The sequence below is a fragment of the Trachypithecus francoisi genome, unplaced genomic scaffold (assembly GCF_009764315.1).
Source record: "Trachypithecus francoisi isolate TF-2019V2 unplaced genomic scaffold, Tfra_2.0 Lachesis_group0, whole genome shotgun sequence".
Classification (NCBI taxonomy): domain Eukaryota; kingdom Metazoa; phylum Chordata; class Mammalia; order Primates; family Cercopithecidae; genus Trachypithecus; species Trachypithecus francoisi.
Genome location: NW_022681453.1, coordinates 13,447,946 through 13,736,303, shown reverse-complemented (window position 1 = coordinate 13,736,303; position 288,358 = coordinate 13,447,946). Strand labels below are relative to the sequence as shown.

Sequence of the window (288,358 nt, the reverse complement as noted above, 5' to 3'; positions counted from 1 at the left end):
GCAGGGTCAGCTTCCCTTGGAGCACATAAGCCATTTGGGCAGGGTGAATACCTGAACAAAATCACCCTGTTGGAAGAAAGAAGGGGGGTGATTCCGGTGAGGCAACCATCAGAGTTCCCCAAGGGCAGGCTGGAGCAAAGGGGGCAGGAGCCTGGGATTCTCCGTGAGGCTGTGCCTCTAGCCAGCTAGGTAAACTGGGCAAGTCATTTCAACTTGAGAGCTCAGCGTTTTTCATCTTACAATCCAATGACTAAACGAGAGCATCTTCAAGTTCTATCAAACTCTGAATCGTCTTTGACCCTTTGGAATGAGATTAATTAATTTAGATAATAAAATATTCAATCACGACTCAATACAGGCCTTCAAATATGGGAGATGACTCTGGTCCTTTATGAGAGATTGTATTTTCCAAAAATGACCACAGCAACTTCTCCTGTCCCACATGCCCATCTACAATGGAACCTTGCCACTCTCCCATCAGGAAGACCTCTGAGCTGCCAAACTTCACAGCTGACTGTCCCCATGTTCCTCAACGGAGCTTCTTCTCATGTCTGCGGGTTCCAGCCCCAGAAGCCCCTTTGCCAGCTGTTTTTAGCAGATGCTGCCTTGACTCTTCACAGATGCATCCTCTGGGTGCTGGTTTTCCTTGCTGTGGGTATGCAAACAAAACGTCTCAATGGTTCTGTAAGATGGGCAGGGCAGACATTAACAACTCCACTGTGCTAGCCAGCCTCAGATGGCCCACAGTGGTTTGCACCATCCTTGAATAGGATTGACTTTTGTGACAAATAGGATAGTGCAGAAATGACAGAACTTGACTTCAAAGCCTAGTCATAAAAGACAGCGTGGGCCGGGCGCGGTGGCTCAAGCCTGTAATCCCAGCACTTTGGGAGGCCGAGACGGGCGGATCACGAGGTCAGGAGATCGAGACCATCCTGGCTAACGCAGTGAAACCCTGTCTCTACTAAAAAAATACAAAAAACTAGCCGGGCGAGGTAGCGGGCGCCTGTAGTCCCAGCTACTCAGGAGGCTGAGGCAGGAGAATGGCGGGAACCCGGGAGGCGGAGCTTGCAGTGAGCTGATATCCGGCCACTGCACTCCAACCCGGGCAACAGAGCGAGACTCCGTCTCAAAAAAAAAAAAAAAAGATCGCGTGAATTCTGTCTTGCTGTCTTAGAATGCTCACTCTGGAGGAAGCCAGGTACCATGTCAAAGGAACTCAGTACCTGAAAGACCCTAAGCCGAAACCACCCTGTGTAGTCACCCCCAAATTCCTGACCCACAGAAACTGTATAAGAAATGTTTATTGTTTAAGCCACGAAGTGTTGATTTTTTTATATAGCAAAGTATAACTAACATTAATATACCTATTACATAAATAAGAAATCGAGCCTCAAAGACATATAGTGACTAGCTCAAAGCCACACAGCTAGAGCTGTGGAAGAAGTGGGAAGAGAACCTTCACCTTGTGACTGCTGATCCACACAACATGGGTTTCCTCATAGCCTCATAAGTCTGCAGTTCTCTGATTTGGCTTTAGGAGAGATGAGACTGCAGGCATGGGGCAGTGATTGCTCAAGCAACACTGGCACACTCAGGGCCTGGGCCAACACACCTCCTCCGACAGGAAACAGAGTCAGGGACGAGGGTAGAGATTCTTGGTTCCCACTTGCTTGTGTTCTCTACAACCCAGAGAAACAATTCGTGGAGACCTCTTAGGCCCATACATGCACATGCATCTTGGGCCTCCACTCATGCTATACACGGAACTACGGCTGGCCCACAGTGCTGCAACTCCTCTGGGCTGTGATGGAAGCCTGTGATGCAGGGGCTTTTGCTTAGGGTCCCTGACTGACTGCAAGTCAGGGTCAGCCCTTGCTTTCCAGCACCCCACACTGCTGATTCATGGGGCTACTTTAGAGAAGTTGCCCCACCGAAGGGAGCTTTCAGTTCCCATGTGAGTCACTGGCCACGTGGATACCAGTCATCCATGCACAAGACAGGCCTGGGCTATGTGAGCGCTCAGCAGTGAGCTGAGTGTTGTGGTCATGGGGTCAGCGAGTGACAAGGCCAAGCTGGCTCTGTTTTCTCATCCTTCCAACTAGATTGGACTTATTCCAGCAAGAGTTACTATGGTCCTGTGAGCAGGACTGGGATTGGGCAAGTCAAAAGGGTAGTTTAAGACAAGAGGGCAAGAAGGGCTGAGCAGTCACTGTCTCCAGGGTCTCCAGCCAAGAGAGACTTGAGATGGTGAAGCTTTCTGATGAAGGACCTAAAAGGCCCAGCAGAGTGGCTTGTGCCTACATCCTCCTATGGTATTCAAGGACCTCCAGGATAGGAAAGAAAAAAACAAACAGGGCATAGAACATCTGGGTTTTCATGTAAACTCAAGATTCCGCCACCTGGATAGCCATGAACAAGTTGTTGGCCAATTCCAGCCTCAGTTTCCTCATGAGTCAAATCAAGCTAATGGTTTTCAGCCTGGGTTCCTTGGAGTCTTAGGGTTCTTCAGAGTTACCTTGGAGTTTGCCGTAAGGAGGCATCCCCTATACCAGTGTTGTCCAATAGAAATATAAAGTGAGTCACATACGCAATTTTCAATTTTTGGTAGGCTGGGCTCGGTGACTCACGCCTGTAATCCCAACACTTTGGGAGGTCGAAGGGGGCAGATCACGAGGTCAGGAGTTTGAGCCCAGCCTGACCAGTATGGTAAAACCCCATCTCTACTAAAGATACGAAAATTAGCGGGGCATGGTGGCACACGCCTGTAATCCCAGCTACTCAGGAGGCTGAGGCAGGGGAGTCACTTGAACCCGGTAGACGGAGGCAGATGTTGCAGTGAGCCGAGATCATGCCATTGCACTCCAGCCTGGGCAACAGAGTGAGACTCCATCTCAAAAAAAAAAAAAACTTGGTAGCTACATTTTTTAAAATCTAAAAATAAATAGGTAATTAGCCAGGTGTGACGGTGGGCATCTGGAGTCCAAGCTACTCAAGAGGCTGAGGTGGGAAGATTGCTAGAGCTCAGGAGTTTGAGGCTGCAGTAAGTCAGATCATGCCACTGCATTCTAGTCTGGGTGACAGAGTAAGACCGAGTTGGTAATAAGTAAATAAATAAATGTGAAATTAATTTTAATATTCTTTTATTTATTGAATATATCTAAAATATCATTTCACATGTAATCAACCGATTGCACATATTAATAAGATGTTTTACATTCTCTTTATTGTACTAAGTCTTCAATATCGGGCATATGGTTTGCATGTAAGCACATCTCAATTCAGACTAACCACATTTCCACAGCGCAGTGGCTGCTACGTTGTGAAGCAGAAGGAGGAATTGTCTTTAAGAAGAGAAGACCTCTCTCTAGTGGACAAAACAGAAAAATACATGAGAGACCAATGGATTAAATGAGCAAAACACTGGAAAGCACAGGCATATTTGGGAGTGCAAAGGGGTCGGTTCAGCTAGAGTGTGATGGCGAGAGTGATAGGGAAAGGAGGGAGTATGAGAGAAGAAACCATGAGATCATTGGGCCTCTCCTGAACCCTGTGGTTTTGATGCAATCAGTTTCTCTGAAAAGTGCCTTTGGATTGTGAACTATCACACAAAAGAGTTCTGTCTTTATAGCTGAGACTTAGTGAGGCATAGGGGATACAATGAAAGTAGAACACAACTCTACAGCTTAAAGCATAGACCATAGAACCCAACAGCCTGGGTTCTAGTCCTCACTCTGCCTCTTGTTGGCTGGGATAAATAGACACAGTTTCCACATCTATTAAATGGGAATGTGGCCATCAACAGTTCTTACCATCCTTCTACATGTATGCCTGCTGTCTTCCCATCAAGATCTGGAGTTTACTTCCCTTCCTTTGAATCTAGGGTTACCTTGTGATTTACTTGGACCAATACAATGTGGCAGAAGTGAGGCTGGTGGCCTCTGGGAAGCCAGCTGCCAACTGTAAAGTTTGGGCTAGACAAGTAAATGATGAGAAACCACATGAAGAAAAAAAGTCCACATGGAGGAACCTGAAGCACTAGAGATGACTGAATTCTTCCTGAACCTTCCAGCTGAGCCCAGCCACAGGAAGAATGAACAGAAGAACTACCTAGCTGAGCCTCACCTGAAATTCCAGACCAAAGAATCATGAGAAATCATACACTGTTATTGTTTTAAGCCACTAAGTTTTGAGGGGTTCTTTAGATACTAACAGATAACTGAAACAAATATGATATTTGCTATACTTATCTCATAGCGCTGTGTGAAGATCAAATGAGATAAAGCATGTACCATGCAGTGCCTATGATAAACACTCAAAAATTGTAAATATTATTGTAATAGTAGTCATATGAGTATGGTCCATGATAACTGTTGTCATTTTGATATTAGCACATGCCTAAGTAATACAAGCCAGACTCACCTACTAGTACTTTTGAAAATGAAAATCTATTTCTTTGAGTGATCATTTGGTTCCAAAAATATCTTAAGCTGAAGTATGGGCACTGGAAGTAGGGGGCAGATGTGACTGTCCAGACATCAAGAATGTGCTCATAAAATAACGTATTTTTAAAGTTATCAAATGACAATGGACAATAAAAAAATTTTCCCAGATGACTTGAGGACTGTACAGAGTACAATCCCATTTTAGGAAACACTACTGTGCATGCCAGGCAGACACTGGGGACTTCAGGCAGGAGCAACATGACAAGACATTGTATCCTCCAGGCCAGCATGTGCAGAATGGGCAGGTGTGGGAGGATGGAGGAGGATGACAGCAGCCCCCATGTCATGGCCCATGCTACAAATGTGTGAAATCCAAAGTAGGGGAGAACAGGGGACAGAGAGTCTAAGGGTGTGGAAAACAGTGTCAGCCACTTTCAGATCAGAGGATGAGAAGGGGAGTGGCACAGGAGGAAGAGAAGGCACAGGGGAAAGATTTGAGTTCAATTTGGGGTTAGTTGAGTCTGGGGTGGTGCTATCCTTGTGTCTTGGGTTGGATTTCTGAAAGCAGAGCCTAAGAAGGAGATTCTTGTGCAAAGTAAGGCATGGAGAAGGGCTCTCAGGAGAAATGTGTAGGAGTGAGGGAAGCAGGATAAAGCAGAGGACAGGGTGGGCAGAAGTCTGGCCTCAGCCTGGCCACGCCTAGGGCTGGAGTAAGGTAAGGCACTGCAGAGGCGTTCCTTGCTACGACAGGTGGCTGAGCTTCTATGGCCCAGCATCAGTCAGCTGCTAGTCACAGGCAGCTGGGAGGAGTATGAGAAAACTCCAGAATCTCTAAGCACGGCAGCACCCCATCAGCTATGGTAGTGAGTCCCAAACATGTCTGTCTAAGGGCAACTCTTGGGCTTCAGAAATGCTGATGTCGGATCCTACCCTCAGAGACTGTGATTCGCTTGGCCTGTGGTGTGGCCTGGCTTTGGACATTTTACTATATACCCAGGTGACTGGAATGTGCAGACAAGCTTGAGCTAAGGGCCATCCTCCAGACAAGGGTGCAGGTGTGAAAAGTTAGCAGCCAGGACTCTTAGCACCTAAGGCATGGGTGCATCAGCAGGTAGAGCCATGGAATAGCATCACAGCAACTGCTACGTCACAAGACATCACACTGCTCAGACTCTGTTGTGCCCAAGAATCTGCTAGGTCAGAGGAGTGTCCTACTAAAATGCAGTCTGATTCAGCAGGTCTGGGGTTAGGCCTTCTAACTTGCATTTCTAACAAGTTCCCAGATGATGCTGTCACACCAAAGACCACACTAAGTAAGGAGGTCTTACACCAAGGTTGACCACTGTAGATCTGTAGTTCAAGAGGGAGGTTTGGACTGAATGTATGGAGCTGGGGGTGCCAGCATTATGCATGATTATTGAGACATGGAAGTGAGTGGGAGTATTGGGGGACAGTGCACAGGCAGATCAGTGAGTCAGGCCAAGGCCAGACTCCTGACCTTGGGAGTGAAAACTGATGGCAGGCTTGCTGCTGTAAGGAGAGTGAATGTGGTCTATGCTTTCAAGAAATTTGCTGTGAAGGGGAGGGGCAGACAGGATGGAGCACAAACTCAAAAGTGTTTAAAATGGAGAAAAAAATACTTGGACCACAATACAGGCTGCAGAACAATTGTCATGATAAGATCAAAAGCATCAGAGGCAGTCAAGAGGCTGGTTAGGAATAAAGACTGGAGCCAGCTTTGCTGCTCCCTGGCAACATGACTTTGGCCAAGTTACTTGCCTCCTTGTGCCTCAGTTCCCTGGTCTGTATAGATGTAGATCACATTAGTACCTACCTCTTGTGTTTGCAGTGTGATGAGTTGTGTTTGTGGTGATGGAACCTTTTTTTTTTTTTTCAAAATAATATATGTCAAATGCTTAGAGCAGACACAGGCTGCTCCATGTGTTAGCTATCATGATTACAAGAACTCCTGAAGAGGGGCAAGGTTTTCTGCAAGTGCTGTCAACCTAAAATGAAGAAGCTGAGCACAAAATATAATTTTAAAGACTTTACCTGAGCCAATGTGAGGCCAGCTGCCCAGGACACCCTTCCAAGTTGCCTTGGGGAGTACTCCATCCGGCTTTTGTTGCATTCAGGCTTTTTAAAAAAAATAATTTCAACTTTTATTTTAGCTACAGGAGGTACATGTGCACACTTGTTACATGGGTATATTGCATGTTGCTGAGGTTTGGGGTACGACTGATGCCATCAGCCAGGTAGTGAGCATAGTACCCAATAAAATACTTGTTCAGTTCTTACCCCACTCCTTTCTTCCACCCTCTAGTAGCCCCCAGTGTCTGTTGTTTCCATCTTTATGTCTTTGTGTGCCCAGTGTTTATCTCTTAGCTCTCGCTTATAAGTGAGTACATTCAGTATTTGGTTTTCTGTTCCTGCATTAATTCGCCTAGGATAATGGCCTCCAGCTGCATCTGTACAAGCGGTTTTTTAAAGATACAAAGAATGCAAGGAATGAGCTGATAAAAAGTTGGCAGGAATTCTCATTGGTTTACAGAAATAACATTGATTGGGGATTGGCTTTACATTGTTGAGCTGGAGGATATGAGAAATGGCATCCAGTGCATGGCATTTTACAGTTACTTAGCATCAGTTAGTCTAGAGTCCACATAGCAAGTGGCTTCCACAGTAATTACTTAGCTCAAGGGAGGCATGAGATGTGATGGCTTTTCATTCCAATGCCTTTCTGGGACTGATAATTTAAAAGGGCTCACATTCCTATGATTAAAAGTTTCTTTTTGCTCTCATTTCCTTCCTTTTGATCACAAATTTTTCTCCTCAAAAGCACTGATGATATAAATCTGAGTGTCAGCTTGTCCCCTGTCACTGGGAAGGCTCGTTCCTGGGTAGTCCTGTCCCACATGGCGGAGTGGAGACATCTCAGGGAGGAATTTTAAGAGCACCAAAAAGCTGAATCAGGATGATATTAAGGAATGGCAAAAGTGAGTCCTCAGTCAAAGCATTGACTCACATAGCTGCCGTCGCTTGCTCCATCATCACCAGTCTCTGGAATACTGTGATTTTCTTTTTCTCAGAAGAAATAAAACAATGAAAGATATCTAGCATTAATTTGAACAATAGAAATATATAATGCACATAGGATTATAATCAAAAAGAGAATTTTTATGCCAGAATGAAAAAGGAATCTAGTCCGTCAAGAGTCAACTAAAAACATCATGAAGAAAATTAAATCCCAGCTTTTCTTTGGAGACTGTAGCCAAGTAGCTTCTTCTCCGATTTTTCCTAGGTGAGTTTCTGCTTCATGGGAAATACTTATGTATACACAACAAGAGGTATTTGCCACCACATATCCACCTCCTTTTTCAGCTAATGTAGAACCTAAAACAATATGATTGTCTAGCACAACCTTAGTCAGTAAATCCATAGCTTTTTGTTGAGCTGTGATGGAGAGAGCAGTTTCATCAGCAATGTTTCCTAGAGTTTTAGAAAGATTTTAGATCATGTGTTCATGGGAAGTTACAGCCAACAAAGGCAAAACTAGTCTCAAAAAAAAAAAAAAAAAAAAAGCATGGAGCTATCTTCTTGATGGCTAGCCAGATAATTAGCACATTTTCTCTAAATAGAATCTCCATCTAACGTAGATCTGCAGTCATGCCTAGAGAAAAGTATGAGGGAACTAGTCCAGTGCTGAGTTTCTTCAGAGCTGTACATAGAGAAGGGTAATGAAATATCCTAAGACACATTGCCCTTTAACATTCCATGCTCTTAGATACTTATTTTTAAAAAAGAAAAGAAAAGGAATAGTTGCAAATCACTCTAGTGGGAAATTCACAAAGGGCAAAAACGCTTGGAATGCCAAAACTGCTTCACTGGCCTGTGAAATATTAGACATCAGAGACCTTAAAAAACAAAAAAAACTCCAGTTATAGGCCATGATTTTTGATGACTTCATCTCCTCAGAGCTCTCTGCAGGAGGAACTCTTGATTAATTTTGAGTATTCTGAGACCATGGCAGGAATGGAGGAGATCACCTTTAAAAAATGCAAGTTCATAAGTTCCTTCATCTAGTCACTTGGGCCTTCCTATTATTATTTGGAAGAGAGAGAGCTGGTGTTTTCCAAATGGTGTGGATCACAGGTTGAGCAGAACTAATGAGACAGCCTTTGGCCAGGAGAGGTTAAAAACTTCAATTAGTTTGGCTAATTGAGTTTTTATTATACCATTGGTGTGTTTCACCAGTCCAGAGGATTGGGGGTTAAAAGCACAATGGAAATATTGGAATATAGGCCAAATGTTGCAAATGGATTGAATTACTTGACCAGTAAAATGTGTTCCTTGGCCGTTCTGGAGCTCAGATGAAACTCCCCATGAAGGAATTATCTTTTCTAATAACAATTTTCTTACTTCTTGGACCATGGCTTATTGGCATGGGCAGGTTTCATCCCAATGAGAAAACACACAAATTAGCACCAGAACATATCTATAACTCTGAGATAGGGGCAGTTGGATAAAGTCCAATTGCCATATATCAAAGGGTCCTAAAGGACCTAAAGGTAAAGGAAAATGTCCCTGTAGCCTATGAAGGAGTTTTCCAGGATTATGTTTGGGACAAACCATACAGCAAGAATAAACAAGAGGGGATGGTTTCCAATCATATTGCTTTCCCCAAGCTGTCATTTCATCTGGATTCCAATGAGTCAGCTCATAAACACATCATTTAAAGGGTAACTGAAGCCCTAAGGGAAAGATTGGTCTACCATTAAATCCATATCATAAGCCTGCTTCTGGGGAAAACTTGGTTCCTTCATCTTTCCCGAGGTCGATTTCCTTCTTGAGAGTTCCTGTTTGTGCTGCTTCTAATAAAGTTTTTGTTTGTTTGTTTGACAGGGGGGCTGGTGTTTTTTCTTGTTTTTTTTTTGTTGTTTTTTTTTTTTTTTGAGACAGGGTCTTGCTTTGTCACTCAGGCTGGAGTGCAGTGGCGCAATCTCAGCTCACTGCAACCTCCGTTCAAGAGATTCTCATGCCTCAGCCTCCCAAGTAGCTGGGATTACAGACGTGAGCCACCACGCCTGGCCAAAGTTTTAAATGGGTAATAAGTCTGTAAGGACATTTCAGGGTATCTATTGTCTGATGTAACCTTCAGGGCTGCATTCTTAGTGGCATTGTCAGTGAAATGATTGCCGTTGCTCTCTGGAGTATCTAATTTGGCATGGCCAGGAATTTTTATATTTTTATGAGATTTCAGTTGGGGGCTGCTTCCAAGAGGTCAGAGACTTGTTAGCTTGTTTTTGTTTTTGTTTTGAGACAGGGACTTGTTCTGTTACCTAGGCCAGAGTGCAGTGGCACGATCACAGGTGATCTTGGAGGCTAGCGTCAGGCATCCCATTCCAGAATATTGTTAAAAGGTTGGTTTTTTTTTTTTTTTTTTGAGACAGAGTCTTGCTCTGTCACCCAGGCTGGAGTGCAGTGGCCGGATCTCGGCTCACTGCAAGCTCCGCCTCCCGGGTTCACGCCATTCTCCTGCCTCAGCCTCCCAAGTAGCTGGGACTACAGGCGCCCGCCACCTCGCCCGGCTAGTTTTTTGTATTTTTTAGTAGAGACGGGGTTTCACCGGGTTAGCCAGGATGGTCTCGATCTCCTAACCTGGTGATGTGCCCGTCTCGGCCTCCCAAAGTGCTGAGACTACAGGCTTAAGCCACTGCGCCCAGCCAGGTTTTTTTTTTTTTAACTGTTCAGAATAATTAAGCACAAATTCATCTGGTCTTTGAGTATATTGTCGAATTATCTTCCAGTCTACTTTTGAGGAAAGACCCAGGAAATGGCATCACGGAGAGACTTGGCTAAAGTGTGGATCCTCTCATGGTCAGCTTCCCTTTGTTTTTCCAAATCCTCTAAGGGATTGCCTTTTTCAGCCATTCAGTGGCCCTGCCCTTTCATACCAGCATGTGAACTAATTGATAAAGGTCAGAATATCTGGGCTCATAAGTCTGGACAGTGAAAGCAGATTGTTCTGCACACCCTATGGGATCTCGGAGTAGGTCAGGGAAGTCTTTTATAATATTCTTCAGTTCAGTTTTTGTCCAAGGGGTATACATAATAGTGGTCTCACCTCTTGCTGTGGTTTTACCTGAAAAGGGGCTGCCAAAATGGGGTTTCAGGGAGGGGGTTCAAGTTCTAGGGAATTTCCTAAGGTAGTAGTGGGAGGGAAGGAAGGTCAGGACAGGGGACTTGAGATAAGAGAGGATATACCTGTAGTCCCAGCTACTCAGGAGGCTGAGGCAGGAGAATGGCGGGAACCCGGGAGGTGGAGCTTGCAGTGAGCCGAGATCCGGCCACTGCACTCCAGCCTGGGCGACAGAGCGAGACTCTGTCTCAAAAAAAAGAAAAGAAAAGAAAAAAAAGAGAGAGGATATAAAGGTGCAGGGGTAGAATGAGGAGAAACAGCTGAAAGTGGAAGGGAGGAGGCCTTCAAAGTCTTTTTAAATTCAGAAATAGATTTAGGATCTTTTTGTTTACCTCCTGGATTGAGGCAATTTTCTCAGAATTTATCTTTAAAAACTCTAGGTGCCATTGGAAGTAATTATCCTATTTCATGTTCTAAAACCAGCTTTTTTCTCTATTGTGCACAGAAATGAATCATTTTGGGCATTTCAAAAGACCCACATTTTGGCCATTGTTGTTGATGATCATCCAGGGCTATGTAGGTCCATTTTCCTAGATATTTATAAGAGGATGTCTCATAAGTGTCGTACATAAAACCAGATGGCGTTTCTAACAGTGGTTGTCCCTTAAAAGAGCGTTCAGATTTTGAAGGTTGATTTTCCATAATAAAGGAACTTCTCAAAAAGATGTGTTTGGGTGGAAGTGTGGTGCTTATGAGCACCACTCCTCTGGGGGTCACCCAAAAGTCATGAGTTGCTCTCTTACGGGTCTCAGAATGCCTCTAACCACCAGGTGGCACCAGAGTGCTAAAGGTATGAGCAATCAGTACCCTATTTTATGCACATGCAGATGAGAGTCCCTAAAACATGTTCTTGTGGTGAGGACTTCCCTACGAGGCTCCTTTATGTCCTAGACTACAGTCTTTGACACCTCTGCAAAGTCTCCAGTCACCTAGAGCACTTGAATTGGTCAAAGTGAGCAATTACCCCTTCTTCATAGCAAGAGAACTCACTCTCATGCACTTTTCAGTTTAGAATCAATAGGAGTTGGTCACAGATAAAACATCCAAGTCTGAATTTCAAACAATAGGAAGTAGCTGCAATTTAAAAAGCGTGCTATGTAAAGCAAAACCACCAATGTTAAACTGCCAGTGCCTGGACCCAGACCTCCCTGCCCCAAGGCAGAGGTGAAAAAACGCTGTTCCCCCTACCCTTTTCCTTTTCTGAAACCCAAATCTCCTGCCCATCAGGCACAGATGGAAAACTTCCATTCTAGTAAGGGAGGATTGGAAAACGTAGCTCAGGCAAAATCTAGACCTTCAACCAAAAAAATGGGAAAGGCCCAGATCTCAGCAGGACTCATACCTTACATTCAACAATTTCTCTCAAAGTCAGAATACAAAGGGTTCCCGGAGCTGGCCAGGTGCTGAGTCTGGGAGGTAAGTCAGGTGGTAGAGCCAAGGGGTTTATTCTGAATCCTTCTCATGGCACCAAAAATGCTGACCTCAAAGGAAGAAGATGAGGCACAAAATATATTCATAATTTTGAAGACTTTACTTGAGCCAACATGAGGCCAGCTGCTCAGGACACACTTCCAAGTTGCTTTGGGGAGTGCTCCATCCAGCCTTTGCTGCAAGCAGGCATTTTAAAAAATAACTTCAACTTTTATTTTAGATTCAGGGGGTTACATGTGCATGTTTGTTACATGGCTATATTGCATGATGCTGAAGTTTGGGGTACAACTGATCCCATCACCCGGGTAGTGACCATAGTACCCAAAAGGTAGTTTTTCAATCTTTGCCCCTTTCTTTATCTCCCCATTCTAATAGTCCCCAGTGTCTGTTGTTCCCAGCTTTAAGTCCCTGTGTGCCCAGTGTTAGCTCTCACTTATAAGTGAGAACGTGCGGTATTTGGTATTCTGTTCCTGTGTTAATTCACTTAGAATAATTGCCTCCAGCTGCATCCATACAGGCAGGATTTTAAAGACAAAAAGTGAGCAAGGAGTGGACTGATACAAAGTTATTTGACAGGAATTCTCATTGGTTTGCAGAAATAACATTGATTAGTGATTGGCTTTATGTTGTTGAACTACAGCAGTGGTCCCCAAACTTTTTGGCACCCGGGACCAGTTTCGTGGAAGACAATTTTTCCACAGACCTGGGAGGAGTAGGGGAGATGGTTTGGGGATGAAGCCAGTGCGTTACATTTATTGTGTGCTTTATTTCTATTATTATTACATTGTAATATATAATGAAACACATGACTCACCATAATATAGAATCAGTAGGAGCCCTGAGCTTGTTTTCCTGCAACTAGATGGTCCCATCTGGAGGTGATGGGAGACAGTGACAGATCATCAGGCATTAGATTTTCGTAAGGAGCATGCAGCCTAGGTCCCTCGCATGCACAGTTCACAATAGGGTTCACAGTCCTGATAGTCTAATGCTGCTGCTAATCTGACAGGAGGAGGATCTCAGGTGGTAATACTAGCAATGGGTAGCAGCTATCAATACAGATAAAGTTTTGCTCGCTTGCCTGCCCACCACTTACCCTCTGCTGTGCAGCCTGGTCCCTAACTGGTCTGTGTCCCAGAGGTTGAGGACCCCTGAACTAGAGGATATGAGTTGTGGCATCCATGATTATGGTATATGACATTTTATAGCTACTTGACATCAGTTAGTCTAGAACCCACAGCAAGTGGCTTCAAGAGGTAATTACTTGGCTCAAGCAGGGACTGAGACGTGATGGCTTTTTACTCCAATGCCTTTCTGGACTGGATAAATTAAAGGGGTTTGTATTCCTCACATTAAAAGTTTCTTTTCTTTCTCAGTGCTCACACAGGGGTCAGCTTTTTCCCCACTGAATTGAAATCCAAGTGCACTCCTTGACTTCTCCTATGGCAAGTCCAAGTATTCTTTCCTCAGAAGTGACAATATTACTTCAATAAAGGGCAGTGGCCCACAGCAAATTTCTCTACCACCTTGAAACTGAAACTATCAAGAAGGCCAACCTGATGAGGACAGTTTGGGACCACTGAGGTACAGCCCCTTGTTTTCTATGCCCTAGCATAGAAACTTTCCTCCTTCCAGGGAAATACGTGAACTAAACAGGAGTCACAATTCTGTCTTTTAACTTTGCTGCTGATGATTTCAATGATTTCCTTTTTTTTTTTTTTTCAAAATAATGGCTACCATTTGTTAAGTTCCTACAAAATGGCAATCACTGACCAACATCACATCTAAAGCACTCAACTCTGCAAGATGAGTGCCTTTCTCATTTTACAGCTGAGGCAGCTAAGGCACAAAATATATTAATAATTTTGAAGACTTGAGCCAACGTGAGGCCAGCTCAGACAAAATCTTCAGCCAAGAAGTGGGAAAGGCCCAGATTTCAGCAGGACTCATACCTTACACTCAACAAGTTCTCTCAAAGCCAGAAGAATGCAAAGGGTTCCCAGAGCTGGCCAAGTGCTGAGTGTGGGTGGTACGTCAGATGGTAGAGGCAAAGGTATCTTTCAAATGTCCCTAAATTGTAGGATCACGTGGAGTAATTGTTTTGCATACAAAATCCAAGTCTCCCCTGGGGAGTGGTTCTTAATCTTAGCTGCACATGGAATCACTTGGGGCAGGGTTGGAGGGTGGCTGTTAAAAAATCTTGGTGGCCCAAGCCAACACTATGTATCTGTTGGCTGTTTTTCCTGGAGAACCCTCACTAACACATATGGCACATGCTTGGTTTTTTTAAGAGACTGCTTAAAAGCCATTCTTTTCAGAGTGGCTATGCCATGTTACATTCCCCAAAACTAGATAGTAAAGTATGAGATACCTAGATTTTCCACATCCTTGTCAGAATTTGGCATTGCCACTATTTTTTCCATTTTAACTATTATGATACGTATGTGATAATATCTTATCATGGTCTTAATTTGCCTTTCCCTTGTAGCTAGTGACATTGAATACATTTTCTTGTGCTCATTTGCCATTTGAAAAATCCTCTTCATGAAATGTCTCTTCAAGTCCTTTGACTATTTTGCCTATTTTTAACTGAATTAGTTTTTGGTTTTTTTTTTTTTTTTTTTTTTTTTTTACTGTTGAATTTTGAGGATTGTATATATATTCTAGACTTGAGTTATTTGTCTGATAGGTGGTTGGCAAATGTTTTCTCCCATTCTGGAGCTGTTCTTAATAGGGCCTTTTGCAGAGCAAAAGTTTTTCATTTTCATAGTTTATCTATTCTTTCTTTTATGCATTATATTTTTGGTGTTATGTCCAAGAACTCTTCACCAAGGTTTAGGTCTCAAAGATTTTCTCTTATGTTTTCTTCTTAAAGTTTTATACTTAATCCATTACATTTATATCAATGATCCAATTTGAGTTAATTTGTGTATAAGGTCAAAGGTTTAGATTGAGGTTTCTTGGTTTTGATTTTTGCTTGTTTGTTTTGTTTTGGTTTTTATTTTTGTTTTTCTTTTTGGTCTGTGAACATCCAGTTGCTCTAGCACCATTTGTTGAAAAGACTATCCTTCCCTCATTGAATTGCTTTGGTGCCGTTGTCAAAAATCAGTGGGCCATACTTGTGTGGGGCTACTTCTGGTTTTTTTAATTCTCTTCCATTAATCTTTGTGTCTATGCCCCTGCCAATGTCATATATTTTTTATTACTATAGCTATGAAATAAGTCTTAACATTGGGTAAAGTGATTCTTCCCATTTCATTCCTTTTCAAAGTGCTAATTATTCTTTAAATATTTGAAATAGTTTCCAATAAAACTCTCTGGGCCTGGAAATTTTTTTCTTGGGAGATTTTAATTGTGAATTCAATGCCTTTAGTGGTTACAGGGCAATTCAAATTACCTGTTTCATAGATGAGTTATAGTAGTCTGTGCTTTTTGAGGAGTTGGTTTATCTCATCTAAGTTGACAAGTTTTATGTGTGTAGAGTTGTTCATAGTACAGTTGATTCTTGAACAACATGGGTTTAAACTGGGAAAGTCCACTTACATCCAAAATTTCCTCCACATTTGCCACCCCTGAAACAGTAAGACCAACCCCTCCTCTTCCTCTTCCTCCTTTAGCCTACTCAGTGTGAAGACAATGAGGATGAAAGCCTTTTTGATAACCTGCTTCCACATAATGAATAGTAAATACATTTTTCTTCCTTATGATTTTCTTTTTCAAAATATAAATTTAAGTGGTACAATGGCATTGTTACACGGATATATTACATAATTGTGATGTCTTGGCTTCTAGTATATCTATCACCCAAATAGTGTACATCGTACCCATTACATAATTTCTCGTAATTCACCCCCCTTCCACCACCTCCCATTTTTCTGAGTCTCCAGTGTATATTATTCCACATTCTATGTCCATGTGTATACATTATTTAGCTCCCACTTACAAGGGAGAATATGTGGTATTTGACTTTCTGTTTCTGAGTTGTTTTACTTAAGATAATGACCTCTATCACTTGAGCCTTGGGGGTGCAGGCTGCAATGAGTCATGACTGTGCCATTGCATGCCAGCCTGGGCAACAGATAAGAGACCCTGTCTCAAAAAAAACAAACAAAACAAACAAACAAACAACAACAACAACAAAAAAATGGCCTTCAGTTCCATTCGTGTTGCTGCTTTATGGCTGAATAATAATTCCATTGCATATATAGTGCGAATTGTGCTGTGATAAACATGCATGTGCAAGGTATTTTTGATACAATGATTTCCTTTTCCTTTGAGTAGATACCCAGTAGTGGGATTGCTGGATTCAATGGTAGTTCTATTTTTAGTTATTTGAGAAATCTCCATACTATTTTCCAAAGAGGTTGTACTAATTTACATTCCCACCAACAATGTATACGAATTCCTTTTCTTCACATCCTCACCAGTATCTGTTGGGTTTTTTTACCTTTTAATAATAGCCATTCTGATTGGTGTAAGATGATATCACGTTGTGGTTTCCATCTGCATTTCTCTGATCATTAGTAATAATGAGCATTTTTTCATATGCTTTTTGGTCATTTGTATGTCTTCTTTTAAAGTGTCTATTCATGTCCTTTGCCCACTTTTTAATGGGGTTATTTGTATTTTGTTGTTGTTGTTGAGTTGTTTGAATTCCTTGTAAATTCTGGATATTAGTCCCCTGTCAGATGCGTAAGTTGCAAATATTTTCTCCCATTCTGCAGGCTCTCTGTTCACTCTGTTGTTTATTTCTGTTGTTTTTGTTTTTTGTTTGTTTGAGAAAGAATCTCACTCTGTCTCTCAGGATGAAGTACAGTGGCATGATCTCAGCTCACTGCAACCTCTGGCTCTCAGGCTTCAAGCGATTCTCATGCCTCAGCCTCCCAAGTAGCTGGCACTACAGGTGTGTGCCACCATGCCCAGCTAATATTTTAGTAGAGATGGGATTTTGCCATGTTGGCTAAGCTGGTCTCAAACTCCAGGCCTCAAGTGATCTGCCCGCCTCAGCCTCCCAAAGTGCTGGGATTACAGATGTGAACCACTGCACCCAGCATCTGTTATTTATTTCTTTTGGTGTGCAGAAGAGTTTAACTAAGTCCCACTTGTCTATTTTTGTCTTTGTTGTATGTGCTTTTGAGATCTTAGTCATTAATTCTTTGCCTAGACCAATGTCTGGTTTTTCCTAGGTTTCCTTCTAGTATGTTTATAGTTTTGAGTCTTACATTTAAATCTTGAATCTATCTTGAGTTGATTTTTTTATGTGGTGAGAGATATGGGTCCAGTTTCATTCTTCTGCATGTCACAATTCGATTTTTCCAGCACCATTTATTGAGCAGGGTATCTTTTCCCCAGTGTGTGTTTTTGTCAACTCTGTCAATGATTAATTGTCCCTAAATATGTGGTTTTATTTCTGTGTTCTCTATTCTATTATGCTGATCTATGTGTCTACTTTTATACTACTACCATGCAGTTTTGGTTACTATAGCCTTGTAGTGTAATTTGAACTCAGGTAATGTGATGCCTCCAGCTTTGTTCATTTTGCTTAAGAATACTTTCAGGCTCTTTTTTGTTACATACAAATTTTAGAATTTTTTTCTAATTCTGTGAAAAATGATGTTGATAATTTGATAGGAATTGCATTGAATCTGCAGATTTCTTTGGGCAGTATGGTCATTTTGACAATATTAATTCTTCTGATCCATGAACATGAGATATTTGTCCTTTTATTTGGGTCATCTATAATTTCTTTCATCAGTGTTTTGCTGCTTTTCTTGTAGAGCTCTTTCACCTCCTTGGTTAAATTTATTTCCAGGATTTTTTGTTTTGTTTTGTTTTGTTTTGTTTTGTTTTCATTGAGACAAGGTCTTTCTCTGCCACCCTAGCTGGAGTACACTGGCACGATCTCTGCCTCCCAGACTCAAGTAATCCTTCCACATCAGCCTCCCAAGTAACTGGGACTCTAGGTGTGCACCATCATGCCTGGCTACTTTTTTGTATTTTTTGTAGAAATGGGATTTCACCTTGTTTCCCAGGCTGGTCTTGAACTCCTGGGCTCAAGCGATCTGCCCACCTCAGCCTCCCAAAATGCTGAGGTTACAGGTGTGAGCCACCATCCCCAGCCTAAGGTGTTGTTGTTGTTTTTTTTAATTTTAGTTATTGTAAATGGGACTGCTGTCTTGATTTGGTTCTCAGTTTGATCATTATTGGTTTATAGAAATGCTACTGATTTTTGTCTGTTGATTTTGTATCCTGATACTTTACTGAATTCATTTACTAAATCTAAAATGATTTAGTATTTTCTAGATATAAGATCATAACCTCAGCAAGCAGAAACAATTTTACTATCTCTTTTCCAAGGTGGATTTTTTTTTTATTTGTTTCTCTTGCCTCATTGCTCTGGCTAGGACTTCCAGTATTATGTTAAATAGGAGTGGTAAATGTGGACATTCTTGTCTTGTTCCAGTTCTTAGAGGGAATGCTTTCAACTTTTCACCATTCAGTATGAGGTTGGTTATGGGTTTGTCATATATGAGCTTTATTATTTCATGGCATGTTCCTTCTGTGCCTAGTTTATTGAGTGTTTTTATCATGAGGGGATGCTGAATTTTATCAGATGGTTTTTCTATATCTATTGAGATGATCATATGGCTTATGTCCTTAGTTCTGTTTATGTGATGAATCACATGTATTGATTTGCATATATTGAACCATCCTTGTATCCTTGGAATAAAACCCAGTTGATCATGCTGTATTATCTTTTGGATATGCTCTTGGATTCTATTTGCTAGTATTTTGTTGAGGATTTTTGTATCTATGTTTGTGGGGAATGTTGCTCTGTAGTTTTCTTTTCTTCTTGTATCCTTGTCTTCAGTATCAGGGTGATACTGGCTTTGTGGAATGAGTTAGGGTGAATTCCCTCCTCCTCAATTTTTTTGGAACAGTTTCAGGAAGATGGGTACACCTCTTCTTTGTACATTTGGCAGACTTCCTCTGTGAATCCATCTGGTGCTGGCCTTTTTTGAAACTAAAAAAAAGTCACCTGGGCCTGGGATTTTTTGGAATAAAAAAGTCTGGCAATTTTTTTATTATTGATGCATTCTCACTACTTGTTATTGGTATGTTCAGAATTTCTATTTCTTCCTTGTTTAATATCAGTAGTCTGTATAATTCCAGGAATTTATCCATTTCCTCTAGGTTTCTAGTTTATGACTATATAGTTGTTCATAATAGTCTCTAATGATCTTTTGTATTTCTGTGGTATCAGTTGCAATGTCTCATTTTCATTTCTAAGTACGTTTATTTGCATCTGCTCTCTTCTTTTTTACAAGACATGCTCAAAGGAATACTAAAGATGGAAACAAAAGGTTGGTATTCACCATCATAAAACTACGAGAGTATACAAACTCACAGGTTTTATAAAACAATTACACAAAGGAGGAACAGGAAGGAATCAAATGGCAACGTGACAGAATTCTACCAAACCACAAAGACAACAGACAAAGGAAAAAAAAAAGCCAAGAATTGATAAAACAACTAGGTAACAATTAACAATATGACAGGAACAAAACGTCATATATCAATATTAACCTTGAATGTAAGCGGATTAAATGTTCCACTTAAAAGATAAAGATTGACACACTGGATTTAAAAAAAATGATCAAACTATATGTTGCTTACAAGAAACTCAACTTATTGGTAGACACATATATACTGAAAGTAAAGGGGTGGAAAAAGATATTCCACACAAACAGAAACCAAAAGCAAGCAGGAGTAGCTATACTTATATCAGATAAGACACACTTTAAAAAAAAAAGGGTCATTATATATAATGATAAAGGGATCAATTCAACAAAATAATATAACAATGCTAAATATATATGCACTCAACACCACAGCACTCAGATTAATAAAACAAATATTACTAGATATAAAGAAAGAGATGGACAATAGCACAATAATAGTGAGGGACTTCAACAAACCACCTGCAGCATTAGATAGATCATTGAGACAGAAAATTAACAAAGAAACATTGGACTTAAATTGGACTTTAGACCAAATGGACCTAATAGACATTTACAGAACGTTCCACTGAAAACTACAGAATATACCTTCTTCTCATCAGCATATGGAACATTCTCCAAGATAGATCATCTGTGAGGCTGCAAACCAAGTCTCAATGTATTTTTAAATATCAAAATCATATCAAGTATATTCTCAGACCATAGTAGAATAAAACTAGAAATCAGTAACAAGAGGAACTCTGGAAACTATAAAAATACATGAAATTAAGTAACATGCTCCTGAACAATCTTTGGATCAATGATGAAAATTTAAAAATTTTTTGAGATGAACGAAAATGGAAACACAACATACCAAAACCTGTGGGATACAACAAAAGCAGTGCTAAGAGGCAAGTTTATAGCATTAAATGCCTACATCCAAAAAAAAATAGATCACAAATTAACAACCTAACATCACACCTCAAGGAACTAGAAAAAGAAGAAAAAATCAAACCCAAAGCTAGCAGAAGAAAAGAAATAAAGATCAGAGCAGAACTAAATGAAATTAAAACTAAAGAAAACAATACAAATGACCAACAACACAGAAAGTTGGTTATTTGAAAAAATAAAATTAATAAATTGCTAGCTAAACTTACTGAGAGGTGATTTTCTTAATATTTTCTTTTCTCTAGCTTACTTTATTGCAAGAATACAGCATGTAATACATATAACATACAAAATACGTAATACTCCACTATTTATGTTATGATAAAGCTTTGGTCAACAGTAGGCTATTAATAGTTTAGTTTTGGGAGAGTCAAGTGTTATGTGCAGATTTTCAACTGCATGGAAGTAGAGGAGGTTACCACCTCTAACCCCCTTGTTTTACAAGGGTTAGCTGTCAACTGTATTTGATTATTATACTTTGATGTCTGCAGGGTCTGTAGTGATACTCCCTGTTTCATTCCTGATGTTGCTAATTTGTGTCTTTCTTTTTTTGGGGCGGGGGGGTGGGTCTTTCTAAAGGTTTATCACTTTCATTGATCTTTCCAAAGAACAATTTTTTTGTTTCATTTCTTTTTTATGTTTCCAGTTTTATTAATTTTGCTCTGTATTTTCCCTTTTTTCTACTTACTTTGGGTTTATTTTGCTCTTCTTTTTGTAGATTCTTGAGATAAGAGCTTAGATTATTTATGTGAGACATTTTCTCTTTTCTAATGTAAGCATTTAGTGCTATAAATTTTTTTCTCAGCACTACTTTAGCTTTGTCTCACAAAGTTTGATATTTTGTATTTTCATTTTTATTTCATTTCATGTATATTTTTATTGCCCTTGAGACTTCTTTGACTTTTGGATTATTTAAACATATGATATTAATTTTTCAATAACTCACTTGGTATAGATTTTCAGCATGGTACATTGGTTTAGTATTTTTACTATACTCTTCTTTTCAGCTGTTGATTTCATGCCGGAAGGAAAACCACAGCTTTGTTATTGAAAGAGCCTAGAATTTTGTCAGCTAAATTGTGTTGACAAGAAAACATATAAGAAACCATACACACACACACACACACACGTCCATGATATGTTTATACCCGCAGCTAACAGCAGAGAACAAATTCTCACTTTGAAAAAACAAGGCTGATGGCAGATAGCATGGTAAACAAGAAAAAGGAAACGGAAGCTGTTTAGGGAGAAAAAATACCAGGTCAGCTTGGCATCATTAAAAGAATCAGGTCAAACCAGAAGACTCCAGCAGAAATATCAGAGACAATATTTCAATGTCTGGGTTGACTGCAGACAAACTGCATTTATTGTAAGTTGACAACACTTCCCCAACTTTCCACCATCACTGCTCTATCATAATAACAAGATCAATCGAAGTAATTCTCCTTTGAAAAACTGAAAGGGAAAAAAGACACTGCATTTAACATAACAATGGCAAGAAAAGTCCAGGAACTAAAGATATATCAAGAAGAAAGCAAGCAAGCCTACACTTACTAGATGTTAGCAGCTGCCCCCAAGTTGTGATAACCAAAAATGCTTTCAGACATCACAAAATTGCACCCAATGAGAGCCACTTGTATAGATATGTGTGTCCTTGTTTCCTGTTTTGCATGCTGTAATAAAGCCATGATGCTTGGAGCCACAGCAGCTACCTTGTAATTATGAGGAATGATGCCACAGAGGTGCTGAGGCTGGTAGAATTTGCTGCATCAGCCCTAGAACTAGCTTCCTAACAGAAATTATCAGCCTCCCACTATGTAAGTCACTTTAATGATGTGCTCTGTTACTTGCAGCCAAGAGCATCCTAGTGAATCCACCAATGACCTTATTCCTCTGCTTAAAATCTTTCATTATTTCTGCATTCAGTATAATTTCAAACTCTATAGCTTAACACACAAAGACCTTTGCCTCTTCTGCCTCTCCCACCACCCATCTTAGCACACACTTTCCCCTCTTGAGCCAGAGTCCCTTGAATCAGACCTGAGATTTTCTGCCTCCTGAGTTTCTCGTGTGCTGGCCCCTCCAGATGTCCTCTTTCCTCTTCTCTCCCTGTTCTCACCCCTATGCACTTTTCAAAACTTAGCCATGCCACTTCTTCCAGGAAGTTTTCCCTAAATTTCCATGTGACAGTTTTAAAATGTGGTTCCCAAGTTAGTCAACAGTCCTCTAATTGGAAGTGATCATGTGTTTCCTGGGGCAGGAATTTGGGCCTCTGTGACCTTTCATAGCTCTGGGCACCAAAGCAGTGTGTAATTGACTAATCCAGGGAGGAGTGTTATTCAAGGACACACAGGTGACCTTTGTGGTAAGAACGTGCTATGGGTGACATAAGCTGGCCAGAACTGAAGGCATGGAACCCAATTTAGCCCAACTCATCTCAACCCAATCAGCTAATGCCGCTCATCTTTCCAGCCTCAAACTTGACGTTCCTGCCCCTTGCACCATGCAACTCGCCCACACTGAACCCCTTGATGGCCCAGAATGTCCACTAGTGCATGAGTGTTCCCCTAGATCTAGTATTCAGCCCCCTCTCCCTGGATAACTCCTACTTGTCCTTCTGATCCCCCTTTGACATCACCTCCTCCAGGAAGCCTACCCTGCCTCTTCAAAGCTGGTATGCTCAGAGCCTGCCCCTCACATAGAACTTACCACACTGCCTTCTAATCATCCATTTCCATATCTGTAACCTCAAAAATATCCTCACAAGTATTCCTTTTTGAACTCCCAGCACCTAGAGGTATGCTATGCTCAGCTGTGAAAACAAATGTTCATAGCATGATTGTGCCAGTGGCCTGGCTGAATATGCTATGCTCCCGTCCTCCCTTCAGCAAGCATGTACTGAGGTCTGACTCTGTACTGCAGGGACATGGCTTCCTCATTGCACTACTGTCATCATTCAGGTTGCTGGGAAAATCGGCTGTTGAGGACCCATCATCTATGTACTAAGTATCTACCTCATGTTAATTTATTTAATCCTCACACCAACTCGGTAAAGTTGGTGTTATAAATATCTGCAATTCAGATAAGGAAAATGAGGTGCCAAAATTGCATAGCACTGAATGCTAGAGTCTAGGCTTAAACCCCTGTGGCCTAACTCCAGACCCATGGAATTAACCTCTACACTGCCTGCCTTCCTTCTTCATAACTGCTTAGCCACTTGTTACAAATGCAGAGGCCTGGGCCCCATCCAAAGAGCTTCTGTTTCTATAGGTCTGGGTGGAGCCTGGGAACCTATATATGCCACGAGCCTCACCTAGTGTAGTCCACTAAGAAATGATGACTGTGACTGGGCGGGATGGCTCATGCCTATAATCCCAGCACTTTGGAAGGCCCAAGCGGGCGGATCACGAGGTCAAGAGATCGAGACCATCCTGGCCAACATGGCAAAACCGCATCTCTACTAAAAATACAAAAATTAGCTGGGCGTGGTGGTGCATGCCTGTAGTCTCAGCTACTTGGGAGGCTGAAGCAGGAGAATCGCTTGAACCCAGGAGGCGGAGGTTGCAGTGAGCCAAGTCAGCACTGCTGCACTCCTGTCTGGTGACAGAGTGAGATCCCATCAGAAAGAAAAGAAAGAAAGAGAGAGAGGAAAGGAAAGGAAAGGAAGAGAGAAAAGAAAAGAGAAAGAAAGGAAAGAAAGAAAGAGAGAGAGAAAGAGAGAGAGAGAGAAAGAAGAAAGAAAGAAAGAAAGAAAGAAAGAGGGAGAGAGAGAAGAAGGAAGGAAGGAAGGAGAAGAAAGGGAAGAAAGGGAAGAAAAAGGGGAAAAGGGAAGAAAGGAAGGAAGGAAAGAGAGAGAGAGAGAAAGAGAGAGAAGTGGAGGGGAGGGGAAGGGAGGGGAGGGGCAGGAAGGCAGGCTGTGCCCAAGAGCACCAAGGAGTGTGTCCGAGACTCTACATGGTCTGGCCCTGGTGAGCCGGTCTTGTTGCATCATAACACACCCTGTGCTCACTACCCTCACTCCCTCTACGGGAATGCTGTCGCTGGCCTCCCTCCTTCCACCCACCCATGTGTGCTTGAGCAGCAAAGGAGTGAGATGAGGGTGGATCTTCCTCTGAGAATGAGTTAGCAAATGCCCCAGGGACATCCCCACGTAGCCTCTTCCAGAGGCCCTGGAGCAGGCAAAGACGCCTCAGGTTTCTCAAATGCCTGTTTAGTCTTTGGTGCTACCAGAAATATCCAAAAGGCTTCATCTAGGACCCTACACACATTTAGAGCACACCGCCCAGGGTTCAGTCCTCTAACTGCTAACCTTGGTCATCCTCTGAAGCTCCTCACAGCCCTGGTGATTCCAGCAGTAGTTTGCTCGGCTTGAGACAGATCTGACCCAGAGGGCAAGGCAGCAGTGGAGCTTGGCGTAGCCTGGGGCCACCACCCGCATTTCCCCAACTCTAATTGGTGATGCCACCTAAGTGGGCTGTGTGTGGTTGGGTGAGCAGAGCTGGCTTCAAAGAAAAGGGCCTCCACCCAGGAGTCGGTGAATTTTACTGTCACCCAACATCAAGGGGGTATCATATGAGATTTGGCAGATGGCCCAGAACAGCTCAGCTGTCGGAGCTTGTTGTAGAGTGGGCAGGTTAGCATTTGGGGGATTCCCCAGCAGTGTGGCAAATGGAAGCTGAGCTGATAGAAGGCACCTCTCTTAAAGCCACATCAAAGATAAGTTGCTGGAAAGTTAGCAAGACTCCTGAAGGTAACAGTCCCTAAGGGGAGCCTGAGAGTGTGGGATGGGTGAAGGTGGGAAGGAAAAGCAGGTTGGGCATTTTCCCCTAACCAATATTACTTGTTTTGACTATTGCTACATAAAGAAGTGCCCCAAAATGTACGGGCTTAAAAGAAGAACCATTTTATTAGATCTTATAATTTTGTGACCCAGAAAGTTAAGTAGAGCTTGGCTGGATAACTCTTTTTTTCTTTTTTCTTTATTTTTTTGAGATGGAGTTTTTCCCTTGTTGCCCAGGCTGGAGTGCAATGGCAGGATCTCCACTCACCGCACCTCCACCTTAAGCGTTCAAGCAATTCTCCTGCCTCAACCTCCCAAGTAGCTGGGGATTACAGGCATGCACCACCACACCCGGCTAATTTTGTAATTTAGTAGAGACAGGGTTTCTCCATGTTGGTCAGACTGGTCTTGAACTTCCAACCTCAGGTGATCTGCCCGCCTCAGCCTCCCATAGTACTGGGATTACAGGCATGAGCCACATGCCCATCCTGGGTAACTCTTCCAAGTGGCATCAGTGGGGGTCCCTTGGTGCTGTTGAGCTGGTGGATACCTGGGGCTGAGCAGAGAAGGCTGGAGAGCTAGGCTCAGCTGGAACCATCTACCATTCCTGCATGTGGCCTCACCAGCATGGTGGCTTCATGTGTCGCACTTCGAAAGCGGTGGTTCAGAGCACCAAACGAAAATGTTCCAAGAGACCCAGGTGGAAGCTGCAAGGCTTCTTATGAGCTACGAGTCCAAGAATGTCACTCCAGCCACATTCTATCAGCCAAGCAAGTCACTGAGACCAGCTCAGATTCAAGGGAGTGGAATTGGACTTCATCTCTCAGTGGGAGGAGCAGTAAAAAATTTGCAGCCATATTTAACCTCCCATGATACAAGAGAGCTAGGAAAAACTTGCAAGGCTCATTGTGGAATTTTTTACTCCATATACGTTTGTTGAGGTCCTGGTATGTGTCAGCTACTGCCCTAGGCACTGGAGAGACAGACCAATGAACAATACAGAGACACGATCCCTGCCCTTATGGAGACTGTATTCTAAGAGAGTCTAACAAATAATTACGCAGTGCCTGGCACACGATATGTGTTCAATCAATGTTGAATACTAGTATTATTATTGTTAAATAATCATTAGAGGCCAGACACATTGGCTCACACCTGTAATCCCAGCACTTTGGGAGGCCAAGGCAGGAGAATCACTTGAGGCCAGGAGTTTGAGACCAGGATGGGCAACATAGCGAGACTTTGTCTCTACTAAAAATAAAAAAATTATCCTTGCATGGTAGCATCCACCTTTAGTCCCAGCTACTAGCAAGGCTGAGGTGGGGAGGATTGCTCAGGCATTGGAGGAGGTCAAGGCTGTAGTGAGCCATAATTGCACCACTGCACTCCAGCCTGGGTGGCAAAGTGAGGCCCTGTCTCAAAAAATATTAATAATAACCATTGGGAAAAAGATTTGCCATAAGCAGATAAACAACAGGGTGCAAAACAGTACAATCAACAAAGAGGCTTACATGTTCAGGAGGTTAACATTTTAGCCAAGGATGAGAAGTAATGAACTAGGGGAAGGGGGAAGTGAGAGAGTTTTCAGGCAGAGGAAACAGTGTGTGCCCCACAGGGCAGTGGTCATCGAGTGAGGCTGGGCAGGTGGCACAAGGACAGATCACCCAAGGTTCTGCCCTTATGTGTTCATGTAGATCCACCTTCCACCTTTTCCACCTGCCTTGTGCTTCTGACGACTGATGTGTATGAGCTGCACCCACAGTTCCCTTTTCTCCTGGTTGGTGACAGTGGAGGCACCAGCAGAAGTTTGGACAGGGGAACTCAGGGGTTGAGGGGGAAAGAAAGTGGAGTATGTATTTTTCCAGCTTCCTCTCTGCTGCACTGGGGTTAAAGTAACCATGTTCCTTTGCCCAAGGCTGTGTGCCCTGCCAAGCAGCCGTCTCCTAAGGCTTTAGGTCTCACTAGGTTCTCCAATGGCTCTTTCTTCTGTGTACTCAGGCCTAGGATTAGTAGCAGCTTCCCACTATTGTTAGATCAGGGATACTTTACCATCCCTTCTTGCATTCCCTATATCCTGCCCACACCTTTGTAAATGGTCTCTTCCTTTTCAATTCAATTACAAGGTAATTGAATTGTCATCAATAACCTTTTTGAGAGAGCCACTTGATTCCTACTGGGACCCTGAATGATACAGCTATAGCAGCTAGAATAATAATTTGGAACTTTATCCCAAGAGCAATTCTAAGAAAATGATAATTTTCCATTCAGTGGCGTGCTGGTAAATATTAACAACCAGGTCTCTAAAGAGAAAAGCTCTGATTTGCAGTATTTGTCTTGAGGTCCAAATACTTCCACCTTGGCTGATTTCAAGCTATCAATATGACATCAACAGCTTGTAGCAGTCCTAAAAATAGAATACAAGCTGGTGTGAGCCAGCTCCTTCATACTTCTGCCCAGATCCAAAACCAACTCTCCTATTCTCCACCACTAGAGCCACCCCAGCCCAGAGATAGGCTAGGAATTCCATCGAAGATGACAGGCCCTCTGGATGCTGCCAACCTCCTTTCTGCTCCTTCCCACAAGGCCCTGTTGCCTCCTGGGAAAAGGATGGCCTATGTTAGGCTTGAGAAGCCAGAATGGCCCTGAGCCCCTGTTCTGTTGGAATTTCAAAAGTGAACCCCAAGAGGGAATTAGAGATACAAGAGATCTATTGGAGAAAATTCCCAGAAGAGTAACAGGAGAAGCAGCAGAAGTAGGCAGGGAGAGCCTTTGATAGAGATGCAAATCCAACACCTATAAAAGGAAGGGGGAAGGAAAAAGGATCCAGGAAGTTGAATCTTAGGCCATAGCATAGAAAGTTCTGAGGAAGTCTTGGCGAGGCCAATGGGGAGACCCAGGGCAAAAGTTGCCTGTAGAGGAGTTCTGCTTCAGGCAAGAATGGGTGGGCTCCAAGTTCAATCATTATCCAGAAGTAGTGGGGGGTGTTGGGGAGAGTGGCATGTGGCCTCAGTGTTCATGGTGGAAGTAGCTGAGGCCATCATTCCACCATGCATCCTGCAGCAGGGTCTCCTGAAGGAGAGCTGAGCAGGCGTGTCCACAGCTGCTGCAGGAACTCACATCCACTGGTCCTGCTTCCAGGAGGCCTGCATCTCCCCAAGGAGTTCAGAAACCATCTATTTTCTCCATCTATAACCACTACTGAAAAAGTTCAGAAGTCCCAGAGGTGCCCTGGGCCCAATCCTGCTGACTCAACAGCTTCTGTATGTAATGGGCACTGTCCAAATCGACCTCTGGCTGTGACCTCCAAAAGCTTATGCCACTCTCTTCATGATCCTTTGCCCCACAAAACCCTTCCCTTAGGGGTTCTGGGGATGGAATCCATCCCAGAGAAGTTACCTTCTATGCCAGACTCTCCAAATCCAGCTTTGCCCCCAGTGCTGGACCCAGCTGGGCCTCTGAATTCAAGTCCCCATTCCAATGCCTTACACTCACCTGGGGCTTCTTGCTCGCCATGCCCAGACACCCAGGAGACCAGGGAGAGAAGCCCATGCCTGGCACCTCCATGACTTCTTCTGGCATCAGCCACCTAACCCCCATCCTCTGTACCTCTAACTCCCCATATTCCTTTCCCCTGGCAGGACCCCAGGCTCCAGCTTCACTGAGATATGGTTGTATCTTCTGATTTTAAGAGGACTGTCCTAAGGAGTCCTTGGAAGCCGTGCTTCAGCCCAAAGGTTCTCAGCAAGGAAGTTGAGCAACATCCCATAAGAGAGAAGGGAATGCAGGGAAATGTCCCACGTGAATGTTCACCAAAGGGTGAAAGCAGTAGGGGAGACTTTTAATAATCAAGTGGTTTGGATGATCTACTCTGTGAGTCAGTTAGCTTCCTTCTCCAGATTCTCCTGTCATCTCCCAACAGATTCATGGACAAAGTGGCCATGGTGGCAGGAATTGAAGTTATGCATGGGCTCAGCAACGTGGGCTTACACTTACCAAGGCTGACCTGGCTGCAGCCTCTGCTGAGCAACCAGCTGGCCAGGAGCAAAGATCAACATTGAGTCTCTAACAGGGACAATTCCCCAGAGTGATCAGCCACCTTATTTAGTGGTAAGTTGACTACACTGGACTGTTTCCATCATGGAAGAGGCAGTGTTTTGTTCTTAACTGGAATAGACACTTACTCTGAACACAGATTTGCTTCCCCCCCATTCTCCCCATCAAAAAGGATTTGCTTTTTCTGAATGCAATGCTTCTGCAAAAAATAAAAAATAAAATAATAATAATACCATCTGTGGACTTGAAGAATACTTTTTCCACCATCATGGTATTCCCACATAACATTACTTCTGAGTAAGGAACTCACTTCATGCCAAATGAAGTGTGGCAGTGGGCTTCTGCCTATGCAATTTACTGGATTAACCATATTCCCCATCATCCTGAAGCAGCAGGCTTTATAGAACAGTGGAATGGCCTTGTGAAGACTCAATTATGGTGGCAGCCAGGTGGCAATATCTTGCAGTACTGGGGAAGCGTCCTCTAGGAGGATGTGTGCCCTGTAAATCAGCATCCAATATACATACTGTTTCTCCCATAGCCAGGAGTCACCGGTCCCGGAATCAGGGGATAGAAATGGGAGTGGCACCACTCACTACTACCATAGGTAATCCACTAGCAAAATGTTTGCTTCTGTTCCTGTGACCTTATGCTCAGCTGATCTAGAGGTCCTAGTTACAAAAGGAGGAATGCTTCCACCAGGAGATTCAACAATGATTCCATTGAATTACAAGTTAAAACTGCCACCCTGCCACTTTGGGCTCCTCTTACCTCTGAATTAACAGGCAAATAAGGTAGTGCTGTACTGATTGGGATGATGGATCCTGATTACCAAAGGGAAATTGGGCTGCTACTCCACATTAGAAGAAGACAAAGTATATTTGGAATACAAGAGATTCCTTAGGGCACCTATTAGTACTACCATGTCCTGTGATTAAAGTCAATGGAGAACTACAACGCAGTTCAGGAAGAACTGCTAATGGCCCGGGTTTCAGAAATGAAGATTGGGGTCACCCACCAAGCAAAGAACCATGGCCAGCTTAGGTGCTTGCTGAGGGCAAAAGGAATAAGTCACAGGTAGTGGAAGAAGGTAGCTATAAATACCAGCTATGACCATGTAACCAGATGTAGAAATGAGAACTATATATGAGTATTTCTTTCTATTTTGTTATATGTTTGTATGAATAGATATGCATTAAGCAAATATTTTTGAGTTTTTCCCTCTTTATACTCTTATCATCTAACATAAGATGTATTAACAGTGATTGACTTTACATCCTAGTATTTAAGTTACAAAGTATCTAGGGAAAGAATGACTATCACTCAAGGACATTGCAACCTGTTCCAAGGAAAATGTTAGCACATTTTCAGTTGTATCATGTTAGTAGAAAGTATGACTTTCTTATTGTAAAGATAGATATAGATATAGATATAGATGATAGCTGTAGATATCCATTCTTCTGGTTCTGTTTCTTTGGTGAAAACTGTACTTACATATGCCTCAATAAAGTTGTATACACAAATGCAAAAACCTTCTCAGGGACATTGGTCATGAGTATTCAGTCCTCAGCCAAGTGGAAGTGAAAAGTAGCCAGGCACCCTTTCCTCTTTTTTGTTAAAAGTGGGAAATGGAATGTGTATACTGCATGTTATATACAAGTAACAGTGAAAGTTTTTTTTCAACATCATTGTCGCTGAAACTAGAAATTGGGAACTAAGATTTTCTTTCTGAAATCAACTAGCAAATTCAAGTGTGCACAGGCTGCAATTTGTGGGACTGAACTCTGAGACTATCTATAAATTATGTGATTGATAGTTTAGGTACCTATTTTTCCTTCCAAGCAAAATGAACAACCAAGTGCAATGCTCAAAGTTCTGCCTACTGGGAGTATTTCTTCTTATCACTGTCCTTTAGGAATGACCCAGAGAGAAGCTGTACTGCTACATCTGAACATCTTGGGTGATGCCTGCATATTGTGCACAACCATCTGTAAGCAAACACGAGTTTTTCTCTTCCTCATTCAGCTAATCACAGGGAATTCTTCATGAGGTCATAAGTACAGGCTGAGACAAAGAAGGCAGTATAGGAAGAATCAGGTCTATAGGTATGTGGACCACTTCCTCAGCTAACTTTCTTGTGCCTTCAAGGCCTGCTCGGGCCTGTCTCATATTTACCATTTCCATTTGATGATAGGTGTTTGTTTAACTTTTAAAGAAACTGCCAGCCAGGTGCAGGGGCTCCAAGCCTGTAATCCCACCACTTTGGGAAGCCAAGGTGGGAAGATCGCTTGAGCTCAGGAGTTGGAGACAGCCTGGACAAGATGGCAAAACCCCATCTCTACCAAAAAAAAAAATAATAAATACAAAAATTAGCCAGGTGTGGTGGCGTGTGCCTGTAGTCCCAGTCATTTGAGGGGCTGAGGCAGGAGAATCGCTTGAGTCCAGGAGGTTGAGGCTGCAGCGAGCTGTGATTGCATCACTGCACTCTAGCCTGGGCAACAGTGTGAGACCCTGTCTCAAAAAAAATAAAAGAAAGAAACACTGCCAAACTGCTTTCTAGAAAAATTGTACCATCCCCCCAAGTTTTAAATTTGTCACCCAAAAGTCCTTTGATTTGTATGTGGGTCATAAATTTTGTGTTAAAAGAAGTATTGAAATGAAATCTTGAGGCTAGGTGCAGTGGCTCACACCTGTAATCCCAGCATTTTGGGAGGCTGAGGCAGGTGGATCACCTGAGGTCAGGAGTTTGAGGCCAGCCTAGCCAACATGGTGAAACCCCATCTCTACTAAAAAGAAAAAGAAAAAAAATGAACTCTTGAAATGCTAGTCAAGCACTGCACGTACACCAGACATTTCTGAGAGCGGTAGGAAGAAGAGTGGAGGAAGACAGTCCCAGCCAGCCTAAGGAGTCAAGAGACTGCTTAACAACCAATCCCAACCCCAAGCCCAATCTTGAAAACAAGTGTGGCTCCCCTTAAATCAAGTCCTAGAAACCTGAGACTTTGGAGCCAGACGAGTTGGACTGAATCCCACTCAACCACCATTTTCTTGCTGTTTAACTGTGAGTGACTTTAACCTCTGAGCACCTCTGCTGGCTTATCTGCAAAATTCAAATATTGATTGTCTCTTCTTCACAGTGTCGTTAAGAAGTCTGATTAAGTTGATGCTTGGCAGAGTGGTGGTAGCTCCCTAACTCCATGTTTCCACGTGGGCCCTACTGCTGGACAAGTAGGGATCCTTCAAGGTACCCTGAAGTTACGGAATCCAGGTCTCCAGAGGACCCTCTGAGGTACTGTAACTGTAATAGGTTCATTGCCTGATGCACAGAGCAAGTCAGTACACCAAGACACTGGGTTGCAGCAGAGAAAGAGGTTTAATCATAGAGCTACTGAATGAGGAGATGGGAAGAAACCGCAAATCTGTGTCACTGAGAAGTTTGAGACTAGGGTTTTTTTTTTGTTTTTTTTTTTTTGAGACGGAGTCTGGCTCTGCCGCCCAGGCTGGAGTGCAGTGGCCGGGTCTCAGCTCACTGCAAGCTCCGCCTCCTGGGTTTACGCCATTCTCCTGCCTCAGCCTCCCAAGCAGCTGGGACTACAGGCGCCCGCCATGTCGCCCGGCTAGTTTTTGTATTTTTTTTAGTAGAGACGGGGTTTCACCATGTTAGCCAGGATGGTCTCGATCTCCTGACCTCGTGATCCGCCCGTCTCGGCCTCCCAAAGTGCTGGATTACAGGCTTGAGCCACCGCGCCCGGCCGAGACTAGGGTTTTTAAGGGTTTTGAAGTGAGCCAAAGTGTGGAGATCGTTAACTGGTCAAAGAGTGCAGGGTGAAGTCATGAGACAAGAGGATGAAGAAACTGTATTTTCATTATGATCCGTTCATCTGGAGGGGTCTTCAAACTAGTTGGCAACAGCTTTTTGGCTGGAATTTGGGATCTGGAAAACATCTTAGAAATTCTTAAAAACCTTATGATTTTGTTTATGATTCTTTTGTTTATGTACATGACTCAGATCTTTTCTATCTTAAATAAATGCCTTATGATTCTAACATCAGAAATCGTATCTATAGGAACAACAGGGATGCCAATGGTCAGTATCAAGTGCTACATGACTTTTGGTTACAAAGAAGTGAGTGGAAGTGCACTCTGATTAATGCTTCATTATATGTATTTCTGTCCAAAATTCTTGTTAACTGCAAGGACGACTTAAGCACTCTGTCTACTCCTTCCGGGCCTGAACTCAATACTTTTCAGAGGGCAACAAGGGATATAACTTAAGAGAAACATTCTTCCTCCCACCCTGAGTTACATATGCCTTTTCTGCTAAGGATTCCACCAGTAATCGATTTCCTTAGGTCAGTTTTTCCTGATCTTGGCTGACCATTGGCTCCCAGGTGCATTTGATTGATCATCCATGTCTGTGGACCACTTCTTATTCAGGTGCAATGCTTCCCGGGACGAACCAATGAGATGCCTGACCCCCTCATTCATCATGATTGCTTCCTTGCCCCTCCCTAGTTCCTGTTTTTTCACACATTATTACATTTCTTTCCTGCTATATAAACCCCTAGTTTTAGTTGGTCAGGGAGATGGATTTGAGACTGAGCTCCCATCTCCTCAGTTGCAGCACCCGATTAAAGCCTTCTTCCTTGGCAATACTTGTCGTCTCAGTCATTGGTTTTCTGTGCAGCCAGCAGCAGTACCTACACCAAACCCCTGGTGCTTTGGTAACAATAATCCATCACACTCTCATCCCCTCATCCTTTGGAGTCTCCGTTGTCTATCATTCCACACTCTATGCTCTTATGTACACATTATTTAGTTCCCACTCTGCAGGGAGCTGAAGGCCCATGGGACATGACCAATTCAGCATTCCACTGGATGCTATATGATCAAACAGCAAACTGTTTATCATGAATGCAGGATGTGGGCAAATTCATGACTGCTCCCGCTGCCAGAAGGTTTGCTGAGGGAAATCGCTTCCTGGCGTGGAGCTCCTTGAGGTTATCTACTGGGACATCTAGAGAATGCAGTCTTGTAAGCCTATTCTGGACCGAGCAGCTGACCCCTTCTTCCACGCCACCCTTCTCACTATCTCTTTTGCCTAATAAATACAGAGGGCTGTGTAAAGCTCAGGGCCCTTGTCCACTAGAGGCAAGGTACCCCCAACCCCTTCTTCCAAATATACTCTTTTGTCTTTGTCTTTTATTCCTGCATTCACCCCCCTTTGTTCAGTCCCCCGAGGTCTGTGCAGGTTACATAGTGGCGCACCAGAACAGGCACTTTGAGGACGTGAACAAAGAAGGTCTGCTGGAGCAGAGGAACTGAAATTAACAAGGCAAATGGGGAGCCCAGGACGAGTCCACTGGCAGAGGATATAATTATGGTCAGTGCCCTACAGAGGTGCTGATCAGTGCCCTAAAAAGGTACTGGGAGCAGTGCTTTAAAGAAGTACTGGGAATGGGAAGTTTTCTGAATCAGGGTAACATGGGGCAGAATTTGTCTGTTGAAGAAAAACATTATGTGAAGTTGCTTAAAGTTTTGTTGAAACAAACTGGTGCTCAGGTTAGTTCTCACATTAACTAAGATGCTACAGGAGGTTATTATGCATAACCCATGGTTTCCACAGGCAGGCACTCTTGATGTGGAAAATTGGGACAGAGCAGGAGAAAGATTAAAACAGACTCATCATAAAGGTTTTAAAGTTGATTCTTCAGTTTTCTCCATTTGGAGTTAGTTCGTACTGTACTTCTGCCATTATCTCCTTATTATTCTGCGGGACAGCAGGCTGAATCTAAAAATCTGAAAGAATCTGTTGTCCCACCCACAGCTCTAATTGAAAATGAAAAACAGGAAAGGGAGGATAAAAATTGACCTATACCGCCCCCTCCAGTTGCAGAAACATCTGTACCACCTCCTTCATTGGCAGAAATAAGAGATTCCAATACAAAGAATTTTACACTCTGCTGCCACGGCCGGAGAGCCCTTAGGACCTTGCGCTTTTCCTATTTCCAAATAATCCACTGCAGCTTAATCATGAACACACTCCACTAGAGTTTAAGTTGTTAAAGGAATTAAAAGCGAATGTGGTAAATAATGGCGAACAGAGCCCATTCACTTTGGGATTGCTAGAATCTGTTTGTGATGCCATGTGCCCTTTAATGTGAAACACTTGGTGCAAACTTGCTTGTCGACTAGTGCATGTCTGACATGGAACTTAACTTGGCAAGAACTGGGTGCAGACCAGGCTAGACAGAACCGTGCTGCTGGAAATGGAGACATTACGGAGGATATGCTATTGGGTAATGGCCCTTATTCAGACCTGGAACATCAAATGGCACTCCCAAATGCTGCTTATCAGCAGTGCACACAGGCTGCTAAATGTGCCTGGGCCACAATTCCTGAAGAGGGAGTCCCACTACAATCCTTTTTACATATCATGCAAGGGTCACAGGAACCCTATGCATAATTTCTTGCAAGATTACAAGAGGCAGTGAAGCGTCAGATTCCTCATACCACAGCTGCAGAAATGCTAACCTTAACTCTAGCTTTTGAGAATGCAAACGTGGATTGTAAATGTGCACTGGCACTGGTGAGGTGTACAAAAAAACTTGGGAAATTTTCTCAGAGCTTGTCAGGATGTAAAAACTGAACTTCACTGCTCTTCAATGTTAGCTGAAGTAATGGCTAACTTAGTAGTTGACAAATCTAAAAGGAGCCAAGGGTCAGGCCCTAAAATGGGAAAATGTTGTAATTGTGGAAAAACTGGATATTTTAAAAAGGAATGTTGCCAGATCTCAGGACAGAAAGGACCTTACAATGCAGTGCCCCACCCAGCCGAGAAAACACCAGGACTTTGTCCTCCCTATAACAAAGGAAATCACTGGGCTAATCAGTGCTGCTCAAAATTTCATCAGAATGGCACCCCCCTGTCAGGAAACGAGACAGGGGCTTGAACCGGGGTCCCACAAACAATCAGGGCATTCCCAGCCCAGACCTCAACCCCGTTTCAGGCATGGGTTCCCAGAGGAACATTAATTCCCTCACCCCAGGAACAGCAGGAAGTGCAGGATTAGATCTCCCAGCCAGAGAAAGGGTTACGTTAGTTGGGGAAGACAAACCCACCAAGATTCCCACTGGCATTTGGGGACTTTGACCAGCAGGATATATGGGACTAATTTTAGGCAAAAGCTGCCTTAACTTGCAAGGCATTACTTGCAGTCCCAGGAGTTGTTGACTGATTATGAAGGAGAAATTCAAGTAGTTTTAATGTCACAAGACCTTTGGGTTTTTGAACAGAGAGAATACATAGTGCAATTATTACTTATTCCCTGAAAATTACAACCTTCTCCATGAAAGGAGAAACAAGAAAACAAAAGGTTTGGGAGCACAACTACATGGGAAATCTATCTATCCCAACCCATAGCCTCTAATAGACCCACTTGTGTGGTACAAATTAAAGGAAAGAAATATTATGGGCTTATGGATATGGAAGCTCATGTGTCAGTAATATCTAAAGACAATTGGCCCCAATCCTGGCCCTTGCAATTGACTTCTACGTCCTTAGTGGGAGTAGGAACAGCTCAAAGTGTTCAGCAGAGGACTCAGCCTGCCTGCACCCAGGTGAAATAAACAGCCATGTTGCTCATACATAGCCTGTTTGGTGGTCTCTTCACACAGATGCGCATGACATTTTGGTGCCGTGACTCGGATCAGGGGACTTCCCTTGGGAGATCAATCCCCTGTCCTTCTGCTCTTTGTTCCGTGAGAAAGATCCACCTATGACCTCTGGTCCTCAGACCAACCAGCCCAAGGAACATCTCACCAATTTTAAATCAGATATACGCCCAGATGGCCTGAAGTAACTGAAGAATCACAAAAGAAGTGCAAATGCCCTGCCTCGCCTTAGCCTTAACCGATGACATTCCACCACAAAAGAAGTGAAAATGGCGGTCCTTGCCTTAAGCGATGATATTATCTTGTGAAAATCCTTTTCCTGGCTCATCCTGGCTCAAAAACCTCCCCACTGAGCACCTTGTGATCCCCACTCCTGTCTGCCAGAGAACAACCCCCTTTGACTGTAATTTTCCTTTACCTACCTAAATCCTATAAAACGGCCCCACCCTTATCTCCCTTCACTGACTCTCTTTTCGGACTCAGCCCGCCCGCACCCAGGTGAAATAAACAGCCATGTTGCTCACACACACACAAAAAAAAAAAAAAAAAAAAAAACAAAGTGTTCAGCAGAGTGCTGAGATTTACATTGTCTTGATCCGGATGGACAGTCATGTACTTTTCAGCTTATGTTGCAAATACAGCTATCAATTTATAGGGTCAAGACTTACTTACAGCATGGGATATGAGACTTACAAATGAAAACTTTGATAACCCAGGACTTAAAATGTTGAAAAACATGGGATATCAGAGTGAAAAAGGTTTGGGGAGGTTTCTACAAGAAAACCCTAACCCGATATCAGTAACTGGAAAAACAGATAGAAAAGCAGCTAGGATGTCAGGATTTCTGACAGGGGTCATTAATATTTCTCCTCCGCCCACGGACATACCATTAGAATGGCTTAGTGACAAACCTGTGTGGGTGGATCAATGGCCCCTAACACAGGAGAAGTTAGATCAACTTCATCTGTTGGTAAAAGAGCAATTGAAAGCAGGACGTATAGAAAAGTCAGTTAGCCCCTGGAATTCACCAGTATTTGTTATTCCAAAAAAGTCTGGAAGATGGCAATTGCTGCATGATTTGAGAGCTATTAATGTACAAATTAGACCAATGGGCACATTACAGCAAGGTTTACCTTCCCCGGCGGCCATTCCAAGAGACTGGTCTCTTGTAGTAATAGATATTAAGGATTGTTTCTTTTTGATCTCGGCTCACTGCAAGCTCTGCCTCCTGGGTTCACACCATTCTCCTGCCTCAGCCTCCTGAGTAGCTGGGATGACAGGCACCCGCCACCACGCCCAGCTAATTTTTTGTATTTTTATTAGAGACCTGGTTTCACCGTGTTAGCCAGGATGGTCTCAATCTCCTGACCTCGTGATCCGCCTGCCTTGGCCTCCCAAAGTGCTGGGATTACAGGCATTAGCCACCGCGCTCGGCCAGGATTGTTGCTTCAATATACCCTTACACAAAAAAGAGGAGAAGATGGCCGAATAGGAACAGCTCCAGTCTCCAACTCCCAGCGCGAGCGACACAGAAGCCCGGTGATTGCTGCATTTTCAACTGAGGTACTGGGGTCATCTCACTAGGGAGTGCCGGACAATCGGTGCTGGTCAGCTGCTGCAGCCTGACCAGCGAGAGCTGAAGCAGGGCGAGGCATCGCCTCACCTGGAAGCGCAAGGGGGAAGGGAATCCGTTTCCCTAGCCAGGGGAACTGAGACACACTACACCTGGAAAATCGGGTAACTCCCACCCCAATACTGCGCTTTAAGCAAACAGGCACACCAGGAGAATATATCCCACACCTGGCCGGGAGGGTCCCACGCCCACGGAGCCTCCCTCACTGCTAACACAGCCGTCTGCGGCGATCTATCCGCAAGGCAGCAGCGAGGCTGGGGGAGGGGCGCCCGCCATTGCTGAGGCTTAAGTAGGTAAACAAAGCCGCTGGGAAGCTCGAACTGGGTGGAGCTCACAGCAGCTCAAGGAAGCCTGCCTGTCTGGGTAGACTAGACCTCTGGGGACCGCACACAGCTGAAGACCAATAGGGGAAGCAGCGGGGGCCGGTGCAGATGCGAACAACTCTGTCTGACAGCTTTGGGGAGAGCCGTGGATCTCCCAACGCAGAGGTTGAGATCTGAGAACGGACAGACTGCCTGCTCAGGTGGGTCCCTGACCCCTGAGTAGCCTAGCTGGGAGACATCCCCTACTAGGGGCAGTCTGACACCCCACACCTCACAGGGTGGAGTACACCCCTGAGAGGAAGCTTCCAAAGGAAGAATCAGACAGGTACACTCGCTGTTCAGCAATATTCTATGGTCAGCAACCTCTGCTGCTGATACCCAGGCAAACAGGGTCTGGAGTGGACCTCAAGCAATCTCCAACAGACCAACAGACAGTCCTTCTGACTGTCAGAAGGAAAACTATCAAACAGGAAGGACACCTATACCAAAACCCCATCAGTACGTCACCATCATCAAAGACCAGAGACAGATAAAACCACAAAGATGGGGAAGAAGCAGGGCAAAACAGCTGGAAATTCAAAAAATAAGAGTGCATCTCCCCCTGCAAAGGAGCGCAGCCCATCGCCAGCAACGGATCAAAGCTGGTCAGAGAATGACTTTGACGAGATGAGAGAAGAAGGCTTCAGTCCATCAAACTTCTCAGAGCTAAAGGAGGAATTACGTACCAAGCGCAAAGAAACTAAAAATCTTGAAAAAAGAGTGGAAGAATTGACAGCTAGACTAATTAATGCAGAGAAGATCATAAACGAAATGACAGAGATGAAAACCATGACACGAGAAATACGTGACAAATGCACAAGCTTCAGTACCGACTCGATCAACTGGAAGAAAGAGTATCAGCGATTGAGGATCAAATGAATGAAATGAAGCGAGAAGACAAACCTAAAGAAAAAAGAAGAAAAAAAATGAACAAAGCCTGCAAGAAGTATGGGATTATGTAAAAAGACCAAATCTACATCTGATTGTGATGCCTGAAAGTGAGGGGGAAAATGGAACCAAGTTGGAAAACACTCTGCAGGATATCATCCAGGAGAACTTCCCCAACCTAGTAGGGCAGGCCAACATTCAAATTCAGGAATTACAGAGAACGCCACAAGATACTCCTCCAGAAGAGCAACTCCAAGACACATAATTGCCAGATTCACCAAAGTTGAAATGAAGGAAAAAATCTTAAGGGCAGCCAGAGAGAAAGGTCGGGTTACCCACAAAGGGAAGCCCATCAGACTAACGGCAGATCTCTCGGCAGAAACTCTACAAGCCAGAAGAGAGTGGGGGCCAATATTCAACATTCTTAAAGAAAAGAATTTTCAACCCAGAATTTCATATCCAGCCAAACTAATTTCATAAGTGAAGGAGAAATAAAATCCTTTACAGATAAGCAAATGCTTAGAGATTTTGTCAGCACCAGGCCTGCCTTACAAGAGACCCTGAAGGAAGTCCTAAACATGGAAAGGAACAACCGGTACCAGCCATTGCAAACACATGCCAAAATGCAAAGACCATCGAGGCTAGGAAGAAACTGCATCAACTAACGAGCAAAATAACCAGTTAATATCATAATGGCCGGATCAAGTTCACACATAACAATATTAACCTTAAATGTAAATGGACTAAATGCTCCAATTAAAAGACACAGACTGGCAAACTGGATAAAGAGTCAAGACCCATCAGTCTGCTGTATTCAGGAGACCCATCTCACATGCAGAGACATACATAGGCTCAAAATAAAGGGATGGAGGAAGATCTACCAAGCAAATGGAGAACAAAAAAAAGCAGAGGTTGCAATCCTAGTCTCTGATAAAACAGACTTTAAACCATCAAAGATCAAAAGAGACAAAGAAGGCCATCACATAATGGTAAAGGGATCCATTCAACAGGAAGAGCTAACTCTCCTAAACATATATGCACCCAATATAGGAGCACCCAGATTCATAAAGCAAGTCCTTAGAGACTTACAAAGAGACTTAGACTCCCATACAATAATAATGGGAGACTTGAACACTCCACTGTCAACATTAGACAGATCAACGAGACAGAAAGTTTACAAGGATATCCAGGAATTGAACTCATCTCTGCACCAAGCGGACCTAATAGACATCTATAGAACTCTCCACCCCAAATCAACAGAATATACATTCTTCTCAGCAACACATCGCACTTATTCCAAAATTGACCACATAATTGGAAGTAAAGCACTCCTCAGCAAATGTCAAAGAACAGAAATTATAACAAACTGTCTCTCAGACCACAGTGCAATCAAACTAGAACTCAGGACTAAGAAACTCAATCAAAACCGCTCAACTATATGGAAACTGAACAACCTGCTCCTGAATGACTACTGGGTACATAACGAAATGAAAGCAGAAATAAAGATGTTCTTTGAAACCAATGAGAACAAAGATACAACATACCAGAATCTCTGGGACACATTTAAAGCAGTGTGTAGAGGGAATTTATAGCACTAAATGCCCACAAGAGAAAGCTGGAAAGATCTAAAATTGACACTCTAACATCACAATTAAAAGAACTAGAGAGGGAAGAGCAAACACATTCAAAAGCTAGCAGAAGGCAAGAAATGACTAAGATCAGAGCAGAACTGAAGGAGATAGAGACACAAAAAACCCTCCAAAAAATCAATGAATCCAGGAGTTGGTTTTTTGAAAAGATCAACAAAATTGACAGACCGCTAGCAAGACTAATAAAGAAGAAAAGAGAGAGGAATCAAATAGACGCAATAAAAAATGATAAAGGGGATATCACCACTGACCCCACAGAAATACAAACAACCATCAGAGAATACTATAAACGCCTCTATGCAAATCAACTAGAAAATCTAGAAGAAATGGATAATTTCCTGGACACTTACACTCTTCCAAGACTAAACCAGGAAGAAGTTGAATCCCTGAATAGACCAATAGCAGGCTCTGAAATTGAGGCAACAATTAATAGCCTACCCACCAAAAAAAGTCCAGGACCAGATGGATTCACAGCTGAATTCTACCAGAGGTACAAGGAGGAGCTGGTACCAGTCCTTCTGAAACTACTCCCATCAATAGAAAAAGAGGGAATCCTCCCTAACTCATTTTATGAGGCCAACATCATCCTGATACCAAAGCCTGGCAGAGACACAACAAAAAAAGAAAATTTTAGACCAATATCCCTGATGAACATCGATGCAAAAATTCTCAATAAAATACTGGCAAACCGGATTCAACAGCACATCAAAAAGCTTATCCACCACGATCAAGTGGGCTTCAGCCCTGGGATGCAAGGCTGGTTCAACATTCGCAAATCAATAAATATAATCGAGCATATAAACAGAACCAAAGACAAGAACCACATGATTATCTCAATAGATGCAGAAAAGGCTTTTGACAAAATTCAACAGCCCTTCATGCTAAAAACGCTCAATAAATTCGGTATTGATGGAACGTACCTCAAAATAATAAGAGCTATTTATGACAAACCCACAGCTAATATCATACTGAATGGCCAAAACTGGAAAAATTCCCTTTGAAAACTGGCACAAGACAGGGATGCCCTCTCTCACCACTCCTATTCAACATAGTGTTGGAAGTTCTGGCTAGGGCAATCAGGCAAGAGAAAGAAATCAAGGGTATCCAGTTAGGAAAAGAAGAAGTCAAATTGTCCTTGTTTGCAGATGACATGATTGTATATTTAGAAAACCCCATCGTCTCAGCCCAAAATCTCCTTAAGCTGATAAGCAACTTCAGCAAAGTCTCAGGAGACAAAATTAATGTGCAAAAATCACAAGCATTCTTATACACCAGTAACAGACAAGCAGAGAGCCAAATCAGGAATGAACTTCCATTCACAATTGCTTCAAAGAGAATAAAATACCTAGGAATCCAGCTTACAAGGGATGTAAAGGACCTCTTCAAGGAGAACTACAAACCACTGCTCAGTGAAATCAAAGAGGACACAAACAAATGGAAGAACATACCATGCTCATGGATAGGAAGAATCAATATCGTGAAAATGGCCATACTGCCCAAGGTTATTTATAGATTCAATGCCATCCCCATCAAGCTACCAATGACTTTCTTCACAGAATTGGAAAAAACGGCTTTAAAGTTCATATGGAACCAAAAAGAGCCCGCATTGCCAAGACAATCCTAAGTCAAAAGGACAAAGCTGGAGGCGTCACGCTACCTGACTTCAAACTATACTATAAGGCTACTGTAACCAAAACAGCATGGTACTGGTACCACAACAGAGATATAGACCAATGGAACAGAACAGAGTCCTCAGAAATAATACCACACATCTACAGCCATCTGATCTTTGACAAACCTGAGAGAAACAAGAAATGGGGAAAGGATTCCCTATTTAATAAATGGTGCTGGGAAAATTGGCTAGCCATACGTAGAAAGCTGAAACTGGATCCTTTCCTTACCCCTTATACGAAGATTAATTCAAGATGGATTAGAGACTTAAATGTTAGACCTAATACCATAAAAACCCTAGAAGAAAATCTAGGTAGTACCATTCAGGACATAGGCATGGGCAAGGACTTCATGTCTAAAACACCAAAAGCAACGGCAGCAAAAGCCAAAATTGACAAATGGGATCTCATTAAACTAAGGAGCTTTTGCACAGCAAAAGAAACTACCATCAGAGTGAACAGGCAACCTACAGAATGGGGAAAATTTTTGCAACCTACTCATCTGACAAAGGCTAATATCCAGAACCTACAAAGAACTCAAACAAATATACAAGAAAAAAACAACCCCATCAAAAAGTGGGGAAAGGATATGAACAGACATTTCTCAAAAGAAGACATTCATACAGCCAACAGACACATGAAAAAATGCTCATCATCACTCGCCATCAGAGAAATGCAAATCAAAACCACAATGAGATACCATCTCACACCAGTTAGAATGGCAATCATTAAGAAGTCAGGAGTCAGGAAACAACAGGTGTTGGAGAGGATGTGGAGAAATAGGAACACTTTTACACTGTTGGTGGGATTGTAAACTAGTTCAACCATTATGGAAAACAGTATGGCAATTCCTCAAGGATCTAGAACTAGATGTACCATATGACCCAGCCATCCCACTACTGGGTATATACCCAAAGGATTAAAATTACTCTACTACAAAGACACATGCACACGTATGTTTATTGCGGCACTATTCACAATAGCAAAGACTTGGAATCAACCCAATGTCCATCTGTGACAGACTGGATTAAGAAAATGTGGCACATATACACCATGCAATACTATGCAGCCATAAAAAAGGATGAGTTTGCGTCCTTTGTAGGGACATGGATGCAGCTGGAAACCATCATTCTTAGCAAACTATCACAAGAGAGAAAAACCAACACCGCATGTTCTCACTCATAGGTGGGAACTGAACAATGAGATCACTCGGACTCGGAAGGGGAACATCACACACTGGGGCCTATCATGGGGAGGGAGGAGGAGGGAGGGATTGCATTGGGGAGGTATACATGATATAAATGATGAATTAATGGGTGCTGACGAGTTGATGGGTGCAGCACACCAACATGGCATAAGTATACATATGTAACAAACCTGCACGTTATGCACATGTACCCTAGAACTTAAAGTATAATAATAAAAAAAAGAAATAAAAAAAGAAAAATAAAATAAAAAATAAAGTAAAAAAATATATATATATATATATATATACCCTTACACGAGAAGGATAAGCCTGGATTTGCCTTCTCTGTGACTTCTATTAATTAAAGAGAATGGTTCTCACTATCAATGGAAAGATTTACCTCAAGGCATGCTTAGCGGTCCCACATTACCTCAGCATTTTGTGGGAAGAGCATTAAAGGAGCCTCGAAATATGCTTCCCACTATGTATATCATTCATTTTATGGCTGATATTCTTTTGGCCACTCCTACAGATCAAATTTTACATCAATTATTCAGAGAAGTAAAGCGAGCTCTTGTCAAATGAAATCTCAAAATTGCTCCAGAGAAAGTGCAAACAACCTCCTAATACTAATACTTAGGAACTATTGTTACAGAGAGGAGTGTACGGCTTCAGAAAGTAGTTCTCCATAAAGACAGGTTACAGACTTTAAATGATTTTCAGCAATTAGGAGATATTAATTGGCTACGACTGATGTTAAGTATTGCTACTGATCAACTTACATATCTTTATCAAACCCTGCAAGGAGACTCTTCTTTAAATTCCCTGTGGCAATTAACTGAAGAGGCAGAAGCCAATTATAGCTTGTAGAGCAAATGTTACAGCAGAGACATGCCTCACGGCTACAACCACAAAAACCTTTGCTTTTGTTTCTTCTTCCTACCCCCCACTCTCCAACAGGACTTTTGGGTCAGTTCATGGACAAGTCTGTAACAGTAATAGAACCCCCCACTCTCCAACAGGACTTTTGGGTCACTTCATAGACAAGTCTGTAACAGTAATAGAATGGCTCTTTCTCTCTAATCAAACAGTCAAAACCTTGCAACTTTATCTTTCTTTAATTACACAAATTGTGACTATGGGCAGGCATAGGTCAAAAATGCGTATGGGATATGACCCTGACAAAATTATTGTTCCTGTAGACTCCCAGCGACAAGCCACAGCTTGGGAAATGTCAACTGCCTGGCAAACTACTTTTGCAGACTTCATGGGTGCTACAGATAACCACTACCCTTCAGACAAAATTTTACAGTTTCATAAAATCCCATTCTTTCATTCTTCCTGTGATTACTCATCACAAGCCTATTCCAGGTGGACAGACTTATTTTACTGATGGCTCTTCCAAAGGTCATGCAGCTATATATGGACGAAAACATACTCAAACAATAATGACCTCTGGGGTTTCAGCTCTACGCTCAGAGCTAATTGCAGTCGTTCAGGTTTTACAGCTCACAGCTTCCGATCCTATCAAAGTTGCCTGTGATTCAGCTTATGTTGTAAATGTAGCCAGTCACATAGAAACTGCTACAATTAAAAATTCACTAGACCCAGAACTGCTTAATTTATTTTTAAGACTTCAACAAGTTATTCGCTCTTGTGCAGCTTCTGATCATATCTCTCATATTCATTCTCACACACAACTTCCTGGGCCACTCTCTCTAGGTAATGAGAAAGCAGACAAACTGATTGGTTCTGTGTTTCAGCAAGCTCAAGCACCTCATGCGCTTCTGCACTAAAATACTTCCCCCCTCACTCGCATGTTCCATTTGTCTCCCAGCCAAGCTAGGGCTATAATACAAGCCTGTCCTACTTGCCAGCATGTCCCTGGAGCCACACCTGTAGAAGGATGTAATCCACGAGGTTTGGCTCCAAATGAAATTTGGCAAATGGATGTTACACACATAGCTACCTTTGGTAAGATTAGCTGTGTTCATGTGACTACAGACATTTATTCTCATACGCTGCATGCTACATGCCCAACAGGTGAGACAGCTGGTCATGTACAGTGACATTGTCTGTCATCATTTGCTCATATGTGGATACCTAAACAATTAAAAACTGACAATGGACCCGCTTATACTAGCCACACTTTCAAAAATTTCTTAAGCTTTGGGCTATAACCCATAAAACAGGAATTCCTTATAATCTTAGAGGACAAGGCATTATAGAGCAGGCACAGCAAATATTACAATGCATATTGAAAAGACAAAAAGGGGGTATAGGAGGCCAACTACCACCTCAATCAAAACTACATTTAGCCTTATTTACTTAAAAATTTTTTGACTCCTGGTACGGATGGTAAGACTTTCGCAAAAAGACATTGGCAAGTGTTAGAGGAAAAGAGCAAAGTTTATCGAAAAGTGTTATGGAAATTCCCGGAAGAAGGACAATGGAAAGGTCTGGTGGATTTACTGACATGGGGAAGAGGGTATGCTTGTATTTTCACAGGAGATGGACAAGCCACGTGGGTGCCCTCAAGGTGCGTGCGACCATGGAATGGGAGACTGGAGGAACCCAGGGTGGCCAACCATGGGCCTGGTGCCTCCAGTACGAGCCATGAGCCAGCTGAGCCTGAGTGCAAAGACGGAGAGAAGGCTGACCAGAGTCGCAATGACATCAACCCCCATAACCTGGGGACAACTCAAGAAAGCCATACAGGAAGCTGAGAAACTACTGGAGTGTCAGGAACAGGCAAAAACCCCTGTTTCCATGTTCTTGGCCATGTTAGCCATAACGTCCTGTGTGGTATGTTTTCCCTATGCAGAGGCAAAAACATATTAGGCATATGTTCCCAATCCCCCAGCAGTACAACCTATACTTTGGAGTGACACTCCTCCTGAGATTTATCATGATCAGGGAGCGTGGGCTCCAGAACTCCTAACTCCCCCTGACATAGAACAGTTAGACTCTCAGAATAATGTCATTAATTATATCACTCCACTGGAAGGGCTTCCTTTGTGTATCACCACAAAGATGTCATTCAGCCATAGCTCTCTTACAATTCAAGCTCAAACATGGTTGAGTCACTATGGTAAAATCATGTACTTATTACGTCTTGGTTCTATTAATGTAACGGGTGTGCTAACCAACCATTCCCGGCCCAATCACCCTAATTGTGCTGACTATACAGAATAGATTCCTTTCAATAGTTCCTACACACCTCCATGGATCCCCTGTCTTGGCCCACTGGCTAGAAAATAATCTATGTTAACTGGAGACATTGTGGATTGGGGACCTAAAGGTCAATTAGATGGAAAAGACGAAAATCAGAAATCATGGCACAAACTTCGCTGGCATTGGTGGCAAGCTTTTAATTCTTCTTCTTTATACAACACCGGGATGCAATCCCAGTCTGCCACCCAGACTGCTTGGCATGGAGCAGACTTTAGCCTGCCTCTTCCTCAGTAGCATTATGTAGGAAGAAAAGGACCAATTCAAGATACAGTATGGAAGGCAGCACTCCCATTTATGAACGACAACATCTGGGTTGGAATTCTATCCAATAATAGCAATAGTAAGCTACACAGTCTTAATGTTACATTTGTAAAGAATATCACCACTCAATTTACAGTTTGTGCTTTTAATTTTTATGTCTTTTTGGCAGCTAAGAAGGACCAGCTCCAGGTAAACAGTACCCAATCGACCTGTAAATCTTGCCAGTTATATCACTGCATTAATCATAGCACATTCCAAACACATAATATCTCTACTTTGATGATTTTAGGTTGCATCCCTGGGCTATGGATTCCTGTTAATTGGTCCAAGCCTTGGACTGCCACACCTGCTTTGCATTTTGTGAAACTTCTTCTAACTCAGCTTACTCATTGTGTCTGTAGAGCCTTGGGCATGATAATTTTTGCTATTGTTTCCTTGGTCACACTAATAACTTCTGTTGTGATGTCCTCTGTAGCTTTGCATAATTCTATTCAAACAGCTCAGTACGTGGAGAACTGGACACACACAGCCAACCAAGTGTGACTACTTCAGAATAAAATTAACACTGAGTTACAAACTGAAATGGCAGTGTTAAAATCCATGGTTCTGTAGTTAGGGGAACAAGTACAAAACTTGCAATTCCAGCAGCAATTGCGTTGCCATTTTAATCACACTGATATTTGTGTAACCAACTTACAATATAACCAAAGTGAGTATCCCTGGGACCTTGTGAAAGCCCATTTGCAGGGAGCTTTCACATCCAACATCACCTTTGAAATTGGTGAATTATAAAACAAAATTATTGATTTAAACAGGCAAACTCAAGAGTTTCAGCCTTCTTTAGAAGACTGGACCGAATTCCAGCAAGGCCTGGAGAACCTCAACCCTTGGACCTATCTAAAACACCACACTAACATCTTATATGTAGTTCTTGGAATACTGTGGTTTTGTCTCTGTCTTCCGCTTATAGTCTGTAAACTCAGATGGACTGCCAATAAAAAAATGAGAGCCGCTCAGCCTGGTCTTACATTCTTTCAATTAATATGTAAACAGAAAGGGGGATATGAAGGGAGCCGAAGGTCCATGGGACATGACCAACTCAGCATTCCACTGGAGGCTATATGAGCAAACAGCCAACTGTTTATCATGAATGCAGGATGTGGGCAAACTCACGACTGCTCCCACTGCCAGAAGGTTTGCTGAAGGCAGTCACTGCGTGGCGCCGAGCTCCTTGAGGTTATCTACTGGGACATCTAGAGAATGCAGTCTTGCAAGCCTCCTCTGGACCAAGCAGCTGACCCCTTCTTCCATGCCACGCTTCTAGCTATCTCTTTTGCCTAATAATACAGAGGGCTGTGTAAAGCTCAGGGCCCTTGACCACTAGAGGCAAGGTGCCCCGACCCCTTCTTCCAAATAAACTCTTTTGTCTTTGTCTTTTCTTCCCACGTTTGCCCCCTTTGTTCAGTCCCCCTAGGTCCATGCAGGTTACACCACTTATAAGTGAGAACGTGCAATATTTATCTTTTTGTGTCTCACTTGTTTCACTTAAGATAATGGCCTCCAATTCTCTCCATGTTGCTGCAAAAGACATGATTTTATTCTTTTTAACAGCTGAATAGCATTCTGTTGTGATTATATACTACATTTTCTTTATCTGATCACCTGTTGATGGACACTTAAGTTGATTCCGTATCTTTGCCTTTGTGAATAGTACTGCATTAAACATGTCAGTTCAGGTGCTTTTTGATATAATAATTTCTTTCCTTTTGGGTACATACCTAGTAGTGGGATTGCACGATCCAATGGTAGCTTTATTTTCAGTTCTTTAAGAAATCTCCATACTATTTTCTATAGAGGTTGTACTAATTTACATTCCCATCAACAGTGTTTATGATTTCCCTTTTCCCCACATCCTCACCAACATCTGTTATTTTTAACCTTTTAACTAATAGCCATTCTGACTGGTGTAAGATGATATTTTATTGTGGCTTTAGGTTTTTAAAAAAATGTTTTTTTTTATCATGTTGAGGAAGTTCTCATATATTTCTAGTTTGCTGAGAGTGTTTATCACGAGTGAGTATTGAATTTTGTTGAATGCTTTTCTCTGTATCTAAATTGATATGATCATATGATTTTTCTCCTTTACTCTCCTGATGTGATGGATTACATTAATTAATTTTCAAATTTTCAACCAGACTTGTATATCTGAAATGTGTCCCAGTTGGTGGTGGTATTTAATTCTTTCTTTCTTTTTTTTTCTTCCAAGATGGAGTCTCACTGGTACAATCTCGGCTCACTGCAACCTCTGCCTCCCAGGTTCAAGCCATTCTCTGCCTCAGCCTCCCGAGTAGCTGGGATTACAGGCACCCGCCACCGCACCTGGCCAATTTTTTTTGTATTTTTGGTAGAGACGGGGTTTCACCATCTGGGCCAGGCTGATATTGAACTCCTGACCTCATGATCCACCCAACTCAGCCTCCCAAAGTGCTGGGATTATAGGTGTGAGCCTATATGCAATATGTGCATGTGACAAAACTATATACTTGTACCCATATATTTATATAATTTTTTAAAGAAAACCTAAAACTAACATTCTTAAGGGTAAGAAACTGGATGCGTTTCCCCTAAGAATAGGAGCACATCAAGGATGTCCTCTGTCACCATTCCTATTCAACATTGTACTGAACATCCAGCTGTTGCAATAAAACAAACAAACAAAAAAAGGGAAATGAAAGGTATAAAGACTGGGAAAGAAGAGATAAAAATATCTTTGTTTGCAGATGACATGGTTCTCACAGTATAAAATCTCAAAGAATGCACAAAAAAAACTCCTGAAATTTATATACCAAGCCTACAGAAGGCAAAGCTAATATACAAAAGACGTTTGCTCTTCTAAATACCAGCAATGGCCAGGTGCAGTGGCTCACAACTGTAATCCCAGCACTTTGGGAGGCCAAGGGGGGGGGGGTGGATCACCCAAAGTCAGGAGTTCGAGACCATCCTGACCAACATGGTGAAACCCTGTCTACCAAAAATACAAAAAAATTAGCTGGGCATGGGGGCAAGCACGTGAAATCTCAGGTACTCCAGAGGCTGAAGCAGGAGAATCGCTTGAACCCAGGAGGCGGAGGTTGCAGTGAGCCAGGATCACACTACTGCACTCCAGCCTGGCAACAAACAGAGTGAGACTCTGTCAAAAAAAAGAAAAAGAAAAAACAGCAATGAACACTTGAAATTTGAAATTGAAAACAAAACCATTTACATTAGCACCAAAGAATTTTAAATGCCTAGGCATCAATTTAATATAATAGATACAGAATTTATCTAAGGAAAATTATAAAACTGTATAAAAGAAATCAATGAAGACCTAAATAAATGGAGCAATATTCCGCATTTAAGGATAAGAAGACTCAATATTGTCAAGATGGCAATTCTTAACTTGATCTATAGATATAATGCAATCCCCATCAAAACCCAGCAATTTATTTTGTGAATATCAACAAACTGATTGTAAAGCTTATTTAGAAAGACAAAAGACCTAGAACAATCAACAAAAAACTGAAGAAGAACAAAGTCAGGGGCCTAGCACTACCAAACTTTGAGACTTTATATAAAGTTATAGTAATCAAGATAGTGTGACGCTGGTGAAAGAATACTGGAAGAACATAACAGACAGCCCAGAAATAGACTTGCACTAATATAGTCAACTGATTTTTGTCAAAGGGTCATAGGTAATTAAATGGATAAAGGATATTTTCAACAAGTGGTGCTAGAACAATTGTACATGTGCATGCAAAAGAGGAATCTACACACAGATCTTACACCTTTCACAAAAAACTCAAAATGCATCTTAAATCTAAATGCAAAATGCAAATGTACAAAACTTCTAGCAAGTAACACTGGAGTAAATCTAGATGAACTTGGATTTTTTATGAGTTTTTATTATTTTTGTTTTTCTTTAATTTTTATCTTCTTTTTCTGATACCTAGGTAGGACCCCAAATTGATGAGTTTTTGATACAATACTGTAAAAGAAAAGTAATAAATTAGACTTTATTACAATTTAAAACTTTTGCACTACAAAAAAAAACTTGTTAAAAGAATGAATAGACAAGCCAGATACTGGGAGAAAATATTTGAAAAAATTTTGGATATAGGACTTATATCCAAAATATACAAATAACTCTTAGAACTCAATGATAAGAAAACAATCCAATTTAGAAAAAGGACAAAATATCTAAACAGACACTTCACCACAGATAATAGACAGATTCGAAATTGCATATGAAAAGATGCTCAACATCATATGTCATTATAGAATTACAAATTAAAATGGCAATGAGATACCCCTATACACGTATTAGAATGGATAAATTTTTTAGAACCTGACATCAAATGCTAACGTGAATGTGGGTGTCTAGCAATGAGAATGCTCATTCATTGCTGATGGAAATGCAAAATGATCCAGCCACTTTGGAAGACAGTTTTATAGTTTATTACAAAGCTAAACATAGTCTTATTGTTACAAGAACTTTGGGGGGTCTCTTTTCTGGCTGGAAACCTGTGGCCAGTGGTGCCTTTGCCCAAGTTTTCCTCAGGCCCACTGGACTCGTCCTGCCTGGCATGCTGCACTCAGCTCACACTACCAGCCTGTATCCTATACCTCCAAGGGAGACTGGGAGTCAGGCATGAAGCAGCAAGGGCTGTGTGAGCAAGTGTGGGGCCCAGCATTGCATAGTCAGACACGCCAGCTATGCTGTGGGGCAGGCAGCTCTAGGTGCCAGCCTGGGTTCTGGCTCTCTGTGAAGCTGTGACTGGACCAGATGCATCACAAGCAGCTTCCCCCGCTAGCATAAGGGACTGCAGTGGTGCGTGGAAGCTTGGAGATGCCAGGAACCACAAGGTCCCAAAGAGGAAGTCACAGTCCTGGCTTGGGGAGCACCCAGGTCTGGGATCCCCAAAGGACCACAGCTTTTCTCTCTTCTTTGCCCATGTGGCAAGCAGGGGGCATGTTTCAGCCCTGTTTGTGTTCTTTTAGCCTCGCCATTTGGTGGGTCCCAAGTTCTTGTCCTGCGAACCAGAAGAATGAAGTATGCAGAGAAGTGGAGCATGAACAAGATGAAGAGCTTTGTCAAGCAATAGAACAGCTCAGAGAAGACCCACAGTGCCTAGCTCTTTTCTGCAGCCAGGGTGTTGCAATGAGTGTTCAGCTCCTACCAGAGAGGAGACACTGGAGTGGGAAGCTCCTCTCTGCTGGCAGGTTATCCCATTGTCTCTGCAGCTCTCCGCAGAGAGGAGGCCCTAGAGTGGGTAGCCTCTCTTAGGCAGGTCATCCCATCATCTCTTTGTCATCTCTCCATCCTCTTCCCAAATCTGGTTGAGTACAGGGTTTTCATGGGCAGCAGAGGGGAGAAAGTACATGCTGATTGGTCCATGGGCGGCCATGGCCGGCACAGGGAAAGGCTCCAAAAGGTCGCCCTGTGGTTCATAGGACTGTCAGCTCAGCCACCTGGCTTCAGGCCTTCCCCAGCTTGAAGGTGGGGCTTTACCAGGGACCTGGCTGCCCAGGAGCTTGTTGGCCTCCCACCACTGTTTATGGCACTCAATCTGTTCATGCCAAGGATTGCCTGCAGGCCAGCAATGAGCTGCCCTCGGCGCCCCCCCTCCTCAGCCTCCCTCCTGTGCTTATCAGTGCCCAAAGTCCCGAGGGGGCCAAGGTGACAGGGCCTGGCATGTCAGCACTGCCCCAAGCATGCACACACCCGGCCACGTTGCAACAGCACCCGAGCTTGGCCCCAACCTTACTCCAAGATCAGAGCAGGCAGTGACAGCAGGGAGAAGCCAAGCAGCAGGAGCAGGTACTTCCAAGCCTGTGGGCGGGGGGGAACTTCCCAAGCCCCTGCGAGCGCAGAGATGCCTGGATCCATAGCCACAGCAGGGTGGCTGTAGCAGTGCCTTGGAGGGCGGGGTTCCTGCCTGTTCCTAGTTCCCAAGAGCACAGGGGTGCCCAAGTCACAGCCATTGCTTTGGCAGCTGCAGTTGTGCCTGGGGAGTTCCATGTCCCACCAACTTCAAAGGGGCAGGGCTCCCATTTGTCCCCAGCTCCTGCTGGCTCTGTGGAGCATGCAGCCCCAGCGACACCTCCTCTCCGCATTTTCCCCACAGTGGTTCTGGGCAAGGTGCAGGTGGCATGGTGGCCCTGGCCAACCCCACACATATGAACCTGACACTCCCAGGGCTAGCCCTGCAAGTCCCAGCTACGCTTTTGGCCAGGTACTCACAGGCTCCCAGAACATGGCAGGGAGTGAGGTTGAGGCTGTGGCAGAGGCTTCAGGCCTAACAGCAGGTCCTGCCTGGCCATGCAAGGGTGGGGTGGTGCAGTAAGCTGCCTCAGGGATGCAGAGTATGGGGACACAGAGCACAGAGATCCCACCACCCCCTCTGCCGCTCCTGCCGCTGCTCCTGCCACCACTGCTAATGCCTCCCCACTGCAGCTGGCATGATGGTAGCAGCTGCTCTGGATGGCCCACCACTGCCATGATTATCATATAATCCAATCACACTCCCAGTTATAATTGAGCTCAAAACCATGTGTAAACAAAAACCTGCATTCAAATACATATAGTGTATGAAATACTTTTTATACTTAGTGTATAGTGTATAAAGTATTTTTCATAATTTCCAAGAAATAGGATTAACCAAGATGTCCTTCAATAGGTGAAGGAATAAAAAAAACTGTGGCATTTCCATACAATAAACTCAAGAGATGCAAAACAAGCATTTAACAAAACCCAATACCATTTCATGATAAAAACACTCAACAAATTAGAAACAGAGGGGAATTTCCTTAATCTGATAAAAGGCATGTATTAAAAACCCACAACTGACATCATACTTGTAGTGAAAGACTAGAAGTTTTTCTCCTAAGATCAGAAACAAGACAATGATGTCCATTGTCCTCTCCTATTTGACATTGCACTGGCAGTTCCAGCCAGGACAACTAAACGTGGTAGGGGGGAAAAGTACCCAGATTGGAAAGGAAGAAGTGAAACTATTTCTATATACAGATATCATGACTTTATAGTACATAGAAAACTGAAAGAATCCACCAAAAAAACCCGAAAAACTATTAAAGCTAATAAATAAGCTCAGGGTACAAGATCAATATATAAAAATCAGTTGTATTTTTATACACTAGCAATGAACAATCTGAAAATGAAATTAAGAAAACAATTCCCATTTACAATAGCATAAAAATACTTAGGAATAAATTTAACCAAGAGTGCACAAAATCTACTCACTGAAAACCACAAAATAATGTGGAAAAAAAAACTAAAGAAGACCTGTGTAAATGGAAAGACTTTCAGTGTTCCCGGATTGGAAGACTCAATATTGTTAAAGTGGCAACACTCCCCAAATTGATCTATAAATTCAATGCAATTTCCATCAAAATTATTTTTAAATTTCTTGATAGTGTCCTTTGATACACAAAAGTGTTACAGGTTTTTTAGTCCTTGCATTTGACTCTTTAATCCATTTTGAGTTAATTTTTGTATATGATGTGAGGTAAGAGTACAACTTTTTCTTGTATATGACTATCTAGTTTTCCTGGCACCATTTGTTTTTTTTTTTTTTGAGATGGAGTCTCGTTATGTCGCCCAGGCTGGAGTGCGGTGGCTGGATCTCAGCTCACTGCAAGCTCCGCCTCCCGAGTTTACGCCATTCTCCTGCCTCAGCCTCCCGAGTAGCTGGGACTACAGGCGCCCGCCACCTCGCCCGGCTAGCTTTTTTGTATTTTTTAGTAGAGACGGGGTTTCACCATGTTAGCCAGGATGGTCTCGATCTCCTGACCTTGTGATCCGCCCGCCTCGGCCTCCCAAAGTGCTGGGATTACAGGCTTGAGCCACCGCGCCCGGCACCATTTGTTGAGAAGAATATTCTTTTAACACTGAATGGCCTTGTAAATGGTCTTGATTTTTGACCCTTGTCAAAAATCAGTTGACAGTCCCAGCACTTTGGGAGGCTGAGGGAAGCAGATCACTTGAGCCCAGGAGTTGAAGACCAGCCTGGGAAATATGGTGAAACTCTGTCTCTACAAAAATTAGCCAGGCATGTTGGCGTGCACTTGTAGTCCCAGCTACTCGGGAGGCTGAAGTAGGAGAATCACTTAGGCCTGGGAGATGGAGGCTGCAGTGAGCCATGATCACACCACTACACTCCAGACTGGGCAACAAAGTGAGAACCTGTCTCAAAACAAAAAAAATCAATTGACCATAGATATATGGCTTTCCCCATTGTATTTCATTGATCTATATGTCTCCAATCTTGAATAGAAGAAAGAACAAAGTTGGAGGATTAAAAAGGAACCCACAGAATGAGATAAATTATTTTTAAATCATACCTCTGATAAAGATCCAGTATCCAAGAAATAACTCTTACAATTTAATAAAAAGACTAATAACTCAAATTTTTAAAAGGCAAAGGTTCTGAATAGACACTTCTACAAAGAGATACACAAATGACCAATACACATACAAAAAGATGCTCAAAATCTTTACTCATTAAGGATGTGGAAAAACTGTTTCCTACTGTTATGGCTTTTTCACTCCTGTTGTTTGGTGAGTGGCAGTGAGTGTTACAGCTCTTTTATTCCCCCACTGGTGAGCTCCAGGTTCTTGTCCCAAGACCAAGAAAAATAAGGCACACAGACACTGGAGAGTGAATAAGGCAGAGTTGGATTTATAAGCCATAGAAAAGCTCTCAGCAAAGAGAGGGGACCCAAAAGAGGGTTGATAGCTATAAGGCTGAGTCACAGGTTTTTACAGGCTTAGAATAAGGAAATACATGCTGATTGGTTTATGGGTAGGCTTGGACAAAGCACTACTCAGGAAGAGGTACAATAGTGTAAAGAACCAATTGGGGGTTGAAGTGAAGGCTTGGCCTGAGACCTTGGCCCAGGACCAATCAGGGGCTGATGTGACATTACACTTTATGCAAATGAAAATTTGGCCAGCAGCTAATCACAAAAAGATAGGTATATGTAAAATAGGTAAAAGGTAAGGACCAGTCGGGAGGAAGCGTGTGAAATGAGACAAAGGCACGCCAAGGAGAGGGATATGTGTTCAAAAAAGGAGTGGGATTTGTTCATCTAGATTCACAGAGTAGGAGTTTCTATTCAAACATGCAAGCTCTTTCCTTTATCTGGGGCTTGCATCTTGATTTTCAGGCTGTTCTTGGTTTGAAGGAGTTCCACCAAGGATACAACCTAACTGCCTGCCTGACTGGCTTCTTTGTTCCTCTTTTCTTACTACCTGTCTCTCTCTGGCTCTCTGGTTCCCTCTGGGACTCCTCCCATCCTCCTCCTCTAGCCTTCTGGGCAGGACAGGTGTTTCAGTTTCTTTAAGTGAAATATGAAACAGAAGCACCACTTCTGCCTCAAGACGCATGTAAAGAGGTATAGATTCAGGTGAGTTCCTTTACAAACATTTTAAATGTACGTTTTCCTTTAATTGTAATAGCCTGTATCAGGAGTTCTTAAGCTTTGCTGCACATCAGAACCACCTGGAGGCCTAGTAAATATGCTGATTCCTGAGCTACCTCTGGAGGCTCTGATTCCTTTGGTGTGGGGATTTCCCAAGAATCTGCATTCTCTTCAGAAAAGCTGATCTGGGTTGGGTGCAGTAGCTCATGCCTGTAATTCCAGCATTTTGGGAGGCCAAGATGGGCAGATTGCTTAAGTCCAGGAGTTCCTCACCTAACATGATGAGACCCTATCTCTGCAAAAAATACCCGCTAAAAATTAGCTAGGTGTGGTAGCACACGTCTGTACTACCAGCTACTCAGGAGGCTAAGGTGAGAGGATCACTTGAGCTCAGGAGGTTGAGATGTGATCACACCACTGCATTCCAGCATAGGTGACAGGGCAACACCCTGTGTCAAAAAAAAAAAAAAAATCAAAGAAAAATTGGCTGGGCGCAGTGGCTCACACCTGTAATCCTAGCACTTTGGGAGGCAGAGGCAGGTGAATCATGAGGTCAGGAGATTGAGACCATCCTGGCTAACACGGTGAAACCCGGTCTCTACTAAAAATACAAAAAATTAGCCAGGTATGGTGGTGGGCACCTGTAGTCCTAGCTACTGGGGAGGCTGAGGTAGGAAAATGGCATGAATCCAGGAGACAGAGCTTGCAGTGCCAAGAGTGCACCACTGCACTCCAGCCTGGGGGACAGAGCAAGACTCCATCTCAAAAAAAAAAAAAAGAAAAGAAAAGAAAAGAAAATGGATCTGGGAACCATACTTGGAGTAGACCTAACATATAAATAATATTTTTCTTATGTTGAAAGAAGTAGAGAGGTTTATTTGGCTACATATCTTTACTTAAGGCCTTGTTATTACTGGTGGTTGTATAATTTAGAGCTGTCTTTCTCAATCTAATTTGTATTGTACTCCAGAAAGCTAAATTCACTCCCTTAGAGTTCAGGTGGGCCACGGAGATGGGGAGGGGGAGAGACAACCAGCAAAAGGGAGCCAGGCCACTGAATGTAACTTGGAGAGGTTTGAGATTTGACATCATTTTCCTTTTTATCCCCAAAGCCTTCCAGGCCCAGAACATGACTGCCTCTGAAATTTTTGAGTAAATGAATTAAAAACCAGCAAAAAAATGAATGATTTTTAAGGATGTACAATATCCCTTTTATTTCTAATTTGCTGAGACTTTATATCATCAAAGGGTGTTGAGCTTTGTCAAATGCTTTTCTACATTTATCAGAAAAGATCATATAGTTTTTGTCTTTATTCTATTGATATAGTGACTTAAATTGATTTTCATGTATTAAAACAATCTCGTATTTCTGGGATAAACTCAACTTGGTCATGTTATATTATTCTTTTAAAATATTGCTGGATTTGATCTGCCAATATTTTGTTAAGAATTTTTCTATGTTCTTGAGGAATATTGTTCTGTAGTTTTCTCTTGTTGTAATTTGTTGGTCTAATTTTGGTATCAGGGTTATTCTGGCCTCATAAAAGGAGTTAGAAAATATTCCATCCTTTATTTCTGATAGTTTGTGTAAAACTGGTGTTATTTCTTCCCCAAATGTTTTTAAAAAATCACTAGAAAAATCCTCTAGTTCTAACGTTTTCTTTGTGGTAAGGATTTATAGTTAATTATATTTCTGTAACAAATGTAGGGTTATTCACATTTGCCATATCATCCCATGTCGGTTTAGATATGTTGGATATTAAAAGAAATTCATCCATTTCACTTAAGTTGTTGGATTTTTTAACACACAATTGATCATAATATTTATTTGTTATTCTTGTAAAGTCTATAGGATCTGTAACATATTTCCTCTTTGTTCTCAACCTAGATAAGGCTTCATCAATTTTTTGGTTCTCTCTCTCTCTCTCTCTCTCTCTCTCTCTCTCTCTCTCTCTCTCTCTCTCTCGAGACAGGGTCTTGCTCTGACACCCAGACTGGAATGCAGTGGTACCATTATATCTCACTGCAGCCTGATTTTATCAACGTATTAAAATGTTGTTAAACAACCAATTTTGATCTTGGTCATTTTCTATTTTATTTCTTTTATTTTTATTAATGCCTTCCTTCCACTTACTTTTGAGTTTAATTAGCTTTTCTAATTCTAGCTTATGTCACTGATTTAAGTCTTAGATTGTAGACATTTATTCTTTCTAATACAAACATTTAAAGCTATAAATTTCTCTCCAAGTACTGCTTCAGTTGCATTTCATGAGTTTTGATATGTGGTATTTTCATTATTATCAGTTCAAAATATTTTATACTTTGCCTTTTGATTTCTTCTTTGACTCAGATTCTTTAGAAGTCAGTTGGGTTTTTATCAATAAAACACAATTACTTTATTGATTTCTTACAATCAAATACTGCCAACTAGCATTACTTCCACTCATGCATCATCAAAAACAAAGGATATTTCCTCCTTGATATTTTCAAATGATGAATTATACAATAAAGTTAGAACTTAAAATGCACCCTAATTATGTAAACTAGTCATTTGCTTAAAAAAGCATAACTAACAAAGTGTATATCTTACAACTAACAAATAAGGTGTGTAAGATACACACCTTAAACAAACAAAATAGGCATTAACAAAACGCATACAGTCAATACATGATATAAAGCATGTTTCAAATACAAGGCAACCCCTCAGGCCACCATATTATTTAGGTTTTGCATTATCATTTATGGCATTATAGATTACACATAACATATTTTATACATTTTAACCCTGAAGATAAGAAAAATAATTGTTGCTTAAAAAAAATTATTCCAGGTAGCCATCTGATTTGTTATCAGGAGAAACTGAACCTCCATGAGTTTAGTGTCTGTCAAATTGGAATCATTAGCTCAAGTCAGTGAATGAGATATGCAACAACACATTTCACAGTGGCTGTTTCCCAAGTCCTAGCAATGCCTCTTCTCCCACAGTTCACCAGAAGATTAAGCATTTCCGGGACCAGGATGCCCCTTCTATGTGGTTCCCTTTTCATTTTTTTTTTTCCGGATTAACTATTACTGTTTTATTTCGTCTTCTCCCCTCTTCTGTGGCCTTCCATTTTACTTATTAATAAATCCTTTCAGAATATTCTCAGGAAGTTCCATAAGGGGAAGTTCCATAAGGGGAAAATCCAAGGGAGGAAAATTGGGGATTGGAATGTCCTTGGCTTTCCTGGCATTTACTGCAAACTTCTGCCAGGTTGAGGAGGCTGTAGCAGTTTCTGAATGTGGCCGCAAGCTCCGTAACACTGACATTTCTACAAAATTAGCACCTACATCCAGCTCCTTTTCTACTGGACCTTTTTAGAAGTCTGACCTTTTCAGCCTTTGGTTATTTTCTTTCCTTAATCTTTCATTCTCAGCCACAAGAAATTCCACATGCCTCTTCAAATCTGCAATTTTGGTTGCCTGCTCCTCTATAATTGATTTATCATCTTCTGGGGCTTTTCTTCCAATACATAGCTCTGCTGGCTCACTCTTTTGCTGAAGTAAATATAGTAGTGTGTCTGGATCCTTGCCAAAGATCCGCTGAATCTCAGGCAAGCGTTTCTCTGAGGAAGTGCTGTACTGAGAAATGGGGCTCTGGCCCTCCGCATCCTCGGCAGAGGGTTTGTGAGATGCCTGAATATGGGTAGCCACATCCTTGTCTATGTTCTGCTAGGCTTTCAATCTTTCCTCACGCTGGGCCCTTTTCCATCTCTCTTGGATGAGGAGGAGCTGTTTCATGTGGCTATCCTTTTGCAATTCCAGTGAAAGATAAGCCTGCTCAGACTGTGTCAGCTTCATGGCTTCAGAAAGATATGCCGCAGCCTTTTTGTGACAAGAAATAGCCTCTTCGTATTTGCCTGCAGCTAATAAACGGTCTACTCGTCTGCTCTGTTGATGAGCCAGGTTAAGGGGTCCTTCCATTACTTCCATAGACAGCAGCGGCCTTAGGAAGGGGAGCAGTGGCGCCAGGGAACATGGAGGGCACTGTAGGCCAGCGCGACGCAGCCGCAGAGACTGCAGCCTCTCTCCGCCCCTAGAACCAGCAGTGGCCGCAGAGGGAGCAACAATCTCACCACTTCCTCCTCAGGCCCCCGCGACGCGGGCCCGCCCCCTGAGCCGCAGCCGAGGCCACGCACGGCGCCATGACGTCACAAGCGCTGTTTTTTTTTTTTTTTTTTAATTATTTCCAAATTATTGAAGCTTTTCTAGATATCTTGTTGATTTCCAATTCCTTTTGGGTCTTTTATATAACTTTTCTTTCTCTGCTGAGATTTTCTATCTCTCCATTCATTATGAATATAGTTTCCTTTACTTCCTTGAGAACAGGTATAATGGTTACATTTTGATACATATTTACAAATTCCAACACGTGGCTCCTCTCACAGGCAGCTGCTTGGTTGTCTTTTCTTTTGAGTGTGGGTCACGTTTTCCTATTTCTTTACATGCTGAGTAATTCTGGATTGTGTCCTAAACATTGTTATGATGTGTAGACTCTGGATTTTGTTTCATTTTTCTGAAAAGTGTTGATTGGTTATTTGTTGTTTGTCTTAACAGGCATTTAAGTTGTATAAATTAAAAATATAATTCTAAGCCCCACAACTAACAGAATGGACTCCTCTGCCAAGGAAGGGCATTCTAAAGAAACACTAGTTCAGGCCATGATGGGAATAGGTGGTCAGACATGCCTCATTATACGCTCCTCTTTTTGTAATTCAGCACAGCTGACCAACATTAACGTTAAAGCAGTCCTTAAGCCTGATAAAATAGACTCTTTGTAGCAATAAGATACCAACATGACAAATAGACATATTTTGAAATGGTCCTGCAAAGCTATCTCTTGTGGGGAAAACACATTCTGCAGAGAATCCCCTTCCCATTCCAGGTCTTTTCTCTGATCCAGAAGAGAATTAACTAAGAATCTGGCATCTTTTTTGGGTTTTTTTGTTTGTTTGTTTTTGAAACGGTTTTTCTCTGTCACCTAGGTTGGAGTGCAGTGGCCTGATCACAGCTCTCTGCAGTCTTGCCCTCCTGGGCTCAGGCAATCTTTCCACACCCCTCAGTTTCCTGAGTAGCTGGGACTATAGGCATGTGCCACCATACCCAGGTAATTTTTAAATTTTTTGTAGAGACAGAGGTGTCACTATATTGCCTGGGATGGTCTCAAACTCCTGGGCTCAAGCAATCCTCTCCCTTTGGCCTTTCCAAAGTGATAGGATTGCAGGTGTTAGCCACTGTACCCAGCCACCACATAGCTTTAAACTCCATGTCTCTATCATTTCAGATGCTCTAAACGTCCCTGCCATCTGGTCCAGATGGAGTCCTCAGGCAACCCAGAGACCACCACCTTTTTTTACTATGACCTTCAGAGCCAGCTGTGTGAGAACCAGGCCTGGGCCTTTGCTACCCTGGCCACCACCATCCTGTACTGCCTGGTGTTTCTCCTCAGCCTAGTGGGCAACAGCCTGGTGCTGTGGGTCCTGGTGAAGTATGAGAGCCTGGAGTCCCTCACCAACATCTTCATCCTCAACCTGTGCCTCTCAGACCTGGTGTTCGCCTGCCTGTTGCCTGTGTGGATCTCCCCATACCACTGGGGCTGGGTGCTGGGAGACTTCCTCTGCAAGCTCCTCAATATGATCTTCTCCATCAGCCTCTACAGCAGCATCTTCTTCCTGACCATCATGACCATCCACCGCTACCTGTCGGTAGTGAGCCCCCTCTCCACCCTGCGCGTCCCCACCCTCCGCTGCCGGGTGCTGGTGACCACGGCTGTGTGGGTAGCCAGCATCCTGTCCTCCATCCTCGACGCCGTCTTCCACAAGGTGCTTTCTTCAGGCTGTGATTATTCCGAACTCACGTGGTACCTCACCTCTGTCTACCAGCACAACCTCTTCTTCCTGCTCTCGCTGGGGATTATCCTGTTCTGCTACGTGGAGATCCTCAGGACCCTGTTCCGCTCACGCTCCAAGCGGCGCCACCGCACAGTCAAGCTCATCTTCGCCATCGTGGTGGCCTACTTCCTCAGCTGGGGTCCCTACAACTTCACCCTGTTTCTGCAGACACTGTTTCGCACCCAGATCATCCGGAGCTGCGAGGCCAAACATCAGCTGGAATACGCCCTGCTCATCTGCCGCAACCTCGCCTTCTCCCACTGCTGCTTTAACCCGGTGCTCTATGTCTTCGTGGGGGTCAAGTTCCGCACACACCTGAAACAGGTCCTCCGGCAGTTCTGGTTCTGCCGGCTGCAGGCACCCAGCCCAGCCCCAATCCCCCACTCCCCTGGTGCCTTCGCCTATGAGGGTGCCTCCTTCTACTGAGGGGCCTGTGGCGCTGCAGGAGCAGGTGGACAGGGGACTGGAATTGGGGTCATGGAGAAGCGGGCCTGGAAGGAGCATTGCAGAACACATCAGGTTGGGGACGTCACCTCCACTGCAGGCGTGCAGTGAAGATGATTCATTACACCGTCGGTCCTGCCAGCCTCTTATCTGCGGGAAAGTGGCTTCCTACCTGGGAATTTTATATTGCCATCCAGAAAAACATTTCTTGAACTCTGAGTTCATCTTGCACGCTCCTTCATTTAGAAGTGTGTTTCTAATCAATGCTTGGTTCAGAAGGTTCTAAGACATGAAAGGATTCTGGGAAAGGTGCTTCCTTGAAGACTTTACAGGGTCTAAAGCTCAATGTGTGTGATAACTGCATGATGCTGACAACACAGTGCCTCCCTTGCCTGACTGTAGGGTTGTCCCAACTGGTTTATTCACTCTGGAGGCGCCTGGCTCTGTTTTCCTCAGGTACTGCTGGATGAGGCTGTCTGGAAGACAAAAGTCACCATACCCTGAGATAAGCAAGGTCATGTTGAAATCTGGATTCTAAAAATCCACAACTAGACTGGAGAAATGTTCTGTATCCTGGATCCAAGTCCTAGCCCATGAATTGGCTCTTAAAAATTTAGCTCATAAATATTTGATTGAAGGAATGAATATAATCAGTGCTGCCTTCTGCACTAAGATAATACAAAGATAAATGAGATACAGTTGCTACCCTCCAGGGGCCAACAACCCAACCCCAAAGGCTCACCTACCTTGATGAACACCCACCTTGGTGAAGGCATCTAGGGTGGACTCTTCCAACATCTCATCCTTCCCAGGTGGATAGTGAGCTGATTTCAGATGTATCACTTTGCACCTAAAGTGTCCTCCTCCTATTTGGTAGATGGTGCTAGCTTCCCCCTACCCACCCACACTCCAAACCTCAAGTCCTCTTGGAGGCCTGTGTTTTCTTTCCCTCAACTTCCACAGCCAGGTCCAAAGGACTACGCCTGTCTAGTGGCTTTCAGAGCTGACTCATTCTTGCTATTGCACGCCCATGGTTTCATCCCTGAAACAGGGCCGCACTTCCTTGGCATCTCCCCACTGCTCCTCTCTTTCCCCACCAGGCTGTCCTCTGCCCTTACGCCAGGTGCTTCAAAACCCTTAGTGACTCCTCATTACTTACAAATAAAGTCCATACACTTTAGCAAGGCTTTCAAGGCCTCCACAATCTGATGCCAGCCAACTGTTTCATTCTTATTTCACTCTAAGCCTCCTCCCCACAGCAGCTTGGGATCCAGCCCCAAAACACCACTGGCCTTCTTCCAGACACCTATCTCCCCAATACCCTACCTCTAGGCATTTGTCATGCTGTCACCTGGGCCTGGAACATGTTCTAGCTGACAGGCCAGCTTCTCCAGGACACCCTCCCCAATCTGCAAAAATTAGGACACTCTCTGGGTTGTCATGGGATTCTGCTTGTCCCCTCTAAAATAAAACAACCTTGTGTTGTAGTTACACACATGCAATGTCTTATCTCCCTGCCCCATCAGGCCGCAAGCTGCTTGAGGGCAGGAACCTGGTGTTGAACCCCAGTGTTCTATCACTGTGTGCTCAGTGGGAGCAAAGAATCAACAGCTGATATTATCCTTCAGATTTATGCTTCTTGGGGAGCACACCTTACCTTCTTTGTCCCAAGATGCTTCTCTATAAATATTTACCTTTCTTTCCTAGTCTACACTCTCAGAGAGTAGTAGAAAGAGAGTTGGGTGTAGTAGTAGAGAGATTGCTTATCTCTCTCTCTGGCGATGGCTATGCTTGGCCTTGCCTTCTAGTTCATGGTACATCTGCCTGCCTCTCACACTGGCCCATTGCTTCACACCCAAGGACATAAATAAAAGCCCCACTCTAAACTGTGCCATGCCATAAAGACCTGGGCCCAATCTGTGAACCTGATTCAGCTCTGGCGTGGGGATTTCGAAAAGCTTCCCATGTGATGCTGACATGCACCTCCTCCATTAGGTACATTTGGCTGCAAGTGTTTTTTTTGGTTTTTTTTTTTGGGTTTTGTTTTGTTTTTGAGACAGAGTCTCGCTGTGTCGCCCAGGCTGGAGTGCAGTGACGCAATCTCAGCTCACTGCAAGCTCCGCCTCCTGGGTTCACGCTATTCTCTTGCCTTAGCCTCCCGAGTAGCTGGGATTACAGGCGCCCGCCACCACACCTAGCTAATTTTTTTGTATTTTTAGTAGACATGGGGTTTCACCATGTTAGCCAGGATGGTCCCGATCTCCTGACCTCATGATCCGCCTGCCTTGGCCTCCCAAAGTGCTGGGATTACAGGCGTGAGCCACTGCACCTGGACAACTTTTTTAAAAAATGAGTCCAGAGTCTTCTACCGTCCCTTGAGCAGGGATTTGCACACAGAAGGCACTCAATATCTTGTTATTGAATAAAGTAGATATCAATATAGCCCTTAGTAGATACCAATATAGCCCTATGGCCAACCTGGAGAGAGCTTGTAACCCCTTCAGTTCCAGATGCAACTTCAATGATCTATTTGCCAATGGGGGGAGTAGATTTGGAGGAGTTTGATTGGTCTAGGGAAGAGCCAGGGCCTAGTTTTAATAATGAGGCCAGTAGCAACTGCTGGACAGGGCTGGATGGCATACCAGTGAAGGGAAGGGGCTCCCATGGACCTGCCAGCCTACAGGTGGGGCCACTACTCACCACTGATGGGAGAAACAGGATAAGGAAGAGATAATTAGGTAGTTTGTGGAATCAGAGCTAAGCCTATGGGTTTCTAGTTGGCCTAATCTTTCAAACACACTTTCACACTGATTCTTAATGTTTTGTTCAGCTTTATTCAGAGGGCAGGCTGAGCCAGGGAGCAAAAAGGCAAAGGACTCCTACTCACATATCCACTTGGCAAAACCAAAGCACCTTGGGCTTTGAACCCACCCTTCTTAGAAGGCAGGTTTGGGGGTTGAGGCCCCTTGAGAGGCTCACTTCACCCTCTCCCCATGCCATCCCATTCCTACCTATCCCAAGATGCTTATCTTGTATTTCTTTCAGCACATCCAGCCATCTCCCTGGGAGCGTTTCATATCTGACTCTTTATACTTCCGGTGATATTTTGGCATCTCTAATAGACTGGCTCCCAGGGCAGTCTTTAATCAGGAGTCTTCCCCTAATCTAGCTCCTCAAGAATCCAAGGGAAGAGGCACAAAGAGAAGTATGAATGGGAAGATAGAAGGATAACCCAGTCAGCGAGGGAGTGGCGGATGAGACTGCTGAAAAGGAGCTGCCAGAGAGTTGCATGCCACGAGCCATGCTGTCTGTCCCTGACCACAGCCTCCACTAGTCACCACCTCCTGGGCTTCCCCTCCCTCCACCCATGGAAACCACTGCTCAGTCTCAACTAGACTCTTGCAGGCCTATCTCTCCCTCCAAACAGAGGTGTCCTGGACACAGGGCTGCAGACCTCTAACCATGCCTGGAACACAAAAAACCCACAGTGGTTCTACAGCATTTGCACCTCCACATTCCCTCAGACAGAATCTAGAAGAGAGGAATCTCGCTGATCTCTGAGTGGAGCATGTCTCCAAGCTCAGGCCAGCCCCAGACCTCGAATGGCCTCAACTGAAGTGGAAATCCCTCAAAAGCACAAACCCAGTTCCTGCCATCTCCCTCGGTGCCTGGCAATGTTTGTGGTTGGTTGAGTGAGTTAACAGGAGACCATCTTTTGGCTTTTTTCTACTTCTGTTTCTTCTTACTATACTTGCGTACATCTCATCTTTTGGTCAACACCAGGTACTCACCCCATGAGCTTCCTGTCAACTTGTCTAGGGCCCACTGGCCCAAACATCATCTGTTTTGTTTAGAATTAAGCTTTGTTGAACTTTTCACAGCTTTCATTTGTGCAACCATCTGTGATGGGACAAAGAAGTCCACAAACATGGAAACCTGGTCTAAAGATGTCCAAAGTAAACTGTCTGTGGAGTCGAATGGCATTTGAGCCCTGGACCTAAACTCCAAGTCCAAGCTCTTTCCCACTGTGACCTTGGGCCTCTCAAGGCTCAGTTTCCTCATCTATAAACTGTAGAGAAGCCAATAACAGACTCACTCACACTATGAGGGTGTGCATGAAGTCATGTATGTAAAAGTACTTACTTTGTAGATCATTCTGTCCTAGATAAGTATGAATTATTATGCATCATTTCATTTAAAAAGAAAGCTTCACTGTGTTATATGCATAAGCATGTATTGTCTTACCTTTGGCTAGCTGTCTTAGTCATTTTGGGCTGCTATGATAAATACCATAAACTGGGTGGCAAACACTCAGCCCATAGCATTGATTATGTCCCCTCATTTCTGCCAAGAGCGTATAGGTTCTTAAAAGTCTTCTACTTATGGAGGATCTGGGTTAGGGATTCGGGATTGGAGAACAAAGTGTGGAAAAAAGGCCTGTGTGAGTCAGGGTGGTGGGAAACTGGCTCAATTTAGACCTTGTGACTTTCCAGGAGACCAAGTCTATCTTGAATGCTCTGTGGCTCAGTTTCCTGTCCCCATCTCTCCCCTGGCTTGACACCCAAGTCTTCTGTCTCCAAGTCCAAGGCTTTTTTTTTTTTTCTGTATTATAAAATATTTGGGTCTGAACAAGGACCTTTCAGAAATACAGTCCTACAGTCAGAAAGTATGATACTATCATTGGCTGGAAATTTCAGGCATGCTGAAAAGTTGGTGGGAGATATTTGGGGGTTTCAGGGAAGTTTGGGAAGGGTAAGAGGGATTATCCTAACACTTCACCAACTTATTCTGAGCACAGAGCTTTGCTCTCTACCTTGAGGTCAGCCCAGATCATAGATGTGGGGTTGCTGCAACCCCTCCCACACCTCCACTGGCCCCTCCACAAAAGGTTACAGGTTGAATTGTGTCATCCTCTGCTCCCAGATTCATATGTTCAACTCCTAACCCACAGTCTCTCTGAATATGACCTTATTTGGAAATAGGATTATTGCAGTTCATATAAAATGAGATTATGCTGAGGGAAGCTGAGTTTATAATTCAATATGGCTGGTGTCCTCGCAGAAAGGGTAAATTTGGACACAGACACAGGAGAATGTCATGTGAAGACTAGAGTTTTATGCTGCCACAAGCCAAAAAACACCAAAGACTGCCAGCAGACCAGAAACAAGGAGAAAGGCATGGAACAGATTCTCCCTTACAGCCCCAGAAGGAACCAACCTGACACCTCAATCTCAGACTTCCAGTCTCCAGAACTGTGAGACAGTATATTTCTCTCATTCAAGCCACCCAGTCATGGAACTTGGTTAATGGCAGCCAAAGCAGACTAATACAGGACACAAATTTCGGTGGGTGGGAGGGGAATCCCAGTGCACCTCCAAACCTTCCATGATGTTTCAGTGTCTCCTGCACCTACACAGAAGGCTACACCTAACTGAAGACATGCAGAGGAGATTGGAAGCTGGTGTTTACTGAGACCTACTATGTATTAGGTCTTTTCACATCTCACAGCTACCTTATGAGTTTTCTGTTTTCTCCTGTTTGACTAAGGAGGACACAAGGGACCAGAACAGGTCACACTCCAACATCCAAGGCTACATGTTAGATCACACGGGGAGCTTAACAAATACTAATGTTGGCCAGGCTCCATGGCTTGTGCCTCTAATCCCAGCACTTTGGGAGGCCGAGGCAGGTGAATCATGAGATCAACAGATCGAGACCATCCTGACCAACATGGTGAAACCCCGTCTCTACTAAAAATACAAAAATTAGTTGGGTGTGGTGGCGTGCACCTGTAGTCCCAGCTACTAGGGAGGCTGAGGCAGAGGTTGCAATGAACTGAGATTGTGCCACTGCATTCCAGCCTGGTAACAGAGCAAGACTCCATCTAAAAAAAAAAAAACAAAACTATTGTCTGAGTTTGTACCCCACAGGTTCTGATGCAATTGTTCTAGGGTGCAGGCTGGCCTCAGGATGTTTTTAACCTGGTGGTTCTAATGTACAGCCACATTTGACAACCACTGACCTAGTGTCTTTATTCATTCAATCATTCACTCAATGAATATTTACTGAGCAACTACTGGGTGCTAGATACTATGCTATGTCCCTTGCACACATTATGCCACATTTTCACAATTTTACAAGGTAGGCATTGTGTCTGTCCAGATGAGAAAAGGGGGCTTGGAGAGATAAATGACTTTGTAAAGTTAAAGCCATACTAGAGATTTTCGACTCAGGTCTGTATTGTACCCAAACACCTACTCTTTCCATCACATCTTGCCAATTTCCCAAATGATATGTCCATCAGGACTCTTAACTAGAAATTGCCTCTAGTTACCATGGCAGAAGAAAATGTGTGGAAAAGATACTGGACATGATTTCATTGTAATTGCATCAGAGATGCATCAGGGTACAGTGTCATGATGACTGCAGCTACATCACAAATGATTCGGCAAAAAATTAAAAAAAGAAAAATGTGTATAATTATACATTAAAATTCGGGAGAAATGACATATAAGAAAAGGTTATACTCAAAGAAAGAGAAAAGCTGTTGGGTAGCTCACAAAACTGGTGGGAAGGCAAGAGAAACAGCTAGGACAAAGGGAGGTGGTCTCTGGCACAACATCCCCAGAAGCTAGAGGTTACAGTGACTCTAGAAAGACTGCTCCCACCTACATTACAAAAAACAGGTACACGAGGCTCACAGAGTGAGCGAAGGCCACACGCCCACACTCTGGCCTCAAGGGAGCTGGGAAAGGGCGCCCAGGCTTCCTTAGCTCCTACAGAAGTGGGCTCTGCCTCCCACCAAGACTCATGTGGTGAGGAATCCCCCCAAGCTGGGAGAGCTCAGCCACAGGATCAGCTGATGGCCACCAGAAGTGTGAAAATGGTTACTGGGTTTTCTACTGCTCAGCCTTGTAGAGTCTAAGCCACTAAGATAGGAGGTCAGAGGTGTGAAACCACTAGGCACACCAAAAACATTTTAGGATAAGCCTTTGACAAGTGACAGGATCAAACCCCACCCCAAATTGCTCCCATCAGTAGTACTGCTCCCTGCCCACATCAACAGAACTACTCAAGAGACAGTGAAGCACTTGGAAAATGGTGGGCTCAATTTTCTACAATAGTACTATTGAGAATTTCCTTCTTAGCGCCATTTACTTAAAGGTTATCTCTTGGTAGCAAAGCTGAGTTTTTCCAAAGAGCCTTTTTCAGTTTCTTCTCATGTCTTAGATGGAGTTGATTTCCTTTATTCTGAGTGTCAAGAGCCAGTTTGAAAATAAAAGAACTTAGGCTGGGTGCAGTGGCTCACACCTGTCATCCCAGCACTTTGGGAAGCTGAGGCAGGTAGATCACGAGGTCAAGAGTTCAAGACCGGCTTGGCCAACATGGTGAAACCCCATCTCTACTAAAAATACAAAAATTAGCTGGGTGTGGTGGCGGGCACCTGTAATCCCAGCTACTCGGGAGGCTGAGGCAGGAGAATCACTTGAACCTGGGAAGCGGAGGTGCAGTGAGCTAAGTCACACCACTGCACTCCAGCCTGGGTGGCAGAGCAAGACTCCATCCCCGCCCCCACGGCCAAAAAAAAAAAAAAGGAAAGAAATAAGAAAATAAGAGAAATTTATTTTTCCACTCAGAAAAAAAAAGACTTTGTTACACAGTCTTGGCCAAGGAAACACTTGTTTGTGTTGAGAATTTAGAAGCTTCAGTAGTGGAAAGGTCACTGAATTTGGAGTCTGAAGACCAAAATTGTAGTCCCAGCTCTGCCACTAGCTGACTGGGGGGCACTTTTGGAAATAGTAATGATGAAAATGATGATGATGGTGGGGGTGGGGTGGTGATAGTGACAATAATGATGACAGTGGTTGTGGTGGTGATAATGACGATGCTGCTGCTGATGATGATATGACAATGTAGCCAGTAATTATTTAGCAGAAACTTTACATCAGGCACCATGGTAGAAGGCTTGGATTGCCTTAGCTCATTTAATGCTCACAAAACCATTTGGAATTGCTGTTCTTCCCCCTTCTTCTAGATAAGGATGGTGAAGCATGGAGGGATTAAACAAATTATCCAAAGTCACATAGTCAGGACTCAAACCTAAGCTTTCAACTAGCACTGTGCCTCCTTTCATAACCCTATTGACATTTCTAGACCTTGGTTTCTTCATGTGTAATACAAGGAATTAGATTAGAGGGTTTCTACCGAGAGTGCATGACAGTATCACGTGAGAAGGTACTTAAAACTACAGATGCCCTGACCCTGTCTAGACCTACTAAATCAGAATGCTGCAGAGGGTAAGGCTCCAGGATGTGTATTTTTTGTTAAGTCTGGATGGGCCCAGGCAACTATATTTTTAAGTACCTTCCCAAGTGATTCTGATGACCCCAGTGAGAACCAGTGAACCAACATACTGACACTGGTCCCTTCTATCTCCTCTGGTTTTTATCTGCATGTGCCAGCGTGTTTCCTGGAACACTAATCCTTAACATGATTCATGATCAGAGGTTCCTGGGGTGATTCAGTTGTAGAAATGGCATCTGCCTTTTCTCCATTGTGGAGATTCCCAGCACTGCCTGAGGCTACTTCATGAGGAGGGGTGACCAGAGAGTGGTGATGCCAAGCCCCACCTGCTACTCTGCTTGACTCAGCCTCTCACAGAGATGCTGTCAATGTGAGCTGAGGACCATGGATGCTGAGCTCTTCCACCCAGTCCTCTCATGAAGTCACCTCTCCACTGTCCCTCTTCCAGGCCACTGCAATGAGTTTTCTCCAGTCTCCTCCTGCAACTCCAGCTTATGCTGCCTCCCTCAGGCCACTGCCTCCTTCCACCAGTGTGGCTTGGAGGAACTGGGACAAGGATGAAGGAAGAGGGATTCATCCTTCTCGTTGCCACTCTATCCCAAGCCCAACCTCTATTTTTTTTTTTTTTTTTTTTTTTTTTTTTAGACAAAGTCTCACTCTGTCTCCCAGGCTGAAGTGCAATGGCATGATCTCAGCTCACTGCACCTCCACCTCCCAGGTTCAAGTGATTCTCATGCCTCAGCCTCCCAAGTAGCTAGGATTACAGGCACCAGCCACCACACCCAGCTAATTTTTGTGTTTTTAGTAGAGATGGGGTTTTACCACATTGGCCAGGCTGGTCTCAAACTCCGGACCTCAAGTCGTCCACCCACCTCAGCCTCCCAAAGTGCTGGGATTATAGGTGTGAACCACAGCGCCCGGCCCCAACCTCTTAATTCTCAAATTTTACTGAAGCATTTCGGGTTAACCACAGTAAAGAATCATACAGAGAAGGCATCTGGTAGTGTCTAAGGCCTAGACTCCAGACTCATTGCCAGGAACCTTTTTTTTTTTTAACTGGAGACAGGGTATCTGGCTAATTATTTGTGGGGTTGTTGTTGTTGTTGTTGTTGTTGTTTTGGTAGAGATGGGGTTTCACCATGTTGCCCAGGCTGGTCTTGAACTACTAGGCTCAGGCAACTCACTGGCCTCAGCCTCCCAAAAAACTAGAATTACAGGATTACATGGCCCCTATGCTTGGGGGCTTAGATTTGTGTTTCTGGTTTATACATATGATCCAGCAATCCCACTCCTGAATATATAACCAAAAATAATCAAAGCAGTATTTCAAAAAGATATTTGTACCTGTTTATCTCAGCATTATTCACAATAACCCAGAGGTGCAGGCAACCCAGATGTCTGTCAATGGATGTATGAAGAAAATGTGGCATATGCACATGAGGGAATATTATGCAGCCTTGAAAAAGAAGAAAATTCTGTCACATGCAACATCTGAATGAACCTCAAGGACATCAGGCATTATACTAAGAAAAATAAGTCATAGTCACAAAAGGTCAAATACTATGTGAATCTACTCATATTGTAACAAAGCAGCTTAGCAGCTTAGCCTCAAACTGTTTTAAAACTTTTTTTTCTTTTCTCCTTTCCTTCTCCCCTACCAGTCTCAAGATACAATTTTGAGACAAACTGCATATGTGTTTCCTTTCTTCTTGAAATACAGCCTTGGGATGTGCTGTGACTCTCTAATTTTTTTGTTGTTGTTGTTGCTGTTTTTCCCATACTGTGCTCCCATGCCTTGTGCACATTTATTTACCTAGATGCTTGTTGCTTAACACCATACTCACACTGTACTCACTTATCTGGTCATATATTTCCTTAGAATCTTCAGGGGTCAGATCCTTATAGGGATCAGACATCTCCTGAATTATCTCTCCAACAAAAGGTTGCTTTAAGGCACCCACTCACAGCTAAAAAAATGACTACAGGATTGACTGCAGTTAATTTGTAACCTGGTAGGATCCACAATGACACCAGCTCCTTCGCCAAATGGAATAATAATTCAAGGTGATCCATTGGAGTAAGTTGCACCACCTGACACCTCCTAGTATCCACCCCCTGCATGCCTCTTGTGCATTCTAAGCCCTTTCTTTAAAAACTCCTACATTCCCCCCACAAACTGAAGAGTGAAATTGCTTTCTGCTCTTTCCCTTGCTAGCACATAAAAATCTTGCTCTCTCTCTCTCTTTTTTTTTTTTATCACAACTTATTATTACTTCAACTTATTTCTGCAAGTGGTGGGCAAGTGAACCCTTTTACTGATTACAATATAAATTATATTGTGGGGACAATAGGCTTCTGGCTCCTTAAAGGTTCACTAGAAATCACTGACATGAGGCATATTGATTAATAAGCGGAAAGGTATACAGATTTATTTAACACACATACACAGGAGCCTTAAGAATGAAGATCCAACTTCCCAGTGAGTTACAGAAACTTTTATACTATTTTTGAGGTTACAGAAAAATGAGAGCTTAGATTCTGGTAAAACAGGCTATTGGAGGGAACGAAGAGGCTTGGCTAGCAAAGGTGGCCTTGTTATATAAGTGAAACCTCCCTCAGAAAGAATAGATAGTATATTAGTCTGTTCTCACTCTGCTATGAAAAAATATCCAACACTGTGATTTATAAAAGAAGATTAATTGACTCACAGTTCAGCATGGTGGGGGAAGCCTCTGGAAATTTACAACATGGTGGAAGCCATCTCTTCACAGGGCAGCAGGATAGAGAATGAGTGCCAGCAGAGAAAATGACAGATGCTTATAAAACCATCAGATCTCATGAGAACTCACTCACTATCAGAAGAACAGCATGGGGGAAACTGCCCCCATGATTCAATTACCTCCCACCAGGTCCTTCCCATGACACATGGAGATTACGGGAACTACAATTCAAGATGAGATTTGGGTAAGGAGTCAAACCACATCATTCCATCCTGGCACCTCCCAAATCTCATGTCCTCACATTTCAAAACACAATCATGCCTTTCCAACATTACCCCAAAGTCTTAGTTCATTCCAGCATTAACCCAAAAGTTTAAGTCCAAAGTCTCATCTGAGACAAGAAAAGTGCCTTCTGCCCATGAGCCTGTAAAACTGAAAACAAGTTAGTTACGTCTTAGATACAACGGGGATACAGGCATTGGGTAAATGCACCCATTTGAAATGGGAGAAATTGGCCCAAACAAAGGGGCTATAGGCCCCATGCAAGTCCAAAATCCAATAAGGCACTCATTAAACCTTAAAGTTCCAAAAGGATCTCCTTTGACTCCATGTCTTATATCCAGGTCATGCTGATGCAACAAGTAGGCTCCCATGGCCTTGGACAGCGCCACCTCTGTGGCTTTGCTGGGTACAGCCCCTCTCCCAGGTGCTTTCACTGGCTGGCTTTGAGTGTCTGCAGCTTTTCCAGGTGCAAAATGCCTCTAATAGACTTAACTTCAGTATACTCTGTGATTCGCCCTGAATTGTTTCCTGTGCAAGATCCAAGGACCACTCTTGGGGTCTGGGACAAGACCCCTTTTCTGGTGATAACTTCTGCCTGCCGGACACCTCCACTTGGATGTCTAATCAGCATCTGAAATCTATGTCTAAAACCCAGCTCTTGACCTACCCCCTACATACAACCCCACATCTGCTTCTACAGTCTTCACCATTTCTGATTTTGCTAATTCAATTCTTCCATTGGCCAAAAAGCTAGGAATCATCTTTGGTTCCTTTGTTTCTCTCAATGTTTATGACCAGTTCATGACCAAGTCTTCTCAGCTCTGCCTTTTAATCCAACCACTTCTCACCCCCATCTCTTCTGTGACCAACCACACTGACTCACCTACACTCTCATAGCTGGCTGCCTGCTTCTTCCCTTGTCCCTACAGTCTATTCTCCTCTGGCCACACTGGCCTCCTTTGGCTCCTCAAACACACTAGGCCCAGGTCTTGACTCAGAGCCTTTGCGCTGGTTGTTCTTTTTGCCTAAAATTATTTCTCCAGTTATCCCCAAGGCTTGCTCCATATCCACCTCACCATGTGGCCTTCCTCGTGGCATGACTGCCTCAGGGTATTCAGACTTCTTATGTGAAAGTTCAAAGCTCCAACTACATCATTTTTCGTGACTCAGCCTGGGAAAACACACAGTGTCGCTTCTGCATTCTGTATTGGTGGAAGCAGTCGCCAGCGACTCAGAATCAAGGCGAGGGGAGTTAGACTCTGCCTCTTGATGGGGGAGTGGCATGGTCACATTGTGGAAAAACACATGGGATGGGAAATCGTATTGTGACCATCTTTGGAAAATACAATCTGACACAGTTTACTCTTCCCAGTCTGCTTTTTGTAGCAGATTTCTATTTCAGATACCATTTCTGCCTAACAAATTATCCTGAAACTTACCAGCTTAAAGCTATTATTTTATTTGTGTATTGCTCATGGATTTTGTGGGTCAGGAATACAGGAAGAGCTCAGCAGGGCAGTTCCCACCTAGGATCACTCACATAGTTGCAGTCAGATGTCAGCTGAAGCTGCCATCATCTCATGGCTTGACTGGGCAGGACGTCCAAGATGGTGCAATCCCACAGCTGGCAGATGACACTAGTGTCGGCTGGGAGCTCTACTGGGCTATAGATGTGGACTCTCCAGCAGGAAGTTCTCAGTGAATCAGATTTCTTACATGGCATCTGGCTCCCACAGAGAACAATCCCAAGGGAACCAGGTGGAGACTGCACTGTCTATTCCCACTCAGCCTCAGAAGTTCCATAGCATCACTTTTGCTGCATTCTTTAGGTTACAAGCAATTCACAAAGGTCAGCCAGGATTCAAGGAGAGAAGACATAGAATCCTCCCACTCACCACCACTACCTCTGGGTGAGAGTAACATCAAAGACATGCTTGTGAACATGTTTTAAAATTGCCATACTCACCTCCTTCAAGTTTGCTAAAATGTCACCTTCTCTCTCGCTGTTTTTTTTTTTTTTTAGTTTTTGAACATTAAAAAAAAAAAAACAAACAGAGACAGGGTCTTGCTATGTTTCCTAGGCTGGTCTTGAACCCCTGAACTCAAATGATCCTCCCACTGAGGCCTCCCAAAATGCTAGGATTACAGGTGTGAGCCACCACGCTCAGCCAAAATGTCACATTCTAAGAGAGACTTTTTCTTCCCACCCAACCCCCAATCCCAGCCTTGCAATTCCTTTTCTATGGTTTCTTTTTCCCCCATAGTATCTGTCACCTTCTAACTTAACATTTAAATTATCTCTTTATCATGCTTATTATCTCCCTCCTCTAGAATGTAAGTTCCATGAGAACAAAGATTTTTGTCCATTCAGTCCACTGCTGCAGCCCAGGCATCTAAGCCAGGAGTCAGCAAATGGCCATATCTGGCTGCTGGTTTTTGTAAATAAAGTTATGTTGAAACATGGCCATGTCCATTACCTATGTATTGTCTATGGCTGCTTTTGCACCATAATGACAGATGTCAGCAGTTGCAACTGAGACCATATGAGCCACAAAGTTTAAAATATTTACCTCTGGCTCTTTATATGTAAATTTTGTCAACCCCTAATCTAGAATAATACCTGGAGTGCTCCATAAATATTTATTGAATGAATAAATAGCTGTGATTTAGCCAAATACAACTGTTCTATCACCAAACAGTTTCTATTACCAAACTCTGTTTTTAAGTATGAAACAGAGAATGGGCACAAAGAGGCCCATTTCAGTGCTTTTTTCCAAGATAAAGAAACATTTTGCCCAAAGGTGAATTGAAGTCCCCATCCCTTACTATCTTGTAACTGCCTCAAAACTGTGAAATGGCAAATCTCCAGCTGCAATTGCTTCCTGGACTTCCTGGAAAAGGTTGCAACCAGGAGCTCATTTTTAAACATTTGGAGGTTCCCCAGAGTCCTGTGGTATAGGACTTCGTTTTTTGTCTTCATCTAGTCCTGTTTTCAAAACTTATTTGACCACAGGGTCTAATATTGTTCATGAAACAGTCTTCACTATCCCAGGGAACTACTTGACTTACAGAGAGAGTGACTGTGACATTATGCAATAGATATTTGGTATTCATCCCCATTTCCTGGCATACGACTCCTAAAATTCTTGGAATCTTCCAAGTGCTATGCTTTTTGTATGCTAATGTTGACTTGTTAGTAGTGCCGAATCTGTATGGGTCTGCAGCTACTCAATTCTGGCCTCCTCAAAGGAAAAAATTCAACTGAGGGGCATAAGGCAGAGGGTGAAACAGAGGCAAGTTTTAGAGCAGGAGTGAAAGGAAGTAAAATACACTTGGAAAAGGGCCAAGTGGGTGACCTGAGAGATCCAAGTGCCCCATCCGGCCCTTGACTTGGGGTTTTATACCTTGGCACACGTCTGGGGTTTTGCATCTCTCTTCCTTTGATTTTTCCTTCGGGGCAGCCTGTGCTCAGTGCACTGGTCTGCCAGCACTTGGGAGGGGCCGTATGTGCAGTGTGTTAGGAGGTTGTACATGGGCTCACTTGAGACATTTTTCCCATTTTCCCTTACCAGCTGAGTGTTCCCAGGTGAAGGTCATATACCAGTTAAGCTCCACCATTTTGCCGCTTAGTGTGCATGCTTGAGCCCGTTTGCCCCAATTCCTGAGATCTTACTGGGAAGCCGCTGATCACCAGCTTCAGGTGTTTTCTATCTATTGGGGGCCTGTCTAGTTGCCAGCTGCAACTAATTACTATTTTAGAGCGACAGTTTGACAATTGCCTGACCATCACCGGATAGTTGCCTGACATTCCTGGTGGGGAGGAGGGACCCTTGTGCCCTGCTCATGTCTGCCTACTCTAACATTTCCCCGCTCAAGAGTGCAAGACCCAATTCTTTGGGAAAATGGACGAAGATCAGTCTTCTGTAACTGCTTCCTGCTGCCAGAGGGGCAGTGGTGGTTGTTCTGTGGGTCTTGGCCTCTTGCTAACTGTTAGGGCAGGGTGGCTCCATGGGCTGGAGTTGAGTTTCACTCAGCTCCTGCAGCATTTGGGAAGCTGAGTGAAGTCCATCTGCCAGTCCTCCCCAGGGTATGTGCCTCTCCTTGGGATTGCACTTATTAATGGAGGGGGCTTCTCTGTCAGGGGATTATTTATGGTGCACAAGGTGCAGGCTTGACAAATCTGTTGAATAGTTTTATTTAGTCCCTTCCTGCTAAATACCCATTTACAAATTAGCCGTAGTCTGTCCTTTCCAAAGCGACAGGAGTTGTGGAAACTCTTGATGATTTTCTTTGGGAGGCTTTAGGTAGAGAAACCCTCCCAACCTGTACCAACCACTGATTTCTTCTTTATACCCACATTGGGTGGCCCAATCTATTTCTTCCTTAGTGTACTGGAGAGGGGGCAGTTCATTGGTGGGAGAGGGGAGCAAGGCCCCCAAGAAGTATTTTTTGAGACAGCTGCCTCTTTAGCTTTTTGGTCAGCTAACCGTTTTCTTCATGCAGTTTCATCAGAACCCTTCTGGTGTCCTTTACAGTGCACTACTGCCACTTCCCAGGGCAAATGAACAGCCTCTAGGAGCTCTAAGATTTGAGGCCCATACTTAATAGGAGTATCCCAAGTTGTTAGGTACCCCCCTTTCCATTCAGATAGCCAAGTGGACATGAGACACCAGAGAGGCATATTTAAAACCTGTATACACAGTTATTCTTTTTCTTTCCCTAGTTTTAGGGCTCTGGTTAGTGCAATGAGTTTGGCTAGTTGCACTGAGCTCCCCAGGAACAGAGCTTTAGCCTCCAGAACTGGGTGAAGGGACACTATAGTGTACCCTGCATATCTAGTTCCATTCCAGACCAAACTACTTTCATCTGAAAACCATATTTCGTCCAGATTATCTAGGGGCTTATTCTTTGGGTCTTCCTAGCTGGCATAAATTTGGTTAAGTATCTCAAAACATGAATGTGTTGAGTTATAGTCTCCTCGTAGTGGCAGTAAGGAGGTTGGGTTAAGGGGGGAATACCACTCAACTGTTACCTGTGGATTTTCTAACAAGACTTGGTACTTTAGCAGTCTATTATCAGTGTGCCATTATGACACTTTTATGTTCAATAAGGGGCCTACTTGCCGGGATGTCAGGAGCCAGACTGACAGTCCCATGGCGATTTTAAGTGCCTCCTCAAGTAGGATGGCCACTGCAACAAGTGTGACCACACTTGCACTACTGGGTCTAGGTTGTTTAAAAAACAACCTACCAGACATTTGATAGGCTCTATGGTTTGAATTAGAACTCCTAGGGCCATACCTTGCCTTTCAGTGACAAAAAGTTGAAATGGATTGGTTAGTGTGAGTCGCCCAAGGTCTGGGGCTTGTGAGAGGGCAGTTTTTAGCTGTGTAAAGTCTTGCTCCTGATCCTTTACCCAAAGAAGTGGGTCCCTATCAGTCCCTTCTTTTAGAGCCTGATGTAAGTCCCGCCATGTCCCAGTATCCAAAGTCTGCAGTATCTTGTGATACCTAGAAAGGCCTGATGCTGCTTTTGGGTGGCTGGGATAGGTATTTTAAGGATGGCCTGTATCCGTTCTGGGGAGAACTTACGTTCTCCAGTGGTCAGGATTATCCCCAAGTATTGGGCCTCTTGTCTTAGAAGCTGTGTCTTGGCCTTGGACACCTTGTACCATCTGTCTGCCAGTAAATTTAGTGTCTGGACTAGATGTTGGATTCCCAGCTGTCTTGCAGGGGAGCAGATTAACAGGTCATCCATATGCTGTAGGAGCCATGAGCCCGCCTCAAGAGTCAGGTCCTGCAAATCTCCAGCCAAGGCTTTCCCAAACAAGTGGGAAGTATCTGTGAAACCTCGTGGAAGCACTGTCCAGGTGAGCTGTTGATGCCTTGCTTTCTCATTCTCCCACTCAAATGCAAATAAAATTGGGAGGATGAGTCTAGGGAGATACAAAAGAAAGTGTCTTTGAGATCTAAGACTGAAAACAACTGAGATCTGGAGGTACTTCTCCTAGAATTATTAATACATATGGGTTGGGGACCATTGGGACTACTGCCTCATTTATGATTTGCAGGTCCTGGACTAGCCTGTATTTGTCATTGCTCTTTTTTTTTTTTTTTTGAGACGGAGTTTTGCTCTTGTTGCCGAGGCTGGAGTGCAATGGTGCAATCTTGGCTCACTGCAACCTCTGCCTCCCCGGTTCAAGTGATTCTCCTGCCTCAGCCTCCCGAGTAGCTGGGATTATAGGCATACATCACCATGCCTGACTATTTTCTTTTTTTTTGTATTTTTAGTAGAAACGGGGTTTTTCCACATTGGCCAGGTTGGTCTCAAACTCCTGATCTCAAGTGATCTGCCTGGCTCAGCCTCCCAAAGTGCTAGGATTATAGGTGTGAACCACTGCATCTGGCCTCATTGCTCTTCTCAACAGGTAAGATGCAGGTGTTACAGGGCAAGTTATCAGGTATTAATAATTCATGTTACAGAAATTTTTCAATTAGGAGCCAAAGTCCCTCTTTGGCCAGCTGCCTTCTACAAGAATAGCAAGAAAGGTCCTTGAGGTGAATTACTATGGGCATTGCCGTTATGGCCTTTCCATATATTCCTGTGGCCCAGACCTCTGGATTAACGGAAAGGTCTGTCAGCAGTTCATCCTGTGTGTGGTTTCCTTGAGGCATAAGATTGCATTTGGAAAAGGAGGTGTTGCCTTGGAGGAAAGTTTAACTAAGCCCCTAGTCTAAATAAACTATCTCTACCCAAAAGGGGCATAGGACATTCTGGCATCACTAAAAATGAATGAGAAAAGACAGTCTCCCCCACAGGCACCACAGAGGAGGAGTAAATCTTCAGGTTATAGGCACCCCATTTAGCCCCAGCACCAGGGAGGATTTGGAGGATAATTGCCCAGGAAAAGAGGTAAGCACTGAGCAGGTTGCTCCCATGTCCAAAAGAAAACTTATAGTCCTACCTGCCATTACCAAAGCAGCCCTTGGGTCTGTCCCTTCAACAGTGATGTTCAGTCTGGGAAATGGCTGCTGTGTAGGGCTCCTTCAGCTCAAGGCCATCAGGGGTTGGGATTCTGTCCCAGAGTCCCTTCGGTCCTCAGGGCAGTTTCGTTTCCAGTGGCCAAACTTGTGGCAGTAGCAGCAAGCCATGCGGGGCTTTTTTCCATCAGTCTTATTGGGGCAGTTTGCCTTCCAGTGGCCTGCCCTCCTGCGCTGATGGCAGTTACCTGCGAGGGTAATCTGAGGGCAACCTGGAGGGGTCTGGCAGACTTGTAGTGCAGCCAAGAGTTGGAGCTGCCACTTTTCCTTTTGCCTCCCTTTTCCTGAGCTATTTCCTCTTTCTCCTGGTTTTGGTTGTAAAAGACTGAGGAAGCTATATTGAAAATGTCAGGCCTGGAGTGTTGGGTACCAATGCTAGCTTTTGGAGTTTCCTCTGAATATCTGGGGCTGCCTGAGTTAGGAAATGGTCCTTTAGGGTCAGTTGTCTTTCTGGTGTGTCTGGGTCTAGGTTAGTATGTTTCATTAGGGCCTCTTGTAGCCTCTCTAGGGGTTTTCAAGAGGGCCTTGATCTATTAAGGCCAATTTATTATAGTTCATAGGCTTTGTTTTGCTAGCTTTCATTCCTTCTACCAGACAGAGAAACATGTGGTTCCTTGCCCCTATACCCCCCTGGGTACGGTAACCCCAATTAGGGTCAACCTAGGGAACTGTGGTGGCCCCCACAGTGCTGCCACCAGAGTCAGTCATGTGCATTGCACTTATAAATTGCTGGGTCACCTCTGTAATGGAGTCACATTCTCCCTTAGACAGTTTGCCATAGTATGACTGAGAGGGCCCTCTAGGTGAGTTCCAATGTTTAGCCCAGTTTACAGAACTCTTCGGTGTATTTTTCAGGGTCTTCCATAAACTTCCTACTTCCATCTTAATCTGGCTCAGGTCTTGCATAGTGAATGGAGTCTGGACTCTAGTGGGTCCACTGGGGCTGCCAACCTCTTAAAGGGGGCATAACTTAAGGGGGTGGTGTCCAGAGGGTGGCCCTGGATAGAAAGAGGAAGGCTCCAGGGCTGGGAGACTTAGATATAAAGTGTAGAAGGGGCAGTGGGGTTTGACCCAACCTCTGCCCTTGGTTTCTCCGGGGCTTGAGCCCTGGGTAAACCCAATAAGAGGCCTCCCAAACCAACTGGAGGGAGCTGCCTGACAGTGGCCGCTATCATCACTGGATCCATTTTACAGGCCTGACAAAGGCCATGGTTGTTTTTTAGGGCCACGAAGGCCTGTACATAAAGGATTTCTGTTCATTTTCCCTGTTGATAGCAAAACAAATCTAGTTGATGGATTGTATTAAAATTTATGCTTCTGTTTTCTGGCCAACATTACTGGTCCTGGAGCTTTTATTCAACCCAGGCTGTGTTACAGAAAAATATTAGCCTTTTCCTTTTTAGGGTTTGGGGTTCAAACTTTTCTCACTTCTTGAGGATGCATCCAAGGGGCATGTCCCATGGTATGAATACATGATTATTCATCTGTGAAGAGAAAATAGAGGAGGAAAAAAAAGGGAAAAAGAAGGTGTCCTCTCTTATTTCCCTATTATCCTTTCCTGAACAGGGTATCTCCCATTCATCCTTGGGGCTCCAGAGTGAACTGGTCTTACCTGGTACCCTTAACCTCGCTCCCATCTCATCATGATTATCCATTCGAGAAGAGAGGAGATACTGGAGTGAATAGGGGGCCCCTTATTCATCCTTGGAGTTTCAGAATGAATTGATCTTATGGGTACCCCTAACCTTGCCTTCATCTCTGCTCTAGGGTAATCTATTCTGTGCCTGTAGCCTGGGACCAGCCTTCATTTCTGTCCTGTGGGTACTCTTGTCTCTTGAGCCTGTGGCCTTGGGCCAGCCTATATCCTTGTATCCATGAACTTACAGTGACTCTCTCAGAGCATTCTAGCAACAAAGTGAGTATCTCTTTTTTTATCATCTCATTTCCCATTTTTCTTTTTCTTTTTTTTTTTTTTGAGATGGAGTCTCACTCTGTCGCCCAGGCTGGAGTGCAGTGGTGCTATCTCGGCTCACTGCAAGCTCCGCCTCCCGGGTTCACACCATTCTCCTGCCTCAGACTCTCCAGTAGCTGGGACTACAGGCGCCCGCCACCACGCCCGGCTAATTTTTTGTACTTTTAGTAGAGACGGGGTTTCACCGTGGTCTCGATCTCCTGACCTTGTGATCCGCCTGCCTCCGCCTCCCAAAGTGCTGGGATTACAGGCATGAGCCACCATGCCCGGCCTCATTTTTCTTAAAGTAGATGAGAAGCCTGTGTCTGTACCAGTTTGGCCAACTGCCACAGTGGAATGGACTTCTTTCCCTTCAAATATGACCTTAAAGGTCTGGATGCATATTGGCAAGGGCATGGAAGTGATTTGAGAAATGGAGGAAAATTTGTATATAGATTCTTCGTCCTCCTCCCTAACCATCACCTGATGGTTGCCTGACATTCCTTGGCAGGGGTGACGGGGTCTCCTGCCCTGCTCATGTCTGTCTAGCTACCTGCACTAACAGACTGACAGCTTTAGGGTGGGGCTGGTCACCACAGACAGAGGCATGATTAGAGGGTTGGGACTTAGCTCCACCACCAACCTCCTGAGAGGGGAGAGAAGCTGAAGGTTAAGTTGATCACCAATGGCCAATTACTTAATCAACTATGCTTATATAATGAAGCCTCCATAAAAACCCAAGTGGCCTGGGTTCGTAGAGTTTCCATACCACGTGAAGGCTCGTGGGAGGTGGCATGTCCAGGGAGAGCATGGAAGCGCTGGCGCCTCTTCCCCCATACCTCGCCCTATGTATCATCTCTTCATCTGTATACTTTGTAATATCCTTTTAATACACCGGTAAACGTGTTTCCCTGAGTTCTGTGAGGTGCTTCAGTAAACCAATCAAATCTAAAGAGGAAGTCTGGGGAACCCCAACTCAAAGCTGGTCAGTCAGAAGTTCTGGAGGGCCGGACTTGTGACTGGTATCTAAGGAGGGAAGCATGATTCTTGGGTTCTGGGTCCCAAAATGGCAGGATCTGACACCATCTTCAGGTAGACAGTGACAGAATTGAATTGGAGGACACCCAGTTGGTATCTGCTGCAGAAGTGATTGCTTGCTTGCTGGTGGAAAGGAATCCTCAGGAAATACAGAAGTCTTCTGTGTTGATTGTTGTGGTGTGACAACAGAGGAAAACCGGTTTGAGAGTTTTTCCCGAACAGTAACTATAATGTATTGAGAAAATGGGACACCACTGGGAGTGAACAGAAGTGCTATGAATATTCATGCTGGGATAACGGGCTCTCTTGGGTGAACCAGGAAGAATAGTGCCCTTATTCTGTGGAAAATGCTATTTTCTATTACTATCACTCAAAATGGAAAAAGTCTAAATCTGTATTATCAAGAGCTTATTTTAAAATTTCAAAAGTTTTCAGTTGATGAAGGGTTGAGGAGAAAAGTCAATAGTAGAGTCATGAAGAAAAAATTCTGGAAAATACACATGTCAGAATTCAAAACAAATTCCGGAGCCCTGAGGTCCACATCCTTCTGCATTGTCTATGAGTCATTACTGAAAATCTGTGTTCTGTAGGGGAAGATAGCTCAACCAGCTGAGAGCTGTTGATTCTGCAATCAACTTCTGATTCCTTCTGTGGGTCTTACACTTGAATCTTCCAGCAGAGAGATTAATTGACCAGTGACTATCAAGAGGAGGCTGACTCTTTTGAGCTGCCACCCCAGGCCACTGGCATGGCTGGCATCCACTTCTGGCCTGACTAGCAGGGGCCACAATGGTAGGGTCCTTGGCAGAGCACATGGCTGCCCCACGGAAGGAGCTGCCATCACAGTGGTTAAAGGCTTAAACTCTAATTGGACAGACCTGAGCTCAAAATTTGTCTCTACCACTATAAGGTTTGGGCTTTAGGCAAATTAGCTAACTTCTCTAAGGCTGTTTGTTTATCTGCTTAATGGGGATAATTATGTATCATAAGACTGATATAAGGATAAAATTAAACCAGGTGTGGAATACACATAACATGGCACCTAGAACATACAAAGCCCTTGACAATCACTCCAAGAGCCTCATCCCTCATCAGGGCTGTGGGTATGGTCAGCTTCCAGTGAGGAATAGTCTCCTCTTCTGCTGCTTGTTAAGGCTATAAGGAGAGGATGTGGGGATTTGGTGATTTTGAATCTGATCTCTTAATGTGTATTCACATCAGAACACAAGAATATGCCGCATTTGTTTGTATGTTTGTTTGAAAGATTATAGTTTGAAATACTCAGCTCTATCTGTAAAGGAAATCCATGTTAAACTACCTGAACAGTAGTGATTTTGTTAACCTTCCCTGTATCTGACAGTGTGCTGGGTGACGGAAGACCCCTCAGGAGCCCCCAGCTCTACCCCAGCCTCCACCACTCTCCACCACTTATTAGGTGGGTGGACAAGGACAGTCATTTAACCTCTCTGAGCTTGGTCTCCTCATCTTCAAAGTAGGATAATGAATATTAATTATGTCGCAGAGTGGCTGCAATTTTAAATATAATGCTGTATGGGTTTCTGTTGTTGTTTTTGTTTTTTGGGGGCGGGGGCTAGGGACTGGCATATAGGTCCTCAATAAATACTAGGTTTGCTTTCCTCGTCTTTTCAAACTGCTTTTGGGTCTAAGTTTCTGTGGTATTATGGTATCTATCTATCTATCCACCTACCTACCTACCTATCTATTTATATTGGTTTTCATCCATGGTTCCTGGCTCATAACTGCCATAGCCCTTGTTACAGTCTTTTGTTATGTTAGGCATGTTAGGCTTCAGGGAACCGAGTCTCTCTGGCCTTCTGCCCTCCTTTCACCTGCTCTACGGCAGGACTCTACCCCTGACTTTTTGATTGTAGGTCTTAAGACCCTCCCAAGAGAGGATCCTGCCCTATACCCTGGGGGAAGCAATGCTGACATCACGAAGCTTCCATAAAAGCCCAAGAAGACTGGATTCAGGGAGCTTCTGGATAGCTGAACACGGAACACGTGGAGGTTACTGAAGCGTGGTGCACCCAGGGAAGTCACGGAAGCCCCACGCCCCTTCCCCCACACTTCATCTACATATCTCTTTATCTGCATCCATTGCAGTATCCTTTATAATAGACCAGTAAATGTGTTTCTCTGAGTTCTGTGAACTTCCAATTCTAGCAAATTAGCTGAACCCAAAGAGGGTGTCATGGGAACCCAACTTGAAGTCAGTCATTCAGAAGTTCTGGAGGCCCAGACTTACAACTGGTGTTTAAAGGTGAGGAGGCAGTCTTGGGGACTGAGCCCTCCACCTGTGAGATCTGATACTCCAGGTGTAGATAGTGTCAGAATTGAACTGGAGGACACCCAGGTGTGGTCCGCTGCTCAGTGTGTGGGGAAAACCCCATACACATCTGGTCACCAAAGTATTCTCCTGTGTTCATGATTGTTGTTGTTGTGTAAGAGTAGAGGAAAAACACGGTTTGAGGGAGGGTTTTCCCCCTTCCGCCCCCCAACAGTTTCAAACAAAGATATTGGACCAGGTGACCAACATTAAAATCTCTCTCATCCTTAATATTGCATGAAGCTGTTGAGACAGTGGTTGGAGCAATGATTTCTCTTAGACCACTACATTGATTACTTTTCTCTTTGTCATCTTCTCACTCTCTTTTTCTTTCTGTTTTCCTTTCTGTTAACAAGAGTGGAAATCACTTGTACTCATGGACCTCCTTCCACCCCCACCCCCAAACTGACAACTCTATCCATCTAACTCATTGTTTTAGCTACATCTAATTTATAAAATTAGATGGCTAATGAGATGTCATATCCTAAAATCAACTAAGAAATTGATTTTCTTTCTGTATTATTCTACCCAGACAACACCCTGCTTCCTCAATTTAGAAGGGTGTTGGGCCACCACAGTTACTGACTGGATACCACGAACTAGGTCCTACGAGGGAGAGAGGTGTTTCTGGCTTAAATGATGAGAACTAGGGCAGACAGTAAAGGATAGCCAACCACAGCTAAGGAATGCAGTCAGTTACAGGCCAAAGTTCCAGTTTAGCATTCCTCTTTTCTACTGTCCACATAACAGACATTGATTGAATGCATTTTGTTCTATCGTATTCAGTTCCAGAGTGCTTTGCAACACCCATCTTATAAACAGAAGTTGGGCTGAGGCTGGGGCCAAAGTTAGGGGTGGTAGTTCATAAACACGTAGTTTTTGAGCACTAATTTTAGGTAAGACCCTGATATTAAGAAGTAAGGGGGATTAAAAGATGGGAAATTCGGCCCACCAATACATGTTTTCCTATTTCCCAATATATCAAAATATTATCATTTTAACATGCAATCACTAAAAATTTATGAGCTAGTTAACATTCTTCGAACTCTTTGGTACGTAGGTGTATTTCACACGTAGAGGACGTGCACAATTCAACTCGAACTAGCTACATTTGGAGTGCTCCTTAGCCACACAAGAACAGCCTTGTTGTCAAGATGCCAGACATTTGATTTGTGGCCCTCTGGGATTGCAAGGGTTAACCCGGGGCAGCTTGGGTCGCGGGGTGGGACGGGCGCTCCGGGGACTGGGCGGTGGGAGCAATTAACTCCCGCCCTGCGGAGTCGCCGGGAGTTGTAGTCTGAGCCGCGGGTGGGTCTGATGGGAGTTGTAGGCCTCAGCCCCAGGGAGCACGCCGGGAGTTGTAGTCCGCCCCCGCCAGCCGCCGGGTGTGCGTGTCATGGCGGTCGGCGCCGCGGTCCCGTCCTCTTCCGCTTGGCCCCAGAAAGTTTCGGTTCTGCCCCGCGGAGGACCCACGAGCGCGTAAGTGCCGCGGGAGACCGTCTGGACTCTGGGGGCACCTGGGTCGCTCACGATCCCGGAGCCAAGAGCTTCGCTCGGGACGCGGCTTGTCACCTGCTGCCCTTACAGTCCCCGCCCATCCCAGGTCTCCTTCAGACCCTGCCCGAGCTCCCCAGTCCTTGCCCAGCGGGCGGGGAAGCACTTCGGGCCCGTGGAAGCCGGCCCAGGCACCCAGCCTGCCTCTGTTGGTCGGTTAGAAAGACAGACCCCAAACACCAGTTCCAAGACCCCGGACGGCCGAGGGGCCGCAAAGGAAAGGAGCCCACCGTGCGGCGTCTCAGAACAAGCCTGGATCCTTTAGCACAGAATGGGGCAGGCCCCCGAGTTCCTGCCTGCGTGGTCTTTAGGAAGTTTAGTTTCTGGCCCTCTGGGGCCGGGACAGCCCAGACCTTCACTTTGCAAGGCTCCGCTGGTGCGCGGATCTCTCCCCTCTTCCCAGGAGGGGATACTTCTTTCTTCCCGGCCCATCCTTTGGCCAAGGCCTATTCACTATCCACTGCCCCTTGTGCCCTTGTGCAGGGTCTGGAGATAGCCCCCAGATCTTTTCCCGAAACACCTGTTGTCTCTGGCGCGGCGGCACTGCACTCACTGCACTCACTGGACTGGAGTCCTTGCTGTTGAAACCTGGCGGGGTGTGGTGCGGAGCGGGGAGGATGGCGGAATTTTATTTTTTGTAAGAAAAGCACATGTGGTTGACACGTTAACCGCGTGGCCCCCTGTTAAAGCACATGTATTCTCTGATGTCCCTGTCACTCTTCACCGTTCCCATTGGGTGTCCCCTCCAGAAAAAAAAATATATATAGAATACTTGTTGAAACTGCGTGTGTTGGCCAGAGCCTCTCAGCCCCTCCGCTTGTCTTACCACAGCAGTTTCCTTTCCCAACAGAGAAATGGGTCAGGGGCTTTTGGGGGACAGAGGATCCAGGGCTTAATCTGCTCACTGTACGCCCCTGCAGGACTTGTGGGGCTGTGGCAGCAAGCTTAATTCCCCCGCCATCTGCCTAATGCGGCTGGAGGGTGTTGGGGGCTGGTGTAGGGGAGGGGTGGGGAGCTGGAGCTATCACGCCAAGGTTTTCTGCTTTCTGTAGTTCCCACCTTCTGAAGTGGACCCCTGTTGAGTGAGCTCTACTTGACCCTCCCTTCTGTGACAACCACTGTTCTGAAAGCATTGAATGCCCCATACTAGTTGTGCACCGTGGTTATTATCACCCTGGAAATAAGAGCTAATTGTTACAGTGATGGATCTCAGCCTCCTCTGATTAATAGGATCTCTCCTAAAGGCTCTTACTTTAGGAAATAGAGTTTATCTGTTTATGTTCAAAGTGTCTATCTTTGTGTAGCACTTCGTTTACTTTTTAAATTGTTTTTAATATTTTATTAGAAAAATAAACATACAGAATCACTGAAAGGATTGTATGGTGAATATCCATATACTCAATTCTTAATATTTTACTTGGATTTTTTTTTTTTTTTTGCAGTTACTTTAGAGATTGGTAGCAGTCTCAGGCAGTGATCCTTTAGCTGTTGTTTGGATGACCTTTGCCCCTTGGGGCTAGGTTTGGAGCAGCAATATAATTTCAGGAGCCAAGTTTTTAACCTGGTCCTTTTTGAGGGGGATGGCCCCCATAGATGTTTGTGATGAGAGGAATCACCCATAACAGCAAGATCAGAGCAGCTGGTAGCTTTGACCCATGTTGATCACCGAGGCTGTGGGCTGCTGGCTCAAGCATAGGAAGTAGGTATGCAAGAAAAGACAGCCCCCTCACCCCAACCCACCCTGCTTCCCTTTAGGGGAGAAGTTTAGCTGATAGGTTACTTTTGTTTACTGAAGATTCCAAAGACACAGCTTTGGTGACTCAAGACTAGAATGTCTTTAAACATGAGGCAGAGGAAGTGTGTTGTCCAGCTGTGGTCTTATGGTGGAAACCACTGGTAGGCACCCAGAGTTAGGGGCCACGTTCACTGCAAGCAGCCCTAGGCAGCAGGTAAGGGTCATTAACTGGTGCCTGTGATTAGAGAGGCAACTTGTGAGCACAGATGAGTCCATCATGATCAGGGCAACATCTGCTCACGTCATGACTGCTATGTTCTTGTCTTAGTAAAAAGATAAATAGTATTTTGTTTGTGATCTCAATGCCAGTTTCAAGAAAATAAGAACTCTTTATTAGTATAAGAGCCTCTATTCAAGCAATTAAATAAATCAATAGGTGGGAATTGGAATGTTTCTGTGGGTCTACCTATGGAAATATTGTTTACCTTCTTGCTGTTTATTGATACATCACTAAAAATGGCTGAAATAACTGTACTACCCCCATAATAAGAGCCATTGCCTCGGAGCAAATGGGCCCCATGGCTTTGAGAAGAGGAGGGTGGCAGAAGCTGTGCTCAGTTGGGCAAGAGCAGTTTTATCCCTTTTCTCTCACATTGGAGCCAGTCAGCCTGTTGGTTTACTAACCTCCAGTGGTCCTTCATGTTCACTTGGGTCTCTGTGGCATTTGAAAGGCACCAAGGACCTGTTTCCCATTAGGCCGGATGTCATTTGGAGGATGTGTACATCAGTGTGATTCTGATGAAAGACTTAAGGAGAATCTGTGGTTTGGGTATAATATTGTGGCCCTGTGGCTGGGACCCAAGGCTGATCTGGCCAACGACCTCAGCAATCTAGAGTGCTGTACCCTAGGCCAGTCCCAGGAAACCGAGTTAGGGGAAGTCCTTAGCATACAAAAGAAAATCTTGTACCAAAAAAAGCATTCCAAGAAAACCATTAGCATGCAGGGGCCAAGGCCAAGAGAAGAATCCCTATGTGAAGTCCAGGATAGGGCTGGACAACTGAACCAGAAACAGTGGTTTAAAATGGAGCTGGAAGGAATTTCCTGAAGTTGACTCTGCAGCCCCAGATGCTTTTTCCAGGGTATCTGTAGACTTGGTCAGGAGCAGGGAGGGGACACTTAGAAGCCTTGGCCACTGAGAATGTCTGTTACCCCCCCTTTCCCACCTCCTTCAAGGGTAGCGATTCTTAATTAATTCACATGAAGGAAGTTTACCTCTCAACATTGCATCCGAAAAAAGAAAGGTAGGAAGAGGTCAAATGACTTCCCTAGGACGGATAGAGTGCCTAAAAATAATTGAGTAAGCTAAATATACCTTGGGTCTCACCCAACCATGGCATGATCTTTGTTGCATTATTTGTTGCATAATACATAATGGAAAGTTCATGTAACTAGTCTGATTCCAAAATCTAAGTAGGGTCCAATTTGACAAAACTTGGCTACCACTGATAAGAGAGGAGAAAATCTCTTGCTCATTGCTCCAACTCCAGCTTTAGAGCCATCCTGGTTCCTGCTTGCCCCTCCCATCTGTGGCATGGCCCCACTCCCTGCCCTCCGCACCCGGGCTGGCACTGCTGTTGTCATGCTTCTCCCCGAGAAGTGTAACAGAACCCAGGCCCACCAGCACCTCCCCGCCCCAGGTTGCCTTGTTGATGGTGTCAGATGCACACTTTCAGGAATGGAGAGACAAGGGCCTTGAGAGGTGTATTTGTGGTAGGGCTGCCATAACAAAACACCACAGACTGAGTGGCTTAAGCAACAGAAATATACTTTCTCACAGTTCTGGAGGCTGGAAGTCCCAGATCAAGCCATTGGCAGGTTTGGCTTCTCCTGAGGCCTCTCTCCTTGGCTCTCAGACGGCCGCCTTCTTGCCGTGCCCTCACATGGCCTTTCCTCTGTGCTCGTGCATCCCTGGTATCTCTTGTGTGTGTCCAGAATTCCCCTTATAAACTCACCAGTCCGATTGGATTCCGGCCCACTCTCATGGCCTCATTTAATCTTCATTACCTCTTTAAAGGCCCTGTCTTCAAATGCAGTCACATTCTGAGGTGTGAGGGTTAGGGCTTCAACATCGGAATACGGCGGGGTGGGGTGCACAATTCACCCCCTGACAGGAGGTTTGGGTTAGCAGGGTTGTTTGTGAGGGTGGCGGTGCTTTCCATTTTCCAGGATGGGGTGAAGGAGGCTGTGGGTAAGGCTTCCTCAGGAACCGAACTGTGGTTCACACTTCCTCCTGTCCACACCAAACCCAGAGAGTCTGGAGCAGCTGGCCAGAGGAAGGTGTAGGGAGCATGAGCTGGGCAGGGCATGGCCTTGGCAGAGGGAGCAGAGCATCCAAACCCCAGAGGCAGGGCCCAGCCACAGAAGGGCAGCGCAGGGAGGCCCGAACATAGGTTGGGGGGAGGGAGGGAAGGAGGAGGGACAAGAGAGAGGATGGGCCTATCCCTATCGAGGTCAGGCAGACCATCTGTAAAGGGCCTCACAGGCTGAGTTAAGAGATTTGTACCCATGTCTGACAGCAGCCACTTGAGCTTTCAGGACACCAGAGGTCTGTTTATAAAGAGACGCTAGGTAGGCAGTGTGGAGTAGACACACTTCATCTATCCCTGAATTATATTATTCTATTCACTCTGGAAATAATAGCTCACAATATTTTTATAGTAATTAAAACATAATGTTCACAATTTCTTTTTTTTTTTTTTTTTTTTTTTTTGAGACGGAGTCTTGCTCTGCCGCCCAGGCTGGAGTGCAGTGGCCGGATATCAGCTCACTGCAAGCTCCGCCCCCGGGTTTACGCCATTCTCCTGCCTCAGCCTCCCGAGTAGCTGGGACTACAGGCGCCCGCCACCTCGCCCAGCTAGTTTTTTGTATTTTTTTTAGTAGAGACGGGGTTTCACCGTGTTAGCCAGGATGGTCTCGATCTCCTGACCTCGTGATCCACCCGTCTCGGCCTCCCAAAGTGCTGGGATTACAGGCTTGAGCCACCGCGCCCGGCCAATGTTCACAATTTCTACATGGTGTTTTAAGTGAGTTATTTTAGTCAACATACAAATAGTTTATGCTCAATAAGGAAAATTGAAAAATCAGAGAAATAGAATTTTTTTAAAAATGTGCTCATGACGGCCGAGCGCAGTGGCTCATGCCTGTAATCCCAGCACTTTGGGAGGCCGAGGCGGGTGGATCACCTGAGGTCAGGAGATTGAGACCATCCTGGCCAACATAGTGAAACTCCGTCTCTACTAAAATACAAAAAAAAAAAGAAAAGCCAGGCATGGTGGCATGCGCCTGTAGTCCCAGCTACTCAGGAGGCTAAGCCAGGGGAATCACTTGAACCTGGGAGGTGGAGGTTGCAGTGAGCTGAGATTGCATCAATGCACTCCAGCCTGGTGACAGAGCAAGACTCCGTCTCAAAAAAAAAAAAAGTGCTCATGTTGCCACCATTGAAAGATTAGTAGTATTTACATCTTAGTACATTTCTATGCCTCAAAGTTTAGTTTGGTTGGTGGAGCAAGGATCTATGTGTTTTGTTTTGTCTCATTCATTCATTCATTCATTCAGCAGTAATTTATTGAGGGCTCTCCATGTGCCAGAACTGTGCTAGGGGAAATCATGAACAGCAATGAAGTTTACGGACAAGTAGAAAGAACAGAGATTCAACAAAAAATTACCAAACGTCCCCAGAAGCCACAGAAGCATAACGTGAGACTCTGCAGTGAGGGCTGAGAATCATGAGCAGAGTACAATGAGGTACCTTGTATGTTCACTTGTTCTCATGAAAGCACTTACCAGGCCTCTAGTGCTCCTTCTTACTTGTTTGTAAGTTTATTGGGGTATATGTTATCTATTTCTCCCGCTGAGCCTGAGTTCCTTAAAGGTCAGAGCTCCACCCACCGCCCCTTTTCACAGCTGTAGCCCCGGCTCCTGGTTCAGAGTTGCCTCTTCAACGTGCTGCCAAAAAATACCTTTTACCTGGCTGGCGGTTTGTTAGCACACAGAAGTTACCTGCTGCTTCCTCAAGGCCGTGTTTTGTGGCTATGTCATATTCTATCAGATTCAGTTCTTAGCTCATAACTGGCTGGATTGACCCCCTTGACACCTGGGTCAGGAGAGGTCCCAGAGCATATAATTTTGGAGATCTGTAGTTTTTCCCCACCTAGGTTGGGCCTGTATTCTTTGAGGCAGGAGTAGATGTACCACTTGAGTTCTCAATTATTGATGCAGTTGTTCCAGAGACTGTCCACATTCTCATGCCTGTCATTGTCACCTCTTGGATATTTTCTCAGCCCCACAGCTTCAAGTACAGAGGTGTGGCTCCTCCCTTGAGCAACTGCCTACCTCACTAAAAAAAGACTTGACTTCCCCCAGATCCAAAAGCAACCCCTCAGAACCCTCTCAGCCCTGCTCTCTGGGGTCCATGGACTGGAATATTGGCCATTTTGTATGTGTTCTGGGAGAGCAACCAAGGAACCTGCTATTGTTGGTGGAAGGGAGGGGACCAAGAGAAGGTTCAAGAAGCCATGGCAAAACCTCAAGTTCTCATTCCCTTTAAGAAAAAGAGAAGATGACAGGCAAGAAGGAGTGTTTGGGAAAGATGACCCAGGCATGCAGTGGGTTAACACTTTAATCATAGGTCCAAGGGGTTGGGTCACCTAATAAGTCTTTGTTCACGTGTGCTGAAATGCCTGCCTCTGAGCTGCCCTCTGGCAAACTCCGGAGCACTCTCCTAGCTACCCTCTTGAAGCTCTGGGAAGGAGAGTCTGCCTGCCCGCTGATTGTTCCAGCCCCTGTTCCAGCAGGACCTCCAGGTCTTCGAAGTTGCAGGTACCAGCCAAGTGCCTCCCTTTCTGTAGGTGGTAACTAGATAGATGCCGTTGGGTGTGCTGAACCAGGCCTAGGCATTGGACTCTTCCAGAAAGGCTTTTCTGCCTTTTTAACCATCCTTGTCCTTAACATTCTTTCTTGGACAGGGGAGACTTTACAACTGGTAGGCTCCTCCTTCTTTGGGACTGGGGGTGGAATCTAACTGTAAGGTGCCCCCTCTGGGTCAGCCCTTAGCTATTGCGTTGGAAGCAAAATTTTAAAGGCGGAGAAAGGTTGACTTCCACACCTCCAACCTCCTCCTCCCCTGATGATTCTTCTTTCCTTGTATGGCTACTCGGATGCTATTATTGCTGCTGTCTGAGCCAGTTTCTGGGCAATATTATGAGTATTAGTCACTTGCATCGTAGCGTAAATATGTTTACATGAGTCAGTCAGCATCTTTGTATCTTAAGTTGACTAAATTGCTGTTGCTATTGTTTAAGGCATTTAGGGCATCTGGGCAGGTATAGGAAACACTTGGAGGTCAGAGAAGGTCCTTTACCTCTAACATGATATCTAGGTCACTTTAGTTAGGAACTCATACACTAGTACCAAGTGAAAAATAAGAATTTTAAAAAATGCATTGAGTCCCTTTTCCTCTTTATCAGAACATTGGATGTTTTCAGACATTTTGGATAGTCTTAAACATAATTTTGAGTTGTTGGCAAGGAAATTCAATGCTTCCAAAGATTTTATAAAACTCATTTCTCTGATACTTGAAAGAGCCTGTCAGAGACAGCAATGAAGGTTTTTACGTGTTGTGCAACGAGGACTGTGGGTTTATGAGGTGATTGGCACACTGGGGGCCCTGTGAAGTATGTGAGTCCTGGAGTCCTTACCCCAGTGCTGAGGCAGCCATGGTAGTGTGTACAGAGCTTTGAGTGTCTCCTGAGTTAGGAGAGCCATTTGCTAATGGGTTGTAGATGTCAGGATCAGGCTGGTTCATGCCAGGAGTCTGTGATTCCCTCAATGAAAGGGCAAGCTTATCTAGAGATACAAGGAAGTTGGCCATGTTTGGAGAGAGATTGTGCCCATTCTGTGCCTTTTGTTGGTTAGTAATGACCTCAGACCGAGATGGAGGATCTAGCAGGACAACATGCTGAGTTCATGAAAATAGCATCCCCATGGTGACCATGTTCTCTATGGAAGCTCTGATTTACTTCCTGAATCCCTGTAAGGTGATGACCCAGAGCCAGAGTGGGGAAGCCCACCGCACCCCACAGGCCTGGCAGGCAGTTTGTTAGGGCTCATTACGCTGGTGGTGACACAGGCTCTTTGGAAAATCAGCTTGTGTAATCAGTGGCTGGGAACAGCTCACCCCAGGACTTGGGAACTTGACACCAGCCAAGAGCACACTCCCAAGGTCAGACAGGAAGGTCTCCTGCCTTGGGCTGACACAAGGGCAGTGTCACCGAAGCACCAAGAAGTCTTAAAGGAGCGTGTTGCCATCTGTGTTCAGGCTCCTGATGCCAAGATACTGGTTTTGGTTTGCAGACATTGTTTCCCTCTTGCCAGACTCCAGTTTGGGCTGGTTTCCAGAAAATCCAGCTGGTTGTGTGGTTCCTTCATTGTCCTGGACGCAGCCTGGATGAGCTACTCAGGATCTGTTGTTACTATCACCTCCTTCCCAAGCTCCGCCCTCTCCACAGACATGGTCAGAAGTGTACACACAGACCCAGTGGGCTGCATTTAAAGACTCACAGGGTATCACTCCAGTCGTCTTCCTCCAGGATTATTTCTCTCAGAGACTGCAAGCTCCTCTGTGTTGGCAGCAGCCAAATAAGAGGAATGCAGATAGAGAAACAGCCTTTACTCTTGCGTGCCTTTCCTTTCCTTCTTGGCTCTCTCCAGTGACCGCCTGTTCACTTTTTAGGCCTGGCCATCACAGAGTGTCTACCACTTCTCCCTTCCCCAAACTGAATTAAATTTTCCCTTTCTCAGATCCCATTGCATTTTTTTTCACAAATTCATCACAATGCTGCTTTTTTGTGAGATATAATTTACAGTTATATGAGTTGTGACAAGTATATGCTTGTCAAATACATATAGTCATGTAACCATCACCGTAATCAAGGCACTCAACAGAATTGCCCCCCATATTTTCCTGTGCTCCTTTGTAGCCAGACCTTCCCTTCTCCCCTAGACCCTGGCAGCTGCTGATGTGATTTTTCTCCTAGTGATTTGCCTTTGCCAGAATAGCATATAGATGGGATTGCACAGTTGTAGTGGTTTGAGAGGCTTCTTTGACTCAGCACAGGGCATTTCAGATTCCTCCATGTTGTTTTGTTTACCCATAGTTCATATCTTCTCAGTACTGAGTACCCATGCCTTTTTATCCATATCTCTATGTGGGCCTCTTCCACTGTATCTGGATATGTGATATTTTTCCATCTGTCTCCTTCATGGGTAGCCAGGCTCCTCCAGGGATGGACTGTGTCTTGTGTGCCTCTGTATCCCCAGCCTGCACGTAGTAGGCACTTGATGGAATGTGCTGGGGCAGCTGTGTGTTGATAGTGGAGATCCTTATCCTCTCTGGCTCTCTCTAGGGTGCCGGCTGATCCCTGCTCAGGCCCTGTGTTCAGCTGGTGACCTGGAGAGACACCCAGGGATGGGCAGGCAGGCTTCTCATAAAGCACTCCCATCCTCAGTTTGGTGTCCCTGATGGATAGGTGCCAACACTTGTTGGGAGGTTTGGGGGGTTCTCTGTGGCTGCCCTGAAGCTCTTCTCTCTGGGGCTCATGAATTCCTGGGACTGTGGTACAGGCATATGTCTGTTTCCTTCCTCCTAAGCCAGAGAAGTCCTCTTTGGGCCTTGTTTGCACTGAGTCATAGCTACATTGGCTAGTTAGTTAAAAATAGGCTCCAGTTATCTCCACCCTGTGATAGGGCCCTTCTCTCCTCGGGCAGAGGCAGGAATCCTTATGTAAATATTTGGAGGAACTTGTGGCTGGGGTGATTTCCATGCCGGGATCTGCTTGCCTGGACTCCTGGAGCCATGAGGGCAAGGTGGCAGTGGGAGAGTGAGAGGTGGCATGTGTTAGAACACTCAGTATTCACACTGCTTGGGAGACACTGGAGTTCATGGTGGTACCTCGAGCCGGTGGAAGTGGTTGGTCATTTGCTGTAGTGACAATGGCTCAGTCTTAAAAAGTCAGTAGGACTTATTGGAAAAACCAGACTGACCAGAGTTCAAACCTGTGATTCCTCGCCTCACTGGCCCATGGCCTTAAACAAGTTACGTGACTCCTCTGAGCATCATTTTCTCCTTTGTAAACAGGGATGATGTTATCTGCGCCACCAGGGTGATTGTGAGAATTAAAAGTGATCTTGTGTGTAAAGCCCGTAACAGAGCCCTGCACGCAATAGACCCTCATTTAGTGTTGGCTGCTGCCACAGCCAACTCTAGTCTTGCTATCTACTTTGCCAGCAAACATTACAACTTTGCACTGGATATCTGAGGGAAGAATGAGAGGTTCTTAAAGGACGTAGGAATCTCCAGATGCATGTCCAGACCTCTTTCCAGTGTGCTCACATCTCTTTAACTTCTGTTGGCCTTCAGCCCTACGGTTAAATCACTTCAACAGCTGCCCAAGTAGGGCTGATAACTCAGGACTCACTAGCTGGGAGAGGACTGGAACCAAACTTAAAAATAGAGACACATCCATTGCCTGGTACAGGGGCTGTGCAGGCCTCTGGAGAGAAGGCCAGGCAGCATCTGCACACCCAGGCTGAGTTGGACTCTGGGCAGCTGGAGGCTGCAAGCCTCCCAACGAAGGGGACCCTGCCAGGCAAGCCCAGCTTTCCTTGGTTCAGAAGTTCTGAGGGTATGTGTCCTTATCCTCTCCCCCACTAGCACAGACTAGCTAGAGACTGACCGTTCTTCAGAGAAAGAAAGGCTAGAGAATGTGTGGGGGAGATGGGGATCCTTAGGCTTAGCAGAGCTATCTGAAGCTGGGCTGCACTGGTTCCATGTAGCCTTTGGTATGAGGGGATGGAGAGAGCCACTGGGTGGCTTTTTAAAGGAAAGTAAGGCGGTCCTATCTACGGTGAATGGACAGTGAGCTCAGAAGGAATAGGCTGCAATATGATTGATCTAATTTCTTGTTAAGCCCCAAATCAGGTCACTGTGTCTGAATATAAGTGTGTCAGAAACAAACCAGAGAGTGCCCACAGAGCAAGGCCCACACAGAAAGGTCAAGCCCTCCTCTTGAGGGAATACACCGAGATAGGGGGACCTTTCTGCCCAGAGCAGAGTTCTCTAATATTGTCGTTAAATTGTGTCTGTGTCTGCTTCCTCCATGGCCTTCTCTTCCTCTGTGCAGGTGCCACCATGGAGTCTGACCACTGCTAAGCAGACAGCCACAGAGGGCCGAAGTTCTGAGCCTTCCTCCGGACCCGAGCAGGAGACACACAGACAAGAAAGGCAAACTCACCATGGCCTCCACCAATGCAGAGAGTCAGCTCCAGAGAATCATCCGAGACTTGCAAGGTATGCTAGGTTGCTGGGCAGACTGAGTTTGGTTTTGAGGGACTTGTGGCAGGGCTTTTTGCTGTTGCCAGTTGAAATTCAACCCTTTCATTTTTGTTCACACCACGAGTAATTGGAGTCCTCAGGTCACATCACATTGAAATATTTGGGGCTCAAATATCCACCTTGTGTAAGGCTTGGAAAGTTTGCCTGGTTTTCTTTCAGAGGACTGTAAAGCCAGTTTGTAAACAAAATCATACACCCCGCTCCAGGACTGGGTCTGATTTCCATTAGTGCACATATGTGTGTTTTCAAGCTGCCTGTTAAGTCTTTGGCTAAATCCCAAACTTCTGAGCTCTGATGAAGTTGGCTCCTTTGGGAAAGAATGTTCTTTCTCCTACTGAGCAGGAAGGACAGAGACCCACCTGTCTTGTTTTGCTGCCCCACTGGGTCCTGGCTGGCGGACGGCCCATTGCCTGGGATGCACTGTAGGTCCAGGCCTGCTGCCTCCCAGACTTCCCTGAGCTCAGCATTATCCACTGAGAGAGGCTGTGACTTGTATCCCTTATCTCACTGGAGAAAAGCAAGGCAGAGGAAGGTGCAGATAAAGCTTCATAGACTCAGGAGAAACGGACTATTTTCTTTTTGGCTGCAAATTCCAAGTTTCAGTCTTTCAGATGCTGTCCCAGGGGTCAGAATTTTTATGTTTTCCATCCCCACTCATCACCAGTGCTGATCTTTAAGCAATGTGGAGCTCCAGGACACTTGATACTACACAGTCTGAAGCTGACCACTTCCTCCATGCCTGCAGAGTCTGCTGTGACACTTTCTTGACAGACTAAAAGCCCAGGCTCCTAACCGCTTGGACACCACCAGCAGTTATCTCCCATACCAGGAGCCATTGGCCTAGCCCAGCCACAATGCAGTTCTCATTCTGAAGTTCTAAAGTCAACAAGATGAAAAACACTTTCTCAAGTTTTTAATCTTGTGTCTACTGTGCTTTGTGCCTCTGATAGCTAAGAATTACATGGCATTTTGTGTGCACCAGGCACTTTCTATACCAACAGCCTGGCACCAGTCTATGCTCCTAACCACTGTAGTCTACTGTCAGCTAAGACATTAGATGCTTTTTTAAATCTACGCAGAGAGACAGAGAAAGTAAAATGCCAGTCTCTGCAAATCTGAGTTTGCCAGTAGCTTTAAGAGATCTCTCCATAAAGTAGGCAGTCTTTTCTGTGTTTCAATATCTGGTTCTTGAGGATAACTTTGAGACCTAGAGGTCCTTATTGGGAGGGAAGAGGGTGAAATAGGGGACCTCAGGTAAAGCTTCTGATCTAGAACATTGCCTGTCCCATGTACCAGCTGAGTCTGGCCACCCGCAATATCCTGGGTTGGTTTCAACATGCTTTACATAGGCCACAGAGCACTTTGGTGGGAATTCTTGAAAGATGCCACTTTCTCCGTACTCTCCACTTTGATCTGTTGGTAAATGTCTTAATAAGCTTACAAATCTACCGCATCTACCATGAGAGTGGAGTGTCCTTAACTGAGGCGTCTTTGTGTGGTACACAGCCTTCACTCCTCTGCAGGGCAGCCCACTTACCCTCTTGGTGACAGCAGTTTCAAGGACTTTGGAGTCAGGCAGGGGTGTGCTCAGCTTCTGGCTTCTCTTTTAACTCTGGAAAATGTTGGACAATTCCCTTCACCTTTCCAACACACAGTTGCTTCCTTCATGTGCCAGCTGGGTGTGATGATAACACCCACTTCTCAAGATTATTCAAAGAATCAGATAGTAATTCCTGTAAAGCTAATATTATTTAGAGTATCAGAGATTAGAGCTGAACATTTCATATTTCATGTCCAGAGTCTCCTCCTTCAAAGTTTCAGGAGTTCCCAGATCAGGCTGCGAGTGTTTACCTGACCTGAGGAGGAAGGCTCTATGTCTCTCCCAGGCCCTTGGCTCACTGGCTGTCAGTGCCAGCCATTGCAGACACTTCTAGGAAGGTACAGCTGGACAATTGTCACTTGTAAACATCAGTCCCAAGGACCTGTCTCCACCATTTGCTAATCTTTGCCTGAGGGGTCAGTGTTGACTACATTTTCAGCCATCTTAGGCTTGGCTTCAGTCCTGGACAGGTCTGCTTCAAACCATGGTTCTCGGGAGCAGGGGTTAGAAATTTAAGAATTGCCAGAGAAGCAGATTGTTTTGTCAAGCACATCCCAACCATTTCAACTGGGGAAATGTTTTCCGGGATCTAAACCAAATCCAGTGTCTCGATAGTCCCTCTGTCCCACAGCAGAGGCAGTAAGTGAGAGTCAAAGGTGGGTTTTCCTCTTTTCTGCACAGGGAGGTAAATTCTCTTAGAAGTTAAGAGGTGGGCTCTGGAGTTAGGAAGCTCTTGAGAAAACCAGGGATCTTATTCCAGCTCTGCTGTTTGCTACCCGTGTTCTTTGGCCAAGTGCTCTGATTTCTCTGTACACTCCTCATCTGCAAAATGGGGATAATCATAGCAGACTTCATAGATTCTAAACTGTACTTAATTTTTTTTTTTTTTTTGACATTTTAACAGCTCTGGAACTGGGATGTATCTTATAATTAATGGCATCTTAGATTCATCAAAATAAGGCAATCCCTGCCTCTCAATGCCGTATTAAATGAGAAAAATACATGTAAAGGCCTAGCCCCTCAAGGACACTCAGTTAACAGAAGCAGGTGCAGTTGTCATTGTTGGAATTGTGATTATCATTACTATTATTTTTACACACTGGGTATTCTGATCCTGCACTTACCTATAATGAGCAGTAGGGTTATAGTGAAGAACCTGAAATATGGCTAGAATAAACATAAAGCTTTCTGGAAGTCAGTATTCAGGGACTGAATGATTAATCCACACAGCAAACATTTGTTGTCCAGTTACTATATGCAAATTACTAGCCCTGGGTGGTGGACAGACAATGGTAAACAAGAAATGTGCCCAGTCAACAAGCATTGTAAGATATCTGTGGGCTCTCAGGACATTTCAACACTCCCTGACTTGGAGTCATATCTCATGGATACTTATATACCCTTTTATGTTTCAGAGGTGCTTTGTATCACTGACCACATGCTCCTCATGCTTCCTGGGTTATTCCTGCTTCTCTCTCTGAGTTTAGTCACTATCTGGTTACATGTTCCTATTTGTTGTCTTAAAGATGCTGTGACAGAACTAAGCAAAGAATTTCAGGAAGCAGGGGAACCCATCACGGATGACAGCACCAGCTTGCATAAATTTTCTTATAAACTTGAATATCTCCTGCAAGTAAGTGATGCCTGTAATGTGTTGATTTTTGCACTGGTATCTCTTTTCTCCCTCTTGGGTGACTCATCAGCATTCAAGATATGGTTCAGAAAGCCCAAGGGACCAGTAAGCCCTTGTGGTTAGATTGAAGGTCAGAGGAGTCCCCAGCGCAAGCTCAGTCCTCCAAGTGTGATCCTTTGGGGAACTGCAAGGTTGCCCCTTATGATGGCTTTGAGAATCAAAAACATCCTTTAGAGATTTAGGTCATTGTAAGGTAGGTCAGAAGGTTACTGTATGGCAAGGATCTTAACTTTGGGACAGTTACATACCCCTTTGGGAGTTTAGTGAAAGCTATAGAGTCTTCCCAAAAAGACATTCGTGTATGTATACACACAATCACGCATTTTTGCAGGCAGATTCTAAGAGTGTGTGGACCCTCTAAAGATTATCCATGGGCTTCTGTTTTAGAGCTTTGCTACTCAATGTGCAGTCCATAGACCAGCAACATCAGCATCCTCTGGGAGCTTATTCGTAGTATATTCTTGGCTCCCACCCCCACCTACTGAATCAGAAACTCTAGGGTCAGCCCAGGATATTTTCTTTTAACATATTCATGGTATAACTCCTATCCCTGCTTAGCCCAAAAAGTGCTGATGTAACGAACACTGCAGATATGGAAAAATGCATGCAACTAAAACAGACAGGAAGGAAATGATCTAGAAGTTATTTTAGGGTAGTGGTATTAGGTGTTAAATTTTTTTCAATTTTTGTGTTTTGTTTTATCTAGATATCCTAATAACATATGCATATCTTGCTTCTGTAATCAGAAAAAAATGCTATAAAATGTTATAGAAAGGTATACCTGTATCACTGTGAACACCATTATTTTGCAACGTCACATCCCACCAAAGCACGTAGTTTGTGGGCCCACTAGAGGAAAGGCCCCTAACGTGCTGAAGGACTTGCCTCTCTCATGCCATTTCAACTGGCTCTTTAACATTGTAAAAATGTTTTTGAGCCTTTCTTTTTTTCAATTAAGCCCATTTTGGTTTTGAATTTGAAATGACTCAGAGCTGACATTTATTTAAATTTGTTGTAGGTGTATTAAACGATATTGAAACTTAAGAGTTGAGTAAACTGGGATAAAATGTCATTATCTTATTTCCCTAAGTCAAAGCAGAGTTAACACTCTTCATATTGCCCTTAAGATTCTTTTTTTTTTTTTTTTTAAGACAGAGTTTCACTCTTGTTGCCCAGGCTGGAGTGCAATGGTGTAATCTTGGCTCCCTGCAACCTCCGCCTCCCAGGTTCAAGTGATTCTCCTGCCTCAGCCTCCCAAGTAGCTGGGATTACAGGTGTCCGCCACCATGCCCAGCTAATTTTTGTATTTTTAGTAGAGATGGAGTTTCACCATGTTGGCCAGGCTGGTCTTGAACCCCTGACCTCAGGTGATCTGCCCACCTTGGCCTCCCAAAGTGCTGGATTACCGGTGTGAGCCACCACACCTGGCTAAGACTCTTTTCTTATATTTCTTTCTCATCTGTTAATAACAAATTTGGTGGTTTTCCACCCAACTATATGAACAGGGTATTAACACACCTTGATGTGCCAATAAATAAAAATAATGCCAATAAAGGGTCTCACCCAGTGCTGGCACCTAAGAAGCTATCGTTATTATTTATCATTTAAATGCTGGGATGAAGAGCGGTGGGTTTGGACCTCCTCTCCCTGTCCCTTTCCCTACCCAGTTTGATCAGAAAGAGAAGGCCACACTCCTGGGCAACAAGAAGGACTACTGGGATTACTTCTGTGCCTGCCTGGCCAAGGTGAAAGGAGCCAATGATGGGATCCGATTTGTCAAGTCTATCTCGGAGGTAAGCAGAGCAAGCAGCCAACAACTTCGTGTCTTCCTTTTGTCTGCTTAAAGCAGATCTTGCAGAGACCTTTGCTGCAGACAGCTAAATGAGGAAGTGGGAGTTTAAGGGTGGTAAAGAAATCTAGTCCAGGTATACTCAATGCTCATTGTTGCAGTGGCTCAGGCTTCGGAAAACCACTTCAGTGAGTGTTTACCAAGAGGAAGAATGCTGAGTCCTGAATGTACCTCACGCCACAACCCACATGTTACTTAACAGGGTGGCCTGTTCACATACATTGTAAGTCTGGTAATGGTAGCCCTTGAGATGTACAGCATAGGATGGCTCCATCTTTTTAAAAAATTTATTTTCTGAGGTAAAGTTCTTTAGAGTTTGCTAGGCTACTTTCCCTACACTTTGCCTGGGAAACTTAGATTTGAAATGAGAATGATGTGGGATCTCAAGAAACATTTCTTAAAATAGTGATATGTGAACTTTCTACATTCAATTCTGAGCCCCTCAAGAGCAAAATGCCATGGCTTTGCTGTTTTACAAAACTCCAGAACAACAAATACACACACATACTTCACATACACACTCACACTCTACTCTCTGTTTATTTTCCTCCCTCAACCCTCAGAGAATCTTTCTTCTCTCTCGTCAGCCTAGTCCATCCAGGAGTGTAGAACTTTGCATATCAGGGAGCAGGTAAACCCCTAAATTTGAAACAGGAGGTTTGTACATTTGTTCTTTCTTTTCAGTATCTCTTCATTAGAGTGTGAAGTCACTTTAAAGTCAACAGTCCTGCTGCTTGGCTGGCTGCCCACAAATACCACAGCGTTAGGTATTCTGGGAAGGGCTTCTCACCAACCATGCCAGCTGGAGCCGAATAACTTTCTTCTTATAGAGAATGATGGTGTTAGATACGCTGCCATCAACAGCTGGACATTTCCCACCATTTGCACCCTCTGACATCTGAGATGATGAGGAAGGATCCTGGCTCTAAAGGCCTGGTTCTGCGAGTTTCTTTAATGTCCATGTTAGTGTGGATGAGTCTGGTGAGGTCTGGTGGGATACTTGGGTCCATGAAGTAGAGCAGTATTTTAATTTTAATGCATCATAAATGTGAAAGGGGTTCTCTTTGTCACTCTCCTCTCTTCATTCCTCAGCCACTGCATCAGAGCAACTAAAGCCTTTGACTTTATTACTTTGGACAGCTGAAGTCTGGAAATAAATTTAGTTTTAATCCCCATTCCCCAGGATTATGAAATGCTTGCTAAAACACATCTACTTTTTGGCTAGTTTCTTCTTCTTTTCTCATAATGCAGACAGATCTTTAGACAGTCTGAAGCCATGGAAACTGACTTTCTAGAAGCAAAAACATTCCTTGCTTGCATGAATGTTGGTGTTTTAGTGGCTGGCATAGGCTCTACTTCCCATAGGGTCCAGTTGTTTCATCTCTATTGAAGACTGTTCTCTGGGGCATCATGGGTTGGAATGGCTTGGAACATCCCTAGGCTAAGTGAGTTGCTGGATACTTGGTTGATTTTAATAATGAAGTCGCCATCTGGGTATTTAACTGAGAGGGTAAGAGCTAATGGATAAGAAGCATTTGTAGGTCCCCTCTGACCCCTTTGAGGTAGGAGGCAGCTATTTAGGCTAGAACAGGTGAAGGTTCTAAGAAACCATTGCTGGAGGTTCAGTATGGGCTCAGCTTGGACTGTGCTTCACTGTGATGAGGGTGTAGCTCGGCGTCGGGCTCATGGCGCAATGGCCTGGTTTAAAGCAGAATCAGCTCTCACGTACCCTGCAGATTCCCTGTCCTTTGCTGCCATTGTATTGCTTCTCGGGATAGTGTATGTGGGTTCTGATTAGAAGCTAAAAAAAATTAAGGAATTAGGTAATGAAAGCGGATCCATAATCTCAAAACATAAAAAGGCCATGCAGCATTTTGATTTGTAGTACAAAGGACTACAAATCAAAATGCTGCGTGTTCCCTTCCCCCTAAAAATACCTTTTAAAACAAATAGTTCCATATATATATATAATTCAGTTAATGGGCCTGACTAAAAATATAGCCTCAAATGTTTGCCATTAAAAAGTTTTGATGTTCTAAAGGCTGGTATAATGGTAAGTTTGCCAAAAATAAGGACAAGCTCCTGTCTTTGGGAGCTTACAGACCTGGGCTGTGATGTGAGGGTCTTAATGAAATTCTGCAGGGTGTCTGTTTGTATAATTGACACGCTTCACTTCACAGTGCCTTGCTCAGCTCTTTCCAATTGCCTGAATTTCCTGGTTATCACCACTAAACACTTTGTTCTCACCTCAGTCGTCAGTGAAAAAAAAAGTGATTTAGACAGGATATACCATCAAGATTCTCCCCCGCAAATCTGCTGAGATCGTCTGTCTGCAGACATGTCATGGTGGTCTTTGTAAAGCCAATAAACCAGGCTGCTGCCTGCCTTCACTTCCAGGTGTCCTGGCTGCACCCGAAACACACATGGGGAATTGTCTTACAGCTTCTCTAGTTAAAAAGATTTAACACCTTTTTGTTGTTTAAAACTACTTCATATGGTATCATTTCCTTGAGTCAGCAGTAAGAATAAATATAGCTCTGAGCTAAAAGGTGCTATACACCAGGATGTTTACCCCATTGAGTCAGGAAATATGTGGTACAGCCTCAAGCACTGGCATTAAATACAGGGGTCTGGAGTCAGATAGTGACTCAATATAGTGTCGGAATTAAAATCTGAATAGTATGGGTTATAGGAACCCTCTTTGGCAAACCACTGCTCCCCCTTCCCCCATCACATATACACACTGTAAATATTTCTGACCTTTGAAGGGGTCGGGAGGGTATTGGTCCCAACTTACCCTACCCAGAGCCAGAGCCTGAGAGAGCAGGTACATGTGGTAGGTCAGGAGGTTTTGAATTCCTGCCTACTTTCTTGAGCTTCTGGGCTGACCTATCAGGAATATGAATCCTAATTTGCAAACTTGCCCAAGTGTCTTCTGTGGCTGTCCCTTTTATTCCATCTGCCTTGGCCATTGTATGCTCCCAGCTGACAGAGCCCTGCTTTGTGGCCTCACGGCAGAGTCTCTGACCAACATATTCCATCTCCATCACAACAAGCTTTTGAGTGGTGTGAATGTAAGCCTCAAAACAGTTCCAGTCACATCTTCCCCTTCCTCTGAATTGGTTTTTAGGTATAAGCTCTGTGGGGAGAGGTTTTGAAGACAGACCTACACCTGGGCCTTCCTATGCAATCCATGCCAAACTTGTGAGGCAGACCCATATACATTTTATCCTTAGCCCCGTGTGACTGGGCTGCCTAGAGACACCCCTGGTCTCACCCCTGGGCTCCTTCTGATTCAATGTAGTGATTTGGCATATCTGATCAAGAACAGGAAATCCAACCAGGAAAGCGCTGGCAGACTTGTAGATTTTACTGATGGTTTCATGGAACACAAATGAGGTAGTTATATAGCCACACACATGCACCTCTGCCCTTGTCCCTCTCTTCTTCCTTCTGCACATGTTTCTGCCAAGCCTTTGGGCCCTTCCCCTGCACCTGTTCCCCACACACCTTAAAAACAAACCAGCATTAGCTGAGCTGAGACCATCTCTTCTTCCTCCTCAAGCTGACTTGTGGTGTGAGAAGTCCTTCATTTACTTACCTCCAGGTTTGACTCTAACATAAAACTGAGTTTTATTTGGTTTCCTATGGCTCCAAACCCAGAGATTCTGATAGAGCAGAGGAGGGAAAGTGACATTCCAATAGAATCCACAGATGTCTGGAAGCCTCTTGTTAATATCTCTTCCATGATATGTTTGCTGGAGTCTGCAGATTATTCTCAGATGAAGGCCTGCAAGTAGTTTGCCCACTTCCAGCCTTACTCTCGGCAGTGATAGTATCAAGTGTGTTGTGTCCTTTGAAGGACGGCGTGTAGGGTAAAATTGGGTGACATTTTTTGCCCTGTGTCTGTGTTTCACAAGCCATCTATGAGACCAGGTCTGTATTTGGAGTTAGGCTAACAGCTCTTTGGCTCTATGTAATCTGCTTTCTCCAGCTCCGAACATCCTTGGGGAAAGGAAGAGCATTTATTCGCTACTCCTTGGTGCACCAGAGGTTGGCAGACACCTTACAGCAGTGCTTCATGAACACCAAAGTGACCAGGTAAATGCAGGACAGGGCTGGGGTTTAGCACCATCCCATGCAGAAATGAACTAAAGTTCATTAATAATAATGACAACTGCGACATAGTGCTCATTTGTGTCCCTCGTGACACTGCAGACTCCTTCCACATCTATCATTGTCTTCCACCCCTCCTCCCAAAGTCCTTGACACATGTGGGCAGGTAGCACTGAGTTTGTATAGGTTACTGAGGCTTAGAGGGGCTTAATGCTTTTCCCTAGGCCTCAGCCGTTGCTCTCTTAACTCCCGATACCAGACAATTTCCCTGGTGGACGGCATGTCCTTGGTGCCAGCACTACTGGACAGACAGGTTACAGCCTTGGCCTCTCAGCAGAATCACCTGTGGGGTTTTTAACACTATTGAGCCTGGGTCCTCACCTGGCATACTCAGTGAACACACCGGAGACTGTGGTGGGCAGCCAGGACTGGGGGCCACTGCAGAGCTCAGGTCAGGTGTGCAGTCAGCCTTTGTGCAGGTAGTGCTGAAGCTTCAGCAGGGAAGAGAGAAGGGAGGAGAGGGGCAGGGATTGAGTCTATAATGGGGAGAGTGGGTATCAGCTTAGAAGCTACAAATCCGGTACCGGTCCACTAAACCTCTTTGGATTTTCCAGCATCTCTTGCCTGGCCCCTTTCCTTTGGGAGTATTCAAATTTTTTTTTTAATCTAAAAAAACTACAAAGGAAAACCTTTTGTTTCATTATGTCAACTTAAAGATGGATTTGTGTAGAGATGTACTCGTATTTCTCATGCATGTGACAGGCCTTGTGAATGGGTGTGAGTTGAAAAAGTTTGCATATTTGATTTGAAGGTTATTTTGTTTTAGATGTTTGGTGAAGATCGTCATAAACAGCTTGACTTAATCACAGTTCACAGACAATAATGTCCCACTTTTTTGCCCACGCGGGAGTGCAGTGGCACAATCATAGCACACTATAACCTCAAGCTGCTGGGCTCAAGTGATCTTCTTACCTCAGCCTTCGAGTAGCTGGATAGGCATTTACCACTGTGCCTGGCTAATTTTTTACTTTTTGTAGAGACAGGGTCTCACTATATTGCCCAGCCTGGCCTCAAATTCCTGGACTCAAGTGAACCCCCTGCCTAGGCCTCCCAAAGTGCTAGAATTACAGGTGTGAAGCACTATGCCCAGCCATCTTTTTCTTTTTGGGTGGGGGTTGGGGTAGGGGGAATAGGGTCTTAACCTGTCACACAGGCTGGAGTGCAGTGGCACAATCATGGTTCACTGTAGCCTCTACCTCCTGGGTTCAAGCAATCCTCCTGCGAAGCTGGGACTACAGGTGCATGCCACCATGCTCAGCTAATTTTTTATTTTTTTGGTAGAGATGGGATCTTGCCATATTGTCCACCCTGGCCTCGAACTCCTGGGCTCAAGCTATCCTCCTGTCTTAGCTTCCCAAAGTGTTGGGATTATAGGCATGAGTAACTGTGTTCTGATGCATCTTTTTAAATTCTTGTTACTTTGCCTGAAATGAAACAACCATTACCTCAAAATGCAGATAACATTTATTTTATTTTTTCTCACCCTGTCTTATGGTGCTGAAACATTTCTGAATAATTTGTTCCTTGGCTTTTAAATTGGTATCTGGACAGAAATTAGCAGTTGAGTTTAGTGTCCCATATTGAGTTCTGAAAATGGAATAGAAAGTAAAGTTATCTTTCAAAAAATAAGTTTTCTTTCTCCTACAATTGCCCTTTCTTGGCAAATAATTGACATTTAAGGTTCCCATATCCTTTTTGAGAAGTAGATATGATGTATGTAATAAATGAACAAGCAGCCAGATCATTGCAGTAATTTCTTTGAAGAGGAGCAAGCTTATTTGAGAGTTATGTTCTTCTACCATGAAAATGAAATTGGTTTGTATGCCTGTGTCTTTTAATTTAGTAACCTGAGTTGGAATTCGATGAGGCAGAGCCACAGTGGGAGGACTGAATAAATTCACACATTCTTTATCTTTATTACTCTTATAATTGACATGTTTTTCTGCAGTGACTGGTACTACGCAAGAAGCCCCTTTCTGCAGCCAAAGCTGAGCTCGGACATTGTGGGCCAACTCTATGAGCTGACTGAGGTTCAGTTTGACCTGGCGTCGAGGGGCTATGACTTGGATGCTGCCTGGCCAACATTTGCCAGGTACCTTGAAGGATTGCTTGGTTTAAAAGACAGGAAAAGAGACATTTAAAGTTTTGAAGATTGCCACCAGTCTACTTAAAGCAATTTTGCTTGCTCAGTAAATTACATAAAACTGTTCAACTCTTATTCCAGCTCCTTTTACAGACTTTGTTTTTTTTTTTTTTTTTTTTTTTTTTTTTTTTTTTTTTTTTTTTTTTTATTATACTTTAAGTTCTAGGGTACATGTGCATGATGTTTATATCATGTATAACTCCCAATGCAATCCCTCCCTCCTCCCCCTCCCCATGATAGGCCCCAGTGTGTGATGTTCCCCTTCCGAGTCCAAGTGATCTCATTGTTCAGTTCCCACCTATGAGTGAGAACATGCGGTGTTTGGTTTTCTCTTCTTGTGATAGTTTGCTAAGAATGATGGTTTCCAGCTGCATCCATGTCCCTACAAAGGACGCAACTCATCCTTTTGATGGCTGCATAGTATTCCATGGTGTATATGTGCCACATTTTCTTAATCCAGTCTGTCACAGATGGACATTTGGGTGATTCCAAGTCTTTGCTATTGTGAATAGTGCCGCAATAAACATACGTGTGCATGTGTCTTTGTAGTAGAGTAATTTATAATCCTTTGGGTATATACCCAGTAGTGGGATGGCTGGGTCATATGGTACATCTAGTTCTAGATCCTTGAGGAATCGCCATACTGTTTTCCATAATGGTTGAACTAGTTTACAATCCCACCAACAGTGTAAAAGTGTTCCTATTTCTCCACATCCTCTCCAACACCTGTTGTTTCCTGACTTCTTAATGATTGCCATTCTAACTGGTGTGAGATGGTATCTCATTGTGGTTTTGATTTGCATTTCTCTGATGGCCAGTGATGATGAGCATTTTTTCATGTGTCTGTTGGCTGTATGGATGTCTTCTTTTGAGAAATGTCTGTTCTATCCTTTCCCCACTTTTTGATGGGGTTGTTTGCTTTTTTCTTGTATATTTGTTTGAGTTCTGGTAGATTCTGGATATTAGCCCTTTGTCAGATGAGTAGGTTGCAAAAATTTTTTCCCATTCTGTAGGTTGCCTGTTCACTCTGATGGTAGTTTCTTTGCTGTGCAAAAGCTCTTTAGTTTAATTAGATCCCATGTGTCAATTTTGCTTTTGCTGCCGTTGCTTTTGGTGTTTTAGACATGAAGTCCTTGCCGCTGCCTATGTCCTGATGGTACTACCTACAGACTTTGTTAAATCATGACTAACAGTAACATCTGAAGGCTCCAACCTTAAACCAACCTAATTGGCCAGGGCATGAGTCAGTGGAGATGCATACAGCAAAAGCCAAGGCTTTAAAAATTTTTTAAGGCACTTGTTGCTATAGGCATTGGGGGAGGAGTGGGCTTTTTCCCCTGCCTATTCTTATGGAGTTACTACAGAAGGCTCCTAAGCAGTAGGAGAGGAAGTAAAAGCCACAGCTTGTCCACATAAGGGTTGCAGGAAAGGTTGCTGCATTTTTGTTTCTTCTTTCTTTATTTTCTGAGGCCATCAAGCCAGCCATGTCTTATACCAGTGTGGCACTCACATACCACCAGAGTCCTTACATCAGCTCCAGGAAGGAGGTATGAGGTACAGGCTCAGAGGATCAGGGGACTTGACAAAGTCACCCAGCTGGTGGGCAGCAGGCCTGGGACACCTGACTTAGGTTAAAATCAAGTCCAGCGTTCTTTGTTTTGTTTTGCTTTCTGTTCATAAGGCTTTTAAAATTTAACATTCATATTTTTTATTAGGAAATACTTCACATATAGAGAAAAGTGGTGAATGTGATAGTCACATGCAAACCACCAGGATTTAATAGCTTACATTTTGCCATATTGAGGTGTCCTTTTTTTATTTTTATTTTTTGTAGGGACAGAGTCTTGCCATCTTTCCCAGGCTGGTTTGAACTCCTGGGCTCAAACAATCCTGTCTTGGCATTCCAAACTGCTGGGATTATAGGCGTGAGCCACCACGCCTGGCCCAGATATTCTTTTTAAAACTTTTACATTTTGAAATAATTTCAGAATTACAGAAAAGTTGCAAAAATAATACAAAGTACTCATCTATCCTTCACCCTGATTCCCTAGTTATTGATATTTTACTATAATTGTTTATCATTTTTTTCTATTTACATGTTGAATTATTTCCTAAGCCTTTTGAGAGTAAATTTCAGACTTGATCTTCTTTTCTCTTAAGTACTTAATTAGGCATTTCCTAAAATCAAGGACATCCTGTTATATAACTCAGTACAGTGATTAAAATCAGAAAATTAACATTGATACAATACTGCTATCTAATCTACAGATCTCATTTAAATTTTACAAATGATCTCAATAATGTCTCTCATAATCTAAGACCCAATCCCAGATCACACATTGTTAATTCATTAATTGCTATGCCTCTCTCGTCCCCTTTAATTTTGAACAGTTTTTCAGTCTTTGTCTTTCATAACATTGACATTTTTGAAAAATACAGGCCAGTTATTTTGTAAATTGTTCCTTAATTTGAGTTTGTCTGATGTTTCCTCATTATTGGATTATGTTAAGTGTTTTTGGCAGGAACGCCTCAGCTGTTGTCTTGTCAGCACCCTGTATCTGGAGGCGCACAGTGTTGATTTGTTTCATTACTAATGAGGTTAATCCTGGTCATTTGGGTAACATGGGGCTTGCCAAGTTTCTCCAAAAGTTACTATTTCTTCCTTTGTAATGAATATGTATCTTATGGGAAGGCATGTTGAAATTACATTATTATCCTTTTTTCTCTTAAATCTGTCCTGTATTAGTTTTAATACCATTTGATAATTCTTGCCTGAAGCAGTTATTACCATCGTCATTACCAGAGTGATTTTCTAACTCCATGATTAGTTGGCATTCTGCTGTAAGGAAGATCTTTTTCTTTTTCCCCATTTATTCATTCATAGCAGTATTGACTCATGGACTCTTACTTTATTCAATAGGTTACATTCTGTCACTGTCATTATTTATTTTGAAGCTTAAATTATCCCACTTACCCAATTACCCCAGTGGGAGCCCCTGTCAAGCTGGCTCTGATGGGGAGACTTGGTTACATCCGATACTTTTTTTAAGAAATAAAATATTATAGAGCAGCTAAAGCCCAACCCCATTGCCATCCTTTCCCCTTTGTTCCCCTTTCAGAAGTAATCGTGGCCCTATAATCAATGCATTTCATGCCCAGATCTTATGCTTTCATTATTACTTGTGTATTTGTAAATAGTTTATATAGTATATATATATAGTTGTATTTTGTAAATGTTTTAAAATTTTACACATGTTGAATCATGTGATAGCTCTCCTTTTGCAACCTGCTTTTTTCATTCTGCCTTGTTTTTGAGATTTTGTATCTGTTTATACATGGAGTTCTGTAAGTATAGAGTTGGGTTGGCAAACTACAGCCCACAGGGCTGTGTGGAACACAATTTCGCCCATTTATTCACCTGTTGTCCATGGCTGCTTTTATGCTAACAGTGCCAGTTGAGTGACAGAGACCATATAGCCGACAAGACCAAAATATTTACTATCTGGCCCTTTTCAAAAAAAGAAAAAAGAATGCTAACCCATGGTGTAGAGAATTCGTGAATAGCCATGTGTTTGGTTTCCCTTTTTCCAGTTACAGGGCTGCCAAGAGCATCCCAACTGTTTCCTTATGTACCTATGTGACTGTCTTCAGGGAAGATACTGTGAAGGGCAGTTGCTGGGTTGTGGAGACTAAGTTTGAAAACACAATAATTTTAGATTTAGGAGATGATTCTGATGAAGTAAAAATGTGTTGAGGTTCCTGCTAAACAAGGGTTATCACACAAGCCTTTGTATTTCTAAAGCAATGCCATTCAATGGAACTTTCTGCGATGAGGGAAATGTTCTGTATCTGCACTGACCGGCCTGGTTATGTGACCTAGAAGCAGCCTCCCAGCCACACTGTTGCTGTGTCATACAGAGCGGCAGCTGAGCCCTCAAGCACAGTGTGACTCTTATGTACCAAGCTGACTGCTGCTTGTTCCTCACTGGCAGACAAACTGAGGCAGGCACCAAAAGCTCAAGAAAAATTTAAACCAAATATCGGGAAATACATGTTCACATAATTCTTTTTTGGCAGTGGGAGGAAAGCCATGATGGTAAAACTCTAGCCATGGAGTTCATCTGTTACAGACCAGTGTAGCTGTGCTCTTTGGTGGAATCTGTTGGGTTTGACTTCCTTACGTTCTACCTGGGAAGGCAGCCCCCTACCACCACCTGGTTGCCTGGTGACCAGCAAGGCCTCCATGTATGTAGGTTTCCTGCTCTGAATACAGGTATGTCTGCTTTGTGGCCCCACAGGAGGACATTGGCCACTGGCTCTTCTGCTTACCTGTGGAAACCCCCTAGCCGCAGCTCCAGCATGAGCAGTTTGGTGAGCAGCTACCTACAGGTAAGGCCAGGAAGGCTGGGAATTATCTTACTATAGCTTCTACCAGGGTATGTCCTTGCCCCTAGCAACTCAAGGGTGATGTTTTCAGATACCTGTTGTTCCAGCCAGAGCAATAGAACCACTCAGTTATAGCCACTATTCCCTGGAGTCTGGGTTTTTCAACCAAATGGAATCTAGGCTCTCTTAAAATTAAATTCTTTTAAATGATTTTGAAGTAGTTTAAAAGAAGCAGTTTGGCACCATGGTTAAAAGTGACAGAGTCAAATCCTGACTCTCACCTACCAGCTATGACCAAGGGGAAATTACTTAACCTTCAGCTCTCTCATCCACAGGATGGGGATAGTAAAAATCATTCTAGTTCGTAGATGAGGGCTTGACATATGCAAGGGCTCAGTCAGTGTTAGTAGGTAGGGGCAGTTTGTTAATTTTTTTAGAAATGTGAATTTATCACGGCTGTATATAGTTCTGTGAAAACTGATCAGCAATTTAAAAAATTAAAATGATCAATATAAGGAGCATTAAGAGTAGAAAATAGATGAATCTTTTACCTTATTTTGTGGCTTAATCATGCCAGGAATTGCGGGTATGGGTGTGGCACAATGAGTGAACAACAGCTTAGATATAACTGAATTTATCTCAGAGACAACGTCTATTAAAAGCTGAAGAAGGCTGGATGGGAAAAGCAAGTCTGTATCTCAGTGGAGCTCACATAGGTGGCCTCCTGGCTTTGGAATGTGCTGCTGAATGTGTGGCAGATGCTTTGAGCAAAGGGATTCTAGTCTTTTGAATAGCTCTTTAGACTAACCTTAGGGCAAGTAATGCGCGTATTTTTACCTCTGCTCTCATTAAACTCTAAAGCTTTTCTGAGTAGCCCTGTAGCTTCATCCCAAAGCCACTTGTCTTTTGTGTTTTTCTTCCCAGACTCAAGAGATGGTGTCCAACTTTGACCTGAACAGCCCCCTAAACAACGAGGCATTGGAGGGCTTTGATGAGATGCGACTAGAGCTGGACCAGTTGGAGGTGCGGGAGAAGCAGCTACAGGAGCGCATGCAGCAGCTGGACAGAGAGAACCAGGAGCTGAGGGCAGCTGTTAGCCTGCAAGGGGAGCAACTGCAGACAGAGAGGGAGAGGGGGCGCACTGCAGCAGAGGACAACGTTCGCCTCACTTGCTTGGTGGCTGAGCTCCAGAAGCAGTGGGAGGTCACCCAGGCCACCCAGAACACTGTGAAGGAGCTGCAGACATGCCTACAGGCCCTGGAGCTAGGAGCAGCAGAGAAGGAGGAGGACTACCACACAGCCCTGCGGCAGCTGGAGTCCATGCTGCAGCCCTTGGCACAGGAGCTTAAGACCACACGGGACTCACTGGGCACGAAGAACCAGCATTTAGCCAGCATCCCAGACTGGCTAGCCATGGCTCAGCAGAAGGCAGATACAGCACTAGACACAAAAGGCCAGCAAGAACCTATTCCCAGTGATGCGGCCCAGGAGATTCAGGAGCTAGGGGAGAAGCTTCGAGCCCTAGAAAGGGAGAGAACCAAGGTCGAGGAGGTCAACAGACAGCAGAGTGCCCAGCTGGAGCAGCTGGTCAAGGAGCTGCAGCTGAAGGAGGATGCCTGGGCCAGCCTGGAGCGCCTGGTGAAGGAGATGGCCCCACTCCAGGAGGAGTTGTCTGGGAAGGGACAGGAGGCAGACCAGCTCTGGCGACAGCTACAGGAGTTGCTGGTGCACTCGAGCTCCCGGGAGCAGGAGCTAGCAGAGTTGAGGCAGGAGAAAAAACAGCAACAGGAGGAAAAGGAGCTGCTGGAGCAGGAGGTCAGGTCCCTGACCCGGCAGTTGCAGTTCCTAGAGACCCAGCTGGCACAGGTGAGCCAACATGTGAGTGACCTGGAGGAGCAGAAGAAGCAGCTCATCCAGGACAAAGACCACCTCAGCCAGAAGGTCGGTGCACTCGAGCGGCTTGCTGGGCAGCCCGGCCCAGAACTGCCAGTGGCAGGTGGAAAGAATGAGGCCCTGGTCCCTGTGAACTCCAGTCTGCAAGAGGCCTGTGGGAAGCCAGAGGAGGAGCAGAAGGGCCTGCAGGAGGCACAGTTAGACGATACCAAGGTGCAGGAGGGCAGCCAGGAGGAAGAGCTCCGGCAGGCCAACAGGGAACTGGAGAAGGAGCTGCAGAATGTGGTCGAGCGTAACCAGCTCCTGGAGGGCAAGCTGCAAGCCCTGCAGGCCGATTACCAGGCTTTGCAGCAGCGGGAAGCAGCCATCCAGGGCTCCTTGGCCTCCCTGGAGGCTGAGCAGGCCAGCATCCGGCACTTGGGCGACCAGATGGAGGCAAGCTTGCTGGCTGTAAGGAAGGCCAAGGAGGCCATGAAAGCCAAGGTGGCCGAGAAGGAGGCCACTCTGCAGAGCAAGGAGGATGAGTGCCAGCAGCTGCAGGAGGAGGTGGAGCAGTGCCGTCAACTGGCAGAGGCCCGGCACAGAGAGCTTAGGGCTCTTGAAAGCCAGTGCCAGCAGCAGACCCAGCTGATTGAAGTCCTCACCGCAGAGAAAGGCCAACAGGGAGTTGGCCCACCCCCCGACGATGAAGCCCGTGAGCTGGCTGCCCAGCTGGCCCTGTCTCAGGCGCAGCTGGAAGTCCATCAAGGGGAGGCCCAACGGCTGCAGGCTCAGGTGGTGGACCTCCAGGCCAAGATGCGGGCAGCTCTGGATGACCAGGACAAGATGCAGAGCCAGCTAAGCATGGCTGAGGCAGTCCTGAGGGAGCACAAGACCCTTGTGCAGCAGCTGAAGGAGCAGAATGAAGCCCTTAACAGAGCCCATGTCCAGGAGGTGCTGCAGTGCTCAGAGCGTGAAGGGGCACTGCAGGAGGAGAGGACCAGTGAGGCCCAGCAGAGGGAGGAGGAGCTGCGGGCCCTGCAGGAGGAGTTGTCCCAGGCCAAATGCAGCTCCGAGGAAGCACAGCTGGAGCACGCTGAGCTGCAGGAGCAGCTGCACCGGGCCAACACGGACACAGCCGAGCTGGGCATCCAGGTTTGCACACTGACCATGGAAAAGGAGCAAGTGGAGAAGGCACTGGCCTGTGCTGTCCAGGAGCTCCAGGACGCCAAAGAGGCAGCCTCAAGGGAGCGAGAGGGCCTGGAACGCCAAGTAGCTGGACTGCAGCAAGAGAAGGAGAGCTTGCAGGAAAAGCTGAAGGTGGCCAAAGCAGCAGCCGACTCACTGCCTGGCCTGCAGGCCCAGCTCACCCAGGCTGAGCAGCGGGCCCAGAGCCTCCAAGAAGCTGCACGCCAGGAGCTCGACACCCTCAAGTTCCAGCTGAGCGCTGAAATCATGGAGTACCAGAGCAGACTTAAGGTAATCCTAGCTTCAACCACTTGGGCCTACCCATCTCCCTGGGCAGGCCTGGTGGGTCCGTGGGAGGATGCACCTTCAGCCATGAGGCAGATGAGGGCTGGAGAATGTACTGTGGGTGCAAGCAAACACCTTGTGGCCCTGTCCTGCTATCACAGCTCACAGTAGCATCTTTCTCTCTGCAGGAACATGTTAGGGCCAGAACATTTGGAGTGATACCTTAGCCCAGAAGTCTAAACTCAGGACCACTGCAAACAAGATTAGCCCACACAGAAGTTTTTAAAATTAGTAGCCAACATTGAAAGAGCAGGGTGTTTACAAATACAGTTTGAGGGCTTCTTTTGAAACCTCAGAAGATCCGAAAGCCTGCATCCTCACCCTGCCCCCTCCCCGTGGCAGCAGTCAGCAGGAACCTGAGGGTATCTGCCCACTTTAAAGGAGGCACACATCCTCTGAACTTTTCCTTACACTGGTTTTTGTACTTGCCCAGCCCCCCACCCCGCCCTGGGCATGTGAGTGTGAGAACACTGACTTGGCCTCTAAAACCCCTTCTGAGCGCTAGCAGTTCACAGCTGCCTCACGTCCTAGCTCTGGGTTCTTAATGAATAACCAACCCCATCAGGTGCTCTCCTGACAGCAGATACAGGGTAGGGAACCAGCTTATTTCGTTTTTACAAGGCCCTTGGGACAGACAAGTTAATGAGATGAGCAGTTAATATGTCTCTTTGCTAGTGCACAAAGATGAAGGGTTAAGGACTGTTTAGATTGAAGACATGGCAGAATGGCCTGGGGCTTTGATTTCCATGGCTTGCCACTAGTCTGTCTGCATCAAGGTCTGTGCACTCTCAGGCTACTCCTAACACTCCTCTTTGAGGCAGCTCCACTGCACTGCCACAGATGTGCCTCCCCACCCAGTGCCATACCACCCCGTGAAACTCCATGTGGCTCATAGCCAACCTTTTCCCTTGCAGAAATTAAGTTTTAAGTTTGGGGACCAGGCTAAGTCTCTTTTCTTAGTAAGCTTGAAAGTATTTCACTATTAATAAGCCCAAAGCTCATTGAGGAGCCAGTTTGCAGGGAAAAAGAGAAAGGCAGCTTGGTTTTATCTATTTGGGTGATGGGGCTGAGGGATCCTCAGAGCAATGACCCTACATTTATGATCCATTTCTTATCCTCTCTAGAATGCTGGCGAGGAGTCCAGGAGCCTCAGGGGCCAGCTTGAGGAGCAAGGCCGGCAGCTGCAGGCTGCCGAGGAAGCTGTGGGGAAGCTGAAGGTAGGCTCTGGTGATATGGACCTCTCAGGGAGAGGGCATCTGGTGTGGTTTTGACTGGATCATTTAAGAGGGCTCCCTGCATGCCTCCAGATTCCCAAGCTAAAGCCGTCCTCAGTTTACCTTTGTAGACACCCTCAGTTTGTACCCTGACCCCCTCCATCCATTCCCTGGACACCTGGTTGGAGCTGCCAAATGCAGAAAGGAAATAAGGGCCATGGAAATCAAAGCCCCAGGCCATTCTGCCATGTCTTCAATCTAAACAGTCCTTAACCATCTCTATAGGTGATCACCAGCCAATGATTCTAAAATGGGCAGGAGCAGGGGTGGCACTGGTCCCACAGTCTTCAGAGCAGTGACTTGTCCAAGTGAATCCTGCTCCCTGCCATCCTTACCTTCAGTGTCACCCTGGGAATTCTGGTACCTGCCACTTGCCAACCACCTTAACTAGTTGCAGTTGAGGCCCCACAAATATAGAGCAGAGATTCATGGCCTCTTGAACTTAATAGAAAATAACCCTCCATTTAGAAGTGACCCAGCCAGAGGGGGGTGATGGCACACCAGCCACTTTATGGTACGTTGCATGAGCTTCTGCAAGATGGGGTAGATGGCACACCAGCCACTTTATGGTACATTGCATGGGCTTCTGCAAGCTGAGTGTCTTCTCCCTGATGTCCTGTGCCAGGCCACCCAAGCAGACATGGGAGAGAAGCTGAGCTGCACCAGCAACCATCTTGCAGAGTGCCAGGCGGCCATGCTGAGGAAGGACAAGGAGGGGGCTGCCTTACGTGAAGACCTAGAAAGGTTAGTCACAGTCCACCTACGCAGCTGTCGCTAGTCTTCAGGGAAGGAGTGTTTGGTCTTGTCATTTAGAAAGTCAGTCACTCATGTTAGGTTTAGGAAGTCCTTTTGCAAGAAAAGCCACAAACTCAGAAAGTGCTTGGGCTGGAAGCATGCCACAGAGAACCTGGCTGCCTGCCCATCCCAACCTATACACGGCTAAAGCACCTTTCTCCTAACTTGATTTTCTTCTCTCTGGCAGTGCATACTTGAGTAACTGCAAGCTTTGGAAAAACTAAAATGAAATAAAAGTTAGATCATAATAATAATGGTAATAGTAACAGCATATATTTAAATAATGCTGAAAACGTGGCAGGCTCTGTTTTGACTACTTTGCATACATTTACCCATGTAATCCTCCTAACAGTCCTATGAGGAAGGTGTTATCATCTATCCCCATTTTAATGGATGAGGAAGATGAGTGTGCCAAGGACCAGGATCAGCCTGTCTTTGTGCAGACTCTCTGATGCCGTATCTGTGGAGAGCAGATCACGCTGCCATCCCAAGGCCTCCTTGACCCCCTCATTTTCAGACTTGGGGCCATGTGGAGTTGTGAGCCTAGGTCCACCATGCGGTCATGGAACCCAGCTAGTTGAGCCAGGACCTGATTAAGAAAAGGTGTAACAGGGAGGGAGACCTAATTTTTAAAAGGTGTAGCAGAAAGGAGGAGTTGCCAGAATCCAACTGCATGTGTGCCACCAGCAAAGATAAGCACACCGAATTGTCCCAAGTCTCTAACTTCTCTATTTATCTATTACCTCTTCCCAACACCTGCCTTCTAGGCCTGGGCTTCGGCTTAGTGGGACATCCAGGATATCTTTGACATTCAGTAACCTAGACATACATTTCCTTTCATCTTACCCTTCCAGTGTTCAGATCCTATAGGGCACTGGCTGCCCTTAGTTAAGTCATGTTCATGTGACAATTTAAACAGAGCCTGAGTTGGTGGCATGAAAACATGATATAACAGTGGTTATTTGTAACATCTCAGAGGATTTGTTTCAGTTGTTCCAAGCTGCACAGTCTATCTGCCAACTTATTTTATTCAGTGTATGTGTGTGCATGCACACACGTACACCACCTGTGTGTGTGGGTGCACCTATAAGCCCATTTTGGTGGACAGGGTCTAGTAAACAACTTCCTGGCAACTTTATACTAGATGTGGAAGGTATAAATTAATCAGTCTCTCTGCAGAACCCTTTGTTTAATGGAGCTTTTATTATGTCCCACTGGACCATCCTTGGAAAACCACTGCCTTAGGAGATAGCTGCATTAAAAATGGAGTGGGTGGGTGAGGAAGACAGCAAGATTCAGCCAGCTTCCTCTGCTGAAGACTGAGACACACTGCAGCACCCAAAACGGAATTCCTTGGGCCTCAGGGGGGCTATCAGGTAGAACAGCTGGCAGTGCAGATTAAGACTGAGCACCTGCTGTGGGCCCAGCACCATGCCCCATGTGTAGAGTCCCAGGGACATACGGAAGACAGGCCCTCCTCCGTGTGGCCACCTCCAGGAAACTACACCTCAGCTCTGCCTGTCCTGACTCCTTTCTCCTCCTGCTCATCCTCCCCATCACCAGCCCATGAGCCTTGTCTATCAGGCTTCTCTTGCAAGCCCAGCCCCTGTCCAGGAGCCAAGGGGTGCAGAGTACTATTCACTTAGGGTGCTTCTGGCAACCTGGGGTCAGCCTCCTCTCCCTCCAAGGATACCCCTTTGTATGTGGGGGTTCCCCTCAAAAGCTAGGGAACTGCATAACCTGTGAGCAGATACCTGTGAGCAGTACCGAGGGGCTCCTTCATGGCGGGGGCAGTAGCACCCCTCATTAGAGTCCTGGGTGAGCCCAGAGGCCTGGGAAAGCTGGAAGTTCTGGTTAATCAAGAAAACTTACCACTCCTCCCCCAGGACCCAGAAGGAACTCGAAAAAGCCACAACAAAAATCCAAGAGTATTACAACAAACTCTGCCAGGAGGTGACAAACCGCGAGAGGAGTGACCAGAAGATGCTTGCTGACCTGGATGACCTCAACAGAACCAAGAAGTATCTCGAGGAGCGGCTGATAGAGCTGCTCAGGTGAGTGCTGTGTCAAACCAGCAGCTGGGGTTTTCCCCACACTTGGGTTTTCTCTAAAAAAATGCAGCTGTTCTTGAAAGCATACTTCAGAAATTTCCCCATTTTCTTGCCCCTCTCTCAGGAGCCCCTCTCTCCTCCTCCATCTCACTTTCCCCAGTACTAGAGTCCCAAACTCTAGTGCCTGCAGGTACCAGGCAGCTGATATAAGTGGGAGCTGGGTCAGGAGGGGACTGTGAGAAACGGGGGACACAGTTGGGCTCTACTTCTGCCACATCAGGCTTGGCCCAGAACTGCTAGACCACCTTTCTTCTCAAGAGAAGGTGGAAACCTGGATTTTAATGTGAAGTGTCCTGATTTTTTAATCCTGACAAGTCATTCAAAACTTATTTTAACTTTTCCTTATGGAATTTTCAAATATACAAAAATAGAATCATGTAATACACCTCCCAGCTTCAGCAGTGTTCAGCTCAGGGCCAACCTGTCACCCGGCTTCAACAGTGTTCAGTTCAGGGCCAGTCTTGATTGATCTGTAGACCCACCTGTTTACCCACCTTCCCAGATTTTGAAGCAAATCCCACACATATCATTTCATCCATAAATATTTCAGTATGTACCTCTCCAGGGTAAGGACTCTTTTATTTTCTATTTTTTGAATTTTTTTTTTCATTTTTGAGGCAGGATCTCACTCTGTTGCCCAGGCTTGAGTGCAGTGGCGTGATCTTGGCTCACTGCGACCTCTGCCTTCTGGGTTCAAGCGATTCTTGTGCTTCAGCCACCCGAGTAGCTGGGATTACAGGCACACATCACCACTCCCAGCTAATTGTTATATTTTTAGTAGAAACAGGGTTTCACCATGTTGGGCAGGCTGGTCCTGAATTCCTGGCCTCAAGTGATTTGCCTGCCTCAGACTCCCGAGTGCTGGGATTACAGGCCTGAGCCACCAAGCCTGGCCCAGAACCCTCCATTTTAAACAACCACAGTGTCCTTATTATACCTTAAGAAATGAAGTATAGTTTCTTAATATCATCAAGTGTCTAGTCAGTTTCAAATTTTTCCGATTGCCTTAGAATTTTTTCAGGTTGTTCTAATCAGGATCTAAATTAGATTCATCTGTTGCAATTGATTTGTCTCTTACATCCCTTTTAGTCAATGGGTTTCCCTATCATCTCTCTACTTTTGCTGATTGCATCCTCATGGTGTCATTTAACACGATGATCCATCCCTTGCATTTCCTGTGAGTCCATAGATAGAACTATTGCAGTGGTTCTCAATCCTGGCTACATATTAGAATCACTAGGGAAGTAATTTTAAAATGCCCATGTCCAGGCCCCGCCCAGACTAACTGAATTGGAATTTCTGGGAGTGAGACTCAGACACCAGTGAGCCAGAGCTGAGAACCATCATTCTACTGGCAGCTTGCTTAGACTCAGGTTCAAAATTTTGGCAAGAAGCCTTCATAGAATTGGTTTGTAGTTTGGGATCTTTCTTTCAAGAGGCACATACAATCTAATTAGCCCTCTTTTTGTGATGTTAGCAGCACCATGGATCAGCAAAGCCTAGATACGCTAATTCATTAAGTGTTATAAAACGGTGATATTAAAATTACAACCAATTTGAAAGTTTAAAAACTCTGCCTTCTTATCATCAATATACAGAGTTAGAACTCAGGGTATTTGTGACCTGAGGGGTGTGATGGAAAATACCAGCTCCTGGCAGCATTCCACCTTCCCAAAGTGTGGATGGACCAGCCTAGAGAATGAGGCTGCTTCAGAGAATGAGTCTTCCTGCTTCCCAACAATTTCAAGTGGCCTTGAAAAAGCCAGTCAAGCCCATGTTCAAGCTTTTTTATTTAAGGCAAAAGATCTGGGGTTGATTGAGAGTTCCTGGTCAGTGACGGAGCCTGTATCGCTTAGGACCTGAGTGGCTCAGGTGTCACATTACTGGTGGCTGAGGAGCTGTTAGAGCTGCATTAGCCCTGAGGATGCTGACTGGGCTTCATATGAGAAAGAACTAAACTTCCCATGTCAGAAACCATCAAGCCTGAAAATGCTCATTAGTGTCCCTGAGGAAGCCTCTGTTCACATCCCCCACCCCCACTTCATCAGGCACATTCTGACACTGCCAGACCTTTCTGGAAAGCCTCACACTTCTTTCAGTCTGGCTTCCGGAGTGACCTTACCATCTCTCTGAGGGGCAGAGGAGGCTAACATCTGATCAGATTTTTCACGCTAGGAAATCTTTGATCTTCTCCACTGATTCATTGTTACTTGGATCAACCATAGAAACATAAAGGGCCCCAAGCACATTAAGATTCAGGTGGGGAGTACATTCATGGTCCTTGGGCTTACTGCACGTAGACAGTCGGCATGGCGGCACGTTTTAGCTTAAACTCCCAGTGGTCCCCAGCACTGTTGTTTAGGTGCCTGAGTGGTGGCCCTCGTTGGTGCTGGCAGCTCTTTGCAGTTGACATTGCCTTCTGTTGTACATATTTTGCCTCCCGCGTGTTCTCACACATGTGGTGTCAGTTAAGTCTGCATGTCGGGGGAGATGGAGGAGACCTAGCGTGGGCTGGGGCATATTTCCAAGGTGAAAGTGAATTTTCTTTCTATGACTTAGGAAATTTGATACCAGTCTTTTGAAATGAAGCAAGGATCATCCTATTGTTTTCATGGATTCTCTCTTCTTTTCTTCCAATGTGGTTTCGTCCCAGGGACAAGGATGCTCTCTGGCAGAAGTCAGATGCCCTGGAATTCCAGCAGAAGCTCAGTGCTGAGGACAGGTGGCTCGGAGACACGGAGGCAAACCACTGCCTCGACTGCAAGCGGGAGTTCAGCTGGATGATGCGGCGGCACCACTGCAGGTCAGCAGGGGGCTCGTGGGTTGGCACCAACACGCTGGTGGGGCCCAGGACCAGCACAGAGAGCTCCGAAAGAGGACTCTGTGATAGGTGTTGGTACCATGGCTGACTGTTTAGGAAGAGCACATTGCATTTTGGCTTTAAGGGAACCAGGTGAGGAAAGTGTATTAGTTGGGATCCTAACAAGACACTCAGGGCTCCCTGAAAGAAAGAATACAGAGATGTGGATGGAGTTAGGGGTCCCCACAGGGATGGGGCATACCCAGAGACTAACAGTTCTTCTACCATTCCTGTAGGGACCAGAGGGGAGCAGCGTTACTGGAAGCCAGCAAGAGCTGGCCTGAAACCTCACTAGAGGAACACAGGCAGTGCCAGGGACACAAAGGCCAGAGAAGGATGGATAAAGATGAATCTCGGGCTGGGCTGGGGGCAGGTGCAGAATAATCAGCGTAGCTGTGAAGGTCTGTGGTCTCTTAGAGCCTTAGCTTCTGAAATATGGGAGGCATACCTACAGCTTGGTGCCAGGGAAGGTGGGCTCAGCCATACTTTATCTCCCTGCCTCCCAGGACCTTAGGAAATAAACCATGCTTTCACCAAGCTGACAAGAAGGCTTTGTTGGAATCCTGTGAAATGAGCTCATGGCCACATCCTAACGTGGGGGCAGAGCTAGGTCTGATGAGAGTCACATGGCATCCAGAGCCCAGTTTGGGTGCTGAGCAGATCACACAAGATCATAGTGTATCATCCTCACAGCCTGGGCTTGTTTTGTTCCCAGGATATGTGGCCGCATCTTCTGTTACTACTGCTGCAACAACTACGTCCTGAGCAAGCACAGTGGCAAAAAGGAGCGTTGCTGCCGAGCCTGTTTCCAGAAGCTCAGTGAAGGCCCTGGCTCCCCTGATAGCACTGGCTCAGGCACTAGCCAGGGAGAGCCCAGCCCTGCACTGTCACCAGCCTCACCTGGGCCCCAGGCCACAGGAGGCCAAGGTCAGTCTCCTGCTTCTACTACCTACTATGTTCTCTAGATGCCACTCCCACCCTCCATCCCGCTTGTTGTGGCTAGTTAGTGCTAATAAGCTGAATTCAGTGTTTTCTAAACTTAGGTATTAAAGAGGTGCTAAAATATATTACCACCAACTTGAGACTTTCATTTTGATATATTAGGATTGAAAGAGAATTGAAAAAGGAATAACTTTGTCCTGATAAGATTCAGTGTGATTTAACCTGACGTCTACGTACCTCTTAATGCACATCCATGAAATACACTGCACGCTTTGGAGAATGCTGTCTACCAGAGCCGCAGCCTTGGCATCCAGAGTAACTCAAGGCTAGGAGTTGTGTCCAAGGCTAGGAACCATCCATATCCTTCAGTCTCTTCCTGAAGTTGGCTCTTCTTTCATGTCCAAGGAGGGTGTAATCTCCTTTGTGTCCTCCCACTCAGCCCAATGAAGGAAGTAGTTTGAGTTCTGCTGCTTCTGTTTTGAGCACACCCTAACAGACAGGCCTGGGCTGCCCTTCGGGGCACTGGACTTTGGATGTGGAGCACAGGGAGGCAGAGCTGAGATGGCACAGGCAGAAGTGGTCTCAGCTTGTCTCTGCTTGAGCATCATTGCCATCTGCAGTTGGTCCCTGTGAACTCCTCCTTGGCCTCTCTCTGGATGCAGGCCAGCCAGCCTTTAGAAATACTGTTCTTTCCTCTTTTGTTTCAGTGGATTACCAGGTGGTTAGCAGGCCCCATTATGTTGTTGGGTACAAAAAACTGATGAGGATGGGGAGCGTACTTTGCACAGCTATAGTTTTATCTTCTTCAAAGCTTTTGCCCATTTTAAAATGATTTTTAATATTGAATTTGGAGAGTCCTCTGTATATTCTCTACGCAAGTTCTTTGTCAGATATGTATTTTTCAAGTATTTTTTCACAATCTATAGCTTGTCTTTATATTTTCTTTCAAAGAGCAAAAAAGTCTTCAAAGAGCAGAAGTATATCATTTTAATGAGGTCCAATGTATCAGTTTTTTTCTGTTATGTATAAATGTTTTTCTTTTTGTTGTCATGTCTAGCTTTACTTAGCCCAAAGACTCACAGACCTTCTTCTGTTGTCTCTTAGAAGTTTTATAGCTTTAGCTTATACATTTAGGACTGTGATTCATTTTCAGTTATCTTTGTGTGTGGTGCAAGGTGTGAATAGAGATTCATCTTTTTGTATGGTTGTCCAGTTATTTCAACACCATTGATTGAAAGGCTGTTCTTTGTACCTTTGTCAAAAACCGATTTTATTTTTTTTTTTGATGCTGCCATGAGAAAGTAAGCAATTGACCTTATACGTGTGGATTTATATCTGGACTTTTATTCTATTCCATGTATCTATGTGCCTATTCTTTTACCAATACCAAACTGTTATGATGACCATAGTTTTATAAAGCATCTTAACCTCACGTAGAGTGATTCCAGTTTTGTTCTTTATCAAAGTATTGGCTATTCTAGGTTTTTTGTTTTTCTATATAAGTTTTAGAATCAGTTTGTCAATTTCTACAAAAATCCTGGTAATATTTAAATTGAGATTGCATTGAATCTCTAGTTCAGTTTGGGGAGAATTGACATCTTAATAAAATTGACTCAGTCCATGAACATGTTATAACTTTCTATTTATTTAAGTCTTCGGTTTCTGTCAGTGGACATCATTTTAGATCCCTGTTGTCTGCTTTCCCTTCCCTGTGCCAGCCTTGCAAGGCAGGTTCAGGAGTGTGGCTGGGTCTATCGAAAAAAACCAATCCCTGGCCCCTTTTTTCAGCCCATGCCTCAAGCTCTCTATTATACAGACTTGAGACAAGAAGAAGAACTTCACTTCTAAAGCAGGGCCTGTCTTACTGGTCATGTGGCAGGTCTAGCTGGGAACTTTAAGCTCGCATGAACCATTTTTCTTGCTGAACACCCCAGGAACTTTGCATGGGCTTGCCCTGACTCGTTAGTGACCACAGAGTGCTCAGGTCACTTGTTTTGGTTTTTGACATTTCATGTCTGCTCATTTTCAATTTTTGATTTATTATTTATTTATTTATTTATTTTTGAGACAGAGTCTTGCTCTATTTCTCAGGCTGGAGTGCAGTGGTATGATCTTTGCTCACTGCAACCTCTGCCTCCTGGGTTCATGTGATTCTCATGCCTCAGCTTCCTGAGTAGCTGGGATTACAGGTGCCTGCCACCAAACCTGGCTAATTTTTTATTTTTAGTAGAGACAGGTTTTCACCATGTTGTCCAGGCTGGTATTGAACTCCTGGCCTCAAGTGATCCACCCGCCCCGGCCTCCCAAAGTGCTGGGATTACAGGCATGAGCCACCGCACCCAGTCTTTTTTTCTTTTTGCCTCAAACCTGCTCTCACATTTTTCCATGACATGTGCTGGAGAGTGTTTGTGGGCAGATGACTGGTACAGGAACATTCCTACAGTGGCCTTCCTACTAAGTGGCTTACACAGTCGGACACAAGGCCCCTGGCTGGAAACCCAGTGCCTGCTGCAAGTCCTTGAGCACTTGGAGGTTCTTGCCCACACATCAATGGATTAAGGGAAAATGCAGGTCAGACAGACTCCTGCTTTCAAAAATACATGAATAAGTACTGCCTGTGTCTTATGGAGCAAGGATTTAGTGGCATAGAAGTGTGTTTTCTGTTATTAGGTTCTTTCTTAATAAGATTTTTCCTTCTAAATAAGGGACCTCAGAGAATATGCAAGAGGTTGAAACCTCTCTAAGCCTCTGACTTTGAGAAGTCTCTTAGGTTGTACATTCCATTTCATCTGTAAGCCTTCCTCTACTTTTTTGGAATGTCCCAGCAACCAACCATTTCTCTCAACTCTGGACAGAATAGCTGTCAGTTGAGTGACCAATTAAATTGTGCCTCAGCCGCTTGTTCTGCATAGCTGCACTCTCTCACTTTCCCAAAGGCCGTTACCCAGCCTGTGCATAACAGTGTATTATGTCTCTTCTCTCCTGATCTGCCTCTGCTGCCCAGGAGCAAATACAGACTACAGGCCACCGGACGACGCTGTGTTTGATATCATCACAGATGAGGAATTGTGCCAGATACAGGAGTCTGGCTCCTCGTTGCCTGAAACACCCACTGAAACTGATTCTCTTGACCCAAATGTGGCTGAACAGTGAGTAGAGGTCACCCCCATTTCCTGAGTGCTCATTACAGGCCTGGCCCCTGTGCTTTCTTATCAAAGGATGAGGAAAGTGAGACACTGGAAGCAGGACTGACTGTCCTTGCCTAAGGGAAGGTGCCTGAGAACAGTGCTTGTGATGGCCTTGAAGAGCATCAGCGCTCAGAAAGTGGTCAGTGTTGAGCCTTGCAGAGAGCTCCTGGGAGATGTCAGTGGCCCCAGGTTTCAGCATCACCATTAAGGCCTGTCTTTCTTGGCTTGAGCGACTGTATTAGTTTGCTTGGGTGCTGCATAAAATACCACAGACCGGGTGGCTTAAATAACAGAAATTTACCTTCTCACAGCTCTGGAGGCTGGAACTGCAAGGTCAGATGCTGGCAGGGCTGGTTTCCTGTGAGGTGCTTCTCCTTGGCTTGCAAATATTTGCCCCCTTGCTGCCTCTTCGTGTGGCTGTCCCTGTTGCATGTCTGGTGTGTCTCCATGTCTCTCAATCTCCCCTTCTTATAGACACTGGTCCATTGGATTAGGGCCCACCCTAACAGCATCATCTTAACTTAATCATTCCTCTACAGGCCTCATCTCCAAATGCAGTCACAGTCTGAGGTACTGGTGCTTAGGGCTTCAGCATGTGAATAATTTGGGGCATGGGGAGACAATTCAGCCTATAACAGCAACCCTTGCTGGACCACCTTTGGCAGTTGCTCAGAGCAACATGCTGCTCTTTAAAAGCCTTGCTCTCAGGCCCCTGTGCTCTTGGTCTTGCTCACCTTACCACCTACCCACTTGGCTTGCCGAGTGATGAAGGTAGAGTGTGGCTTAGTGCTAATGGAATGAAGCATGCCCTAGGGACCACAGGAATGTAGGGGTTGGGAGAACACTACAGGCTAATACTGTCAGGAAACGCATCAGAGCAGGGGTGTCCATTCTTTTGTCTTCCCTGGGCCACACTAGAAGAATTGTCTTGGGCCACACATAAAATAACACTAACGATAGCTAATGAGCTTAAAAAAATATCGCCCTCCCCCCAGAAAAAATTTCATATCGTTTCAAGAAAGTTTATGAATTTCTGTTGGGCAACATTCAAAGTTCTGGGCTGCATGCAGCCTGTGGGCCATGGGTTGGATAAGCTTGCTTCAGAGGAAGATGTTCCAGGAAGGGAAGGCAAGGCCCAAAGTCACAGAGGAAACACTGAGTAGAGGCTGTCTTGGGTCTTGAGTTTGGTGATTGGCTTCGTCCATGAAGCTCCAGCACAGTGAGTTTAGTTCATCTTTTGGAAACACTAATCAGGCTTGGTAAGGATGCCATGAGAAACGAAGCTCGGATTTAGTTGCAATTGTCTCTGATAGATGAGTCCTCTCAGAGGTCCCTTTAGCTGCAGATAAACTCACCCAAAGCCTCGAAGTCTTAGCAGTAAGAAAAATATGGACAGGCCTATTACTCTATACCCTGTGGAACCCAAGGGACTTTCCACTCACCTAGCCTGCACTTTGCCCTAGCACTGGTATTTTATGCTGCTTTTAATCAGTGGCCTGGATCCACTGAACCTTCCTGACTGCTGCAAGAATGCTGCAGCTTACATAGGCGAGCAGGCTTCCGAGGGCCAAAGCAGCCATGGCAAGGATATCCTTAAGTACTTATTCTCCCTTGGCCTTCTCATTTTTCTAGTGTAGCTATTTGCCAACAAGGTTTTCAAGGAGAGTTTTACAAGGTCAGTTTTTAAAAATATGAATTGTATAAAGTACCACCATATTAAAATGTCAAGAGTTTATGACATGAGACCCATAAGAAAAGGAGGTCCTTGCTTGATGTTTCTCAGCCCCTGTTGTCCGGCTTTAGAGCAGTTTACAAAAAAGCACTGGCTGTTCAGAACCTCAAGAAGGAATTTATGTGGGTCCCAGGTCCCAGACGTTTCTTGACCCATTTTCCCTCTAGTTAAGGACATTCTATGATGCTCCTGCCTCAACATTGAGATCTGCCCAGAATTCAGAGGAAGGCTAAGACTGATCTGTCAGATTGATCATTCAGGATTTCTGCTGCATGTCTTTACTCTTCATGACGCTGCCAGTGCAAGGGACTTTGGGCTTACTTGTATCTCCACAACCCTCTGTTCCCTGACTAGAGAATGACTGAACTCACCATGTTATAGCTTCATGGATAAAGCCAGCCTGATCACCAAACTCACCAGACCCAAGATCATCTCTACTACTGTTGCTTCTGTGACTTGAGGCTTTCCCTTTCCTTCCTGGGACACCCCTCCAACCCCTGACCATGTAAGTCTGCAGCGTTCTCCCAACCCCCATGGCTCAATGGTCTCTGGGGCATGTTCCGTTCCATTAGCACTAAGCCACACTCTGCCTCCATCACCTGGAAAGCCAAGTGGGTAGATGGTAGGAGGTAAAGTGAGCAGGACCGGGAACCTGGGGGCCTGGGAGGACATTCTGGCTTGAAAGTGTCTTGCTGCCTCCTCTAGCCTGAGTAAGAAAGTGACTGTCCTACAGCTCTCTCTCTCTTCTCACCCCTCACCTTCCCCTGCCCAGTAGGAACAAAAACAGAAGGCATTCTGACTGCTGACACATATGTGTGGTTTTGGTCTTGGGAAATCAGGAACTGTTCCAGGGAAAGGAAACTGCCAGTGTGCTGGTCCACGGCCACCAAGGCGGATATGGGACTAACTGATGGGAACCTATAATCCCTGCACTTCTGTTTTGATGAAGACCCACCCTTCCCAGTCAGTTAAAGGCTGCATTGTCAGATACTTTTTTTGTGCATTAGCTAGAGATAAACCTGAGCATTTCTGGAAGCTTTTTCCTACATTCTTTTTCTTCCTAAGTTTTAAGACCTAAACCGAAAACACCAAGAGTCTGAGAAAGTGTGGGAGATCTAGAGCCCTAGATTTGTGTAAGCATCCCTGGCAAGAAACTTCGGGAAAAAATAAGCAAATCCAAGGTAAGAAGGGATCCGGGAGAGATTAAACACTAAGTCCGAATTCGTGAGGAATATCAGGCCACTTGGAAGTAGTGTTGTTGAGAGTGATGCTGTTGAGCGCCTTCCTTGCACCAGCTGCTCTTACCCGTGACCTCACCAGTCCTTGTGCAGCCCATCAGGGAGTGGGAATTATCTCATTTTATAGGCAAAGAAGCTGAAGCCTCAGGAGGCTGGATAACTTCTGCTGTTGGAGGTGCCAGAACTAGGCTTTGGACTCCTCCCTCCGGTCCACTGGCTTAAAATTCATATGGAAGAGTTCAGCTCTCTTCTTTCCATCCCATGGCCCCATTTTGCCCATCTCCCCTGCCTTCATGTTCGCTCTTTCGCACACATACACAGTTTTGGGGCTAAGGAAGTTGTTTGCCTTGCCCCTCTTCCTGGCAGAGGTGGGTCAGAAAGGGGTCCCAAAGTTCAGCCTGCCAGGGAGATGTGGCCAGATGCTGGGACCCCCTAAGCAACCTCCCAGTGGTCCCTGTGCATGGCTCAGAGCTAGAATGGTTGTGCAGAGCAGGAGCACAGTCCCTGACTTCTGCAGAAAAGATGGTATTCATCATAGCCCTCTAGACACACCGGTGCACACCCCCTTTTCAGTCACTCGGGCTCACCCTCCACCATCTCCCTGACCAGGTGTCCAGCTGTTCTCTGGACTGAAGCACAGAAGGAAACCAAGCTCTTGTCAGCTGGTGAACCAGGCCTGTGGGGTAAGGGCTGTCAGGGGCACTGGGCTGTGGCCCCCTCAGCCTTTGCTCAGCCTCTACCCAGTCATGGCCTCCTTGAGGCCCGGCCTCCCCCTCTAGCTACCAGATGAACAGACAGTATGGTGGTGAAGAGCTGGAACTTTAGAATCAAACATGCCTGGTCTGCCACCTCGGGCTCCATGGCTCTAGGCTGTGCAGCCCACGAACTCAGTTTCCTCCCCTATACGGAAGAGACTGGAACAGCACTCAGCCCTAGGGGTGTTAGAAAGATTGCATGAGAACTGTGTGTGGAGCACTGAGCCCAGCCCAGTGCCTAAAGCCTGGGAAGACTTTCATGGAGGTATGTTGCTTTCCTGATGTTGTGTCATCAGGGGCTGAGCTGTGCATGCTACCGCTACCACCTCAGTACCTTGCACTGCGCAGCCCAGAGGTCTCCTCCAAGGAGGATCCTTCAGATACCCAGATGACCCTAAGTGAGCTTAAACTCTCGCACAGAAACAATCTCTGAACCCTCAGAGCGTCTTTGCCAGTAATTGCTTCAGAACAGGCGCTTCATGGTCAGAGTGTTTAGGGGAGCTGTGGTGGATTTGTCACCCACCAGGAGATTTGACGCTTGCTATCTCAGAAACAAAATGAGAACAGGATATGGTGAATGGTTAAGGTTACAAAGCCACCTTGCGCGTGGGCTTCCCCAAGATCTCTGCCTTCAGCTGAATACAGAGGTGGCAGGTACCCTGTGGCTTGTCAGTGGCAGGAAACCTTCCTGGAGCCAACATTTCTGGGCAAAGAAAGGCTGTTCAGTGAGGTTGTAGTCCTAGCTCTGTTGTATGAGCTTTGGCAGGCATTAATCTGTCTGAACTAGTTTTCTCATCTGAAAACGGGGATGATAGTGCCAGGCCTCCTACAAAATGGCATTAGTTACCAGGGACCAACAGGGACTAGGCAGCTGGAAGGAGGTGCTGCTTTGAGAGCCCCTTGGAGGAGGAGGCCAGAGTGACTGCCCTGACCACTCCTGGTCCCCATCCTCTTTGTTTTGCCTCCACCCCTCCAGTAGGGGTAGCTCCAGGCTTTTCTCTTCTGTGGCACCATGTCCTCAGTCCAGAACATCCACGGAGGACATCTGGGCCCCTAGCTCCCAGGTAGCCCCCAGAGTCAGTGTCATCTTGTGTTCCCCACATCTCAGATGATGTGGCCGTTAGTGGCCTCTGCCATATCTCTAAAGGGGTTGGAGCCCATAAGTACTGCAGCCACCCCCAGGTGTTGGGAACTTGGTAGGGAAATAGGGAAAGAGCACATCCTTTACCCTCCAACCCTGAGGCCACACCAAGGCAGTGTGTACTCAAGTAGAGCCCACACCCAGCCTGATCCCCTCCCACCAGGCCTCCAACACCATGTGCTGGTGTGGACAAGCGGAGGGGAGAGCCAAGTGGAAGGGAGAAGGGTGGGCTGAGGTTGGGAAATGGCTCTGCCCTGCACATGACCTCAGTCTGCTCTGTGGAATGGAGCCTGTACCGAAAGCATCTTCTGCTTCCTGGGCTGTGGTGTGGATGGAGTGAAATCAAGACATGAAGGCCTTCTGTAATCTGCATGTGCTGTGCCAGCGTTTATTCCCCTACCCAGGGGAGGGGGTTAGAAAACTGACATCTACTCCAAACAGTGGCAGGTAAGGGCCCAGAGGCATAGGATCAATTAGTGGCTGAGGAGGCAGGGAAGGCAAAGAAAGATTTTGCTGCTGTGCTGTTCCTGGGGCCAGGCAGGCAGGGCTTTCCTAAGCTACAAAAGGCCAGTGCAGGGACCCTGGGAGGGGGCGGGCACCTGGATAGGGAAAGTCCCACGGTCCCAGGTGGCTGCTTTTCTGTTGCTATGGCCAGGCAGGCCCGAGCATTGTGCTCACAAGCACCCCAGGAGGGAAAGCCACCATGAGCCAATGGTGTAGGTGGTGAACCAGGGCTTGGGTCGGGGTGCTGCATCACCTGCACAGGGGTACACAGTGGTGGAGCTGTCACTGAACACTGAACACTGTCAGAGTGAGCCCAGAGCCTGCATTTTTGTCACATCTTGCTGCATCTCTCCATGGGGACTCGTGGAGATGCTGCTGGGCCCTGTCTCCTGACTCTACTTCTGCCTCTGTCCCTTGGGCCAGGACACTGTCAGGGAAACCAGGGACGGGTGGCCCCTCTGTCAGAAGTGTTCCATGTTAACATGAATGCACAAAGGGGGAATGACAGAACTCTCTTTGAAAGCCACTTAAAAGATAAATGTTGCCTTGTCACCCTAAAAGGGCAGATTTTGTAGTTGAAGGAAGCACTCGGGGGTCCATGTGGCCTGAGGACAGTAAAACTCTGCTTGTAGATGCATTTAGACATGTTTATGAAACAGAAGGTAGGATCATGTGGGCTCTGAAAGGCCCAGCCTGTACTCAGCTGTACCAGGTGCACATGGTGTGCCACACACCTGGAAGGCACGATATAAACCCTCCCTTGCCTCGCTAACCCACAGGGCTGACATGGAGGGCTTCCATTTTGTGTCACCAGTTCTTGTAAGAAATAATTACTGCTAATTTTTGGACCTTTTCTCCCCAAATGCAAACTGTGCCAAGTGTTTTACATGCAGTGTCTCAGGTATTCACACCAACCCGTAGAGGTGGTGCTGTTATGATCCGTGTTTCACCAAAAAGAAAGGAAACAGGTTCTCAGAGGCTGAATTTCGCCCAAGGTCTTACAAACTGGTGAGTGGCAGGGATTCAGCTCTGGTCTATTCAGCCCCCAAAACCACACTGTTAAGTCAGTTCTGGCCTGCCTCTCTGTGCATTCCAATTAGCTGTTGTCAGTTGGTTCTCCGTATTTGGTGAGTGATTTTGGGATACATAAGCCCAAAAAACATCTTTAAGCCTATTGAACAGACTGCCAGGATTTAATAAACATGCATAAAATCTGACATTTAAAACTATGCCTCATCCTGTGACCACATTCTAGAAGTTAAACAAACGTGCCCCACACTTTAGACAGGAGGTTAGAAACCACAGTGAAAGAGCAGGGTCGTTATCACTGGTATATTCCATTTCCATGATAGAGCACTGCCCTGAAAGTTTACCACTTATTTTCCGTGCTCTGAGCCCCAAAGTAACTTTTTTGTATATTCCAAAAAAGTATATTCCAGGCACATCATATTAAAATAGAATGTACCAAAGCATAAAAGTAGTTTGGAGACTTTAAAAGTTTTATTTCTTAGCTATGAAACTCATATGTTAGTAATATATAGCATATGTGTATATGTGTGTATATACATTTACATATGTTTATATGGCAGACATTGGAAAATTTCATTTTTAAATGAGCAAAGCCACCAAAGAGTCCACTTCAGAAATGCTGCTTAGATTCATTACAGTCTTTTTTTTTTTTTTTTTTTTTTTTTTTTATGAGACGGAGTCTTGCTCTGTTGCCCAGGCTGGAGTGCAGTGGCGCAATCTCAGCTCACTGCAAGCTCCACCTCCTGGGTTCACGCCATTCTCTCTCCTCAGCCTCCCGAGCAGCTGGCATTACAGGCGCCCACCACACGCCCGGCTAGTTTTTGTATTTTTTTTAGTAGAGACGGGGTTTCACCGTGTTAGCCAGGATGGTCTCGATCTCCTGACCCCATGATCCACCCGTCTCAGCCTCCCAAAGTGCTGGGATTACAGGCGTGAGCCACTGCACCCGGCCTCATTACAGTCTTAAATGCTGTTTTGCACATTTTTCAAGCATTCCATGGACCACTGGAATTCTCAGCCTATTATAATTTTATTTTGGCCATTCATAGTCCCTGGTGCTAGTTATTCTGGATTAATCAAAGCAATCTGAACATCTGCCTATACAAAAGTCAAGCCCCAAGGTGAGGCAGAGCCTGATCTCATTTCTGTTAGATGCCTGGTGGTGCCAGCATTTGTTTTCATGGCTGCTCTGATCTCCAGTGTTTGCCCAGTAGTCAGAAGAGCCTTCTGAGCTTGGGCACCCAGCGTGCTACCTACCACCAACAGCTTTGTTGGCTGTGCTCACCTCTTCAACCTTCAGCCCCAGTCCCAATCAAGGAGAACCTGAGATCATAGAAGTCACATGTCATCCCCCTTGATTTCAGCATTCTTGGATATGGAGGAAGGAAAGTCCTTAACAATTTTAGACCCCCTACTTGGGCTTTCGGCATGAGCGTTCAAGAAGAGAACAGTACATGTTCATGCCTGAGAAGAAGCATTCCAAACCAGTCAGAGTGTCTGATAACTTCTCCATGAGAATGCGCAAGCTATAAACAAAGCCTGCCTCACCATATCAAGAGGACACAACCATGCCTTGCAAATTCCAGAGCAGCTTCTCGAAATGCTGGCAAGACCTATAGCTGAAACATGCTGGTGGCCTCCACATTGTGGGAGGCAGAAAAAGTCTTGGAATTGTCCTCAGAAGATTTCCATTGATGTGAGACCCCAAGGTAAGGGAGACAGCCAATGTCCTTCACAAGTTTCCAGAAGTTCTTTCGAAACTTCAGGCTGACAAAGGCATAGAGCATAGGGTTAAGGCAGGCCCTCAGGTATGCGATGGCCTCTGTCACTATGATGGTGTAGTGAAAGCTGGTCATGGCATAGTACTCCCAGTGTGTGCTGCGGATGAGCTTCACAAGGTTGAAGGGCGTCTGGGTCAGCAGGAACACAGCCATCACCAGGAAGATGATCTTTAGAGATCTGTGCTTCTGGAAGCCTCCAGCATGAAGCAGTGTTTTGATTATGACTGAATAGCAGACAATCATGGCAAGCAGTGGCAAGAAGAACCCCAGTGTCATCTGGGTGGCAAGAACCACAGTGGAAATCTCCTCATCATGATAACCACATATGAGCTTGTCCAGATTAAAGACATTGCCATAGATAATTTGGGGCAAGGAAACCAGCAGGGATATCACCCAGATGAGCAAGCAGATGACCTTGCCCCAAGTCATCCTCTTGGCTTGCTGGTTGTAGGCCTTGGTGGCCTTAACCACTACAATGAAACGATCCACTGTGATGCAGGTGAGGATGAGCATGGATGTGTAGAAGTTAATAGTGTAGACGCCCAGTAGGGTCTTGCACATGACCTGGCCAAAGATCCATTCATGGATGCCTGCATAGGCCCAGAAGGGCAGAGTGCAGACAAACACCAGATCAGCCAGGGGTAGGTTCACCAGGAACACGTCCGTCAGGCTCTGCAGCTTATGGTAGAAGATGGATATGACCAGCACCAGGGAATTCCCCACCAGGCCACAGACAAACACCACCAGGTACATGCAGGGCAGAAAGACCTTGCTGAACTGCAGGAAGTCTTGATGCTCCTCCTGGCTGCTGTCATTGAAACTGTTGAAGAACCCATCATCTTCATAGTGATCATACTCTGCCATGGTGTCTGTTCTGATGAACACCTGTGAGTCAGAACCCAGGAATTATATTTAGGGCTGAGGATGGCATTCTCTGTCTTCCTGCTGTCCCATTGACCACATTTAGGGGGCAAATAGTCATCTCCTAAACCCACCCACTAGGCTGTGTAGAAACAGCACAGTCCAGTATATTGAAGATAACCAATTCTGAGGGGAAATTGCTCAGACAGGACAAGGACTCTCCATTAGCCTGAAAATTCTCAGGATCTCACCCATGTGGGAGACAACTCATAACTGACCCCTAAGCACATTCCATAAAATCCTGTGCTCAGTTATTTTGAAAGCAAAAGTCGCTTTGCCGCCAGGTGGGCACAGTGCTCTTTGGAAGAGCAACACTGATAATGGATGGTTGAGCCCGCTGATAATCTGGGTATCAGTGGATGAGCCCACTGATAATCTGAGCTCATCAATGGGACATGCCTGTTTTCATCTCCCCCTGCCTCACCACAGTTGCCCACCCATCCTGAGCCCCATTTCCTAATAAATTGTGAAAGCTAAAGCAAGTGCCCCTACCATGGGGCTCTCCTATCAAGGAGACTCCTGGAGACCACAGGTGTTTGGGGATGGCAAGACTGCTCTGCCTGGGTAGGTAGTCCTTCCTGCCTTTACTTCCCCTCAATTGCATAGATTTTCAAAGGCTACTAATGGGGAAACAAGGGATAGAAAAGCCCACGGCTGCCCAGCACTTTGGCTGAGCTGGCTTCATGGATAAAGCACTGGGTGGTTCTCACTTCCCAACTAAACTTTCCCCTTCATCATCTAACACAGTTTATGGCATTCCACCATCAGAGTCTCATTTCCTGAAGACTTCTGAGCAAGAAGTCTCTTCAAAGGTAGATTTCCCCAAAGCAGAACCTTGCTTTAGGTCCTGTGATTGGCAGGTTAGGACTTAAGGGCCTCATTTAACAAGCAGAAGACCCAATTGAAATGGGGTGCCAGATGGGCTATCTTTCTTACCCAGGGCACCAGCCCTTCAAGATGTCACTTCTCTCTGACCCTTCCCTCTGCCCTGTGACCCTGCCAAAGACCACGGACAGGACAAGGGATCATGCAACCTGTGGTATGGGAGCAGGGGCCGCTATGGCAACATCAGCCCATGAGTGCGAAGCCTGCCGTTGCTACTGACCTGCAGATACTCAACATGCAGCAGCTCATTTCCAGTGACCTGGAGCTATGTCTGGCCAGCACCTCAAGAAGATGTATGAAGAAGAGCAGATGTTTGGACAGAATCTCTGCCAGCAAAGTCAAAATATTGCCTGACCAGAGAAGGGCATATAAACAATGAGGTTACCTTTCCTAATCCACTCAGAAACACTTCTGTCCCTGACGTTGAGTCCTGACTGGGAGCAGTGTCTCCGATGCTGCTGCTTGCCTCTGTCTTCCAGGGGCCAAAGTGCCCTTTCTCTCTAGCAAGGAAGGATGCTGCCTTTAGGCTAAGACTGCTTAATAACTATCCTTACCTTTACACCACAATAGTTAGATCTCTAAGGGTGGTAGGTCAGCCAGTAGACATCCTGCCCCCGACAAGCTCTGTGGGGCACTATATTAAGTAGGTCAGATGATGCATTTGTGTTATTGATTCGCATGGGCAAAAACATATTTTTTTGTCATTTAAAATATGAAACAGGTGACTTTGCTCTTAAGAGTAATGTCCAGCTCCCCATTATTGCTTGACTCGCTCTTGCCTTTTTTTGGTATCCTCCTGTTCCAGCTTTTACTGGTCCCTTATGCTGCCATTACACATTTCATCAAAGGACCTGTTCAAATTCATGTGTAATAATTGGTAAACTTTGATGTATAATAATTGGTAAACAGGTTGGGCCTGGACAGTGCTGTGCAAATAGAATATTAAAAATTACTTCCCCTTCTAGGCGAACTAAAAACATTTATCTTCTGTAATCAAAATCCTATTTTGTTTTCTGAAAATTAAAAAAAAAATCTACAACTTTGGAAATAGTGTAAAAGTCTGATAATGATGAAGCAAATTATAATTCAGACATAGAATATGACTTAAATGTTTAGGAAGTATTTTTACTGATTTTGGAAAATGCAATACTCTTAGTTAAATTGCTAAGAACAGAGTAAACAAAGTAAGTATGCAAAATAAGTATTAGCTATTACTATTACAACAAGTAGATGTCAAAAGGATACAAAATTAATAGTGATTCATAACCTTTTTTGACCATAAACTCCTTTGAGAATCTCCTAAAAACTACAGACCTTTTCTCAGAAATAATGTATACACAAACACACACGCACACGCATGCACAAATACCCCTGCAATTCTGGGAGTCCATGAACCCCTTGAATCCCTCTGCCATGTATTCTGTGGGCCCTCATTTAAGAGTTCATGATAAACTATGTGATTTTTGACTGACCGTACTTTTAGAAACTTGGAAAAAATGATCACATTTTATTAGCAGTTGGCCTCCAGCTGGTGGAATTATGGGTGACTTATTTCTTCCTTTTTTTAAAATAGTTTTCAAAGTTTCTACAGTAGTATATTGATTTATATTGAAAAAATAACATAAACGATAATCTGAGAAAACAGCCTGTCTTATGCAAAAGAAATGAAAACAGATTATCCATTGAGCAAATATAGACAATAACTAGATCCTCCTTATCTCCCTGGGTGGGTCTGACTATGCCATTACTAGCAGTACCATCAGCCTACAAGCACTAACTGTGTGCCTGGAAACATGTTCAGTAGTTTTCATGTTTCTCCAGTTTAACCCACACAGTAGCAAATGGCAGTGATGGAATTTGAACTAAGAGCAGCTGAGCTCCATAGCCTGGCATTGTGCACTGTGCCCTAGGACAGACAGGAATCAGAGAATACCAACAATACCTGGGGTTAGTCCTCCCTGTCTTCTTTTCAGTATAAAGAGTAAGACAAATGACTCACCAGCAGAGGTGCTTTGCCAGTTTGTTCCACAGATGAGCTTGCTCGTGAAGCAAGGTCTGCCTCTACTTCTGTGATGTGGTTCATGTTTCCGCTGAACATTTTTTAAGAGCCTTCAGCTGGTTACTATAAGAGACCCACCCCCTACTCCCATTCTTCAGATCAGAATCCATATGACCTACCCGCCCCTGTGTAGTGCATGGGTCAGAGATGGGTGGGTTACTCTGATACCCCACACCCCCTTCATTCTGCTTTGGGGCTGATTCTTCTGTCAGGGCCTGACAGGGCTTTATTCGTAAACTAAAGGGGAACAATAAGGAGGTTTGGCTCTGGCCATCCACTGAAGATGGTGGCATTTGTACCTTAAAATTACTTCATTCACTAGTCAGACATCTTTTTGGAACAGTTGGGGTCTGGGCCAATGCTAAGTCCATGGCATGGGCTGGGTTCTGTGTGCACATGCAGCTCCAGCATATGTGATAGCTGTTAAGCCCCATAGCAGCCCTGCAGTCGATATTATCCTTCCTTTATAGATGAGAATACTGAGGACCATAGCCAAAATAACAGCCCCCGGTGCACACAGCTAGAAACTGGCAAATCGAAGATACACACTCAGGTGTCTGTCATTACCAGACCAATCAACAGGATGATGATGAGTCTGCCAGTGGGCCTGGTGCAGTGCTTCCTCCTAAGCCCACACCACTCAGGCACCTCAGCAGGCAGTGCCCACCCACCCTGCCTAGCCTGGCTGGAATCATCTGGTTTCCTTGGGCTGCCCTCTCTACTCCTGGAATTCCCCAGCTGTTGACTACTTTGATCTCAGCACAGTGCTAGTTGTCAGTCTCCATGATCTAACATTACTGACCCTTCTGGGAAATAACGCTGGAAGGCAGGAATTAGAGGCATGTCAGCCTGGGTCACATGCCCCAGTGCCTCCTCGTGGAGACGGTACTAGGGAGAGGCAAGTACTCCAATGTCTGCTTTCCCAGAAGCAGCTGCGCTCTTGTGGAGGTGCCTGGCCTCCCTTCTCTGGCTCTGCACTACCATTCAGGTTGCTTCTCTCCAATGCTTTTGCTCTCTCCCACCTCCTAGGCAAACCTCATGTGGCTCTTCCTAAGGGCAAATATCAAGCATTGGGAGCACGGACCAGGAGCAACCTCAGGATCCAGAGACTAACTCTCAGTTCTACTGCAAGCCTGGCCCTATGCTGGATGCTTCTATGTACAGCCATCTAATCCTAGTCACTTACAGATAGGCAAACAGAAGACTAGAGAGATTAACCCACTTGCCCAAGAACACACATCCCCAGCAGTCACCCGGGACTGTCAGGCTGCAAAGCCAGTGCTTCCTGCCCTGCTCTGAGTATGGAGCTATGCCAGGGGGCCCTGATAAAAGATCTGAAGAGCTCTAGTAGGTCTGCAGGCCTTTTTTTGAATGAATTCATTCAGACTGTCCTTTCTACCAAACTGGTGCAAATGAGTGAGGTGTTCCTTATGGGCATGAACCATGAGGCCGCATAGACTACATACCGATGGACAGATGGATGTAGGGAATGGTGGACAGATGGATGTAGGGAATGGTGGACAAATGAATAAAAGAACAGACTGAGCCAAATATGCACCTGTCTTCCTGAAAGAGACCTTTCAAGGCAGGGTGGCAATTTAACCCTGCCTGACATTTAGGAATCTTTCAGCTTTGAGAGCTGAGTTTTACCCAGGGACAAGCCAACCATGCCATTCAAGACAGGTCCACAGGGCAGTGTTAGAATAGCCTGAGCCTTGTCAAGCACCCTTGGCCATGCTCTTCTCAGCAAGCCTTTCTACTCCATGAGGAAAAACAAACCAGCACCTGGGGCCCTCCATGACTGTGTGTACGTGTCAGTATGGGGATATGTGTATTTGAGAAAGCATGGCTTGTTTATCATGGCCATTCTTTAATAGAAACTCCTCTATAGTACAAAAGACTTGCACCTATATTTGAGGGGCTGAGCCACTCGCAGATTTGGGGCTAAAATTTTATTTTAATCACTTTACAAAACGCCTTTTACTATCTGCCAATTTGTAGTGTTAATTGTTTTAAGGGCATTATTTTTATTTGAAACAAAACTTTAAACTTGCTAAGGGTGGGAACCCAATCATATATGTCTTAGATTTCCCCAGAAATACCTAAACATTTTCTAAATAAAATTGAGGGAAGAGTAAAAGGGAAGTGGCAGACATACCTGCTGCAGATTTATCTTGGAAGTCAGACTGTTGGCCTGCTCTCCTTACCTGAAGACCTGGCAGAGCTTTTAAGTTATCAGTTCCAGGATCCAGGGATGAGACATTTACTGCTGTTGGCAAGGCATTGGTGGATGATGGGCTGTGATCCACAGAAAAGTAACCTAACCAGCCAGGCGTGGCAGTGGGCACCTATAGTCCCAGCACTCAGGAGGCTAAGATGAGAGGATCATTTGAAGCCCAGGAGTTTGAGGCCATCCTGGGCAACATAACCAGCAGGCCTGTACCGCTGCAAGCCACCAGGAGGAGCTGAGAGATCAACTGGCAGGAACAGAGCCACTATAGCTGAGAGGAATTGTTCTGGAGGAACAGTTTTTCTATAAGCAGGAGAGCAGGAGAAGGAAACCACGTACAGGGGTTGACTACCTCCAGCGGAAGAAGGTGAGTTGTCGAAGTGTCTTACCAGTAGAGAATGTGTCTGAGTCACGTGGCACCAAAGTATGTTAGCAGCAGCAAATCCATACGGGTCTGCAGTAACTTGAGTCTTGCCTTCTTGGAGGAAAGAATTTGGTCAAGGGGCACAGGTAGGTTTAAGGCAGAGAGAGAGACTGAGGCAAGTTTTAGAGCAGGAGTAAGGTTTATTAAAAAGTTTTAGAGCAGGAACAAATGGAAGTAAAGTATACTTGGAAGAGAGCCAAGCAGGTGACCTGGGAGATCCAAGTGCCCTGTCGGGCCCTTGACTTGAGGTTTTATATATTGGCATGGTTCTGGGGTTTGTGTTTCTTCTCCCCCGACTCTTTCCTTGGAGCAGGCTGTCTGCAGGCATGGTGGCTTGCCACCACTTGGGAAGGGCTGCATGCTCAGTGTGTTTACTGGAGGTGTATGCATGCTCACTTGAGGTATTTTTCCCTTATCAGTCGTTTCTAGAGGAAGGTCATATACCGGTTAAACTCTTCCATTTTGCCTCTTAATGTGCATGCTTGAGCCCACTCGCCCACCTCCTGAGATCTTACCAGGAAGCTGCTGATTACCAGCTTCAGATGTTTTCTATCTATTGGGAGACTCTTTCTCTGGCTCTGGCTGCAACCAGTTATTTTACGGAGACAGCTTAACAGTTGCCTGACCATTACTTGACAGTCACCTGACATTCCTGGGGGAGGGGGGCCCTCTCCTGCCCTGCTCATGCCTGCCTAGCTACCTACTCTAACACTAGGAATTTATAAGCAATGGATTAGCAAAGTAAAATCAAGTTAATACAATAATAATAATTTGATAGCAAAACTAAAATATGCCCCCAGATCGCAGAGTGAATATGATGTGTGTGGTGTGGTTCAGCCCAACCTTCCAAACCTGCACTGTTCAGTGCAGCCTTCTGCTGTGAGAGACCTGTGCTGCACCTGCACTGCCCAACACAGTGGCCACCAGTCCAGGTGATCACTGAGCACTTGAAATGTGGCTAGTGCAACCAGGCAGCCACATTTTTAGTTTAATTTATCTGATGAATTTAAGTTTATATAGCCACATGTGGCTAGTGGCTACTGTATTGAAGAGTGCAGTTCTAAACTGAAGACATCTCCATTTCAGAGGAGACTGTTCACAGATGGAGGCTGACCAGAGGGAGGTACAGGAGCCTGTGTAATCAGGAAAAGCAACACTTCTCACTCTGCGGGGCTTAGCGAGGCTGAGGGGAGATGGCGCCCCCTGGGGAAGATTGGCAGCAAGGCACCTTGGGCCATAGGGATTTTCCAGGCATCCATTCCTCTCTGGGCTAGTTTCTAAAGAAGCAGACCTGTACCGCAGGCAGTCTGCAGGATTAAAGTTGTGCAGTAATTACATAACAAACAGTCCGAGGCCATTTAATTCGTGACAGGGAAGGACTATAGAGTCCCATTTGTAGAGACCAAGCTGGAGGGGCTCCACCATGACTCAGAGAGGTGTGGACTCCAGGACTGCAGTGCCAGGGGCCGCCTGGTTTGTGCTCACCACTTTATTCTGACTCGCTTCTAATGTGGAGCCTTGGGTATGTCCTCCTTTGGGAGCATTTGGGACAGAAGAAAACCTTACTCTGAGGCAAATAATGTAGACATTCACTGGGCATGGGCTGTGTGCACAGCAGGCTGCCCAGGAATGCCAGAACGGCACCCACAAAGGGACAGACAAGTTGACGGACTGGAACGTGTGCTCGAGAGAGATTGATCTCAGCTGACCACTGGCTCCAGACAAAAACTCGGACGGAAAGGGTGGCATGCCATCAGCCAAGCTAGCAGTAGGCTGCCATGACCAGAGCAAGGGGAGGAGGAAGGCCGCGTGGGCAGTGAGTATCTGGTGTCTTCGCTGAGACTGCCTCGATAGCAGGGAACGGCAGCAGCTCTAGTAGGAGATGGGGTGCCCTCTAGTGGTCATGCTTTGGTTGCCGTCCTTTCTCAAGCTCTTAAATCCCTTGACATCCTCTGAGTTGCTTGAACATTTTCTACAGTATCTCACGGTAAGAAATACATTTTGCATGGCTACCTAGTGTGCATATGTGTACACATACGGCCAAAACAAGAGCCTCGAGGCTGGCCGCAGTGACTCATGCCTGTAACCCCAGCACTTTGGAAGGCTGAGGTGGGCCGATCATGTGGTCAGGAGATTGAGACCATCCTGGCCAACATGGTGAAACCCCATCTCTACTAAAAATACAAAAATTAGCTGGGTGTGGTGGGTGCATGCCTGTAATCCCACCTATTTGGGAGGCTGAGGCAGGAGAATCGCTTGAACCGAGGAGTTAGATGTTGCAGTGAGCCAAGATCGTGCCACAGCACTCCAGCCTGGCGACAGAGCAAAACTCCATCTCAAAAACAAACAAACAAACAAAACCCAAGAGCCTCATAAATACTTATCCTCGCAACATGCAATATACTATTGTATTTTCTATTTTATTCTATTTCTTTTAATGTTGGTCATAACCTCCTGATTCACAGCCCACTAAATGGGTCATGACCTACAGTTTGAAAACCTATTGAAAAGAAAGCCCTCTGCCCTAATTGTTACCTTTGAGACTGCATCACCCACCTGTCCCACTCCCACCTCACTCATGCAGGGCATCCACCGGGGCCAGCAAGGGTCTGGGAAACCTGCTCTGTGAATCATTTGCTTATAGGTAATCAGGCGTTGTCTGTCATCACTGTGGTCAGGGAGGAGGGTGATGGAGGAAGAGAAGGAATCATAGATTAGGACATCTTTTATCCTGAATGCAGGAAAATTGGGAGAACCAAGTACAGCTTTCAGAGTCTCTCTCATTCTACTTTATTTCTTTATCTCATTTATGGTATTTGCACCTTGGACAAGGATGAAAGCAAACAAGCAGGCCTGACTGACACTGGCCTGTCTCCTCTGGACTTCTGCTTCCCTGCTGTCAAGTGGGTGGCTGCACGAGCTGGCTCCTTGAGCAGCTTCTTGCACTGATGTTCCCTGTTTCTGTTTGTCCCGGGGTGAGGGGTGGGGGCCTGGAAGCCAGTGACTGGAAAAGCAAAAAGAAGGAGGTGTTAGGCAAGGAGGAAGATAGAGGGTTGGGGCCAGGAAGAAAAATAAATGCCAGAGTGACAAGGCATGCCCCCGGTGGCAGCAGGTGCTGCAGCCTGCGTTCTTTCTGCACCTTCCCTGAGAAGAGCAACAGAGGCCAAGGGCAGGAAGCTGCTGACCAGAGCAAGCCCACCTCTTTCTCAACCAGTGGGCTTGCAAAATGCTACCTCTGAGTCCTTTAAAACTTACAGCCTTTTCAAGCCATCAGAACCCAGAGTCCATCTGGTTCTATTTGCTTCCATTTAGAGAAGGAAAACTAGGGTCTCAGGAGGAAAGAGCTCACCATGAGTCACACAGTCACAGTGCTGAAACTGGAACCACAGTGGACCCCACCACAGTCATACCATGTCCCCTGCCCTTAGGACCACAGAGACCTCAGCTAGAGGGAACCCCACTGCTCAGGGCTGGTGGCATTCAGCTCCTGGAAGAGCACAGATTGTTGCAGCAATTTAAAAAGAAGCCACACTGAGTGGCAGATCTTCCTCACTGACGCCTTCACATGAGGATAAAGCCATTATTTCTTTTCTGGACCTAGGTTTCCTCTTTGGCAGAACGAGGGAGTGGAGCTGGTTGGGCTCTGAGGCACCTGAGATTGTATAAGCCCCTGGCTGAGCTGGACCTGGGGCCCCACAGGGAAAGCACTAGGTTGCAGTCAGGGTATCTAGTTCTGGCTCCAGCTCTGCCTCTGAGGAACTACCTGGGCCTCTGTGTCCCCATCAGTGAAGGCAGGGACTGCAATCTGCCAATATGTTCTAAGAATCCATAATTCAGAAGGTGTTAAAAACCTCCCCTGGGTGCCTGTTCTTGTGCCCCAGGAATAGGCCAGAGGCTTCTCTAGTCGTGCACTGGCACTGAGAAGGCAGGACCCAGTGGTGCTGTTACCTTGGTCCCGTGGCAGTGGCTCTGCTGGCATGGGCTAGGAGAGTGGTTGATTTGTGTTTCTGCTCACCCTTCCTATAGCAGGAGGTCTCTTCCCTACAGCTGCTCCAGGGAAACTGCTGTAGCCCTGTTGTCTTCCCCTTGTGCACCTGCTTGGCCCTTGCCCCTGCAGCCCTCCCTCTACCCACAAAGTCTGCTGGGGTCTCTGTCATGGCCTCTGTGATTAAAGGATCCCCCATGCATCTGGATTTGGCTGCCTGTGACTCCAAGACTGCGGACCCCAGGATGTGAGGCCCTGTGTGTTGATAGCTAAATGACTGTGTTCTCGTTTGTGACATTTCAGGGACACTACATCAACCTCGCTAACGCCTGAGGACACTGAAGACATGCCCGTGGGGCAGGATGCGGAAATCTGCCTGCTGAAGTCTGGAGAACTCATGTAAGTGGCAGCTGCCACCTGGGTCCTCTCCAGGTGTGGCGTTGGGAGGAGTAATGGCCTCTCCAGTGTTGGCGCTGGGGACCACCCCGGGGGCTCTAACTTAATACCAGTGGGGCTTCGTTTATTCTTTTTTTTCAGGTATAGCTTGTATACGTTAAAATTCAAGCAAGTATACAGTGCTTGAATTCTCATGAATGATACAGTGTAATCACTACCACAATTAAGATATAGAACTGTTCCTTCACCCTGGGAAGTTCCCCGTGCCCCTTTATAATATTCCTCGCACACCTCATGTTCTTTTTTCAAAGTAACTTTGTTAATTTTTTTATTGTACGAGCAATACACTTTCATTGTAAAAAATTAGGAAAATAGAGATAAGCAAAACATGTTGGCATATAGCCTTCCAGTCTTTTTTATATACCTATATACATATAATTTTTGACACAAACATATATTCTAAATCTTTTGCAGTATTTTAAAACTTGCTATAGCATGAGTATTTTCCCACATGACCGAGTTCTCCAGTGTTGTTGTATCCAGTGGCTGCATAACTGTCATTGAATAGATTCAGTCACTCATTCACAGATATTTATTATCACAATGTGCCAGGTACTATTTTAGGTGCTTAGAGCATGTCAGTAAACAAAACCAACAAAGGCTCACCCCTCGCCCTCATCAAGCTTACATTCCAGCAGGGGTTGACAGATGACAAGCTGTCAACATAATTAAATAAGTCAATATTGTATAAATGTTACAAGGTGGTGCTTGCTGTGGAAAAAGATAAAGTAGGATAACAGGGAAGGGGAATTTGCCATTTTAAATAGAGTGACAGTAAGAAGATAAGATTTGAAGGAGGTGAAGGAGTTGCCAGGCTTCTATCTATGGGTATAGCATTTCAGGCAGAGGGAACAGGCCTCACAAAGGCCCTGCGACGGGATGGTGCCTGGCATGTTGAGGGGCCGAGAAAAGGGCCAGCGTGCCTGCAGCAGAGAGAACCAGGAGGTGGAGTCAGAGTGGAAATGAGGGTCCCAGCACATAGGGTCTTGTTGGCTATTGTAAGGACTTTGACTTTGAATCTGAAGGAAATGGGACCCCCAAAATGAGGTGTGTAGCATTAAGAATGACTTAATCTAATTTACATTTGAAAAAGAATTGTTCTGGTTGCCATGTGGAGAATAGATGATGGAGGACAAGAGCAAAAGTGGGGAGACCAGTTGAAAGGGTATTAGAGGAATGCTTGTTCCTTGGACCAAGTATTGGCAGAGAGGGCAGAGCCAGGGCAAATTCTGGACCTATTTTGAAGGTGGTGAAGATAGAATTTCCTGAAGGGTCAGATGTGGTCGTGAGAGAATAATCTATTCCACCAGTCCTCAGGTGACCTTGGACCACACTTGGACAAACACTATATTGAATTATGGGGCAGACCAAGCAGGAAGAATTAAATAGCTAGCCCACTCACAAGCTGTTGATGCTAGGGGAGTATGAAGTGTCAGGGCCACCCTTTCTGGAGAGCAACTTGGCTGCAGGATGTACCAAAAGCTCAAGAATTGCATTTTCTTTTTGATGCAATGGGCCTATGTCTGGGAATTTATCCTGAGGAAATAATGACTGGATGTGCAAAGATAAAGCTCCCAAAATGTCCCTTGCATGCTACTCACAGCAGTGACAATTAGAAATAGTAAAAGAGAACTTGAGTGGTCATGAATGGCTGTTGAATTTTGCCAGATCTTTTTTCTACATCAGTTGATAAGATCATAGACTTTTTCTTCCTTAGCCTGTTGATATGATGGATTGCATTGACTGACTTTCATATATCAAACCAACCTTGCATACCTGGGATAGATCCCACTGGCTGCAGTATATAATTCTTTTTCACACCCTGCTGGATTTCACAAAATATCTAAAGGATGTTTTGCCAGATATAGAATTGACAGTTTTTTTCTTTCAGCATTTGAAATAAGTGTGCTGCTACTTCCCTCTGGCCTCCATGGTTTTAGATGAGAAATCCCCTAGCATTCAAATTGGTATTCTCCCGTAGATAATAAGTTATTTCTCTTTGCCTGCCTTCAAGTTTTTTCTTTGTCTTTTGTTCTTAGAAGTTGAACTATGATGGGTCTTGGCATGAATTTCTTTGGGTTTTTCCTATTTGGGGTACACTCAGCTCTTGAATCTCTAGGCTTATATCTGTCACCATATTTGGGAAGTTTATAGCCATCATTTCTTTGAACAGTTTTTCAGATGTACTCTATTTTCCCACTCCATTTGGGACTCCAGTAATACAAATGTGAGATCTTTCGTCCTTGTCTTGTAGGTCCCTGAGGCTCTGTTCTTTTTCCTTGCACCCCGCCCCCCAATTCTCTTTTCCCTGTGTTGTTCAGATTGAGGAATTTCTGTTTTTCTCTCTTCAAGTACAACTGTCATCTTTATTCAGCTATTGAGTGTCCAGTGACTTTTTTTTATTTTGGTTATTGTAATTATTTAGGTCTAAAATTTCCATTTGGTTCTTTTTTATGTCTTCTGTTTCTTTGGTGTGAGTTTTCCACTTTTTTATTGTTTCAAGAACATTTAAAATTGTTATTGAAGCATTTTTTTTTTTGATGACTGCTTTAAAAGCCTTGACAGATAACTCCAGCATCTGATTGATGTCAGTGTCAGCTTCTGTTGATTGTCTTTCCTCATGCACACTGTGATTTTCCAGGCTCTTAGGATAACGAGTGGTTTTCTAGTATATGTAGGTGGGGGGCTCAGAGACGCTAAGCTGTTGTGATTTTCCTCATATTCTGGGGTCCTTAATCAGTCCGCCTTCCTTCTCCTGCCCTTCACTTTTACTACAACTGCTGAATCATTTTCAGGTTTTTTAGTGGCGTTTAATGGGAAAGAACAAGGAAATGTTTGAAATCATTTATAATAAAACTTGTAAAAAGTCTACCCTCAAGTAAAGGGATGAGGAAAGTTATGAGATTTAGAAGTAATTAGAACACACAGATCCAAGGCATATCCTTGAGGAGAATAGGATAGTACTGAGATAGGTCGGCTGGACGTGGGAATAAAATGCGAGGAGAATGACAACACCTTGAAAGTTATTTTTTTCTGCCTCTTTCAAAGAGAGCAACAGCAAGCTAAGGATTAGCAACCACATCGTGAGAGCATCTGAAAACATGTTAAAGGTTGGGATTATCTCAGAACACTACAAATGTGTTAGTACCCTTTGACTCATGTCAACTGGAATTTCTGAGGTCATTCAGTGGAATTCACATTTGTAACATGAGCCTTATAGACAATAGGCATCTTAAGATTATATTATGTTTGAGCAAACCCTTGATTGTTTTTGTTAAGATCTCCTTTGGAGAGGCTGAATATTGTCCTTGTCACTGAATAGATGATGTCTAGAATAGATGATTGAGGCACAATCCAAATAGCTGGGTGCTAGGGGAGAATTCTGGAGCATAAAATTATAAAATGCTCCAGCATTAATGGGGCATTATGTCAGGGTAAGTGACTTTTTACGTGGTAATATGGTAACATTTCCACATTACGAGAAAGATGTCTGTTCCAGAATGGACCCCCACACCTGCCCTCAGATTCTTGAAAATTGTAAATATTGGTTGAGGGGTCTTAATTAGAAATAAAATTTAACACATGGAGAAGTATTGCATTGAATTGAATTCTCACAAAGGTGAGTACTGGAGCTGTTCTTTGAAGCATGCTGGTTTTTTCATCATTTCTTACCCTTCTCATTAGCGTTGGGGAGTCTGTCCATTCATCTCCACAGGTTTGGAGGCAAATGAGCCCTCAGCACCACCACTTGCTGTGCAGTATTGGGCAAGTTACCTAACCTCTTTGAACTTAGTTCCCTCCCCTGTGTTAAAGGGGATAGTAATACATTTTCTCCACAAAAGGCAGTTTCGTATGGTAGGAAGATGATGGCTTTGCCTCAGACCTGTGTGAGCCTGGATCGAATTTCTTAATCTTTTAGAATCTTAGTTTCCTCTTTTGCAGAATGGCAACAGTTATGCCTTCCTCGTGGAGCTACTGCAGTAACATGCAAAATTGCTGAGCACAGGGCATGGCCTATGATGGCTGCCACCTTCCCATTTCACAGTTGAGAAACTGAGACTCAAAATGAGTGAGTGATTCACCCAAGGCCACACTGCTCCTAAGTTGCAGCTCTGCACTGGAGGTCCTGCCTCCATGACCGTGAGCTAACCTAACTGCCTCCAGAGTTGCACAGTGTAGGAGGGGTGCCACTCGGCCTGGAAGGGTCCCCGAGGGCCTGGAAGGGTCCCCGAGGAGCAAGCTCCCCAGGTTCATCTTGTAATCTAGTCCTTGCAGCAGTCCTGAGGCAGGCATGGTTGTCCCTGTTTGGCAGATGAGGAAACTGAGGTTTATGAGAGGGTAAGCCCTGCAGCTGGGATGCAGTGAGGCAGGTCCCTTGGCCCTAACCTCACATTCTTCACATAATACTCTGGGTCCAGCACAGAACCCCAAAAACAGAGGAACTCACTGTCAATGAACCCTGTAAACTTCTTGAAGAAGCTTTTATCTACCCAGGGAGAGTAAGAACAAGCTTTTCTCCCCAAAACCATTGTATTACTTGCATCACTCCTACATTATAAAGAGTATGGGATATTGGCATTTGAGGAAAGGCCAGGGTTTCCGTGTGGAATCTTACAATGGATGACAGATGCGGCTGAGAAGATGGACTGTATTGAAAGGCTGGGAGGCTTGTGCTAATTAGGTGAAAGGGTGAGGCAGGGAATTGGAAGGAGAAATGGCAAAGAGAAAACAGACGGCTGAGCAGCAGGGCACCTTCAGGAGAGCAGCAGAAAGCTGCGCCTCGGCACTCACTTCCTATCCACGAGGGCTGTGGAGCAGGTCAGGCCATCCTCAGTTCCTTAGTTCCCATGGGCTTTCAGCTCCACACAGGCAAATATGTCATCTGTATTTTTTACTCCTGTGTCCTCCATGCCTAGAACTATGCCAGGCATGTAGTAAGCGCTCAGGAAACATTTGTTGGAGTGAACTGCCCATCCCGTAATTAAGCATGTTGGCCAGGGTTACCCAGGGCTTATCCTCTCAAGAAGTCTCCAGCCCCCTCTGAGCCACAGATGACCTGGCCAGTGGACACAAACACCTTGCCCAGTCAGTCAGATCCCGCTCTGTATTTTTATTTTAGGATCAAAGTACCCCTCACAGTGGATGAGATTGCCAGCTTCGGGGAGGGTAGCAGGGAGCTGTTTGTGAGGTCCAGCACCTACAGCCTGATCCCCATCACTGTGGCCGAAGCAGGCCTCACCATCAGCTGGGTCTTCTCCTCTGACCCCAAGAGCATCTCCTTCAGCGTGGTCTTCCAGGAGGCCGAGGACACACCGCTGGATCAGTGTAAGGTAAGGCTGGGCTCCCTGCCTGTGGGCTCCTTACACACACATCTGGGTACTTGGGCAGGCCTTTCCCAAAGCAGGGCAGTGGCCATCCCACCCTCTGCTGGGCAGGCCTCAGCTGGAATGTTCTGGGCCGTGTCATGCAGAGAAGGCAGAGCACCTGGGCCTTGTCCAGTTGGGGAGGGAAAGACCCAGAGGTTCTGGAAAGCTGTTTTCAAATGTCTGAAGGTCACACCGTGTCAAACAGGTACGGTCTGCCCTTGGGATAGATGGGTAGGTGAAAGAGGAATACAGACATATGACTCAATTTAAGGATCATTTTCTAATAGAGCTATGCAAAGCAGGAATGGGTCACCTTGGGAGGTGGTGACCTCTCTTCCTCTAGTTTTTAGCTTAGGGTGCATCCCACCTGGAAGGGTGTCAGTAGAGACAACACCAATGTCACTTGGGTGGTCAAGCTTGAAATCTTGGTGGCGGGTACCAGTTTATAAATTCGTAAGACATTCTAGGCATGGAATGTTGACAGTGCCTGGACTGTAGTTCTCAATCTTGGCTGCAAATTAGAATCTCTAGGTGTGGGATCCAGACATCTCCAAGTGATTCCAATGAGCAGCCACTGGTGTAGATTGAGAACCACTGGTATAGATCAGGGAGTTGAAGCCAGAGTGGAAAGGATGGGGTGGAATCCAGACCACAGGGACAGAGGTTGGGCAGGGCTCCATGGGTGGCTGATTCAGTACGGGGCAAGGAGGAGGGAGACCCATGCCTGAGGTCTGAGTTTGATGCCTGCATCTCTGCAGAGAAAGGGTGTAGAGGGATGTGGGAGGGAGAGATGGTTTGGATGGAAACACAAGTTCCATTTGAATCATTCTGAGTGGAAGAAATGATAAAAGCAGTTGGCCCTGCTGGACTGGAGCTGAAAGTGGATCCTAGCCTGGGAATACGACTGCAGAAATCTCCGTTTTGCAAGAATTGCAAGGATCAAGATAGGGAAAAGCAAGCTAAAGTCATGTGAAACAAGAATTCTGTGAAGTCTTCGCAGAAACATCTATTAGTCCCTTGTGTTTGGTCTACTGGGTGCCCTCGAGGGGCTTGAGGCTGAGGGATAAGGAAGGCCCAGAGCAGGAGAGCCCAGCTAGGAGGGCCACACAGCAGTTCCTGCTCTGATGCTGGCATCCCATAGAGGAACGTGTACCCGTTTGGGTTTGCTCTCCTGCCATTCTGCCCTGTTGGAATGTGCTCGTTGCAGGGATCGCTTTTGTCATTTCTCTGCTTTTCATACTCACTCTCAAAATGTAACTCTGCTCCCTTGGGTTGGCCTTGTTTATTGGAGTCTCATATTCTGTCTTATTTAAAACCGCTCTGCCCATCTTACTCTTTTGGGGCTTGTACCCAGCTCCTCATACCTACCTCTGGAGCCCTTCCTTCTTGAGCAGTTCTGAGCCTCCGCCCAGGAGGTCCTGGCACAGCCAACATGCCTGTCAGCTCCACACTAACAAACGGCAGCACTGCCAAGAGCTGCCCTTGCCACTCACCATCACATTCCCCAGACCTACCAGGGCCCCTTCTGAATCCACCCAGATCAGACACCGTGAGTGTTTGTGGCAAGGAGGGAAGGGACGAAATCAGGGATCCAGGCCTTTGCTGTTTTGCCTGTCCACACATGACTGGGCTGTAGGCTTCTCCCCTTGCTCAGTCCCTACCCACTGAGTCCTCAGGAGCCTGGGGTTCCTGTGTGGCTCTACCAGGAATCAGGAACTTGGGGACCTACTGAGCCTTCCGCATCTCTAACTTCCAGGGGGTCCCATTGCCTTTCCCCACAGTGACACCAGGGGGCAGAAGGGGCCCATGTACAGGATGCTCAGGTGCTTCTCTGCCTTCACAGGCCACTGTCACCAGCCACAGATCGGGGTGGCTGTTATCTCTGCCTGAGGTCCCCCAAAGAGACCGTGGCCAAAGTAGCCTGTTTCCACACATATGCCCTCAATATCTATCCCGGGGACTCCCTGGGTGCTCTCCTGACCAGCCTGGGCCTTAGAGGAAATGACAGGTACAGTGCAAATTGAAGCACTCAGACCTCATGATTACGGAGGTATAGACACAAGGACTATGCTGTGTATTTGCAACCATTTATTGAGTGTCTGCTGTATACTGGACTCTGTAGGGCCCGCAGGGGATACAGAGAGATGAAGGAAGCTCACTGTGTAGTCAGAGAGAGACTCTAATCAATAGACCCTTGTGATTCCAGGTGGCGTCATGACAGGGGTGGGCGGGCACTGTGGGTACCCCTGCGAAGGGTGCCTAGCCCAGCCTGGGGAACAGAGATGAGGAAAGGAGACCCCTGGGTGATGGTGAAGGCCACAGTGGAGGAAACCAGAGCAGCACTGTGAGGTGAGGTGAGGGGCCTGTGCGCTTGAGGAGAAGCATCCAGTAGATGGAAAAGCACAGCAGAAGGCCAGCTCCGTCTCTAGGGGTGCCTGTCAGATACTCCCCACCCTGTGCCACCCTCTCTCCAGACCCACTTCTTCCATTATAGTCATGGACTCAACACTGAGATTAGAGATTGTGAATCTAGGCAAGGCACTTGGTGAAAGAAATTATGAACCAGGTCACCAGTGTACACACCGCTGGCCTGAGGCCCAGGGACAAAGCAGAGAATTGGATCCAGACCCTGTCCTCTCTCTGGGCAGAAGATCTGTCTTTGGCCGAGAAGCTCGATGGCCTGCTGAGGTGGGCTTCAGAGGGAGTCAGAGGAGGAATCAGCTGACAGCAAGGACACTTGACTTTGTTTTTTAGCTTTATTGAGATATAACTCACCGACTTGAAATGTGCAGTTTAATGGTTTTTAGTATATTCACAGAGTTGTTCCACCATTACCACAGTCTAATTTTAGATTATTTTCATCACTCCAAAAAAGTGATGAATGTGCCCATTAGCAGTCACTCCCCAACCTCTGCCCCCAGCAACCACGGATCTATTTTGTGAATCTGCTGATTCTAGATGTTTCATGTGAATGGAATGAATGAAAAACAGCTGGAATGAATGAAAAGGCTACAGAATAAGATGTTTTAAAGAAATGAAGAGTATCATTTTCACGAACACACATTAATCTGTGTTAAACATGTCCTCTTCAGGGGACCTGCCTTGAGGAGCTCTTGATGTTGCTTGTAATCAAGGTAGTGGGTGCGAGGGTATGCAGGGTGAGCACACCAAGGTCCCCATGCACACAGCAAGCCTTCCCCTCTAGCAGCTCCTTCCCATACACCCTTGCTGCTGTGTTTGAGACCAGGCCAGAGTTGTTAGGTTGTGAATCACAGAAACAGAACCAACCTCTCACCCTCCCGGGATCCTTAGTCCCTGGTGGAACTAGAATGTGATAGAATGTTAATGGAAGTAAATGAGATGTTGTGTGCAGAAGAGGCAGCACGGAGCCTATGTATAGCAGGCCCTCCATGTACACTCTTTGTACACCTTTGTCCCCTCTAGGCTTGTCAGGGGCCCATCCTACTCCCTCACCACCCGCAGCTGCCAGCCTGAGCAAGCACACTGTTGTGTTCGGAACACAGCGCTCATTATCCCTCCGTGCCTTTTTGATTCCCCTTTTGATTTCTCTTTGATCCACATGTTTGAGTTTGTTTTTTAGTTTTCAGATATTTTGAGATTTTCCAGAGATCTGCTCTTGATTTCTAATTTAATTTCATTGTAGACCTAGAACATACTTTGTATAACTTGAACCCTTTGAAGTTTGAGAGGTGTTTTCTTAATGGCCTAGAACAAAGGTGTCCAATCATTTGGCTTCCCTGGGCCACATTGGAAGAAGAATTGTCTTGGGCCACACATAACATATGCTAACACTAACAATAGCTGATGAGCTAAAAAAACAAACAACAAAAACTCATAATGTTTTAAGAAAGTTTACAAATTTGTGTTGGGCTGCATTCAGAGCCTTCCTGGGCCGCAGGTTGGACAAGCTTGGCCTAGAATGTGACCTACCTAGGTGAACGTTCCAAGTGCACTTGAAAAGGATGTACCTTCTGCTATTGTGGGGTAGAATTTTTTTGTTTGTTTGTTTTTTTTTTGAGACAGTTTCACTCTTGTTGCCCAGGCTGGAGTACAATGGCGCGATCTTGGCTCACTGCAACTTCTGCCTCCCAGGTTCAAGCGATTCTCCTGCCTCAGCCTCCCAAGTAGCTGGGATTGCAGGCAAGCGCCACCATGCCCAGCTAATTTTGTATTTTTATTAGAGATGGAGTTTCGCTATGTTGGCCAGGTTGGTTTTGAACTCCTGACCTCAGGTGATCCACCCACCTCGGCCTCCCAAAGTGTTGGGATTATAGGCGTGAGCCACCGTGCCCAGCCGCAATGTTCTATTATAGATGCCAATTAGGTCAAGTTAGCTGATGGTGTTGTTCGTCTTCTGTTTCTTCATTGAGTTCCTGTCTACTTATTCTATCAATTATTAAGAGACATTGAAATCTCCAACTATAATTGTGAATTTGTCCATCTCTCCTTGCAGTTCTACCACTTTTTGCATCATGTATTTTGAAGCTCTGTCATTAGGGGCATAAACGTTTAGGATTATTGTCATTTTAATGAACTGACATATTTATCATTATGAAATTATCCCTGGTAATATTCTTTGATATAAAATCTATGTTATGTGATATTAATACAGTCAAGCCAGCATTCTTTTGGCTAGCATGCTAGCCTGGTAATCTTGTTTACATCCATTTACTTTTAACCTATTTGTATCTTTATATTTAAATAGCATTTCTTGTAGGCATGATAGGGTTGGGCAGAGTCTGGTAATCTCTGCCTTTTCATTGGAATGTTTAGGCTATTTTCACTAACTGTGATTGCTGTTAAGGTTAGGTTTGAGTCTGCCATCTTGGTATTCATTTTCTCTTACCCCATCTCTTTTTTGTCTCTCTTCCTCAGTTTGTGAGGGCAGTTATTGGGCTCACCCTGTTCCTGTCTCTCAGGGATCACTATCCTGCATTGCCTGATAACCAGTGTCTTGAAAACTGTCCTTTTCATATGTTTTCTATTTTTTGTTTTGTTGTTGTTTTTGTTGTTTTTGTTGTTGTTGTTGTGTCCTGGGAGGGTAAATCTTAGATATTCTCCCATGCCTTTAAATATGTTGTCTCCACTGCCAGAAACAGCCAGACCCCTTCTCACTAGCTAACTTGTCCTAACTCAGCATCACCTTTTCCAGGAAGTCTCCCCTGGCATTCAGCCTCCTGCCTCCCACCCACAGGCTAGAATGGCACCCCTTGCTAGTTCTCCCCTCATGGTACTCTCACCCCAGTGTAACTGAATGTTTTCTTCTTTGTGATCGCCATTAAACCACAAGATTCCTGAGGTCAGAGCCCTTTGTGGGAATTCACTTCATTTTGGGAATTCTGTAGAGTTTGGGAGCATGTAGAGTTTTGAGAAATATGCAGCTGTGTTCAAGATTAAGTTGAGAAAGTAATCGCATCCTTATATTAACAACTATTTTGGATTCAGTCATTTTGTACAAGTTAAAAATGTTTAATAGGAAAAAATAAAAACTGAATGTAATGAAAATTGTATTTCTGAAAAAGAAGCTACATTTTATTTTGTAAAGAATAAAAATGGTCACTTCTGGGGAAGTTTATCTCATTAGGAACTCAAAGTTGCTAAGATGCTGCTTCCGTCGTCTGTAGACCTTCTGGTCCATATAACCATTTATGTGTAGTCAGTCTTAAATGGAAGTCTTAGGGACACTTTATAAGACAAGACCCTCTAGGTGCTAGTCACTTCTTTAAAAAAAAAGAAAAGAAAAAATTAAGGGCTGGGTGCAGTGGATCATGCTTGTAATCCCAGCACTTTGGGAGGCCAAAGCGGGCGAATCACGAGGTCAGGAGTTCGAGACCAGCCTGGCCAACATGGTGAAACACTGTCTCTACTAAAAATACAAAAATCAGCTGGGTGTGTTGGTGTACACCTGTAATCCTAGCTACCCAGGAGTCTGAGGCAGGAGAATCGCTTGAACCCAGGAGGCACAGGTTGCAGTGAGCGGAGATCGCGCCACTGCACTCCAGCCTGGACGACAGAGCGAGACTCCATCTCAAAAAAAAAAAAAAGAAATTTTAAATGTTGGTGGCTCTGGCCAGGCATGGTGGCTCACACCTGTAATCCCAGCACTTTGGGAGTCTGAGGCGGGCGGATCACCTGAGGTCAGGAGTTCAATACCAACCTGGCCAACATGGTGAAACTCCGTCTCTACTACAAATAGAAAAATTAGCCAGGCATGGTCGTGGGCGCCTGTAGTCCCTACTACTCGGGAGGCTGAGGCAGGAGAATTGCTTGAACCTCGGAGGCAGAGATTGCAGTGAGCCAAGATCATGCCACTGTACTCCAGCCTAGGCAACAGAGTAAGACTCCATCTCAGAAAAAAAAAAAGGAAAAAAAAAATGTTGGCTGGCTCTGCCTTATCTCCTGGTATATTTTCAGTTTTAAAATGAGGCCTGTGAATGATGGTTTCCAGCTGCATCCATGTCCCTACAAAGGATGCAAACTCATCCTTTTTTATGGCTGCGTAGTATTCCATGGTGTATATGTGCCACGTTTTCTTAATCCAGTCTGTCACAGATGGACATTTGGGTTGATTCCAAGTCTTTGCTATTGTGAATAGTGCCGCAATAAACATACGTGTGCATGTGTCTTTATAGCAGCATGATTTATAATCCTTTGGGTATATACCCAGTAGTGGGATGGCTGGGTCATATGGTACATCTAGTTCTAGATCCTTGAGGAATCGCCATACTGTTTTCCATAATGGTTGAACTAGCAGCTGGAAACCATCATTCTCAGCAAACTATCACAAGAACAGAAAACCAAACACCGCATGTTCTCACTCATAGGTGGGAAATGAACAATGAGATCACTTGGACTTGGGAAGGGGAACATCACACACTGGGGCCTATCATGGGGAGGGGGGAGGGAGGAGGGATTGCACTGGGAGTTATACCTGATATAAATGATGAATTGATGGGTACTGACGAGTTGATGGGTGCAGCACACCAACATGGCACAAGTATACATATGTAACAAACCTGCACGTTATGCACATGTACCCTAGAACTTAAAGTATAATAAAAAATAAATAAATTAAATAAGTAAATAAAATTAAAAAAAAAAATGAGGCCTGTGTCTTAGCTGGTAAGTAGTTTGAAGAGCCTACCCTGGTGGGGAAGAAGTGAGCCATTCAAAGACCTCCCCCTGAGCCCTGGCCCTGTCCAGCACACACCCTTTGCACAGATGTTGTCTCTGACAGTGAGGCCCTTCAAAGATCGTCTGAAAAAAATCAGTATCACTGTCTCCTGGGACTTATTTCTCATTCTCAGGGAAGGTAGAAAGTGAATAGGAGGCTGAGGCACAGATGCGGGAGGATGAAAGAGTCCTGGGGCACAGGGACCAGCCAAAGCACAGCCAGGAGACAGGCCTAGGTGGAGCCAGGGACGTTGAGCCTGGAGGAGAGTGGGCCCAGCAGCTTTGTGCCTGGAAGGTTGTTATCTGGAAGGAGGTCTCAGCCTGTCCTGTGAGACCCAAGGGCAGCACCAGAACCAACGGGAGACAGCTGGACAGGTGGATCCCACCTAGACTAAGCTTCTTATCCTGAGGCCAGAAAAGGGTTTCTCCTTTAGCCCATGGAGTGTTCTAGCATCTTCTGTGTTCAAGGCTAGGGGATAACTCCTTAAGGGCGCCAACCAGGTCATGATTCTGGAAGAAACTCATAGCCACTAGTCATCAACAGCCTCAGGGTGTGGGATGGCACTGTGCCACTACTGGGGCTGGTCCAAGCTCTAGTCCTGCTCAGCTGTGACCTCGGGCAACACACAGCCTCCTCCCCGAAAATAAAGGGTCTTCCCTGAGGATTCCGAGGGCCCTCTCGGCCTCTGTGATGTTTTTGCCTATCTGCTTTCCCTCCCAGGTCCTCATTCCCACGACCCGATGCAACTCCCACAAGGAGAACATCCAGGGCCAGCTCAAGGTTCGCATGCCTGGCATCTACATGCTTATCTTCGACAATACCTTCTCAAGGTAGGGCCACTTCAGGCACCAGCTCCACATCTCCAGGCCTCTCTTCCACCTCATCTCAAGAGCAGAGGTGGACACTCGAAACAAATTATTTGTCAGTAACTTATTATTAATCGTTCTTGATTGTTGACCACTCTCCCATGGTGTTCCAGTGTTTGTTAGAGATTTTGTGGCACACAGGCTCATGCTTGCAGAATCTCTCCATGTCACTGCTGAGGGGTAGAGGAGTGACACTCTTAAGTCACACAGCCAGTAGTGGAGCCAGATCTGAAACAGGCGGTCTGGCCATTCTGAACTCTTAATAACCAAGGTGCCCTTTCCCTCTCTCTGATGTTGATTCCCACTGCCCTGCCACTGCCCTGCCCAAAGAAGGGGCTCAGGAAATACAATGGAAGGACTGAATGAATGAATGAATGAACAAGAAAGGGAGGAATAAAAGAAGGAAGGGCAGAGCTTGAGATAAGCAGGCCCAAGATGACACCGCGAAGCCCCTGGCCGTGTGGCGGGAGTGGCAGGTGCCATCTCTGGGAAGCACTCTGAGAACCAGCTAAGGTTCACAAGTGTATAGTTTAGAAGATAGGAGAGAAGCTGGACAGGAGAATGGGAATAGGGAGATGAGGTCAGAGGGACAGCAGGAGGGGAGCGGAGAGAGGACCAGCATTGACGGAGCAGCCAATCATGTGGACAAGGGTGGTTAGGACGGCTGGGCTCCTGCCCCTGTTTATGGCTTCTGCTTCAGCACAGACCCCTTAACTGGAACTGGCTCTTTAGAGAGAACTGCCCAATCTGTTTCTGGCCACATCCTCTCTGAGCAAGGTCCTGGGCCACTGGTCACATCCCCAGCATGAGTACTTGGCTCTTAGCAGAATAACTAGACAGGACACTAGGGAAAAGCTATGTCATCCCCTCACCACCTCCAGGCCTTGAACTGCCAGGGCTTGTGGCCAAGAGTGCCCACCCCAGGAGGGGTTGGAAGATGAACTTCCCACCTCACCCCCTCCTGCCCTCCCTACACTCCCCAGCGGAAATGAAAGCACTCCTGGAGTTAGCAGGACCTCATGGCATAGGCCTGTCATGGCCAGAGAGCTCTCTTTGGAGCCACCCTCTACCCCAAGAGTGGACATGAGCCCCAGCCCCTCTTGAACAGGATAGGGCAGTGGTTAGGAGAATGGGTTGGGGACCACCAGGCCTAAGCTCTGCTCTTCCCCCAACGGCCCTTAGTTGAGTCTCCATTTCCTACTCTGCAATGGCAGCCACACTGTGGTTTGATGGAGAGACCAAGGAGAGGTATGATGAGGGCAGAGCACCGTCCCAAGCCTGAGCAGGTTCCCAGTTACCCCTGGAGGTGGCCATGGTGCCATGACAAACTCTGGCCTTGGCCCCTTGAGGTCATCTCAGGGACCTGCTTGAGATTTCCAAACTATGGATGTCAGAACTGAGTTAGCTGCCAAGTCAGAAAAAATCCGTGCTGGCCTCCGCCATATGCCTCCTCCCATTGCCTGCTCCTCACCCCCCCATACACACAGTGTGCAGTCCCCACCGCCAGCTGCTTCAGAGCAGCCACGTGAGGGAGGTGACATTCACAGCCTGTGACCAAAAGGACATTTCTGTACTCAAGCCTCAGGAGAGTCCACAGTGATGTCCCGAGACCTCCTGACCCTCACAGGGAGAGAACTCCACTAGACAGACAGGAAATGGGGCACAGGGCTCCAGCACCCACACCCGACCAGGTCACTGCAGAGACCACAGAGGCCTCAGCAGCAGCTGCCACGCCTCAGACTTTCAGCTCTCAGGTAACACCCTCCCTTTCCATTTCTCTTTCCTCAGGTTTGTCTCTAAAAAGGTATTTTATCACTTGACAGTTGATCGGCCTGTGATCTACGATGGAAGTGATTTCCTGTAGCTTCAGCACCTCGGTAGCTTCACTTCATCCACAGGAAACACTACTCTTCCTCACCTGTCACATAAAGCATTTTTTTAAAACGTCAGCTGCTCCAAAATCATCAACTCTGCCCCTCTGGAAGAGAGGCCCCTGAGCTGCCCCTCAGAGGCAGCGTCCGGGGAGCACTTTGTGCTCAGCACTCTGCACCGGCCACTCTTAGCCCCCAAGGCTTTGAAGGGCTCAGGCAATGTTTCCATTAAGTAGAGACCCAGCTGTTCTCACACCCAAAGGGATGCTCTGCCAGAGGTGTAAACACCCAGGAGACCGTCAGCCTCTCCTGAGAGAACGGTTGGCACTAGGCCTCCTGTGGAGAGTTTCACGGGCAGGGGTGATCCCAACTTCTGCCTGTGGAGAGATTTTCTGCCCTGCCCCACCAGGGTCTCACATCTTGGAGACCTGAGCTGGGTGCCCTGGCCATGCCCTGTGGCTGTGACGCCCTCAGGTACTCCCGGGAAGAGGAGGCACACAGCCATCGCGTGAGTCAGGGTGCCAGGGAACCCTCCTGAGATCCTGACTAGCCTCCTCCAGTCATGTTCTTGTCCCTCACTGCCCCAGTAAGCTGGAGGCTGCTCCAGAACTCAGCAGTGTTGGAGGGGCCTCTAAGCTGCACTCTCTTCCTGGCCCTTTTGTTTGGGTGATTCTGTCCTCAAATAAAGCCCTTCACTCAGGCAGGCCTCTCCACAGCTCAAAGCATTGCCCTAAGAATCAGAAGTAAAGATAATCCGAGAACAAAACCCACTGTACTGGGGGCCTGCGGTGGCTGTGTGTACACTATGTCTAATGCCCAAATGCCAGCCAGTGTGGATGTCGTGACCACAGGGCAGGCTTGTGCATTGGCTTTAGAGCTACTCCTCAGCTGATGGCCCATGTTTGTTTATATAAATAAGAGCTTCTACACCGCCTGCAGACGTGTTTACTAATGATCATAGCCAGGATTAGAACCACTTTCAAACATTGGGGCCTTCTTAACAAAAGTCTTTGATAACTTAAAAACCAAAGTGACAGAGTAAACAGAGGCATGATGGATCCCTGGGCCCCACTCCCCTCCTGACAGGTTCCCCGACAGCCCATTTGCCCACTTCCCGCTGCTCAGCCCGCACCTGACCTCTAGGAGACATCCCCCCTTGAGGCAGAGAGATCCTGTTGCCTGTTCCCAGACAAGAATTAGTTAATCTTCCCTGTTCTCTGTGGTCCTTTTCTTCTCCAACAGCAGATAGCTCACCTTGGACAGCTCTTTGTTCCTTGTTCGTGGAACCAGCTGCCCGCAGTCAGGTCCCAGGTTCTTCCATGGGTGAACAAGCATCTGACAAAGGTCCTACTTTGGCCAGGGGTGAGGGAGAGAGCCCCAGGCAGGCTATCCAAGAATCTGAGAGCTGGGCCCAGCAATTTCTCCAGCTAGCCTTGTGACCCAAGTCCAGTCACACATTTCCCAAAGTTTCTCTTTGTCATAACCCTGGTCTGGCTGGTTTTGAGGGCTTGAGAATGGGTCAGGAACTCCAGGCGAAGTCCAACAGAGACCCCAAACCCACCACACACCAGCAGCCACAGCCTCACCACCAGCAAAGAGGACTATTGTGGGGCCACAGCTGAGGAATCATTTCTGGAATGGACTCAGACCTTTGAACAGGAAAGTTGGGCACTTCCAGTCAGTTGAAACAAAGCATAAGGAATGGGGAATAGAACCTTTCAAAGAGGTTGCCCAGAGAAAAGCTGGGCCTCTTGCATTTGGCTTCCTTGGAGCAGCCTCTTCTGGCAGAAAGCCATCAGGTGCTCAATCATCTTCCCCTGGCCAAGGCTCTGACCATGCTTAATATTGGAATAGAAGTGGCCAGGCCCCCAGCGACTCTTCTTGGCCTCATGTTTGTCCTCACAGGCATGCCACATGGCCTGAGATGATTCAGAGCAAATCATGCTAACTTTGAATCCATCCAGCCTCTTGCAAAAGATAATCAGGAGTCAGCTTGTTCACTGTAAGAAAGAAACTAATGAAAGAGAACCCAGAGCAATCTAGAATCTTTGAGTGCTTAGCTTTCTGAGGATACTGCGGAGACTCTGGCCAAGCTGATGACCTTCTGAAGTGTCATTGGCACCATATGCAACAAGAACCACGATTCACCGAGTGGCTGACAGGTTTGGGGCCCGGGACATTCCATCTGAGGTCCTTTCTGAACATGTCACTCACCACAGCAGAAGACTAGTTGCAGCTTACCCAGAACCACTCCTCCAGGAGAGCTGGGTGTCTCGTGTGCACCACCTTCAGCGCTGACTGCCGTTGTTCAAAGAAAGCCTTTGCTGCATTCGGAGGACTGCCCCGTGCCCCGAGGTGACTTCCTAACTATGTGGTTTCATTAGCAAATTTATTTTTTGTGCTGGGTGGACATTTGTATTTTGTTAGGTTGCTGTTCAAGCTCAAGTTTGCTGTGCTCTCTGCAGCTACAGAACATCTTGGCATATTTAAGAGTGGCTTTTATAAATAGCTTTATTCTGATTTTAATCAGATTCCCAACTTTACTGAGAATTAAGGACTGGGGTACTTTTTAAAAAATGCAAATAACAATTGAAGAACCACTGCTGCAGTTGGTAACCCTGGCTAGACTGAATTACACTAGAAATCAGCCAGAAGGAAGCGTCCTTGGGATCCCAGATCACTCTTTAAAAAAAAAGGAGGGGGGAGGGTGAGCAGCCCCTTGATGGCTCATCTCTCTGCATAACAGTCACGTCTTCATATTGATACCAGATGCCTTCTTCATCATGCCACTGAAGCCACTCACCACCTTCAAGAATATACCAACCTCTGTCAGACGCACTTAGCTGCAAACAAGGAGGCACGTTTGGCACAAAGTGTCCTCCAGGTCCAAGTGGACTCTACAGAGTGCTTGACTTCAACACACTGGACTCCAGGTGGACTGGACCAAGAGCAGGCAAAGACATGGGCACTGAAAAACTCCACAGGGTTTGGAAAATAGAAATGAAGAGCCACATCATATAACTCAAGAATAGATAGTGTTTTGGAAATTTTAAAATTATCATCTAAGGTGTGAAACTATTTCAGGCCCAAATGAAAGGAAATCCCCATTTGGGGATGAAATCACAGAGCCTGTGTTTTGTGATATGGTTGGATGTCCACTGATGAAATTTTAAAGAAGTTTCATTTTTAGAAGTGTACCTGATTTCATTTTTTAAAGTGCACATGATTCTACATGTGAGAATTCTTTAGGCCAAGAAACTGTCCTTGGCTCAGAGGTGTTGGGAATTAAAGCAGAGAGAAGCCATTCGTGATGCTGAGAACCAAGGATGGTCATGTACACAAAGACCATGGAGACGGCCATTCTTGTTTACAAAACACTTACCAAGAAAGCACTTTGTAGGGGAACCTTAGTAAATTCTCATTTCATTACGTTTCTTCCAAGGAAACAGGAGAGACTGAATTAATAATTCTCTCTTTCCTCTTAAGCACTTTTAAAATAATAAAGTATATCTTGAAATTTTAGGAGGCATCTCTGATTTAAAAAAAAGAAAAAAGAAAAAAAAGAAAGGCTGCTTGACGTATGTTATCCAGAGACACTCTGCCTCTGGTGGCTGCAGAGCAACTCCCAAGCCTCATTTGGAAGGCTTAACATTTGGAATTGCACTTTAATTGATTAATCCTCAATTCATGTGGCCTTACGGGATGGTGGGTCTGGGACCCCAATTCATTCTTATCTGCCAAAGAATTATCTAGAAGCACATCAAACACCAGCACCCCACCTGCACAATGGGGGTGGAAAACTTTTGTATCCCTAAGCATATTATTTTCTAGTGTCTGCCATGCCATGTGGAAATACTTTATTTTTTAACCTCAGGATTTAAATAAAGTAAACACTACGACATTTAGACATTTGTCTCTCATTTTTGGGGGATATAAAGTGCATGACAAAGTTATCCAGAGCTGAGTTGGAGTTGAGCTGTGCTGCTGGGAAATAGAGCATCTTTTATGGTGGCTTTTCAGGGGGCCTTTAGCCAGCAGATGTTCTGGGAAGTTTCCAAGTGGCCTGGCACCTGGCTACTTCCGGCCTGCTGTGAGGGTGGTGTTTAGCCCTGCCTGAGACAGCCTTTCAGTCCATGCTGCTATGCCCTATGGGCTTCTAGCCCTCAGCTCAAATGTCCAGATCTCCCAGGGCACCCACAGAGCATTTCGAACAAAGAACAGACATCTGAGTTTACCGGAACAGTGGGGCTGGGGAGAAGCATCATGGATGGCCTAAAACCACGATTAGTCAATATGAGGTACAAAGCTGGGCAAGACTGCCAGGCCAAGATGGCTGGCAGAGGAAGAAGTCAGCCCTCCCATTCCCGCATACCCTTCTCTGGCTGGGTCAGCAAAGAGCCTGGACAGAGGCCCAGAGGGGCGTGTCCTGGTCAGTGCTGGATGTTGGACTGAGCTCAGGCTGGGCAGCCCACCCACACTCACCTCACACCCCCACTCCACGGATGACCAGGGCTGTGTCCATGGAGTGCTCTGCGCCTCAAAAGAACACCTCCCCACACTGCCCTTTCACTGCCCTTCCTCCGCCAGCCCTCTCCTGCTGCCAGACTTTCGTTTGACCTCTTCTTTAATCTTTTACTCCATGGAAGAAGTCACATTTTCTGTAACTCTGGTTCTCTCCCAAGGGTAAAAGACAGTGTCTCCTTCATCTTTATCTTCATCTCCCTCCTCCCTTCCCTCCCCACCGCAGCAGGAAACATGCCAGGCAGGAAAGGACTCAAAAAACACTGAATTGACCTCACGGGTCAGTCCCAGTGCCCTGGGTCAGCCAAAAAGTCATCGGCATTCCCATTGGCAACTAACTCTGCTAGGAATAGAGGTTCCTGAAACACTGCAGTGGCAGGGAAGGGAAAGGGTGGGCCTGCAGGAGGAGATATGGGCAATGATAGCTGGTCACTCAGTCACACTCCCTGCACCCCCTCTTATGTCAAAGGTGCCCTCGGGCCGGGCACAGGGCTCACGCCTGTAATCCCAACACTTCAGGAGTCCAAGGGAGGAGGATTGCTTGAGCCCACGGGTTCGAGACCACTGGGCAACACAGTGAGACCCCATCTCTACATTTTTTTTTAGCCAGGTGTGGTGGTGCATGTCTATAGTCCCACTCAGTAGAGGCTGCAGTGAACCAAGATCGTGCCACTCCACGAGTGACAGAGTGAGGCCGTTTCTCAAAAAAATAAAAAGGTGCCCTCAAATCAAGTCTCTGTCTAGTAACCAGGTTGAAGTAATGGCAGATAGTTACTCCAACTGCCCCAAATGACACAGCCAGAGAGTTTCTTTGTTAATACAACAGTCCTTCCTGAGGTTTGGGGGTCTCATGGGCTGGGGGCTAGCACAAGAAACAGTTGAGACACACGTAGATGTGTGTGCTGTGCATCTGGGGCTGGGATCTGGGGACTTCCAGGTCAAAATCCTCCATTGCGTCTCACCCCACCCTGCTAAACTGCAGAGTAACTCAAGATGACCCAAGCCTTTGCTGGAGGATTTCCAAGCCCTCCACTTGATTCCAGGTAGTCTGGGCCCAGATCAGTGTCCGCAGACTCTGTGGCACATAGAGGTGCCCCCCGCTCCCTGCCACGGCTGCCGGGTGAGGGCTGAGGATGCAGAGACTCCCGGGTGATTCAGAAAGCTCCTCGCAGCAAGGTCAGCCCTTTCAGTTTGAAGATGCGTGGGAAAAATCTCTTGCCACCCACACACATCTGAGGAACAAACAGATGGTGAAACCAGTAGCCCAAGATGAGAAAACGGACTTTTTTTTGAGACAGCAGTTGAAGCTGAAGCCTCAAAAGCCAGGGGGAAAGCATAGCGATTATGAAAGACATTCATAGTGGGTTAGGGGTGAGAGAAAGGTCAGCCTTTTACTTTTCCCACACCTGCTGGTTTCTGAAGAAGGATGGTAACGCGAGCAGAAGGGTGATGGCCAACCTCTGGGCTTTGATGTGTGTCCCCTCCTCGCCTGCCCCCATCCTGCAAGCTCTGGGGAGGTCGGAGACTAGTGTGGTTTCCTCACGCCTCCCACCATGCTGGCACTGAGGTTATCTCAGAGTTGACAGCCCCATCTGAAGCCTGGAATGAATTAAGTCTTTTTCATCTAAAAAATGAACAAAACCTGAGATGCGTGAGTGTCCTTACCAAAAGGAAGCCCTCTTTTCTAGAACAGGTCTGTCTTCAGGCCTGTGGGTCCATAGAATCATCACAGAAAAAGTGATTTCAGGAGGCCTCCCCGCCTTCTGTTCCCAAGGCCGACTCTGACTGAGCCTCGGAGGAGAGAAGGAAGCCATTTCCAGAAGGCCAAAACATCCATCTTCCAGGTCAGTGGGGCAGGTGCTGTCTTCTCCCTGGCTTGAGAAAGGAAAGCTGGTGAGGGAGAACAGTGGGGGTGGGGTTGGGGATAAAAGATAGGAGAGCAAAGAAGTGATGAGAAAAGAGGGGTAACAGAAAGGGCCTCCCCAAAGGCTGCAGGGAGGGCTGGACCCAGGGCTGGTTAGCAGAAGCCATCTTTCTCATTGGAAGAAAGTGGCAGTGAGAAATGACAGTGTCGGTGTGGCTGAAGCTGCCCGGTGCATCTGGTGGAGGCAGCACTTTAATGTAAGCAAGCCTGGACCGTTGAGGGAACAGACACCAAAGGCAGTGACTGCCGATGTGGAAAGACAAGCCAGTTTGTTCCTCTGCCTCGGAGGTGGCTTCAGGGCCCTGCAAGCTTTCACAAACAGGGTCCTGCATGCTTTCACAAGCAGCTGGGGCAACAGCCTCAGTCCAGTCCTCCCACGAGGCTTGTGAAAGAGAGACGGGGTTCCTATGTGGAACCCAAGGTCTTGGAAGAGGCAGCTCCTCTCCACCAGCAGGGACGCCACCCAGCTGTTGGGTGGTCTCAGAAAGAGGAGCACACATTCATGCCCTGAAGGTGACCAGTGGAAGAAGGACAGGGAGACCAGAACTGGTCCTGGATCAGGCCCCCATCTTCTTTGGTTATGCAAGTTTCAGGTATTGAGCGATCAGGAAAAGCCCAGGACTCAAACATGGCTCATTTTTGCTCCAGAGTCAACTGTTCATTTATTCGGTGTCCGTAAATAAAAGGAAGTTGCAGAGAGATTCTTAGAAGAAGGTTTTCTCTTGCTTTAGTTACCTGAGGGCCTATTAAAATGCAGATCCAGCCAGGTGTGGTGGCTCACGTCTATAATCCCAGCATTTTGGGTGACCGAGGCAGGAGGATCACTTGAGGCCAGGAGTTCGAGGCCAGCCTGTGTAACATAGGGAGACCCCGTCTCTACCAAAAAAATTCAAATATTAGCCAGGTGCCTGTAGTCCCAGCTACTGGGGAGACTGAGGTGGGAGAATCCCTTAAGCCTGGGAGTTTGAGGCTGCAACTGTGATGGCCCCACCGCACTCTAGCCTGGGTGACACAGTGAGACCCTGTCTCAAAAAAAAAAAAAAAAAATGCAGATCCGTGGGCACCACTCATTTCAATTCTGGTTCATCAAGTCAGGTCCATTCACAGGTCCTCCAGGTGAGGCTGGAGCAGGTGGTCCTGGTGAGCATTGCTGCGTCACCACTGATTTGATTAGAACTTAAGGAAAGGAGGAAATAAACTAATTGATCTGTCTCCTAATTTAACTCTCCCAATAATCCTTGAATCTTGGAACTAGGCCATCTTCCTCAAATCCATTAGCCCAAGCACTAGGGTGCAATGATGGAAATTTCAGTCTTGGAGAGGAGGATGTTTCTAAATGAATCCCCTGGTATAAAACTATTCTAAGGGTAAAATGATTTACAACCATAACTTTTTTATGGCTTATATTTTTATTCAAGGGGTCTGGTGCCAACTGGCAGATCATTTGTGAGTGGAAAAACATCCCCTTCCCCAAATCCAGAAGAGTTCCATGCATGTCCAAATTTTAAGAAATGGAGAAAGTATCCAGGGTTATGGGCTGGGGAGATCAGGTTAAGAAGGAGTTCCTAAGCTGGTCCATACACAGAATCAAAGGTCTTTGAAAATGGGTGGGCAAAAAATGGCATCTTTACCCTAACTACTAACTAAAATTTAAGTCTTCCTTCAATTATGAATAGAGACAACATGCCACACTAGTATTAGCAAGACCTGTCACTTTGTCACCAGTAGAAATGGCAGATATTTTCATATTACATGACAATTTCTGCAGACTCTCAAAATATCATTTATGTTTATTTCCACTCTGAAATGAAGGTTGTCATTAGATCTGATAGATTTTATGTAATGCATTAGTAAAGAGACAGATGTTTTACTAGTTCATATATCTGCTTTAATACTTGGAGAATTGTATTTCCATTTAATTGGTTTGTAATTCCATTTATTTTATTGTTTGCATTTTAAAACATTCTGAGAAAGGGGCTATAGGCTTTGTCAGATTGTCAAAGGTGTGGATGAGGCCACAAAAAAAAAAAAAAGAAGTTAAGGATCTTTGGGTTGTGGCAGGTCCTCATGAAAAACAAGAGAAAGATCAGCTCATTGCAGCACTGGTTTGTTAATAGTAACGATAGTAGCATTGTTTAATTTGTTTAATTGTATAATTTGCTAGGCTCTTGCTGTAAGTCAACCTGCTTTTACAGATGAGGAACCAAGACCCAGGGAAGATGGTAAGTCTGAACCATTTACAGAACATGTTACTGCTACTGCATTATGCTGAGACAACTGTAGGAATGGTTTTCTCTAAACCATTCTCATTTTACTTGAATATAGATTATCTGATGATTTATAAAAAACTGTTCCATAAACCAGGATTTGCTATGGCAGCCCTTGACCTTCAGACCTTTACTATGATTGTTAATACTAAAGGCTTTATCAGTTACCTGTTGCCAGAATAAAGCTGCATTGTTCTGCATTATTTGAAGTTGGACAACCTCAAAACCATGGGTTAAATTACTAAAGATTTATTTAGCTCACGAATATGCAGGTTGACTGGGGGCTCTGGACTCTTGGTGGGCTCACTCCCTTGTCTGTCCGTGGTCAGCTATGCCTTGAGGCTGTGCTCCCTCGTGTCTGAGGGTTGGCTGCTCATTGGCTAATCGTGGCTGGAGTTGACTCCTACATCTGTGGTCAGCTGGTCAAAGGAAGGCTGGCTAGTCTAGGATGGTCTTGGCCAGATAACTTGGCTGTACTCCACGTGGTCTCCCTGACTCCAACAGGATAGCCTGGGCTTATTCAGATGGCCGCTGAGCAGGTTTCCAAGAGAGTGAGTACAAGTGCCCGAGCTTCACAAAGCCCAGTCTCAGACCTGGCGCATCATTTCAACAGTGTTCTGTTGGTCAGAACAAGTCATAGGCCAGCCCAGATTCCAGGTGTGGGCAAAGGGACTCCTCTGGATGGGAGGAACTGCAAGGTCACTTTATAAAGGGCACAGGGACAGTGAGGGGTAGAGAATTAGGACCATTTTTGTAATAATTCTACCAAAGAGTCAGATAATCTTCCCTTCTTGCACATATTGACACTTCAATTTTCATCCTCAGTAAAACATCCGCCTTCTCCTGCAGATACACTCATACAAGTACACAAAAATACACACAACACTCTTCATGGCCACAATGTCTGTGATAGCAAAAAAACAGGAAAGAGTTTGTTCAAAGTGGGTTGGATTGAAGCAATATATGACGGCACCCTGGGAGACTGTGTAATGAACACTACTCACACCCACGCAACATTTCCTGGCAAAGACGCTGGACACAGCAGTGGCTGCCTCGGCAGATGGAGCTGTGGGGCTTTGGAGTTGGTGGCAGGAATAAGATGCTTTTAGTTGTCTCTTTATACCTTTTTATGTCGTATGAAGTACTTTTATTCGGTTTCAGTTTATCTTTTAAACTGTGAAAACTAATTTCTAAAAAGACATTCACGTCATCTTATGGCCATCTCAAATTCCCAGTAAAAAACCAAATGCCCAATTCCTATATGCTAGAGTCATTACACAGTTGTTAATGTCTTTCTGCATTCACCAAAGGGGTGACTTACTCACCAGCCAAGCTGAACGGCATAAAGCCATGAGCAGGGAGGGCCTGGGAGGAAGCCACAATATGGCCAGGGTTCCTCTTCCCCTGCCTAGGGGCTGGCCCAGCTAGGGCCCCCTGTCCTCCTGACTCAGGGCCTCTGTGAGAAGTGCTATATCCAGATCATATGGTGCAAACTGACCACTGGAACATCAGTACTTGAACTTCAACTGGGGAGAAAGTACAACAGCCTGTAAGAGGTTGGGTTCTAGAATCAGAAAGACATGGATCCAACTCCTGGTGCCACTACCTACTTCCTGTGGTTTGGGACAAGTCACTTCGCTACTCTGTGCCTCAAAAATGTGATAGCTGTTATCATTGAGAAAGACGTCCACACCTTGTCCAATCCCTTTTACTCTCTTGGCTCTTTTGCTTCCTTCTGGGCATTAGTCAACTAGTCAAGTTGGGGGACTGAGTGATTGGGGTCATTGAAAGATGAGTTAATTTACAGAGCAGCCCCCTTTGATGATTTTAAAACATGGCCCCAGAGTTATCTGACACCCTTCCTGTAAGAGGTGGAGTCTTGACTCCCTTGACTCCGGGCTGGCCTCTGGCTGCTCTGACCAGTGGAAGAGCAGAGGGACACTGTGGCTTCTGGTGCCATGTCAGAAAAGGACCTGCAACTTCCCCCTGGTTTTCTTGCATGGGGAAGCCAGCTGCCATGTAAAAGGTCTGAGTACCTTAAGCCCTCCCTGCTGAAGCGGCCGTGTGCTGGGGCCCTACTCGGCAGCCAGCATTAACTACTGGCCCTAGGGCATGGCCCTCCAAGTCAAGCTTTCCAGTGGCCACAGCCCCAGCCAATATCTGACTGCAGCCACACGAGAGACCCCAAGCTAGATATGCCCTCCTGAGCCCCTTCCAAATTCGTGGCCCACAAAATGGGGAATAAAATAAAATGGTTATTGTTTTTATAACACCAAATTTTGTGGCAACAGTTACCAGGACACAGCTGAATTAAATACAAGCAAGGTTCTTAGAATCACTTCTTTCATTTAATTACAAATGGGCCAAAATGAGATCATCTAAATATTTTTGTTTGTTTTATTGGATTACTCCTGACATTTTATCACAGCAAACCTGACGCAAGTTTCGCCTACACATCATTTTTCCACATCCTCACTTTCCATTCATTTGCTCCTCAGCCAGTCACAGGCTGCCTTGTTGATGCCTGGGAAGCTGCTCCTAGCCAGGTCGCTGCCAGCTTCCACTCTCTCTTGACCTCAGCTCTTCCCATGCTCATGGCTACCATCTTCCAGGTAGCATCCCCGGTCTTGCTCTCTGCTGATCCTCCCCTCCCAGAGGCAGCACCACCAGCCACCCAAATGTGCAGATTCAAAACCCAAGTCATCCTTGATTCCTTCCTTTCTCTCAATTCTAACCTTCACCATTGTGTCTACCCCCAGAGTAAGTCAAAAGCCATCCATCTCTCTACACCACAACCACCACCTTCACTCCAACTCCGCCACCATCATCTTTTTCCTGAACAACTGCAACAGCTCCTGACTGGCCTCCCTGCTTCCTTGCACTGCCCCTAACCGCCAGCCACCACCCTTCTTCACCTGGGGGCTTTAGAGATCTTTAAAACATGAATTGGATCATGCCACACCCCACTTACAAATCTTCCTGAAGTGGAATAAATCAAAATTCATCATTTGTGCCAGAACAGCGCCCCACCTTCCTCTCCCATCTGACTTCCCTCTCACTCATAACCCTCCAATCACCAATGGCTCTTCTTTTAGCCATTTAACTCTGATGATCATTTTCCTGGCTCAGAGACACCTGTGAGAATTAGGGGTGATGGTCCCACCTCATTTCAGGCAACATCAGTTTTCCTGTGGTCCTTAGAGACTTCCTGGTTTCCAAAAGTTGAACAAGAGAAACCCTGGAGCTCACTGCGGCCTTTATCAACCTCTGCAGAGCATTCTGAGCCACTTGGATGATTACCCCAACTGAGAAAGTGCCACCCATGGCATGAGACCTTTCCGAGCTTGCTGCTCTATCCCCAGGGGACTCTGTCCCTCCTTCGGTTCCTTTGGTGAGTGGTGGCCTAACCACACAGAGGAAGAGTCCATCTAGTCTCCATTTCTTATTTTAATTTTTTAAAATTGTGATTTGGGGTTTTATAAGGATAAGAGCATGAGTTTTTAGGGGAATTGCATGATGTCTTGGATTTGCTTTAAAATACTACAGGAAACTTTTTTTTAAAAGGAAGAAGGTAAGGAAGGAAAAAGAAGGGAGAGAGCAGATGAAACAAAGAAGAGGAAAGGAAAGAAAATTGGGAAGTGTAGCTGAAACCAAAACTGGACAGAATGTTAATCATTATTGAAGCTGGGTGAGGGGGATGTGGATGTTCATTATACCAGCCATCCCCAACCTTTTTGGCACCAGGGACCAGTTTCATGGAAGACAATTTTTCCATGGACCTGCAGCATTGGTGGAGAGGTGATTTTGGGATGATTCAAGCATGTTACATCTATTGTGCACTTTATATTATTATGACATTGTAATGTATAATGAGATAATTATACAACTCACCATAACGTAGAATCAATGGGAGGCCTGAACTTGTTTTCCTGCAACTAGACGATCTCATCAGGGGGTGATGGGAGACAGTGACAGATCATCAGGCATTAGATTCTCATAAGGAGTGCATAGCCTAGGTCCCTTGCATGTTCACAATAGGTTTGTGCTCCTATGAGAATCTAATGTCGCCACTGATCTGACAGGTGGCGGAGCTCAGGTGGTGATGTGGGTGATGGGGAGCAGCTGTAAATACAGACGAAGCTTCACTCACCTGCCTGCCACTCACCTCCTCCTGTGCAGCCTGGTTCCTAACAGGCTGCAGAGCAGTAGTGGTCTGTGGCCCGGAGGTTGGGGACCCCTGCATTAATACTATTCCCTCTGCTTTTGTGTATGTTTTTAAATTTCTGTAATTAAAAAGTTTAAAAAGGAAAGAACATGAGTGGAGAAGTCCTAAATCAATTGCATGCATGGACACTTCACCAGAGAGTTGACAGTGATGTCCCACAGGCATGAGTGCTGCAGGGCCTTGGCACGCGCCGCCCTCCTCCCCGGTTTCCTATAGTCATTCCTATCCATTCTTCAGCTCTCGGCTCAAATGCTACCTCCTCAGGGAAGCCTTCCCTGCCTCCTCTTTCCAGAGCAGATCAGAGTCCCCTGTCACACTCTCTAGCATCCTGTACTGATAACCATCAGCTTGTTCCTGTGATAGTGTGACTTGTGTCTGCGATTGTGAGCTTCATGAGCACCACGCCTGTGTCTGCAGTTGCTCATCACCTTGCCCAGTGCCTAGCGTGTACTAAATACTCAATAAATGTTGAATGAGGCTAATTACAGCAACAGTTGAAATGCCGGGCCTACTTGTGGCCTCTCCAGCACGGTGGTCTCAGGGTGGGCAGACTTCTGACACAGCAGCTTAGGGCTTCCAGAGCAAGCCTCCCATGGCACAGGATGTGGAAGCTGCCAGCTTCTTCTTCTCAGTCTGTACCCAGACACTGGCACAGCATCCCTTGCACCAAATTCCACTGGTCAAGCAAACCCAGAGCCCACCCAGATTCAAGGAGAGGGGACATCAACCCCATGTTTTGATGGGAGGAGCATCAAAGAAACTGTTGCTCCTTTCTCCCCTGCTTCCTGTAGGTCATCTTTAATCCACCCAGCTGACTCACTGTCTGCAGCTGTTCAGAGTTCAGTCCCTGTCTTTCATGCCTAACTCTCCAAGTCTCCAAACATTTTCCATTGCTGTAGCTCTTTCTGGCCTCAAAGACTGTCATAACATCATGCAAATGCTAGAGACACAGCTCTCATGCTGGGCACTGTACCTTTGCTGGGCAGACACATGTGAGCAAGAACACGCACAGTCCGTGGCTGCTTGTTGCTAAGGGTCCAAACACAGGAGTCAGAGGATCAATCAGTAGAAAGAAGAGTACTAGGGAATTACAAATGAGAGGAGTGCTGTGAAGGAAAGGGACAAGCAGTGTGCCACACAGGACGATGATGGGGCTCTAACTGGCACTCTGGGACTCTGCCACATCATCTTGCCATGCCCACGCAGTGAGTCACATTAGCAATTGCCATAGTACCTTTTAATACGAGAAGGGACGCTTCCGCCAGCTCTTGACTGAGGGTTGTTTACGCTGTTCAGAAATTTCCAGATGACCTAATTCAGATGTGCTTGAAATGTGTATTTGAGGTCTAAAAAGTGGAGAGTCTGCAGAAGGACGCTGCAGCAGACGCAGGAAGAGACAGGTTCCTTGAAGCACCTACCTGCCCACAGAGCCTGGCCTGAGCGAGGGCCGCTGGTGGAGCAGGCACAGTGTTTGTCCAGGTGGTCAGGGGCGGGGCCGTCCTCAGGCCAGGGAATCCAGGCAGCAGCCACAGCTTTTCAGGGAAGCCTGGAGGGTGACTCCCAGAAGGAGATGCCAGTCCCTTGGCAGGGGAGGCTTGGGAGAGCTCCTCAGATCTGAGCCTGAGGTCTGGTGAAAGCCCCAGCCCAGGCAGACCCGGGACTGGGGCCTAAGCCTGGCCACCTAGACCCAGAGAGGAAGAGCCAGGGTGGAAACCAGCCCTGCAGACCATTGGCCATGGGCCAACCTGAGAGGCCAGCATGCCCCTTGAGATCATCTGACTGGCTGCAGAGGAGATCTGCGGTCACGTGGGGACAGTAGTGAGTAACGCCTGGATCCCACACAGGGAATCTGACCTAAAGCCACATCTTGTACCGGGCCCAGAAAAGTTATTCATGGGTCTTGAATCTGAGAGAGAAGAGCCAGGGAAGGGAGAGGCAGGGGAATGGGGCAAGGAGAGGAGGAAAGCCAACAGCAGGAATTCTACGGCTCAGACGCATGCCTAGGTCCGGGGTTAGGTCCTTGGACCTGCACATGCACACCTCTGGTGAAATCTGTGGCTTCTTCATGAAGGAATTAAGGCTCCACAGCCATATGTATCTGGGGAAGAGCCTGGGAGAGGTAGCAGCTAGGAACCTTCTCGATTCTGTGAAGATGACGCCATCGTCCTTGCCAGCACACCCTCATGTGCATTTTTGAAGAAGGGAGTCAGCAGGGCCTTGGCTGTGGCGTGTTACCATTTAGTGTTTGCATGGCATGGTCAGTGGGAGGAGTGCTGGCCAAGCCCGTGCCTGTCCATCTTTTCAGCCCCTGGTCCTCAGCACAAAGTCTGGCTTGGCAAATGCCGGTCAACCCTCCAAAGCAAGGGCTGGTTTGTCTGACCATGTCAGGCAAAGCCAATTACTAACTGCATGGGCTTGGATGAGTTACTTAGCATCTCTGAGGCTCAGCTCCTTCCTCTGTAAATCAGTGTTAGCAATATTCTGGGAGAGATTGTGACTGTCTCATATACCATGGGGCCCCTGGCATGCAGCTGGTGCCCAAGCATATCTGCTGAATGCTTAGGTTATAATGAGACAGGACCCATGCTCTCAGCCTTCTCAGAGGAGTTCTGTGACTGGCACCCAGCCAAGCTATGGATCTCCTGCATACCCAGTGTTCTTACCCATCCAGCCTTAGGTGGGCTTTTGGAATTGGCAGCCCCTGGTGAGAAAATTGTTGCAGGACAACTTCTCTAGAAGGAAGTACTGAGATGGAGTTTGGGGTGCAAGGTGTTTATTACGAATCAATGCCTGTGGCGGGATGTGAGAAGAAGCATGATTGGGCAGAAAGAGAACTCGAACTGCCCTGAAGGCTCCACAAAGCCCTGGCTTTGGAGAGTCAAACAGCATTTGCCAAGCCAGACTTTGTTCTAAGGACCAGGGGCTAAAAAGACCGACAGGCACAAGGTTGGCCAGCACCCCACTCACTGACCATGTCATGCAGATGCTAAATGGTGATGTGTGACAGGCAAGGCCCTGCTGATTCCCTCCAGTGCCAGTGCACCATGAGGGTGTGCTGGCAGAGTGCCCTGGAGTGGATTCTGCCCATCAGAATGCCACCATGGGACTGAAACGACGCTATTCTCTGTCTCACAGGCACCAGAGACAGGTGACCCTGGGAAGACCTGGCTTGGGCAGGGTGGCTCTGCAGCAGAGGCAGGCCCTGAAGAACTGGCAACCAGAGGGCCTGTGCTGACCACACTCCCTACAAGTTCTTTCTTGAGGCATCTCCATATGACCATAGAGATTTTTTGCTTAGCTTCTGGTGCTGCAATTGAGCGTATACAATTAAATATGTGGAGAGGACCTCATAAGGAATCACTTGTTGGAAAGACACATATTTGCATGTCACTTTTAGGCTTTGATAATATAAAAGTCAAAGAAAGGCATTAAATGGGTCATTTGCTGTCTGGGTTGTCTGTTCCAATAATGTAGGAATGATTAGAGAACTAGCTCATTGTTCCAGGAGCATGTTGGATAGGGACCTCAACTGGAAGGGAGGAGCACATGAGATGGGGAGAGAGAGAGACTTTATTGCAGAAGCACTATGGTGTGTTTTGGCTGGGAGGGGAAGTCTAAGGCTGTGGTACTTACTAACCACACACAATGACTAAACAATCAGTGACTACTCGTTGAATGGAGGGAAAGATTTTTTTTGAATATCTAAAACATGTAAGGTGCGGGTGCTGGAGCCCATGATTGCTTCTCTTTTTTCAAAGTCATAGGGAGCCCCTGAACAGACCTCACACTGAGACAGGCTGACTAGTGTATAGGAGAAGAACCCTCCAGTGAAGTTGGAGTGGCCAACTTCAGTGAGGGACAGAGATCTGTGGGCACTGGAGCCAGGCTGGTGCTGGGGGACGATTTCGGCTGTGCTTTGTTCTGGACCCCACAAGAAGCTCCAGTTCTTGTGAGGCCAACTTGGAACTGGAAAGCCAAGCAAACCCACTCAAAGATTGCAAACACAGAAGAACCATCTGGAAGTGTGAGACAGCTTCGCATCAATGAAGCAGAAATACTGTGGTGGTGTCCAAACGTGTCGACTCATGAATGCTTCACGACAGCCTTGGCTCTGTATTCAAGTCAACACCATCACAGAAACCAGGATGCCACCCATAATGGCCATACTGCAATGGCGACGGCCTGGGGGAAGGTCCACAAGACCAAAAGGGAAGGAGCTCACTGTGGGCTGCTTCCTTCCTTGCTCAGGACTCTCTGCAACAACAACAGTGAGCAAATGGAAGAAGTTATAGCCACTCAGCTCTCTCAGGAGCTGTGTCAGCTCTCTCATGAAGCAACCAGGGCAACTCACAAGGCCAAAGCCCTGGACATCAAAGCTGGGAAAAACACTGGTGTCTAGTTCTGGTTTAGTCAGTTCCTTCCTTGACCACCAGTCCCCCAGGCTGCCCGTAGATAGCAGGACAACATCACTGCCCAAAGGATGTAATGTCCCAGTGCTCAAGATTGGCAATCTTTATTTTCTAGAAGTTTTCTAGCTGCTGAACTCTGACACATGAAGTACATATTTGAGAAATGATTAATTTTAAATGTTTATAAAGATATTAATTCATTATATTGTTCCTACTCCACATAAGGCATTTGTGTGTGATGAGGAGGGTGGGCATTTAAGACATGTACCAGAACAGGTCCACGCAAAGCTACTTGTCCAGGCTCCCACCTGGGGAGGCTCCATAATTGTCCTAGTGAGGCTGTCCTGTGTGAGGCTCAGCACCACTGGGACTCCCATGACACAGCGTCAGAACCGCAGTATCTAAAAATAAAAGCCAAACTCAGCTGTGTTCTTTGCATCTAACTGCACAATGTTATTTAGGAGTGGCTCTTGAATCTTTTTTATTCTCTCAAGTTCCTATAAGGGCAAATATCTGGGTCTCCTCTTGGAAATGGTCAATGGATGGCTCTGTCCATAAGTGACCTTGGAGAAGTTATCGTCCCCTTTACTATGGATGCAGTGCCTGTGCTGGGCCCATGTTGATCTGCTGGTCCCAGGTCAATGCTTTCTTCCCACCCACTGTCCCCTCACGGGCAGCATGTCAATGGGATAGCAAGGCCTGCACTTCACCCCTTTGCCCTCCCTGGCTGCTGCCCATGTATGCTCACTTTATTCCTCACTCTCTTGTGCTTTAGAAGTGGGCAGGGAGAAAGAGGGTGAAATGGCAGGGTCCAGTGCTTTTGTGTCCCCTTTGGGAAGGGATGGCGTTGGAACAGAAACCACAACGATCCACAAGGCACTGGGGAAATTAGATTCTTCCTCTAGGGCAAGTGGCAAAGTCAGGGGTGGTTTATGGTGCTGTTCCAATAGTCCTTGGAAATTCCATTTGACTAACACATAAAAGCCTGAGGAGTAAGTTTGGACAGAGGAGAAATAAAAATTTGTCAGCCATGATGGTTTTAAGATTCTGGAGATCTTATTTCCATTTCCTTATTCCCACTGCTTACTCTTCACATTTTTTTTTAAAGACTAGTCAGTTGCAGTAGAGAGAAGCAGGGAAAGTAGAACAAGGAGTTCAATCTGTAACTGATTGAACAATCAGTTGAGGTAACTCACTACCTTCAGACCAGCCTTCACACCCTTAATATATCTATTTGATCTTTAATTGCACACACTTAAAATATTGAGACAGGGTAAAGAAAGTGACAAGTAATTAATGTTTCATATACACATTAAAAAGCACTTTTCTAATATGCTAAATATATTCAAAGGTGATACATTTTGCCAAATTGTGAAAAGAAAGACACAAAAGATTCAAAGGTGAATTCTATTTTTTTTCAGCCTAATCTCTAGGGTTAAAAGCTTTTAAAATGTTGCCACTATAGAGTAAGAAAAGAAGAAGCATGGAGGTAAATAGCCCTCCAGCAAGGCCTGCGCTTCACCCCTTTGCCCTCCCTGGCTGCTGCCCGTATCTGCTCACTTTATTCCTCTGAATAAAGTGGGCCTCAGGAAGAAGAGGGCCAAGAAAACCAGCCCATTTTCTAGGGAGCAGACGGTGGACCCATAGCAAGTGCTACTCAACAGAACAAGCCTACAACAGGGCCAAGGCTGGCTCCTGCAAACCCAGCTGTTATAATCTCCCTGCTCAGGCCATGGAGGGACACTGTCACCATACCAAGGAATAAGTGGAATCCTTGTCTAGGTCAAAACCTCCAGCAGGACAACAGACTTTGGATATCTTGTGGGTGGGGCCAGTTGTCCAGGGGTTCACTGGCCAGACCTGCAGATCATTTCAAAATCAGAACAAGGACCTTCACTGGCCCAGAACAGAACAAGGAGAACACAAGGAAATTAGGTGTGAGATTGCCTGGAAAGGTTCTAGATCAGGAATCTATAAGACCTGGCATGGGTTATCAGGCTCAAGAGCAGGGTAGAAAATTTCCCAGAGATGGACATTTTCAGGAAACCTTCTGCTTTTGCAGTCTGTAGCAGCAGCCAATGCTTCTGTGTCCCCTTTTGGAAGAGGCAGCATGAGGACTGAAGCCACAGAAGTTCACAGTGGGTGGAGAAAATCCAAGGGCTCCTCCAGAGGCAGCGACATTGACGCTCTGGCGAGTGGCAAAGCCAGGGTGCTCCACAGTGCTGGTCCTTAGTCCTCCTTTGAGAATCGCAGACATCACAGTCAAGAGCCAATCAACACCCTCCTTGACTAGTCAGTCGATTTTGAAATATTTGCTTTGGCAAATTCTGACTACAAGCAATCATATTGTACAGATTCATCCCTTTTTGAGTTTTCTTTTCTCTTTCACTCTCTCTGGTCCCATCAGTGGGGAAACTGTTTCTGTATTTCTCATTTCTTCCAAAAGAACCATGCACCTCAGAGAAGACCCCTCAGAGGGAGAGTGCTCCTGATGTTGTCTCCAGCAACATAGACGACAGCTTCAAGCTTCCCTCTCTCCTTGTAAATGAAACCCACTGGGCCTGGCTGATGCAACCCAAGTTCTTCAGGGTTTTCACAAGATCCCGACGGAATCTCTCACCCACAAAAACATAGAGAACAGGGTTCAGGCAACTGTGGAAGAAGGCGATGGTCTGGGTGACCTGGAAGCAGATGTCAATGTTGGTGGAAACGGCACAGCTGGAGATGAACATGACATAGGCGTCAATGGTCTGCACCAACAAAATGCAGTTATAGGGAAACTGAGACAAGACAAAGACGGTCAGGACAGTGATGGTCACTTTTAGGGCCTTGTGCTTGGAAGACTTCTTGGCTTGTATCAGGGTGTGAATAATGATGGTGTAACAGCAAGCCATGACCACGAAGGGGAGGAAGAACCCCAGAATGACCTTCAGGGTCAAGACAGCTGACTTCAGTTTGGTGCTCTCATCGCTAGGGTAAACCATGGTGCAGACAGCAATGCCAGATTCCTCCTTGATTTGGCTGTATAAGATTTCTGGGATGCAGAGCGCAGCTGCCAATACCCAGATGGTAAAGCAAACCATTTTGCTGTACAGAAGCCTTTTCTCCCTCCAAGTGTGTGCTCTCATGGCCTGGGCAATAGCGATGTACCTGTCCACGCTGATGCACATGATCAGCAACACACAGCTGTAGAAGTTCATCTTGTACATGCTGTTGACCACCTTGCACATGAAGGTCTGGAATTTCCACTGGTCAGCAGTGGCAATGGCCCAGAAGGGAAGAGTGACAAGAAACAGGAGGTCAGCAATTGCCAAATTCAAAAGGAACATGTCGGTCATGGTCTTCACTCTTGTGCAGTACCAGTAGACCAGGATGACCAGACTGTTGCCCAAGGCGCCCACGATGAACACGAGCCAGTACAAGGGCGGGAGGAAATGGCTCGCAAACTGTCTGACATTGTTTTTCTCACAGTAGAAGTCAGTGAAGTTGAAGTTAACGTAGTCTTCCGTGGAAGGGGTGGATTCAGAGCCATAGTCATCAGCCATGTTAGGAATAGGGCTCTGCAAGGGGACACAAGATGGCATTAGGTCAAGGAAAATATTTTGAAGGTCCTGTCTGATGGCAGAGGCATGGACCTCTTGACCCTTCCAACCTCAAACACCTATGGTAAGGCCAAAGACACGTAGGCATTCTGAGGCCTAGGATGTAGGCATTCTGAGGAAATCTGCTTGGGTTGTCACATATTTATTTATTCAACAGATGTTTATTAAGCACGTACTGTATGTTGGCTACTGTGCTATGCACCAAAGAAACTGTAGTAAATAAGTCAGATGTGTGTCTTCACTCTCAGGGAACTTACCTACCCATAGAGCAACCAGACAAGTGAATGAACATTTATAGTGTGCATGCCAAGTGCTCTGATAGGGTAAGAGTGCCTCCACACTCTTGATGGGCAGTTTTATCAAACTGTGAGTATGACTGTGATCGTCCTTCTCCTGTCTATTCAGTTTTTCACTGACCCTAAAAAAAGGTCAGCAAGGGCTCTTAAACTCTTCTGGATCCCAGTCCCTTGAGTTTCCTGAAAGCTCCAGGACCACCAGCATACACCCACATACACATGCACATACACATATACACACAGACACTCTCAACCCCACGTACACACACAAGCACCATGACCTGCTCTATAGTTAGCAGGACCCACGGTCCAAAAGTTATTAGGAATTTCAATACATCCAGCATTCAAACAAGCAGCACTTCTAAGCACAGGGCCCCTGTGTGACTGTGTGGGTTGCACAGCCATGAAGCTGGCCCCAACAAGCACACATACTCACATGTACATGCATACACATAATACATGCACTTGCACATGCTCTCATGTACACAAACCTGCCAACACTCATGCTCATACGCACATATATACACGCTCAGGCATGCACACATATATACGCGCATATATGCGCATACGCACACACACTTCTTACACTTTTTTGGGGTTCCTGAATCAGAAGCCATCCTAGAACCCCTCCCACGGAAACAGGAAATGAGGGCTGGAAATGAGACCCTGGGATGTAAGCCCTTGAGTCAAACCTGGGGTGGGAGGGAATGAAGGACATGGACTGTCCATGGAGGAGGAGAGGAGAGTCCCTGCCATGCCTGCTACATTCCTTCCAAAACCTCTGCCCACAGATCCTCAAACACTCTCACTTCCCACCAGTTTCCCTCCCAGCGCTCCCATTAGGACTCCCAAATTCCACCAGGGACTACCAGCTCTCGCTCCCTTTCCTCGAGGGACATTCCTTGCCAAATCTCATCTCCACTTTTGTTTCTCCTGAGGCAAATGCAATAGTTCAATTCATCTGGATGCATTTGGACTAGAAGTCACCCAAAATCCACAGTAAGTTTTTATATTGTTTTGAACAGTTAATATAAACAAATATATAAGTACAAAGATTATTTTATGTACTTAAATGTTTATATTTAAATAACAAAATATTCTCTACCTTCTGTTAGCTGGGCTCTCCCTATCTGTATACGTTGTAATATCCATCTATTTCTAGTAGATCCGACCAGCATTTCCCAAACCATGTTTTGGGTGGAACACTAATGGTTAAAATAGTTGAGCATCTCTGCTGCATATTCCTTCTTTGAAATTCACAATACTCCTGAGCACATTGAAGGATCTGAAAAGTCCTACAGAACTTGTTTTATTTATTTGTTTGTTTGTTTGTTTTGAGATGGATTTTCACTCTTGCTGCCCAGGCTGGAGTGCAATGGTGCCATCTCGGCTCACTGCAACCTCCACCGCCCAGGTTCAAATGATTCTCCTGCCTCAGCCTCCTGAGTAGCTAGGATTACAGGTGCATGCCACTATGCCTGGCTAATTTTTTTTTTTTTTTTTTTTTTTTTTTGAGACGGAGTCTCGCTCTGTCACCCAGGCTGGAGTACAGTGGCATGGTCTCGGCTCACTGCAAGCTCTGCCTCCCGGGTTCACGCCATTCTCCTGCCTCAGACTCCCGAGTAGCTGGGACTACAGGTGCCCACCACCACGCCCGGCTAATTTTTTGTATTTTTAGTAGAGATGAGGTTTCACCATGTTGGTCAGGCTGGTCTCAAACTTCTGACCCCGTGATCTGCCCACCTCGGCCTCCCAAAGTGCTGGTCACCGCGACTGGCCCAGAACTTGTTTTATTTTAATTACACATTAGCACAGTAAAGACTCTGAGAAATCCTTCAGAATCAGTTGAATTTTGTTTAACAATGTTTTCAAACCTTATTGGAATATAGAACCTGTTGTGTGTGTGTTTGTGGAGGGCTTCTTAGATATCAGGGCTCACTGAGTTGATTGATAAAGGACAGTAGATGTTAGTCCTATCTGGGCCTTGGCTGGCAGGAAATAGCAGGAGGACCCAAGGTAACTTGGATGACAACTGGGAAAATCTGACATCTAGTCCTGACTCCATCTCCAGTATGTGACCAAGAGAAAAGCCTATTGCAAAGAGCGGGACCCAGGAGCAGGATCCTGGAGGTGGCTCTTCGGGCCAGGGCAGCTGGAAATGGCCCACTACTGCAAAGAACTAAAGAAAACTCATCTCCCTATTTTATATGGGATTAGTCCCTAGGCCTGATTTATCCATTTCAGTTTACACTTAGAGATGTTTCTTCTGGCATTGGTCTTTATCTGGACACCCAGCCTCTTGAGAGGACAGACCTCCTAGGTGACACACATTTTAGAGACATGCCAGGAGAATCCTCCCAATGCTGGACACGGGAACCAGTTGCAATCATGGCTCCACTAAGACAGTCGTCCTGTAGGAGGTGAGATTTGAGTGGACTTTGAGCGAAAGAAGTACTTGAGGATAGAAGGAAGACTGTGAAGAGCACGGAGACCCCAAAGTGGACATCACAGCAGGTTTAAGAGGTTGGGAGGATGACCTTTTGGAGGAACCTCAGTAAAACCCAGTAAAACCATGCAGATGAGCAAGTACCGACTGTGAATCCACAGATGAATAGGTACTAAATTTGCTCTTGAAGTTTTTGTTTGTTATTTGTGAGTTGGTGTTTTTTGGTTTTTGTGTTTTTGGGTTTTTGTTTTTTGGTTTTTTTTTTGGTCAAATAGTTTTAATAGACTTTCACATGAGCCCGAGCCCAAGGCTGTGAAGCAAATTGCAAGCAGCCTCACAGATGAGGGCCCAGGGGTGTTGCTGCATGGAGTTGCTTCTCGGGTCCAGCAAGCCTGCTCTTCTGCTGCCGCTCCAGGTAGCGAGGAGCACCATGGATTTTAAAGACATGTTAAGAGGAAGACAGACAAGGGAGAAAGAGGAAGGCAAGGGAGGAAAGAGGGCATGCTTGGCAAAAGGACGAGCACAAGAGACGGCTTTGGTTCATGGGGAGAAAATGAGACGGGGAGTGGGGAGCGGGGACAGGTAGGAAGGCCAGCGTCCCTTAGCTGTGTTAGTCCTGGGCTAAGGTGCTGGAAGGAGGTGGATTCCTGGGCCAGCGTGGGAAGGTGATCTGGAGCGGGGCCTGGAGGAGACTGTAGAAGGGGCAGAAGGGGAGAAATATGCGGAAGTCCCAGGACCTGGGTGACCAGCTTTCTCCACGGCCCGGCGAGTAGGCACAGCCAACACTCCCAAGACTGAATCCCAGACAAGGATATTGTGTCCTGCTGGAAGCCCAGGGGCATAGTTTTTCTGCTGGGTGAGGATTAAGGACCTCATGCTTTTGCGTGAAGTTAGTTAGGTTAGGGACTCCCCAGGCATATTTTTTAAGTAATTGAATTTTACACCCCAAATCTAGATTTATATAAAATTTGTCAGGACCACAAAAGGAATCCTGGAATAATATCCCCTGTGTCATGACTCTTAGACATCACATCCTCTGGAAATCCCCCAGTAAATGTAAACAAACCTCAGTGCACAACCAGGGCAAGGGGCCCATCCTGCCTGTCTGTGTCCCGGGCAAGCCTCTGAGCGCACAGGCTGTTGCTCACACACAGGCATGTCTTCTTCCCTCAGAAGTCCTGGGCTCAGAAGCAGCAGCCCAGGCGTCCTGGTTGTGAACACCCAGAGCAGGAAGAAGGTCCCAGAGCTTTCCAGGGCCTCCTTCTCTGACTCATGTGTTCTTTGGAAACCCTTGGCCAGACCCAGGCTCAAGATTCCCCCCTCTGGGGAATGGACAGAGAAAGGGCAGGGACTGTGCTTGCCAAGGCTTCCGTTGTGCCTTAGCACCAAGAATGGGCACAAGGGAATGGGAGCGATGGAATAAGAGAGGGCACAAGAAGGAGGGAGGAGGGAAAACAATGAATTTGTTATCAGCAGGGACGCTGGCAGACACCTTGGCCCCACACTTAAGGAAGTATTAAATCCCAACACTCAGACCTGGATTTCAGTGCTTTGACATTCACCCTGAGGGAGCAACCCAGCAAAGCTATGATTGCCGACAGCACCCCTCAAGGGCTCTTCCTCCAAATCTCTATGAGACCTTGAACCCTCAAACCACCTTCCCCAGTCTTGGTCTCCTCATCTGTAAACAGGACTCTGCCTTTACTGTGACGCTGAAGGAATGTGGGGCACCTGTATGGGTGACAGGCCCAGCACATCCTCAGAAAGGTGGCCACAGGGTGCCACAGCTACTTTCCATGGAATGTGGGATCCAGGGCCACAGAGGTCCTATCTTCTTCCCATTTAGATGGCGCCAGACTCCTCTGATTAGAGAAGGTCATTATTGAGGTGCAGTTTCCTTCTTATCTGGGGCTGCTTTGCGGAGTTTGGCTATTATCCAAGATCCCAAATGATAAAACCAAGTGACTGGCAATCTCAGAAGCAGCCCTGGCTCTGCTGCTTTCATCTACTTCTGTTTCCACAGCCTCAGGTATTGAAAGGTGAATTTACTGCAGGAGAAACTGAAGAATCTACTTTTGGTCAGAAGAATAGTTACTTCACCAGGACCAAATTAATTACTATTTTGTTGTTATGGATATAGGTGCAACTAGGTAACTACACATATGTAATACTAATGAATCATTAGCATATCATAAATAATTTAGTTGATGAACTGTTTCAGCCACCACTCTCTTTAGATCATGGAAACCTACAATGTACTGTGAGGCAGTTTGTTAGCCCACCTGCTAGGAAGTCTGGATTTCAATTATCTACATGTAAAACCCAGGCTTTCCCTTTGAGAAAAGCAAAATTAAAGCCCTTAGGTAATTTCATAAGGCATTTATGAATCTAACAAAAGCATGGGAAATTAATTTGATTCTATACTTAATTACATTTGGCTGTAAAAGAAAAAAAGATTCTCTGGATTATGATTTGATTCACCGATTTTTTGTTGTTGTTGTTTAAGACAGAGTCTCACTTTGTTGCCCAGGCTGGAGTGCAGTGCGTGATCTTGGCTCATTGCAACCTCCACCTCCCAGGCTCAAGCGACTATCGTGCCTCAGCCTCCCAAGTAGCTGGGATTACATGCACATGCCACCACACCCAGCTATTTTTGTATTTTTAGTAGAGATGGGGTTTCGCCATGTTGGGCAGGCTGGTCTTGAAATCTTGGCCTCGGCCAGGTGATCCGCCCACCTCTGCCTCCCAAAGTGCTAGAATTATAGGCATGAGCTACCGTGCCCAGCCTAACTCACTAATTTTTGTTCAGCTCTTGACCTTTCAGGGGAATATATACTGTTATGTGTTTTCATAAGGTCTACATAATGTTATGCAGGAAACACAACTAATGTGCCCACCATGAGTTTTTAAAAAGCAAATTACATGAATTCTCCCTTTACCTCATTTGTCTGAGTTTCAGAACAGGCACATGGAACTAAGCACACCCTAGTTAAAGGTCATTAAAAACCCTTAGCTATTTATAACACCACATTTTCCTCTGTCTCCACAACATACCCCAAAGCGTAGCTACCTCTTTGCATTTGCAAAACCTTCTGTGCTGGACAGCAACCTACCCAGTAATGGGCATTGCCAGGCAGAGATCTTACCCTGGGAAACCACACAGAGAAATCCTTCCCCCACAGTGGATCCTTCCCACACCCCCTAAAAAGGGAAGATGAGCGTGTGTTTTGAGGAGCCGGAGGAGCATGGCTGTACTCACTGTGAAGTCTGTGGGTGTCATGGTGCGTCAGTCAGATGCAAGCCTGCTCCTGGAAAAGGGACAAACATCAAAAAGGGAACTGGCTTGTAAATGTATAGTAACAACCAAATGCCAAAAAGATGGAGATTAAATTTTAAATCTGTTTGTTCTTCTGAAAAAAATATGTCAAGCAGGAGTTAGAGTCTATATAGTGTTCTAGGTTTCAGAATCATCTCAGTCGTCCACACAGAAATGCAAGAACCTCTCCTTTGAAGTTATCATTCACTTCTTTGACTCTGAGGGTCACCTGATTCTAGCATTTGTTTTCTTTCTACTTAGACAATAATTAGTGCATCTCACATCCACACATGAGGAATGGCAGGGGGGCTGTTAAACTTTTCCCAGCCCATGCTTTCTACATTAACTCCCTTTCCCTTGATTGAGCTTCTCTGTCCCGTCCTGTTTTGCTGACTGGTTCCCCTTCCTCTGCTCTATCAGCTAAGGGACTCACCGAAGCTAACAGGACAGTGGTCGCTTTGAGAATGCCCTGGGCTCTGGACTCCCCAGGAAAAGGGCCTTTGAGTAACCAGGTGGCACGAAGAACATGAGGGCTGGATGGCGCCCGCTGGGGTTGAGGCCCCCTCCCTAAGAGACCCAGTGCCCCCAGAACCCACCTTTCTCCTCTTTACCCTGACTTCAGCAGGAAAAGGAAGTCCTAGGTTTGTGTACTGAAGAAAATGAGTTCTAGTTCCCTAGTGCACAGAGCCTCGGAACTGACTGCAATAAATCTCGAGTTGTCATTTTCATGTGTTTTGAATTTCTTCAAAGCCCACCCCTATATAACTGAAGAAACAACAGCTTGACTGCCTTCAAGGACGGAGTCTGTACCTGAGCCGGGGCATTTCCTTTTATACTCTTAGCAAGTACATTTCAAAGAAACCTGTCCAGCGTCACACCCCAAGATTCTTGAAAAAAAAATCTCTTTCATAAATCCCATCCTAACCTATTGGCTTCCTTTCCATAACAACATCATGACCCCACCCTGCTTTTCTGAAAGTACAGTGGTTCCCAATGCATAATGTGTGGTAAAACCACTTTGGAAAACTGGCAGTTTCTTAAGATGTTATTCATGTACTCACCATGTGATCCAGTCATCCTGCTCCTAAGTATTCACCCAAGAAAGTTGTAAGCATATGTCCCCATAAAGACCAGTATGTGAATGTTCATTACAGCTTTACTCTGTAGTAGCCAAAAACTGCTAACAGCCTAAATGCCCATCAAGTGGTAAATGGATAAGTTAACTTTGAAATATCCATCCAATGGAATAGGGAATGAATGACCGATTCACGCAGCAACATGGACAAGTCTCCAAACAATTATGCCAAGAAGCCAGACCAAAGGGAGTTCATATTGTATGACTTCACTTGTATAAAACTCTAGATAATGCAAACTAATCTATTGTGATGGAAAGCAGAATCACTGATTTCCTGGCAATAGAGAGAGAGAAGGGGAGGTGGCTGGGCATGATGGCTCACACCTATAATCCCAGCACTTTGGGAGGCCAAGGTGGGTAGATCACCTGAGGTCGGGAGTTTGAGACCAGTCTGGCCAACATGATGAAACCCCATTTCTACAAAAATACAAAAAATTAGCCAGGAGTGGTGGTGTGCGCCTGTAGTCTCAGCTACTCAGGAGGTTGAGGCAGGAGGATCACTTGAACCTGGGAGGCAGAGGTTGCAGTGAGCCAAGATTGTACCACTGCACTCCAGTCTGGGCGACACAGCAAGACTCCGTCTCAAAAAAAAAAAAAAAGAGAGAGAGAGAAGTGGAGCGTGGGAGGGCAGGAGGGCAGGTGGGTACAAAGAAAACCTCAATGGGGGATAAATATGTTCACTGTCTGGGTTGTGTGAGAGCTTCACAGGGGTGTATGTATGTCAGAACGTACATTCTGCATTTTAATATTTGCGGTTTATTGTAATTGGACCTCAATAAAGCTGTTCAAGTGAGGCAGGGAAAGCAAAGTACGACGAAAACATTCTGGTTTTCTTCACTTCTCAGTGTCGTCTCTGGCTGTCAGCAGGCCCTAAGGAGGAAGGCAGCCAGAACTTCCTGTTCTGTTATAGCCACTATGGACCCACGTGGGTTTCTTTTCTTTTCTTTTCTTTTTTTTTTTTTTTTTTGATCGTGTGGGTTTTTTCCTTTTATTTTAGCTTCAGGGGTATACGTGCAGGTTTGTTATATAGGTAAATTGCGCTTCATGGGGGCGTGGTGTTTAGATTATTTCGCCACCCAGGTTAATAAGCATAGTACCTGATTGGTAGATAGTTTTCTGATCCTTACCCTCCTACTTCCCTCCATCGTCAAGGAGGTCCCAGTGTCTGTTGTTCCCTTTTTTGTGTCTATATGTACTTAACGTTTAACTCCCACTCATAAATGAGAACATGTGACATTTGGTTTTCTGTTCCTGTGTGAGTTCACTTAGGATAATGGCCTCCAGTTCCATCCATGTTAAAGGACATGATCTTGTTCTTTTTTATGGCTGTGTAGTATTCCATGGTGTATATGTACCACATTTTCCTTCTCCAGTCTATCGTTGATGAACATTTAGGTTGATTCCATGTTTTTGCTATTGTGAATAGTGTTGTAATGAACATACATGTTCATGTGTCTTTATACCCATATGTTTTTAAGATTAAATTAGATAGATGATTGATAGATAGATGGATAGATAGACAGACAGACAGATAGATAGATAGATAGATAGATAGATAATTTGTGTGTATATGTATGTGTGTTTCACATACATATTTCCTGGCTCTGTCTGCTGAGAGGACCTAAAAGCAATGATACACAGCATAATGAGCGCCTAGTGCCCTGATCTTGGAGTCTAAACACCTTTCTCCACTAAAGCAGCCAGGACTCCCTGGAGACATGTAACTACATGTTGATGGTGTGGATTTGAAAACCAGCTGGTTGGTCTTCAAACTCAATACCACCAACGTGGAAGCAAACCAATGTCACATTTGTCCTAAACAGTTGAGAAGGGAAGACACAGCATCTTTATTCCTGGAAAAAATGTCGACCTAAATCAAAGAATGAGGAAGCATCAGAAAAACCCAAAATGAAGGACTTTCTGCAAAGTAACCGGCCAAATATCAAGGTCAAGTGACACAAAGAAAAACTGAGAAACCATCTTAGGTTGAAGGAGACTAAAGAGACAGGACAAGTAGATACAATGCAAGAACCTGGATTTGGTCCTAGAGTGGGGAAAAAGTAATTCTGAAGGACATTACTGGGAAATTAAGAGTCTTACAATCGGCACTGTGAATTCGATGATAGTGCTGGATCCGTGTTAAACTTCCTGATTTTGCTGACTGCATTGTGGTTTTACAGGAGAATGCCCCTGTTCTTAGGAACTGTCCCCTGAAGTATTTAGGGGCAAAAGAGCACAGTGTCTTTGACATATTCTCAAAGGATTCAAAAAATATGCAAAAAATGCAAAAAATTAATGAAAACATATGTATATAGAGAGAAGGAGAATAATAAAGCCAGTGGGACAAAATGAAAACAATAGTTAGGGGGAAGGGTTTATAAGCATTCTTTACACAACTCTTCACTTTTCAGTAAGCTTGAAATTAGATACAAGTAAGACTCACAATACATTTTTAAAAGAAGAGGAAAAAATATTTTGGCAATTGACCCTACGACACAAGAAAGCCTGGAACAGGACTGTGTCTGAAATAAAAATGAGTAGCCCAGCCTCCGGCCGTGACCTTACCCAGCCACCTGGGCATGCACCGAATTTCACTGCAGCCCTCTGGGGGCAAGGAAAACACTGGCATTTATCTGAAAAAAGACCATGCTTTTCTTTTATGACTTTTTTTGTTACAAAAGTAACACATACATTTGTAGGAAGTTTGGCAAATACACAAAAACCGAGAGGAGAAAATTAAAATCACCCATAATCTTTCTACCCCAAAATAACGACTTTTAACTTTCTGTTGTTTTCCCTCCCAGCCGTGTTTCTATGAATTCGTACACTTTGAACTTTTATTTTCTTTTTCTCACCTAACAGATTACAAACATTTCCTTCATCATTAAACATTCTTCATACAGGTGAAGGCATGAGCTACATGGCATTCCGACAGGGGCCGTGCTCCAATTCATTAAAACATTCCCCTCTGTAGGGCAATTCACCTGCTTCTAACTTCTTTTTATAGTTATTTTGAAATATTTCCCAGGTGAATGAAAGATGCATTTTCTTTAGAACGGTTGTATTCTGCCCCTTTCCTGCTAAGGCAAAGAACTAAGAACTTTCCCCAGGCAGTATTTTTGAACTGTCCTGACATCTTCAGCTCTGTGGAGTGATTGCTTCCTGCATGGCATGACTCCAGGCGCCATCAAGAAGCCCAGTGAGCCTCTGTTTTGAAATAAGGAACTCACCCGGCAAGCAGAAAAGCAGCCACTTTGGAGTTAAGAATTACTCCTCTTTTTTTTTCCCCCAGATGAAAAATGCCCAGTTGAGTTGGGAAGACCTCAACTCAGCAAATTTAATTTTATTACAGCTTGGGGAATGGGGAGGTTGATTTTTGAGATATCAGTGAGAAAACACTTTGTATATATTTCTAATACCCAGGGCTTATGTCACCTCCTTTTTGCTTGCATGAAAGGATTGAATATGAATCATGTAATATCTGAGAAAAATTCCCAAAGAAAGAAGCCACAAAAAGAAGAAAGAATGGCTTTGGTTATAGTGAGTAATAGCAAGGTTCAGACTGGAAATAGCAATAGCTGGTAACAATGTTGGTAAGAGTTTGGAGAAAAGGCCTCCACACTGCTGTGAGGAGTATACATTTACGTGATCTTTTTGGAGGGTTAAGCCGTATCTGTCACAATTTACAAAGCACAACATCTCTGATTCTGCAGCACGTCTGCTTGGAATTTGCCCTACTGGTATTCTCACAAAAGAACACAAGGGTCCAGGTGTGGGGATACATGTTGGAGCAGAACAAAAATTGGAAAACAACTTAAACATTCAGCAATTGGTAATATTATGACACATCAATCCAATAAACCACGTGTAGCCAATAAACAAGGATGGTCCTCATGCTGATAGAAAAGAGGTCCCCAAGACTCTAAGATTAAAATGCAACATGTAGGAAGGCTTATGTTGTGTGATCTTTTTTTAAAAAAATAGATAGAGAAAGACATACACTGCACTGCTCATCAGCACCGAAACATTTTCTGGAAGGAGACTGAACCACGATGACCAATGGAAAATGAACTCATGTTTTCATTTAGATTTTGCAAACTATTTAAATACCTTACCAAGTGTGTGAAATTTTAAGAGCTGTCATAAAAATAACTTGTCAGATTTTTAAAAAAGAAGAAGCCCAGTGCTCCAACGTTCAGCACACCTGTTTACAAAACTCATCTAGAGGAGGAACTTGTAGCCTGCTCTAGTTACCGCAGAAAGAGCAAGTCTAGTAGTTACATTCACCATGGCTACTTTATGCAACTAAATTGTGCACTAGCCTTCTAGAAAGGTTTGTCTTTATTTTTTTTTTTTTAAAAAAAGGTAGTATATAAATACAAGCCAGGCAAGATGGCTCATGCCTGTAATTCCAACACTTTGGGAGGCTGAGGCGGGAGCATCACTTGAGGCCAGGAATTTGAGATCAGCCTGGGCAACATAGCAAGACCCGTCTCTATAAAATTTTTAAAATATGCCAGGCATGGTTGCCTACCCTGTAGTGCCAGCTGCTCAGCTGGCTGAGGCAGGACAATCGCTTGAACCCAGGAGTTCAAGGCTGAAGTGAGCTAACATCGCACCACTGCACTGCAGCCTGCGTGACAGAGCAAGACCCTGTCTCTAAAATAAATAAACAAATAAATAGTATATATAATGTAATATATTATAGTAGATCATAGAATGTAATATATTACATTTTATTCAATATGCATCTGCTTCTGGCTCATAGAAAATTTGGAGAGAGCCGAAGAGTAAAAACAGGACCTACCCCTCCCTAGACTCCACATCTAGAACCTCCAGACAGCCTTGCCATCTATTTCTCTTTCATTTTTGTCAGAATACGTCTCAAATATTTTATTCTCCCACGTACTAAGTCTCAGTGCTTGCTTTCATTTTCTTCTTGCCGCTGAGAAGGAGGGAAAAATATAGGGGGAAAAATCCCACATTTGACCGAACATACTGAGAGCGAGGACCATCTCAGTGGTCTGTCAGGAGTGGATGGGCAGTTGACTCAGCACTGCAGCAAATCTCTCCCTTGCTGCTCAGTGAGGCCTTGTTGCAGGTGGCATGGGCCACCCATCGAACCCACTTATTCAATGTGCCTTGAGTACCTGATACATTTATTTGGCTTAAACAGTGTATAAGACATGATCCATGTTCTCAAGAAGCTTGCATTCAAGTACAGTGGGTAAGTCATGGCTGCAAATAACAACGAATGGAAAATGCTATGAGTTGTGCTAGGAATTGGAAGGAAGAAGTCATGTCTCTAGCTCTGGGGAAAATCCAGGAGGGCTTCATTGAGGAGGTGACATTTTTGCGGGTCCTTGAAGGCTGAAGAGCATGCAGACATGCAATAAGGAGAGGGAACATTGCTCCAGGGTGAGAAAACATATGGACAAAGGCATAAAAGCCAGAAAGCAGGGGGTATGTGCAGGGACCTGGGAGATAAAGGAAAGGAGAGAGCTGCTAATTCTCCAAAAGAGAAAAGTACCTGTTAGAAAAGTTAGCTTGGAACCTATTATTATCCAATCATTATTTTTGTATTCTCTAACATTCTTTTTTTTTTAACTTTTTTTTATTATTATTATACTTTAAGTTCTAGGGTACATGTGCACAACGTGCAGGTTTGTTACATATGTATACATGTGCCATGTTGGTGTGCTGCACCCATTAACTCGTCATTTACATTAGGTATGTCTCCTAATGCTATCCCTACCCCCTACCCTCTCCCCAAAATAGGACCCGGTGTGTGATGTTCCCCTTCCTGTGTCCAAGTGATCTCATTGTTCAATTCCCACCTATGAGTGAGAACATGCAGTATTTGGTTTTTTGTTCTTGTGATAGTTTGCTGAGAATGATGGCTTCCAGCTGCATCCATGTCCCTACAAAGGACACGAACTCATCTTTTTTTATAGCTACATAGTATTGCATGGTGTATATGTGCCACATTTTCTTAATCCATTCTGTCACTGATGGACATCTGGGTTGATTCAAAGTCTTTGCTATTGTGAATAGTGCCGCAATAAACATAAGTGTGCATGTGTCTTTATAGCAGCATGACTTATAATCCTTTGGGTATATCGCCAGTAATGGGATGGCTGGGTCAAATGGTATTTCTAGTTCTAGATCCTTGAGGAATCGCCACACTGTTTTCCACAATGGTTGAACTAGTTTACAGTCCCTCCAACAGTGTAAAAGTATTCCTATTTCTCCACATCCTCTCCGGCACCTGTTGTTTCCTGATTTTTTAATGATTGCCATTCTAACTGGTGTGAGATGGTATCTCATTGTGGTTTTGATTTGCATTTCTCTGATGGCGAGTGATGATGAGCATTTTTTCATGTGTCTGTTGGCTGTATGAATGTCTTCTTTTGAGAAGTGTCTGTTCATATCCTTTGTCCACTTTTTGATGGGGTTGTTTGTTTTTTTCTTGTAAATTTGCTTGAGTTCTTTATAGGTTCTGGATATTAGTCCTTTGTCAGATGAGTAGATTGCAAAAATTTTCTCCCATTCTGTAGGTTGCCTGTTCATTCTGATGGTAGTTTCTTTTGCTGTGCAGAAGCTCTTTAGTTTAATTAGATCCCATTTGTCAATTTTGGCTTTTGTTGCCACTGCTTTTGGTGTTTTAGACATAAAGTCCTTGCCCATGCCTATGTCCTGAATGGTATTACCTAGGTTTTCTTCTAGGGTTTTTATGGTTTTAGGTCTAGCATTTAAGTCTCTAATCCATCTTGAATTAATTTTCGTATAAGGAGTAAGGAAAGGATCCAGTTTCAGCTTTCTACTTATGGCTAGCCAATTTTCCCAGCACCATTTATTAAATAGGAAATCCTTCCCCCATTTCTTGTTTTTGTCAGGTTTGTCAAAGATCAGATGGCTGTAAGTATGTGGTATTATTTCTGAGGGCTCCGCTCTGTTCCATTGGTCTATATCTCTGTTTTGGTACCAGTACCATGCTGTTTTGGTTACTGTAGCCTTGTAGTATAGTTTGAAGTCAGGTAGCGTGATGCCTCCAGCTTTGTTCTTTTGGCTTAGGATTGTCTTGGCATTTCGGGCTCTTTTTTGGTTCCATATGAACTTTAAAGTAGTTTTTTCCAATTCTGTGAAGATAGTCTTTGGTAGCATAAAGGGAATGGCATTGAATCTATAAATAACCTTGGGCAGTATGGCCATTTTCACAATATTGATTCTTCCTATCCATGAGCATGGAATGTTCTTCCATTTGTTTGTGTCCTCTTTTATTTCACTGAGCAGTGGTTTGTAGTTCTCCTTGAAGAGGTCCTTGACATCCCTTGTAAGTTGGATTCCTAGGTATTTTATTCTCTTTGAAGCAATTGTGAATGGGAGTTTATTCATTACTTGGCTCTCTGTTTGTCTGTTCCTGGTGTATAAGAATGCTTGTGATTTTTGCACATTGATTTTGTATCCTGAGACTTTGCTGAAGTTACTTATCAGCTTAAGGAGATTTTGAGCTGAGACAATGGGGTTTTCTAAATATACAATCATGTCATCTGCAAACAGGGACAATTTGACTTCTTCTTTTCCTAAATGAATACCCTTTATTTCTTTCTCTTGCCTGATTGCCCTAGCCAGAACTTCGACCACTATTTTGAATAGGAGTGGTGAGAGGGGGCATCCCTGTCTTGTGCCAGTTTTCAAAGGGAATGCTTCCAGTTTTTGCCCATTCAGTATGATACTGACTGTGGGTTTGTCATAAATAGCTCTTATTATTTTGAGATACGTTCCATCAATACCGAATTTATTGAGAGTTTTTAGCATGAAGGGCTGTTGAATTTTGTCAAAGGCCTTTTCTGCATCTATTGAGATAATCATGTGGTTTTTATCTTTGGTTCTGTTTATATGCTGGATTACGTTTATTGATCTGCGTATGTTGAACCAGCCTTGCATCCCAGGGCTGAAGCCCACTTGATCATGGTGGATAAGCTTTTTGATGTGCTGCTGGATTCGGTTTGCCAGTATTTTGTTGAGGATTTTTGCGTTGATGTTCATCAAGGATATTGGTCTAAAACTCTCTTTTTTGTTGTTGTTGTATCTCTGTCAGGCTTTGGTATCAGGATGATGTTGGCCTCGTAACACGAGTTAGGGAGGATTCCCTCTTTTTCTATTGATTGGAATAGTTTCAGAAGGAATGGTACCAGCTCCTCCTTGTACCTCTGGTAGAATTTGGCTGTGAATCCGTCTGGTCCTGGACTTTTTTTGGTTGGTAGGCTATTAATTATTGCCTCAATTTCAGAGCCTGCTATTGGTCTATTCAGGGATTCCACTTCTTCCTGGTTTAGTCTTGGGAGAGTGTAAGTGTCCAGGAAATTATCCATTTCTTCTAGGTTTTCTAGTTTATTTGTGTAGAGGTGTTTATAGTATTCTCTGATGGTAATTTGTATTTCTGTGGGGTCGGTGGTGATATCCCCTTTATCATTTTTTATCGCATCTATTTGATTCTTCTCTCTTTTCTTCTTTATTAGTCTTTCTTTAACATTCTTAAGTAGCCAACGTGAAAATCAGCATGGGGTTGTTGTGCACACAGCGTCTCCCCACACTTACAGCCTCTGATGCTCACAGCACTAACATCAAATCGGATACCAACATGAGTCAGGAATGCAGGTCCTTACTTTGATCTTTGTACAATTTGCTACACAGAGCTTGAATCATCTCTTACATTTTTTCATAGCTCTGCTTTTTGTTCCCTACATGGGGCGGGGTCTCTGAGCCATCTATCAGATCAATCCACTCACCAAGCCTGGATCAGATGCCTGCCAACCGCCCAGCAGGGGCTGTACAGGGCCCAGGGTCTCCCAGTGCCAGCCTGTGAGGCATACACCAGGGGGCTTCAGAACAGACAAGCAGATATTGGAAGAAAAGGACTCTGAAATTCCAGATGCTGAAATAGCAAAGTAGCTTTGGCTCATTCAGGAAAGGAAATAAGGAGATGGGATCCCACAGACTGGCTGCTGCACAGTTCAGCACACAGTGACCACTCTCTGGATGGACTTGCCAGCCGTCTATGGAGTAACAGCTAATTCAGAATCTAAAGAGGTTGGGTGTGTTTGAAAAGGCAAACCAGCATCCACTGACGAGTCATTTAAAATAACTTTTTACTTTACTCTGATCGTAAACGAGTATTTTTACAATGCACAAAAAATCCCCAAAATGCCAACATACATAATATAGAAAATAAAAACTCCTCAAGCACCCTTTCCTAGTTTAGCCATTGTTAAGTATCTGAGATACTTCCTTTCTGACTTTTTCTCTGCAACACAGCCTCACACACACACACACACACACACACACACACACACACTTAATAGGAAGGAAATCAGACTACACATATAACCTTCTGTCTTTGCTTCCTAATTGCCCATCTTTCATGGATCACCTCCATGCCAATTCAACATAGAGCCATATCATAGGATTGGATAGCTGCTGTGTATTCCATTGTCTAGACACATCACAATTCACTTAACCATTCGCCTCCTGGTGCATAGTTTCCTTGTTTCCATTTTTTCACTGCTACAAAGAATCCTTTCCATGGGGCAATGTCTCAGACTCAAGGACCTCATGCGTGCATCCTTTACCCAGCCCCTGGCCACCATCTTTTCACCCAGCACCTGCTTCTCCTTTTTTTAAGATATAAATCACAGGCTGCCTTAAGCCTAAGCTTCATGTATGTGAGTGGGAAGGGAGTTTTATTACTCGCCCTTCAAGAAACCTGGGTTGGGTATCACCAGTTCCCATTTGCCTTCCTGGAAGTTTCTAGCAAAATGCCTAGTGCCCACGACCTCTGAACAAATTAATGCAAGCCCAGGTTTTAGAAGCCGTCATAGCAGCACACAACTGAGGACCAAGATGACACTGGGTTGGGGGCAGCAAGAAGAAGACCAATACTCACCGTGGAAGGTGGTGCAACTCTCCCGGGGACAGCAGGCCACACGAGCTCTCTCTGTCTGGGGAAAGAGCTGGGTTGCTCTCTGCCTGGGATGAGGGGCAGGCTTTGTGGGTTCTGAGCAGGCAGCTACCCGGTAACATCACCCAGAAAGGAAGCCAGGTCACCCCTGCCTGTGTTGTCACTGGTGGGGTAGCCCGAGAGGGTGGGGAGTCACCTGTGTAACTTCCAGCAATCAACAGAGTCAATCATTTGCAATCAGAAACAAAAAGCTGAAAACTGCTGGAATAAGGGGAAACTATCTCTTCTGAAGACGCACATACAGACTGATGATCTAAGAGCAAATTCTCTCCCTAGACAGCACAGTTACTTACAGGGAATGGGGAAATCGGAGGGTCCCATCGAGGGAAGTCAGCCTTGTCAGGCTTGCCAGAGGTGCACACTGATGAGATTTCTTTGGGTGGTGTCACCCGAGCAGGCCTGTATCAGATTACCACCCTGTAGCAGATATAGCACTATCCATCACACCTTTTCTGGCCTTGACAGATGTACCAGAACCCCAGAGGGCTGTGCTATCCAACACAGTAGCTACTAGGCAGATGTGCCTATTTAAATTTAAATTAATTAAAGTGTTAACTAGGGCCAGTTCAGTGGCTCACCTCTGTAGTCCCAGCACTCTGAGAGGCCAAGGGGGACAGATCACTAGGCAGAGCCTAGGAGTTCAAAAACAGCCCAGGCAACATGGCAAAACTTCATCTCTACAAAAAACACAAACCATTAGGCAGGCATGGTGGCCCGTGTTTGTAGTCCCAGATACTCAGGGAAGCTGAGGTGGAAGGATCACGAAGCGGAAGTTGTAGTGAGCCAAGATTGCACCACTACACTCCAGCCTGGGTGACAAAGTGAGACCCTGTATCAAAAAAGAAAAATGTTTTAAGTGTTAACTAGTTTCTCAGTCATGCCGGGTATATTTCAAGTGCTCAATAGCCACATGTAGCTAGCGGCTATCCCAATGGACAATGCAGATATAGAACCTGTCCATCGTCGCCAAAAGTGTTATTGAATGGCACTACTTTAGAAAGTCTGCCTGTGAGATGTGGCTAGGAACACATGGAGTGCTGGAAAGCCACAGACACCTTCAAATTGGGGCAAATCTAGTAAGGTTTTACACATCAGATACATTAACACAGATAAGACAAAAAATTGTATTAATTACAGGTGTTTTGGTGAAACTTTGAAAAAAGCTAAATATACAAAATATTGCATTTTTAATGAAGCTCACAGGTGAAGTCTTCTCATCCACTGCTACAGTGGGGACTTCAATCCTGATGTGGTTAATGATTTCCTGTCATTGTTATGACAAAGTTCCCTGTTATATATTTGTTCTGGGGGAAAATCACAACTACACTCTTGTGGATGTTAATTTCCACCTCTCAGTGTATTTATTGTCCCGAGGACTCAATGCTGCTCTCTCATGGCGTGGTACTTCCACGTGCATGTTCCCTTCATCACCCTCAGTTCCCGTAGGGCAAAGGGATGCAGAAGGTGTGCTTGGGTTTATTGTCTAAATGGAAAAAGGTCAACAAATAGGCCATATGAAAGGTAGAGGGCATGCACAGTAAGAACGAAAGAGATGTCTGATTCATCAGCCTTGAAGGAACCGTGGTGCGAGTGAGCCGTGAAATTCCCTTCCTTCGACCAGCGCTCATTGCACATAAATGGTGCCTGAAACTATACATAACTGAGAACCGGCCAGATGCTCTGGCCTCTCATTCCTCCCTCTCACTTGACAAATAAAGATACAAAAGGAACTGATGCTAGAGGGAAGAAAATGTTCCCTTACTTGACTTTCTTGACTGAGTTTGTTTGTTTCTCCCCCGTGTTTGATTGCATCCTTGGAAAGCTTGCAGCAAGGTGAGACACGCACTATTGCAAGTGTCTTGGGTGAGGAAGAGGCTGTGCTTCTCCCTTCTATTGACTCAGGCTGTTTCTTCATCAGGTAAGAGCATACAAGGTAGACACTGCTTACCCCTAGACCGTTGGAGTGAGGCTCGGAGGAGGAAGGAGAGTGAGGCAGGCAGTCCGGGAAGAGGAGAAGCGCGGGTAAATGCACTAGGGTGGGAAGATTCCCCCCTCCACATGGGCCCCCGTGGTCCGGGTGAGGTGGGGAAGCTTAGGTAGGTTCTTCCATCAAGGTCTGGAAGAGCAGCTGCTCTAGAGTACTCACATGCCCTCTCCTGGGATGCAGAGAGAGTCATGAGGCTGGGGAGAAGGGAAGACGCAAGGAAGTCATGGAGAGAACTTCTCAAAGGGGCCTGTGCAAATGTGACTCCCTTTGCTGCAATCTAGTTTAGGTTCATTCCTTGGAGAAAAAGCCCTATCCTCTTGTTTTCTTTGCTGTGTTTCTTTCTTTGCAACTAGAATTCAGAGCTGGGTGACACTATAAAAGGTTGCTGGTCCCCTTCTCTAAGGGCTGTTTCTCTCTTGCATTCTCACCCTGCCAAAGTTGAGTTCTGGAAGACAGGGCAGTATAAGTACACCTTGAGGGAAGAGATGGGGGTTCTCTAGAGGCTGAGTGCCCTCTGTGGTGCCCAAGGAGGCTGAGCTCTGTTCCTGCGAGCCCCAGCGGTTAGACCTGCTCAGATCTCAGGATTTCTTCAGGACTCAACCTACCCCAGAATGGCGTGGAGTGCAGCACATTCATTTATCACTGAGTCACCTTTCTGGTTCCAAGGCTGCGTCTTTCCACTGGACTAGTGAGCGGATTGTCAGTGTTTTGCTCCTGGGCATGCTTCCAGCTGCTTATCTGAAACCCTGCTCTGTGATGGCCTAATCCGTGGCTACACCCCTCACTCTTCATGGTCTAGGGGCCTTGGACAAGTTGTTCCTGGTTGTGTTCATGCGGATGCATTGCAGCAAGCTGCCAAGGCAGGCCTTTTGGCACTTTCAGCTTTAGCCTTTGCTGGGCTTTGCTCTTTCAACTATCATGATGTGGGCATCTGCAAAGACGCTGCCACACTGTGGAAGCGCTGACCTTTTTGACTTATACTTTGAAGAATTAATGCATGCCTCTTTGCTTTCACTTTGTCATGCCATTCAACTCACAATAAGGAAGAAATAACAGATAAATCCATTGGTGGACAGCCTTCTTCTCTTAATCACGAGACTATTTTCAGAATGTAATCTTTGAGGAAAATGTTTGAGAGGAATTATGTCCAAGAAATTGTGAGACTGAGGTCTGTATTCTGGTGAGTTAATGGGGCTGCCTCCCAGCTTCTTACAAGACTCACATATAACTCAACATGATATATGAGCTTTTGCCTTTGAATTTATCAATCTCTTAAAGAGAATCCAGCTTTATTATTATTACTACATGATCAAATTTCTTCTGTACTTGCCTTGGGAATAATGGACAAAGAGAAATACTGTGAATTCATGAATAAAAACTTTGCAGAAAATGAGACAGTGTTTAATTTTCACAAACTTCCCTTTCTATTCAGCAGACACCAGCTACTGATGGTCACATATACTAGGGAACTTGAAAATTAGGAAATGCTGATATCTCACATATGAATTTCGAAATCCTAGGAAGAAAAGCCTGGAATGCTTCTGAGTATAGCAAAGTTCCATTTAAGGGCAAGGTCCCCCTTGTAGAAGTATCAAAATATTACAAATTCTAAACTGAGACTTCATTCTCAAATGTGTTTTACTTGTTCTAAAACGATCTGTCCACAAATATAAAACTATAAGTAATAAATTGTTATTTTCCCACTATAGGAATCTGTAATGGGAAAATGCATTCTATGAAAAGAAATATTTTTTAAATGTTTAATAATAACAACAACAATAATAATAATAAAAACATCCCCTTTGAGTTCTGGACCAAGTGCTATACCTGGCAACTAAAGAGCATTTCAGGAATAACTGTGGACTACAAACTGCAATGCACAACCCTGATACCTGTAACAGAGAAAAGACCCAAGCTGACTTTGTTGCAGGGGCCAACAGGAGTGCTGAGTCTGCTCATTCCAATATATGATCAAGTCGTTTATCTCTTGTTCATTCCAATACACCAATTTTTTCTGGCACAGAAAAAATTAATTTTACTTCAGTCCTCTACTTTTTAGGTTCCCCAAGTTGAAAACTACTATGGTTTTGTAATCTTGTTCTCCTCCTTCCTTAGCCTCCCGTACATACTGGGAAAGTCATATTTCAAAAGCATATTGGGGTCTTTGGAAGAGGACAATGCTATCTTTCTACTTTTCATTGATTAACGCCTTATCTTGACTTAGAAAGCCAAAGTGTCTGGAGGTAGTTAGTAGTTGGTGGTGACAGTGTGATCAATGCAGGTAATAAGAGTCCTAGGTTCAAATTTCCAAGGAATAAAATCTGCAAGGACCCTTTTTTCTCCACTAATCCATGAGGAAAGGGACTATGTGGATACTGGCCACGGTTGAAGCCCAGCAGCACATTCTAGGAGAATATTAAACATCTTCTGACTAAATTAATGCAAAAAAATTAACCTGATATAAGTCCTGGGGATCTAGAATAGAGCCATCTAATAGCACCTTCTGCAATGATGGAAATATTCTATAGCTATCTGTCCAACGTGTGGCCACATATAGCTAGTGAACACGACACTGTGGTTAGTGTGACTGAGAAACTGATCTTTTTAAAATTTTTATGTAATTGCAATTAGCTTAAATGGAAATATAAACAGCCAACATGGCCAATGGCCACCCTGGTGGATTGTACAGGTCCAGACGAACCTACTATTCAGCAGCTAATATTTCTACCTCAGCTCTAGCCTTAGATAACTCACATTAGGATGCAAGCCAGGGCAGCTGGCCTGTGGCAGACTCACTCCCCTCTGCATGGGAGTGAAGGGTGCTGAAGGTGAGCTCTTCCTTTCCCAGTAGCACTCAAGCCAGGGCAGGCTTTAGCTATACTGGTTTTCTGGAATACTTGTAGATACTTTACATTCTTCGTGTGTCGCAGTTAGCAATCAAAACCCTTAAAGGACAGGAATGAGGAGAAAGGAGTCATTTTTGCTAAATCCTGTTACCATGAATAGCTCCTGAAGGTCGGGGTGCCAGCTAGGAGGTAATTCTCAGAGAGTGAGAGAGAGAGGAGGAGGGGCCCGCACCCTGCAGCAGCAGCAGGAATGGGGAGGACAGCACAGACATGGCCAAGTGCCCCGCAGGAGCTGCCAGATGGTGAGATGTTGCAGGAGGGAGAGACTAAAACCAGTCGGAGGCTCTGGGAAGACTCGGGTATCTTTAATTGAGCAAACACATGGGAGAAGATGTTGGTTTTGGTGGATAGTGACGCATGCAGCACTGGATGCGATGTGGCTGAGGTGTTGAAGTGAAGGTGTCTAGCAGGTCTTTAGATGTTCTCCACTGTAGCTCAGAGGGGCGGTCAAGAGTTCAGTGGTGTGGCTGCCAAGCTGTTGCAGAATGCAAGCTGTTTATAAGGGAAATACGTGTCATCCTCAACTTGTGAGGTTTTATGCTTGCAGCACTTGAGTCATGAGACCAGTCAGAGGATTTTTCATTTTTATTTGTCTCATCTATTAATGATAAAAATCATCCCTTCTGCCCTCACACGCATTGTCTCATTGAAAGATCTCATTGGAATCCTTCATTCAACATGTATTTGTCAAGCTCCTACCATTTGCTGTCACTGTTCTCAGAGGTCGGGTGTAGCAGTCAGCAAGACAGAGCACATTAAATAGCGGCAAATGCCATGCAGACAATCAGAACAGAGAGAGGTGATGGAAGGAGAGGCCTGGGAGAGGGGCCCTCATACTGGATGGTCTGGGAAAGGCCCACTACAAGTGACACTTAAGGGCTAAATGACAAGAAGTTCCCATCAATGTGAAGATTGGAGCAGCCATTATCAGCAGAGGGAACAGCTGGCAGGAAGAATTCGACATATGCAAGGACAAGAAAGACCAACATGCAGGAGGACAGGGCACAGTGAAGGGCGGCCAGATCAGTTCGAGGGGCACGAGCATGTCAGGCATTGAGGCTGGAGGTTGGGTCAGTAGTTTTCACCTGATGCCAGGTGTCTGGAAAGCTACTGAAGGGACTTACATAGGTGATAACATGATCTGATTTCCTTTTTTTTTTTTTTCTTTTTTTTTTTGAGATAGAGTCTTGTTCTGTCGCCCAGACTGGAATGCAGTGGCATGATCTCGGCTCATTGCCTCCTCTGCCTCCTGGGTTCAAGTGATTCTCCTGCCTCAGCCTCCTGAGTAGCTGAGTAGCTGGAATACAGGCACCCACCACCACACCCAGCTAACTTTGTGTTTTTAGTAGAGATGGGGTTTCAGCATATGGGCCAGGCTGGTCTCAAACTCCTGACCTTATGATCCACCCACCTCGGCCTCCCAAAGTGCTGGGATTACAGGCCTGAGCCACCACACCTAGAGCGATTTCCTTTTTTTTTTTTTTTTTTGAGATGGAGTCTTGCTCTGTCACCCAGGTTGGAGTGCAGTGGCACGATGTCCGCTCACTGCAAGCTCTGCCTCCTGGGTTCACGCCATTCTCCTGCCTCAGCCTCCTGAGTAGCTGGGACTACAGGTACCTGCCATTACACCTGGCTATTTTTTTTTTTTTTTTTTTTTGTATTTTTAGTAGAGATGGGGTTTCACCATGTTAGCCAGGATGATCTCGATCTCCTGACCTCATGATCCTCCCGCCTCGGCCTCCCAAAGTGCTGGGATTACAGGCATGAGCCCGATTTCCATTTTTAACAGATCACTCACTGCTGCATGGGAAACAACAAAAAAAAAAAAAACAGCAAAACCTTTGGTTCTGCAGGCACCAGAACCAAACGTCTAGATGAGAGCCTTGCCTTGGCTAGGCTGGCCTAGGCCACCACAGGATCCACCCTCAGATCTGCCTGTCACTGTCCCTTCTCTGGACCTCTGCCTGTAGGGAGGCATCATGGTGGATTCAGGGTGCTTACATCCCTCCCTCCTGCCACCCCTGATGGAAGGACACACACACTAAATGTCACCCAGGGAATGTTTGCAGTGATGGTCATCATTATTCAGTGAGAAGTGCTGATGGGTTTTTTAAATACATATTTTTATCATTAATTCTAGTTAATAATGTTGGGATTTTTAAATAGGCTTTATTTTTTAGAGCAGTTTTAGGTTCACAGCAAAATAGAGCAGAAGGTACAGAGAGCTCCTATATACTCGCTCCCGCAGCACATGTGCAGCCTTCCCACTATCAACATCGTGCATCAGAGTGGCACATTTGTTAGAATCAGTTCATCTACACCCATACATTACTATCACCCAAAGTAGTTTGCGTTTGGGTTCACTCTTTGTATTGATCACTTTGTGGGTTTGGGCAAATGTATGACACGTATCCACCATTAAAATATCATACAGAATAGTTTCGTTGCCCTAAGGATCCTCTGTACTCCACCTATTCGTCCCTCTCTTCCACCTTACTCCTGGCAACCATTGACCTTTTTACTGTTTCCAGTTTTTCCTTTCCAGAATGTCATATTAGTTGGAATCGGACAGTATATAGCCTTTTCAGATTGGCTTCTCTCACTTACTGATATGGACTTAAGGTTCCTCCATGTCTTTTCATGGCTTGCTAGCTCATTTCTTTTTAGTGTTGAATAATATACTGTGTCACAGTTTATTAATCCATTCACCTGCTGAAGGACAACGTGGTTCCTTCCAGGTTTGGGCAGTTATGAATAAAGCTGCCGGGAACATCTGTGTGCAGATCTTTGTGCGGCCATAAGTTTCAGCTCATGTGGGTACATACTGAGAAGCACGATTGCTAGATCATATGGTAAGAATATGTTTAGTTTTGTAAGAAGCTGCCAAACTGTCTTCCAAAGTGGCTGTACCATTTTGCATTCCCACCAGCAATAAGAGTTCCTGATGCTCCATATCATTGCCAGCATTTGGTGCTATGTGTTCAGGGCCTGGGCTATTCTAATAGGTGTGTGGCTTTAATTCGAAGTTCCCTAATGACCTATGATGTCGAACGTATTTTCATGTGCTTATTTCCCATCCGCATATCTTCTTCAGTGAAGTATCTCTTTAGGTCTTTTGCCCGTTTGTTAGTTGGGTTACTCGTTTTCTTATTGTTGAGTTTTAAGAGTTCTTTGTATATTATGGATAAAATTCCTTTATCAGATGTATCTTTTGCAAATACTTTCTCCCAGTCTGGGGCTTGTCTTCTCCTTCTCTTAACAGTGTCTTTCATAGAGGGGCTTTTTTTTTCACGTGAGGGCCTTTTGTGACCCTAAAAATCAGAACTTTACATGTTTAATTTTTTAAATAAGAAACGTACATTTGAATCGGGCCCCATCCCCTAGTCTTACCCTGCCCCACTTTGTCCATGGCGCCAACTCCTGCCCTCCCTGGCCCTATAGTATATTAACACTTGATCATTTTTTCAAAAGCTGAAAGTTCGGTGGCTAGTTTTTGAAAAGTCAGAAAATTTCCACAGCATCAAAATAGCTACATGAAAATAGCCTCAGTTTCTAAATGGCCACATCAAAACAATCACATCAAAAGGTCAGGCCCCTGCCATGGAAACCCACAGGAAAGCTTCAGGCCTCAGGCTGGTGCTGGCCATAGTTAATAATAATGTTTTGTATATTCCAAAATTACTGAAAGAATAGATTTTTAAACATTCTCACCACGAAAAAAATAAGTAGGTGAGGTGAGGAATATATTAATCAGCTTCATTTAATCTTTTCACAATGTAGACACATCACATTGTACCCCATAAATGCAATTATTATTTGTCAGTTAAAAACTAATAAATGGGCTGGGCATGGTGGCTCATGCCTGTAATCCCAACACACTGGGAGGCCGAAGTGGGTGGATCATTTGAGGCCAAGAGTTTGAGACCAGCCTGGCCAACATAGTGAAACCCCGCCTCTACTAAAAATACAAAAATTAGCCAGGCATGGTGGCAGGTGCCTGCAATTCCAGCTTCTCGGGAGGCTGAGGCAGGAGAATCAGTTGAACCTAAGAGGCAGAGGTTGCAGTGCACCAAGATCGAGCCACTGTGCTCCAGCCTGGGAGACAAAGCTAGACTCTGTTTCAAAAAAAAAGAAAAAAAAAACTAATAAATAAAATAAATTATGCTTTTAAAAAAAGACCCCACCACAGGACTCAGATTACTCATGGAGTTTCATCTTAGAAATAACAGCCCAATTTTCAGTATTAACCATATTTGGAAAAAATTTGCCAAAGAAAAATGAAAACAATGCCTAGCAGCCCTCCCAAACAGAGTTCTATGGGCAGGTATCCAGCAAAAGGAGGTGCTTTGTGGCTGGGCACAGTGGTTTATGCCTGTAAACCCAGCACTTTGGGGGTCCGAGGCAGGCGGATCACCTGAGGTCAGGAGTTCGAGACCAGCCTGACCAACATGGTGAAATCCCGTCTCTACTAAAAATACAAAAATTAGCCAACCGTGGTGGTGCGCATCTGTAGTCCCAGCTACTCAGGAGGCTGAGGCAGGAGAATTGCTTGAACCCGGGAGGCTGAGGTTGCAGTGAGCCCAGCTTGTGCCATTGCACTCCAGCCTGGGCAACAGGAGCAAAACTCTGTCTCAAAAAAAAAAGAGGAGGTTCTTTGTGAAAAAGGCAAAGCAGCACTCACAGGTTCTGAGAAGCCCTACTGGAAAGAGGTCTATTCAGTATCTTTTAAACTTGGAGTTTATTTTTCAATAGTTTCACGTATTTTATTCGCTATATCTTGGGCTGCAGGAGTTGGGATCCCCTCCTACTTTTCTCTTCCTCTGATATGCATTGAGGAAGCCTTTTCTCGCCCTATATTTGAGATGACCTAAGGAAGAGACAGCTGTTGTCTCAGCTTCCATCCCTGCTGTCTTGTGTCCAGGGGGCTTTGAAGAGAGCCCGGAGGAAGGCTGGGGGAATAGTTACCCTTCCACTCCCCAGTCCTGCGACTACCCCAGCCAGATCCAGCCTTCCTTTCCACCTCAAAGATTTAGCTCATTTCTCTTTTCATTTTAAGGTTTCTACCGTCTACCAAACTTCTTGAAATTTTCCCCACCCTGCATCTCCAGGAATGGGCACGGATGAACTGAGCCAGGATCACAGGCTTTGGTGTCAAGACTGTGCTTTACTAGGTGACCCTGGGCAAGACACTTTCCTTATCTATAATATAGAACGATACTATTCCCTTCAAGGGATTGCTGTGAGAGGAAAAAGAACTAATATAGGAAAGAGTCAAGCCAGTGCCTGGCACATGGCGATGCTCAGTGGAGGTATTTTCTACTGAAGTGTGTCAGGGTATTATGATTACATCCGGGGTCTATCCAGCTCTATACTTGCTTGCAGGGTGGTCTGTGTCTCACAGCCTCAGATTTCTCTTTTGTAAAACAGAGACACTAATAACTATTCCCTAGGATTACTGTAGTCTGTGAGTTTGGCACTCACACAGTGCCGAAGCAACAACGCTCATCCTTTTGTTATTAAAAGAATTCATTTCTAAACACTACAGAGAAATCCAGTAAATGACCAATGCAGGAACATCATTCGAATCCAACCAAATGAAAGGTGTGTCTCACTAAATTACCCTGGGTTCCTCCTTCTCACAACCCTCCTTCTTAAACATCCCAAAGCCTTTGAGCTGGCCTATGTCCCTGAGCATCAAGAACCTCAGGCTTCACTTGACTGTGATTCCCACCCTCGTCTAGGAAAGAGAAAGCAAGTGAATGGACTGAGCACCGAGTTTGTGCCAAGAGTTTTACGAACTCTATCTTATTCAAATCCCATAATAAGTTATAAGAGACTTTGCATCCTTCTTAGAAAAGCAAGTTGAATCTTTGAGTAGCTAACCAAATGTCCTAAGATCACACGGTAGTGGTAGCTGGGGTTCAACTAATTTCAAAGGCCATAATTTTTTCCTCCCCTTCCTTTTATATAGGTCACATCCTCTAAAGAGATACTTTGTTCCACAAATTTAAAAGTTTACATTAGGGCATTTCTTCACCCGGGGAACCAAAAAGTAAAAGAATAAAATGCCTTCTACTCTGTGTCAAACTTAAAACAACAAATAAAATTGGTACAGTATTTCACAATTTACAAAATAATTTTCACGTTTGATCTTCACAACCACCATGTAGATGAATATTGTTTTTGCTTTTGTTTCTTTCTTTCTTTTTTTTTTTTTTTGTATGTTTTGTAGAGACAGAGTCTCACTATGTTGCCTAGGCTGGTCTTGAACTCCTGGGCTTAAGCATCCTCCCATCTTGGCCTCCCAAGGTGCTAGGATTACAGGTATGTGCCACTGCACCTGGCCAGATATTACTTTTGTGTTTATGCTTTATAGACAATGAAATTGAAACTCAGAGAGATCAAGGGATTTGTCCAAGGTCATATAGCTAATAAGTGCTAGAGCCAGGATTTGAATCCAGAACTAATTCAAAATTCTGCTTTTCTTCCATTACCTCAGTTATTAGATACTCCCCCTGATACACAGCAACACACTAAGCATTTGCAAATGGCATGTTAATTCATTTATTCATTTACTCAAAACTGATTTTCCACTTGCTACAGTCAGACACTATTCTAAATACTAAGAATACAGTAATGAACCAAACAGACAAAGGGCATACCCTGATAGAGCTCATAGAGCTCACTTCAGAGGGAGAGAGAGAGAAAAAGTAAACAAATAAAGAAGCTAATGTTAGACAGTGATAAGGGCTCTAAAGGAAATAAACAGGATGTATCAGTAAGCTATTGCTGCATAACAAATTGCTCCAAAATGTAGTGGCTTAAACAACAATTATTTATTTGGCTCATGATTCTACAAGTTGTACTTTAAGCTGGGCTCAGTTGAGAAGTTCTTCAGCTAACCTTAGCTGACCTCAGTTGGGCCTGCTAGCCCAGGTGTTTGTAGCCAGCTAGAAAGTTAACTAGGGGTTAGCTGTACAGGATGGTGTTAGTACTGGTCCACATGCCTCCCATCCGCCAGATGGCTAGTCTGAGTTTGGACAGATGGTGATGATGATAAGGTTCTAGAGAGAGAAATACACAATGACTCTGAAGGTCTGGGCTCAGAACTGCCACACCATCACTTTGTTGCATACTATTGGTCAAAGCAAGTCACAAAGTCAGCCCAGATTCAAGGTGTGGGGAGATAGACACCACCTCTCAAAGGGAAGAACTACAAAGTCAATTTCAAAGGGTATGGATACAGGGAGACTATTAGTTGGAGACATCAATGAAATTAATGTACCTAACAGGGTGATGTGATAGAGGATGGCTGAGTGGTGGGAAAAGGAAGGAATAGAGCTACTTCAGAAGGGAGAAGGCCTCTCTGATGAGGTGACATTTATTCTCAGAGCTGAAGTATGAGAAGGAAGAGCCATTCAAAGCCATAGGAAAGAGCATCCCCTCAGAAGAAGTTATTCTAAAAGATACACTCCCCATAGCAAAATGTCCACATCCTTCACACAGACCTGTTGCATGATCATATATTAAATAAAGGACTTAGCAGCAGGTACACATGAGAGCAACATAGTATAACACCAAAATGCTCATCCCTTCACCTCCCCACAACCCCAAATGACAACTGAAAGCATGCAGATTTTTTCAGTGGCTATCATTTTCCTGAAATAGTTGTGGACCCTTAGAGAAATGTGTCTCCCAAAATAGAGATGTAGGAAAGAGGGGGATGCATAGGAAGCAAAGCAAAGGGGATATTAATGAAGAATGAAGCTGGAAGAGACTAATAGCAAGAAAGGAAGTGGAGATGGTGAGACAGGCAGAAACATCTTTGACATGTAGTAAACTCTTAATAAGTACTTGTAGAATTAGTGAGTGGATGAGGCCCCCATATATATATATATGTACATGTATGCATGCATATGCACATGTGATGGAGGAATAAACGAGATAAAGGGAAACAGGGGGAGCCATCACTACTGATGGTGGTAGGGAAGCAAACTGATTACAAAGGTTATATCAGATTAGAGCAATGAGTAACACTTCAACAGGTGGCACATAAGCCTGTGGGGGAAGATTATAGAAGGGAGGAGATGGTATCCTAGGAGGAGTGAACAGCTTGTGGAATGCTCAGAGGCAGGAAGAAGTTTTGTTTTGTTTTGGCTTGGTTTGGTTTAGTTTGGTGTGAATTTGTGGAAAGATGGAGGTCTTCTAGAGAAAAGAGGACTTCATAGATGAGCTGTTATGGTGAGCTTCATCGAGGGGAGAGGGGAAACAGGATTATTATGAGCAAGACATTGTAAGAAGAAAATAAAGACAATTAGAAACTCCAGGAAAAACAAAAGGCTGTATGAGAAATGAATTATAATAGTTCATTGCTTTACTATGCAGTGAACAATGTTACAGTCACTATACTATAGCAGTGTTTATCAATATTAATAAAAAATACTAAATATAACTGTAATGTAAAGATGGGAAGGCAAGTAAGGCTGATGTAGAAATGAAATATTCTTAAATTATTGCAGGAAATAAATGAAGAATGTCTAACATTGATTACCAAAACATACAGCTAAAAGAATTATTTGAAACCTCCCAGTAAAATGCATGGTCCATAGACCAACACTAGCATCACCTAGGAACTCATTAGAAATGCAGAATTTCAGGCCCTTCCCGAGGCCCACTGAATCAAACCTGCCACTAAAAAATCCCCAGGGTTTGTGTACTCAGTAAAGTTTGAGAAGCTTGAAAAATTGGTTTGGGGAATAGGACTAGAAGTGGGGAACGTAGAACAAGGAACAAGTTTGTCTTAAGTCTTATTTATCTTTGTTTAGCCATGGTCGTGGTATTTATTAGTTTGATTTTACAAGTTAAGTTCCTTAATAATTTAAAAAATAAGTACCTGGGTAGAATATGCTCTTTTTCTCACTAATACTTAATCTTATCTTGGCTGTGGCCCTCAGTTTAGATTAGAATACTCTTTCTAAGACATCACAGCCCTACTTCAGCCTCACTTGCCTTTAGAAGCACTTCAGGCAAACATTGCTCCTCTTCTGCCATCTGAAAACTTTGTCATAAAAACATTTCTCAATTCCTCTGAGTATCTGCAATCCCCTCCCCCATCAGCCTGAGAAGAGACCACAGCCACAAACTATCTACAAAAGGTCACAGCATCTGTTGTCTCCCCAGTTAAAAGTTTCTCTAGCTAGTCATCGCTAGCCTGGTAGTTCTCAAAGTGTGTGCCCCAGACCAGCAGCATCAGTATTACCTGGAAATTTGTTAGAGCTGTGAGGGTCCTCAGACCTATGAAGGAGAAACCCTACGGATGGGGCGCAGTAATCTGCACTTCGACAAGCCCTCCAGGAAGCCCTCATGCTCACCAACCCATCCCCTGTTCTATTCTTGGGCTGGTTTGTTGCAAATCTCACTGGGCTCATAAATTAGCATCTCCTCAGTGAGAGTTTCAGCTTACTAGCCACATTCACAAAGAGTGGAAACACAACCTACCCCACAGATGTTTTCTAAAATGTCTGGACCTCTCCCTTGCCAATCTTTTAAAACACTGTTTAAACAGAAGCTTAAACGTGTGTGCCACACACCCCGAGTTCTCTGATCGACACCACAGCCCAGCTTTGGGGTTTATACTTGTATTTGCTCCATAGCCTCCTCCGCATGCATCAGAACCAACTCCAGAGAGGATGGAGCTCCTTCCCCTTCCTTTCTGGCCCCTCTGCACCCCTCATTCTTATACCTAATTCTCTCAAGCTCCCAGACTTCAGCTTTCCTCCAAGAGATGCACTGTGGTGATAAATTCTGCTGCGGTTGAGGGTGATTTGATGAGCCTAGGCCTGCCATTCCTTGCTGCCACCTGGCTGCTCCTCAGTCTCAGTCAGTACCAGTAAGCGATGAGCCCCTTAGATAACCCCAGGTGGGCGCCACAGGCTGACATCACTTCCTTACGTGGGCAACCGATAAACACCAGCCAAATCCCAAGCTCCTGCTGTAGAAAGGATTTCCACAGGAAATAGTTGACCCTGGGAAGCAAACAAAGCCCTCTGCAGAACATGGAATCCAGATTTCAGATGTTGGTTGCAAGTCGCTTTTCTTGTTATAAAGCGCCTGGTAGAACTGCCTTTCTTTTCTTTGTCTTTCATCTTTGCCTTTGCGATCTTTGGGGGCTTCACTCCATTTGCTAAAGGTGTGTGGGTGTTAGCGTCACTCTATGGAAAAAAAAAAAAAACATGCACCCACACACCACAGCCTTTTATTCTCTATTTCTATGCAAGCCATTGCTCTTATGACTTTCTGAAATAAAGAAAAATGTCTAGTATGTAGCTACTTGCTTTTTGCAATTTCTCTTAGAAAAGAAGTTCTGCTCCTGCAAAACAAAAATAAAAAGATAACCCACATTTTTCAAATGTGCAAAAGTTTTCTTCCCAGATGAGGGGAAAAACATATGAAAAGGTGCTCTGTCTACCTAGTAGTAGGGAAATGCATGTTAAATAAAAACAGTGTTTTCACTCTTCAAATAGACAAATCATTATGAGTTGAATATCAAGGACTGGTGTTGGGAATCATGGCCTCTCACCCACTCCTGAGGGTGCAAAAATGGGTTCAGCCACACTGGAAAGAGATGATAGCAATATCTGCTAAGATACAAAGTTTGCATTCCTTGTATCAAAGCAACTCCATTCTGGCATCCCCTCTGGAGAAATTCAATGCATTTCTTTAAGGAGGCATTGTAACAAAGATCAAAGCTGCCTTGCTTATGTGGGTGAAGGTGAAATACTACCTACATGTTCACCAAGGAGACAGTGATTACATAAAAGATGGTACTTTTATTCTATGGAATACTATGCAGCCATTGAAAAGAATTAATGTGGATGTACATGCACTAACATGAAAAGATCCCCAGGACATGCTTCTGAACAAACAAAGCAATTTGTATAATCGATGGTATGTTCAATATGATGGCATTTCTGATAGAAACAAAGCACTCAAACATTATCCATTTGTCTAGGAACATACACGTGTTTTTAAGTGCAGAGAGAGCCTTTGGAAGGATTAATATCCAAAAAGCCATGGTGCTTAGCTCCTGGAAGAAGTCAGTGGGTGGTGGAAGGTGGTGAAGGAGATGTTTCGTTTGTCTGTAATCAATGAATGCTTTACTATGAGAGTGTTTTCAAGAATAAATTGCTTAATTGTGTAATTAACAGTAAATATTTTAGGATTCTGATAAGTATTTCTATCTGTTGAATAACATTGGAAAATCTGTCGCTTGTCTTAAATGTTAAGTAGGCTTTGTATTTGTACAAATATACAATTACTTCTCTTTAGACGTTATTATAAAATCATCCCATTTGTCAAAAGCACTCATTATTCATTTGATCGTTAAGAAGAAAGATAGTTTCTCTGTGTTCAACCACAAACACACACGCACACATGTGCACACACACAGAGACACCATAACTCACCCTGGGGACAGCAATTTCCACCCTATGCCACACTGTGCTACCACCTCAGGATGTCTGAACCACATGCAAGCAAGCCTTTCTGATTAGCTGATAACTTAGTTTCCAGGCTTCTGTGCCATCTGATTGTCAACTCATAATTCTAGAGCAGCGAAAACCAAGAGACACCTGACTTGGTGGTGATGCTGGGGTCTGTGGGTGTAGCCTGACAGCCAGGCACCTGATTTCCTGACCCCAAACCACATAGCTTTCTGCATGCCCCCGTGAGCACCCTTGTAACATGCTACCCTGCCCCTCCTGCCAGGCTGAGCCTGAGAGCGAGAAGTGGAGAGACAGTGGGGCACCTGGAAGGTTGCTGGTCTGCAGAAATCATTTCAAGAAACATCTTCATTACAACTTTCTAGTTTATACCCATCGTTTAATGAGGCAGTGTTGTATGACAAAAAGATGTGGAGAGTTGGAGGAAAATGCAAAAGCAGATGTCACGGGAACTCGAGTACTTTTGTTGACATAACCACTCTCTCTCCCTCCATGGGCAGACCCACTGGAGGAACCAGATTGCAATCCTGAGGGAAATAGTTTTAAACCAGAGGATTGGTGATGACATCATCTTTCATCTTGGGTGTCATCTTGGATGTCCCAGATTTGGGGGTGACCTCTTCTCTCTGGACCAGACATACCTGAATTTCTTTTTATTTCAATAAGATGGGGATTGTATGGCTCAAAAAAGACAGAAATGAATCATTCCCTACAAAGGCCATGCCCAGCCATCTCCAGGCATTACCCACACTGCTTCCGGGCACCTTCCACAAAGGAAGGGCACATCAATGAAACAAGCGAGTGTAGGATTAGAGTTGGCTGCATTCCCTTAAAAGTTAGAGGTGAACCAGAGGAAGTATGCTCCTTCTTATAGCTGTGTCCCATCCCAGGCTAGGGAGGGCAGAACTTGGGGGCCCAGGATAACATCCAGCCACTACTTCATTGAAATGTTGACCATGTTTTCTAAATGAAATATAGAAGAGCAAGCAAGCATGGCTTTAAGCAAGCATGACTGGAAGCCCATGGCATCTTCTTTTTCCTGCTTCTAGAAAGGTCTTCATGAGATGAACAACAAAAATTGATTACATTCTGCTTAATCTAGCATCCCAAGGGTTTTCCATAACAAACATACAGCATCGGTAGGCTTGGATTCCTGTGCACCCCTCGCACAGCAGGACTGACCTTGCTAACGGCCTTTATCCATGGTCCTCCATCCCCGAGCAATGCCGGTGGTGATCTTTGTGATCTCGTGCTCTGGCCGTCCCTTCCTGCCCATGCACATGCACTGTCTTTAGCTCTTCAGTCAGTGTCAACAAGACCTGCTAGCCTGAAGGACGCTCTGCCTTCTCAGCAACTCTGTGTACCTCCACTGTGGCCATCATGTGTGCATTTGACAGCTGACTTGGTGGGAATGCTCTTCAAAGTGGGGATCTTATTAAAATACAGATTCTGGGTCGGTAGGTCTGGGGTGGGGCCTGAGAGTCTGCATTTCTAACAAGCTTTCAGGCAATACCCATGATGCTGGGCCAGGACCACATTTTGATGTCAAGGGAGAGTCTTATATCCACGATTGGGAGGTGCGGGGAGAAGGCCTGCCCCGTGGTAGCCTTCTGAACAGAGAAGGACTGTAAGGGCTTGATGAGACAGTGTATCAGAGAGGCTTGTAACTATAATGTGTGGGGAAAATATCAGCTGTTATTATGATTTTCTATCATGTAGACGATATACTTGCTTTGGAATCAGAGAGAGCTGGGTTTACCCCCTCTACCACTTACTGAGAATTTGAGCAAGTCACTCAATCTTGTTAAACCTCACTTTTCTTAACTATAAAATGAGAGGCTATTATTTAAACAAAGCTATATTTGCAGATATTGACTCAATACACATTTACATATTCATTTTTCTCTCTGTTGATCTAAGTGAACAAAAGTCTTACATGTGTGTATGTGAGTAACTCACTAAACATTTCTGCTAAATGCTGAGAATCTAGAACCAGAACTTGGCTAAAAATCCACTCTAAAACTGTTTAATGAAACAGCTTTATTAAGAGTCACCTGGCTCTCTAGAAGTTTGAAAAACTTCTCGGGGAACCCAGAATGATTTATGGTTTGCTACCACAACTCTACGAAGCTAGTAGTTTCAATCAAGTTTCACTTGCACAAGTTCAGTAGAAAGCTGGGGAAAATCCTCTTGAAAGAAAATTGCTGCCCTTGAATCCTTCTCATCACCAGAGCTATCCAGAGACAGAATATGGAACCCATTCCAATGGGGCTGACATTTATCTTTGGCTAATATAAGTTTTCTTTGTTGTTGTCGTTATTGTTTTGAGACAGGGTCTTGCTCTGTCATCCAGGCTACAGTGCAGTGGTGCAATCACAGCTCACTGCAGCCTCGACCTCCCCGGCTCAAGTGATCCTCCCACATCAGCCTCCCGAGTAGCTGGGACTACAGGCATGCACCACCGTGCCCAGCTAATTTTTTGACATTTTGTAGAGATGAGGTCTCACTATGTTGCCCATGCTGGTCTTGAATTCCTGGGCTCAAGGAATCCTCTCGTTTCCTCCTCCCAAAGTGCTGACATGAGCCATAGTGCCCAGCCTAAGATGAGTTTTCTAAAGAAGTGCTAAATACTAACAATATAAACTTCCAGCCTCGCCTTTTAATTCCAACTCAACCCAGATTCTTCAAGCAAGGTTGATGGATGTGTTCAGACTAGCAGGTACAAGAAAAAAAAACTTGAATTGCGGGAATTTGGCAGGAGCCAAGGACAGTTCTGGCACAAGAATGGCCCAGAAGTGCCCATCATTACAAGTTTACTTTCTGCCAGAGTTATATAAGCAGTTTTTACACCATATTTTAAAATTTTTACATATTTACACCATGTTTTACACCATATTTTAAAATTTTAACAACACCTTGAGAGGAAGATATTATTATTACTCCCATTTTACCAAAGGGGGAACTGAGTGAAAGAGAAGGGCAATTAACAAATTAATTTAAAAGATGAAAAATGTAACTGTCTTTCGGGGTTTTTTTCTTTTCTTTTTTTTTCTTTTTTGAGATTGAGTCTTGCTCTGTCACCCAGGCTGGTGTGTAGTGGCACGATCTCGGCTCACTGCAACCTCAACCTCCCAGGTTCAAGCTATTCTCCTGCCTCAGTCTCCTAAGTAGCTGCGATTACAGGCATGCACCACCATGCCCAGCTAATTTTTGTATTTTTAGTAAAGATAGGGTTTCGCTATGTTGCCCAGGCTGGTCTCAAACTCCTGACCTCAAGTGATCCGCCTGCCTCAGCCTCCCAAAGTGCTGGGATTACAGGCGTGAGCCACTTCACCTGGTTGCAACTATCTTATTTTTAGCTGCACAACATAAAACCAAATTGTTAACCTACTTAATTGGATCCATTAATTGTCGTGGAATAGCCTCCATGGTAAACACAAGTCTTCTGTGGTATACACAAAGCTGAACATTACAGCACTACTGGTTATATTGAAAAACTCTAAACAATCCAAGTCTAAAACCAACTACTGTGGATCCAGGCAGTGGAAGGGTATGAAGCCATTGGTATGTTTTCAAATAACTTTTAGTGACATGAAAAAGCCCTCATTATATACTATGAAATGAAGAGGGTAGGCTATTTTACACATTCATTTATTTATCCAAACTTAGTTATCCCACATTTGCTTTTCCAGCGTAGTTCTGTGAATACACCTGGTGAATCAGGCAGGCTTGCCCTTGTAGAGCTGACAGTATGGTGGACGTGAAACTTTCCTGGAAGAAAAAGCCCCAAAATGTTAACGGTTTTCTTTTCAAAAGAGTAGGGGTTTTTAAATTTTTAATCTTCATTTTTATGTTGTTTCAAAATGTTCTATATTAAGCATGTATTACTTTTTTATAGATTCACTGAGTTATGATTAGCACACAATAAACTATACACGTTTGAAGTATGCAATTGGATAAATCTTGCTGTAGTACACACCAGATAAATCATTACCACGATGAAGGTGGTGAACATATCCATCACCCCAAAAGTGTCCTCAGACCCATTTGTTATTCCTTCCTCCTACCACGCCACCACTCCTCACCACGTTCAACCACTGATCTGCTTTCTGTCACTATAGTTTGGTTTGCATTTCTAGAATTTTATATAAATTGTAATACATAGCAAACGCTCTTTTGTCTGACTTCTTTCAGCATCATTTTGAGATGCATTCATGTTGTCATGTGTACCAATAGTTGTTTCCTATAATTGTGGAATAGTATTCAATTACATGGCCTATACCAGTTCGTTATCCATTCATTGACTTGTAGACATTTTGGTTGCCGCTGATTTTGAGTTATTACAGACAATGCTGTTATAAACGCTCAAGTAACTGCAGGAACATATATTTTTTTCTCTCTTGGGTAAACACCTAGGAGTGAAATGGCTGGGTCATATGATAACTCTACGTTTAACTTTTTGAGGAACTGCCAAACTGTTTTCAAATGACTGTATTGTTTTTACGTTCCTACCAGAAGTGTATGAGTTCATTGTTCCCTCTCTTTTAAAATTACATAAGAAATAAATGAATACCTCCTGTTGTAAAAAGAAAATCCAAAAGCTTCAGAAATATAGAGTAAGAAAAGTGAATGTTCCCTTTTACTCCATCCCTTTCTTAGTTCCTCATACCTATTTATCATTAAAAGTTTGGTGTGTGTTCATCTTTTCTTTGCAAGAGTGTGTGCATGTGTGTGCATGTGCACGTGTTTGCATGTGGAAGCATGTATGTGTGTGTAAGTGAGATTCTGTGAGCTCTGTTGCTCTAACTCTGGCTTCACTCACTGAATAATGAAGCTTGGAGGTCGTTCCTCATCGGTGCATGAAAACCTCAATCTTTTGAATTGTTGCTGAGTATCCTACTTCAATAAGCAGAGGGGAGAGGTGTTTTTCAATGTGGTTAGAATTCTATTTACCCTTCCTGTGAAAGAGGCAGGTCTCTTCAACATTTTCTATTCACATGACAATTAGAGAAGCTCCTTCTTCTCCTCAGGAAAGGCTGCCTGTGGGGAAGGATTGCATTTCTTTCGGTGAATCTGGGTCTTCTGGGAGCAGCACAGGCATGACCACCCTTCTGGAGAGTGAAAGAACAGTCAGTGGAAATGTAAGGGATGGCCACAAGGTGTGACAGCTCTGCCATCACATTAGGTTTACGCTTGTCTCACGTTCCTCAGAGCAGAATTGCCTTTCCAGACCCACCATTTGTTCTGCTACTTAGTGGTGAGGAAGCTCACTTTAATTAAGTGTAGTCATTCTGAGAAGGGCAAAAGGGCTTCAACTCTTCAACTTTCAGCTTTGGAAATGAGTAAAATTGGGAGTTTCTTTTTATCATGTTAGAAAATCTACCACATTGGCTGAATGTGGTGAGAAAACCTACTCCCTTGTTTAAAACAGACAATAATGCAATTCATACTTGGTCAGCTAAACAGTTTTTTACTGTCTCCCCATGTGTGTTTTTACTCTCTTAGATTTTCTTTTAACAATGAATGATACTAGGACTATATTAAGTGGTACCTCTTTATCTCTCTCTCAGCAATAACCTGGGGGCTAAATCATTTACACTTATTAATACATAAAATTAGGACTATATTATAATAAAGTTGCATGTCCCACACTGAACATTGGCATAATATGTTTTCATGTCATTAAATATTAACCAAATATTAAATCCACACCTTAATTGTTAATGACTTCATAATATTTCAGATAACAGACATACCATAATTTATAACAGTTGCCCTGTGGTTGAAAGATTTTTACCAGTAGATGAAGATTTTGAGTAGCGATAAGTGAAGAAAAGTTATAAAAATTATTCATTATGACAAGTGGAAATTAGGTTCTAGTAGCAAGATTAAAATTAAATCATGTATCACCTCTTAAAATTTTGTTATCTTCCTATGATAAATGCCTTCCTCATTATTTTGAACTAAATATGCTACTCTTTTTTACTCTTTACTCTCAAACTTTAGAAAATGTTTCACAAAACTTATACTCAGTAATTTGATAGCAATTTATAATTACACATTACCTGCTAGTCTCTGACAAATATGTTGGTTAAGTGTCCACTTTTGTTCAACCTTTCCACAGGGGACTTGAACATCACAGTCAGTCTCACACATAGTGTCCAGCTGTGTGTCATGTTAGCGATATCATGCATGACATTGCCCCCAAAATGCATTTCTTAAAAAAAAGAATACTTTCCTGCTTAACAAAAAATAACACTATCACACCTAAAATTAATAATCATTCTTTAATATCATGTAATAGCCATTACATTATTTAAATTCACCAAATGTTTCCCTGAATGTCCTTCCCAGCTTCTTTGTCCAAACCAGGAACCAGTCCTGGACCACACATTGCACCTGGCTTTTATGTCCTCTCTCTAGCTTTTAATCCAGCCTCCAGTCTCTTCATGGGTAGCTTCTTATTGCAGCTGCTTGGCCAGTGGCCTATAGAGGCCCCCTACATTGCTTGCCAGTGGTGTCATTTAGCTTGTTCCTCTCTCCCTTGTATTTCCTGGAAGTTACATCTACATATTGATTAGATCCAAGTTAAACATTCTTTGGCTAGACTGCATCACAGGGGATGCTGTGACATCAGAATTCATGACCCCAGGAGACATGGAATAACTCATTGTCCCACTAGTCCTGATGCTAGGATCAACCTTTAGGTGATGGTGATGGTGGTCTGATCCATCCATTGTACAATTCTGTTTTTCTCCTGAAGACCAGAACCACATCAGCCATGTTACTTTGGCACCATACGGATGTCCAAGTCCCATCAACCACCCCCTAAAGTCTCCAAGCACAGGTTGATAGTTCTTGCCTGGATCTACATTCTCATTAGGAATTGCGAGATTATGACTTTCATCCCTCTCATTAGGAATTGCAAGATTATGACTTTCATTCCTCTACATTTAGCTGGTATTCTTCAAGCTTTATATTGTCAACTGGAGCTATTTGCTTAACTTGAAATATAGTTTCTACCTGAGGACACTAGATGCACTTTTCTTTCAGTTACACAATGTCAAAATAAGACATTGGTATTAGCTGCCTTGAATGAGTTTCTTCTGGCAGTATTCTTTCTGAGTATCATTATGGACTCATGAATATACATTCAATGCGAGTGTGTTTTTATTGAATTATCCTTGGGTCTCATAATACTATTCTCACCAGAAACCAGAGCAGTCAGAACCGAGTTTGATTTAAAACAAAGTTTCAAAACAAGAGCAGCTCCAAAGATAACATTCTGGAAAGAACTACTTTCCTAGAGAACAAAGGTGAGGTCATCTCATAAATTACTGTCATTGTTATTTATATCTGTGCTCCCTCCACATCTTCAAGATATGGGAGAATTCCAGAAGTGTGTCTGAGGGAAGGCTGCAAGCCATGAGAGTTCTCCGTGCTGGTTGTCAGCAATGTTTCGACTGCAGCTGGCATAAACTGAGATCCAATGTCAAAAGGTAGTAGATCGGCCCATACTTTAAGATGCTTCTAAGCCTCCAAAGCCATTACTTTTTTTCTTACTTGTAGCAAGTAAGCTTTCTTTCCCACAAAACAGATTGTAGAACCAGGAGGATCAGAGCCAATGTCAGATGGTTCCCTCAGGAAGTCACTGTTTCCCCGTGAGGGTTGGTGGGAGAAGTGCTGAAGAGAATGGTGTTGTTGTTGTTGTGAAAATCACTCCTGAGGAGGATAACGTGGGGAATTCCATCTCCTCCATGCCCTGCATGGTCCTGTAGGTTGCACTTTGATTTTGTCCTGTGTCATTATTGGTCACTTCCCTGGGAAGCCGACTGAAGGGAAGCCACCACATCCCAGATCCTCACTTGGTGCATGGCCAAGGTTTGTTCCCCTCCAGTGGAGGCTGAAGGGTTTTTCCAGGCTGGTCCGCCTGTTCCTGGCTGGTACAGATGGAGGATGCAGAGGCTACAATTAATGTGTACGTTTCTTCAAAGGAAGAGCAAAATACATAGAACCAATTCACATGGCTTTAAGACTCACTTTACCTCCCAAGAACAGAGACCATGTCTGTTTTCATCATTGTGACACCAGATTCTAAGACGGTGCCTCACATATCTATCAGGTGCTCAACACACATTTGATAAACGAGCTTGATTACCAAAAGTCCATAGCTGGTCGTATATGATTTTTATCTTCTCAGGAAAAAGGGGCTCCATAAGAATGACAAAGATAATGACCACCAGGTGGGGAATAAAATACTTTGACAACAACTCGGCACCTTAGGCAAGCCACATGGCTTTTTTGGATCTTGGTTTTCTATGGGACAGGTTTGTAATAAATTATATAAATGGCCCTCACAGCTTTTGGCTTCTATAAGTAGGTTTCATTTTTAGGCAAGGGGTACGTAAATTTTTCTAGTTAGTTACACTAAGATATGTAAGTTATGAAGCCTAAGAAAGTGGTAGAATTCATATCAGTTATATGCTTTACTGCTAGTTTATGGTCTCAGCTATGCTCCCACTTATCTGTGACTTTGCCCCTTGTATCTGCAAATAAGCAGGCACAAGAATGTAAACACACACACACACGCACAGAGAGGCACAAGCACACACACACATCTTTGCAAATATAATGCTATAATGCATCATCACAAGGTCTACTTACTCATAGGACTTCTTTTAAACATTCCCACCCCTCCTCAGCACACATTAAAGCTGTAGAAAATGGTTTTTATTGTAGGCTAGCAGCCAGTTAGAAAAAACTTTCAGGAATAAGGCAGGTATATTTGGCTGGCTTCTGACTGCGAAAATACAAATACTCATCAAACCAAACAGCACTTCTGGGCTTCCTGGGCTTTTGCATTTTAATCACTGTTCTCGATTTTACTCACAATCTCTTCTCTTTCAACATTAAAAATAAATCCTCTGTTGAACTTTTGCCCTCTGAAGTTTTGATCTGGTAGGGAGTTTTTTGGTTTTTTTATTTTTTTTTTTTCGTTTTGCTTCTTCACAGTCTTTCAAAATAATTATCATACCCACAGGTAGTCTCTGTACTGATACTAGGCAGGCTTGGAATAAATGCCACTCCGGGGCCCTTTCTAGTGTCTATCCCTGCCTCTCCTAAGCACATCTATACAAGGCCAGTGTACTTGCATCCTGTGCTGAACAGAGGTATTTCATTTTCCCTTATCTTCTCTCTAAAAATTATCCTAACTAAAAGACCCAGAAGAAATATGCCCAAATGAGAGTCAAGCACAAACATGTTGGCAATGGACTAGATCAGAAATCAGTGGAGATTTCACCAGAAAATCTCTCCTAGCAGCAGGAAAAATACGTGATTTTTAAAATTAAGAAGGGAAAAGATGAAAATGGTCAACAAGTCCGTACTTATTACTTCAACTCCTTGGGCCGGGTTTCCTTGCTGAGGCAACCCTTTAGGAGACTAGGTGAGAATGCAACCTTTTCCTACACTCCAAAGCTCCACTCAGAGCCTGTCCTGTCTTCGTCATTCGTTTTTCGAGATGACTCTGCACGTTCCATGTGCTCTGTCACATGGTGGTCTCATACTGAAGCATAGGAGCCTGGCCTAATTATTTTGACAAAATCTAAATTAATAAGAGATTAATTTCAGGCAAAAAAAAAAAAGCTTGCTTTACAAAGGGAACCTCACAATCATATTAAGAGAAAAGCAGGTTTTTCACATTTGCTGGTGTTATTTTCATCACCTACCAAAAAACAAAAGCATTAGCCAGGCGCGGTGGCTCAAGCCTGTAATCCCAGCACTTTGGGAGGCCGAGACGGGTGGATCACAAGGTCAGGAGATCGGGACCATCTGGCTAACACGGTGAAACCCCGTCTCTACTAAAAACTACAAAAAAACTAGCCAGGCAAGCTGGCGGGCGCCTGTAGTCCCAGCTACTTGGGACGTTGAGGCAGGAGAATGGCGTAAACCTGGGAGGCGGAGCTTGCAGTGAGCTGAGATCCGGCCATTGCACTCTAGCCCGGGCGACAGAGCGAGACTCCGTCTCAAAAAAACAAACAAACAAACAAACAAACAAACAAAAAAAGCATTGATGAGATAAATGTCCATTCACCATCTGAATTACCTTAGGATTCCAAAGTCCGTTCCTTTTCACTGCTGTTCTTCCCAACTAACACACACATACACACACACACATTCTTGCACATGCCTATATGCACATACACCCTTATATAGACTCATGGGCACACACTCTTCTCGTGGCATAATTTCTCGAAAAAGAAAAATTCTTGCAAGTATACATTTTACTTTATTTTTACTTATTTATTTATTTATGTATTTATTGAGACAGTGTCTGGCTCTGTCACCCAGGATGGAGTGCAGTGGTGCAATCCCGGCTCACTGCAACCTCCACCTTCCAGGCTCAAACCATCCTCCCACCTCCGTGTCCAAGAAGTATACATGTTAAAATCTACATTAAATTTTTCTTTTTCTCTCCCTTAAAATTACAATGGCTGGTCATCATACTGTGATCATTAGACACTATTAGAGTTGCATTCTATGATTAATATATAATTAATGCCATTCTATTTTGAATTTCCCAAATTCTTATTTTTCAAAAATGAAGTGAATTTTATTTCAGTTCTGTACATTATTAAGAATGCTATATATGGGCGGATCACTTGAGGTCAGGAGTTCAGGACTAGCCTGGCCAACATGGTGAAACCCTGTCTCTACTTAAAATACAAAAATTAGCCGGGTGTGGTGTTGGGAGCCTGTAATCCCAGCTACTTGGGAGGCTGAGGCACGAGAATTGCTTTAACTTGGGAGGCGGAGGTTGCAGTGAGCCAAGATCACGCCACTGCATGCCAGCCTGGGTGACAGAGTGAGACTCTACCTCCAAAAAAAAAAAAAACTATGTAATATTCTCTGTGAAAGATCAGCTTTCATCCATTCATTACTTTTTGTCATTTGAAAATGAGAAAACTACTCCATTGGTGTTTTTTGTTGGTGAAAGTACCAGCAAAGGCCATATTCAGTGGCTCACATCTGTAATCACAGCACTTTGGACAGCACTTTGGGAGGCCAAGGTGGGAGGATCAATTGAGCCCAGAAGTTTGAAATCAGCATGGGCAAAATAGGGAGACTCTGTCTCTACAACAACGACAACAACAAAATAGTCAGGCACCATGGCTCATGCCTATAGTCCCAGCTACCTGGGAGGGTGCGGCAGGAGGAGCACTTGAGGCCGGGAGTTAGAGGCTGCAGGGAGCTATTATCTCACCACTGCACTCAAGCCTGGGAGAGTCAGATGTCCTTCTGGTAGATACGAATGGAGTAGAATATTTAGACCAGATTTTTAAGTTCATTATTACATGAAAATTATCTCTGCATAGCAAATTTTTAAAAACAGGAAGAGATTAGTTCCCATTTCTGCCTCACATGTTGTGTATCATCAATGAGCACCATCCAGGAGAATAGAAATCCTGCCTTTTGTTTTTAGATTCTACTGTCAGAGCCATTTTTACTTCTACCTGTGAAATAATTGAGCAATACCTCCAACTATGTCCCTATTTCTTGGAGAGCTTCCTAGAGTCCAGAGTTCACAGTGAATGCAATAATCACAAAGTGAGTACATAAAATCAATTTCCTCTGAAAACCACAATTTACAACTTTAAGTGAACAAACACCGATTTCTGTGGCAAACATCTCATAACAAATATTTGTATCCTCAAGGTTCAAGTCAACAATTCTTAGAATTATATTTTTAATATGACATTACTGGAAAACTCTTTGCTCTTTTTAATAAAGACAGACTCAACTTTTTGGCAATGAGATACAAGTTCAGATTTAACAAAATTCTCTATCTTTCTCCTTTGGATCTAAACAAAGGCACTTTCAAAACAGTTGTGTCTATAGCTTCTTATTTTCTCAGGATTTCCATTTGTAAAGCATTGAGGTTGCTCATTTTTCATTCTGTAGTTTATAGAGCACGTGAGTACAGTTTACAAAATATGGCATGTGATTTTAACTTTAACAAATGATAAAAAATATATTAGGGATAAAATAAATTATTTCCATGACACTGGGTAAAAACATAAGTATGTATTATTCAGCTCAGTACCTGCCACTTTGACTGTTTCTGTGTCACCATACTTACTCCAGCATTCCTGTACACTAGTCCTCCAGATCTTCCCTTGACCTTGGAGCTCATATTGAAGGGTTAATTCCCATTCTGGCTACAGTATTTATAAGCATAAGTCTTGTAGAATTTTTTCAGAGTAAGGAAGAGCAACACAAAATAATCTTGTGAAGCATAAGATGCTTTTTCTTGATAATACACCCCGACAGCTGTTAAAAAGAGCCAAGTATGGTAGCATTTATTTTTAATCTACTATTCATATACTTATTTACTGTTCTTGGAAATGGATATAGACAGTATTTTTCTTCTTGAAAATTGAATGTGTAAAGGAATGAGATCCTGGAAAGGCTTTTTAAAAATTATGGTAAATTGATTTAATCAATTTCTTAAGAAAAACACAAAATTAGCAGACATTAAAACCAGCATTTCCTTTATGAAATGATCATTATGATTAACCAAATTGAAAAATCACAGAACACTTTTTTTTCCTTACATAGCAGCAATTTAAACCAAAAACAAATAAACTATGGACTTGGGGTGATAATGACTTGTCAATACAGTTCATTAGTTGTAACACATGTACCACTCTGGTGGGAGGATGCTGATAATAAGGAGTGGGAGGCATATGTGGAGACAGAAGGTTTATGAGAAATCTCTCTACCTTCCTCTCAATTTTGTTTTGGACCCAAAACTTCTCCAAAGGATAAGATCTACTTTTAAAAATTGTCTTTTAACCTATTTGTCCAACAACATCTCTAGCGGGTTTTAAAAATGTTTACTTTAAATATTTAAAATTCAGTTTTAGTCTATTAGGCAATTTCGTCAATGTGATTAACTCCTAGGTTGGTATAACAGTCCAAAAAGTCAGGTGTGAGGAAAACATCCCTTTTATTTTTAAATTTAATTTAATTTAAAGTCCTGGGACGTGCAGGTTTGTTACATAGGAAAGCATGTGTCATGGTGGTTTGCTGCACTTATCAACCCATCACCTAGGTATTACGCCTCACATGCATTAGCTATTTATCCTGATGCTCTCCCTGCCCCCAGCCCCCAACAGGCCCCAGTGTATGTTGTTCCCCTCCTTGTGTCCACATGTTCTCATTATTCAGTTCCCACTTATAAGTGAGAACATGCAATGTTTGGTTTTCTGTTTCTGTGTCAGTTTGCTGAAGATAACAGCTTCCAGCTCCATCCATATCACTGCAAAGGACATTAACTTGTTCCTTTTTATGGCTGCATAGTATTCCATGGTATATATGTGCCACATTTTCTTTATCCACTCTATCATTGATGAGCATTTAGGTTGAGTCTGTGTCTTTGCTATTGTGAATAGTGCTACAATGAACATGCATGTATCTTTATCATAAAATGATTTCTATTCCTTTGGGTATATACCCAGTAGTGGGATTGCTGGGTCAAATGGTATTTCTCATTCTAGGTCTTTGAGGAATTGCCACACTGTCTTCTACAATGATTGAACTAATGTACACTCCAACCAAAGTGTAAAAGTATTCCTATTTCTCCACAGCCTTGCCAGCATCTGTTGTTTCCTCACTTTTTAATAATCACCATTCTGACTGGCATGAGATGGTATCTCATTGTGGTTTTGATTTGCATTTCTCTAATGATAATGTTGAGCTTTTTTCATATGTTTGTTGGCTACATAAATGTCTTCTTTTGAGACACGTCTGTTTGTGTCTTTTGCCCACTTTTTAATGTTTTTTTTTTCTTGTAAATGTATTTAAGTTCCTTGTACATTTTGGTCATTAGACCATTGTTACATGGATAGGTTGAAAAAATTTTCTCCCATTTTGTAGGTTGTCTGTTCACTCTGATGATAGTTTCTTTTGTTGTGCAGAAGCTCTTTAATTATATCCCATTTGTCCATTTTTTGCTTTTGTTGTGGTTGCTTTTGACGTTTTCATCATGAAATCTTTGCCTATGCTTATGTCCTGAATGGTATTGCCTAGATTTTCTGCTAGAGTTTTTATAGTTTTTGGTTTTCCATTTAAGTCTTTAATCCATCTTGAGTTAATTTTTGTATAAGGTGTAAGGAAGGGGTTTAGTTTCAATTTTCTGCATATGGCTAGCCAGTTTTCTCAGCACACTTATTAAATAGGGAATCCTTTCCCCATTGCTTGTTTTTTATCAGGTTTGTTAAAGATCAGATGGTTGTATATGTGCAGTCTTATTCTGAGATCTCTATTCTGTTCCATTGGTCTCTGTGTCTGGTTTTGTACCACGCTGTTTTGGTTACTGTCGCCTTGTAGTACAGTTTGAAAGCCTCCAGCATTGTTCTTTTTGCCTAGGATTGTCTTGGCCATATGGGCTCTTTTTTGGTTCTACATGAATTTTAAAATGTTTTTTTTTTTTTCTAATTCTGTGAAGCATGTCAATTGTAGCTTAATGGGAATAGCATTGAATCTATAAATTACTTTGGACAGTATGGCCATTTTCACTGTATTGATTCTTCCTATCCATAAGCATGGAATATTTTTTCATTTGTTTGTGTCCTCTCTGATTTCCTTGAGCAGTGGTTTGTAGTTCTCCTTGAAAATGTCCTTCACTTCCCTTGTTTTCTGTATTCCTAGGTATTTTATTCTCTTTGTAGCAGTTGTGAATGGGAATTCATTCATGATTTGGCTATTTTGGATGTATAGGAATGTTTGTGGTTTTTGCACATTGATTTTGTATCCTGAGACTGCTGAAGTTGCTTATCAGCTTAAGAAGCTTTTGGGATGAGACTGTGGGGTTTTCTAGGTATAGGATCATGTCATGTGCAAACAGAGACAGTTTGACTTCCTCTCTTGCTATCTGAATATGCTTTATGTCTTTCTCTTGCCTGATTGCCCTGGCCAGGACTTCCAATACTGTGTTGAATAAGGGTGGTAAGAGAGGGCATCCTTGTTTTGTGCCAGTTTTCAAGGGGAACAGTTTCAGCTTTTGCCCATTCAGTATGATACTGGCTGTGGGTTTGTCATAAACGGCTGTTATTATTTTGAGGTACATTCCATCAATACCTAGTTTATTGAGAGTTTTTAACGTGAAGGGATGTTGAATTTTATCAAAGGCCTTTTCTGCCGCTATTGAGATAATCATGTGGTTTTTGTCTTTAGTTCTGTTTATATGATGGATTACATTCATTGATTTGCATATGTTGAACCAGCCTTGCATCATGGGGATGAAGTCAACTTGATGGTGGTGGATAAGCTTTTTGATGTGCTGCTGGATTCGGTTTGCCAGTATTTTATTGAGTATTTTTGCATTTATGTTCATCATATCCCTTTGATTTTTTAAGATACAACTTAATTTTTAACTTGAACTCTCATTTTCTAAGGGAAGGCAGAGAAAATCTATCAATTTGTACCCTACCCACCCTTCGGTGACTTTTCCAAGAAGCTGGGCTAAGTTCCAGTAAGAGAAAGCTCTGTAAGTTGACTAGTGCATCTGACATATTATAATTATGTTTTGGTGGTGGTTGTTACTGTTTTTTTTTTTATTATTATTACTCCAGATTAGATGAATGGGACGAGGAGAGTAGTATAAAGAAGGGAATGGTGATGATTTTGAGTTATTTCAGATGTAATCCTAGGAGGTGCTGGAAGCAGCAGGAGAGAGAGGAGAACTCATAAACAACTCTGAATCATCTCATTGGCAGATAGTGATAAAATGGTTAGTGGTAGAATGAAACCAAGATACACTTGTGGATTACGAGTTCTCTTTAGATGTGTTGAATATAAATAGTTTTTGAGAATCCCACTTGGAGAATACCTGCAAGTTCCTGCAAATATAAATTGGGAATGCAAATGAGAAGTGTGGTTGGAGATGCAGATTTTTTTTTTGAGACAGAGTTTCACTCTTGTTGCCCAGGCTAGAGTGCAGTGGCACCATCTCGGCTCACTGCAACCTCTGTCTCCCAGGTTCAAGCGATTCTCCTGCCTCAGCCTCCTGAGTAGCTGTGATTACAGGCATGTGCCACCACACCTGGCCAATTTTGTATTTTTAGCAGAAACAGGGTTCCTCCTTGTTGGTCAGGCTGGTCTAGAACTCCCAACCTCAGGTGATCCACCTGCCTTGGCATCCCAATGTGCTGGGATTACAGGCGTGAGCCACCACGCCCAGTCGGAGATGCACATTTGATGGTCATCCTCAGATGCGACAGATGAAACCCTGGGAATGAATGGAATTACACAGCCAAGGGGGATACATGGTAAGACAAAGCAGCTGAGGAGAAATTTCAAGGGATACCAATTTTCAGGGGTTTGCAGCAGAGGAGCCAAACACGGACAGCAAGAAACTATAGAAAGGAGAGGGCAGAGTAGCAAAAGCCCAGGAAACGGGAGAGGAGGAGGTGTCCATGGTGCAAAATGGTGCAGACCTGAGGTAAGGCATTCGATTTGGCAGCCATTAGCTCACTGGATGGCTTTTGAGAAGTCTGTTTCAGTAGGGAGGAGGAGAGAAAGCCAAAATGCAGAGTGAATGACATATGAAGTGCAAGAAGTCAACAGAGGCCACTCTCTGGAGGAGTTTAGCAATAAAGAGGAGGAGGTTAGGGCAGCTGACTATAGAAAAGGTGTGGACAAAGAAAGAGATGGTTTAGCATTGTTTATGGTTTATCATTGTTTATGGTTTGTCGTTGTTTTATTTTTTAATGTGGAGGAGACTTGAGAATGACTTTAAACTGAGGAAGGATCAAAGAAAAGGGAAGAAGATGAAGATATAGAAACCAAAAAGAAAAATCTTAGGGGATAATTGATGGAGCTTGGTCCTAGCAGAGGTAGAAGGGCTTAGATGAGAACTGGATCTAGTTAACCTTGGACAAGAGTTCTTGTGAATCAGTAGAGCAAGAAGAGAAGAAAATACATGGGTGTCCTACAGGAAAAGATGAGAGCTTAGAATCTCTTTGTAGCCCCATGACACTTATTACACATTTAATAATTTTGCTCTCTATATCTGTGAAAAGAGTAAATAGTAAACCATGAATGATAATCATTGCTGTCACAGTAAGTCACACCAAAATTTCTATGCACCTTGCCTCAAAAAAGATGTTTCCCCTAGTGTAGCAAGAAAGTGAGCCTAATGTTCATCATATTCCTACATGATATACCTTTGTGTCCCTCAAAAAATATATGGTGACTTTCTGTTTAATTTTGCTATTAAATATCTGAATGGGACCTGCCCAGTACATCTAATTCAAATCAAAGAAATATTGACAGGACCTTACCAAAGCCAAGCATGCCTGCTCAAAGAAAGCTCATGAAAAGGGTTATGAAACAACTAATCAACCACAAGTAAAGCCCTTCCTTCTGTTCCACCTACCCCACCTTCAATGTGAAAGGCCTGGGTATCTTCAGCCATCTGGAGAAAAATAAAAAGAAGAAAAAGCTAAAAATAGTGGGCTGCAACCAAAATGAAAATATCTGAATATTGGTAACAGTGTTTGAAGAGGAAAGGGCATGTTCCTTTGAGTGGTTTCCATCTCGGTCTCATGGCCTGAAATGTCTGCCTAATTTCTGATTTAAAGAGAACAGAAATGAGTACTGGCTCTTAGAAAGAAGGTACCTTGATTGGGGTGAGCACATAAAACAATGGAAAAAGTGACAAAAGGGGCTTTGCTATTACCTTTTGTTTTCTCTTTTCATCATTAAACTGTAAAAGTAATGCCTGTTTGCCTAATAAATAAATTCAGGTTACAGACGTATATAAAGTAGGGATCAACCACCTCCCATACCTACTGCCACTCTAGCACCTCTTCTCACATTTTGATGTGAGGAAATTATTGCTTTACCTTTCCAAATTTGCATGTATGTGTGTTTATAAAAATGAGATCTTACTATTCTCCAACTTGACTTTTTTTGTTTTCACTATATGTTATGGAAATCTTTCCATGTCTGTGCACATGGATTCTTCCTTGTTCTTTTGACAGCTACAGAAAACTACTCTTTTATTGCTCCATAATTTATTTAGCCATTCCCTCATAAGAGGATCATTTAAACTATCTCAAGACTTTTTACCACAGAAAAAGCTGCTGTAAACATCTCTGTACATACATCTTTGTGGTCTTGTTGTTTCTTAAATTGCTGGCTTAAAGGGTGTGTACGTTTTCAGTTTTGATGAAATTCCAGATTGTCCTCCAAAAAACGTCATACTAGTTTATCCTCCTACCAACAGTTTTTAAGAGTGCCTTCTTCCTCATGCCCCAGACACTACTGAGTGTTAATACTCTTTAAATATGTCCTTGCTTATAGATAAAAGTACTTTCTTTGAGCAGAAGGTTAGGGATATTAAGGGAACTTCCCTTCTAGAAAAGTAGCAGGAGAATCATATGTTAAGATTTAAGAGAAGTGGGGGAGATGAACGTGTGGGGACTAGGAAAGCTTTAGGAGACAGCCACTTGGGTGGAGTGGAGCAGGAGCTGACCCACAATATCCAAGCATCTAAAAAGCCCAGAGAAAATTGGGGGAAAAAATGTCAAAAAGTTTTTATGAAGCCAATACAGTTGTTTTGTGACTTTTCTAGTTTGGGAACAAGAACAAAAAAAAAAAAGAGAGAGAGAGAGACAGGGTCACCCAGGCTGAAGTGCAGTGGTGCGATCATGGCTCACTGCACCCTTCACTTCCTAGGCTCAAGCTATCCTCCTGCCTCAGCCTCCCAAAGTGCTGGGATTACAGTTGTGAGCCACCGTACCTGGCCGGGAAAAATTTAAGGTTGGAATCCATCAGTATGTTAAAATTGAGTCATCTGGTGAGAAACAGAAACTTCTCAGGGTTAAAGGATCGCATAAAGGCTCTGACTTGAGACCAAAGAGAAATGAGTCAAAGAGAAGGACTGATGGGCCAGAAGAAAATAGAAGATTCAAAGATCACAGCTGGCCAGGAGCGGTAGCTCACTCTTGTAATCCCAGCACTTTGGGAGGCCGAGGCGGGCAGATCACAAGGTCAGGAGTTTGAGACCAGCCTGGCCAATGCAGTGAAACCCTGTCTCTACTAAAAATACAAAACTGAGCTGGGCGTAGTGGCGGGCCCCTGTAATCCCAGCTACTCAGGAGGCTGAAGCAGGAGAATCGTTTGAACCCAGGAGGCAGAGGTTGCAGTGAGCCGAGATCACGCCACTGCACTCCAGCCTGGGTGACAAAACTAGACTCCATCTCAAAAAAAAAAAAAAAAAAACAGCTAAATCACAATCAAGTTAGAGGCAAGGTTTAAGGGCAGTGAGAGAGTTAGAGCAATAGTCAGAGAGTTGGTGATTAGCAAGGAGTATTTCCGAGTTCAAAATTTCAGCAAGGCATGGAACAGCTGCTGGCTATGATGGGGTGTGGGGAGCAGACAGGTCCTGAAGTAAAGTGGAGCTAAAAGTTTCTGAAGAATAGCAGGTAGAGTCACGACAAAGGGGTGCTATATGGGTCATCCATCAGGGATGGCAAGACAGGGTGGAGTTATTCTGCAGGTCACCTGCAGAAATCCCAAGGCCTGATTGAGTATGCTTGAATGAGTGAATGATCTGGATGCTGAAGGGTTGATGGAGAAGAAGGAGCAGCAGAGCAAGAAACAAGAGCTTCATTGAGGGAGGGCTGGTTGAGAGGTGCTTCACTCAAGGGTCAGGAGGTGACTGTGAAGCATGCACAGACTACCAGCCACCCATAAGTACAAGTGTCGGGAGGGGGAGGGTGGAGAAAAGGAAACTTTCTCTTTGGTGAGGAGTCTTCAAGGAAAAAGCTGATGATCTCAGGACATCAGGAAATATATTGTGAATCCCACAAGACATTCACTGGAAGCTGGAGTGGAAAAGTGTTGATTAGGATTTCTATCAGGCAATTTGGGGACACTGAAATGATTGAATGTGGATCAAGGGAATTAGGAATCAGGGTATCCGAGAATGGATAGAAGGAAGGAATGGTCCACATGGTGCTTTCCAGTGAAGGTGTACTGGTGCCTCTCCATGGTGATGCTGCTGGGAGGAGGTGTGAGAGTGAGACTTGAGATCAAGTCCCTCCATTCTGCAGGGACTGGGGAGACTGTGTATTTGGCTGGTAGCCTCCGCATACTCATGCATGTTCTTCCATCAGCTCACTACATGACCTTGTAAAAGTCACCTACATTCACTTAGCCTCCATTCTCTCTCTTCACAAATAAGAGTAATCATAGTATGCATCTCATGAGGCTGCTTGAGGATTAAACATAGCACGTTAGACATGAAACATGTGTTACTGGAACACAGTAAATATGCAATCAATTAAACTATAACTACTCACATTGTAGAAGGTTTTAAAACATATGTCCATTTTGAAGGGGAAAGTTTTCACAATATTGTAAATTCTAAGTAACAAATACAACAGGCACATGGAAAAATCTCTCAACACACAAACACAACCTTCTTATGTGGATACAACAGTGATCCTAGTAAAAACAACTATCTCCACGGTTTTGATGGTTTCTCTTACACAAAATCAATTATAGAAATTCATACATTAAGTATCTTAAAATGCAAAATTTTTCTGTCTTATACATGCAGATATTTAAGTTCATGTTGTCTTCTGGTTTATGTTCAGTCTCACTGTTTTAAAATAAAACCAAAGTATATCACATAAGAACAACTGGGAACCATTTATCTTCATTTGTATACATGAAAAATATCAGTTCTGTGTATGTTAGCTGTTCAAAGTTACTCTCCACAGTCTTATTTGTGGATGATTTAATGAAGATATTCCTACCACGTTTCTGCTAACCCTGTACGTGGGTTAGTTTTGCAGGCTGACCGGGTGGAAGTCAGATAAATTCCCTCCATTCCTAGAAAGACATTCTCCAATTAGCTTAACAGTAGTCCCTTAGATTGGTGTCTTAGCTTCAATGGTAACAGTAGACCAGATATGAAAGTTTTCTTTATATCACCCTGGGTTTTAGTGTGTTCAGTTATTTTTTTCCCTGTCCAGGTCATTTGTTTTCTACTTAATATTTTTAGCAAAGCAGTGACATTTTGGCAACATTGGCTTCTAAAAGTAGATGCTCACCTAACATTTAATCTCTTGGGGTTTGTAAGGAATCCACCGCTGGGCTGTTTCAGGTATTGGTGCCCGAGTTTGCTACGTTCCCTCTGTCCTTTCTACCTTGCTTTTCCCAGGCTAACATTTGCTAATCCCTGAAGATTCAATTCAGGGATTTTCCTCAAAGCTTTCCCTGAAACCCTACATTGAGCTAAGTGCTCCTTGCCTGGTTTCCTAAAAGGTGACTACATTATATGGACATGACATGATCCTCTAATGGGTCTGTCTGTCCTGCTGGATGGATAGCATCCTTGAGAGCAGGGACTTTGCTTCATCTTTGTTCTCCTAACAACCAATAGGCACTTTAGACACAGGGCCGATGGCCTATAAAAATGCTTGAAATCAGAAATACAGAGTTGCACCTGAACAACATGGGTTTGAACTGTGTAGGTCTGCTTATACATGGATATTTTTCGATTAATATATTGGAAAAAATTTTGGAGATTTTTGACTATTTGAAAAAACCCAAAGAAATACCAAAAAATTAGGATTTTAATTAATGCATAAAATATATGTACAGACTGGTCTATTTTATAATTCACTACCCTAAAATATACACAAATCTATTACAAAAACATAAAATTTATCAAAACTTATGCACAGAAACACTTAGCGAACACATGGCATCATTCACAGCAGAGAGAAATGTAAACAAACATAAAGATGCAGTATTAAACCATAACTGCATATAATTAACTGTAGCACACTTTGTACTACTGTAATAATTTTGTAGCCACCTCTTGTTGCTATTGCAATGAGCTCAAATGTTTCAAGTATCAGCTTAAAATATCTATGAGGCTAATTATCTCCACCTGAGCAGTTCATCTCGCCAGTAAATTATGTATCATAGCAAAAAGTGATCTCCAGCAGTTCTAGCAAATTTTGTGTGTAGTGCAATACTGTAAGCCTTAAATAAGATCATGGGACCCATACAAAGTGTCACTAATGATGCTGGAAGTACTCCCAGTAAGCAGCATAAAGTAATGATATTACAAGAAAAAGTTGAATTACTTGATATGTACCACAGATTTAGGTCTGCGGCTGCAGCTTCCCTCCAGCATAAGGACCATTGTAAAAAAGAAGTAAAGGAAATTCATGAAGGCATCACTGCATCTACTCCAGTTGCTGCAAAAACCTTGTACTTTTGGTGAACTACCTTTTAACCTTGTATTAAAAATGCAGCTTTCATGTGAGTGTAGGATTGCTCTAAAAAAGGCATCTCTAATATAGTTTGAGAAAAAGTTAAGTCATATATGAAAACTTAAAGAAAAAGGAAGATGAAGGATCTGAAGCCAGAGAATTTAGTGCCAGTAAAGAATGGGTCGATAATTTTAGAAAGAGGTTTGGCTTTAAAAATATCAAGATAATGAGAGAAGCAGCTTCTGCCAACTAAGAGGCAGTAGGTGAGTTTCAAGACACCACTAAGAAAATTATTGAGGAGAAAGGATAGCTGCCTAAATAGGTTTTTAACGCAGATGAAAATGCCCCCATTCTGGGAAGAAAAAAGATACCACAAAGGACATTTATTCATAAAGAAGAGAAATGAGCACCAAAATATAATAGGAAAGGATTATCTAACTCCACTGTTTTGTGCAAATGCAGTGAGGTTTATGATCAGGACTGCTCTTATCTATAAAGCTGCAATCTCTGAGCGTTGAAGGAAAAAGGTGAACACCAGCTGCCAATCTTTTGGTTGTACAAGAAGAAGACATGCACAACAAGCACCCTTATTCTGGATTAGTTCCATCAATGCTTTTGTCCATGAAGTCAGGAAGTACTTTTCCAGTAAGGGACTGACTTTTAAAGTTTCCTTTTTTATTGAACAATGCCCCTGGCTACCAAAACCCCATGAGTTCCATGTCAAAGGTGTTGAAGTGGTCTACTTGCCCCTAAACACAATGTCTCTAATTCAGCCTCTAGATCCGGGTCATATGGACCTTTAAGGCTCATTGCACATGGTTCTTTATGGAAAAGATTGTCAATGCTATGGAGGAGAATGCCAGCGGAGAGAACATCATGAAGGTCTAGAAAGATTACACACCACTGAAGATGTCATCATTGCTACAGGAAAAGCCATGAAAGCCATCAACCCCGAAACAATAAATTCCTGCTGGAGAAAACTGTGTCTGGAGGTTGTGCATGAGCCAAACAAGGAAACCATGAAAGAGATTGTAGATATGCAAAATAAGAATGGGGGCAAAGGGTTTCAAGGTATGACCCTTGGAGAAAGATTCAAGAGCTAATAGACCCACACCAGATGAATCAGCTGAACACAAGTTGATGGAGATGAGTGCTTCCGAACCAGTAACAAATGATAAGATGTAGAAGTAGTGCCAGAAAATACATTGACATTAGACAATCTGGAAGAAGGGTTTCAATTATCCAAGACCGATTTTAACTTCTTTTATGACATGGACCCTTCTATTATACAGGCACTGAAACACACAAATGGTGAAAGGACTGATACCATATAAAAACATTTTTAGATAAACAAAAAATAAAAAGTCAGATGGAAATTATGTATTTCCATAAAGTTACACTGAGTGTGCCTTTCTCTCCTGACTCCCCTTCCACCTCCTCCAACTCTTTCTCCTCTGCCACCCCTGAGACAGTAAGACCAACCTCTCTGCTTCCTCTTCCTCCTCAACCTATTCAAAATGAAGACTTTTATGATGATCCACTTCCACTTAATGAATAGTAAATATATTTTCTCTTCCTGATGATTTTCTAGTATTTTCTTTTCTCTAGCTTACTTTATTGAAAGAATATAGTATATAATACATATAATGCATAATATATGCTCATGAACTATTTATGTTATTGGTAAGGATTCCAGTCAACAGCAGTCTATTAGTAGTTCAGTTTCGGGGGAGTCAAAAGTTATATGTGGATTTTTTACTGTGCATGGGGTCCGCAGCACTATCCCTTGTGTTGTTCAAGGAACAACTGTAAATGCTTGGGCTCAAAATATAAAAAGAAACCTATAAATTAGTAATTGTTTTATGGGATGTCTTCAAAATGTAGCATTAAGTCAACTAGAATTCAGTAAGTAGTTATATAAAAATATAAGGGTTAAGTCATGAGAACTAAATAATTCATTCTCAGAAACTCCTAAAAGTTATATAAATCACCTCAAAGTTACATTTAACATGGGAAATAGGGATAGCTGAATATGTCTGCTGCCTTATGATATGCTTTCTAAAAGAGGGCATGTGCGGGGCCAAAAGCAACCCACAAACACAGTGTCTGGAACCCAGTAGGAATTCACAAATGTTTGTTGAGATGTTCCTGTTTATCTCCAATTCAATTCTGCAAGCATAGCTCAGAGCTTATTAAAGGCCAGCCATACTATGTTATTATATAATCAATATTTCTTCCTTCAAGGAGCTTGCAATATAGTAGTGGGGAAAACAAACTCATATAAGTTGGCTAAGAATGACATTGCCGTTTGAGTTCACTTTATTTTTCACATATTATTTATCCATCTCATTGAGAAAACTTCCAGTCATGAACACAGCTTGTACTAGGCTATTCAGCTCTTTCAATAGGACTACACAGCCCCAGCTTTGTAGGCAAAACTTCCTGAGCAAATTTGATTTTTTGTTTCCATTTTCTATGGTGAAATGCAATTGGTGAACACCCTTACATTGACAACAGTCCAGGGAAACATTTATTGAAGACCACAGATCTAGGAAGATCCACATTTCTGAATAAGACACTTTTCTTAAAGGTGCTCCACTCTTGTATAAGCTGTCAGTATATCTCTTTTTGTAGTTTGCCACTTGTAATAATAATAAATCTAAATGTACATCTCTGGACACTTCTACTGCAGCACCTGATGAAAATTTGGGTTCCCTGTTCAGGACAACTCTCAATTTCACAATCATCACACTCACCCACAACTTTTCCACACTCCTGTTAAAACCTAACCCAAATTCCACTGCCTTCTGGAAGACTTTTCTGAATCTCTCCTCTCCAGTCTCAACAGAAGTAAACTATCTCACACCCTCTCTGAACTACCCTACTACTAACTGTCTGCTTTGAAATTATTCTACAAGTTTGAATTCTCCCTTGACTTGATTATAAGGCCATTTTTGAAAGAGACCAATCCCATCTTGTTCATTGCTCCCTTCCCCATCGTGTCTTGCTAGTCCAGCTTCCCATTAACAGCTGCTGAATGTACAGACTGAACTTGTGGGTTTAACTGAAATGTATATGCATAAGGGAGTATGGAAAGAGGATTTGGTGCATATCATCATGTTTACAATTTTTCTTGTACTCTACAAGAAGGTATTCCCCACAACCAATTCTCAACATTTTTTGAGGTAGGTTTCTAATTTTGATGGTTTTGGTGTTTGTTCCCTTGGGGTGTTGTTAATGCATTGAGATTATCAGTGAAACTAATCTATAATTTGGGCTAAGTAATTGCCAACATCCACACATTCTTACAGGGAGTTGTGTTTTATGGTGAACCACTTCCTCACTTGACCTCCTTTAATGCATATGATAGTGATTTCACTAATCTAATTTGTCAGCACTCTCCAATACTCTGCCGATCATTAAGGTATTTTGAAAGCAACTGAAAATAGCCTCTTGCCTACTGCAGGCCTACTCAAATGCTATATGTCCTGTAAAGAGCCTTTTAATCTTGGCCATTCTCTTCTACAAGGTCTTGGCTACTTTCTCAGTAGCCAAGATGTGGCAAGATGGGGAAGTTGAAGAGAATTTGTATGGTAGAATTTCATGTAAGAAGTCATGCTGCAAAGATTCTGTCTTCTTAAGAATAATCTCCTAAATGATTTCCCCTATTTTCCACCTACTACCAGTTCAGTATTTATCAAACTTTTCTCTTTTCCATATAACCTTCAAGATTTTTACATTTTCTGTGTATCACTTACATATTTTTTTTACTTAATCATTTTCTTCATTTCCTGTTTCTACTTAAGCCTCACCTTAGTCCCCCCACACCCCCCCCAAATTTATAGTGTGGGGGCAGCTGGGGCTTTCTGAGTCCCTTCACTTCTTCCCTCAGATTTCCCCCACAGATTTTTTCTTCAGACTCACTATCATAGCCACAGAACTTTGCACACAACAGTGGTTCTGTAAATAGTGGCAGAATGAGTGAATCTGTTGACATCCCTGAGGAGGCCATGATCAACTTCCCATTCCTCCTTTTGCCAAGTCTAGGTTGCAAACACCCTGAAATTGGTGGTCCTAGTATTATAACTGGTAACTTATAAAGTTATAAGAGTCTCATTTCATAATACTATACAAGGCCGGGCGCGGTGGCTCAAGCCTGTAATCCCAGCACTTTGGGAGGCCGAGACGGGTGGATCACGAGGTCAGGAGATCGAGACCATCCTGGCTAACACGGTGAAACCCTGTTTCTACTAAAAATACAAAAAACTAGCCGGGCGAGGTGGCGGGCGCCTGTAGTCCCAGCTACTCCAGAGGCTGAGGCAGGAGAATGGCGTAAACCCGGGAGGCGGAGCTTGCAGTGAGCTGAGATCCGGCCACTGCACTCCAGCCCGGGCGACAGAGCAAGACTCCGCCTCACAAAAATAAATAAATAAATAAATAAAATAATAATAATAATATAATAATATACAAAGAATTTATCTTCATTTTATTTGTGTTGAACACTGCTAAAAGGTACAAAATGAACTTGTGTGCCTCCCTCCAAATTCACACACACACATACACTCACACATATACGCATTTTAAAAAACTGTCACAGCAATTAAAAAAAATAAAAACAGAGCCTAAGAAGATCACTAGTAAAGTAGGGTGGAACTGTTCTCCCTCCCGGCTCGAATTGTTGTTTGCTTTGATGACCAACCGCACTAGTAAACAACCTGAAGTACAAGTTCAGCCTTTTCATGAGCCAAATTCATTACTTTAAGACCAAAAATACATGTTCATATTTGCTGTCACTATTTAGACAGCTTATGTAACAACATTCAACTCTGTTGGGTAGATTGGCTAACGGTGATAACCTCCTTGGTACGGAAGATTTTAGATTAAAGCAGAATTTTAAATTACAATAACCAGCTGATGGAGTTTTGCAGAACAACTTAAAAAAATCCCCAAACCACAAATGTAATATTTGCATTATACACACACTCCTTTCCTTCCCCTGAATTAATAACACTTCGCAAGCACAGGATTTGGCCTGTGAGAAAATAAACGAGCTTTTCAGCAATGCGAACTGATGAACAACTTTGTTTACTGATCAGTCATAAAAGCTTTTGTGAACTTCATCTCGCACCCACAACACCTTGTAAAGTGACCCTCTCACTATGTGAACACAACGAATGTCTACAGAGGAAAGAACCAAGTATTATGAGGATTAACTACTGGAATGGAATGTGTCTATTAATAGCTCATAATAGGCACTAAATAATGGCAACCATCATTATCAAATTCAACAACACTCACTAAACAGAAATGGGGAGGTGGGATGGTAAAGGGGAAGTTTAACTGAGCTTGGAAGGGGTTAATATGCAGGGTTGAGAGAATCTGCCCTTAGAGATCTTGCAAGAAGACAGGGATTCTGCCCAAATGCCATTGCAGTGCCAAGGATAGGGAGCCTAGCCAAAGATGAAGTTGGGCATACCCACACCACTGCCTCCAGGCCATCCTTCCATGCCTTGGAGTGCTCCAGGTGACACACAGGAGAATCTTGCTTACTGTTCTTGACCCAAGGCTTGAGATCCTTCCGTGGGCAAATGCCTGCACATCACCTCTGGATCATCTGAGTGAAGGACTCTGAGTCCCTGGTATTTGCAATAATAGATCTCATCCTACTCTTGTCCTTCCAAGCCAGCGTTTCTAAGAGTGGTCCTGATCTGTGATCACTCCTGGGACATCGGTTAAAAACTGCAGATCCCAAGGACCCAAGTTAGACTTGTGAATCAGAATTTCTGGAGATGAGGCCCGGGAATTTGCTCAACAAGCTTCCATAGTGGTTCCAGGCATATGGAACCTTTTGAAATTCACTGCTCTTGGAGAAAACCCATGCTTTTTGCATTTTTTTTTTCTTTATGGGAAAAGGTTGCTAGAGACTTTTAACTGGAAATATAAGAGAAGATAATAACAACAACGACAACAGTAATAATAATGGGCGGAGTCGTAGGGCGGGGTCATTTGAAGCTCTATTTGAGAACCTGCAGGCTTTGATGTTGTTGGCCTGTCTCAGCCACCCTGATGCTCAGGTAGGAACTCCTGAAAAAAAATATGTCTGGGCCGCGCCCTATGAGACCATTGAAAGGTCTGGGATGTCCATTGCACCCTTGGGGTCGCCTAGGCCACAGGAAATTTTGGACGAGAACTTCCCAACAATCCACAAGCCGATGCCCCCAAGCGCGCAAGCGCGGTGGCGGCCCCAAGCAGCTCCAGGAAGCACAGCCCTCCAGTTACCTTCTGCAACCACACTCAGCTCCCAAAGGTGAACGTGGCACAAAAAGGTGGGACTTCCGGCCCTGGAAGCCAATGCGCACGTGGCAGTCAACCGGTTACGCAACACTTCCTGTCGCGTGATCCTCAGGACCAATGAAAATGCATAATTGCAGTCCACATGCCTCGGTTTCCGTTAGCAACCAGAGGCTTCTAAACAACCTACCCTCCTTCCCCATCTTCTGTGGTCCAGCTATCCTCGGCGATCCCAGACTTGGCGGGCCACCGCCTGGCCCCTCCCGTTCCTTTAGGTTGCCGCCTGCCGCCTGCCGCCTGCCGCCATGGTGAGTAGCCGGCCCTCAGGAGCCGCACCGCGCCCAGGAGAGAGCGCGGCCGGGACTGGAGACACTGAGCGGGTGGGCCCGGAATGATTACGTGGTCTAGTTCGGTCTGGCCGCTCCTCAGCCTCCCTGAGAAAGGGAGGCTGCACAGGGCGCGAGAGGTTCGGTTAACCGCAGCCCAAGCCCTTCTGGGGTAATCCTGGGTGAAGCCTTTTCCCAGCAGCCCAGCCGCGTCGCTTCGTTTCTCTCGCTTGCCTGGGGGGGGGGGGGGGGGGGGGCGGAGCCAAGTCACAACTCTTAGGTGGCAGGTGAAAAGAACTAGAGGAAACTGCTGGCGGCCTAAGGTGCAGGGCAGGGTTCTCACTCAATTTCAAGAAGCTCCAAGTTTATACACACACACGTTAACACAAGCTCAGAGTTCTCAATTTCAAGAAGCTCCAAGTTTACACACGCACACACACACACACACACACGTTAACCAGAGGAGCAGGGAGAACGAATTAAGCTTTCTGTGTGATTGAAATCCAACTTTCTGATGTGGATGTGACTTTTTAAGAATCCCAGTACTCCATTCTACAGCTGAGGAATTTGGGTGGCATTTCCTTTGTTTTGGCTTGCTCAAAAAAGACCATTAATCCCTCCAACGAATAAGCATGCCATCTTAAATACCAGTCATACTCAGAACAGTGCACAGCACTGAAGTGTTCAGGAAAACGGATGAAACCAGGGTTGAGCGCACCACCTGAAATGGCTACTGAAATACCTCAGCAACCAAAATTTCTGTTTAGACAGCGTGTTCCAAGCGCTGTCTGGGAGCAAACGGATTGTTCCCTCCCCTTCTTGAGTTTAGACCCTCTCCACTCATTCTCTTGATTTCCCTAAAATATCAAGAGAATACGTTGTAAACAAATCACAAAAAAATCGATACCTCTTCCTGTTCTATCTTCTGTCATCCCTTTCCATCAATTAACAACTGAGGCTTTGGAATCAGGCTCAGGTTCTTCATTAGTAAATTGCAGATAATAACTACACGAGGTTGTTAATATGATAAGATAATGCGTATAAAATAAATAGCACAGTACCTGCGAAAATATTAAGCATTCAGTATCTGATACGTATTATTAAAGTATGCTCATTTTTATCATTACAGTTTCCTCCTTGTACTTCTCTTAAATTGTATATGGATTTGTGGGCATGGTTAAGAACAGGGAACCATTTCTGGTACTTTACCACTCCTCTTCTATCTCCTTCCCCCTAAACACACATACACAATTTATGCTACAATTTCAAGACACTAGCTTGGCAATCCTCTGGCAGTATTTCTTGCTATATGTTTTCAGCTCTTTTTATTATTATTTTAACAATTTTTCTACAACAAAATTCAAACAAATTCTGACTTCCCCACTTGGATACCTCCCATTGTTTCTAACCATTTTAGGACTGATCGTCATATCTACCTCTCATTTAGCAGACAGTAAAACTAATGTCACTGGGGTTAAGTGACTTGGTAACAGACTGTTACCAAGGTAGATAGTTGCATAGCTAGAACCAAACCTGGTTTCTAATGCAGTGCTTTGTCTGTTATACCACACATCTACCTATTCCATTCCCTCTCTAATGATTTGACATAGATACATATATGTGTGGAAGTAAAGGTTTGTGAATAGCCATTTCCTAGGCTGATGCTATTTTTCCTTTTGAACTCAGCTGTCCACCTTTACCCTCTTTCTTCATTCCAATCCATTTTAAAGGAAGTTTTCTGTCATTTACCCCTCTCAGTTTGAGTAATTTTTCCTTCTTGGTCCTAGGACAGTCTTAACTTTCCTTGAAAGGAGGGAAAGGAATGAACAGACAGGAACTGGCCACCTGCTGACACAAGGCACTATGCTAGGTGTTGTGCATTTTAAGAAAAGATTCATGCCCTCATAGAGTTTACAATCTACTTGGAGGAGCAAAACCTGAAAAAAAAGATAATCAATAATACAAGGTAGTAATCAGCCTGTGATGGTACCAAAGAAGTAGCAGAGATTATATATGCTAGCTTTTGGAGGAAGGTATATCTATAGAGTTACTGAGGGCATATTGGGAGGTAGCACAGAGTAGGTGAAACAGGTTAGGCCGTGAAGGGTGGGTAGGAATTCAGTGATGTGGTGGAGCATGTGTGTACTGGCTGCTGAGAGCCAATTTTATGCATTTCTTCTCACCTCTTCATTCAGTGACATTATATTAGTGGCTTGAAATCAGCCATGATGGAAGTATTTATGCCATGGAAATCAGCAATGCTACAAATCAGGATCCCCCTACCTAGAAAACCTGCTGTTAAATACTTACCATCACACCACTGGGTAGGATTCAGATTCTTGAATAGGAATGGAGAGAGATACTTTAGGATCAGAGTAACATGAGTGGAAGTCAAGGCAGGAAATTTTAATCATATTTCAGGACTGATGAACAGACTAGTGTGGCTAAAGTAGAGTGTTCATTTAGTAGAATCCTGGGAAACAGGGTAAGAGAAAGAATCTGGGAGGTTTTGAGGAGTCAAGAGTGTAAATTTATACTATAGACAATGAATAATGATTAAGAATCTGTATTTGTGCTTTGTTTTTAGCAAATTGTGACATTGTTTTGTGATATTTCTAAATTGTGGGATATTCTTGCCCATATTGATGTGTGACTATCAGAGATAATATTGTCTCTAATGTAGGTGGTCAATTACTTTTAGTGCGTAATAGAAATCTGTCTTGTTAGTCACAACTCAGGTGCATATGCAACTGTAACCTGTTGTACTTGGTTACCTTATAGATTTCCCTTTCGCTTCCCTTCAACTCTTGCTGTCTCCATTCTATCCTCCAGACCTTAAAGACTTATGCCACCTAAACTGCTTTGTAAAGCTCATCAGCTGCTTAATTACAAATCCAACTAACATGGCTGATGCCTTGCTCTTAGCTGACTGCTGACCTGCTCTATTCTTTGGGTGCTAGCCCTACCTCCTTGGGCTTGCCTCTTAAATATCTGTCAAGCTGTCATCTGGTTTAAAGTACAGACCAATTAGTGGTTCTTTCCAAATCAAATATACTTGTTAAAGCTGTATTTAATGGGGTAAGGGTTAAACTGCTATAACAGAGTTGCTATTTTTTGCTGTAAGGTTAAGTGGCTTGAAGAATACAGAAGTTTATTTCTCTCTCACTCAACAGCCATCTTACTGCTCATCTCAGTTCAGTGACAGGGTCAGTGTCTCTCCATGAGGTAGAGATGTGGGTCCCTTTCATCTCGTGGCTCCCCCAGCCTCTAGGGCACTGATGTTGTCTGCATGATTCAGTCAAGTCACCACCTCTTCCAGGTTTCAGAGAAACAGGGAGTGGCAGAGGTATACCTCATATCTTAAGGCCAGGTGTTTGGAACTAGACCACAACATTCATTGCTGAGAAGTAGCCAGCAGTGACTTGATTGCAAGGAGGGCACGGAAGTGTCATCTAGCTGGGCAGCCATGCAGCCAGGAAGAAGGGAAGAATAGAATTTGACGGAGATCTAGCAGTCTCGACCACAGAATGTCGTATGCATTTTCATTGTTGGCTCTTTGATCAGTTCTTCAAGACTAACAAATTACCTCTTTCTTTTTCAGGCAGAGTTGGGCCTAAATGAGCACCATCAAAATGAAGTTATTAATTATATGCGTTTTGCTCGTTCAAAGAGAGGCTTGAGACTCAAAACTGTAGATTCCTGCTTCCAAGACCTCAAGGAGAGCAGGTATCAGAGGAGGACTCTAAGCAAAACAAATAGGAACATGGATTCTTTCTGGTAGCCAGTATGGGGGTGCCATAGCAGATGTCAGTCAATTTCTGGGATTCATCATGATCAATTATTTGCTAAGAGCAACTACACTAAGCCTCATGGATACAGGAAACAAAAGAAGTTGTAGCGTGGTGGAAGCAATGAATCTATTATCAGAAATGCATGTGATAATTACAGGATGCCAGAGCTTCAGAAGGGTAGTCAGGAAGTTGCCAAAGGTTTGTGGATTAATGATTAGCTGGTTGTATTAAAGATTCCAGAACTTTAATTACTTGAGTTATTAATTAAATGGTTAGAGCTGTAAGACATGGAAATTAGTGAGAAAACACGTCTGTGTTTCATACTGAATAATTAGAAGAGAGGAAAACAGCAGGAAATCATAATGCTGACTAGTACCAAAATTGTTAGTTGATTTCCAACATGAGATAATAATAGTTGGACCATAGTTGATTTGTAGCAAGAGATGAATGTCAAGTCAGACATAAGTGAAAAAGACCTCCAAGTGAGCTCCAGGTGCCATAAAACCATGAATGTGTCAGTATTAGAGGCCATCAGCCTTAGACCATTCAGCCCATTAAACTCATCTGGTAATCTGGTTTCCTAACCCCCAGCAGATGAAAGCAACAATTTAATTGGCAAGAACATATGTTCTATTAAAGATTATAGAAAGATTATTAATATTTTAATAAGGATTTTTGTAAAAAAAGTTTTGGTTTTATGAGAAGGACTAAATTCTGGCTAGATGAAACATTAAAGAATTATAAAACAAATACTATTAACTCAAGTTTAACTATGATAATGCTTTAGTGTAACTGGGTCTTGCTTGATGATGTCTTTTTGGAAGTAGGAAGAAAATAAAGCTGAGGTTGGGGTAGTTGCCCTTCATCTGCTGAGAGTCTGAGGGAGAGGGGACTTTGGAGGGTAGAGGTAGGGAGAGGAGAGGACTGTGTTACTGTGATACTGTCATTGAAACTAGAAGGCACACATGGAAGGTTTTTCAAGGATTCAGCTGTTGGGCATGAATCCTTTGCCCCACACCATTGTTGAAGATGATTGTGTGGTTTAGTCACCACCAATGTGGCCATAGGCAAGTCATCTCCACTCTTCAAACCTGTTTTACTATCTGTAAAGTTAGGGGATTGTAGAAGATGGCACCAAAGTTCTCTTCCAACCCAAGCATTCTCTATGTGAGAGTAGTTGTTTTTTGGTTTTTTTTTTTTTTTTTTTTGAGACAGAGTCTCGCTGTCACCCAGGCTGGAGTGCGGTGGCACAATGTCAGCTCACTGCAACCTCCACCTTCTGGTTTCAAGCAGTTCTCCTGCCTCAGCCTCCCAAGTAGCTAAGATTACAGGCACGCGCCACCATACCCAGGTAATTTTTTGTATTTTTAGTAGAGAAGAGTTTTTGCTGTGTTGGCCACGTTGATCTTGAACTCCTGACCTCAGTGATCCACCTGCCTCTGCCTCCCAAAGTGCTGAGATTACAGGTGTGAGCCACCATGCCTTGCCCTTAGAGTAGATTTCTAATGCTATTGTTGATGATGATATTCATTTTTGTGGAGTGTTCAGTGGAACTTTAAGCTAGTTTTTTTTAATTATTATTATTCTTTTGGGTCTCAAGAATGCAAAGAGAAGCAATATATAATTACCATTTATTTCCCATAGACATTTACTAACCTGTGAATAGTTCATACAGTTATTAAAATGCTAGAAAAATATTAGAAAGAAATGAGACTATGCCTTCCAGGTTACTTTTGAAATTATTAAATGTAATAAGACTGATTTCAGTGGAGTTTGAAATAAGACATTTAATACTAAAAAGTTAAAGAAAAAAGTAGATGATGATTTGGGGAAAGTATTTGAGCATTTTAAAGGATGTGCACAATTTAATCATTTGAATAGATGTCAAAAGTTAATTGAGTTTAAATTATGTTTAATGTTTATTAATAAAGAAGATACTTCCCAGAGAGATTTTCACTGTAATCTTTGAATTTCTTAGATTGCATGAATGTGGGTTTCTTGATTTTGTTGTATTTTGTAGATTTTTTTTGTTGTTTATCCATAAGTTTTGGATCATGGTTGTTTTTCAGGCTGGTGGAGGAGACCTTCACCATAGATGAAGTCTCTGAAGTTCTCAGTGGATTGCAAGCTGTGGTTCATAGCGAGGTGGAATCTGAGCTCATCAACACTGCCTATACCAATGTGTTACTTCTGCGACAGCTGTTTGCACAAGCTGAGAAGTGGTATCTTAAGCTACAGACAGACATCTCTGAACTTGAAAACCGGTAATAAAAGTTGAACTTGCAACTGTGACAGTAGTGGCCCAAGCATAATCTTAAAAGTTAGTGAATATCTTTGCTGCATATTTTCTTGGGGCTGGTGTGTGAGAAAATTTGGGTAGGGTAACAGCAAAGCATTGAGTCACTGAGTGATCTCTTGGGTACCACTAAGCGCCCTTTTAAAAGTTCTTTGTTTCTACTGTTCCTAGGTATTACAAAGGCCATTGAGATTTATGAAATTGCTTTTCAGGCTATCATTAATTATTTTTTACTGCATTTTTATTAGCTTGGTCAGTATTACCATCAGTCTTTATAGATTGGTCAACTAAGAAATAAAGATTATGAGGCAGTTGAAAAGTCAGTTCAAATACAATAAATACCATCAATTCAATCCAGTAGCATTGGAAGTTTTCTAAATAATTGAATTTAAAAGTATACATTTATTAACTTTAAAATAGGAAATATGAAATACAAAAAAAGCTTCTAATATGGACATCAAGAGCTCAAATTCAAAAAATATGGTAAAATTGGTGAAGTTGAAACTCATTTTAAGAAAAGGCATGCCAGAAATCAGGAAGGACTGACCACCAAGCCCCGTGAACTACTCTAAGCACAGTCACAGCACATCAGTTCACGTGCAGAGTGCTGAAAAATGCTGAGGACAACCTGGGAGCAGGGGAGGAAAATCACTCAACTTCTGCCACTGTCAGTAGGTGACTGGTGAGAAAACTCTGAGAAGGGGGTGCTCTTAAGAAGCTTAGAAGCTGACTGCTGTTAACGCTTTAAGCTTGTGTATAGTCACTTCTCATTGGCCTTTGCAAATCTTCAGATGGCACAGCCCCACTATCTGTCTTTCCTAGGAATTTGTGATACTCTTTTTCAGTAGTTACTATGGACTGTTTTCATTTTTCTGAGGCTACTTTATTAAGAATCAGTTTGTCTTTTTTGAACACCTACTAACTAACAATACATATTATGTAATAAAACAATCTCCTCATAGCACCTCAAGAATACAAAGTTGACTATAAATTTCCCTCATATTTGTATTAGCATTGTAGTTTATTTCTAGCAGTAGATACTGCATACCTACTAGGTGCAAAGTGCCAGGTGCTGTGGATGATTACATTTGAGTCCATGTGGTTTAGGTTCTCAGCCATTTGCAACTAACATTTTTGATATGGTGAAGTTTGGTCCACCTTGCTCTGTTCTCTCTGACATGTAATGGGTTGGTACCAGTGATTTTACTCTTCTTGTGTGTGGTATAAAACTATTTTAAATGAATAATTATTATCTTTGCTTTTGTCTTCAAGAGAATTATTAGAACAAGTTGCAGAATTTGAAAAAGCAGAGATTACATCTTCAAACAAAAAGGTAACTTTTTGGTCATTCTAAATCCGTATCTTAATAGCCAGTATTTAAAATCCTCAAGTCACTCAAAGAATTCAGAGATCAAAACTGAGAACTCTTAAGGAAAAGCATTCAATTCAAGAGTAAAATTCAAAAATTGTCTCTCATATTTTCAGGCAAAAGAAAAAATGTTTTGGAAGTAACTATGAAAAACTGCTCTTGTCTGTGATGGCCTACACATACACATAATCCCTGAGTTCAGTCTCAATCCCACTCATAAATACTCTGCTCAGAAGATGCAGAGCACAGGCTCTATCTTGGGTCAGCCACACCTGGGTACACATCCTGGCTCTGACTTCCTGGCTGTGTTACCTTGAGCAGGTTATCTGAGGTAGCTGAGCTTCATTTTACTCATCTGACAAAGGGAGACAATACTAATAGTTATCTACTTCTCTTTCTAATCATTCTCATTAATTGGAATGACCACTTACCATTCTATTTCACAGACACACCGTAAATACTCTATTGTTGGGTAAATACTGCTGAGGTGAATCTGTGTACATACACATGCAAAACACTTTCCTGTTATTCCTTTGGGTCATATTTCTGGCTAAGAAATTTCTGGATCAGAGAGCATGAATTATTTTATTTTTAATACATATTACTAAACTATTTTAATATATATTACTGTATTGTTTGTGCCAAGTTATTGTTTATCTGTAGTATACTTGCCTAGATCTTCATCAATATTATTGTTTTTCACAGAGTCTAAGGTTCATGTAGAAATCACTGTTTCAACTCCCACAAGTTAAAATTCTAGTTTCTAGATGCCAGGCTCTATATCAGATCTGGCTTTGAGCTCCTTCCTTTCCTCCTTTCTTCCCTCATTTTCCTTCTATCTATATTTTTTTTTTTTTTTTTTTTTTGAGGCGGAGTCTCGCTCTGTCGCCCGGACTGGAGTGCAGTGGCCAGATTTCAGCTCACTGCAAGCTCCGCCTCCCGGGTTTCCGCCATTCTCCTGCCTCAGCCTCCCGAGTAGCTGGGACTACAGGCGCCCGCCACCTCGCCCGGCTAGTTTTTTTGTATTTTAGTAGAGACGGGGTTTCACCGTATTAGCCAGGATGGTCTCGATCTCCTGACCTCGTGATCCGCCCGTCTCGGCCTCCCAAAGTGCTGGGATTACAGGCTTGAGCCACCGCGCCCAGCCTTCCTTCTATCTATATTTTTTAAAAGATACAGGGAAGATAGGTTTTATTTTTATCTCTAACATGTGTTGGGCACTGTAGGACAGACATATCCTAGGCACTGTAAATAACAAAGGATGAAACCAACAGAAATCTCCACACCTATGGAACTGACATCCCAGTGGGTATGTTTATATATAGTATTTTCGACTTGCAAAGTGCAAGTGTTCAATGATTATACATGCTTTATTCTGTGGTGATTTCAGTTTGGTTTCTTTATTTTGTTTCAGCCCATCTTAGATACCACAAAGCCAAAACTTGCTCCACTTAATGAAGGTGGAACAGCAGAACTCCTAAACAAGGTAATGTTATTATTTGGAGAAATGGAAAGCCTCTAATTCTGTCTTCTCATTGCCTAGGGTAGAGAAACAGAAGTGAAAGGTTTGATTCAGGTCCTCTGAGGATAAATAGTCCATTACAGTAGTTTTACTTGATGGTACCCCATGGGCCAGAAGAGGGCATACTTAACCTTCTAGAGAGCCTGAAGTTGCTCCTGATCACACCTTTTCAAGGTAAAGTGAAGAGCATGAAATTTTGGACAGCATTTATTGATGGACATTTAAAGTTTGTGATCTACAGTAACAAGGAGAAGGGTTTTTAAGTTTATAAAAATTATTTATCAATTAGCCGGGTGTGGTGGTATGCGCCTGTAGTCACAGCTACTTGGGAGGCTGAGACAGGAGAATTACTTGAACCCAGGAGGCAGAGGTTGCAGTGAGCTGAGATCACGCCACTGCACTCCAGCCTGGGCAATAGAGTGAGACTCCATCTCAAACAAACAAACAAACAAAATTATCAGCACAGGTTGAGTATCCCTTATCCTTGGGACCAGAAGTGTTTTAGATTTCAGATTTTTGAATATTTGCGTTATACAGACCCCAGTTGAGCATCCCAAATCCAAAAATCTGAAATCCGAAGTGCTCCAATGAGCATTTTCTTTGAGCATCATGTCAGCACTCAGAAAGTTTTCTGATTTTGAAGCATTTCAGATTTCAGCTATTTTTCATGACCCTTGTATTCTCAACATTATGCTAGATGTTATTGAAGGTAAAAAGCAGTGTAATACATGCTCCATTGCCCTCAAAAATGTAATCTTTTTTTTTTTTTTTTGAGAGAGTCTTGCTCCGTCACCCAGGCTAGAGTGCAGTAGTGCGATCTAAGCTCACTGCAAGCTCTGCCTCCCAGGTTCACGCCATTCTTCTGCCTCAGCCTCCGAGTAGCGCCCGCCACCATGCCTGGCTCATTTTTTGTATTTTAGTAGAGACAGGGTTTCGCCGTGTTAGCCAGGATGGTCTCAATCTCCTGACCTCGTGATCCGCCCACCTCAGCCTCCCAAAGTGCTGGGATTACAGGCGTGAGCCACTGCGCCCGGCCAAAAATATAATAGTTTTATTGGGAAGGTAGAACCGATGTTCTAGAAATAGAGACCAGAGAATCCTCTCCTGTGTGCTACAGGTGTCACACTGGGTAGCAGAGAAGACTCAGTTGTATGTGGATGAGAGTAGGTAAGAACAGACTCTTGGCTAAGGGAATACCTAAGCTGGGCCTTTAAGGGTGAAGACCAATTAAATTGTAGAGGAAGGAGAAATGAGTGTGTTGGGCAGAACAGAACAGGCAGTGGTCAGGTAGGAGGCAGCATGACTTGGAACAGAGTGCAGTGCTCTCTGACTGGGCTGATGTGTTTGTTGGAGCCTAGTGAAAAATAACACAGGTGATTCGAATGTTTGAGCTGTATTCTTATACAAAGGTGTTTGGCCTCAACTCAGTCAGAAGCATCCATGGGCTTGAGCATGGTACTGAAATGACGGAGTTCTCAGGAGAAGGGGCAACAGTGTGCAGTGTAGGCAGAGAATAGACCCAGGATTTGCAGGACCAACTGGGAGAGAGGTAGCAGGGAAGGGGGTCTTTGGAAAAGACTTGAAAACAGAGGACTGAAAGCGGAAAGATGTGTCTGAGAAACTGAAAGAAAAGAAACTAGATGTCTTAGAGCCAAAGCTGACTCACAGATACTGAGGCTGATAGGCTGGATGAATTGGGATATTACCAAAATATCAGTAGTGCATTTTTGAGCTATTATGTAATTTAAATTAAATTTTAAAATTAGATTTTTAAGTGAAACAAGTAATAATTTCAAATATTAAAATATTTTGGTTGATATAATAAAACTTGAATTTACTCACAAGGAAATTTTAAGACTTCAAGAAGAGAATGAGAAATTGAAGTCAAGGTTGAAGACCATTGAAATACAGGTAACTGAGAAATGTTTTCACACAATTATTGAACTGCCTACAGACTAAATACTGAAAGTGTTTTGTTTAAACTTCACTATAGGCTACAAATGCACTGGATGAAAAGTCAAAACTAGAAAAAGCACTGCAGGATTTACAGCTTGATCAAGGAAATCAAAAGGTGAAACAAGTGTTAGCTACCTTTTTCACATTTTCTAAGTAGAATGAAGTTATAAACTTAAAATTAAGTCTTAGTTACTGGTCACTGTACCCCACCCCTTGCCACTCCCTGAGACGAATGCCTCTGTTGTCCTATGTTGAGACATCCTTCCCCCGAAAGGCCTGGCGAGAACCAGTGGCCTTCCCTCTGTATCCTCCAGGGCAGAGGGGACAGTACATAGCTCACACATCTGCAGTTGCCCTGGCATGCAAGATGTCCTCGCCATTTCCTGCAATTTTCTTGGCCTGCAAGATATTCTCTTTTTTTTTTTTTTTTTTAAGTTTTCCCCTCTCACGTTGACAATCCAATTACAGTGGAGGGGAAAGGAAATGAAGAAAAGTTTTTAATTGGTTTATATTTGGGTTTTATTATACTGAACATTACTTAAGTTTGCCTTTGATGAGTGTGACAAAATGATTATGAATCTGCAAATGCATCTGTACTCAGCGGCAATATAGAATACAATGAAATCCAGTGTTGTAGTTCTTCACGCTTGTCTGAATGTAATGACTGAATGTCACTCTGCCTGCGGGAAGTCATTGTATGTACAGTCTGTCTCCTGTGGCCTTTCTGTTGAGTGTGCCTGCTACAGTATGATTTCCTATGAGCAGGACCATTTGGGTAAATATTCAGTGCAGCACTGGCTTTTCTAGTGGTCACACTGTCATTGCAAATGTCTGGTAAACAATCCCAAAATCTTCTTCACTGGGCTTTTGCTAATCTTTTCTCTATGAAAAATTTCAAACATACGCAAAAGTAGAATAGTATCGTGAACTCCCATGCACTCATCATTCTACTTAGCGGTTACCAATGCATGGCCAGTCTGGTTTCATTTGTACCTCTTTTTCTTCCCACCTGCCATGTTTTTTTGAAGCAAATCTCAGACATTGAACCATTTTATCTGTAGATATTTTTAAAATAGGAGGATACTTCTTACATAGCTAATGATTTTCAACCATTATATGCCAAGGACAATAGATTTATAAAAACATGAATGTTCCAGAACAGCTTTATAATTCCTCATAAGTCAAACAATTGCAAACACATTTGGATGATGAATTTGTTTAAAAGCTTTTTGGGGCTTTCCTCCAATTTTACTATAAGATTCTAGACACAAGAACAATCAGTGAATACATGCTTTTATTAGTTGCAATGAAATAAAATCTTTTTTTCAAAGACCAGGTTTCGAAAATGAGGAAAGATTTTTTTTTCTTTTGTTGAAAGTACTTTTTCTTTTGGAGATAGGGCCTTATTCTGTCACTCAGGCTGGAGTGTGGTGGTGCAACCATGGCTCACTACAACTTTGACCTCACAGGCTCAAGCGATCCTCCCACCTCAGCCTCCCAAGTGGTTGGGACCACAGGCGTGTGCCACCATGCCTAGCTAATTTTTTATATTTTTTGTAGAGATGGGGTCTTGCTTTATTGCACAGGCTGGTCTCAATTTCCTGGGCTCAAGCAGTCCTCCTCCCTTGGCCTCCTAAATTATTGGAATTACAGGCATGAGCCACTGCTCCCGGCCGAAAGTACTAAGTATTTCTCATCCACATATTAACCAATTATAGATGATTTTACTGTCTTATCAATACAAATGTTTTTTCCGTCGTGAATCTTACCCAGTCAAAAACAAGATCCAGGAAGAGAGAAGATCCAGTGCTTGTCTTATGCTGTAGTTGTCAAAAGTATGCAAAAATGTACATATTAATATAAAAAACTTAAAATCTTAAAAATTTAGAAAACCATGTAATCAGTAATTGGGCTTTCATATTATTTCCTTATAAATAATGACTAAAACATATGTCTATTAAGTTTTTGGTATAAATTATATTCTATCATTTTTTAGAATTCAGACCTCTTTGAGGATTTTTTTTAAACTTGGCTTTTCAAAATGAAACCTATTTGCCATCTCAACCCTGGTACACACGTCTTGGATTGAAATGCCAGCAGTTCACACATCATATTTTATGTATTTGGAATTCAGTGGCTACTGAGTGTCAGCTGTGTGCAAGACACCACACACCCGGGGCTGACAGTGGACTGGCCTGCTGGTGACTCTGCAGGGGCTGGCACTTACCTAGGCTGGCAAGGGAGGCTGACATGCACACACAACATACATCATTTTTTTCATCTCCTATGATGTTGAATCACCATTCTAAAACAGTTATTTTTAGAATATCAACATGAAATTACATGCATGCATTTATTTTTCATAGGATTTTATAAAGGCCCAAGACTTGAGTAACTTGGAAAACACTGTCGCTGCTTTAAAGAGTGAGTTTCAGAAGACACTTAATGACAAGACAGAAAACCAGAAGTCACTGGAGGAGAATCTGGCGACAGCCAAGCATGACCTGCTCAGGGTTCAGGAGCAGCTGCACATGGCTGAAAAGGTCAGAAGACCATGTTTAAGGGATTTGTCTGTTAATGTCCAATTAACTGATGCACACAGTAGAGAGGAATACATGTGACTAAGATAAACATTGGACAGCTGCAAATTCAGATTATTTTTTCTCAAGATATTAGCCAATATGTTCTAAAGATTAATCATTTCCAGGCACTGATATTCTTCCATCTTTGGTACTAAAATATCTGTGATAATAAGATGTCTCCTCTCCCTCTATGGCATGGTGAAATGCTCCTCTGTAAGTGGCTTGAATCCTGCCCTACATCCAACCGTGATGCTCTTCTGCTCCTTCTTCCCATAGCCTGCAGAGGGATGGGGGACTGTTTTTTTTAAAGGATTTGTATACTTTCTTCATAATTTATATAAAATATGTAGAGAGCTAGATTCGTCACTTTGAATATGCCTGTAATCCCAGCACTTTGGGAGGCCAAGATGGGAGGATTGCTTGAGGCCAGGAATTCGAGACCAGCCTAGCCAACATAGCAATTTCTCTATAAAGAAATTAAAAATTTGTTCATGTAAAAAATGGAAAAAAGAATATGGGAACTAAAATTTAAATTAAAAATCCTTTTGCTAAAATACACTACTTTGGGACTTTGGAAAAAAGTGTGCTTATTTTACTGGAAAATTAGTGTAATGTTTCAAATAGATTTCTCATATCCAGGCCTTGAGTTATTTACCAACACTGTACTTGGGAAAATGTTACTATTTTATGGCTTCTCATTTGAAAGAATATATTTTTAAACTTTGGATAGTCTTAATTTTATATAAATGTGTCTTTTAAGGAAATTAGAAAATCATTAGCAAAATATTAGTACAATTCAAACAAAAAAACTACATATTTTTATCACATTTGTTATCTCTTTCCTTAACTATTTTTTTAGTAATGGGCTGACATTTTTTACTAAGCAGGAATTAGAAAAGAAATTTCAGCAAACAGCAGCTTATCGAAACATGAAAGAGATTCTTACCAAGAAGAATGACCAAATCAAAGATCTGAGGAAAAGACTGGCACAGTAAGCCACACTGATCCCGCCTTGGATTTCTCTCTCTGGATTGATGTTTGTTCTCTGTTAAATCTAAGCTTATTCCAGAGAAGTCAAGCTGGTGGTAGTTGCTGGATCATTTAGTCCAGAAGGCTTCATTCAAGGAAACTGGAGGAGCTCCAGCCTGACCTTATCTATAATGCCCACCAGGGCTTCTTTTTAGGTTCATCTAGGCCTTTAGACTCACACAGGCCTACAGTAAGCTCCTCTTGGCAATGGATCCACTTAGCAGGATGTCAAGACAGGAAACACAGCAAGCTCACAGGGCAGTATTAGGCAGTTCTCTTCTCCTCAGTGGTATACTCTAAGCAGTCGAAGAACTGGTCTTACTGTTCCCCTGAGTGACAGTTCAGGTTGGAGAGAATGAGATTCATGCAGATGGGTGTCATAGCCAGCTTAGAAGTCCATGTTCTACATAGGCTTAGCATCTCTTGTAGCAGTCACATGATGCCCAGTTAAGAGCATGTCCAGTTAAAAGAACTTATTGCATAGGGGGAAACCTAAAGGGGTGGTTCCCACCATGTATTTATAGTTATTCATAGTCCTCCAGGTCCAGATGTGGTCATCACATGTTTTGCCTGGAAACTGAGTTGACATTTACCTTTATCAGTTCCAGGGGAGCAGAGCTAGAAAGGGAATTCAAGGTGAGATTTGTCCTTAGAGAAGTAGATTTGCTAAACTTTTACTCATATAGTCATATCAACTATTCTTGTCAATGTGATGATTGAGGTAATTATACGAAGTTATCACAGGTCTAAATGCCAAATATAGAGACTTGGAGTCTTAGCAGTGATCTGGCCTATCCTCCTACCTGATGTAAAAATCCCCTGTGAGTCACCATCAAAACAAAGTTGAATGTGTCCAACTTCTATCATGGCAGTAATTTGAAGTGAGAAATATAGTGCCACTGCTTCAAGTAAACTTATTTGGTAATAACAACAACAAAAGGTATCCTGACATTGTGTTCTTAATTTATATATCCAGATATGAACCTGAAGATTAAAACTGAAGATTTCATCTGGAAGCTGCCACACACAAACATAGAAGCAGTCTCACCTCAGGCATGTATTTTGAAGCATTTCGTCATATCCCCTCTCCTTATTTTTCTAATATTTAGACTTCTAATATTTAGAACTAGAGTTCCTATTTTCAGCTAATTGAAAACAGAGAAAACCTAGTGATTCTCTCTGGTCATCCCACATGCCTCTCTACTGAGTGCTCCAGAGTCTTAGCTCGCATGCACCGAGAATTCTTTACAGCAAAGAAGAGATTTTTAGAGTGGGAAGAAGAGGCTTATCCTTCTGCATTAGTATAAAGAGTCTATCTTTTTAATAAATGTTAAAGAAGCTAACAGTGTTTGTACTTATGCATTCCCCATGGGTAAAAATAAATAATAGCATTATTAAAGATAGTTATTACCAAAAAAAGATAGTTATTACAAATATGTCTCTTTATTTTGAAAAATGAAATCTTAATTCATTTACTCTATTTGATGATAAACTGAATTCATTGAAAATGTGAATTCTATCTATTATGGGTAGTGTTTACCAATTATAAGGAAAACTTACAGCAGTGAACATGAACATTCAGGTAACTTCCTCAGTCTCTCCATCTTAAAGACCATTTATCAGAGGAGGTTCAGTGTTTTTTGCAGCATAACATTTTGTGAGTCTGTATTACTAATGGGTAAGTCAAATCCATCCTGCACTTCTACAGTTCAGAAAGTATCTGGACTCAGAATAAATGTAATATTTATACTTGTTTCCAGAATGTTATTTTACATTTTATGTTAAATAAGAACACTTTTTAAAAGACATAGTCAACATAAAATCACCTATCAGACTTCAGATTGGACTTTATTTATGTGGATCTATAATAATTAATTGTATTTTCAAGAGGTTTTACTGTATTTATATTGGCCTGGTTTTCTCAGACGATTTTGGACAAATCATTAGAAACTGGGCATCATATCCACAGTTGTGTAAGGCAGTGACATACTGTAAGGAGAAACAAAGTCAAGTCCATAAAGCAATAATCCCTCAGGAGGAAAGTCCTTACTTTTCACATATTAATATTTAGTAATTTTTCCTGCTTCTAAAAGTAAGAGAATCACACCCTAAATGAACACTGTCTACTAAGAGACATCATTCTACTTCCACAAATGAAGATTTTATTCCAAAAAACGAGTTTACTGATTGGAGCATAGGGCTTGTTATTATTTTTATTCAGGCTTCTAGTAATAACCTTGAATTTATTATTTTTATTATAGGCTTTTTGTTAAAATACTGAAGAAACAAATGTTAAAGGGCAAGATAATTTCCCTGCAAAAGGACACAGAAGGCAGTCTTAACAAGATGAATGGATCAGAGAAGGGAGAGAAGAAAATGCAATAACAAGCCAGCATTTACTATGTATTTTCTCCTCACCTCTCTCTCCATATTTAGGTCATTTACCAGTGTCTGTGCCCTTTTGGAGCTTTTGTTGAGGGCTTCATTCTCACCCTGTATTTCTTTAGCCCTAAATTGACACTCTCTCCAAAAATCCATTCCATTGTCTGTGGACCAAGATGTTCTATATAATTCAGAAGCAGAACTCTTGGCTAAAGGGCTAGTGTGTCCTTCAGAAACCATTCAATTACTTTCTCCCTACACCTTTGTCAGTTTGATACCAGTGAGGAAAAAAGGTATGTTGATAAGAAATCTATATTGCTAGGTAAAGGTATGTTGATAAGAAATCTATATTGCTAGGTAAAATTTGTACTTGTTTTCTTGATAGCAATTTTGAAATATTCTGTACAGTATGTTCCTATTGTTTAATAATAAATTCAAAAATATTTTTAAAACCTTAAAACCTAACTATGCCAAGCATTAAGATAAACAAATACGATGTTCTTTGATGTAAATTAACATGATGATTCTTTCACATGCAAACACATTTTAGTGTTTCTGGTTTGTCATTTTTGTTGTTGTTGTTGTTATTTACTCTATACCCTTAGCAAAATACAGTTTTAAATTTTTATTGTTTTTAGTAGTTTCCCAATTTTAAGATTTATCCCATTTAACTGAGAAAGAAAGCCTTTTTCATATATATATATATATATATATATATATATATAATTTCTAAGGATGTTCGTTTGAGCCTTGATTAGACTTTTAATGTGCTAAGCCAGACAGGCAGTCTGTACATTGGTGGCCATCACAATGCAGCTTTGGTTTAATTTAATTCAGGCCTGCTGCTGAGTTATGCACAGACTTTTTGTTGACCAAAATAAAATGTAAAGGGTTTTCTTCTGTTTGACATTTTAGTGTTCATTTTTCTCTTTTATGTATTACATTTTTAATCTATATTAAATAAATGTTTAAATGATCATTTGCATATGTCTTATAAAACTCAGCATAAGAAAAATACTGCCCTACCTTGACTGTGTAATCTTATTTGATAAAGCCTTTGCTGTTAATTATTTCCATTCTGATTAACTGAAAGAGATTTATAGAGATGCTTAAATTTTAAGCCCTTGGTGCTTTTAGATATATACTGATTGCAAAAATTTGGCATTAATGATTTCCCTCTGCTTATGTGTAAATGCCTATGTTCCAAAACTTTGCTACTAGATATTCAAAACGTAAATTGTCATGTAAGCCAGTCTTCCAGAAAGAAAAGCTATTTCAGCAAAATGATATTTCACATTTAGACAAAACGGTAGTATTTAGACAAGAATATTTTGACCAAACCATTTTCAAAACTGCTTAGGAAAAAGGGGAAATATTATACTTAAAGCTAATAACCTCTGTCTTGAAGAGAATAGAGGTGAGTGGGTTGGTGACAACTGATTTGGAGGCTTTTGTGGGGGGCTGTGGTGTCTTTTGCATTGTGTCATCAGCTCCTCCATCAAGTAAGCGTGTCGCTGTTACTGCTTATTGTAGAACATGAATTGATGAAAAGTAGTCAATCTCTTACATTATATGAAGTATAACTTCCTCTCTTTTTTACCTATAATACATCCTTTAACTTTTACAGATTGAAAAACCACTGTTAGACAAAGCAAAATGGAACTTGGAAAATTCCGTATAGTTTTGTAAAATAGCAATGGGCTTACTGTCAAATTAACTAATAGCTTATTAAATGGATTTTCGTGAGCACTTGGAAAAGAAACATAACCACCAGCAGCCAGCATAGATCTCCCTAGTAAGAAATCAGGTATGGCAGGGCCAGTTGCAGTGTTTCATGACTATAATTACAATGCCTTGGGAGTTCCAGGCAGGGGGATTGCTTGAGGCCAGTAGGTCAAAACCAGCCTGGTCAATATCGCAAGACCCCATCACTACAAAAAATTTTAAAATTAGCTGGGCATGGCAGCATATGATCACATCACTACACTCCAGGCTTGGGTGACAGAGTGAGACCCTGTCTCAAAAAAATCACATATGGCAGACTAAACTAATTTGTCTTTTTTTTCTTTTTTTTTTTTGAGACAGAATCTCGCTCTGTTGCCCAGGCTTGAGTGCAGTGGCGTGATCTCGGCTCACTACAAGCTTCACCTCCCGGGTTCAAGCCATTCTCCTGCCTCAGCCACCCGAGTAGCTGGGACTACAGGCACCCGCCACCATGCCCAGCTAATTTTTTTGTATTTTTAGTAGAGACAGGGTTTCACCATGTTAGCCAGGATGGTCTCAATCTCCTGACCTCGTGATCTGCCCACCTCAGCCTCCCAAAGTGCTGGGATTACAGGCGTGAGCCACCACACCTGGCCTCATTTGTCTTTTTAAAAGCATGAGAGGTATAGTATGTCAGAATTTCAGCAAGGTGCTTGACAAAGACCTCATGATAGTCTTGTTGAAAAGAATCTTAGGTCGGTTTTCCCAAGGATTTGGGTGCAGGTAGTTTGGGAAGTGATTTCAGGAAATCCTGCGGAAGACTGAGGAACTGAGACAGATTGAAAGAGTTACCACTATGGACAACTGAGACCCAATCCTGCTGGGGACCCTCTGAGACATGGTATGGAAAACATCTGAATTATTGCACTGAAGGACAAGGTAGCTGGAAATATTATCCACCACTTTCCATCCCTCACTGGTTGAGGGTCGATTCTGAGGTATTAATTCCTTGCTATGTCCAGCCTGCCTGGATGTGGACCAAGTTCACCCTCATAACCAGAGAATGCTCTCAGGCAAAGAGACTCCAGAAGCCAAGCGTGGGAACTGTCTGCTTGCAAACTCGGGAGTAGATGGGGAGTGACTGTTAATGGGTCTTGCATTTCATTTTGAGGGGATGAAATGTTCTGGAATTAGATAGTGGTAATAGATGTACAACTTTGCGACTGTGCTAAAGATCACTGAATTGTATACTTTAAAATGATAAGTTTTATATGAGTTATATCTCAATTAAAAAAAAAAGAAAACCTCTGGGAATAAATGAAGGGGATATGTTGAAGTAACCACCAGCATCTCCAGTCATCCACCCCGCTCTACTATACCACCTGGTGTCCCATGTTAAGTTCACTTTCTCTCGAGGATAATGGCAGGTCACAATATTTTTAAAACAAAGAATACAAAAAGGAAAACATCAATGAAAAGGTTGGTGGGACAGGCTGTAGTCCTCTGTGTTGCGTATTGGTCTTGAAGCCATAATTAACATTTATTATCTCCCTCTTCTACTTATTCTAGATTCCCCTCACCCTCAACCAGCACTTTTGCTGGTCAGCATGGCTGGCCTTATGAGATGACGTAGACTTTCCTTTCTTAGATGTCTGATCATTTTGCCCCTGTCCTGCTGTAGTTGTGAAATGTCCCATTTATTGTTACCCCACATATCACTAAGAGGTACCCCTACACTACAGCCTGAACTATAGAGAGGTACAAAGCCCTCCTGACTGTTTACTCAAAACTTTCAGCCTTCTGAGTGACCCAAGAAATGGTCAGAGCAACATTCCTAAGTGTTGTACATGCTGACTTCAGAATCCAGATAATACTCCCTAGTGCTTGCCTCTCTTAGTAGTAGAAGATACAAAATGCAGTAACTGGTTCTTGACTTGGCAGGATGTCCCAGTATTCCCTAGATTGGACGTCTGGCCTCTGAATCTTTGTAGGAATTACTTCCTTCTCTCTGGTGCATGTGTCATAAGGAACACTCAGATTATTTGCCAGTTCATTCCTGTTCACCAAGTCCAGCTAACATTTTGTCATCAAAGTATTGGACCAGGATGATGTTCTGCAGAATGTCACAATGATCAAGGACTTCTTTGGACTGTTCTGTAACAGAGCAGGAGGGTTTATATGTTCCTGGAGCAAAACTGTGAATGTACACTGTGTTATCTGACCCAGGTGAATTCAACCTGTTCTTGATTCTCTTTTCTGAAGGGGATTTAAGAGAATTAATTAACCAGATCTCCAGCCTCATACAAGTGCTGACTTGAAGGGATGCTACATCCAGCACAGCAGCTGCCATTGGAGCTACTTCTGCCAATTCTTGGTTTATGTTAGTCCACTGTCATCTTCCACCATCTTTCTGTGTTTTGCTCTGTTTTGCTTTGCAGGAGCCATTAAATGGGATGTTGTGGGGACCACTGTCAATACTCCTGGGATATGGTGTTGCCTCTGATTTTGACCAGGAGTGGGGAGGGGGTGGGATAGAGAGAGCATTTTGGATCATTAAATAAGCCTTTTCTACCATTATGGCTCTTAGCCCTCAGGTCAAGAAACCAATTTTGGGGTCTCTCAGTTAAGTACACTCATCCCATTTATCCTCTCAGAAGCAAGGGAGATCAGGGGATTGACCCACAGGCCCATTGGATCTACCCTGAGATGGCCTTGGGTCAGAACTTTATAGATGCCTATCCTATATGTCCGACTCTAACATGAGGGCTCTGGTGGTGCTTTAGATCCCCTGGGTATATCACTCAGGCCCTGTGTTCAGTAGTTCTTGAAAGATGTGTATATTCTACTTTCTCAGTGTACAGTTACTCTGAGAAATGGCCATGGGGCTCTTTGGGAAAGATTTGAGAGAGTGTGTATTGTGTAAGATTGCTATAGTGCTCCAGGGCTCCTCCTCAGGACACCCAGCCTCTCCTTCAATCCATGGGCTCTGGAACTGAGAACTGACTAGGTCTGGTAACTATAAGAGATCAGGATTTTCCACTGTGGTGGCTGACATCAGTGTTTTACTCATCAGCTGTTTGGTTAGTTGGCTTGATTTTATAACAGTAACTTCATTGACTGCCCATTCATCTCACCTCTAGGAGCGCCATAATCTATTAGCCACTTGTCCTTGGCTCCCTGGTTGTTGTTCTGGCCTTGTGGCCCATTAGGTTACTGTATTCATTTTATTCCTCTAATGTCTGAGTGCAGACATTAGTTTTTTGTTCTGGAATCCTTCCTATGATAGGAAGCCCAGTTACGTACCAGGATCGTCTATTGTCCATTCTAGCCAACAGAAGACAGTCACCACTGAGCTTCTCAATAATGCTAATGTCCCCTTACCAGTGCAGTCTTCTTTGTTTCAGTGAAGGGAATACCCCTGCCCACGGGTGGGTTCTCTTGCCTTATATCCATTCTAGCATGTCATCCCTCTGAGCCTTCTGACCCTTCCTCAGCACTCTTGTTAAGCAGTTGTGGAATCTCCACCTCGTTTTTGGCATACCATCATCCTCAAGCACCAAGGCCCATTGCAGCAGTGTATTAGGACTGGCTCCATGTGTTCTTACATGCCAAATCCTGAGTCACAGAAGCCTGTCTCTGTGTCAATAAACTCTTCCTTATCCAACTTCTTTTCTGCTTCCCACTAGGCCAGCATCCTCAAGATCCATAACCCTTCCAGTTTCTGCCAGTCCAGGTTCTGTTCTTTTGGGGGAATAATCCATTTCTTCTCAAAGCAGGATAATATTTCTCTGCATAGGGCATGCTGGTATTCAGCCCTGTTTATTGGTTTAGAAGTAATGAGTGGAAGTAGGGACAGATCTTAAGGAAGACCAAGGTTATCTTGCCAGTCTCCTTTCAAGAGAGGACTTGGAATGGCTTCCAGGTGATAGGAGGCTACTCTCCTCTAGCAAAGGGGAGTGAGCCACTTCTGCTAGACCCAAGGGTTCAGAAGAATCTGGGGTATCAAGGTTGTTGAGGGCATTTGCCCAAATGGGCCCCTCATATCTCAGAGTCACACTCCTTCCCAATCAGGGCTCTGACTTAAGCAAAGGAGACTTTCCAGGCATGTGAATTTGGTCTCCTTTGTATGTGCACCACCATTGTAATCCAATCATGGGCCGGATTCTCAGTACATTCTGGCTTCTGCACATAGGAGATGTGGGTTCTTTTAAATAGAGACCTGGGGGCTTTCTAGTTTTCAGGGCATCTATTCAGGTAATAGTTGGCTAGTCAGAGCCTGTCTTCTCTTCTTTCATTCCAGTCCATACCCAGGTGAGACTGTGGGTAACTGACCCAGTCGTGTGACAGGGTTTATCACCACTACACTTACTACCAGCAATGGGATCCTGTTGTCATCTGTCTGGCATCAAGTCCAGTGTCTCATCCTGAGACTACATTTTAGGGCCATTTCTGGCACCAGATGTTTTATTTCGGCTCCCCCAAAAGCAAATCCCTGAGGCACGGATCTTGGTTGAAGTGGGGAGGTGATCCCAGAGAGTGGGTTGAGGGTATGGAGGCATGAAACGGGAAAGGGAAGAAAGCAGATAAAAAGTGTGTTAATGAGCAGGTTAGCACTGTGGACCACCGCACTGAATCCCACTGAGAAGTGAGGAAGCTGGGAATGCATCCACCAGACCTTCAGTTATTAAGATGAGGGTTACCCCTGAGATGTTAACTACTTGTTGTTGGACCTAGGCTGAACATGCTTCCATAGCCAAGAAAGGGCTTCAGGTGAAGAGACACAGAGAACCTTCTGCAGGCCACATTCCAGGCTGGGATAAGGGGAACTGGGTGTGACATCAATAGCATCTCATCCCACAGTGAACTAAGAAGATAGAAGAGCAAATGCAATGAATATTTGCATGCTTTCAATACTCACTCATCAAAGGGTCAGCTCAACTTAGAAGAAATTACAAACCCTGCTCAGCATTTTCAGCCCAGTATGCTCACATGGCCAAGCCACAGCTGCCTTTAAATAGTAACAACTCTGAAAAAAAAAAAAAAAAAATCCCTGGACTGAGTGCCTGGAGCAGAGCCTGTCATTGTGACTCAAGTATCACAGGTGCTCAATGCAAACACTTGTGAAATTGAACTTCTGTTTCCTGGCCAAGTACTGCTTAAGCCATGAAAAACCTTTGTGGGTAGGTTGTAAAACAAATCAGATATTACCTATAAAGTATTTCCTAACCGTAAAATTTCTCCATATAAATAACCCAAACTTCTTTAAAATCAAACATTAAAAACTTTTAATACAAAATATAATTTCCTGCCTTCTTATGTCTTATCTATGACATAATCTTAAGATTATGTCATAAGCATAATCTTATCTTTTCCTGATGACTCAAAGTCATAATTACAAGTGTCAATTATTGTCCTGTACTGCAGTGCCCTCAGGGCTGCTGAGGTATGGAGCTGTTTGCCCCTTTAGTCAGTGGTTTATAAGCACTGTTTTTTCAAACTGCTGCGTCTGCCTTTTATGGTTTATGCATGTTCTTTCCTTTTAGGCTAGTAGCTAACACTGGTTTTGTTTGGTTTTCCAATCTCTGTTACCATTTTCCAAGGTGGGCTTGGAAAATAAATGGAGCCATTTCTTAGGATTATACTTAGCCTCAGGATGAGGGCTTAAGGGACTCTGTGTGAAGAGCATAGGCTTTGTGGCATCTTTGCTGCTCCAAGACCTTTTTAGATTGCTTTATAAGAGAATGTTAGTCTTCCAGGTTACCAGCTTTGTTTCAGATAGTTGGGGTTTCCAGGTAAATGATTTTGGATAAGTGAGATTGTGTGCCTTTTATTTCTCTTGCCTTATTGCACTGGCTAGGACCTCTAGTCCAATGTTGGATAGAAATGATAGCATCTTCACTTCATTCCCAGTCTCAGGAAGAACATTTTAACTATTTCACCAATAAGAATAATGCTTGCAGGCTGGGCATGATGGCTCACACCTGTAATCCCAGCACTTTGGGAGGACCAGATGGGCAGATCACCTGAGGTCAGGAATTCAAGACCAGCCTGCTCAACATGTTAAAACTCCATCTCTACTAAAAATACAAAAAATTAGCCGGGTGTGGTGGTGCATGCTTGTAGTCCCAGCTATTCAGGAGGCTGAGGCAGGAGAATAGCTTGAACCTGGGAGGCAGAGGTTGCAGTGAGCCGAGATCACACCACTGCACTCCAGCCAGGGCAACAGAGCAAGACTCTTCTCAGAAAACAAAACGAAAAAAAAAGAATAATGCTTGCTATATTCAGTGTCAAATTAAGGAAGTTCTTTTCTATTTGTAGTTTGCTAGAAAAGCTTAAACTATAAATAAGTGTTGAATTTTGCCAGATGCCTTTTCTGCATCTATTGAGATGATATAATTTTTCTCTTTTTTCTGTTAATGTTGTGAATATTTAATTTCTTACTGTTAAACTATCCTTAGAGGACTGAAACATGCTCCACTTGGTTGTTACGGCAGGTGCTGTAGAGAACGGTTCCACCCTGGTCCAGATGCTGTACGGGCAGGGGTTGAGCCACAGTTATTAATAACCTAGGTCTTGGCAAAATGCCTCGTGATTCTCCCAGAACAGAGAGGATGGGAGGCTTGTAAGGAGTTGCCCTGAGGCCAGCTCCTCTTGCCTCCCTGTCTTTCCTGTGAGGGTTTTGATGAGATTCTGAAGAGCTCAGAATAGACCTGCAGAATGCAAAACCACTTAGCTGCAGTCTAGACTTGGCTCCCTAGCAACAAAGTATCCCACAACTCCTGCTGCAGTCATCCTGTCCCTTTTGAGTGGGTGTTGTCCTTTTTGGAGTGTGAGAGAAGGACCCAGGAACCTGGCACTTTGGCTTACCCACTTCCTTTCCCTGTCTATGTAAGTAATCAAGTGCCTGAAACTAAAAGCAGCTCATCGTATCATTACCATCTGACTTGGCCTTGCCTTGGCTGCCACTGTGTGCGGATTAGTCCTAATCTCCATTCAGGAATAAAGGACTATGGCCCCAGCCACTGGAAGACCTGCTAGCAGCTGGCCCTTCACTGTCTACCATTTGAGCACTGCCCAGCTGAAGACAACCACCCTACCCAAGTTTATGCTCCCTTTCAAGATGGCTGCCTCCAGTTACAATCAATGGAGACATAACTCTCTCACATCAGTGTGGGACAGTGTCAAAGTGTGTCTCATCCTCAGAGCTCCCCACAGGGCTGACAGCCATGCCACCTGGCCTGCCCAGTCCTGCTGCCTTCACTTCCTTTACACCTGTTGGCCACAAGACTCCCTCCTGATCGACATCCTGCACACAATCCTGGCCTCAGAGTCTGCTCCCCCTTATTTTGAGGTATAATGTACAAGGGTCCTGTTCTAAGACAGTGATGACATACTATCCTTTTTATATCTTTCTAGTTCCAGTTAGCTGATAAATTATTGAAGGTTTTTACATCAGTCTTCACAAGAGAGACTAGTCTGGAATTTCTTTCTCTTTCTTATAAAACATCTGTTATTTGAAAGCCACCAGCAGTATTTCTGAACCAATAACTGATTAACTTTTTTAAAGAGCTTGATCCTGATCATATTCAGTGAAACCTTTGAATACTTTTAAGCAGTGTTTACTCCACTTCATAAATGAAATCAGTGATCTGTCATCAGAATTAAGCCCATCTTGAAGGAAAGAACAGGGAGATAGTGAGGTGGGTGGGGATAACAAACAACTACCAGCATCCCCCAGGACAGCTGCTCTGTTTACCCCGCAGAGATTTTCTTTCTTTCCTTCTTTTTCCTTTTTGTGGAGAATGGGATCTCACTGTATTGCCCAGGCAGGTATCGAACTCCTGGGCTCAGACTGTCCTCCTGCCTCTCCAGCAGAGGTTTTCTTTGATAACGGAAGCTGCTGGTTTGTATTCCAGGGGCTTGATGCAGCAAGGGAGATGTCACTGCATGGTCTACAGCATGGGCTGTACTAATGGTGTCTTCTTGTGCGTACATACTTGGGAGAGCTCTCAGTAATCAGCAGCTATCTCTTTTCTGTTGTTGGGTTTATATCTTCAGCTTCCTTCTACTGTACCTTCCAGCCATATACTTTTTGACTCTGACATCTTTAGGCCTGCTCCAGAGTCTATACTGGGTATTTGCTTTAGACAATTGTTGCATTCTAAATAAATGAACCACCTTATTTTATCACCTTTTTGAGGTATAATTTACAATAACATGCACCCCTTTTAAAGGTACAGTTTGAAGAGTTTTGGCACATATAGATAGCCCTGGAACCACCACCACAATCAGAATAGAGGAGAGAGGACACTTTCATCACTTCACCAAGTCCTTTCATGTCCCTTTGCAGCCAGGCTCCCTGACCCTGGTTGGTCCCTGAGCAACCACCAAACTGCTTTTTCTCTTGACAACTTCCATGTGCCTTTTCTAGAATTCACATGATGAAATCATACAGTATATTCTCTTTAATATCTGGCTTCCTTCACTTAGCAAAATGTATTTAAGATTCATCCATATTGGCCGGGCACGGTGGCTCACGCCTGTAATCCCAGAACTTTGGGAAGCCAAGGTGGGCTGATCACCTAAGGTCGGGAGTTCGAGAGCAGTCTGATCAACATGGAGAAACCCTGTCTCTACTAAAAATACAAAATAAGCCGGGCATAGTGGTGCATGCCTGTAATCCCAGCTGCTCAGGAGGCTGAGGCAGGAGAATTGCTTGAACCTGGGAGGCGGAGGTTGTGGTGAGCAGAGGTTGCACCATTGCACTCCAGCCTGGGCAACAAGAGCAAAACTCCATCTCAAAAAAAAAAAAAAAGGTTCATCCATATTGGTGTATATATCATAATTCATTCCTTTTATTGTTGAGTAGTAACTTCTAGTGTATAGATATGTCACAGTTCGTTTATCCAACGAAATCTTAGACTACTTTAATCAATATTTATTAACTTTATCAGTAGAATCAATTATTTTTAAGTTTGAATGCCCACTGTGTGTCAAGCACTGGTATTTGAAATACATTGTGAACTGAATCATAATTTGTACCCTCAAAGAGCTTACAGTGACAGCAAACAGAAAATAATAAACAATAAATAAATTATGCAGTATACATATTAGTTTCCTAGGACTACTGTAACAAATTACCATAAACCTGGTAGCTTTAAACAACAGAAATTTACTCTCTGGCAGTTCTGGAGGCCAGAAGTCCTAAATGCAGGTGCTGGTGGAGCTGGTTCCTTCTGGAGGCTCTGAGGGAGATGCAGTCCATGCCTCTCATATCTCCTGGTGGCTGCTGGCCATCCTCTCCATTCCTTGGCTTATAGACACATCACTTCAGTCTCTGCCTCTGTCTTCAGGTCACCTTCCATCTTCTCCTCTTCAAGACACTTGTCATTGGATATAGTGCCCATCCTAATCCAGGATAATCTCATCTCAAGGCCCTGACTTTATTACATCTGCAAAGACCCTTTTTCCAAATGAAGTCATGGTCATAGGTTCTGGGTAGATGTATCTTTTGGGGGGCTACCTTTCAAACCCCTATAATATGTTAGAAGAAGGAAGTGCTATGGTAATAATAATAATAGAGTAGAACAAGGAGGATCAAGAGTGCTGGAGGGATGCTGGATGCAGCTTCAGCAGGGTGGTCAGGATAGACCTCATTGAGGAGACACTGAGCAAAGGATATCAGAAGCCATTGCAGGATTGTAAGCCTTGGAATGATAAAACCTGACGCTATTTAAAAAGGACCACTCTGTGGTTGCATTAAGAATAGAATGTTGACCAGGTACAGTGGTGCATACCTGTAATCCTAGCACTTTGGGAGGCCCAGGTGAGCAGATCACTTGAGTTCAGTTTGAGACCAGCCTAGGCAAGATGGCAAAACCTCATATCTACAAAAAATTTAAAAATTAGCCAGGTGGTACATGCCTGTAGTCCCAGCTACTCAGGAGGCTGAGGTGGGAGGATCGCTTGAGCCAGGGAGATGGAGGCTGCAGTGAGCCATGATAATGCCACTGCATTCCAGCCTGCGTGACAAAGTGAGACGCTGTCAAAAAAAAAAAAAAAAAATAGACTGTCCTTGGGCTAGATTGTGAGCAGGGGTGAAGAGGTGACTGAATATATTAGTAGTCAGTTGGGCGTGGTGGCTCACGCTTGTTATCCCAGCACTTTGGAAGGCCCAGGCAGGCAGATCATGAGGTCAAGAGATCAAGACCATCCTGGCCAACATGGTGAAACCCTGTCTCTACTAAAGATAAAAAATTAGCTGGGTGTGGTGGTGGACACCTGTAGTCCCAGATACTCAGGAGGCTGAGACAGGAGAATTGCTGGAACCTGGGAGGCAGAGGTTGCAGTGACCCGAGATCATGCCACTGCACTCCAGCCTGGCAACAGAGCGAGACTCCGTCTCAAAAAAAAATAGTAGTCATCCAGGTGAAAGATGGTAGAGGCCTAGACCGAGGTAGAAATATAGAAGTGACAAGGGTGAGCCAGGCATGGTGGCTCATGCCTGTAATCCCAGCACTTTGGGAGGCCAAGCAGGGAGCTGATCACCTGAGGTCGGGAGTTCGAGACCAGCCTGACCAACATGGTGAAACCCTGTCTCTACTAAAAATGCAAAATTAGCCAGGCGTGGTGGCACATGCCTGTAATCCCACCTACTTGGGAGGCTGAGGCAGGAGAATCTCTTGAACCCAGGAAGCGGAGGTTGCGGTGAGCCAAGATGGTGCCATTGCACTCCAGCCTGGGCAACAAGAGCAAAGCTCTGTCAAAAAGAAAAAAAGTGATAAGGGTGGATGAAGCTGGATTTCTTTTTCAATTTAAGTAAAACTTACATACGCAAGGTGCACAAATCATAAGTCTACAGCTCAAAGAATTTGCACAAAGTAAACACTATCTAAGGTACCCAGATGAAGAATCACTTGTTATCTGCACCCCTAGAGGCCTCCTGTGCTGGCCCCCAGGCACCATCCCCTTCCAAAGGTAACCACTCTCCTGACTTCCTTTTTGAACTTTATGTACGTGAAATTATACAGCATAGACTCTGTTGTGTCCGGCTTCTTTCAACACTGTGCTTGTGAGTGTCATCCCTATTGTTGCATGTAGCAATTGTTTTTTTGTTCTCATTGCTATATAGTGGCAATATTCCATAATTTATCCATTATACTGTTGCTGGACATTTCGGGTTTTGCTAGTCTGTGGCTAATACAAAGAATGCTAATATAAACGTCTAGTGTGGATCTTTTGATGTAGGTATGTACATCTAGGAGTGTCATTGCTGGATCACAGCATATATGAATGTTCAATATTAACAGACACACCCCCCAAATTTTCCAGGTTTCCAATTTACACTCCCATCAGCAGTGTCAGAGAGTCAAGTTCTGGATATATTTTGAAGGGAAAACTAATAGACTATCAGCAGCACAGATTGAAAGGAGATGAGAGATGGGACTCACGGATGACTTCAAGGGTTTGGGGCTGAGCAACTGCTAGGCTAGGCTTTGTATCAACAGAGATAAGGAGCTGGCTTTGGGAAGGGAAGTGGGCAAAGGTCAGAAAATCTTTTTTTTTTTTTTTGGAGACAGAGTCTTGCTCTGTCGCCTGGGCTGGAGTATAGTGGCATGATTTTGGCTCACTGCAACCTTCTCGTCCTGGGTTCAAGTGATTATCCTGCCTCAACCTCCCTAGTAGCTGGGATTACAGGTGCCCGCCACCATGCCCAGCTAATTTTTGTATTTTTAGTAGCGCTGGGGTTTTGTCAAGTTGGCCAGGCTGGTCTCGAACTCCTGACCTCAGGTGATTCACCTGCCTCGGCCTCCCAAAGTGCTGGAATTACAGGCGTGAGCCACTGCATCTGGCCAGAAATCCTCTTTTAGACAAGCATGAAATGGCTCTCAGGCTCCCAAATGGGGATGTTGGGAGGCACCAGACATACAAGTCTAGACCTCTGAAGCATGGCCTGGACTAGAGATATAACATTGGGAGTTATTGGTAGAGAGGGTTTTTAAACCATTAAAGAGGTAGGCACACCAAGGAGGTGAGTGTCAGTGAGAAGCCCTAGGGTGCTCCAACCCCAAGGAATCAGGGAATAGGAGACATCAGCAAAAAAGATAGAACAGCTGGAGCCAGTGAGAGGAAGGAAGACCAAGAGAGGGTGTCCCTGGATGCTGGCTGGGGAAATTACATCAGCAGGAAGGAATCATTACCTGGGTGGCATGCAGCTGGCAGGTCCAGGAAAAGGACAGCTGACTGTTGGATTTAGCTACGTGGGGGGTCACTGGTGTCCTTGACAAGACAGTTTCATTGGACTGCTGAGGGGCCTAGCTGAAGTGACTGAGAAGTAACCAGAGAAACTTGGAGACAAAAGTAAGCATCGACATCTCTTGATGGGCTGGGCTATAAAGCAGAGCAAAGCAAAAAAAAAAAAAAAAAGCGGGGGGGCGTAAGGTAGGTAGAAAGGAAAGTAAAATCAAGAGAAGGGATGTTTTTCTTAAACTATGGTGGTGAAGACAGGCCTCACTGAAGTAGACGCATGGTGTTGACTTTTTTCTGCCTCACCACCAGAATGTATCCTTCAAGGGGCTGAGATCTGCGGTTGTCTTGTTTGTTGCTGCATCCCCCATACCCAGAACAGGGTCTGGCACGTAGACTCAGTAACTCTCTCAGATAAATGAGCAAATCGGGCTTGATAAACAAGAAACACATATAACATGCCAACATGCCAAATAGTGCCCAAGGGATACAATGAAGAAGGAAAGAGAGAAACAATGTTGGGATGGTAGTTGACATTTTACATAGGGCTATCACTAAGGCTTCAATGACAGGGAGACTTTAGAGCAATGACAGATCTATATAGTGGTGGAGGCCTAAACCAAAGCATGAGGCCAGGAAAAAAAAAAAAAAAAAAAACCTCATTCACAGATGATATAATTGTGCATGCAGAAAACACACAATAATCTGAATTCAGGGATGCCCTCTCTCACCACTCCTATTCAACATAGTTTTGGAAGTTCTGGCTAGGGCAATCAGGCAAGAGAAAGAAATCAAGGGTATCCAGTTAGGAAAAGAAGAAGTCAAATTGTCCTTGTTTGCAGATGACATGATTGTATATTTAGAAAACCCCATCGTCTCAGCCCAAAATCTCCTTAAGCTGATAAGCAACTTCAGCAAAGTCTCAGGAGACAAAATTAATGTGCAAAAATCACAAGCATTCTTATACACCAGTAACAGACAAGCAGAGAGCCAAATCAGGAATGAACTTCCATTCACAATTGCTTCAAAGAGAATAAAATACCTAGGAATCCAGCTTACAAGGGATGTAAAGGACCTCTTCAAGGAGAACTACAAACCACTGCTCAGTGAAATCAAAGAGGACACAAACAAATGGAAGAACATACCATGCTCATGGATAGGAAGAATCAATATCGTGAAAATGGCCATACTGCCCAAGGTTATTTATAGATTCAATGCCATCCCCATCAAGCTACCAATGACTTTCTTCACAGAATTGGAAAAAACTACTTTAAAGTTCATATGGAACCAAAAAAGAGCCCGCATTGCCAAGACAATCCTAAGTCAAAAGGACAAAGCTGGAGGCGTCACACTACCTGACTTCAAACTATACTATAAGGCTACTGTAACCAAAACAGCATGGTACTGGTACCAAAACAGAGATATAGACCAATGGAACAGAACAGAGTCCTCAGAAATAATACCACACATCTACAGCCATCTGATCTTTGACAAACCTGAGAGAAACAAGAAATGGGGAAAGGATTCCCTATTCAATAAATGGTGCTGGGAAAATTGGCTAGCCATACGTAGAAAGCTGAAACTGGATCCTTTCCTTACCCCTTATACGAAGATTAATTCAAGATGGATTAGAGACTTAAATGTTAGACCTAATACCATAAAAACCCTAGAAGAAAATCTAGGTAGTACCATTCAGGACATAGGCATGGGCAAGGACTTCATGTCTAAAACACCAAAAGCAACGGCAGCAAAAGCCAAAATTGACAAATGGGATCTAATTAAACTAAAGAGCTTTTGCACAGCAAAAGAAACTACCATCAGAGTGAACAGGCAACCTACAGAATGGGAGACAATTTTTGCAACCTACTCATCTGACAAAGGGCTAATATCCAGAATCTACAAAGAACTCAAACAAATATACAAGAAAAAAACAAACAACCCCATCAAAAAGTGGGGAAAGGATATGAACAGACATTTCTCAAAAGAAGACATTCATACAGCCAACAGACACATGAAAAAATGCTCATCATCACTCGCCATCAGAGAAATGCAAATCAAAACCACAATGAGATACCATCTCACACCAGTTAGAATGGCAATCATTAAGAAGTCAGGAAACAACAGGTGTTGGAGAGGATGTGGAGAAATAGGAACACTTTTACACTGTTGGTGGGATTGTAAACTAGTTCAACCATTATGGAAAACAGTATGGCAATTCCTTAAGGATCTAGAACTAGATGTACCATATGACCCAGCCATCCCACTACTGGGTATATACCCAAAGGATTATAAATTATTCTACTACAAAGACACATGCACACGTATGTTTATTGCAGCACTATTCACAATAGCAAAGACTTGGAATCAACCCAAATGTCCATCTGTGACAGACTGGATTAAGAAAATGTGGCACATATACACCATGGAATACTATGCAGCCATAAAAAAGGATGAGTTTGCGTCCTTTGTAGGGACATGGATACAGCTGGAAACCATCATTCTTAGCAAACTATCACAAGAACAGAAAACCAAACACCGCATGTTCTCACTCATAGGTGGGAACTGAACAATGAGATCACTTGGACTCGGGAAGGGGAACATCACACACTGGGGCCTATCATGGGGAGGGGGGAGGAGGGAGGGATTGCATTGGGGAGTTATACATGATATAAATGATGAATTGATGGGTGCTGACGAGTTGATGGGTGCAGCACACCAACATGGCACAAGTATACATATGTAACAAACCTGCACGTTATGCACATGTACCCTAGAACTTAAAGTATAATAAAAAAAAAAAATCAAAGCAAAAAAAAAAAAATCTGAATTATCCAAATAGAGAATTTAACACTGCTAGAGAGAGAGTCACTCCATATGATTAAAATTTTAAACCTCTAAGAAGATACAACAATTTAAAGTTTGTCCGTAATGGCTTCGGAGTCTATAAAGTAAAAATTGACACAATTAAAAGAAAATAGACAAATCCACAATCATAATGGAAGATTTTAACACTTCTCTCAGTGATTGATGGAACACACAGACACAAAATCATCATAAGGATATAGAAGATAGGAACAATACAATAGCAGATTTGGCCTAATAAATAAAACAACTGTAGCATCCAATTTTTTTTCTCTTTGTGCAAATACAGAATATTTATGAAAACTGGCCACACACTATACCAAGTCCCAACCACCTGGGTGATGGCTACGAGCACTTGTAATTATTATTTATACGTGTATTTATTTTCCATAGTATGCTCTATGCCATATATGCTGTATTATAACACAAAAAGTACGGCATAGGCCAGGCACGGTGGCTCACTCCTGTAATCCTAGCACTTTGGGAGACTGAGGCAGACGGATCACCTGAGGTCAGGAGTTTGAGATGAGCCTGGCCAACATGGTGAAACCCTGTCTCTTCTGAAAAATACAAAAAAATAGCCAGTCATGATGGCATGTGATTGTAATGCCAGCTATTCAGGAGGCTGAGGCCAGAAAATTGCTTGAACCCAGGAGGCGGAGGTTGCAGTGAACTGAGATCACACCAGTGCACTCCAGCCTGGGTGACAGAGCGAGACTCTGTCCCCCCCCAAAAAAAGTACAGCATAAATGAAACAAAATGTGGCAGACAATGATAACACATCATTCTGAGTAGGCCGTATATTGGGAAATGGAAACAAAGTCAGAAGGGAAGTTTTAGGAGCACTTAATTCCCTGTAATACAGTAGAGAATCAATTTTGCAAAACCATTCCCAAGCAGTTGAGCTATTTTCAGACAATATAGCACCATGGCAAGCAGGGAAAAGAGTTTGGGCTCCTCAAGTTCATGAGAAGAAATTGTTGTTGCATCTATGACAAATTACCTTTAAGACCTTTTCCTGTTGACTCTGAATGTATTTTAGAAGAGAAATTTTAACAGTGGGAAAGAGCAGGCAGAGGTGGACCTTAAACAAGGGACATTGGGGATATGGAAACTGGAGGGAAGCCAGAGAGGAGAAGATCTAGAAATGCTAATGAGTGGCAGGGCAGTGTTGGTAGGGACCTTCCTCTTCTGGAGAAAGGTATTCCACATCAGCCACCATGGAAGCTTCTAGAAGCCAAACATTCAAGAGACTCCTCTGCCAAGCTCGGTTTTTCAGGGAGTCTCATGCATCTGTATTTTAAAGCTCCATATACATGATCCTCATATGCAGCCAGGGTTAAAAGCCTATGTGCTCCTGAGACATTAACCTGCCTGCAAATCCCTTGGGGGTGCTTTTTAAAACTAGGTTCTGATTCTAGAGGTCTGGGAGGGGCCTGAGAGTCTGCATTTCCCACAAGTGCCCTGGCAATGCCGACACTGCCCATCCCTAGGCCACATTTGGAGTATTGAGGGGGGAAAGAAATCAAATATAATTTGAACCACCAAGCTTGTGAAACAAAGCATGTGTGTTTTCTGGCAGAGTGAGATTCACAGGGCTTCTCCTGTTATGAAATGAAAAGAGCAAGTACAAAACAGCGCAGCAGGACACAGTGAAATTCCTTAGGGGGTCACTAATTGAGACAGCATGGCCCCAGGTGTACCCTGACCCTTGAAAATATTTTCATAGTGCTCCATCTGTTTTTCTCCACCAGATTATGCCTTCTAGTTGGTCTTGATTGCTTGTTCCCAGCAAAAATATTTGAGGTGAAGGAATAAATTCAGCCAAGACCAACAAAAAGGAAGGAAGGATTCCTCACTGCTCTCTGAGCCCCTTGTTTTCATAGCACGTGGCTGAATCTTCCTTAATGCAGGGGATCAGCTGAGTGGTCGTGGTGAGAAGCCACAATGTTTTCTAAACAAGCTCATTTCTGCATCTGTTCTCCCTGACCTGAAAAATGCTTCTTTGTTCCATTCCTCTTGTTCCTTTAGAAAGGACTCCCACTTTGTGGTGTTTACTCAAATTAGTTACTTCAGACAACATAGGCATCAATTCACAGAAAATCCACTCAGGGTACTCAGTTGACACAGTTGTCCTTTGGATGTAGGCATACAGGCAAAAGGACATAGAATATTAAAATCATTTTGTAACCTTACTCAGAGGCTCGGGAAGCCCTGAGTTCTTACCAGTATATACTGGTGAAGTACAAGTTCAAACATTTATTTTAGTATTTCCCTACATTATTTTAAGTTAGGCTTTCTTTGCTTTCAAGTCTTAGATGTCTTTTCATTTTCTTTTATTTTTAAGGCTGCCATTCAAGTCATCTGTGTCCCATTAGTTGTTATCATGTCTCACAGAAGTGTGGCCAGAAACAGAGCCACAGCAACACGGAGCTATAGCCTGCAGCTGCCAACCCAGTGCCAGTTCTGTGCAGCCACCTTGCCTTCAGCTCTGGCCAGCAGTTCCTCTGATCCTGGAAGCTCTCTGCCTCTTGTTATATTTGCCAAATATTCTAAATTGCTTGGAATAGCCCAGTGAAGAAGGTCAGCACTATGCCACATTTGGTGAATGTAAACTCAGGAAGGTTGTACACTTTTTATTTTATTATTTATTTGTTTGTTTATTTGATGGGGTCTTACTGTGTCACCCAGGCTGAAGTGCAGTGACACATTCATAGCTCATTACAGCCTCTAACTCCTGGGCTCAAGTGATCCTCCCACTTCCCAAGTAGCTAGGACTACAGGTGTGTACCACCATGCCTAGCTAATTTTTTAAAAATTATTTTCTGCAAAGAGAGGGTCTCACTTTGTTGCCCAGGCTGGTCTCAAATTCCTGGCCTCAAGCGATCTTCCCACCTCGGCCTCCCAAAGTGCTGGGATGATAGGCGTGAGTCACTGCACCTAGCCTATACACTTTTTAAATTCAAAATTCCATTAATAATAAATACAGTTAATTGCCTAAGTGCCTATAGGATGTTATAATGTGTGTGTTTGTGTATGTGTGTGTGCATGTGTGTGCCGCATAAAGACTACATTAACACATGCTTTGCAAGTTACGGGGTGAAAAGGCCATATTAAAAGACCCCACAATGAAATAATCAGACAAATCCTCAATGTAAGACATTATACAATTCAAACAATTAGCCTGGTCTCTTTAGAAAGTCAATGTCTTGAAAATAAAAAGGTGGGAAAACTGTCCTAAAAGCAACTGTATTCATGACAGCCAAATGCAGTGTATGAATTCTTTCTATCCTGGAAAGCTTTAAAAGAATCCTGGGGACAACTTGAAATGTTTGCTTTGCATACTTTCACAAAGTCTGAAGTTGTTCACCGCCTTAGAACATTTCCACTCTTACTCTTCTGTCATATGCTATTTTACCTGTCCAAGATTTAAGTTCTACCTTTTAATCTTTTTCAAAATGCCACCAGTTAAACACCCCTCTGCAGTGAGACCCTTGATGTGGGTTAAGGGCCTCACCCTGATGTTCTGGAGCATGATCATGAGACATCTTGATGGGCATTACATTTTTTTATCCTACCTGGGATTCACTGGGCTTCATGAATCTGTGGTGGGAAATGTTGAGCTGTTGTACTTTAAGTGTTTCTCTGTCCCAGTCTCTCTTCTCCTTCTAGAATTCTAGCTAAGCATATATTAGACTTTATTGTCCTACATAGCTTATTTACATATCTTAAATTTTTTCTTGGTTTTTGCGTCTTAACTCTCTGCAATGTGCCACGTAATTTTTTTCTGACATATCTTTGAGTTCATCAAATCTCTCCTTAACTGTGTCTCATCCACTTTTAAATCCATCAACTTAATTTTTAATTTATATTATTCCTATTTCTAGAAGTTCCATTTTAGTTCTTATTCTAATAATCTGTATTATCAATTTTCACTCCCTATTCTTTTTGTTTTCTGCTTTATCTATCAAAAATGGAGAGATGAGTACAGATATCTCTGTCATGATGGTAGATATGCCAGTTTATCCATGTAATCCACGAAGAAATCAATTTGTTGTTCTTGTTTTTTGAAGCTGTTTTATGAACTGTAATTTTTTTTAATGTTATAACTTTCTGGTGATAGATGTCCTTTCTATCACTATTTTTTTTTTTTTTTTGGCTTTCTTTTGGATAGCATTTTCCTATTTTCATCATTTTACTGTAAATGTTGCTGTGAGCATATGTTTGGTATATCTCTTGTCAATAGCATGTAACTGTATGTGTGAATTTTTTATTCCAGTCATTACAGTCTCTGTCTTTCATATGGTCCATTGAATCCATTTACATTTATTGTAATTACTGGTACATTTGAACTGATATTTCTCCTGTCTTACTTTGTGGTTTATATTTGTCCTGAATTTTTAATAACTCTTTTCTCCTTTTTTTTTTTTTTTTTTGCTTTCATCAGACTATGCAGGAATATATTGCAATTAGAATTCTCTAACAGTATTATATGAATACATACATATAAATGAATTGAAACACTTTTGGAATCATCTATCAAAGTTTAAAATACATACACACTATGTTTCAGTCTTTCTACACATGTGTACCAGAACACATGTACCAGAATGTTCCAAGCAGCATTTTTCATAATATCCAAAAGCTAAATAATCCAAATATCTATCAACAGTAAAATGGTTAAATAATTTGTAGTTACATAAGAAATATAATAGGCCGGGTGCGGTGGCTCAAACCTGTAATCCCAGCGCTTTGGGAGGCCGAGACGGGCGGATCACGAGGTCAGGAGATCGAGACCATCCTGGCTAACATGGTGAAACCCCGTCTCTACTAAAAAATACAAAAAAAAAAAACTAGCCGGGCGAGGTGGTGGGCGCCTGTAGTCCCAGCTACTCGGGAGGCTGAGGCAGGAGAATGGCATAAACCCGGGAGGCAGAGCTTGCAGTGAGCTGAGATCTGGCCACTGCACTCCAGCCTGGGCAACAGAGCGAGACTCCATCTCAAAAAAAAAAAAAAAAGAAATATAATACACTGGCCAAGTAAAAACTATAGCTGCAATATCAACCTAGATGAAACAACAACAAAGAAAACATAATGTAAGCCAAAAGAAGTCAGACATCAAAGAACAGCCACTCTATTTTTTCACAATATGAAGTTCAAACACAGACAAAATTAAAGTATAGCGTTTAGGGATTCATGCTTAAGTGGTAAGACCACACAAAAAAGCAAAGAAAGGACTGTTGGCATAGTGGACACTTTTTCAGGGAGAAAGTTGGGATCTGAAAGACACAAGGAGAATGATAATCTGTTGAGGTATAGATTTTTTTATGTGTAATTTTCTCTATGTGTATTTCATTATGAAAAGTAAAAAAGAAAAAAATTGAATATAGTTAATATCCTTTTGAGTACTCATTAACATCATTTTCCAAATTTCTCTATTCTCTAACAATATTAATTTCCTTAAGTCATCTAGTCTTTATTTAGAAATTACCATATACCTATATCAGCCTGGGTGTGTGAAGATACAGAGGAAGTTGAAGGCACACATAGTCCTGGCATGGGAAGGGGCTTAGCCAGGAAGAAGGGTCTTCCCTTAATCCCTCCATTATAACAGAAGGATAAAAGGATGGGGTCATGTTTCTGGGTATATTTGACAGAGTGGATTTGTTATAATCTAGGTCTGAGTGCCACACTACTACCTTGTAAGAGGTGAAGGAATGAAGGGTGTGATGAGGAACCGAGGTAAGGAATGTGGACCACACAGTTGTCTAAAGGCTGATGGTACGCAGATCTAGAAGGTTTTAAAGATGCTTCTAGTGAAACCTGAGAATGTCTTTATGCAAATAGCAAGAGAGAGAGAAAGAAGGGAAGGGAAAGGAAAGGAAAAGAAAAGCCATCAGCAATGCCAGGGAGAGAGGGATGACTGATGGGAGGGATGCCGAAGGCCCAGGAGGGAGTGAGAGCCCACACTCAAGCTGACTGGACAGGAGGGAGAATCTCAGGTAGAGGCCCAGCCTGGGGATGGTCCCCTTAGCCATCTGGGAGATTCCCAAGACCTTTGTTACGTCACCAGCGGGATGAAGGGTATGGAAAGAAA

At 44.0% G+C, this 288,358-nt stretch overlaps 5 protein-coding genes, 2 long non-coding RNA genes and 2 pseudogenes across 18 annotated transcripts; 5 read left to right on the top strand and 4 right to left on the bottom strand.

Annotated features, from left to right (window-relative positions):
* The first annotated feature begins 57,053 nt into the window (after nt 1-57,053).
* XCR1 (X-C motif chemokine receptor 1) lies at nt 57,054-65,812 on the top strand. 2 transcript variants are annotated; one of them, XM_033204772.1, is made up of 3 exons: nt 57,309-57,377; nt 62,417-62,538; nt 62,716-65,812. In XM_033204772.1, exon 3 carries the CDS (start codon nt 62,747-62,749, stop codon nt 63,746-63,748), a length of 1,002 nt encoding a protein of 333 aa, XP_033060663.1. In that variant the 5' UTR covers nt 57,309-57,377; nt 62,417-62,538; nt 62,716-62,746; the 3' UTR covers nt 63,749-65,812. The 2 variants fall into 2 exon arrangements, with proteins under 2 accessions (XP_033060652.1, XP_033060663.1); XM_033204761.1 differs by lacking the exon at nt 62,417-62,538 and having other exon boundaries at nt 57,054-57,377.
* LOC117080142 lies at nt 59,965-61,383 on the bottom strand (annotated as a pseudogene).
* A 19,805-nt stretch (nt 65,813-85,617) lies between the features above and the next one.
* Nucleotides 85,618-87,076, top strand: LOC117076346. The gene is made up of 3 exons (XR_004434340.1): nt 85,618-85,892; nt 86,461-86,535; nt 86,993-87,076. It is a non-coding gene; the product is annotated as an uncharacterized LOC117076346 (long non-coding RNA).
* Nucleotides 87,077-88,797: 1,721 nt separating this feature from the next.
* On the top strand, nt 88,798-168,955 carry FYCO1 (FYVE and coiled-coil domain autophagy adaptor 1). Of its 2 annotated transcripts, none has more exons than XM_033204706.1 (18): nt 88,798-88,926; nt 99,977-100,143; nt 103,315-103,421; nt 105,149-105,274; nt 109,325-109,431; nt 111,455-111,598; nt 115,948-116,038; nt 116,960-119,386; nt 120,565-120,657; nt 121,340-121,458; nt 123,396-123,563; nt 126,274-126,423; nt 127,196-127,407; nt 130,427-130,571; nt 149,598-149,693; nt 154,870-155,080; nt 163,032-163,141; nt 164,966-168,955. In XM_033204706.1, the coding sequence occupies exons 2-18, from the start codon at nt 100,089-100,091 to the stop codon at nt 165,039-165,041; spliced, it is 4,437 nt and encodes a 1,478-aa protein (XP_033060597.1). In that variant the 5' UTR covers nt 88,798-88,926; nt 99,977-100,088; the 3' UTR covers nt 165,042-168,955. The 2 variants fall into 2 exon arrangements, with proteins under 2 accessions (XP_033060597.1, XP_033060602.1); XM_033204711.1 differs by lacking the exon at nt 88,798-88,926 and adding an exon at nt 99,296-99,478.
* On the bottom strand, nt 138,021-142,718 carry CXCR6 (C-X-C motif chemokine receptor 6). Of its 4 annotated transcripts, XM_033204744.1 has the most exons (3): nt 142,596-142,691; nt 140,817-140,946; nt 138,021-139,675 (listed from the first exon to the last, which is right to left on the bottom strand). In XM_033204744.1, exon 3 carries the CDS (start codon nt 139,652-139,654, stop codon nt 138,623-138,625), a length of 1,032 nt encoding a protein of 343 aa, XP_033060635.1. In that variant the 5' UTR covers nt 139,655-139,675; nt 140,817-140,946; nt 142,596-142,691; the 3' UTR covers nt 138,021-138,622. The 4 variants fall into 4 exon arrangements, with proteins under 4 accessions (XP_033060635.1, XP_033060617.1, XP_033060640.1 ...); XM_033204726.1 differs by lacking the exon at nt 140,817-140,946 and having other exon boundaries at nt 142,596-142,718; XM_033204749.1 differs by lacking the exon at nt 140,817-140,946 and having other exon boundaries at nt 142,539-142,644.
* A 1,843-nt stretch (nt 168,956-170,798) lies between the features above and the next one.
* Nucleotides 170,799-267,106, top strand: LZTFL1 (leucine zipper transcription factor like 1). 4 transcript variants are annotated; one of them, XM_033204670.1, is made up of 11 exons: nt 170,799-171,413; nt 235,063-235,154; nt 252,124-252,248; nt 254,383-254,577; nt 255,882-255,942; nt 257,393-257,464; nt 259,346-259,411; nt 259,494-259,571; nt 261,823-261,999; nt 262,926-263,029; nt 264,044-266,463. In XM_033204670.1, the coding sequence occupies exons 3-11, from the start codon at nt 252,172-252,174 to the stop codon at nt 264,060-264,062; spliced, it is 849 nt and encodes a 282-aa protein (XP_033060561.1). In that variant the 5' UTR covers nt 170,799-171,413; nt 235,063-235,154; nt 252,124-252,171; the 3' UTR covers nt 264,063-266,463. The 4 variants fall into 4 exon arrangements, 2 of the variants coding, with proteins under 2 accessions (XP_033060561.1, XP_033060545.1); XR_004435716.1 differs by lacking the exons at nt 170,799-171,413; nt 235,063-235,154 and adding an exon at nt 248,316-248,504 and having other exon boundaries at nt 264,044-264,120; nt 265,329-267,106; XR_004435715.1 differs by lacking the exons at nt 170,799-171,413; nt 235,063-235,154 and adding an exon at nt 248,316-248,504 and having other exon boundaries at nt 264,044-265,742; nt 265,778-266,463.
* CCR9 (C-C motif chemokine receptor 9) lies at nt 183,616-203,379 on the bottom strand. Of its 4 annotated transcripts, none has more exons than XM_033204617.1 (3): nt 203,136-203,379; nt 191,998-192,046; nt 183,616-185,954 (listed from the first exon to the last, which is right to left on the bottom strand). In XM_033204617.1, exons 2-3 carry the CDS (start codon nt 192,016-192,018, stop codon nt 184,866-184,868), a joined length of 1,110 nt encoding a protein of 369 aa, XP_033060508.1. In that variant the 5' UTR covers nt 192,019-192,046; nt 203,136-203,379; the 3' UTR covers nt 183,616-184,865. The 4 variants fall into 4 exon arrangements, with proteins under 4 accessions (XP_033060508.1, XP_033060519.1, XP_033060528.1 ...); XM_033204628.1 differs by lacking the exon at nt 203,136-203,379 and adding an exon at nt 192,651-193,468; XM_033204637.1 differs by lacking the exon at nt 203,136-203,379 and adding an exon at nt 192,488-192,628.
* Nucleotides 205,683-206,711, top strand: LOC117080101 (annotated as a pseudogene).
* Nucleotides 222,906-228,442, bottom strand: LOC117080103. The gene is made up of 3 exons (XR_004435718.1): nt 228,269-228,442; nt 224,558-224,715; nt 222,906-223,375 (listed from the first exon to the last, which is right to left on the bottom strand). It is a non-coding gene; the product is annotated as an uncharacterized LOC117080103 (long non-coding RNA).
* Nucleotides 267,107-288,358: the final 21,252 nt, after the last annotated feature.

What these genes read in the sequence shown, in the direction of transcription:
- XCR1 (XM_033204761.1), top strand. Translation starts at nt 57,322, where the DNA reads ATGAAACAGAAGCACCACTTCTGCCTCAAGACGCATGTAAAGAGGTAT. An exon ending in GTAAAGAGGTATAGATTCAG is followed by an intron (nt 57,378 to 62,715) that starts GTGAGTTCCTTT and finishes CTATCATTTCAG; the next exon opens with ATGCTCTAAACGTCCCTGCC.
- FYCO1 (XM_033204706.1), top strand. Translation starts at nt 100,089, where the DNA reads ATGGCCTCCACCAATGCAGAGAGTCAGCTCCAGAGAATCATCCGAGAC. An exon ending in TTGTCAAGTCTATCTCGGAG is followed by an intron (nt 105,275 to 109,324) that starts GTAAGCAGAGCA and finishes TGCTTTCTCCAG; the next exon opens with CTCCGAACATCCTTGGGGAA. An exon ending in AAGCTGTGGGGAAGCTGAAG is followed by an intron (nt 120,658 to 121,339) that starts GTAGGCTCTGGT and finishes GTCCTGTGCCAG; the next exon opens with GCCACCCAAGCAGACATGGG.
- CXCR6 (XM_033204726.1), bottom strand. Translation starts at nt 142,694, where the DNA reads ATGTTCAGCGGAAACATGAACCACATCACAGAAGTAGAGGCAGACCTT. An exon ending in CTGGCAAAGCACCTCTGCTG is followed by an intron (nt 139,676 to 142,595) that starts GTGAGTCATTTG and finishes TCTGACTCACAG; the next exon opens with GTGTTCATCAGAACAGACAC.
- CCR9 (XM_033204617.1), bottom strand. Translation starts at nt 192,018, where the DNA reads ATGACACCCACAGACTTCACA. An exon ending in TGACACCCACAGACTTCACA is followed by an intron (nt 185,955 to 191,997) that starts GTGAGTACAGCC and finishes GTCCCCTTGCAG; the next exon opens with AGCCCTATTCCTAACATGGC.
- LZTFL1 (XM_033204654.1), top strand. An exon ending in TTACATCTTCAAACAAAAAG is followed by an intron (nt 255,943 to 257,392) that starts GTAACTTTTTGG and finishes ATTTTGTTTCAG; the next exon opens with CCCATCTTAGATACCACAAA. An exon ending in AGCTGCACATGGCTGAAAAG is followed by an intron (nt 262,000 to 262,925) that starts GTCAGAAGACCA and finishes TTTACTAAGCAG; the next exon opens with GAATTAGAAAAGAAATTTCA.